Source organism: Diabrotica virgifera, chromosome 7 (genome assembly GCF_917563875.1).
Source record: "Diabrotica virgifera virgifera chromosome 7, PGI_DIABVI_V3a".
In the NCBI taxonomy this organism is placed as follows: domain Eukaryota; kingdom Metazoa; phylum Arthropoda; class Insecta; order Coleoptera; family Chrysomelidae; genus Diabrotica; species Diabrotica virgifera.
In genome coordinates, this window is record NC_065449.1 from 57538694 (window position 1) to 57827051 (window position 288358).

Consider the following 288358-nt stretch of genomic DNA (forward strand, 5'->3'; position numbering starts at 1 on the left):
TGATTCCTTAAAAATACATTTTTTCGGAAATGGTAATTATCTTCTATTCAGATGTTTATCTTAACCACATTAAATAAAAATTGTCTTTTCAGAGAACTAGAGTCCTGTCTTTCCTGCCTCTTGGAAGTTTAAACATTTAAGTTAAGCAAAAATCAATGTTAATTTATGATATAAACATTTTTTTCTGTTTTCGGGCAACAGTAAAATGCATTTTAAATTAAATACATTAAATACATTATTCCTTTTTGTCAAATAATTTAAATTAAAAAAAGTTTTTGGACACCTTGTATAAATAATTATGTAATTGTTTATAAGAAGTTGTTTTAGGTGGGGCTGTTTTGACCGGGGCCAGGCACGTAGGCAAGAAATGTGCTTGAGGGAGGTCCAAACACAACTCAAATTGTTTGTTAGATTAGACGGTAAGGTATTGAAAAAAATATTCAGAATAAAAATTTTTTCGTACTTCCGGGCCTAAAGTGACAACTTCACTCCCTTGTGACAGGTACTAAAGTGTCACATTTAATCCCTCCGGGATTAAATATTGACGAAACTCCCGGAACGATTAAATCACAAACAAACGAATTTAAGGGATATTTTATTGAAAAATATAATTAATTAGAATGGTAATTAACGTTAATATTCAAATTAATATTGTGACAGTTCGTCATATTGACCAGTCTTTCCTGGGTTAATGCAGCAGGTAACTGACGAGTAACAGATAGGTCCTTTTCATATTGAACTGGTGTTTGTTTCGAAGATCCTGCGGAAACAGGAAGCGAGAATGAGGACTGTGGCATAACTATAGTGGACGAATCGGCGACTTGACCAAATATTTTATCTGAAATTTTTTGTTTATTTTTAATAGACGATTCAATATATCCCTCAGCCACGTTGGAGGATTTCCATCCTCCATGTCTCTTCAGCACGTCTATTGTTGCTCCCGAATCAGCTAACAAAGACGCAGATGTGCGTCTAAAACAATGTCCCGTATAAGACGTCGCATTTTCTAATTTCAAGAAAGCTGCTATTTGCCGTGGAATTGTACCAAACATGTTTTTTCCTACTACTCGCGTAGTACATTCTTTGTTGATGTATTGAACAAAAAATTTTGAATGAGTTGTCCCTGTCTTTCGCAATGCCACATATTTCCGAAATATCGCCACAAAACTGATGGCACTGTTTTCTGAATTTTTGATCACAAAATTTCGGTCAATTTTATTTTTGGTGTTTCTAATCGCAATTAGGAAGGAATCGCCCAAATCTCTCACATCGTCGATTTCTAAATCAACCAACTCTTTTCCACGACAAGCTCCCGCAACGCCCAAAATAAGTGCAACCTACAAAAAAATTGATTTCTTAAAATTTCTGAATATAAACAAATTTCCAAATTTACCTTAAGCATTAAATATTTATCATCCGGAGCCTCCCGTAAGAACTGATCTACCTGCTCAGACGTGAGAATTCTTGACTTCTTTGGCTTAAATCCCTCATTTCTTCTCTTCAAAAAAGCTAATAATTTTGGAAATTTACTTATATCAATATCTTCTCTAATGTTAATAACCGATTTCAGCATTGAGTAATGTGCCCAGAGAGTTGAGGCACAAACCGCTTTTGATTTATCATCGAAGTAGACTAACAGCGCATTTTCAGTAGGTTGTCTCACATTTTTTAAGCGGCACCACTTTTTAAAAGCATCGTACTGCTGCTCGTATAGTTTTCTAGATTTCGGTGGTAACAATTCTTCACCTACTTCGGCTGCTCTTTTATCAATATCAGATACACCTTCTTCACTCATGATACCAATAATTATCAATAACAATGTTTCTTTACAATGACACTAGTAATGACAATGTTTCTAAATTATAACTGTCACAACGCAATGTTACTATGGTAACTTATTTTAAAGACAGTTTATTAAATGAGTTGAAGAGAGAAAAAACTGATTGAAATTATTGAAATAATTAATAAAATCATACCGGAAGTACGAAAAGTATCGTATATACCTTGCGACTGAAGTACATTTAATCCTTCAGGTAAATTATGGCCCTCCCTGCGGTCGGGCCATAAACTTTACCTTCAGGATTAAATGTACTACTTCAGTCCCGCGGTATATAATGTACTATTAGATCCATATGTAAAATTTTAAAAAAATTTTCATGTTCGTTTTAAAGATGGAGTTATGGAGAATGTCCATTTAAAGATGGAGTTACTACAAATAAAATGGTATCTTTGGATGGTGAAATGATTGTGAAAAGCAATAGTTTTAAGTACCTAGGATCGGTATTACAGAGTAATGGAGAAATAGATGGAGATGCATGCAGTAGAATTAGGACAGGATGGATGAAGTGGAAAGAAGCGAGTGGTGTGTTGTGTCACAGAAAAATTCCAATGAAGCTGAAGGGAAAATTCTATAAAACAGCCATAAGACCGGCTATGTTGTACGGAACTGAATGTTGGGCAGTGAAAAATAAAGAGGAACAACGAATGCATGTGGCGGAAAGAGAATGCTTAGATCGATGAGTGGAGTCAGTGGAGTGACAAAGAAGGATAAAATTAGAAATAAGTATATTAGAGGAAGTCTAGGTGTAGCACCAATTGATGCCAAAATGAGAGAGCATAGGTTAAGATGGTTTGGTCATGTTCAACGTCGAGACGTTAATCACCCAATACGAAGAATAGCTGAAGTGCAGATTCCTGGAAGGAGTAGGAGAGGAAGACCAATGAAGACCTGGGGGGAGACCATAAGGCAGGACAGACCAGGCATGTTGGTAAAGGGGGTTAACATTGATATGACCCAAGATAGAATTATGTGGAGAAATGCAATTAGGGAAACCGACCCCGCATAGGGATAAGGCAAAGAGAATGATGATGATGTAAAATTTTAAAAAACTATTTTAAAAATTGCAATTTGCTGTTATTTTCTCATTTAATTAAAAGACATTTTTAAATTTAATAAATATTTTAACTATGTAAAACAAACATTTTTAAAATTTTTCAAATTACTTTTACTAAGTAAGTTGACTAAGTAAAATAACTAAGTGTTTACAGCACGACATTGCAGTAAACTAGCACTTTTTATTTGACATTATGGATGCGCACTGGTGTTAACATTCGGTTTTTCCAAATTTCTTGAATTTTATTTTGGTAACGTGTCGCCAAATAAAATACCTGCACGACACCAAAATAAAATTCAGAAAATTTGGAAAAACCGAACCTCAACAACAGTGCGCATCCAAATCTCAAATACAAAGTGAAATTGGTCGTGCTACTACTTTACTAAGATGTAAGATCTATATGACGACAATCTCACCCTAGTAAGTTGTTTTTAATTCATAATTTCACCATTGTCTCTTTAATATCATTTTAGCGTCTCTGATGATGTTAGTGACTACTAACGAAATATCGGATTCAGTAGAAAAGAGTACATCTGGTCTTCTATTCAGCTGTCGACTCAATAATTTTGGTTATTTAATATATATCTGGCTTAACGTTCCAATGAACGGACCAAAGAGTCAATAAAATGAGTCTTTCGTTTCCCATCTTGTTTCTGGGTGAAGTTTTTACTCGCTTCATTTGAGAATGAACGTTCTACACTGCTACACTGACTATTGTTACAGGGATAGTTACCAAAATTGTAAGGAATCTGTAAATGTTTGGAAAAAAATCTCTATTCCATTACGCGGACAACTTCGGTATTTGATTTCAAAGATGATATTATTGTATTACAGTTACACCATAACAATATAATCAGCTTTTATTGCTGTAAGGGAAGTGTCGTGGAAGTAATAGGCAGACAAATTTTCTAGCATTTTGCTTTTTCTGTAGAGGCAGATCCAGGTAAAAGAATTTGAAATGCTGATAGAATACTTTCGTTTTGGTAAATCTGATTTTTAAATTGGATATAAGTTGATCGGTACACTGAATAAAAACAGAACTATTCCTAGTAAAAAATAATAATTTCGTTCACTTTTTCAAAAATAACAATAATAACTTGGGGATAAACTTGCTGCCTTGGTACCAAAGCCGAGGCAGTTTTGGGAGGGGTCCGGACCCCATGGACCCCTCCCTTGGCTACGTGCCTGACCGGGGCTATTTTGTGTGCGATCTATTTTGTCGGGGCTATTTTGTTTGCGGGCTATTTTGTCGAGGCTATTTTGTGTTCGGGCTATTTTGACGGGGCTTTTTTGACGGGGCTGTTTTGACCGGGCTATTTTGACGGGTCACGGTAAAAATGAGTGGCCCACACAATATTCTAGTTCAAAAAGAGCTGATATATATATATATATATATATATATATATATATATATATATATATATATATATATATATATATATATATATATATTACCTGGTGCAAAAATATGTTTTCCTTTTGATGGAAAATAAAATTATATTTTTATTTTGAAAGATTTTTCCATAGTACCTATTTACTAAATTTGAAGTAAAACGCGCCACAAAAGAGTACCTTTCATAAAGTTTGCAGTTTGAGTTTCTTTTGTAGAGCATTTTACTTCAAGTTGCGCCACGTAATATTCATATCAGCTATTTTGTAGCTTGAATATTGTGTGCACCACTGATTTTTACCGTGTTTAGCGGTTTTTTATTCTTAGATCAAGTTTTTTTAAAGTTACACGTTAAGCGTTATAAACTACTAAACCATTATCGCCGAAATGGTCTAGTCTAGTGGTTTCGATATTAAACACCTTGAACTCGGATTGTCCGATCAAATTTAGCATAGTAATCACTGGACCATTTCGATGATAATGGTTAAATGTTAAATTACTTTGGAGTTCGATCTAATTAAGCGGCTAAGACAACTTTTCCAGGAATGCGTAAATAAGCATAAAATACCTGAAGAATGGGGAAAGAGTCACATCTGAGCACTATCCACAATAAGGGAGATAAATCAAAACCTGAAAACTATAGAAGAATTGCAGTCACTACTAGTATCAGCAGAATACATGGGAAACATAAAAAATCGAATAGAAGAGGAATACCACGATATGGAAGCCGAAGAACAAGCTGGTTTTCGCGCAGGTAGATCCACAATAGATCATGTTTTCTCCATTACTCAGATAATTGAAAAGAAAGTTGCTCGTGGCCAAGAAGTCCATTTGATGTTTGCAGACCTTAGAAAAGCATATATGATAGTGTCCCGCTGGTTAAATTATGGAAGGCACTGGAGAAAACAAATGTAAATATAGAGTTGGTTGAAGCGGTAAAAACGTTGTACTACCAACAAACAACAATCATTATAACGGGAAATCTTATAACACCTGGATTCAAAGTAGGTAACTAAAGGACTAAGGCAAGAATGCTGTATCTCGCCAACACTATTCAAACCTATACTTCGAAGCAACACTCAACAAATGGAAGAAAAACTGTACGAATATGGGCATAATACCACTAACGGACTCAACTTTGTACACGCTGTACTTTGCGGATGACCAGGTGATTATTGCACAGTACTCTGAAGATCTTTAGTTACATGATGCGACAATACCACGTTAAATTCTATTTTTTTTATTATTATTTAGCTTAAATGCCTCGACAACTAAGCCCATTGACATGGTACAGTTGATTTCGCAAACAGATGAGTGTAATGTGCAGTTTGTGTGTGTTGAGTAAATGTCTTGTTACTTAGTAAATTCGACGTCATTGTCTTTGCAAAGAGACGATAAATGTATCCCCAACGTCTTCGGTTCCTCCGGTGAGAACCGATCCCACTAGGATAGAAATTATTTCCATTTATTAATTTTTAATAAAGGAAAATTTTCTACCCAGCTGGAATTCGAGCTCACAACCCTTGGACCCAAAGGTAGGCTCTCTTACAACTGAGCCACAGAGAGCAAATTATAATTTAAAATGTATATTTCTTAATTGTCATTACGAGTAAACCGAATAAATTTAAATTAGTGAAAGAACTTTTTATTTTGAACTTACAAAAAACAAAATAATGTGTTTAATTTCTAGTTTGGAAACGATTATGAAATTAGAAGTTTAAGGTCGAAAATAAAATGTCTAATGTTTTTTGCGGTTATAATTCGCAGAAAATATAGTACTTAGTTAAAATTTAAAATGCCACAAGAATATTACTTGAAAGCCAAACATAGTCGGTTCATTTTCCTATTGAAGGAAATTTTTACCAAACAAAAATACTCAAATTTGATGCAGAATAATATTATTTTTGCCCTCAAAAATTTGAACCTAATATAACCGTTCTTATAATAAAATCTTTAACATAAACTTACGTGCATAGAAATCGGCCCACTTAAAAATTTGGTCATTTTTTATGTCTAATATTTCCTAAACCTGTTTGCCGATTTAAGTGATTTTTTTGAAAATATATATTTGATATTTGAACAATAATTTTTTTATTTATATTTCTATTTTATTTTATTTATTTATATTTATATTTCTTTAACAATAAATTCTTTGAACCTCTTATGAATATTTTATAACAACGGTATAACCATATACACTATAATACCTATTAGACTGCGCGCTGCAATCTAAAACTATGCGACTAGTGAGACAGAGAAAATTATTGTATTAGGTATAGGCTTCTCTTTCTAATCAGCGGGGCTTGTTTTGTTTTGTGGGATGCTATCACACGCTTTTCTTAAGTCTATGTACAACAGGATGTACCTCCTGGTTGACGGCCAGTTTCTTCTCAATAATCTGCGTAATACAGAATGGATGGTTGATCTCCCTGTCCTGAATCCTGCCTGTTCTTGAGATTCTATATCTTTATATTCGTTTTCTATTCTATTTTTAATCAGTTTTCCCTATATTCGGCTGATTGAGTTCATTGCAGCGATGACTCTGTAGTTGTCACATTCATCATTCATCCCGTCTGCCTTTTTTGTATGGTGGATATACAGGGTGTCCCGAAAAGATTGGTCATAAATTATACCACACATTTTGGAGTCAAAAATAATTCGATTGAACCTAACTTACTTAGTACAAATGTGCTCATAAAAAAAGTTACAGCCCTTTGAAGTTACAAAATGAAAATCGATTTTTTTCAATATATCGAAAACTATTAAAGATTTTTTATTGAAAATGAACATGAATCATTTTTATAGCAGGATAATCCTAAAACAAAATTATAGTAAAATTTGTCCACCCCATAAAAAATTTATGGGGGTTTTGATCCCGTAAACCCCCCAAACTTTTGTGTACGTCCCAATTAATTCATTATTGTGGTACCATTAGTTAAACATAACGTTTTTAAAACTTTTTGCCTCTTAGTATTTTTTCGATAAGCGAGTTTTTATCGAGATGCGGCTTACTTTTTAATATATTTACATAAAACTTTTATGGGAGTTTTGTTCCTTTCAACCCCCTAAATGTTTGTGTACGTTCCAATTAGACTATTATTATGGTACCATTAGTTAAACACAGTGTTTTTAAAACTTTTTCGCCTCTTAGTCTTTTTTTGATAAGTCACCTTTTATCGGGATGTGGCTTCTTTTTCAAAATTTACCCAAAAATGTAAATTATAAATATATTTTCATATTATTAACAGGTCTCTATAATCGTACTTAACCATATACAAATATGTGGTGGATTCGATAAATATTCAAAACATCTCGATAAACACTGGCTTATCGAAAAAGTCCTAAGAGGCAAAAATGTTTTAAAAACAGTGTGTTTAACTAATAGTGTCACAATAATAATTACATTGGAACGTACACAAAAGTTTGGGGGGGTTTAAGGGAACAAAACCCCCATAAAAATTTTATGGGGTACACAAATTTCACTTTAATTTTTATTTAAGATGCTGCTGCCATAAGAATGCCATATGTCCATTTTCAATGAAAAATCTCTAAGAGTTTTCGACATATGAAAAAAAATTGATTTTCATTTTGTAACTTCAAAGGGCTGTAACTTTTTTTGTGTGCACTATTGTATATAGGTAAGTGGGGTTTAATCAACCTAATTTTGACCCCAGAATCTGTGGTATAGTTTATGACCAATCTTTTCGGGACACCCTGTATATGATGTCTTCCATTCTTATCATGACCCAGCCAGAGACCTAAGAGGACAAATAAACAAGGCAGCAATCATGCCTGGATGTTGGAGAGATGTGATCTGGAATAACCCATATATGAGAATGGACAGCAAAGTTAGAATTTATAAAACTTGCATCAGACCTGTTATGACCTATGGCATTGAATCAAGAGAAAACACCAATAAAACCAAAAGCATGCTACGAACAGCCGAAATGAAGACACTAAGAGCAATAGCAGGGAAGACAAGAAGGAATAGAATACGAAACAATATCATCAGGGAACAATGTGGCGTACAAGATGTAATAAGATGGGGTAGATAAAGACGAAGAGAATGGTTCAGTCATTGTAAAAAGAATGGAGGAGCACGCAGACTACCAAGAATTGCGCTAGAAGGAAAACCAGCTGGCAAGCGTCCACCGGGGAGACCACCAAAAGGATGAAGAGATAGCTGGCAGTCTACCTCTCAAGAAATACTTCAACGTCGGAATTAACAGATAGACAGATCTACAACAACTATAAGAAGAAGAAGAAGAAGCTGCATCTTTGAACGAGTTTGGCTAACATGGCTACATGTCATATAATCATCGCACATTGCAAAGTCGAGCTCGAATATTTAGTTCCAGTTTTGATGTCACTTCCGGTTAAAAAGTTATGACCAGAAGTTACAAAAATGACTCAAAATTAATGAAATCGTAAATCAATCGACGCAAAGTTACACGAAGAGTTCAAATATCAGTTTCCAGTTCTATTTCCGGTCACGTTGGGTGAAAACCTTACGAAGTCCAATTTCTTCTTCTTTGTGTGCCGTGCTTGTTTTCAAGCGTGCGTCGTATTAACAAGCTGATAAAATGTTTCTCGGTCGGCAGCTATAATGAAGCAATTCCTCGACCGTTCGACCTCTCCATTGTCTAAAGGCGCGTCTAAACCAAATTTGCGGCTCGCGAACAACTCGCGAGCTGTTCGCGAACTATTGCGAGCTGCTCGCTAACTGTAACCGAACAAGACGTCTACACCAAAAATTAGAGTAGTTCGCGAACAGTTCTATATAACAGTACGCTGCGGTTCGCATTGGTTGCATTTCTTTGCTGTCCTCACCCATTTTAAAACACGGCTGTTATATGGATACTATAATTATTATTTTCTTTTTGTATTCTGCCTTTCTGGGGTCCCATAAATTGGAATGTTTTCGGTATTCCTTTATTAATGTAATAATTTCGTCTTCGGCCCATTACATTTTCGATAAACAGTAATTAACTATGACTTAAGTTACTATATTATTTATTATACTACTGATACTACTTACTATTAATTAACTATTTACTAAAAATTAACTGTATTAATTATTAAGCTTAACTATATTAACTTATTAATTAACTATAGTAGTAAACAACAATAAAAAAGCAGCAAGCCACGTTGAAATATTTTAACATCGAACTAAAGTAAATACGAACATAACCCCTTTTCGTTTAAGCGAACTTCAATACGTCCAGACCGTTTTGTTTACTAACTGGTTGTTCGCGAACAAACCCTTTGATGTTACCGCTATCCAAGCGAACTTTGAGCGAACAGCGAACTGTTCGCGAACCCATTACGAACTGTAGTCCACACAGCTGTTCGCGAACAGCTCGCTAACGGTTCGCGAACAGCTCGCGAACTTGGTTTGTACGCTGCATAATGTTACGCAGCCAGGACAGTTGTTTTCTTCCAACCCAGCGTTTTCCTTCGATTTTGTCCTGAATGATCAACCGGAGTAAGTGATATTTAGGTCCTTTCATTATACGACCGAAGTATTAAACCTTTCTCATTTTTATGATGTTGATCAATTCTCGCTCTTTGTGCATGGTCTCTAGCACACCTTCGTTATATATGTGTGCTGTCCGCGGGATTCTGAGCATGCGACGGTAACACCACAACTCGAACAAGTTGTGCAAGTTCTCTTCTGGTCGAAATTTCTAAAGAGTTCCACAAATATCTAAAGTGTTCCACTCTTTCCAGGATTTCGATATCTAATTTTAGTACTGAGTCTTCGCTATTCATTCTTCCGACCACTATCCATTTTGTTTTCTTTGCGTTGATTGTTAAGACCTTTGCAGTACATTCGTTTTTACAGCTTTGATCAGGGTTTGAAGGTCTTCTAGACCCTCTGCCATTATGGCGGTGTTATCTGCGTACCTATATGATGATATTAATAATTTCACCACAGATTTTACAACCTTCGCGACGATTATTTAAAGCTTTCTCATAAATTGGTTTGGTGTAGGCATTGAACAATGTCGGGGACATCATCCCTGTCTGACACCACGCTTAATAGAAACTTTAGCTGAAACTTCTTGATCCAACTTAATACAAGCGGTCTGATTCTAGTAAAGATTCTTCTTTACGTGCCATCTCCGCGACGAAGGTTGGCAATCATCATTGCTACTCTAACTTTTGACACTACAACCTACAACCCGAAAGAGTTCAGCTGAGCTGCATCCAAACCATTCTCTGAAATTTCTAAGCCAGGATATTTTTCTTCTACCTATGCTGCGCCTTCCTTGAATCTTTCCCTGCATTGTTAATTTTAGGAGTTCATGTCTGTCACCACGTGTTATTGTGTTATATGACCCAAGTAGGTATTGCAGTTTTCTTATTTTAATGGAATCCAGTATCTCCCTGCTGTTCTCTACTTCTTCATTGGTTATTCTGTGTGTCCAGGAGATTCTCAGTAGTAAAGATAAAGAAGTCCAATTGCTTGTATTTATTTGACTTACATAACGTCGGTATAATAAGCAAATTGCCTAAGTCCATTTTTTGTAAAAATTGTTTTTTGGTGTCATCTAGTAGAAGACGGTAAAATCTACAGCCTGACAATTCCCAAAACCGCCATTATTATTTTATTTCGCGCCAATTTTGCTAATCAAATTTGGCTGAAGTCCAACGTTCTGTTCACATTCATACGAATATTGCCTATGTCCTTTGTTTGATCACGTGTTCACTTGCACGTAACAGTGTTTCTGAAGTTTTTTTGATTGAAAACCTTAGAAAATGTAAGTAAATAAATATATTTTGATATTGTTATTAATATGGATACATTATAATAAGTAAAAAGTTTGTGTAAATATTTTGTTTAATTACTTTTGGTCAATTATGTATTGCATGGAGTTAGGTAATTTTCTTTTTAATTACTTTTGTTGTCTTTTGGACACAGGCAAGTTCCACAGTTTTTGGGCTCTCCTGTAAAATTTTCGATTTGTGACTTAGGCAATTTGCTTATTAGACCGACGATAATAATTTATATTTAAACTAAATACGAACCCTATAGCCATTTAGTAGTGACGACTATGGCCGGATGCTGCTGGAAACTATAACTAAACGTAGGCAACCAACATTCAACCACTGGAAGGTCAAGCATTTAAATCAAACATTTTATGAATCCAATTCTGATTATATACCATTAAATACGGGAGATAGCAAACATTCGCTTAAATATTTTACTGTAGTAGTTTGGTTTGAAGGTGCTGTGAGTATAATATCGACATAGGCTCTGTGTGAGGTTTCCATTCCATCAAAATGATACTTAGGACTGCAAGATCTTTCGTTAAAACATTCCAAAGTAAGTTGTATTATTTTAGTAGCTTACAGCTTTTAGTTTACAAAACAAGCTACACATGTAGCTACTTAGTGAATGAGGTTATATTATTATCAATCATATGAAAATATTAATTTAGGTAGGTACTAGGTATACGTATCACATTAATTATTGTTATCTGTTATCTTCGTACGAAGTGTTTAAATTTCTGTACAGTGTGTTAAAGAATATTTTTTTATTTTTAAAGTGTAAAAAAATACCATAAAATGTGAACTTTAATCTAACATTTAACGCAAAAATAACTCATAGACTAGATTCAGAGCCACTGCGCATGCGCTATAATAACTCAAATCAAAAATTTCTTTTGAAAGTTATTATAACTTCAAAGCACCAAAGTGGATTTAAAATTTTAATAATACCAAAAATAAGTTGACAAGAATTTCTGCCATTTTGACTGTTAAGCTGAAGACATAATTAACTGTTAAAGAGTTGAGGCAGGGCCCCCGGTAACCGGGCATGCAACGCGTGCGACGCACGCGGGCGCAACCCCAAAAGGGCGCCAAACCGAAGGTTTGGCAAATAGGAAATATTTATTTTAAATGAAATAATGATCTTTTATACAATTTTAATTTCAATTTTTTCATGAACATCGAGAGAAATCTCAAAAATCAAATATTGTGTTATTAGATACTGAAAAAATAATTAAACTTTTATTTGAGATTTGGTGTTAATAATTATTACTATAAGTTTATATTTAAAATTATATAATATCCGAATACCTATTTTGCATTATCCGTAAATGATAGAATTAATGTCTTCTAAAGTAAAAAATAATATTGGTATGGACGGTATGGTGGATAGTTCTAAATATTATTCAATAATTTATGGACTGTATCCTAGATTCCTGTCATAAAAATCAAACAAGCCTAAGTTTGCGATATGTAGTATTAAACGATAATTCTAAAAAAAAAAGGTTGAAATGCAAGAGAGTTTTGCCTAATATTTGACACTACAGGGGAAGGACTATTTAATTTTGTAGTTGAACCATTACAAAATTAAAATTTAAGTGCGCAAAATTTCGCGAAAATGTGTTTTAAATCCATTCATTTTTTTCGAATCCTGAGGAAACTAACAAGTAGGTTTTTGAAAAATTTAAACGCAGAATGAAAGATTGCAATATTACCGAGGCTCTAAAGTCCCTGAAAACTTCTATAATGTTTGTTTGAATAAGTTACAGGGCTGAAAAAAAAAAGAGAAAATTTAGTGTGATTTTTAATTTCAAATATCTCATAAAAAAATTTTTTTTGTTATTCTAAGGGACTTTCGGCCCTCGGTAATAACGTAATGATTCATTCTGCGTTTAAATCTTTCAAAAATACTTATTATTTTTCTCAGGATTCGAAAAAAATTAATGCATTTAAAACACATTGTCGCGAAATTTTGCTCCTACTCCCTTAAGTATAAAAGACACGAGAGGTCAAGGGTATGATAACAGTGCCAATATACGTGTATGATAAGGGTAGAATTTTACGTATGTTTCTCTTTCTCCACAAATAGAAGGAGTATTATAAAATTCATGTTCCTGAATTAAATCTAAAACCTCTAAAAGTGATACAAAATGGTCGAGTAGAATAGCTATTTAAATTTCATATAATTAAAATTTGTGAGAATCTTATAGATATAGCTGATAATGATGTAGACATAGAAAATAGACAGCATTAGAATAATGATCCAGTACTAAGTTCGTTAAATAGTAGATTTGACATAATGCCTGATTATGACAATGTTTTTGGTTTTTTAGTGATATTTTTACATTAAGTGACGATGATATTTTGAAAAACGGTCTTTCGCTTCAACAAAACCTAACTGATCCAGTAAAAACGGAGGCGGATATTGGTGCAACTGATTTATTTAGCGAGATAAACGTTTTAAAAATTATTTTCATTACTTGACTCATCAAATCCTCTTAATATAATCTTCAACAGATATTTGAAAATATCTAACTTCATCTTTGCCAAATATCACTATTTCGTTAAGAATTCTTTTCATTTTAACTGTGTCTGATGCTTCTGTGAGAGATCATTTTCAAAATTAAAGTTATGTAATTAAAAATTATTTTGAGGTCTACTATGGCAGAGGAAAGATTATCTGGTTTGACAATATTAGGTATACAGTGCTCTTCGGATCAAACTATCCACCAAATAAGTTTGGAACCACTCATTTAAAAAAAAAACACAAAAACACGTCAAATAATAACTGAAGCGGGAGACATTATGTCATATTTAAGCTTGCCGGGAAAGGCACCGTCTCACCCCCGTAGGTATATTTTTATATACATATTTATATTTTATATTTAAATTACTACCCCCTTTTTTATTTTATATTTGGATTCTCCTCTTTGTACTAATTTCAAAAATGTATACCTAACACTTGATGCTTAAAGTGATTAGTTTATGAGAAAAATAAATACAAAAGTAAGAAAACTGGATTGAATAAAAATTATTTTTTTAACAATTTTATAACATTTCACTACCAAAATTTAACAATAATTATTCAAAAATTTTAAGAAAAATTATTCAAGCTTTGAAAAGTCATTTTGAATAATTATTGTTAAAATTTTTGGTAGTGAAATGTTCATTCTAAATGTTTGTATGTAATGAAATTTAAAAAAAAAAATTCAATCGAGTTTTGTTGCTTTTGTATTTATTTTTCTCATAAACTAGCATCAAGTGTTACACATTTTTGAAATCAGTACAAAGAGGAGAATCCAAATATAAAATAAAAAAGGGGGTAGCAATTTAAAAAAATTAAGGTATGATGCGGGCGGTGAGAGGGTGCCTTTCCCGGCAAGCTTAAATATGGCATAATGTCTCCCCCTTTAAGTATTATTGAAGTGTTTTTACGTTTTTTTTAAATCAGTGCTTCAAAAGTTATTTAAGGTGGATAGTTTTACCTGAAGAGCAATGTACACATAGCAAGAGCTCGTCAAAAATAAAAAATTATAGATTTATTTTATAAGTGGATGTAGTAGATTTAAGGGCGCTAAAATATGTGCCGCACGCGGGCGTCGCTCGGCCTTGCGGGGGCCCTGAGTTAAGGCTTAGTGAGTTTCCAAATTTAAGTTATTCTAAATTCGAAATTAATAATACATAATTGTATTTTTATGAAATTGTTACTGCTAAATCGAGGCACTATATTATATTAATATTGTTATTGAATTTATGTTTTGACTTTTTTCTTAATAAAAATAGATTCAATTTTCTTCATTATTTTGTATATAAATTAAGTAAAATTCAAAGTTTCCATGGCTACTGGCTACCTGTTATAAGATGTAAGAATAAAAATTCTTTGTTGAGAACTCTACATCCAGTGACGTAGTAATTATTTTTTTAAATGACTAATAAAATCGGGCGGATTGACCAGAGGCCAGAGACAGAGCCAACTAACCAGGGCGGATTTTTTTGAGGTGGATGTGAGAGGTGGCATTTGGATTTTTGCAGAAAAAGTGAGGTGATAACTTCAGTAATAATAATTGATCATACAGAAGTAAAAAACTTCCTTTGTATAATGGTATAAAAAGTTTATTAAAAATCTATTAAAATGTCATCCAAATGGATTGCAAAACGTTTTCGATCTAAATCAGATCATCTTCAGTGCCTAGAACGAAGTATTTCCACGTTAGAATGAATGCAAAAGGTTAAAATTGTGCATGTTAAAGAAAAAATGTGGCAAATACTTACGTTCCACTTAGTAGATGAAACTAGCACACTATTAAAAGTGGTAAATAACATCGAGATATATGATTTACATGTTAAGATTATGATAAATATAGCGACTCGCAAATCGATGTTAAATTTAGAATTTTCCCATTAGACAAGACGAAAACGGCGGGTTCGTTAGAAAAAATATTCCCATGAGATTTTTTTTGCATAATCACATTTGTAATACACCCCAGAATAAGGTTCAAGAAGTCGCCCACGAGAAAAGTGGTCCAATTTTTTTTAACAATTTTTTTTTTAATCAAATTGCAAAAATTATTAGTTTTGGTCTGGACAAATTGTTTAGGTTTTTTTAGACCATTCTGGACAAAAAAGGTCTCTTGTAATTTTTCTCTAAAGTTGATGGTTTTCGAGTTATAAGCAATTTAAAATTTTAAAAACGCAAAAATGGCCATTTTTAAGACTTAATAACTCGGTTAAAAATTATTATTATGAAAGTCAGAAAGTGACTAAATCAAAGTTTAAAGCCCCCTACATGATCCTGAAGAAATTTGTGTAATTAATTTATTACTAAGCTGTTATTTATAATTATTAACAATAAGCCGTAAGATCGTATTGACGCGGCTGTAAATGTGAGTGCGAGTAAGATTCCCCATTGGACTGCCGGAATGGCATCTCTCTCGCACTTACCATAGACGGCCGCCTAATACGTGCTGGCGCTCATTATTATTACATACTTAAAAATAACAGCTTAGTAATAAAATTATGACAAAATTTCTTCAGGATCTTGTAGGGGGGCTTTAAATTTTGATTTAGTCAGTTTCTGACTTTCACAATAATAACTTTTAACCAATTTAATAAGCCTTGAAAATCGCCATTTTTCGTTTTTTTTTTTTCAATTTTAAATTGTTTATAACTCGAAAACGATCAACTTTAGAGAAAAATTACAAGAGACCTTTTTTGTCCAAAATTGTCCAAAAAACCTAACAAAAATTGGCACGGGCCAAAAATATTGATTTTTGCAATTTGACTAAAAAAAATTGTTAAAAAAAATTGGACCACTTTTCACGTGGGCGACTTCTTGAACTTTATTCTGGGATGTCTCACGAATGTGATTATGCAAAAAAATCTCATGGGAATATTTTTTCTAACGAACCCGCCGTTTTCGCCTTGTCTACATTGATTTTGTTTTTAATAATTAATAGACTTATCCTCAATTTATCCACGAAGAAAATAAAATTCCTGTAGCTGGCTGTATACCGTAAATCAGAAAAAAAATACTGGATCCTTTATAAAAGGTATATTTAAGGCCATCGGTACATAATTCGCAAATATTTTACGGGTATCCCTACTTTTTCTATCTTTCCACGGCAAATTACGTGTAGTAAAATTCACACTGGTATGGATATGTAAACATTACTAGAATATCATTCTACTTGAAAATGTCATCATTAATTTAAAGAGATGGCTTTTGAATGTTCTTGGATAACTGTTATTTTTATAATTGCAAATTATTAATTCAGTTAATAAATAATGTGATAATTTTTTCACTATGTATTCAGTGATTGTAATAATTTATATGTACAACATAAAACTAATACTCAATCGAGAAAAGAGGAAAAGTGTTTAAGTGTTTTTTTAATAATATATTGTTACTATGAAACGCTTACAATTTTGAACATCTCTAACAACAAAATACTTGAATCACAGAATATATATTATCCTGATGTATTCTCTGCTTGGATCTTCCACAAATAATACACAATAAATAACTTTTTATTAAGTTCACGTCTTAAAGCAATTATTTATCAAATACACTATATATCAATATTATTTAATCAACAACTCAAAATATTCCCGATGCCATGTTAAGTATTTAAAATTGTCACTGATTGTCACTGTCTGACTGACAGTATGCTGACAATATTCTATTCGACTGAGTGCGTTGTATGACAAAGATAGATTTGGAAATATTACCACGGACATTGTGTTCATTTTTTTCGAATCCTGAAAGAACCAATAAATATTTTTGAAAAATTTAAACGCAGAATGAAAGACTATATTATTACCGAGGGCCGAAAGTCCCTTAGAATAAATAAAAAGTTTATTTTGAATGAGATATTTTAAACTAAATATCACACTAAATTTTCTCTTAGTTTTTCACCACTGTAACTTATTAAAATAAACATTATAGAAGTTCTCAGGGACTTTCGGCCCTGGGTAAGAACGTAATCTTTCATTCTGCGTTTAAATTTTTCAAAAATACTTATTAGTTTTCTCAGGATTCGAAAAAAACGAATCCCCATTTGAATAGCATTGCAGCCGAAAATACATACCCATCCTCTTAAGAGATCCCAATAAAGGTTACATCACATTAACAAACGTTTTTGGATTAACAAATAATCCATCATCAGTGTTAAAAACCCTAAAATAATAAGTATAACCTAATTAATAAAGGAAAGTGTAAAAAAAACTACTTGCCGTCTCACTTCCAACATGTGAACAAGTCATACCTAGCTCTCAGATGTTACCTAGGGCAAATTAGATAATATTTTAAACATCCAGGCTTAAGGTAGCATTTTATACCAATGCTTCCTTGACGGACTACTTTTACTGGGCTTTGACCCACATATTTTTGTGTAATACTATCTTGGTGGTTAAGCATGTACATTGCACGTAAGCACTGATGATGACTGGTAAACCAGTCGAAAACTAGTTATGTGAATTTGATGTGGCCCTTTTGAGGGTTTTTTAAATATACCTTTTATACAGGATTTATTGTTTTTTGTATCACATGGTATACAGCCAACTACAGGAAAACTTTTTCCTTGTGGATTTTTGAAAATGTAAAAAGTTGACTAAGGTTAAGAATTGCCAGAGGTCATACTTACAATAGCATGCATGCGTGAGCCACCAAAATGTTATGGGTAAAAACTCTTTAAATGTTACAAGATCTTAAACATGTTACAACATCGAATATTATTATTACTTTGTAGTACCATTTAAGATGTTGTAACACTTAAAGAGTTTTTACCCATAACATTTTGGTGGCTCACTCATGCATGCTATTGTAACTATAACATCTGGCAATTCTTAACCTTAGTCAACTTTTTACAACATTTTCCTTTATTAATTAGGTTATTCTTATTATTTTAGGATTTTTAACACTGATGGTGGATTATTTGTTAATCCGAAAACGTTTTGTTTTGTGATGTAACCCTTATTGGGGTCTTTTAAATATACCTTTTACAAAGGATGTATTTTTATCCTCAATTTACTTGACAAATATACCTACCAAAAAAATTAAAATTCAATAATTTCAAAGTGTAAAAATCGGTATACGTAAAAAATGAATTTTCTCGGCTTCCAATTCCAATAGAGCAATTTTCTTCATTTCCTTTTTAATTCGAAGTAACTCGAAATGTACTTTAGTTTTGTTATAATCATCATCATCAATGATGCTACAGCCCTATGAAAGAGCCTCGACCTTCCCAAGTCTATTACGCCAGTCAGTCCTATCCATTGCCAACCGTTGCCAGTTTGCTGCGCCTATTTTTCTTCCATCCTCATCTACACCATCTTTCCATTTAAGTTTTGGCCTACCCCTATTTCTACTTCCCACAGGTTGTGACATAAGGATTCTTCTAGGAGGGTTGTTATGCTGTGATCTTGCTAGATGTCCTGCCCATCTTAGTCTTCCTATTCTTATAAGAGATACTACGTCCTTACCACCAAATATATGTTTATATCTGTGGTATACCTCGTAGTTGTTTTGTTTAATATATTATATTTTGTTTAATATATATGTTATAATAAATTAATTTATTTATAACAAAATAAAACCACAAATTTTTCCTATGTTGTAGATTTTTTTAGAAAAACTTACCACATGTGTACCTTTTAAAGCTCTAAATACAAATGTTTTTAATAATTTTATTGAAAGCTGTATGTTCAAGCAAATTTCTTGTTAATATTTTTACCGGACGGCGGACTGAACGAAATAAACACTATAATTAAACAAAGATTGTTTAAATAATTATACAGTTTTCAAATGAGACTATTTGCATTTAGAGCGTTAAAAGGTCTACACATAGGAAAATTATATTAGTTTTATTTCGATATAAATAAATTTATTTAGAATTTAATGAACAACAATTTTGTGTAGGGGGTTGTTTATGCTAAACCGCTTAGTTAAAGAAATATTGACGAAAAACGTAAAAAACTACGAATTTGCAGATTTCTCCCCCCTCTCCCCCCAAACCCGACGCTCAAAATGGTGTGACTTTTTTCTGAACATTGTGTGGACCATAAAGAACAATTTGGTGTTGGAGGATAACTTTCACTTTGGATGTCTGGGTTTGGGTCTAACTATACCATACTATAAGGAAAGTACAAAATACTAAAACGATGTTCTTAGTAATTTTTAAATACATTAATTATTTTATTAATGTTCAGGGCATATTTGAGAGGGCGGTTAATAATTATAACTCAATTATTATTACGTGTTATTACGGTTGTTATCACCTAACTTTTTTTCAAAAATCCGAATGCCACCTCTCACATCCACCTTAAAACAGATCAGCCCTGGTCTATTGTACAGTTAGATAAACGTGAAAGCAAAAGTTTCGATTTTTTTTAATCAATTTTCGATCTGTACCAATTTTTAACATGTCTTGTTTAACATATATTTTCTGATAAAATTTTGTCTAAGTAACGTCATGTGCGATAACAAATTAATTCTATTATTAAGAATTTATCGTACTTTCAGTTTCGAAATTAAAAACAACATAATAGACACTTTTTGATATATTATGCAAATTAATGGTGAATGATAACTTGCGTAATAATCAGTTTGACGAACTGGTTTAACTATTCATATATTGTAAACATATTAGTGCATTTATCACAATGCATGACTATCTTTTTGCAATATACAGGGGCTAGATTAAAAAAATGTGACTATCGAGAAACCATAATAATAGCAATTCACGAGGACTTTTCACTGACTGTGCTTATCAAAATGTTCTTTATGGTTTCTTCATTGACAAGTAGTCTTTCATTTTTTGCAATTTCGCGAATTTCGTGAAAATGTGTTCACTATGTGCGATACACATCAGTGGAGATACAATACATCCCTGAATCAATCCTTCAAATACTGATTTTAGCAAAAAAATTAAAGAAAAAAATGAAAGAGATCAAAATTGTATACCTAAATAACTCTCCATGTTTGTTGATGTACAATTATGTCGTAAAGTTAATAATAAACGACATACAATTAAATAATTATGCTTCCCACCTTTAGCTATTTTCCCCTTTAACTCGGATTATTGACCGCACAAAGAAATTGTAGGAAACCGCATTTGCAACAATTTCAGTCCTTACCATTTTGTTGGTGAAAATCCTTACCAAAAGTTGAAAATGGTGGGGATATTGAACAAATACGGCTTTTTAAAACGGCCCTTTAAAATTAAGATGGCAGCTAACGCAACGGCAGAATTCAGTCGCGATTTTAAATTTACACTCTTATACCATGCCATTAACTGATTATGCAAATAATAGAAAGAAAAATGGGGCATATATACGGAGGTAGCATAACCAACGAATAATAAAATATAGGTCGTATAAAAAAATGCGAAAGATTCGAATTTGCATTCAAAAATTAAAGAAAATGCAAGATGTATAACGTACAATAGTAGGCTATACATCTATAGCAAGAGGTTATTCTGCATATTTTTCTCACTTTTATAATATCTACATATTTTATACATTTATATTGTAAATGAAAGACGTTTATATTAGAATGAAATTGAAATGGAAGACATCGAAGTTCCAAGAATATTAATGAAAGCAGTAACACCAAAGAATAACAAAGTAGCTTTCAAAACGGGCAATAGAATATGCAGTCCATTAGACGACAAAGGGACTGCTACAGGGCTGCTCCACATCCCCTACTCTATTCAAAATATTCTTTGAAAAAAACCTGAAACCATGGAAAAGAAATGTCCGTCCAGTAAGAAACTAATACCTATAGGCAGTGCTGTTTTTGTAACAATATAGGTTCTGGTACGCAATGTTCCGGGGGGGTCTGGGGAGTGTTCATAAGGGGGTCCGTACCCGGAAAAAATTTTTAAATTTAGCCTCAATAAGGTCGTTTTAAAGCTATTTGGGAGCAAGGAAAAAATTCAGGAATTTGTCTATAATTTTGTTGTGTTTTCTTATTTTTGGTAAACCATTATTTTTTTGGTTATTTTAGAAGTGAAAACTTCTTTAGGGACGTTGTGCGATTTTTGGATAGGGGAAAAAGCATTGAATTCGCGACCGTCATTGCGACCGTCATCGCGACCGTCATTGCGACCGTCATCTCTTCGACGAAATAAATTTTGTACGTATCTATATTATGTGTATCTATACATAAATTGTATAGAAGTATTTAAATTTAAAATAAATGTAAAACCTATTTTTCGATAGGGAAAAATAATTTATTTCGCGACCGTCATCTCTTCGGCGAAATAAATTTTGTACGTATATATATTGAAGTGAAAACTTCTTTAGAGACATTGTGCACTTTTTGGATGGGAAAAAGTATTAAATTGGCGACCGTCATTGCGACCGTTATAGCTTCGAAGAAATACATTTTTGAAGTAAAAACTTCTTGAGGGTCGTTGTGCACTTTTTGAATGGGGAAAAAGTATTAAATTAGCGACCGTCATCGTTTTGACGAAATAAATTTTTGAAGTGAAAATTTCCTTAGGGACGTTGTGCACTTTTTAGATAGGGAAAAAGTATTGAATTAGCGAACGTCATCGCTTCGGCAAAATAAATTTTTAAAGTGAAAACTTCTTTTGGGGACGTTGTGCACTTTTTAGATGGGGAAGAAGTATTGAATTAGCGACCGTCATAGCTTCGGCCGAAATAAATTTTTGAAGTGAAAACTTCTTTAGAGACGTTGTGCACTTTTTGGATGGGGGAAAATTATTAAATTTGAATGGGGAGAAAGTAATAAATAAGCGACCGTCATCGCTTCAACGAAATAAACATTTGAAGTAAAAACTTCTTTAGGGACGTTGTGCTCTTTTTGGATGGAAAAAGTATTAAATTATCGACCCTCATCGCGATCGTCATCGCTTCGATGAAATAAATTCGTGACGTGAAAACTTCTTGAGGGACGTTGTGCACTTTTTGGATGGGGGAAAAGTATTGAATTATGGACCGTCATCGCTTCGACGAAATAAATATTTGAAGTGAAACTTATTTATGGACGTTGTGCACTTTTTCGATGTAAAAAAGTATTAAATTAGCAACCGTCATCGCTTCGATGAAATCAATTTTTGAAGTGGAAATTTCTTGAGGGACGTTGTGCACTTTTTGGATGGGGAAAATATATTAGCGAACCTTCATCGCTTCGACGAAATAAATTTTTGAAGTAAAAACTTCTTGAGGGACGTTGTACACTTTTTGGATAAGAAAAAATTATTAAATTAGCGACCGTCATCGCTTCGACGAAATACATTTTTTACGTGAAAACTTTTATAGGGACTTTATGCACTTTTTGTATGGAGGAAATGTATTGAATTAGGGCCGTAATCGCTTCGACGAAATAAATATTTGAAGTGTAACTTATTTAGGGACGTTGTGCACTTTTTCGATGTAAAAAAGTATTAAATTAGCGACCATCATCGCTTCGACGAAATAAATATTAGAAGTGAAAACTTCTTGAGCGACGATGTGCACTTCTTGGATGGGGAAATAGTAGTAAATTAGCGACCGTTATCGCTTCGACGAAATAACTTTTTGAATTGAAAATTTCTTTAGGGATGTTGTGCACTTCTTGGATGGAGAAAAAGTATTGAATTTGCGACCGTCATCACTTCGCTGAAATAAATTTTGTACATATATAAATTATGTGTATGTATACATAAATAGCATAGGGCATACGCATCGCGTATATCGTATATGATATAGGTATAGCACTTCTTTTAGGATGGGGTAAAAGTATTGAGCTCGTAATTTATTCGCGTTGAAAAACAAAGTAGCTGACCTCTGGTGGAATAAATTTAAACTACTATAAGTGGTATAAACAAACCAGAAAATTGTTGATTTGAATGGAATTTGGTCACTATTAAGAAATTTTTAGTAAATTTCAGCATTATGAGTACATTAAAATATTTTGAATCAAATCGGTATTGTTCTATTCCTCAATTGAATGTTTGTTTATACCATTTATATCGGCCATTTTCTTGCATTCGACCTGCCCTCTATATTCCGTTTCAATCGCGAATATACTATAAGAAGTTTTCACTTCTGTCGGCACTCCCAGGAGTGCCTTAATTTTTTTTTTCTTATTTTGTTGTGTTTTCTATAGGTAAACCGTAAGTTTAGCTGACGACCAATAATAGTGATCGCACAAGACGAAGATGACTTCAGCTTTATGATGAGAAAACTTTTTGTGCATGAAGTTTTTTGTGCATTATAAGGACTACTTGATTCAACTTTTGATGCAATATGCCCTAGGTTAATTTTTGTAAAAGTTATAGCAAATTTTTGATTTTCGAAAGTTTAGCAATATTTTGCAATTTCCGAAGCAACAAGTGATCGGAAAATAAATTAAAAAAACTGCCATTTTAAAGCTTTGCCCATCTAGACCGATCAAATAAAATTACAATACATGTAAATCAAAATGTAATTCCGTACAAGTTGGAATAAATTAATTATCAAAGTTTAGGTCAAAACAAAAGATATTTTCAAGAAATTATATGATTCATATGAGGGGATCATTGTTTAAATAATTAAAAATGGGTAATTTTTGCTCAAAATTTACTTTTTTAACTGCTACGGTAATTCATGTTTTTATTTATGTTTTTACAATTTTTTTTCTGCAAAGCTGAAGAAACAGTCTTTTATATAGGACTTACTAAATTAAATTTAACCCTTAATTTATTTAAATAATTGGAAATCAAAATTAAAAAACAAATTTCCAAAAAATGATTATTTGCATTACAATGAAGCACTATAAAACATTTTGTTTTGCAGAAAAAGTTGCGCTGTGGTACCAGTGAAAACTGAAAAAAAATTGGTTGATAAATATTGAGTAGTTTATGAAATATTTAATTTGTTTTTAAAAAAATAGTATTTTTTCAAATGCAAAAACGCGGTTGTTGCCGATAGAGTATACAAGTTTTTAAGATCTAGTTTTGTTTGCTTTTATGTATATTTTCGACAAATGTATCAACAAATCAAAATTTCAAATAATACTCCTCCAAAATGGCGTTTAAAAATTGGTGTAATTTGTTTAAAATTTGTTTTTTTTTTAATTACACCGCTGGGATTAAAAATTTTGAAATTATTTTTTGATATTCGTGTTCCTGTTAGTTTTTGACGCATTCACAAGAGAAAAAAAATTCTAGAACCATTTTTTGCCGAGATAGCTTTTCCAAGTTTAAAAATTCATAATTTGTTTATTTATCAATAGCAACATTTAATTAACAACTATTAACCCTACTACTTAACAATGGCATTTATACAGATAATACCAATTGTAGAATATTTTGAAAAATAATTATTTTTATAGCACCTTAAATGAAAACTATTTACCTGAAAATTGGCGGAGGAGTAATTTGCAATATTATCTCTGTTAATAATGGGTATATTTCAATGTTTTTTTTTTTTTAATTAGGGGTAGCATATAAAAATAATAACATTTGTATGACCCTTTTGCAATAAATATTCATTAATTTGTTATAAACAATATTTTTCTCAAAAAAAAAATCTTTTCTAATGGGTACTGTAATAAAATAAAAGTTGGCACCAAAGAAAACCACAAAACAGTATGAAAACAAATTTTTATTTTAAAAATTTGACAACATAGTAAAATTTTGTTAAAGAAACATAAAAACTTTTTTCTATAAAAATTTTTTTTAATTGTTTATAACAAATTGACGAATATTTATTGTAAAAAGTGTCATTTAGATGTTATTATTTTTATATGCTACCGTAAACTAAAAAAAAAAAAACATTGAAATTGGTCCATTATTAACGAAGACATTGCAAAGTACTAGTGCACCACCCTTCAGGCAAAAAGTTTTCATTTAAGGTCGCTACGAAAATCATTATTTTTTAAAATATTCTAAAATTTTAACTCTATGTATAAATATCTTTGTTGAGTAGTAGGGTTGATAGATGTACTCACGTACTTTAAAATGTTTTAATATTGATAAATAAACAAATTATGAATTTTTAAACGTGGAAAAGCTATCTCGCCAATAAATGGATCTAGATTTTTTTTCTTTTCTAAGTGTGTCAAAAACTACCAGGAACACGAATATCGAAAAATAATTTCAAAATTTTTAATCCCGGCGGTGTTATTAAAAAACGAGTTTTAAGCAATTTACACCAATTTTCAAACACCATTTTCTAGGGGTGTTTAATTGAAATTTTGTTTTGTCAATATATTTGTCGAAAATATACATAAAAGCAAAAAAAAATGAGACATTAAAAACTTGTATACTCTATCGGCAACAACTGCGTTTTTGCAATTGAAAAAATGGTAATTTTTTATAAACAAATTAAATATCTCATAAACTGCTTAATATTTATCAACCAATTTTTTTCTGTTTATACTAGTACTATGGCGCAACTTTTGCTGTAAAACAAAATGTTTTAGAGTGCTTATTTATAATGCAAATAATATTTTTTTTTAAATTTGTTTTTTAATTTTTATTTACAATTATTTAAATAAATTAAGGGTTAAATTTAATTTAGTAAGTCTCATATAAAAGACTGTTTCTTCAGCTTTGCAGAAAAAAAATCTAAAAACCTTAACAAAAACATGAATTACCGCAGCAGTTAAAAAAGTAAATTTTGAGCAAAAATTACCCATTTTTAATTATTTAAACAATGATCCCCTCATATGAATCATATACTTTCTTGAAAATATCTTTTGTTTGGACCTAAACTTTGACAACAAATTTATTCCAACCTGTACGGAATTACATTTTGATTTTATTTTATTTTATTGTGCTAATCTACTAAAAGATGAATAATCTAAGTAATAAATTTAATTACCCTGTTTTTACGTGTAGCGACGGTTTTTTTACTGCCATTTTAACCCTTATCATCATCATCATAAATGGCGTTCAACTCTTCGTGAGTCTTTGCCGCGTTTACTATTGCATTCCATGCTTGTTGGTTCTGTGCCATTAATTCCCATTGCCTCACTCTCATTTTCTCCAGATCTTCTTTGACTGCATCTTTCAACACCAGCAATTTATTTACTTCTCTATTTGTTAGCGTCCATGTTTCGCTTCCATACGTGACTACGGGTCGTATTATGGTCTTATATATCTGGATCTTTACACTTCGTGCAAGAAATTTTGACTTCGTTAGATGTTGCATTGCAAAGAAAGATCTGTGTCCTGTCATTATTCGCGTTTTAACTTTTCGCTCTATTTTGTTGTCATTTGTGATTCTTGCTTCTATATATTTAAATTCTTTAACCACTTCGAAGTTATGATCGTTTATAGAAATGTTTTGCCTTATTCGCCGTCGTTCTTGTTTTGAGACGACCATGTATTTTGTTTTGTCTTCATTTATTTTTAGACCGATGTTTAATTCAGCTTCTTCAAAGCTCGAGAAAAGATCCTTAACTTCTAATGTTGATTGTGCCACTGCATCTACGTCATCAGCAAAGGCGAATATGATTTTTGCTCCCCGGCAGTTATGTCTGGTTTGATTTTTGGATAAATTTTTGACATGCCATTCTAAGGCCAGGTTAAACAACAATGGGGACAACGGATCTCCCTATCTCAGTACAGAATTTACGCAGAAAGCATTTGATATTTTTCCCCCTATTCGAACTTGTGTAAAGGAGTTACTTACACACATTTGTGTTACCGCAGTTAGTTTCTTGGGTACGCCGAGCTCGATCATTGCCTTCCATAGTGTTGCACGATTAATTAAATCATAAGTATGTTTGAAATCTATAAAGATCTGATGCAATACATTTTAACCCTTGAGTATTTGTTAATAACAACTATTATATGCCTGCGAACTGTGACGGGAATTTTTGTATTTAGGTATAATGCATTATGTATATAGTACCCAAAAAACCAATTTGCAACCTGGCTGGATCAGTGTCGACTTTTTTGCTTTATGTATTTCCTTATACACTCGCGATCATAAAAAGCGGGTCACTCGATGAGTTATTCAAGTTAGTTGGCTCGAATTTTCTAAACCGGTTGTCCGATTTGAGTGATTTTCTTAGTATGTTATAGCCTTATTCTTTAGCAATATTGCTATAATAATATTGTTGCTAGACCGGTAAATTGTCATTGTATACCGGGTGTAACAATCATACTGTGTTTATTCCTAAAAGTTCGGAACACCCTGTGGAATGTTTTAGTATAGATAAAATATTGAAATTAAAACTCAATTGTAGCCTTAGGCTCTCTTAACATTTTCTTTTTTGATTTATTTGTTTATGTTGGATAATAAAAAAGTTAAGCACGTTAATAACTAGCCATGTTCTTCATCAATACAGGGTGTTTCTAAATAAGTGCGACAAACTTTAAGGGGTAATTTTTTATGAAAAAATAATGACAATTTGCTTTATAAACATATGTCCGCAAATGCTTCGTTTCCGAGATACGGGATGTTGAAATTTTTCTTACAAACTGACGATTTATTTATTGCTCTAAAACCAATAGAGATATGCAAATGAAATTTGGTAGGTTTTAAGAGGCAGGTATTGTGGATTTTTTGACATACAATTAATAATCCTATATTTACCATCGGCGTGCCTACGGGTATATACATTTTAGATACATCCCGTATGCACGCCAATGGTGAATATAAAATTCTTAATTGTATGTCAAAAAATGCGCCATAACTACCTCTTAACTTATGTAGTTCATAGTTGTGTTCGCATTCCGCAATTATATATTGTATTTGTGATTTAGATGTTAAAAGATATGACTCAAAGATAAGTTAAATTTTTATATAACCATAATTAAAAATATTATAATATGTAAATATGTGAAAAAGAATATAAATCAAAGTGATTAAAAATGTACTTAAGCATATATAAAAATATTAATTATTTAAAAATTAGTTAATAACTGACGTAAAATTAAATTAGGAAAAGGTACCTACATGAAAATATCATTTAGTGTAGCAAGGTCAATTAAAATAGAAACTAATATTTTAAACATTATTAGATGATTATTGTGGTAGTTAGCGGTTAAACACAAATAGCATAAAGGTAAAATATGACAAAAGTGGTATTATTAATTAAAAGTTTATAATGTGGTAGTTAGAGGTTAAACGTAAATTACATAAATATGGATAAACGTAAATAACAAGTGAAAAGTTCATTATCATTATTAGGGTTCGGAATTAAAAGCATAAAGAAACCCAAAAAAAGCGCTTAAAAAGCATAACGATTTTGTGAAAAAAGGCATTTTATTATACAAAAAAAAGCATGAAAATAAGCATATAAATTTTGACAAACCATGTTTTTAAGAAAATATATATAAGAAAAAATATATACAGGGTGTCTGCGTAACTTTGCACCATATGGGAAACTTTTTTAATATCAATTTTACGAAAAAAAGTCATTCTTTATAAAGTGCTTTGCATAGTCTAAAACCTAAGGTGCAATCATCAGATATCAAATTTTGTCAACAGTATACGAGGTATGTCAAAAAAATATTAATTTCGCTCAAGAGCAAACTACCTTTATATTTCAAAATATCAAAAAAATTTATTATGAAAAGTTATTTGTAATTAAAAACCATATTCAAATATGCAATAACAGCCATCTACGAGAAAAAAAATTTCTGAGATTTTCCTAAATTACTGATTCCGAACATCATTTTTATTTATTAGACCTGTAATAACTCTTTTATTAATAATTTTAGGAAAAAAGGTATTCTTCATAAAAATCTGTGCATGGTCTAAACCTCAAGATGCAACCATCAGTTATCCAAGTTTGTTAATTTTATACGATGTGTATCAAATAATATGAATTTAGAAAGAATTCTTTCTATATTCTTTCTAAATTCATATTATTTGACACACCTCGTATAAAATTAACAAACTTGGAAAACTGATGGTTTTATCTTGAGGTTTAGACCATGCACAGATTTTTATGAAGAATAAGTTTTTTTCCTAAATTATTAATAAAAGAGTTATTACATGTCTAATAAATAAAAATGATGTTCGGAATCGGTAATTTAGGAAAATCTCAGAAATTTTTTTTTTCACGTAGAAGGCTGTTATTGCATATTTGAATATGGTTTTTAATTACAAATAACTTTTCATAATAAAATTTTTTGATATTTTGAAGTAAAAAGGTAGTTTGCTCTTGAGCGAAATTAATATTTTTTGACATACCTCGTATACTGTTGACAAAATTTGATATCTGATGATTGCATCTTAGGTTTTAGACTATGCAGAGCACTTTATAAAGAATGACTTTTTTTCGTAAAATTGATATTAAAAAAGTTTCCCATATGGTGCAAAGTTACGCAGACACCCTGTAAATAGTTTTTCGGGGCCTATCACTCAACAACATTTTTGTATATCGAAAAGCTTCTTTCAACGTCCACACTGGTTATCGGTGCATACTACATATTTATACTTTGCCACTACTGTCGGATCCATATTTATATCTTCAACGTGTTATCCATTTAAAACTGAAAATATTTTCTTCATCCTTTGAAACCCTTCGTTTTTCGTTAATACATCTTTGACTTTTGTTAATACTATCTGAAACAATTTTCCAAGGATCTTTTTTTTTAATTGTTTATTTTTTGGATCGACTCAACTAATGACATTTGCTGTTTCTCCAAATATTTTATTGTTTATTGTTTCAAAATAATTTGGATTTGGATAAAACACTTTAAGATTTGATGCTGTTTTGATCATATTTGGTTCAGCGTGGGAAAGCATTAGAATAGTAGTAGAATACTATTTTGTTGGTGGCCAAAGCCCCGGGAAGATAAAAATTTGTTAAAGATTCATTTACGAATCTTGAAACTGTATTGTTATTTGTTGCTTCTCGTTCTTTTAAGCACACTAAATAACTCTTCGTAAAGATTTCTCGTTTTTACTTTTTTTCTGGTTTCCTTGTAAACGCAATTAACATATTTTTTCGCAGAGTACTTTCATCCAGCACTTTCATTCCAAAAAGATTTAAAACTTTCATTTTGAAATTTATTTAGTGGGAGATCAAAGTCCACCATTGCACTGCATAGATCAAAATTAAATTGCTGCTGTTCGCAAATGCAATAATGATAATAGTATTTAAAAAGCACCAAATAAGCACAAAAATTCAAAAAAGGCATAAAATTGAGAAAATAGCAAAAAAGACATAAAAAAGTGGTGTCAAAATGACTTATTTTTGCATATTTCGTTCATATTTAAAAAGAGAATAGTCCTGCTTGTATTATTTAACATAAGCATTATGCTTACAAATCCGGACTCTAATAATTATCATCACCCAGCCCTTTGCGTCCACTGCTGGACATAGGCCTCCCTCATTTTTGTCCATTGTGCTCTATTTTGAGCACTCGGCATCCAATTCTTGACATTTTCTTGAGATCGTCAGTCCAACGAGTAGGGGGTCTTCCTCTAGTTTCTTTGTCTAATCTCGGCCTACACTCAAGTAATCTCTTAGTCCACCTTTTATCACTAATTCGGGTGACGTGTCCGGCCCAGTTCCATTTCAGTGTGGCAATTCGGGAAATTACATCGGTAACTCCTCTTCTTCGTCTTAGGTCTTCATTTCTAACCCGATCATGAAGCGATATACTTAGCATTGACCTTTCCAATTTCATCTGAGCTATTTGCAGCGTTTTAGAAGTTGTAGCTATCAATGTCAAAGTTTCGGCCCCATAGGTCATGACAGGCAGCACACATTGGTCAAATGTTTTACGTTTTATGTCTTTGAGTTTTCCATAGGCTGCCCATGCTAGGTTTATTCTTCTTCGTAGTTCGGATGTTTGGTTGTCTCTTGTGATCTCTTAATTTCGTATCCAAAGTATATGTATTTTTCCACTAGCTCTACTTTGTTGTCTCCAATATTGATATTTTCGGTAGGTACTAGGTTTGTCATGAATTTTGTTTTGGAAATGTTTATTTTAAGACCTATACTAAATTTAGAATCAAGATGCAGTAGAAATAAACAAACCAAGACACGTTAAATTCTACTAGGAGCACTAACGAATCATAATTTACAATGTATAAACTTTGGAAATCATGATTTGGGATTTACAATGTATATACATACATTGTAAAAATTATGATTCGGGAGTGCTCCTGGTAGCATTTACCGTATCTTGGTTTGTTTATTTCTACTGCATCTTGATTGTAAATTTAGTATACACTGGCACACACTACCTGAAGTTCATGTAGCATTATACATATCTTCTTAACGTTTTCAGAGAACAAAACTATGTCGTCTGAGAATTTCAAATTTGTTAATCTGCTACTGTCAATGTTCAGGCATCTCTCTTTCCAGTTAAGTTTTTACAAGCATATTCTAGTACTGCGGTAAACAATTTGGGCGATAAGGTATCGCCCTGTCGAACTCCTCTGCCGATTGGATATAATATGATCCGTGTTTTTATGTAGTTTCACCGACATAGTTGCGCTCTTGTATGTATTGTAAATTAACCTTGTGTATCGGTAGTTAATTAATGCGGCATGCTTGTGTGAAAAGATATTATTTAATAAAAAAATTATTCAGTTGGCCATTTAACTCCAATATGTTAGATTTCAATCCTTAAATTCCAACCACGTGGGAAGAGTTCTGTGTTGCCCTGGGTAATATCCAGGAATATTTGCAACATCACTAAATATTAAAAATATGTAGTATATCATAACAAATTTCAACTTTTAAATGGTTTTTACCCAAAACATTTTTGTGGCTCAGGCATGCATATTATTGTAAGTATGACCTCTTACATTTTTTAACCTTAGTCAACATTCTAAATAATTTTTTCTTATTAATTAGGTTATACTTATTTTAGGGCTTTTCGTAACACTGATGATGGCTTTTTCAATCCTAAAATGTTCTGTGATTCAATGTAAGCCTTATTTAGGGAATTTTAAATATACCTTTTCCAAAGGATCTCGTATTTTTGTGATTTATGGTATACAGCCAGCTAAAGGAAATTTATTTTCCTCGTGGATTTTTGTATTATTTAATAAATAAATGGTTATTGTGGTATTATAATAATAATAGTCTCCGGTTTTATACCGCTCACGCGGCTTTGGGATTATAGCAGAGAGTCTGCTAAATCTAGGGCCTACGGTATACAAGGAAGGTAACAGGGCCAGTGCTACGCTTCAACCGCCTATTATTATCCCTGGTTTTACCAAGGTACTCATTTTATTCAGGCTGAGTCGACCTGGAGCCTATAGACATTTTTTAAAATGTCTAATAGTTGTTCTTGTTCTATAGTTGGCACTGTACTCAAAGAAGAAGTAGATGCAATTTATATTTAAGTTATTGTGGAATTCACGACGTAAATAGAAATTTCATCTCCTTCTTCTTTGAGTACAATGCCCAAATTTTAGATGTAGGTAGTACTTAGGTATATTTGACAATTTGCCGATACTGTTCTCGATCTTACGCGACATGTATAATAACAATCTTTCTGTAAGTATTAACTGCATTATCCATTATCTGCTACCTCTCATTATATGTCCAGATATTCATGTTTTTGCTTTTTTTCCATCTTAGTCCAGTCACCTTCGCCTTTACCTCTTCTGTTTAAGACTTCAATGTGATATGATCTCGAAGCCTTCTAATTTATTAATGATATGAACCTGTATGATCCAGGTTTCACATCCATATAGTAATACAGGGTACACATAACAATAACATTTTAGGAACTGGATTCTTAGTTGTAAGCTTAGCTAAGAATTGCACAGTATAGATCTATGTTTTATAAATGCTCCTTTTGCAATTTCTTTACGAGTTTTAATTTATTCATCAGGATTTAGTGGCTGAGGATTTATGTCAGATAAATTGTATCAAAAAGAGAAAATATGAGAGCCGCTATTACCAAATAGTTTTTCTTCTGTTTTTTTTTCTGGACCTAATCAAGTCAACAAATGGTTATCGTAGAAAAGAGGGTTTTTAAACTGTTTTTTTTTTTTCGTGGCATATCCTAAAACGGTTTATAATTTCGTATGTTTGTATGTGATTAATAGCAATTTGTTGTAATGAAATTTTTAACTTAACTACTGTTTGGCGTTTCGATTTCTACTCCGGAAATCGATTTTTCCATAGAAATAATTGAAACTAAAAATGACTTTCATTTATTTAGTAACTATTTATTCTTTTGCAAAAGTTCTTATTTTAAACGCATTGTTGAGATATGAATTATAAAGGGTGATTCATTTAGAGGTACCTTTTTTTGGTGAGGATTTGTTGGGAGATCGTGCATGAATGGGTCACCGGTCTAGAGATGTTGAAAAAGTGTGTATTCGTTACAAAGTACTCGTTACTTACGAATACCGAAAGTAACGATTACTATACAGAGAGACAGATCGTTACTTTGATTACTCTGATTACTTTGTTACTTCGTACTAATCGTATCAGAGCTAGTAACGACTATTGTATCTACTTTGATTACTTCGTACCAATCGTATCAGAGCGAGTAACGACTATTGTATCTACAACCAGTAAATACACTTGATTACTTTCTACCAATCGTATCCCAGCGAGTAACGGAGGGGACCGATATTTTACGAGTGTTATCGAATATCGTTATCGGTATGAAGCGTTCTCAGGGTGTGAGGGTGAGGACTGAGAAATACGATTCTCCATATGATTACCGGTACTCAAATACAAAAGTAATCAAAGTAACGAATACTGTAAATGATTACTTTATACAAAAGTAACGATTTGTAACGAATACTCGAAAGTAACTATAATCAACATCACTACACCGGTCACCTGAAGTTGCGTTTCTATTCAGTATTGTTTGACATTTCATCATAGAAAGACTTAACTCGGCACAACGTCTAGAAATTATACAGTGCGTTCATAAAGTAACGTATAAATTCATTATTTCGTAAACCGGCGATTTTAGAGAAAAATCCCGAAACAGGTCGATTTTTATTTTTAATTTCCGATTTTTTGGCATGTATATCATTCTAGTAACGTCATCCATCTGGGCGTAATGACGTAATCGATGATTTTTTTAAATGAGAATAGGGGTCATGTGATAGCTTATTTGAAAGGGTATTCAATTCTCTATTCCCCAATATAAACATTAACATAATTATTTATACAAGGTGTTCAAAAAAACATTTTTTTAATTAAAATAATTGAGACAAAACGAAGAATGTAAGTAATTTATTTAATTTAAAATACGTTTTAATGTTGTCAGAAAACAGGAAAAATGTTTATTTGACAAATTCTTATTGTTTTTCGCTTAAATTCAATGTTAAAGCTGCCACCCACCAGCCTCTTGCCAGTTTGAACATTTCGTTTAAGCGAAAATCAATGTTTATTTGTCAAATAAAATTTTATTCTGTTTTCTGACAGTAGTAAAACGCATTTTGAATTAAATAAATTACATACATTCTTCGTTTTGTCTCAATTATTTTAATTAAAAAAATGTTTTTTTGAACACCCTGTATAAATAATTATGTTAACGTTTCCATTAGTGAATAGAGAATTGAATACCCTTTCAATTGAGCTATCACATGACCCCTATTCTCATTTAAAATAATCATCGATTACGTCATCACGCCCAGATGAATGACGTCACTAGTATGATATATATGCCATAAAATCGGAAATTAAAAATAAAAATCGACCTGTTTCGGGATTTTTCCTTAAAGTCGCCGGTTTACGAAATAATGAATTTATGCGTTACTTTATGGACGCACTGTATAGCTGTATTACGAAAATAGGCCTTCAATGAGGAATGTGTTTCCTGCGCTTAGAGCAAAAAAAATGTTTTCCGATGAGGCCCGATTTTGGCTTAATGAGGACATGAATAAATAAAATGCCTGTATTTGGGTTGATGAGCAACCCAAAGAGGTCCAAGAGTTGCCAATACAATCAGAAAAAACCACTGTTTGGCGTGGTTTATGGGCCGGTGTAATCGTCGGTCCATGTCTTGGACCGGCCAGAATGTTACTGTGAATGGAGACCATTATGGCGCCATGGTAACGGACTATTTAGTACCAGAAATTGAAGTTCGTAGTTTAAGTGACAGTTGGTTCCAAAAATATGGCGCCAACTGCCATACATCCCGTGAAAGCATGGCTTTACTGAAAAAACGGTTCGGTGAGCAATTTATTTCACGCTTCGGACCAGTGACTTGGCCGCCTATATCCTGTGACATCACACTTATAGTCGTTTTCCTCTGGGGCTACCTCAAGTCCAAAGTCTACATGAATAAACCGGCTACGATTGAGGCATCATTGGAGTCTAGTATTACTCGAGTCACTGGTCAAATACCAATCGAAAAGCTCGAACGCGTCATCGAGAATTAGACCTTCAAAATGGACCGTCTTAACCGCAGTCATGGTCAATATTTGAAAGAAATTATCTTTAAGAAGCAATTGTAAAGAATGGTTCTTTTTTACGACAATAAAGATTTTCAAATAAAATTAAAAAATTTCTTATTTAAAAAAGTACCTCTAAATGAATCACCCTTTATTTGTATAGTGAAATCCCACAAAAATAAATATATTTTCTTTTTATTTTTACACATCAAGACTCGATATCGGCCTTCCTATTGTCTAAAAATACATATGTATAAAATAGCAGAATCTACATTATGCGTGTTTTTATGTTTTTGAAATACGAATGGTAAACAAATAACGCGTGGCATCCTACGTCACGGGTCACAAAAATAATTAAACAATATTTTGGATTTGGATACCCATTACCCATTTTAATAACCATTACCTATTTCAATAATTACACATTTTAAAAATCAATTAATTATACAACATAAATGCATTCCGTATTGTTACAATTTTTTAATGAGGTTCTAAAACTATTGTCTTGTGGCATGTTATAATATGTTTATATGGGATTAGTCACAGTTTGTTTGTAGTGACAATAATTACATTATAACCTAAGAAACTTGACGTTTCAACTTCCACTCCCGGAATCGTTTTTAAAAAATATAAATAGAATTTTCGTTGAAAAAGGTGTGTATAACCGCCAATTGTTGTTGTTGGGGTTCTATGATCCACGTCTACCCTCAAATCTTTCCAGCCAAAGCTGGCTGGTACCTGGCCATCACAGGCAAGTACATTTAAACCTCAAGTTTTGTTGAGAGGATTTGGATCCGGTGAACGGAGTGGCCACTGAAAAACATTGACGCCAGCCGTCTAGATAAAGCAGTAAAGTGGTTTATAAGATGTCATCAACATAACGCGCATCTGTCAGATTGCCTCGAATAAATACAAGGGTGATATCGTCACTCTCCACAGCGTCTTACTATCCTACGTCCATCATACATTCCAAAACAAAATTACTCGCTAAACACTAAATTCTACATTATGCCATTCCAATGCCATTCTGCCACCCATTCCGTGCTGGTCTCATTTCATCGTCTTGTTGATGTGTTCTGTAGAGTTCCGTGTAAATAAAATTCTTCTATTCTTTTCAGTATGCTTTCTCTACTTGAGATTTCATTTTCGTCTTTTCCCATTAATGATATTATCTGACGTCATCTTAGTGTCGGTCTGGGACATTTCATTCTCTTATTTTTTTCAAAAGTTTTTGTTATTAATTTTTCTTCTTCTTTTCTTTTTTGTTTTTGATTCCTTTTCTAATCTGCTTATGAAGTTCTCTATATTCTTCGGTTCCTTTTTTGTTAGATTTATTTAAGATCTTTCTTTTTTCTATTTGTTGTAATATTTCTTTGTCTAATTCATTGTGTGTTGTTTTTGGTTTTTTCAGTTGCAGAATGCTTTTGTTCACTGTTTCGGTTATAAGGTTATTTAAATCATCAATATCACTGAAGTTTACCTGGGCCTCGATTTGTGACCCTTCGCTTCGTAATCGAACGTATTCGCTTCGTATACTACCAAATACGAAACGACTACGTTCGATAACGAAGCGAAGGGTCAAAAATCGAGGCCCTGCTACATGTTAACTTGATTTAATGCATGCATTATCTTTTTATTAAATTCACTATTTTTTATTCCTTCGGATGTCCATTTGTATCTTTTTTCATGTATTATTAGTTTTGTTCTTATTAGTCTATGGTACCGTCATTAAGAAGAACAAAAAAATACACTTTCTTTAAATAAACTTTTTTATCCCATGCCTAGATTTTGCGCCACATTCGAATCGATTATCTAAACAAGAAATCGAAATTGACTGTCTTGGTAACATTTAGCGCGCCTATGAGTGTAATAATTAATGTTATCACAATATTGTGCCTTCGTTTTTGATAGTATGGTCACTGTCGTCAGGGCCGGATTTACATGTTGAACCCTACTAGGCATTAATATTTCTGACGCCCTACGCCTTGATCTCCCCCTCTCCCAACCCCCTTATAACCAACCAACTTTTGGCTTTACCAAGCTCTACCAAAAAACCAGCCAACAACTGGTAATATCCTTTTACTTTACTTAAAGTTGTAGTTTCATACTGAAGCTTAGTACTGACTTTTTGTAATCGTTCTAAAACGGTACTCCAAAATATGGACGAAAATACTGTTTCTAGTGATTCAAGGTTTAATTATTTTAGAGCAGATGCGTCACTACGGCATGAAGGTTTTTCGTTCCTGCCATTCTGTATTAGTTTCAAAGATTCTGTAATTGCCGGCCAATTTTCTTTCAGAGCTCGACAAGCATCGTTTCTCGCTAACCAAGGTGTTTTAGATAGGTTTTGAAGTACCACAGAGCATTTTGGTTCAAATAAAGCTCACATCGATGTGTTGAACTTATGAAAAAATTGTACAGGTTCTTGAAGTAGACCAAAAAAAACAGCAACCACACATGAACTAACGGCCACAGATATTATCAGATTTAAGGAATGAGCGGCACGTGTGACATACTCAGCCTGAGGACATAGTTTTTTATTCTGGTTTGAACACCTGAGTCCCTGCCATATTACTCGCATTGTCATATGACTAACCACGGCATTTTGTGATATCCAAATCGAATTTATCACAAAAATCGATAATAGCATTTACAATTTCTTCAGCTTTGTGTCCGACGTTAGCCAAAAAACACAAAAAGCGTTCTACGGGTATGCCATCTCTAGTTATATTCCTTAGTACCAACGTTAATTGGTCAATATGAGATATGTCTGGAGTGGGGTCTACCATAATCCCAAAATATTTTACTTCCTTAGCTTCATTTAATAGGTGCTACTTCGGTATGCGGTCTACGGCAGAGTTTCTAGTTTGGTATGCGGTCTACCGTCTGATATGCGATCTACGGCAGTTTAGCTGATTCGGCATGCGGTCTACGTACAAAAACAAATTAGAGAAACTATTACAAACTTTTTATTTATTATTTATATATATACTTTACTTTACTTGTCATACTTGTGCTTTACTTCACACTTCACGTGTTATTCTGTCTAAATCCCGAACCGAGGATTAGCGGCGTGTAATTTGGGTTGCCTATATAAACTTGAATCAACGAAATGGGCCTTGAGTGTTAATTTAAAACGCTGAAAAGACCGTTTAGTGATAATAAAAAGGGTGGGTTGTGATTGCGCGCAGCGGTCAAATACCTCCTGCCCTGCGGTTCTCTCACTCTAATACCCGTAAGTTGGGTTTGGACCGAAGGGTTAGGTCTTCCTCCTTTCAGGCAAAAACCGATATTTACTGCGGTTGCATGATATTTAATATTAAAATAGTATTGGATGTGGTAGAATGTAGACTCTTTGTATAATTACCAATTGAACAGTGAAGCTGTTAGTAATAATAAAATAGTAATGTTTGTAATAGTTTCTCTAATTTGTTTTTGTACGTAGACCGCATGCCGAATCAGCTAAATTGCCGTAGACCACATATTAGACGGTAGACCGCATACCGAAGTGGCACCATTTAATATTTGTCTTCAAACATTTTCAGCCATAAGAAGGATAACCTCTTCATATGTTGACTAGGAAATGTATGAAGTTATACCTGAATCTCTATCGCCATATACTTTCAATTGCTCTGCAAGAAAGGAGTCAAATTCAAATAAAAATTGTATTAAACCTAAAAAGATGCCTTGATCAAACAGTCCTAAATATTCATGGCTTCCACGAAAAGCTAATCCATTTGTGGATAGAAATTTTACAGCGGCAACAACACGCTTAAGAACATTCCTCCAGTTTTTAGTTTCCTTATTTAACTGATCAGCAAGACTTGAACTAACATGTCCTTTTATTTGACCTCTCAATTTTAATGTTTTCTGGTGTGACTTATGACAAGGAGAATTTTCGTGGTCTACCACTCTTTGTGAAGCATTTTTCCAATCACTAAAACCGGTTGTAAATGTATTTACGTTAGAAGAGCAACTGAACAATATGCATGGTACACAAACCACAGACCCTTTTCTCTGAGAAAATGACATCCAATTTCTATTTATTATTTCTCCATTTTTAGGTTTACGAGAAAATAGCTTATCAGTTAAATAACTGTCTTTTTATCTGATGGATAGTGCTGCTTTGATGATGTGTAAGTTGGTTGCCGGTTTTGTGATGCACCGAACAAAATCTGCCTGTTTCGCGCCCTAACAAATTTGGCGCTCTAGGCCAGTGCCTTGTCGGCCTAGTGGTAAATCCAGCCCTGACTGTCGTACTGCCGACGCATTATTGCCGCACAGTTGAAAGTTCGCAGAACTTTCGAAAAAAAAAAATATTGATGACGCGCTGACGTAGTCTCTTCTGGGTGTAACACTTCTATAAATTATAAACTAATGGAATTTTTTTCTTTTTACAGCCAGAAATTCCAGCAATGTGTCATTCATCGGTCTCGGCCAAATGGGTGCCAGAATGGTCAAGAACCTCACCAGTAAAGGCCAAGAAGTAAAAGTATTCGATATTGTACCTGCAGCACTTAACAGTGTTGCTAATCTTAAGGGTGCTCAAGTTTGTAGTTCACCTAAGGATGCAGCAAAAGATGCAAATATAGTTATCACTATGCTTCCCACAGGCGATATTGTTAAAGACACTCTTTTAGCCGATAATGGTATTTTAAAAGGTAAAATATAAAACTTTTTATAAATGTTTTAACTTTTATTAGTAGCTTGTCATTCTTGATATAGCTTTTTTATTTCTTTTACAACTCAACTAAAATATTTTACTAAACGTCATACGTAGTTTTATGACTGAAGTCAACTAGCTCGTAAGTTAACGTCTAAAGGTCGTGATAGGAAACTATCATGCAATGTAATGTAAATGTATAGGTTTCTAATGATAATTTCCCACCTCTACTTCTACTAGTTTAATCTCTTGTTATTCCAGAACGTATTATGTTTTCCATTTTTTGCGTTATCTTGCCAGTTTTTAGCGCATTTTATAAAAAAAGCAAAATCTATAAAAAAAAAATAATAAAATTACTTTATTCAATTTTAAAAATATTATTTAGATTTTATGGTATGAATCTTCGCGCTCGTCTATAGTACCACTTGTTATTTTTTGAAACTTTAATTAATTTATATATTTTTATTTTAGGCATTCCCAAAAAATCTCTTTTCATCGATTGCTCAACGATAGAACCCAAAATGGCTCAAGAACTATCCAAAATATCTAAAGAAAACGATGTTAGATATATTGATGCACCGGTATCGGGAGGTGTAACTGGAGCTGAGAAGGGAACCCTAACATTCATGGTGGGAGGATGTAAAAATGACTTAAAAGAAGCTGAACCCGTGCTTAACAAAATGGGAGCTAAAATATTTCCCTGTGGAGATATTGGAGCAGGACAGATAGCCAAGCTTTGCAATAATCTTATTTTAGGTTAATATTTATTTAATTTATATGTTTGATATTTAACGAATGAATAGTTCCTTCTTAAGTTGTTCTATCTTCTATTGAAGGTTGGATATCAACATTGCAACTCTTATTTTACTTACAGCAGCTCTAAATAGTTTTTTAGAGCTCAGACTAAGCCATTCCCTTAGATTTCGTAACCAGGAGGTTAGTCTTACTTCTGCTCCGTATGAGGTAATGTTTTTCACAATGCTGTGAAAGATTTTTTGTTTGTTTTCTTTGGTGATAGTGTTGTTCCTTATCAACCCTTGAACTGCTATTGTAACCTGCCTTCTCCGAGCTATTTTCATTTGAATATCTCGTAGGCATGTACCATCTCTATATGCCAACATGGATCCAACTATGTCCATTTATATGTATCGTAAATACCAACATATTTTTAAAGTCTGGCAACTACCAAAATATTTGGTTTTTTCCTCGTTTATAAGTCCTAGTTCATTTGGTGCGTTCGTAAACTTAAAACTCTGTACTAACGTCTCTCATACTTCTGCCCACTATAACAATATCATGAGAATTAGATAATTTGTGTCGATATATTAAAGATAGTTTCATCGAGTCTAATGGTAGGGGAGCAATGTATGCTAAATGTGCAGTCACTCGAGCGTAATGGCGACCTATTGGGTTGTAAAGAGCAGGTCCTAAAACCAAAAAAAGTTAAGTAATATTTTCCATTTTAGTGGGCGCTTGCCATTTTTTAATTTAATTTTCCATTTCCAACAATCGTTTTTTCCGATTATAGCGCCATCTATCCATAATTCGAAAAAATGATTCGAATAAAAGTTACTTATTTTTACATAAGGAATCCGAATCTGCAATAAAAAATGGGGGCTCCTATTTAAGATTTTAAAGTAACCCCCCACCCCATTTCCGTGGGGGTCGTGTTAAGTGCCATTCGATAGATTTTTCAAAAATATTGAATAAGTGTATTTTACAGTTTTTCGATCTGATGTTCATTTCGCGACATATCGCGGGATTCGTATTTAAAATATTAAATTTACCCCCCACCCCTCTCCGTGGGAAGTCGTGTTTGCTATGATTCGATAGATTTTTAAAAAAATATTGAGCACGCTATTGAGCATGTTTTTTAGTTTTTCGATCTGTCATTCATTTCGCGAAATATTCGCTTTTTTCTTGTGAAACTTTGGGACTCGCCCATTCCCTTACGCCCGGCTCAAATCGTCAGATTTTTGGAATATACACTCTTTTGCATGTACTTAACTTACCTTATCCTAATCTGACAATTTCGAGTTTTTTTAGGGATAGATTTTTTTTTCGGGCCCCCCTTAACGAACTCCCCTGTGTTAAGAGCCAATATATGGTAGAGGTACATCTGCAGGGTACCAGGTTTCTCCCCATATGATAATCTGACGCGCTCGAATAACTGCAAAAATCCCCGCTTGGGCTCCCCTACCATAATATTTATCTGCCTGACTGTCATTGTTAGTTTTGTCAATCTAACTGAGGTGGAATCCCAAATTCTATCAAATTGCATTATAACACTGCCATAGGCTGCTTTAAAGTAGACGAAGAGATGGATTGCGTTATTAGTTTTGTAATTTAAATTTATATCATTACGGTCTGTAGAACTAACTATTGGTACTGAGATTTCAACAAGTTTTCTCTTAACTAAGATTTTGCTATGTCCCAAGAATTAATTACATTACAATACATTAATTACATTTATTTTAGGAATAACTATGATTGGAACCTGTGAAGCAATGAATTTGGGTATTAAATTAGGTTTGGACCCGAAACTTTTAACAAACATAGTCAATGTATCCACCGGTAGATCGTGGTCTTCAGACACATATAATCCAGTTCCTGGAGTTATGCCTGATGTACCATCTTCAAAAGGGTAAGACGTTTTAAATTGTTAAAAGATCAATTTATGTTTTTAAATAATTTCTACATCTTTTTACTGTAAAGTAACGCCTTTTTTATCTAAAATGACTCGATCGATTTTTTCTTCTTCTTTGTCCTGATATGGTCGTGAAACTATCTTGTGTCATTTTTATATTAAAAATAGAAAAGTTGATAGATCTCAAATATGTAAACACGCATGGGACAATAAATCTAGAGTTCAGTGGAATACTTGCAGTATAGTCCTGAAACAAACAGATGGTAAAAAGAGAAAAATCAAAGAAGCTGCTCTAATTATGTTAAATGAAACCAATTGTGTTGCAAATTCCTCTGCATATTGCAGTAGGATATGGTTACACATATTTAAAAAATGAAATCTACAGAAAGAAAATACCACGATTTAGCAAGTCAATAACATTTCAAGAATATATCGATTACATTTTAAAATCACATACATATAAATAAAATCAGAGTGTGTGTAAATCAGAGTAGAGTTGTGAGTTTGTAAAAGGTTTCTATAATAATTTGATGGCAACTATAAATTGTATAAGATGCCACAAGAAAATAGCTTCAGAACAATATGTGATGTTATTACGTTTTAAAACGTACAAATTATTAATCCCAGAAGTAAAAAACTTGCAAATGTAAAATAAAGCGAAACATTTTTAATTCTCATTTAAAAGTACTCAGCTTCCGTTTTGCTTGAATTTTGTATTTTGCTGACAATGTTTTGTAGCGTACATTTTTTTAAATTCGCTTTTCTTCTTTTATAGATACGAGGGAGGTTTCAGTGTACCTTTAATAGCCAAGGATTTAGGTTTAGCGGAAGCAGCAGCTTTAAGTTGTGGTACTCCACTGTTATTGGGTGCTTTAGCTCATCAAATATACAGAGCACTGATTCTCAATGGTTACGGTGACAAAGATTTTGCAGTAGTCTATGAATTTTTGAAAGGACAAAGTAAATGATTATAAGACCTATATTTGTTTGTTATACATGTGTTTTAATAAATTTATTTTTAAATATTGGGTGCTGCTAATTTCTTTAATAGTCGGTATTACTCTTGGGAGACCCGTTGTAGACAGTGACAGAAGACTATAAGTACTATAGAGGAAGTAATTCTATTCGAGACAAAATATTTGAATGAACCGGATATTAAACAAAAAATAATTTTACTCACAATCGGTTAGTAATTTATGGATTTCTAACCTTTGAAGTAATCAGGAAGCGACTTATTACTTACTTTTCTACCTGCAAATGTCAATGTCATTTTTGATTAAAAGATGGTTTAGAAAGAATAGAATCCACTCAACATTTATTTAATTAAGAAACAACAACAATAACAAAAAGAAAACTATTTGGAATTATAAATATTAATAGTTACATTGGAATTATGATTACTATTAACGGTTAAAGTAAGACCGTGTTGCTCAAAATTATGAGTTTCAGAAATAGATGATGACGCCGACGTTTCTGGATTTTCTACATGAGACAACATATTATTATTATTTATTATTGGTAGATTGTGAGTATTAGAAATCCATAAACTACTAACCAATTGTGAGTAAAATAGTATTCGCGGTGTGCAAGTACTTGGAAGGGGAAACGAGAAACGACCCTGCGCGAGTCGCGGAGAAATATTGCAACTATCTTAAATAATTCATATTGTCAATTGAAATTGTCAAATTGACGTATATTTCATACCTTCTGTCAATGAAGCAGAAAAATTATATATTGCTCCACAATATTGATATGATATGCAATTATTATATAAAGGTAAATTTAATTAATTTTATTTTGCTTGCAGTACTGCATTTTAATAACTAATTTTATTTACTACATACAATTGTTGACGTTTTCATAACATAACCTGAATCTTATTTTTTCTTCTTATTATTTTTTTGGACTATGGCCTTGACAATTATCCAGTAACCAGGACTAATATAATTGGCCAATATAATTAAAAGTGCGAATTTTAGTATAGAGCGTAGAAATAGGGGTCGCTTTGCCGAACTTGCAGGGTCCCAATACAAACCTCGCGTCTGTAGTTTACCTCGGTGCTTCGCACCTCGGTAAACTACCTTGCCGCTCAGCTGAAATAGAGTAGGTACTTTCCCGCTAGGTATGTAATATACTATAAAGTAGTTACACTCTATTTTACTTCTAGTTTACTAAGAATAATATTTGATTTAATTATGGACAATAAAAGCAACCAAAATTCTATGTTGGTTGTAGTTTACTGGGTTAACTCTATTTACTGGCTGGTTGTAGTTTGAGCAATAGTTCAAAAAATGTGGTTCACGGGTCCATCTACAAAAGATTCAAAGGCCCATCTATCGCCCTGAGAATCCAACGGCTAACTCCAGATCCACATAAACCTATTAAAACAGATTTTAAAGATGAAGCTATATATCTCTACCTGTCTTCTGTTAAAATCAAATTTAGACTATAAAATTATCGCTACCAATTCGAATGCCGCAAATATATAGGGCCGCCTTTAGGTCAATTGACGCCCTAGGCAATTCTCTAGTAGCCGCCCTTCAAACATGTACCATTTTTGCGAAAAAAATTTAAAGCGGAATTTTTTATTTAAATAAGAAGGCACTAAAAATGGATTTAAACTACGATGTTTATATACATATAACAGAAAAAATTGTCATTCCAGTTCGATCACATCAGAGATTTCTTTCTTGATTTTTCTTTGGCAAAATCATCTTCATCTATTTGCTCCGAGTGTTACAAAGTGTTAAAGCAAAATCGACCGAGCTGCTCATGGTGGCGGTTGCCTGAATCTTTGTAAGGACGCTTTAGTGTATGTCATTGTTTAAATGGGACATTTAAAAAAAATGCCATATCACGCTATTTGTTGTGTTGTTCACTGTAAAAATACATGGAGAAATAGTGATGTGAAATATTTTTATGTTCCTCGTTTCCAAAAAAAATTAGGTCAAAGAATAAAATTGATAACGCTATTAGAAGGATGAAGTGAGGTTAACTTTTTCTATATATACAAAGGATGTGGCAGTATACACATGACATAATAATATTATTTACGTTTTTATAAGTTTTGTACATATTACATACACTTTTAGCTCTGATATACCCGAATTGACTCCAAAAAGTACGGATACCGTATGTCCTATATAACCTCACTATCACAGATTATTTGATAGGAGACATCACTATTCAGGAGACGAAAACCTGATGGAGCAGTTCTCGATGGAGCGGTAACAGTTGTGTTTCCTCTTGTGAACGCTCCGCTCCCTAAATTCGTGACACCCTATCATTTTCTGTTATATGTGAGGTTATACACTTCCCTCTGCACAATAAATTGTTTTTTACTTCATAATCATGGTCAAAGAGCATGGACTCTTTACCGTCCGCTCTATTTTCCAATTAATAATTAGTACTTGACGCCATCTTTCAACAAGTCTATTGACAAATTCACAAAATTAGCATACGTTGGACGGATGTAGCGGAATTAAAATGAGCTCACTGTCATGGCGACCGTTCCGTAACATGCTCTGCAAGTAGCGCCACATTCGGAGAACGAATTCCCAACAGTTGCGGAACCGCTCCGTCACTATTTCGTCTCCTGAATGCGGCAAATGTCGTCATAATTTATCGCCTTTGCTACGTCATTTTCTATGAACAAAATCGACAAATTGTTAAGACGTTCTTGTGCCATACTTGATCTGAAATTATTTTTAATTCTTGACATTTTCGAAAAGACTTTTCAGCGGACACGTTAACAACTGGGATGCACAAATAAATGCGCAAAGCAATGTCAAAGTTAGGGAAAATATATTTCAATCTTTAAATATTGTCAATTGGTGATTCTATTGTGGTATCCAAATGACCCTTTAAGTGAATGCATTTATGTATGAATGATGTATCTAGGTCGTCTTTATAATTTGTATCAGATTTTCAGCTTCTTTAATAATTTCTTCATTGTTTAATTTTGGCAAATCTGTTTTAACACGAAAAAGTGGATAAATAAGTCGATAAGATTAAAACACATTGAACATTTTGACAGGCGACATTTTGCGCCTATGCCCTTAATACTCCTGTCAAATTAGGTGACTGGAATATTAAATTTTCTGGCGCTCCTAAGCATCTATATATTTAGTGTCCTGGAAAAAATTCAAAATCTTGCCAAATCACGTGATGTTCCTGATACGACCCTTTTCCGATCTGCCATGGATTTTTTCGGGTAACGCCGCTAAATTAAATCTAAACATCTCTTGGCTACAACTGGTAGAATTACTCAAATTTACATTCCTTCCGCATGGCTACGAAAACGAGCTGTGGGATTAGATCAAAAGCCATAAACAAAGGAAAAACGAACCTTTTATTGTTCTGTATCAAGCAGACATACTCAATTTAATAAAAAGACGACCGAGACAGCCTTCCGAAAAAAAGATAGTATCCTATATTCGTTTAAATCTTCTACCGGAATATTCTATGATAGCCACTAGTACGGTGGATATCGTACCGTGGTACCTTTTGACGTCTGTTCCTTACTGCCGTCTGTATCTTGTGATGCTGTACCTTTGGACACTTTACTGTACCTTTTCGTCGTTAGTTTGCTGCCTTAAGCGTCGTTTAAACACAACGATAAGTCACAGCAACTAGTTGTGATGACAAGTTGAAACACAAACCTTTATCTCTCCACCTGCCTACCTGAATCGTCTACGTCGCTGATTCACCTGTTACGGTGAGTAACAAATCGACTGATCACGAATTCCTTCCCAACCCTAATTTTTAGTCCGGGTAGCTCTCGAATTCCTTTCAGCGGATTAAAGTATTAACCCTTACCCTTGTGTATTTATAAAATCGATTACCTTTGGTCAATATAAAAGTGAAAATTAAAATTTAAAATTCATTTTACTTTGAGATTTCGTCTTGTGTGTTTGGTTAATTTGTGTAATTATAAAATCAATTATGCCAGTTAAGAATATACTTATGTCTTTTCTGTCAGTCCTAAGCCTGGGTAAAGTGTGAAGGAAAAGTTAGAAACTGTTTTTTGAAATTCAGTATAATCAAATAATTACAGAACTTTTTACCTGCTCCTTTCTTGACTACCTACCTGACTATGTGACCCTGCCGCGAGAGGGATTAACTATGGTAAGCGGGAAGGAATTCGACTATTTTTTTGACGGCAGGAAGGAATTCGAGTACACCGAACAAATCAAATGCCTTGCCTTATGTTTGTTCTGTAACAGCATAACTATACTCACATAACAATTTCATGTTCTTAGTAGATTCATAGAACATACTTTTCAGAAAAAGTATATACTGAAAATATGCGTAATTACCATTGCGAATGTGCAGATGAGCAGATACTGAGTATATACTACATTACAGTACTTAAAGGTACTATGTATTTATGTATATACTTAGAATGTACTACCGCACTTCTTTTCAATATATACCATGAATGTACTTTTTAGAACATTCCAATTAAGGAAGTGCTATAAACCTTCTATTTATATACTTAGAACGTACTACCGCACATCTTTGTATGGGAAGAACATATTTATATATTTTTAAGAATATTCTAAGAAAGTGCTATATTGCTCAGAAGTAAGTTTTCAGCATCACCTAATCTCATCATATAGGTTCTACTGGTTCTACCAAATACCTATTATATTTACATATTCTAATTGCATATGCATATGAGAATGTAGTTAGTACGTACATTCTACAATATTACTTAAAAAGTAAGTACATATTTATAAATTTTAGTTATTTATATAAATTATTATATAATATTTAGCTAAACTAAACTATGTATAAGTAACTAAAATTTATATATGTACTTACCTAGATACCTACTATTTAAGTAATATTGAGTTACCAAAATAGATAATATGTATTTTGAAGCACCGCAAACAAAATAAAGAGATTATGTATGTTCTTTAGTCCTAATACTTTATCATTCGTCTTCATCCTTAACACTACATAGATACAAACAATGCCTGTTTTCGTTTTCATATTTTACCATTGATTCCTATCCCTGATCCATTCAGGTAAGAAATGGTGTCAGAATAAGACGGGGGATATGTAATGTATTGTGGAATAACAACATCGGTGGTTAGTGTTGCCAAACGGAGGGGAAATTTTCCTTTTTGCGGGAATTTTCAACATAAAAGGTGATAAAAGGAAAAAGTTAACTCAAAAGGGAATTTTTGTTCCAGTCCAAATTGTAAAATATTAAGAAAAAATCAAAATATTTGAAAATAATTAAACATAATATCTTCTCAGATTTTATTAACAGGAGGGAATTTTTTTTATAAAAGTGGGAATTTTTAAGGTAAGTTGATGGAAAAAGCTTACTCGACGGTTGGCAACACCAAAGCCTTTGGTTGGGTTTGGCACGTTTTGGTTCTGGAATGGCCCATATTGAATTGAATGTACCTAAATTCAAATTCCAACGATGTAAAAATACTCATGATAAACTCGAAATGGTAAAGTCATTTCAATTATGAAAACGAATTTTTAATAGTATGTAAACGTTAATACAATTAATGTTTAAACTTTTTTACCATACAACAATTTTGAAATGAAATTCGTCCAATACTACCTACACCTACATACATAAATTTTATTAATTATTCTAAAAAATAACGAAGTTGATAATCTATGACTAATATTATACTTCCTATACATACATATTATTTTTAAGATATTTTAAAAGTATCTACTTATAAGTATGTGTTAAGAATGTACTTATAAGTATGTGTTAAGAATATTCGATAAAGGTATATTCTAAGAATAAACTTTTATACGAATATTCCGAGATCCTACGTACACGAATCTACTCAGTATATTCGGTACGAGAATATACTTTGAAGTATATGCAAAGAACATGAAATTTAGAATGTTTTTTAAGGTAATACATGCTATAGTTGTACTACGCATATACTAATAAGAATATACTCCGACTAATGTTGGTAGTATATGCTTTGAACATGATGCGAACATCATTGTTATGTGTAATTGTGCTGCCACGTGCCTATATTGTAAGTTCAAATACCTTATTCAATATTATCGACCAGCTCTAGAGTTAATGATGATAAAGACTATCTTTTGTCCGTTTTACCTAAAAAAGAAATCCAGGGACGTGGCGCGGCGGGCTGAGTGAAATAGAAAAAGATAAAAACTGAAGACAACGTGAAAGACAACGTGAAATAGATTCAACGCAAAGTAAAATACCAAAATTTTTCTCAAAATGTGTTTTATTTATGATCCTAAATAAAGCTAATACCGAACCCTAATTTATGACCTCTTGTACCCTATTTGTATTGTCCTGTGGAGCGTCGTATTTTTCCCGTGAATTGTCGGTAAAATGACACGGTTCAATGTTCAAAGAAATTTAACATACAGTAGGTGCTAAAGCGTCCACTCTTCCGATGGAGCTACGATCAGTGCCGTGGTAATTTTACTATGTATGGTGGTCTAACGGTTAGACTAACCAGGTTTTGTTAAGAGTTTTATCATTGTATGAATTAACCAACTTGTAAGATTTCTACCGCCCACATTAGTGGTGTATCTTCGGTACTCTCGGCCCAACCGATTATATTAAAAAATAAATATTTATTAATTGCACAGTAACAAGGGATGCTAACCGTGTTCTCTTTCCTTTGCACTATTATATATTTTCTCTCTCTTTGCCGACCTTTAAATTGGTAAATTCTTGGCTCTTCAGTGGTGGATCTGCGGGGAGGGAAAAAGGGAATTCCAATAAGGCCAAAATTAAAGAAAAAAATTGTTGAAACACAAAAGTATATTAGCTGACATGAAACTTAAACCACAGACTGACCCAATAAATTCAAATTTATTGACCCAATACATTTAAATACAAATTCAACCTAATAAACAAGCTAGTTATATTAGGAACATTAAAGGAACCAGTGGCGGATATAGAAAATTGCCTTAGGGAGGAAACTTCCAATGAAACATCAACCCAAACACATAAAAAAGATAAACCCAAACCGCATAATAGACATAAATATTAACTTATAAGCAATAATTTAATTTCCCTTTAAATTTATCTAACTAGCGTGTTTATTGGATTGAATCTGTCATTAAGTTTCATGTCAGCTAATATATTTTTTATGTTTCAACCATTTTTTTTTCTTTAACCTGGCAACGCCCTTAATTATTTTTTTTGTGTATGTTTCAAAAACCACTAAAAATAGCTTAGAAAACACTAGAAAAATATTTAAAAAAATGTTTAACAATGCTAAATATTGAATTTACCCTGTATGTATATGGACCCCGTGGGCATTAAAAGAAAAATCTATTAAATCACAGAACAAATATGACAAAAAATTAATGTATTTTTATTGAATAAAAAACCTATAAATACAAGTATAAAAAGTACAAAGTAAGTATAGAAACTAAATTTATTTTTTAGTGTGATAGCGTTACAAAACATGGTACACATAATCCAACATTACATTTTATGCACACTGTTCTCACTATACTATTACAGCTTTCTAACCCGCATCTTCGTCTTTTACCATCTTTAGTAGAATCTACCAAATGTCCAATGTTATCATATCGTATGTCAGGTATTGCTTTTCTCGAGTTAGCTTAAGGGGTAAGATTTGGTCCTGGTCGTAAAGTATATAATAGTTTGGTATTTTGTCAAATATCCTTGTACTAAATTGCGCCTAAATGTTAACTGGGACATTTTTGGGTCTTGATGGCGGTACATTAACCAAGCATTAATGACACACAAATCAATAAGATATGTAAATGGATTCCACCACCACTTTTTTCCTCGTATGTTTATCCTATACTCAGTTAAATGTCGGTCCATTTGGTTTGGTCTGTTCCCCCCATATACTCATTATACAGGGTGATTGATTAGTAGGGTAAAGCTCAATAGCTCCGCTATAGTAATAGATAGCAATAAAAGTTAATAACAAAAATTTTAGCCACCTTTGAGCTTCACATTACAAAATTAGTTGGAATGTTACAGGGTGTTCGATAACACAGTGGCAGACCAAACTTATGTTTTTTTTTAAATGGAACACCCTATATTTGATTTTAAATTCGATATCCTGTTAACTTCTCCATCACAAAAATATAAAGGTTTGTTATGTTATACAGGGTATTTACAAAGTTATAACCAATTTTGTATGAAAATCGTAACAAGTTCAACTCCCTGTATAAATAAAAATAAGCAAAAACAACAATGGTTTATTAATGCCATATTTTTTAACGTATTGTCAAAATTTTCAAGAATGGTCGATATTGCTAATTTTCTTTATATCAACTACAGGGTGAGTCAAAACGCGAGTACATTATTTTCTCAGTAATTTTAAATGGAACACCCTGTATTTTATATCACTATTGAAAAGTATCATTACCGTACTTTAATTTTTAGATAACATTCCCTATGTCTAAATTTATTAGTTTTCGAGATATTTTCATTTTTCAATGGACCAGTAGCGTGGCCACCCAAATCACCAGAATTTAATAAACTGGACTGATTTTTTTGGGGTTACGTTAATAATGAAGTTTATAAAATACCTCCAACAACAAGGGATGACATGAAAAATAGAATACAAAGTGTATTTCGATGTGTTAATTTACAAATGCTCCGTAGAGTAAGTAGCTCATTCAATGATCGTTTTTAGGCGTACATAAATGTGTTAGGAGATAATTTTGAACACCTTATGTAATTAAATATTAAAAATATTTTATTAAAAGTAGCTTCTAATTTTTTCAAACATGTTTTTTGCAAAATGTATTACTGATAAATTATGTTTCGTTCTTATTATTTGTTACATTGTTACATTTACATACAAAAGTAGTGTTTAATTGTCTTAAAAAAATATTGTATTTTGTGTTTGTGTGTTTTTTGTAAAATTTATTACTAATTTTCTTTGTTTATTTGTTGCATTTACATAAAAATATAGTTTTTAATTGTTTCAAAAATGTTGCATGTAATGGTTGTGTTTTTGTTTGTAAAATGTATTACTAATAAATTATTTTTATTTCTTATTATTTGCTACAGTGTTACATTGATTACCGGATTGATAATCGGTAATCTTCAATTGTCAATTCAGTCATGGCTTACTTAAAATTTAGATAAATTTAAACACCTAAAATAGTTTGCTCTGAAAAATGAAAATATCTCGAAAACTAATAAATTTGGGCATAGAGAATGTTATATAAAAATTAAAGTACGTTAATGTTACTTTTCAATAATGATATAAAATACAGGGTGTTCCATTTAACATTACTGAGAAAATAATGTACTTGCGTTTTGACTCACCCTGTACAAAGAAAATTAGCAATATCAACAATTCTTAAAAATTTTGACAATAAGTAAAAAAATATGGCATTAATAAACCATTGCTGTTGTGCTTATTTTTATTTATACAGGGAGTTGAACTTGTTACGATTTTCATACAAAATTGGATATCACTTTGTAAATACCCTGTATAACATTACAAACCTTTATATGTTTGTGATGGAGAAGTTAACAGGATTTCGAATATAAAATAAAATATAGGGTGTTCTATTTAAAAAAAACATAAGTTAGGTCTGCCACTGTGTTATCGAACACCCTGTAACATTCTAACTAATTTTGTAATGTGAAGCTCAAAGGTGGCTAAAATTTTTGTTATTAACTTTTATTGCTATCTATTACTAGGGCGGAGCTATTGAGCTTTACCCTACTAATCAATCACCCTGTATTTTCCTATTACAAACGGCCGCGGTACTTGGATATTTTTATGTTGTTCCTTGGAATATCTCTTAACATGGCGTACAGGTTGAAGACCATGAAATATTGAAACTACTAATACAACATCGTTGTCTTTCCTTCTAACAAAAAACATACCTGATTTTCTTTCTATGGCGCTACAGTATTGTCCTCTGGTTTTTAATAATTGTGGATCTAGTACTTGTGGGAAGATTTTTTTAACGTTTGATTTAGTTTTTGTTTCTTGCCTCTTTCTTTAACCAGCTGCTTCGATTTTTTAATAGGAGCCTTCTGTTCTTTTACTTCTAATTTAGGAATTCTGTTACTTCTCATTGTACCAGTAGCTTGGTAGCCTCTAAATCTAAGGAAGTTGAATAGATTTACTGAAGTGAAGAGATTATCGAAGTAAAAATGGTACGGTAACCTCATTTTTGGTTCAGGAAATTCGTTTAAAAGTTTAACAAAGGGAGAAGCAGCCTTTCCAAAACTTATAAGCATCAGGAATTGTAGCATTTTTCCCTTGATACATATCGAATGTCACACAATAACCTTCTTTTGTGTTAATACACCAAGCCTTATAGCCAAACCGGATCGGTTTTCCTTTAATGAACTGTTTAGCACTATGTTTTCCAAAATACTTTATCATACTTTCGTCGAAGTTTCAATTTTCTTCTGACACAAAAAGTTCGAGGAATCTTTTTTTGATCATATTCATTAGAGGTCTGATTTTCGAAAACTTGTCGGTTATGTCCAGTTTAGTGTTGTCGGAACAGTGAATGAACTTCATGATGGACCGGAATCTATTTCTTCTCAATAGCTCTCGATACCAAGGTATTTCTAATATCTTCGGACTTCTCCCAATAGTGACGTTTAGATGGGACTGAATTGTTACCACTCAAAATAAGGATTCCTATGAAGCATTTTATTTCATCGTGTGTGATATTTAGATTCTCTTGATTTTTAAAAGCTGTATATCTAGTAGTTTCCTGAGACAAGTGTTCAACAATTTCATCGGTAAAAAACATGTCAAACACTTCGATGGGGGTTTTATTTTTGAAAAGTTCATAACTCGATCTAGGAAAATCACCTTTTATATATTTCAATATATCACCTTCAATATATTCTATGTTTTGTAAATTTTCTCTTTGATAGTCCAACCAAGGAGCAATAAATTCTGGAATTGTATTTACATTTCGTTGGTCAATGTTTTCCGAATAATTATTACTATTATTGTTCGTAATTGAGGAGGTACTGGGGCCTGGTGTAATTGATGAGAAACACATGAAGAAATAGTCGACAGTTCTTGAATAGCATCATCTGAATTACCACCAATACGACCGTTAGCAAAAACGAGCTCTGCGAGTGCTAAAAAGTTGCTTGCCAGGTAAATGTTGAAAAGTTCCACCTTCATCCTCGTCTCTAGATTCTTCATCAGTAAGTACATTACATGGTGGAGGTTCAACAAAGATTTTTTCTGGGGCTATATTTTCATCGTCTTTTAAAAAACTTCTATTGCTTCCTGTAGCGAGAACCCGGGACTAAAACAAAAAAAAAAGTGTAAGTGCCCACGGGGTACAGCATGACAACGTTACAAATAAATGCAACTTGCACAAACATAAATTCATGAAACTGTATATTCTTATAAACTTTCAACCGTTAATAACGTATAAACACAAAACTAAACTAATAATTAAGAACCTACCTCAAAATATCTTTTAGTTTTAAGCCTTGAACATCGAAAAAGTCATCCATTTTAACAAAGCAAATAAAACGTTCACGTTCACTCTACTGAAATAATTTCAATACTAAACCACAGTATATAGGTTTATACAACAAGCAGTATAGTCACTTGCCGTGTGTGATGGTACACGACAACCCTCACGGAATTTTCCTAATTTATTTGTTATAAGAATAAGGTCAATATTATAGTTGCAATTTGTATAATTTATTACGATAGTAGCAAAGTTCAAAGTATTCAACTCATTCGCAAGACTGCAAACACAGCACACGTCATTATTGTAATACATATGGGCATTGTTTTTAATATAATAAGATATAAGTGGGAAGGTCGAGTACCTGAGACATTCATTATTGTATCAGTGTGTTCGCTGAACTCTGCTGGCGCGTGGTCAGGGGATATAGTTACCGAGATATGGGTCACCTTGACCTATCCTAACTATAATGTCGGTCGACGTAGTTGTAACTGTACCTTTAACCTTGTAAGAATAAAGATATGTAAAAAGTTTAAGTTTGTTTGTTCGGGAGTGTCTTCGTCCAGCAACCCCCAACATCACATGGCGACCCGTGCCTTAAGTTAAAGAATGGAGTTTTCTGGTTCGCATATAGATTGAGGTATGCAGCTCTACACGTAAGATGGGAAACAACCAGAATAAAGAAAAAGAGGAACAGATCTTCATAAACCAAGCAGGCAACAGCGGAGGTGTGACAGCTGAAACCGGCGAAAACGAGAAGCTATCAATCCCGGGAGTTTTGGGAATTGTATCGTTCAGCCTGGCCATAATCATCGTCGGATGGCTACTGTATCGACGATGGAAGAAGCAGCTTCGACGCCACATCCGACAGGAAGTATCTAAATCAATGGAGATGCTGAGGTTAGACGCCCAGAATCCAGGACCAAATGCATAGACACATGAACCCACATTCGTGAGTAATTTTTCTTTTTAATACAATACAGTTTAACTGCTTATGAAGTAAGTTTGATGACTATTTTTTTATTTTCATATTGAAATTTTGATTTTTTTTTTATTATATAATTACTCACTTACTTATTTACTGACACTTTAAATATTGACGGTTATCCAATATTATTGATCCTTTTATTTTACTTACATTTATGTTTTATTATATTATTTTATATGTTACATTTTGTTATATTTGATAAACTTAACGGCAATGATAAGCTTTACGAAGTAATTGAGACTTCGAGACACTAGGCCATATACTATTGAGTAACGTCCCTAACAACACACAACATTCCAGGAATGTACTACCAAAGTTCTATCAATATTTGAATGTCCTGGACATTTAGGGAACATTCGGTGAACATCTGTTTAAATTATTCCTGGAATGTTACCATAAGACATTCTGTGAACATACTACCAATGTTCCTATATTTTAAGTTGCGAAATAATACATACGTGTAAGAGATACAACATTACTTATAACATACCAGACAAACTAAGTGACATTTTAGGCCTACAGTGCAATAATATGTCAAATTTAAAGAGTTTCCCAAGATTATAAACATACAAATGTAATAAAAATTATTGTTCGCGAATATTCAATTTGGAATGCGATTTTGTTAATAAAAAAAATACTTATAACTTATGCAAAACCCAAGAGAGGCATTTATATTTATTTCTTTTGCGTTCATTTTCAAATTCGCCGTGCATATATTTTTGTGCATGGCGCTTGAGAGGGCATCACGTGACTAAAAACGACCAACCAACGACCTCGCTTCGGCCATCTTGGCATCTTCATCTTGGCGACCTTGCCTTGCCGTGGATTGTTTTTAGTTGTTTGTATTATTTGTGCTTTTTAAGAATATTTTTTTAATTCGGATACTTTTATAATAGCTTTAATAGTATTATTAACATAGTGCATAAAATGGTGTCCTGTTTTTAACGCAGTTGGAGTAGCAGAAACAAATGTAGATAAAAAAATCTGCAGGAATAACGTTTCAATTATGACAGAAGCTCAAAACAAATGACTGTGAATGAAAAGCCCTATTAAAAGGTTAGTATGCAAATATGTAAACGAAAGCATGCCCTGTATTTCAGAAAATAAATTAATACTATTCATAAAAAATCTTTTAAGTAACGTAGATATAACAAAGTGAATAAAAGGCATAAATCAGAAGAATTATTATTTTATTTTATAAGTTAATAATTGGTCATATCCATTTATTATTTTAATAATAATTGTGAATAAGCCACAAACTTCGCTTATTCCTAACTAAAATAGTAAATAGAGATAGGTAATAACAAAAGGATTTGTAAAACTAAAATAATTCTTTTTGCGTTTTTGCTAGTGTATGCGTTTATAAATAGGATGGTAGACCACACACTATAATATGCAGTACCAACTAATGAATACACAGAATATTATAGTCGATTTGCTAAACTCAGTCTCAGTACTAATTACTGTAATTTTGGCAAAATTGGCCAAAAACAAAAAAAATTACCTACTAAAATCACTAGCCAGTTGTGTCTGAGTTTGGGGAACCGACTATACTAATAAACAATTTCTAAGCTGTTTTATAATAATTTTGTGAGTTCATTAATCATATTTTTTATTTAAAACTAAAATTTGTTAATAATGCTTAGTAATGCATATATTTTGTATTTTTAGCTTTCCAGAAGATCCTGCGAAGAAGACATGAAGTATAGATCAGATTTGTTAATAGAGGAGTATGTTCAAAACACTTTTTAGAAAAAGATATTGACAGAACTTCACTTTCATCTGTTCGTTTGAGAGACTGTGCTGTTCCAATAGCTTATGTCACACAGGTATATGCATAACCTAATTAATAATACAGTCTGTACAATATAGATACTGTTGTAATTCATTATCTACATCGGAGATCTAAGTTGACATTGTTGCCCAACTACAAAAAATTTTTGAATTCATTTTAAGTCAAATATATCACATAATTATTGCGAAGTAGATTATACAACAAAACAGATTAATATTCAATGTAAATAAATAAAAACATCAGAAATCGAAAACAAGAATTAAGGTATAATCTTATGTTACAGTTATTAAGGTACCAAGGGTATTATAGGGATATACGTTGACCGAAAGCGTTATTATTATAATACCTGTGGTGCCTTCAACGTTTAATGCCCGACTAAATTATTCTTTATATGCGAAAAATTTGAATGAATTTTGAATTGATTAGTTTTTAAATAAGTACATTTACCAGTAACAGTAGTAACGTAATTGTGGTAACCATAGTTTTACTTAGGTTGATATTTGTCAACTTGACAGTATCTAAGTCGTTATTTAAATTTAATGCCCAAGGGCGTTATATCGTACTTAACAGACTTCGAAATGTCATTATTTGTCAAATAATGTACCAGTAGGACATTAAAGTAAATAATAAAAACAATAAATATAATGAATACTAAATACTTATTTGTTTGTGAAAAATCTATTTCTTTGTGGCTTTTTTGTAATTAATTATTCTAATGGGGAAATAAGCCACAATTTACTTGAAAAAATAATTTTATTAAGGTTTCTACTTCCACATCGGATGTCGTTGTCAAAATACAAAATGTTCATTATTATTATTTTATTTATTAAATATTATTTATTATTTATTTAAATATTATTTAATATTTATTTTTTTATTATTATTATTTATGCATATTATTACCTGTAAATAATATTTCTTCTGATTGTTAATTGTAAAGGATAGAAAAATTACCTTTTATTTTATTTTCTTTTAGAATCAGCTGAGAGAAGTGGTCTACAAAAAACCAGAAAGGAAACGAAATATGTGGCTACGAAAAGCAAAAGAAAGGTTTACAAAGCAAATGTGACACATTTTTTTATAATATTTAGGAATGTCAGCAAATTACATTAAAAAATGTATGTAAAGATTTTTTGCAATAAAAATGTTTATATTTATCAAGGATGTATTATTTGGTATGGCCATATATCGTCAGTGATGTGACAGTACCTCCTATCTGTTTTTTTCAAGAGATTTGTAAGATAGACTAAAAACTTGTTTCGGCCACCTCCTGTTTTCATATATTTTTTGACTTGTTTTGCAGTAAATTCAACTATCTATTTACTACAAAAAAAGTCAGAATACGTACGAAACCAGAAAGTGACCTTAAAAAATGTTTTTCGTCTCCTGCAAACCTCATGAAAAAACATATAGGAGGTATTGTCACATTACTGACGATATATTTCAGTGAATGTCTAAAAAATATACTGTGAATGTTCAAAGAACGTTCGTAGACATTCATGGAATGTTCTAACAAGACATTCAGTCTAAAAATATACTGTGAATGTCCAAAGAACATTCATGGAATGTTCCAACAAGACATTCAGTCTAAAAAATAGACTGTGAATGTCCAAAGAACATTCGTAGACATTCATGGAATGTTCCAACAGAACATTCTAAGAATATTTAAAATGCTGACACAGCACTTTCCTGGTACTTTCCAGGGACATTCGTGTGCATTTGGGGACATTCCAGGAATGTTTTCAATGTCCTGTGTGTACATTCTAGGAACATTCATGGAATGTTTTGTGTTATTAGGGGTAGTCAGGCCAAGCCGAATTTATGTTCGAGGAAAGATTTCAACGTATTCTGGAAGATATAACTATATTAAATAGGAATCTCACAAAAGACACTATAGAACGAAGGAAAAATAAGCTAATCACAGATAAATGGGTGGAAAAACTCAGGACTATCACGGAACAGTTTAGGACGGTGCATAAAATATACAAAGGTGACAGCTGTAAGGCAGCAGAAGACAAATTCATTGCAGATATTATTGCAAAAATTGGAGAAAAGATCGGAAAAGTCCAAACAGAACTACGGAAAAGACAAGTTGAACATAACAACGACAAGATGGGAGAGGAATTCGAACTGAAAACAGCAGGGAACCTGATCCCTCACATAGGAAACACCGAAGAATCAATTAGAGCATTCATAGACGCAATTGAACTGTACGATGAATTTTTAGATGATGAAGGAAAACCGCAACTAACAAAGTACCTGTTGAAGGTGAAACTAACGCAAGCAGCAAAATTACGACTGAAGACCACTTACAACTCAAACGCGGCACTAATAACCGATATTAAAGAAAAGTTTCTAGTAAAACAATCTATCCCTGTTCTGTCAGCGGAGATCAACTCAGCGAAACAAGAGAATAGGTCAATAGAAAAATTTGGAAGAAGTTTAGAGGAGCTCATGGCTAAATTAACAATAGCACAAGCAGAGGGAAACAGAGATGCAGAAGAAGTGCTGGCCAAAGTAAACGAAAAAATTGCAATAAGCGTGTTTACTAACGGTTTAAAAAATGACAAGATAAAGACAATTTTGAAAGCCAAGAACTTTAGCACTTTAGCGGAAGCGATAACAAGCGCAAAGAACGAAGAATCGCTAACTCGAACGGAAACTGCAGGAATGTACCACATGAATAAAACATATAGAGGCGGAAGAAGAAATACAACAAACGGATACAAAAATAGTTTTGACAGGAGAAAAGAAGGTAACAAGACATATAATAATAGAAATACAAATGGAAACGAAGTAAGACAATATCATAACAGAGGTAGGTCTCAAAGAAACAGAGGAGCAGGACATGGTCATCGAGGGAGAAATAATAATTGGTCGCAAGGTAGAAACCCCAGCAACAGAAATTCACCAGGAGCATACTTCGCAACAGAGGAGCAGCCCCGCCAAGAGCAACCACACACAAGCACAATACAAGAAGTAGATTTTTTTCGTGGCCCATCAAATGGAGGCAGATAATTCCACAGCAAGTGGATTAAATTATATTAATGTTTATTACAGAGGAAAACGCAAAAAACTATTAATTGACACTGGCGCAACAGTCAGCGTTTTATTTGAAGAATGTTTAGATAAAAACTACACCGACATAAACAAAACCCGACGTATTAGCTTGCGAGGTGTTACCGGAAAAACTATATATACAAGGGGAACCTTATTGTGTGACCTTGAAATATTAGATAACTCAGAGAAGATAACGTTGACACAGGAATTTGCAGTTATGAAGAGTTTCACAAATAAAGTCGATGGGGTTATTGGTAGCGATTTTTTATACCAATATTTTGCTACAATAGATTACGAATCCTTAAAATTATCGTTACATGTAGAAGGAATGAGAAGAGATTTTAAAATGCTATCTATGGGAGAAATTTATACGATAATAATACCTAGGAGATGTGAAAAATTATTTTTTTTCGAGATCGGGACACACTACGGAGATTTTGTAACTATACCACAGGAGATAGCGGAAGGAATTTTCTCGGCAGGAACAGTCTCAAAACCAGTCGACGGAAAAATACCAATAAGGATATTAAATATCAATGATAGAGAAATAATTGTTAAGAATTTTAGACCGAAGGTCGAAAGATTAGACAAGTTCGACGTTTTCCACATGGGAGAATCAAAACAATCGGTGAGTCGTGCCGAAAGACTTTTGAATATAATAAACACAAAAAATTTATCGCTAGAGGAAAAAAGAGCAATAGAAAAAATATGTGTAAAATATTCCGATGTGTTTTTCTTAGAAAACGATCCATGCACAACGACGGACGTATACAAAGCAAAAATAAAATTGCAAAAAGGAGTATCACCTGCTTATACAAAACCGTATAGATTACCACACGGACAAAAAACGGAAATAAATAGACAAGTAGACAAAATGTTAAAAGACGGGATTATTGAAAATGCAATATCAGAATTCTCATCTCCACTACTTATAGTGCCAAAGAAAAACGATGAAAATGGAAACAAGAAATGGAGAGTTGTGATAGATTACAGACAACTAAACAACAAAATTGAGAATGACAGATTTCCATTACCATGCATAGAAGAAATCCTAGACGCTTTATCAGGAGCAACATATTTTTCACATTTAGATTTATACCAAGGATATTACCAAATAGAACTCGATTCTAAGTCCAGACCGTACACAGCATTCGCAACCGATAGAGGTCAATATCAAATGACACGACTTCCGATGGGGTTAAAGACAAGCCCAGGATGTTTCTCACGAGCCATGACTATGGCAATGTCAGGTTTAAATTATGAAAACATGTTTATATATCTTGATGATTTGATAGTCTTTGGCAACAGTCTACAACAGCATAATCAGAATTTAGTGAAGGTATTAGAGAGACTAAGGAAAGTAAATCTGAAATTAAATCCAATTAAATGCGAGTTTATGAAAAAAGAACTATTATATTTAGGACACAAGATTTCGAATAAAGGTGTAGCACCAGATCCGGAAAAGATCACCGCATTGGAACAATATCCAATACCACAAAATGCAAAAGAAGCAAAAAGATTCGTAGCCTTTGCAAATTATTACAGAAAACATATCAATCATTTTGCAGAAATAGCCGCACCTCTAAATAGACTATCAAGGAAAAATGTAAAATTTGAGTGGACAACAGAATGCCAAAAAGCTTTTGAAAGCCTCAAGACGTCATTATCAAACCCCCCCGTAATGGAATTCCCAGATTTATCGGAGGAGAACACGTTTATTCTACGGACAGATGCATCTGGCATCGCACTAGGAGCAACTTTGTCAAACGGGAATGACAAACCGGTAGCATATGCCAGTAGAACACTTAATAAAGCGGAAATGAATTATCCTACGATAGAAAAAGAATTACTGGCAATAGTATGGAGCATTGCTAAATGGAGACATTACCTTCTACAGAAAGAATTTATTATTTTGACAGACCACCGACCATTGGTGTACCTATTTGGTATGACAAACCCTTCCAGCAGATTAACCAAATTTAGATTGAAGTTAGAAGAATACGACTTTACAATTAAATACGTGAAAGGAGCTGAAAATGTAACAGCTGACGCCTTATCACGAATAGAAGTTACATCAGAAGAACTAAAGCAACTAAATAAGGACTCAGAGAAAAGTATATTAGTGATGACGAGAGCACAAACGAAAAAGCAGGAGGAAATCACCGATTCGAAGAACGAATGGACTGATCAACCAGACGTAGTCGAATTGTTGAAATTCCCGAAAAGTGCGGTAGAGGTAAAACTGATAGACAAGGACGATTGCAAAACAATGAAGCTAGATTCGGCTGAAGAAAATACAAATAGTAGTATATTGTACAATGAAGAAGACGATATTATTTATCTGATTCGAGATTTTCGATCAACGTCTGCACTACGAGCGTCGTTGAGAAACTCGACATATCAAGAACCTCGATCAACGTCTGCGCTACGAGCATCGTTGAGAGCCTTGATTCAAATGTGCGCACAAAAGAATATAAAGGAACTAGTACTAGTAAAGAATAATAAGAATCAGCCAATTATTGAAGAGATAAGAAAGGATCCTAAAATATTTAAAGAAAGAGATATCAAAATATGTATAGTACAAGACAAACAGAATATAGCAGATGAAAAATTAAGAAGAATTATAATTAATGATTTTCACATGTTACCAACAGGAGGGCATGCCGGAATAAATAGAATGTACAAAAATATAAGGAAATATTATTTTTGGAATAGTTTACGAAAAGATATCGAGGAATTTGTGAAGAGATGCGACGATTGTCAAAGACATAAGCATTCTATCATAACCAAACAACCTCTAACTATCACATCGACTGCCACCTGCGCATTCGACACAATATTTATAGATCTAGTAGGACCATTTGAGATGGATGACAGTGGGAATAGATATATATTGACACTGCAATGTGAGCTAAGTAAATACATAGAAGGATATGTAATAAAGAACAAAGAAGCCGAAACAGTAGCCAAGGCATTGGTAGAAAATTTTATTCTGAGGTATGGAGTACCCAGAAAAATAGTCACAGACCAAGGCTCAGAGTTTATGGCAAGAACATTTAAGGAAACATGCTCATTATTGCAAATAGAGAAACTAAACTCAACAGCATATCACCACGAAACAATAGGAGCTTTAGAAAATACTCACAAACATTTAAATGCGTACCTTAGGATACAACTATCAAAATTCCCTACAAATTGGAGTACATGGGTGCAATATTTCTGTTTTTCGTATAACATTTCAGTACACTCAGCAACGGGTTATACTCCGTTCGAATTAGTGTTCGGAAAAATATGTAGACTGCCGACAAATGTTCAAAACGAAATAGAACCCCTGTATAATTTTGACGACTATCCCATGGAACTGAAATACAGACTACAAGTAGCCGCAAAGGAGGCCAGAGAAACACTAACACATACAAAACACAGCAAAAAAAAAATATATGATGCCAAAACGAGTAAAATAACTTATAAACCAGGAGATAAGGTATTAATAAAAAAGGAGCCAAACACAAAACTTAACTGTTTGTTTTCGGGTCCATATACCGTAATTAAAGATGAAACGCCTAACGTAATTATTGAGAAAAAGGGTAAACAAGTAGTCATACATAAGAATAACGTTAAGCTGTATAATATATAAAAAGAATAAGTACTGAAAAGTGTTATAGTGTAAAAGTGTAATAATAGTCCACCATAAGACTTTTACTAGTACTTAAGGTTCAGTGTAAATATTTATATATCTCATTTTTTTTCTTTTCTCATTTTCTTTAATATGTTTGTTTAATTTTCTTATAAAGGAGAGACGTCAGTCAGCATAAATAATATAAAATAGAGATGAAAGGAAATTGTTACTGAAATTCCCTTTCATCTTTTCCCCGCCCAGAGAGATGTGATGGTACACGACAACCCTCACGGAATTTTCCTAATTTATTTGTTATAAGAATAAGGTCAATATTATAGTTGCAATTTGTATAATTTATTACGATAGTAGCAAAGTTCAAAGTATTCAACTAATTCGCAAGAATGCAAACACAGCACACGTCATTATTGTAATATATTGCAATATTGCAATATTGTAACAAGTACGTTATGAAAAAATGTTCCATTTTTCCCACTGCGCATCGAGACCTTGCAGCCGGACGCAAGCGCATAACAGCGTGTGTTATACTGCTCAACATTATTTTTGATACACTGCTCGAAAATAAATAGGACAAATTTGAAATAGATTTTTCGAAATAAGGAATACTTTTCTACAATTAACGTTTACGAAGCTCTTGACAATTTATCGATAGTTTCATAAATAATTATTACTGTTGTTCTGAAGACTAAATGTATCAGCTTTAATGGATTCATTGAGATTATGTACCACTATTTTCAACTAAATAATTTTTTCTATATAAACAAAATTTTGGTCTAACAATGGGCTCTACTTTATCTTCATTGGTCTTCTTCTTCTAATACCTACTCCACTAATGAAGGTTGGCTATAACCACTGCAAATTAGTTTCATTATTAGCGAATATATTTATGGATTTCTAAAGAAATATTGTTTTCACTCAGTTTTGAAAAAAATGTGAAAGCGTTGAATTATATTCGTCCGGCTGTCCATAAACACAACTCCTCAGCCATTAAACCAGATAGAATGACAAATGAGGTGTCGGATGAAAGCTTATAATCCAAGGATGGTACTAAAGGTGAGATATTTGGCAAAGGACTTCCAGTTTAAAAAATGCAATCGGAAATACGGTTTTAAATTCTCCGGGATAGTACAAGCGATATATTATTCGACGCGCCGTAGCAAGAGGAGTCTTCCTTCTTGTAGGTAGGCTTTAAATACTGTTTCTTCTTCAATATTAGCCTCCTAAATTGTTTAAATTATCGCACCATCTTTTTCTTAGTCTGCAAATACTTCTTCATCCATTTGGTGACTTATCTCGTGCTATTCGTACTATCCTATCCTCTGCCATTCTACTAATGTGTTCGTTCCACTCCAGTTTCCGTTTTGTAACTCATCCATTTGTGTCTTCTACATTGCATGATCTTCTTATGTTTTTACATCTCTCTCTCTATCCAACAGACTTTTCCCTGATATTCGTCTAAGTATTTTCATCTCGGTTGTTTCTAGTAGTCGTCTCGTTTTAGATGTGTAAGGTCTTGTCTCTGCCGTGTATGTCAATATAGGTCTAATTGCTGCTTTATAGATTCTTGCTTTTGTGTCTTGTCTTAGGTGTTCGTTCTTCCAGATTGTGTCATTAAGAGATCCCAGCGCTTTACTTGCTTTTAAGCTTTGTTGTCGTACTTCCTCTTCAACATCTCCGTAAATGGGTATATCTATTCCCAGATATCTAAACCTTGCTTCCTGCTTTAATATTTTCCCATCAATTTCGATTTTACCTCGTAGTGGGTATTTAGATGTCATACATGTGTTTTTTCTGCTGATATTATCATATATTGATATTGTATTTCTTGGCTGTTGTATTGAAGATGTGTGTTAATCTTTGGAGATTGTCTTCTGTCTTGGCGATTAATGCGGCGTCGTTTGCATAACCTAATATTTGGAGTTTTTTGTTCCCCATTCTGTAACCATGATCTTTACATACTGCTTCTATTATTTCGTCCATTATTAGATACATTAAAGAGCAGTGGGCTTAACGGGTTCCATTGTCTGACTCGGCTTTGTACTGGTATAAACTGTGTTAGTTTTCCATTTATCTTTGCCTGTATTCGATTATGGAAATAGATGTTTTCGATGGTTCGTATAATATTGATTGGCATGTATCTTCTATACAGTAAGTGTAAGACGTCTTCGACTTGGATGCGATCGAAAGCCTTTGTCACGTAAAACATAGATATGCTGGTTTATTGTCTCGATGGCCTTTTCTGTGATTTGTCTACGCTACAAACGCATTCAATATGCTAAGGAAAATGTGGTCTTCACATCAGATGACAATTAAAACCGTGAACCGCAACGTGAAGACTGTATTACTATATGGAGCAGAAACTTGGAAAGTGTCAAGAAAATGTATTGGACAGATGCAGGTATTCATAAATAAATGCCTAAGGAAGATTCTTAACATTTACTGGCCAAACCGTATATCAAACCAAGAGCTATGGACAAGAACTAACCAGAAACCTATGTATATCTAAGATAATATGCAAAAGGAAATGGAGTTGGATGGAGCACACACTAAGGAGACCTGACACAGACATAGCGAGGCAAGCCCTAGAATATACACCACATGGAAAGAGAAGACCAGGTAGACCCGTAGAAATGTGGAAAAGAAGTGTTGAAAAAGAAATTAATGGTATAGGGCTTTTCATTGATTGTCATTTGCTTCGAGCTGCTGTCATATGTTGTATAATCTGTGTATAATACTAATATACACAGAGATATGTCAACAATAGATCAGGCTAGTCATATGCCACTCAATGCATCGGGGTGTAACGCTGATATCAAGTACGGTGGTCTAGCTATCTTTGTGTCGTGCGAGTGTGAGCGTATCTACCAAGAGGTGGGAGTAATGGAACGACAGTTACACAGAGGCGGCAGCCATCATATGCTAGAGAGAGAAAGCTGAGCGCCAGTAGAGAGAGAAAGATAGACCACCAATATACACGGATTATACGACATATGACAGAAGCTCGAAACAAATGACTGTAAATGAAAAGCCCTATTGGGAAAACCTGGACAGAAATAAAGATCAGTGCAAAGCATAAGACAGAATGGAGGCAGACAGTTAACGCCCTATGCTCCGCATGGAGTGAAGAGGCATAAGTAATTAAGTAAGTACTGGCGTCTACGCAGGATCTTCCGTATCTGAATCCTTGTGAGAAATCTAAAAAACGAAGTACTGATGTCTTGTCAAGAGCTAATGAGAAAACTAATAAGAGGACTTTTCTATAGAGGAAAAAAATAATAATACATTTGAATTATAAATTATATTTTGAGAATTTCAATTTTACAATACCAATTTTATTTTTTACAGATATATTCCCTACAAGCATTTCAAATTCATCCTTAAAATAAAGTTTAATAGGTACATAAAATGAACTTATAAATTTCTGTTTTGAAAGGGTTGTAGATACCTACTATATACCTACTCAGCATCATATTGAGAAATCACAGAATCGTAAATATACAATAATGAGCACTCACACTAATAACCGGCAAAATAACGCAACAGATGGAAAACATATTAACTTGTGAGATAAAAAGAGATGAAACTGGTAGAAGTGGAACTTATCGTTACAAACGAATAAATTAACATAACCTTGGATAAGAGTTTTAACCTGCTAACTCCATTTTTCACTTTGAGTGATATTGGGCTAGTTTCTGGGTCCGTGTATTTTCATACACCACCCCACAAACCCGCCGACACCAATGTAGTTTAGAAATAGCTATCTCTAAACTACAGTGGAACCAGCGGGCTTGTGGGACATGGTATGAAGGTACACAGACCTAGAAACTACCCCAATATCACTCACAGTGAAAAATGGAGTTAGCAGGTTAACACTCTTAGCCGACAATAACATTACATAGTTTCCCACCTTTAGATCTCTGTGACAGGAGTATTTTATAAAATTCTCCTGGCACAGTGACAGTTCTCATACTCATCTGATACATCTAAAGGTGGGAAACTATGTAATGTAATGTTAATTTATATGTTTATATTGATAATCTCTCTCAGTTTCATCTCTTTTTACTTCAGAATGCATCCCATGTTTCCCATCTTTGGCGTTATATACCATATTTTGCCAGTTATTAGCATGCTCATCACTGCATATTGGACTTTTTACACATAGTATCTTAGAATCCCTTGGAAGTAAATAATAAATCATGTACCTAGTTTTATTTTCATCAATAAATTCATGAAAGTATGACTGATGTTGAAAATTCATTTGACATACTGGCAAATAATTGTAATTCCTTCAGAGGAGATGTCCCTAGAAAGAATAACATATGTTTTATATTAAAATATATTTCATATTGATTAGCAGAATAAATAGAGTTTTTAGGTTTAATTCTCCTCAATCACATAATTTAATACCAGATAATGTCGCCCTACTTCCATATGCTAATGACCTAATTTTTTATATAACAGCCTAAACCCCATTTTGGACTCCATTCACATTAACCAATATTATCAGATATTCATGAATAGTGTCACCACAATCCTCTTTAACAACATACTATTCTTTCATAGATCTGGTCGTTATCACAATATAATCCCCATATATACCAAAAATTCATGCTCGAGTGAGAAATTGGAAAGCCAAGCAAAGGATAGGAAAGAGTGGAAGCTGATTCTGGAACAGGCCAAGACCCACCATGGGCTGTAGAGCCAATGCTGATACCTAAAAATGAACTCAAATATTTAGTGGTCTTTTTGTCCTGCAATCTTAACTAGAATAAGTATATTGAAAATATAATTGGAAAAGCTATTAAAGGCATGGCTGTGCTGCCTAGTAAGACCCATATAGATTTTTGAAGCATCTTTATGAAACCAGCACGTAAACAATTATTATAGATTTAAAAATTAGACTCACTATGGATAGGGTAGTAAGATGATACAACGAATGCAGAGGTAACCGTCTATATTTGTTATCAATGGTTTCTAGGAACATGGTTTTTCAAAACAGATGTCAATGATTTTTAGAGTTTAGATAAAGACAGTTACGTACCAAATTGATGAAAAAAATTTACACTTTCTCAGAATCATCCAACAATTAATTTGAAACATATACTCATACCTTCAATTATATATGTCATAGATTCCCTTAAGGCACTTTGCCACTGGTTGTAACTTCTCAATAGATGTGCCTACAGAATTACAAAATTATCATTCCAGTTTAAGAAAGAACACACCTTCAACTTGAATGTTTAATCTCAAGACATATTTCATTTATTTTATTTTGCATTGTTTTGCAACCCGCTTTTCAGTATTTCTGCAAAGGCCTGCTCCTCAAGATGTAAAGTGCATATTTAAAAGTTAATGTAACAATATTGAGGACTGTTCATAGAAAGTTTATCACATTGAACAATTTCTTTTCATTCTGCAAACCTAAAACAACAGCACGTCAAAAATGATGTCAATGATATTAAATAGAATTTACGTTCTTACCGATTTTCATCCATGGGCAACAGGAAGAAACTCAAATTTATATGGTGCCTGGAATTTTGCCACATAAATAAACACACATTGCCTTTGGGTTAAATTCATCATAATCCCAATTCAAAATCACCAACCTTCTTAGAAAACTGGAGAAATACCACAGTAATGCATATTAAATTCGAAGTAAACCAACTTAACAATTGCAAAATATCAGAAAACAATAATAAATAACTCTAAATAAACAACTGTTTGTTTATAAGGTTATTTTATACATCAAAATAAACCAGGTCTACTCACTGTTGCCAAATGTCACCAATTTAGATAGTTACTTGTGATTAATTGTTTGAATACATTCAATCAATAATTAGAAAATATTATTTTTCAAATTTTATACAAGTGTGTACGTAAAGGATTTTACCATTTATGAATTTAATTTTCAGCTTTTTGAAAAAAATCGATAATCATAATTATTTTACTATAATTTTGGAATATTCTTTATCGGAATATTTTAAATCTTGCAACAGCCACATTTTCCTCCTAGCCTACTGCGCAGTCTGCTAGGAGTTTCTGCTAGCGCAGGAACCGCATAAAAACTAGAGTGAACTAACTGTTTCGAATAGCAAAAAAACTGTGACTAAACTAAACTACTAAACCAAAGAATACTCCATCCAACAAGAAGCGAAAGCATCGACTATTTCACGATCCAAATTTCTTTGCGCATGTACGATCCGCCATGTTTCATGTATTATTTCTTATTTCTCAACCTAACCCCTAACAGCTGTTTGTTGTAAAATTATTGTGTTGTTTAATCTTTTCTAATTGTAGAAAAAAGGATAATACTATTAAACATATCTATTGTTAAAATAAACTCTCATTGTGATGGCTCCACGCAAAGGTGGATTTTCTTGTATGGTTCGTACTGGGACGCCCCACTAGATCGTGAACAAATAATTCTCTTTTCAGTACCGAGAAATCGTAGCAGGTAAACGATCGTAGGGGTACGGCAATGAGAGAAAGTTCTTTTTAAACATTTATGTTATTATCATTTTCATTCATTTTCAAACATTTATGTGATTCCATATACGTACCTATCTATTAAAATTATTTATTCCCAGATTTTTAATAAAGCTTTTTAATAAAAAACAATTTAAACATAGCTATTTAGTGTTTAATTTAATTTGCAATAGTATAAATTTAGTGTATGGTTCTAAAAATAAAGGTCATTTTGAATTTATGCAAGGCAGGTCCACAACATCAATTTTTATTTTATGACAGCTGAGGGAAAAACTTATGAGTGGAAGAGAAAGACTTGCACATAGTGTTTATTAATCTTGGGAAGGCATATAGCAAAGTTACCAGAAACCTAATGCTACTAAGTAGGAAAGGAGTGAAGGCTGAATATGTGAGAGTGGTATAAGAGATGTATCAGAAGGTAACAATTAGAGAGAGCGAATGCAGCTGAAACTGGAAAATTTTGTGTGAAAGCAGAGCTTCATTAGGGTTAGGTTAAGTTCCGTATTGAATCCGCAGTTACTAATAACTAGAACTAGCGAATAACTAGAAAAGATAATGGTAGGAATCAGTATATACGAAAAAATTGGGTGTGGATCCTATTGGAAACAAAATAAGAAACAGGTTAAGGTGGCTAGCTGCTAGATCTGATGTCTTCTTTCTTTTATATAGGCAGTACTGCCTGTTTTTCTTCAACGGTGCATTTCATTTTGTCCCTAAATTGTCATTACAGCTTTTCCTTGGGCGTTCTATACTTCTTCTGCCTAACGGTGACTTGTCCCTTACTATCCTTGATTCAAACATCCTGCTTATATGTTTAATCTACTCTTCTTTACCCAGGTATTTATATTGTCCACCCCACATATGCGGCTGATTTCCTCACTTCTTACCCTGTCCTGTAGTCCTTTTCCAGCAATCCTTCTTAAGATCTTCATTTGGTTTGTCTCCAGATGTTTTTGTGTTTTGCTTGTATCTGGTCTTGTTTCGGCCTTATAAGTCATAACTGGCCTAATAACTGACTTATATATTTGGGCCTTTGTTAGCACTCTTACGTGTTTGTTTTTCCAAATTGTGCCGTTTAGGCATCGGCCGTTCTACTGGCTTTAATTATTTGTTCTTTTACCTCTTCTTCGATATTGTTGTCAGCTGATAGATTAATTCCCAAGTATTAGATGCTAGATGTGATGAGATAATTGTTATATATCCAGGCGAGTTGAATTTGGTACAGTACAACCAGTTTCCAGAAACCTCAGATGTACAGAAAGAAATCGAAAGTGAATAAAGTCATTCTAGCCTCCGCCGCAGAGTTTCCTCGTGCAGCGAGGATATGGTGGTGTTGGAGGTCAATAGACATTCAAAGAAATTTCTCAAAAGGAAACAAAAAAAATGATCAATCTAAGACAAAGTTAATAGAAAATTTGAAAGTATAATTCTGTACTAAGTAAAAAGGTCTTGGGTCAAAAATATCTATTTTTCAAGTTTTTAGTACGAAAAAAAGTAATAGAAATCGATAGAAATTTTAATCTCTATTTTGAAATTAGCTATTAAATTAAACTAAGCATCAAAAATCCATCACGTTTACATAAGTTTACAAAACTTAATCAATATCGATATTTTTAACTTAAAACCTTTTTACTTATCAGTACAAAATTGATATATGGGTTATATTAAATTTTACAGAAAAAAATACAATTCATATTAATAGATCAACTTAAAAACAATATAGTTTTAATTATTACTATGTTTCTAAGTGTAACTCAAATTTCCTACATTTTTGAACGAATTCCTCATTACTTTTCTTAGTGTAGTGTGAAGTATTACCCCTACCATTCTCCGACCGATATTTCTGTCCCCTGAATATCAAAGGAGCCGACAGATGCTTTCGCTTCTTGTTGGATGGAGTATTCTTTGACTAAACTAACAGTCATATTTACTCTTTCTGCAAACGTGTGAAGGCACTGATACCCCCTCCATTTAAAACGATAAGATGTGAGAGGCTTGAAAATATAGCATAGGGCATAGCGTACCCATATGGACCCCAGACCCCAAGGGCGCTCCTGGGTTAATTTTGGAGCTTTTAGGGGGGAATTTCCCCATTTTCCCTCCCCTTAGATCCGCCACTGAAGGGAACTTAATGCATATAAGTTATTATTTATGTCTTTTATGTAGTTTGGACACAGTTTGGGTTTAAATGTTATGTCTTTTGGTTGGAGTTTCATTGGAAGTTCCTCCTTCCTGGAAGGCAAATTTCCCCTCCCAAGGTCTAGATCCGCCTGATTGAATAGTCTTGGCAGCTAAGGCAAATAAAATGAATGGAAGAAGAAATCAAACAGTTGTCAACCTTTGTCAACGTCAATAATCAGAATAATAATAATTTTATTGAATTCATATTCATAACAAAAACGATTACAAGAAGTTAAATAAGAAATGTCCATTCACTATAAATAAAAGATAATCTTACATATAACCAATGAACTGTCAATACGGATGGAATGGCCCTGTCCCATTCAAATAGTGAAGCGAGATTGCCACCAACATACAAGAGAGAGGTTCTAGAGAGAGACAGACAAGGTGCTGGAGAATTTGACAGGCCGTGTAATTTGAGTTGCCTATCTATATTAATGGACCCGATTGAATCAGTATTGACAGTTCGTTGAATGGACTTCATATTTTAACTTTCAGGGCTGATTGGCAGTACATATTTCAAAATTTAAATACTTTTTTGTATTTACAGAGTAAATAGAGTACAGAGTACCATACTTGGTGTTTAAATCAGTTTAAATACTTTTTAGAATTGTTATTTGTATTTATCAAAACAAATACATACTTTTCTAAAGTATTTGGGAGTTAAATAATTTTAAAACTATTTAAATACTAAATTAGTGACTGTTTTATATAAAGTGAAGAAGTCCTTGATTATGTTTTTATATTACTTTTAAGAATTTTACTTTTATATTTCCCCGATTTAAGTTGATATAGGCAACTCAAATTACACGGCCTGTCAAAGTTTCCAGCACCTTGTCTATCTCTCTCTAGGACCTCTCTCTTGTATCGTGGCTGCATTGCGTGCACAAACCATACATACTCATAGACGTTTCACGACCATGTTAATCTTTCGGATCGAATTAACGCCATCTCTTGATTGGAATGGGAACTAAATTGACAAATTTTAGTTACGTGGGAATTTCAAATTATAAATTTTGGGGGTTTTTTGATGAAATTTCGAAGGAAATTAAAACAACAGAAAGACAATTCAATGTTTTATTCAATATTTTCCTGAAAACTTCAAATATTCCAATTTGTTTTCAAAATGCTAAACACTACTGCCATGTGTCACGTGAAAGCACTGATGTGTAATATTGAGTTGAATGAAAATTTTTGAAAGAATATTGTAGGATGATTGTTTAGATAAATATTACCTTAATAAATATTATCTTTTACAAACTTCCAAAAATATATAGGCCCGAAATGTTGATGACACACTTGTCTATTAAAATAAACTGTTTCAGGATCTATTATATTGTTTTTTTAAATGTGGAGAAACACAACACGGGATGATCAATGTAAACTAAAAATTCTACTCATTAAAACGGAGAGGAGGTTAATACAATTGATTATTGATTAAAATTGTTATTAAATATAATTAAAAACGTAACACCACTATAATAAAATAATTAAGCTACAAACTGTAAAATTAAAAGTAAATACCAAATTAATTTAATTGTCAACTATCAGTTGTTAAATATGACAAGAGAATTGACTGACAGCGACATCTATTGATTGGAATGGTAACTAATTTGCTGTCTTGACCTTGACAATTTACGTGAAACGTCTATGAGTATGTATGGTTTGTGATTGCGTGTCTTCGTGCCTATTCCATCTGTATTGACAGTTCATTGCATATAACTCAAATCAACTTAATATTCCTACTTTTTCTTAAAAATATGGACGTTATGGAATCTCCCAAAAAATCATTTGGAAACAATGTACAAAATAATACCTCAAAAACAACCCATTTTCAAGTACCCAGTAGTGTCTTAATCGATGAAATAAACGATGTCGGCAGTGATTGTGTCGATAAAAACGTTACTTTAAAGAATGCAACGAATTTTCATCCATTAATGTCTCCGATATCACAAGACTTTCCAGATTTGATACCCAAACAAGCCAAAGTTAATATCTATGAGGAGCATTTTCATCCAGAAGCTCACAGTTCTGTTAATGAATTGTATGAACCTGGAGAAAGACAAAATGAAGATTTGTCTACAGACTTACCAGGTAAATAATAAATAAAATAGTGTAAAATAGTTTATTATAGGTAGGATATAATCAATTTGTCAAACTAATAAAAGATGATTGAACATTTGAAACCTACAGTTCTCCAAGAAATTAACACACCATCTAAAAATTGGAACAATTTTAATGTCTTGAATTTTCTAAACATGTCTGATTTGAGTGATTTTTTTAGTATACAGTCAAAACCGTTTATAACGAACTTCAGGGGACTGGTGGTTTTTGTATGTTGTAGCCAGTGTTCTCTGTAAGTGGTTATATAATATGTTATAACGAACAGGTTGCTATAAACGATATTACACTGGTAGCAACAGTCAGCTCGAAAGTTTTTGATGCAAAAATGTGTAATTTAATCTATACCTATAATATGTTATAACATATTACACATAATATTTAACATATGTGTTTATTGTACTTACGTAAATCTAAATATGTACATACATACATATAATAATATGTATTGGAATGAGTACAGGTAGTCAATAAACAATACTCATAATATAACGGGTTCTCAAAATCGTATTATAAAATGTAGGCATACATACACTATTTATTTTTAAAAACACCAAAAAATGTAAATTACACCATTTGGCCTCTTGTGTAAAATGGTGTAATAATGTAAACAAAGTCTTGTGATACCATGGAACCGCCTAGGAGGTCTAATTAGTGTCTAACGGACTTAATTGGACCCATCCCGGATGTATTACCATCATAATCATAAATTAAGAAAACCTTTCTTTTCATTTCTTGGCAATATCTGTACCTCGGAGAGATACAACAATACAATGCGCCCATTTTCATAAGTTTAAAGCAAAACTTTTTTCGACAAAAAGTGTTATTGCTATGCTTTTTCTCATGAGCATTTTTCAGTGCGTCACAGTTTTTCGATTTCTTTCTAACGCATTAAATTGTATATGAGAGAAAAAAAAAGGCACGTCGGTGATTACTTTGGTAATTATTCTAGTTTGGTGATTATTCTAGTTGTCGATAGATGGCGCTATAATAGAAAAAAATTATTTACTAATTATATAATATATCTACGAATATAATCTGTACAATTTATAAGACTATACAAATAAAAAAAATACCATTTTATAAATACAATAAAGGCAATTGATTTGTGTTTATGCCCAATTGCAAATAAAATTTGACAACTGTCAGATTTAACTAAAATGTCCTGTTAGAATAAATGTTATAAATGTATATTATCACGGACTTACCTTTTTTTCTATCATTTGTGACGCACTGAAAATCCTCATGAAAAGAACCATACAGCTATTTATTGAGATGTGGAAACAATATTATATTAGAACATTGTATCTATTGTCATTTAAATCATGCATTTGTTATTTAAGTATATTATTTATTATATTATTAATTGTTTTTTTCCTCTGATTCTGGCCTTGGTTTAGAACTAGAACCTTTAGCCACGTAATTGTATAACTTATCACTAACTCAGGTGTAATGTGTAGTGTGTGTGTTGAGTAAGTGTCTTGTTACTTTGCAAAGTTGACGTCATTGTCTTTGCAAAGAGACGCTAATTGTATCCGAACGTCTGCGGTCCCTCCGGTGAGTACCGATCCCACAAGGACAGTAACTATTTTCATTTATTAATTTATAATAAATGAAAAAATCTCTGATTAATTGTTTATTGTATAGTGTGTAAAACGGTCATAATAATTGAAAAAAATGGATGTTGTATCTTTCCGAGGTACAGATATGTATGTTGTAACCAATATTTCAACTGCTATTGTTCCAAGAAATATGTTCGCTTTAACTGATTTGTTCGTTATAAGCAATATAAATGCTTTTTTTATATGTCATTTTATGGGACCTACTGTTTTGTTCGTTATATCCGATTGTATGTTATAGCCGGTGTCGTTGTAAACGATTTTGACTGATATTTTATAGCCTTATTCTTTAATAATATCGCTCTAATAATGTTGTTGCTAGATGGGTAAATGCCATTGTATACTGGGTCTAACATTCGTACTGTTTTTTCTCAAATTTAGGAACATCCTGTGGAATATTCTAGCAATTATAAAATATTGAAATTAATACTCAACTGTAGTGTTAGGGCTTTCTGAACATTTTGTTTTTTGATTCATTAGCTTATGTTAGATAATAAAAGAAATAATGTCGGTGAAAACACAGTAAACAGCGATGCACAAGCCCTTTTAGGAGTCCGTGTATGGAGAAGAGCAGCCACAGACAAGGAAGGGTGGAGGCAAAAAATAAAGGAGGCCAAGGCTCAATTTGGGCTGTAGTGCCGTAGAAGACAAAGAAGAAGAAGATGTGACAATACCTCCTATCTGCTTTTTCGTGAGTTTTTTAGGAGTGACGAAAAACCTTTTTTAGGGTCATCTTCTGTTATCATATGTAAGTTTTGACTTATTATATAGTAACTACCTAGTAGAATTTACTACAAAAAAGTCAAAAAATATCTTATAAAAACAGGAGGTGGCCCTAAAAAGACTTTTTCGTCTCTCCTAAAAACTCACGAAAAAGCAGATAGGAAGTATTGTCACATCACCGACGATATGTACTTTTATATTTCAAATGAGGTTTGCTACAGTTGGAAAAATGAAAGAATACCCATGAACGATCACATCAATCACAAATTTTGTATTTGCTGTTTTGTTTCCATAAATGACAAATGAGAGAGATAGACTATTAATAATCTGAATAATATGTGATTGATGTGATCTTTCATGGGTATTCTTTCATTTTTCCTACTGTATTTGGTCTTGATCAATGTGATTCCAAATCTCGAGAGCTGCTGTTTCTATGTCTTGTTAGGTTCCAGGAGGTAGCAAACGCTGTTGTAGTCTTCTGCCAATTATGTCCCACAAATGTTCGATCGGGTTAAGATCTGGACTATGGGGTGGCCAATTCCAAGTCCAAATATTTATCTGTTGCAAATATTCAGTTAGGTACAGTTTGTGCAATATGAGGTCTATTATATGATTTCAACGAAATTAATATACTTTAAAGACTTTATTTATATTTTATTTAAATATTAAAATAATTTTAATACTTACTACTTTCCAAAAATTTTTATTAAAACAATGCCAAAAATTAAAAAAATAAAAGAATAAAACACATTGAATAAAAGAATAAAACAGAAACACATTGAAAAATGCCACAAAGAAATGATTTCTGAACAATAACCATTGGCAAAAATGTTAACTAAATAGGTATTTTCTGAAAATAAAATTATTTAATAAATATACTTACAATCATAAAATGTATAAAAAGAAATAAAAAAAAGTTCACATTGGGGATCGAACCCACGTATACATAAAAATGTGTAGGGAAGTCAAGACTTTTTGATATTTAACCATAAAATTTAGTTAAATAAATTGTTCTCTTATAGAATTTCCAAGTAGTCCTTCATTATTAAGAAAATCCATATTGGGTGATGTATCTGTTGAAATTACTCCAAATGATGTTATCAGTGATACTGAATATGAGAATGATAAATCTGTTTATGAAGCTCATCTTAGTTCGAATTTGCAAAATGTATCTCTTAAATTAAATGAAAAAGAAGGTAAGCCTAAATATAATAAAAATCGGTTAAAATAAATTTTATATTATATAACTGTTGTTTCAAAAATCTCTAGGTATGTACTACCTAAGTAAACTACAAATATCTTGGTATGTATCAATATTTCGCGCAATGGAACATTAGACAAAGCCATAAGCCATAAGAGAAAGAAATATGTCAGGTAGAAAAGCCATCACAATGTTAAACAGCGTTTTACCAATCCATCAGCAATGGACCAATCCATCAGCAAAGAAAACAAAAAGAGGATATGAGACTTGGTGTGAGTTTTTATTGAATCTCACCCCAACAGTGGCGAAAAGGGTTTAATTATTACCTTTTGCCTAATTGGACATAGGTGAATATTTTAGGACCACACGCATATGTCCCAAAGCAGGGAGTCCTTCGATATTAACAAACTAGTGAACTTTTAAAGCTACTGGTTCTGAGAATTTATTTGGTCTGGTTTTATAGTTACTAATTAACACGACATGAAGGGTTGTGCACACGAGAAATAAAAGTGATAAGCGACAAAAACATTTATTAACAACGAGTTTGACAAATAAGAGGCTTAACGATAAATTATGTTAGTAGTGAAAGAGAGATAAAGAGTCTATTATACAAATTTCCGTGTTGACAATTAGCGAGAAGGGTAATTATTGCGAGAGCTTAACGTATTTTCACGAAGAAAAGAGGAGCACACACTTAACACCTCGCCTTAGAGAGGCTGGCGATAGACTACTCAGTTTTTATTCTAAAACTGCAATATTTTGTTAAGGGTAAGAATGTCACTCAACAAGAGCGTATCCATGGCATCCACACATGTTTATACCCTTGCGACCACAGAAGACGCCAAAGCAGCAACCATAATGTCCATTATCTTTTGTGCCCTAACACAACACTAACACTCAAGTTTTCAGAGAATTAAATCTTTCAATTCAAACACAATACAGATTGTCCCAACAGACTTACAAGAGAGATTTACATAAATGCGAAATAATTTAACTGTTGTTTCCACAACAAGACTATTGTGAAAAGTATCACTCTATACAGCTGTGAGGTATGGCCACCGAAAGAGTGAACACTGACAATGCTGCGAGCAACGGAAATGTATTTTTGGAGAAGAGTAGCAGGAAGATCTAGAAGAGAAAGAATTACCAACAAACTCACTAGCAATAGAGAAATAATGGGAGTCAAATGAACAATCACGGATTACTTATCGCCAAAAAAACTTATCTGGTTTGTACATATACAAAGAAGGAATGAACAACGAATACCAAAGGAAATTGGCAACTAAAATGGCAACCAGAAGGAAAGAAAAAACGAAATATGACAGAGAAAAAGCTGGAGTGAAGGAATAGACAAAGAGCTGAGGTAAAGACAACTGAAAGTCGGAAAAGAGCGGAAAATGTTATAAACCGACATGTAATAGTAGTATATGATAACTATTATATAATCTCATTTACTAATACGTAACTATAAACGTGGAAATATACAGTAAGCGTCGCCCTACTAGATACATGGGTAGGTACCTAATTGCTATGTTTATGGGCTAATCCGGTTCGTTCTCAGATGTGACTTTCATCTCTGTCATGTTACTGTCAAGAAATTATTCAAAATAATTGTTTTTCCATACAAAAATACATCAATTAATAGTATTATTACTCTGCGTTAAAATAACTTTATTCAAACACCAAGAATATTACAGTACTTTAAAACTTTAACAAAATGACAACTGTGAACATCAAAATTAGATCAGTTGTATTTAATACAGCTTTCAACTTTCTATGTTAATATTCAGTTTCTATCTATACATTTTCTGACATTCTAAACGTCACTAAACATAAAAATAAACATTGCAACAAGTGAAGGGTCCAGGACTGTAATAGCTCAATGTTCCTATGTATCTAGTAAGGTGGCGCTTACTGTATACAAACCTTATGAAGTAATACATAATATGTTAGCCTTACTGCCATCATGGTGTATAATAAAATAATGACTGTCCGAGAAGTTGACTTCATTACGACACCTGAGGAATCTAAAAACCTAGTAATTTAAATTTTTTTTGTATTTAAATGGAATTAACCTCCACCATACAAAGTACATAACACCATACAAAACCATAAAATACACCATAATTTATCACTGTGGATACAGCTACATCTACTGTATCATGGACGACTCAGAAGAAATCAGCTATTAGATATATTCGAAGAATTCAATAAAGCATACATATAGACAGGATATATAATAATGGCCTTCCATAGGTTTCCGTTCTTGTCCCTTTACTTTTCAGCCTCTATATTGCGGACATGCCTGCAACCGAATCTCGAAAGTTTGGATATGCTGACGACTGGCAACAAGTCACCAATCTTTACAAACTACAGAAATCACTCTCACGAATGACCTATCCATCCTCAGTGAATACTTTAAGAAATGGACATGACTACCAAGTATGACAAAAACTGAAGTATCAACTTTTCATCTCAACAGCAGGCTGACAAACAGAGAATTACAAGTGTATTTCAATATCAAACTGTTAAACAGAATAAATACCCGAAATACCTTGGAGTTACTCTAGACAGAACGTTCACATTCAGAGAGCACCTGGCGAAAACATCAGCAAAACTAAAAACATAAAAACAATATAATAAAGAAACTCTGCGGTACTACATGATTGTCCACAGCATCAACCTGAAAATCGTCTGCTCTTGGCCTGATATATCCGGAGGACGAATACTGTGCACTGGTGTGGTTGAATAACAGGCACACCCACCTGGTTGACACCTAACTAAACTGTGCTATGCGTATGATAAAAGGCACAATAATTATGCCCATCTCCACAATGTGGCTACTACCCACCATTAGTAGTGTGACCAACTGCAATTCAGTCGAATTCGGGACAAGGCTGAAAAAAATAACTGAAATCCGGGACTCTTCAATGAAAATCGGGCCATTTTTTTAAATATAGAACTTTAATATTATTATTTTATTGATTAAGTATTTAATATTTTTACGTTGACAATGATATTTTTAATGGGATTAAGCCACAATTGGTTGTAACGATAATTATATCTTTGTTAGTTTTTGACATTTCGACTCCCAATCCGGAAATCGTTCTCAAAACAGGAAAAAAATTAGACAATCAACTGATGTTGGATTTCCATGCAGCCTTAGGTTAATATAAAAATATCATTATCATTATTGTGGCTTAATCCCATCAAAAATACAATTCAATTCCGTTCTAACAATTCAATTTGTTGTGAATTTTTAGAATAGAATTGACCAAAACGTTGAAAATCCGGATGGCCCGGAAGCCTTGTCCGGGGCGCCGGGACACAATTTCGTAATTCGGGCAATGCCCCGAATTTTTAGGACTAGTTGGTCACACTAACCATTAGTAACATAGCGCCACCCAACCTATGCTGCGAACATGCATTGGATAAAGAATACAACAAAATCATGGATAGTCGTCAACTTCTAGTTCATAACGATATTCCCAATATTCTTGGAAACCATCCCAGATCCCGGTTACCTCCCCTGAAATCCGCTCAAGCGCTGCAGCAATCTAATTTTGAGTTAAGTGCCCGATGGAGAGAAGAATGAGAATGTAAAACAGATCCGCATTACCATAGTCTACTGGACAACGTCTCCGTGAAAGATTTGGGCAGCCCTTAATTGAATCAGAACAAACTTTGGAAGATGCGCCAACTCTCTCTACAGAGGGGGTAAACTTCCCTCGCCTTTTTGTGATTGCAGTTGCTGCAAGACAGACCAACAGGCATATTCGCGATTGAAACGGAATGTAGAGGGCAGGTCGAATGCAGGAAAATGGCCGATATAAATGGTATAAACAAACATTAAATTGAGGAATACAACAATACCGATTTGATTTAAAATATTTTAATGTAGTCAGAATGCTGAAAATTACTAAAACTTTCTAAATAGTGACCAAATTCCATTCAAATCAACAATTTTTTGGTTTGTTTATACCACTTATAGTAGTTTAAATTTATTCCGCCAGAGGTCAGATACTTTGTTTTTCATCACGAATAGTACAGGACTGCCCACACAGAGCATACACAGGCGCCACTACAGACTTTGCAATGGCAACCGAAGAGTCAATCGAATATTTAAAAAAAAACTGGACACCTGTTTGTAATGTACTGCATACTCCAATAGATAGGATGCTAGTTAACAAAGACATTTAGCTCAAAAAGAATAAAATTTGAATATAGATCATATCCTCATTTCAACATTCACATTTGTTATGACTTTTTTTCTGATTATGACAGGTTTTGTTATAATTTTTTAGGTAATTTAAATTTCCTAGCTCACAATAAAAGGAGCAACAAATTGAGAAAGATTAAAGTTGTGCAAACACAACTTAGTGATGATAGTGATGTTTCTTCTGCTGATACAAATACTGATAGTTTGAAGTCTGAAGATGTTTTCAATGGAGAAGTAGAAGAGTTTGCAAGAAAGTTGGATGATGGTAAAATAGTCTTATTATACATGTATATTTCTTTCAGTTTTTAGTAATTTACCTTCGGATTACTGTTGCAACTAGCCACCTACTAAGATGTCTATTTATTCATTTAAAATTTTTCGAAAATGTATTTACTACAATGGAAAAATTGAATAAAAATAAATCTTTATTACAATTATTGTCTAAACAACAAACATTTATTACAAAGTTGTAAATCTATTCATAGTTGCTCTGTTTTTAATAAAAAAACAATGGAAATATATACATTTACATATATTTACAACGGTGTGTATTTAAATAATCTGACGATTTGAGCGGGGCGTAAGAAAATGGGTGAGTCACAAAGTTTCACAAAAAAAAAAGCGAATATTTCGCGAAATGAACGTTAGATCGAAAAACTAAAAAATACGTGTTCAATATTTTTCAAAAATCTATCGAATGACACCAAACACGACCCCCCCCCCACGGAGATGGGGTAGGGAGTTACTTTAAAATCTCAAATAGTAGCACCCATTTTTTATTGCAGATTAGGATTCCTTACGTAAAAATAAGTAACTTTTATTCGAGACATTTTTTTCGAATTATGGATAGATGGCGCTACAATCGGAAAAAACAATTGTTGTAAATGGAAAATTAAATTCAAAAATGGAAAGTCCCCACTAAAATGGAAAACTTAACTTATTTTGGCTTTAGGACCTAATCTTCACAACCCAATAGGTTCCCATAAAGGTCGACTAACTGCAAATTTAGCATATTTAAAGCTTCATCTTCAAATAGTACATTGTCGAAGAAATCTCTCTATTGATTGATTTTGTCTAAACAAAATACTATTCTCTTTTCAAAATCTTCCTGAATTAATTCTTGGTGTAATTGAATATGGTAAGGGCGCATTCTGTTTTTGTGAAAATTCTTTGCACATAGTAGTAAGTTAGTTATTTTTCTTTGGTAACACTTCGTATACTCGTATGTGGCTTTTCAGTAACTGCCTGTAACATATTGGTTTCGTTTTCCTCTGTCTCAGTACCTACTTTTTGTTCATTCGTGTTTTTAATACATAACTGAACCAGTACGGTTAAACTGATCCTTCAATATTTCAAAGCTTGCTGTTGTAGGTTGTCGCCTCTCAGGAAACCGTTCATGATAAGTTCTTTCTGATAGTAACGCAGTTTTATTGCATTCCCCCAATATCCAGATCATACCTACCATTTTATCAATATTTAAATTCATCTTAACTCTTTAGTAAGTTTATACACAAAAAATTGTGGTGAACTGTCAGTTTTAGACAATTCAATCATAGCTTACTTAAAATGTGTAAAAATTTAGGCTCCTAATTAATAATTTACATTGTACTTTAAAAAATGAAAATATCTCAAAAACTAATAAATTTAAACATAGGAAATATTAAATAAATATTAAACTATGACAATCAATAAAATAAATGAATTTCAAAATTGTCAAAAAATACATTTTTGGAATCAATAAAAAAATATGGCAGTAATAGATCATTCTTATTGTGCTTCTTTTAATTATAAATGGAGTTGAACTTGTTACGATTTTCATAGAAAATTGGTTATAACTAGAGAGCGGAATATATGCAGCACAACGTTACCAAAATATGCGCATATATATGCATTACTTTTACTACAAATATGCAGGTATTTTTTCTAAATTAGTCTAAATATGCAAATGCATATTAAAAATACTCAAAAATAAAACAATATATTAAATATAAACATTTATGTTTAAAAAATTCAACCTACATTTATGTTTAATACATATTTATTTTTCACATAAAAACAAATGAAATGACACACAAAAACTGATAATTAAATTAAGAATCTAAATTATAGTATGAATTTATAATCAAATATTTTTCAAAATTTTCAACTAGCAACTTTTGCCTTCTATCACTAAAAACGTGTTTGGACATAGAAAGGCCCGGTGCAAATTGATCCTAAGCCAGACACAACCTGCGTCGGCAGACTGCGTAGACCGATCTGCGCATCCTACTATCAGTTCATGCGTCCGAAGGTCGAGCTGTGGGGGTTTTGGCAGTTTTGGCGGTTGGTGTTTGGTGTCATTGGATAAATTTTTGAAAATGATTGAACACGTATTTTTCAGTTTTTCGATCCGATGTTTAGTTCGCGAAATATTCGACCGTTCCACTACTTTTGGGTCACCCTGTATATTTACTCACGGTTTTTGCTCGGGATTTTAACTGCTTGGATTAACATAAAATTTGGCATACACATGACTAACATGTCAAAGAAAAAAAGTGATATTGTACCGATGTGTGCTTTTGTCCTGGGGGTGAGTACCATCTCTTCTCGGGGGTGAAAAACATAAATATGTTCAAAATAAGTCCGGAAGTGGATAAACGGCCAACGGCAACCACTTTTGCTTTATAGTTTTTGAGTAGTTTTTTCATTAAATCAATACTTTTCGAGTTATTTGCGAGTGAATATCGTCCCTGCCATTTCCAACTATCGAATGTGAAAAGTGGTACATTTCAAGAAAGCAAAATAACTCTTTTTTAGAGACTCCTAAGTCAGCGCATTGACAATTGGAAAAATTTTTATATTTTTTGTATGTAATGTTTAATCCTTGTTAGACTGATAACAAATTTGAACTGCTTATCATTTTTGTTTCCAAAAAATCACATTCGTTACTTTGCTTTTTGTATAAATCAAATATTTGTTTCGGTCCGATGTTTCAAAGTAGCGAATGTATAATAGTGAATAACTGTATAATCATATAATGAAAATCCGTTAAAATGAAATCATAAACTGCCTCAGAAGAATTTCTTGGAAGCGATACTGAAAAAAAATTTGTACAAATTGTAAACACGTGCATTTTGTTCTCCTCAGTAGTTTAGCATTTTCGACGGTTTACAGATTATAATTTTGAATAACTGTTATAAATTACAACACAAACACAAACGAATGTGACACATTCGAAATTTAGCGTTGTACAAATATACCTTTAGTTATATTATTTATACAAAACAAAAGTATCGAATATACCATTTTCGTCAGTTTGCAGTCAACCAAATGGAAAAATGTTCATATTCCATAGTTTAAACAGCATATTTCCCGCGCTCCTAATCAAGCTACAATAACGAGAATTTGCCACAAGATGTATCACGTACAATGCGAGGACAATGTATCGAATATGAAAAACCCGATGCCCGATGTTATGTTTCACATTCGACGTCATTCGATAGTTGGAAATGGTAGGGCCGAATATTTTTCAACAAAAAAGAAACACGTTTTAGAGACGATTTTTCGCAAATAACGCAAAAAGCAAGTATTTTATCGAAAAAAATATTCTTAGCAAAAATATAGGATAGGTATAAAAAAGTGAAAAACTGGTATACAGTATACATACGTATGATTTTTTTTTAATTTGGAAAAAATTTGATTTTTTTCAAAATAACTTAAAAATTATTGTCTAGTGATACCAAAAATCTCAAAGAGTAAAAAAATATAGGTTTTACTTTTCTGAATATTTTGGATTTTTTGTTTATCTGTAAAACAAAAAGATATATCTGTTCAAAATTTGCATACACTTTGTATACTGTGATTAGTTACTCGTTCAAACCCTTTCAACTAGAGGCCTTTCAAAAATAAGCTCTTTGAACCGATGAAACTTACAGGTGATATAAGCAATACATAAAAAGTAACCGGTAAAGCGGTAACAATTAATTTCATTTGGGATGCTAATTAGAGGGTGATTTTCACGATTTTTTTTTTCCAAAAAAAAAAGGGACTTACTTTATTATGATCGTAACTTGCTTACTATTGGAGTTTTTTAAAAACAAAAATAAAGTTTTTTAAAACACTTTAAAAAAGTTGTGATGTGTTTTCCTCAAAAGTTCTCAATTTTTTGGTTATTTCACGTTGAAATATTCGGAATTTGATGAACAAGAACTTACTTTTCATTAGCTACAACCAGGGCCGTAACTACTATGTTGGGGGCCCCGGGGCAAACGTCATCTGGGGGACCTTTACCGGGGGGTCTGGGGGTTTACCCCCAGCGGAAGGGGGGATTCCGGAAAAATGTTTGACATTTAACCCCTTGAAAACGCATTTTAATGCATTCCATGACTGAAATTTTTTGTACCTTCATATTGCTATTTTAGACCAACACAAAAAATTTTGAAATCACCTTATTTTAAGCTAAATAATTTTGCAAGTACCATCAATATAACATCTTTTCTGTTTTCATAAAAAAGATACTATAATGTTAATTACATTGTTCGGCTACAATGTTCTTACATCTGTTGGCAAATCTGAAACAAAAATGTTATATGATATGGGCGATTAAATTTACTCTCCTGAGGCATCCCTTCCTACACTTGTAGCTTAGCCCGGACCCGCTCTTCCAATGGCATTTTAGGTTTTATTACGCGGAAATAACTAATTTCCTAAGTAATAATTTAAATTTTTATGTTAAGGTCTCAGGGCCCCAGCTTCGCCCAGGCCTCAGGGGCTTCTGTTCTATTCGAATTGCATTTTAGTCAAAAATACAAATTTTCCCAGCGAAAAATTAAAACTTTATGTTGAGGTCTAGGGTGCCCCTGTAAGATCTTTTTAAAATTGTGTCAGTTGAAAATATTTAGTTGGGATCGGCTTTTAAAGCACATATTTTTATATTCCTCGTTAAAATTTATGCACACCCAAAGAAAAAGCGGCCCCTGCGGGGCCCCTCTTGCCTGGGGGCCCCGGGGCAATGCCCCGGTTGCCCCAATGGTAGTTACGGCCCTGGCTACAACTTGGTTTCTACTGGGTCTGCAGACTTCACCATTTTTTTACATACACCATTTTTTTTCACTTTTTTGTAAGCTATATTTTTACTTAGAATTTTTTTTCGATAAAATGATTACTTTTTGAGTTATTTGGGAAAAATTGTCTAAAAATGTGTTTTGAAAAATGAGCATATTCACTAGCAAATAAATCGAAAAGTATTTTTTACTAAAAAGTAACTTTATTAAGAGCACAGGCGCAAATATTTTACGGCTATCCCTACTTTTTCTTCCTTTACACGGCAAATTACGTATAGTAAAATTTTCACTGGTATGGATATGTACATAAAGATAATTGACAGTGGCATTGTTACCATTAACTTCGAGATGACTTTTGAATGTTCTTGGATAACCGTTACTGGTATAATTGCATAAATTATTAATACTCTGGGCTAATTAGCAAGATACTAGGAAAAGTTATTTACCAGCAATTTTATTGCTGGACTCGAATCTTATGATTGTATATATTAATAATATAGGTATGCAAAGTCCGCAGAAAGATTTTAACTTTCCACCAAAAACACCCAAATAAAAATTCACCGTAATTAAATACTGCATAGAGACGTGTTTTCCTCAATTTACTTCGACGAAAATTTTCCCCGGAAAATGCGGGGTTTTCCAACAAAATCTTTAATTTTCAACTAAAATTTTAGATAAGTAATTGTTTATTAATAATTAAATAACTTGGTAGCATGACAGCTCTTTTCATATAGATTATAATTCCAGAAGCCGATGGAAATTAAATGAACAGTTTAGCAACAATTGAATTGTTAATAAAAATTTACCGTCGCTATAATAACCACAATAATTATGATACATAAGAATAACTATAATTTTTGTATAACAAGATATTGTACCTATCTAATGTACTTTACAGAATTGAAATTGGACTATTTAAGCGGCCTCAGGAATATTTTAAAATTATAAACAATTTTTTGGCTTATAAACAAATAGAATATATCGTGAAATATTAAATTAAATTAAATCATAAAAATGGTATTGGAAAAAAAAGCGTCAGGAGGTTTCTTTTAAAAGAAAAACCTTTAATTGTGATGAGTGGTTCCTGAGGCATAACCGGTCAAAGTTGATCGGCATTTACAGCAAAGATATAAACAATAGGATCATAATTATCAAACCATCACCTTTTTATTTTTATCCTCTTTCTTTACACCAATTTTTGTATTTTTAAAACAATGATAACATATATTATTATAATAAAAACTATCGATATTACAAGTGAAAATTGCCAAAAATAGCAAAATTCCAATCAAAAATTAGGTTGGAGAAAATGTAATCTCAAAGTTCAATATCGGTATACGTTAAATAAATGCATTTTCTCGGCTTCCCATGGAGCAATTTTCTTCATTATTCTTTTGTTCCCAAGTAACTCGGGTAGAGCCATCTAACTAACACGTTATTAAATGTCAAACTTGCTCTTGTTGTGATATAATAGATTAATTTATTTATAAGAAAAGAAAACTACACATTTTTTCCAGTTGTAGACTTTTTTTAGATAAACTTACTAAAAGTGTATCTTTTAACGTTAAAAACACAAATATTCTCATTTGAAAGCTGTATAATTATTTAAACAATCTTTATTTAAACAAATTAAAAAACTTTGTTATAATAAATAAATTCATTTATTATAACAAAACAAAAGCAACTTTGACATTTAATAATACGTTAGTTAGATGGCTCTACTCGAGTTACTTGGGGACAAAAAAAGAATGAAGAAAATTGCTCCTTGAGAAGCCGAGAAATAGCTATTTGTATAACAAGGGAGGAAAGTGCTACTTTTCCTCCCGAGAATGAAGTTTACAGTAATCATTCAAGGGAGGAAAAGGCACTTTACTCCCTTGTTATACATATGGCTTTTCCACCTTCCTCAAATAACAAGTAATTTTTTCATTTTTACTTAATTTATTTATGTAACTAACCAACAAAATTTATTAGAACTAAAACTAACAAGTAGGTACAATATAACTGTCAACTGTCAAATATAAGTCAAATTATTTATGTAAACATTGTTAAAACAAAATAACAATTTATTGTTTTTTATCATTCTGCAAAGTACAGGGTGTTTTATAAATAAACGTTAAAATGTATAGATACTTACGTAATAGAAAATAGATATTGTACAAATAAGTTATATGTCATGAATGAAATACCATGACGTCACTTTTAACTTTGCTCCCTACAATCATCTCCGGAAAAGTATACTTTCGGTAGAGGTAGGTGGAAAATGCATTTTTTCTACAACCACTATTCAAAGTGCACTTTTCTGCACGGTTTTATGTTAGCAAACTTGATATTTTCTCACAGTATAAGATATTTGACATTAGTGTGCAGAAAAGTGACGTTTCTGTGCCGTAAAGTGACGTTTCTGTGCCGCAAAGTTCTTTTCTGCACAGTTGACTACCTCATTCTGAGTAACGTTATATTCTGTTTACATCCGTGGACTAGCGCATTCTGTGTAACGTTATATTCTGTTTACATCCGTGGTTAAACTTTAGACAAATATATAACCTATAAGACAATTATTATATTTAACTATAGCATAGAAACTAAATTATGGATGTTACAACTGTTTTATTTTACAATTTTATTCTTATTAAATATTTTATAATTATCAAATAACCAATAAGGATTTAGCAACCTGTGCAAGAGACGTTGAATGAAGTAGGTTTTGTGTAAATCCGTGACTGCATAAATATAATGTCAATAATGTGTAATAATTGTTTAAATTTAAACAAACTAAGGCAGTGCATTAATTTTTTAACTGATTTCTGTGCAATTTATTTAGGTATAAGGAATTTAAATTGATGAGTAGGTATTAATTAAATACAGTTTAAAATTTATCACATAGGTACCTATTATAATTAATCGTCGTTTGGAAATTGTGATTTTTATTTTTAGGAAAAACTGTGCTTGTAGAAAAAGTATAGTGTGAAACACGTGCAGAAAGATAATTTCTCACTCGTTTGAATTGCGGCACTCGCTTGCGCTCGTACCGCAACTTTTCAAACTCGTGAGAAATTAGTATCTTTCTGCACTTGTTGCACAATATACTATTTTTAACGTATACCGATTTTGAACTTTGAGATTACATTTTCTCCAACCTAATTTTTGATTGGAATTTTGCTATTTTTGGCAATTTTCACTCGTAATATCGATAGTTTTTATTATAGTACTATATGTTATGATTCTTTTAAAGATATGAAAATTGGTGTGGAGAAAGAGGATAAAAATAAATAGATGATGGTTTGAAAACTATGATCTTACTCTTTATACCTTTGCCGTAAATGCCGGTCAACTTTGACCGATTGTATCTCAGGAACCACTTATCAGAATTAAATGTTTTTTCTTTTAAAAGAAGCGTCCTGCCGCTTTTTTACAATACCGTTTTCATGATTTAATTTAATTTAATATTTTTCGAGATATTCTATTTGTTTATAAGCCAAAAAAATTGTTTATAATTTTAAAATATTCCTGAGGCCGCTTAAATAGTCCAATTTCAATTCTGTAAAGTAGATTAGATAGGTACAGTGTCTTTTTATACAAAAATCATAGTTATTCTTATGTATCGTAATTATTGTGGTTATTATAGTGACCGTAAATTTTTTCAATTATTGCTAAACTGTTCATTCAATTTCCATCGGTTTCTGGAATTATAATCTATACGAAAAGAGCTTTTATGCTACCAAGTTCGAAGTAAATCGGGAAAAACACGTCTCTATGCAGAATTTAATTGCGGTGAATTTTTAATTGGGTGTTTTTGGTTGAAAGTTAAAATCTTTGGAGTTATAAAGCAAAAATTGAAAAAACACGATTTTCGAGTGCCATTTTGTTTATAAAAAAGTAGCACACTATCTGCGGACTTTGTATACCTATATTATTAATATATACAATCATAAGATTCGATTCCAACAATAAAATTGCTGGTAAATAACTTTTTCCAAAAATGGCCTATTCTCCGAGAACCTGCCCAGACTATAATTCATTTAATTAATATGATATTTTTTTCACTAACTATGTATTCAGTGATTAAACTAATTTTTTTACAACCGTGTTAAAAATGCAATTTTTAGCACTCCATACGAGCGTTAAAAATGCTACTTTAAGGCACTAGTGCTTTAATAGCTATTTGTATAACAAGGGAGGAAAGTGCTACTTTTCCTCCCGAGAATGAAGTTTACTGCCCGACGCGTAGCGGAGGGCAGTAATCATTCAAGGGAGGAAAAGGCACTTTACTCCCATATTATACATATGGTTTTTCCACCTTCCTCAAATAACAAGTCATTTTTTCATTTTTACTTAATTTATTTATGTAACTAACCAACAAAATTTATTAGAACTAAAACTAACAAGTACGTACAATATAACTGTCAACTGTCAAATATAAGTCAAATTAATAATGTAAACATTGTTAAATCAAAATAACAATTTACTGTTTTTTACCATTCTGCAAAATACAAAGTGTTTTATAAATAAACGTTAAAATGTATAGAAATTTACGTAATAGAAAATAGATATTGTACAGGGCGTCAATAAGTTACATTTCATGAATGAAATACCATGACGTCACTTTTACTTTCCTCCCTAGGGAGGAAAAATATTTTCCTCCCTAGGGAGGAAAAGTAAAAGTGACGTCATGGTATTTCATTCATGAAATATAACTTATTGACGCTCTGTGAAATTTAAAAAATAATCGTAAAACATATAAAAACTCGTTAAAAGTATAAAGTCTTGAAAAAGATAACCTCTTTAAAAGAAGTCGTACAACATTATACAGTAGAACATTTTAAAGGTAATTGATTTCTATTCCTCTTACATGTACCATTACATAAGCCTAAAGTTACGTAGAAAAAAGTTACAGAACAATATTTGCGAAATAACAAGGAAAATTGCCCAAAATTGCAGTGAGTGGCGAACTTTCAAAAATCATATTTCGAAAACTGTAAATCCTAATGACCTCTACCAAACATCATTTTAAAGAAAAAATATGTAAGTTTTTTTTCTGTGAAGCAATGTCTATACCTATATCCCCGTGGACAAAAGTTATGGGACAAAAAACAAAATTTCTTTCTTTTGGGTTTCTTTGTGCTTTTTCTTTTGAATATATTTTTGTAAAAAAAAGTATCTTTGACTTTAAAAAGTTATATTTAGATAGGAAATTTAACCAGAAACAATTTTTATGTAGACGTGTTTGTACCAAAAGTGCATAGAACTCACCCAAATGTAACCTGTGCCCAAGGACTAATTCACCCATTTCTCAAAAACGCACCCCTTTAAATGGTAGCACTCCACGGTTTTTTCATATATAGAGATTCATTGACCATATGAAATAATAAAACTCCGTTAACGTTGTAGTTCCTTTCTATAGTACGTAATCAATAGCCTATAACTAATTAATCATAAAATAATATCTACGCTAAATATATAAACAGTCGCAAATGTTGCTTATCGATTCTAAATAGATCCTTAAATTTACATGACACACTCCAAATCTGACGCGTTGCACGTCATGATCATCAAAAGGGGTAGTCAGCGACCAGCGACGTGAATAACAATTTAATATTCTGGCTGAATGTATTTGTACGATTCATTCGTTATTCAGGAACCCTACATTAAACAGTTTACATGATTGTTATTTTCATGATATACGCACTCAAATGCTTTTTTTGCACTCAAATATACGCTGCACACATTTTGCACACAAATGCACTCAAATATACGCTGCTTTTAACACATAGGCGCAGTATTGTAGCTCTTAAATAATTAAATTATAATACAAGTATTGATTATTGTAGTTAAGTGTATTCATAGTGGTAACAAATAAAGAAATAAAATAACAGGGACTCATAGGGATAACAAGAAAGAGAATAAAGGAAAATGAGTTTATAATCCTTTATACTTGAGGAATAGAGAGGTAATAAATAGGATTTTGGTACTTATACTAAATTTACAATCAAGATGCAGTAGAAATAAACAAACCAAGACACGTTAAATGCTACTAGGAACACTCCGGAATCATAATTTACAATGTATATACTTACATTGTAAATCTCAAATCATGATTTCCAAAGTTTATACATTGTAAATTACGATTCGGGAGTGCTCCTAGTAGCATTTAACGTGTCTTGGTTTGTTTATTTCTACTGCATCTTGATTGTACATTTATGTATAGTTAAAAATTAATGCTCTGTCCGTAAGTAACGTGATTTATTTGGAGGTAATTTTTAAAAAAAAAAAGAATTTCTTTTAAAATTTTTTATAATCATACAAAAGAACAATTCTTTACAACTACTTCTTAAAGAGAATTTCTTTTGAATTTTGGCCGTTACTGCGTGGTTAAGATGGTCGATTCTAAAGTTCCAATTCACGATGAGGCGTTCGAGCATTTCGATTGGTATTTGACCAGTGACTTGAGTAATATTGGCCTACAATGTCGATATCGTAGCCGGTTTATTCATGTAGACTTTGGACTTTAAGTAGCCCCAAAAAAATCTAGAGGTGTGATGTCACAGGATCTAGGCTGCTAATTCACTGGTTCGACGCCGAAGCGTGAAATAAATTATTGTTCACCGAATCGTTCTCGCAGTAAGCCCATGCCTTCGAGGGCGGTATGACAAGTGACGCCATCTTGTTGGAACCAAATGTCATCGAGACTACGAGCATCAGTTTCAGGCACCAAATAGTCCGTTATCATGGCGCGATAAGGGTCTCCAGTCACAATAATATTCTGGCCGGCTTCTGTTTTAAAGAAATATGGACGGACGATTCCACCGGCCCATGGAAACACACCAAACAGTTGTTTTTTCTGGATGTAATGACAACTCTTGGAACTCTTCGGGTTGTTCATTACCCCGAATATGGGCATTTTGCATAGTCACTTACCCATCAAGACAAAAATGGGCCGTATCAGAAAACAATTTTTTTTTTCGAAAACAGTGGATCTTCTGCAAACTTATCAAGAGCCCATCAACTGAGACGGCGAGGATTAGGTAGGGCGGTTGCCTTCAGCTCTTGAATTAATTGAATTTTGTGTACTTTTAAACCAAGATTCTTACGTAAAATACGTTTAGTTATTACGTACGACAAGCCAAGCTGTTAAGAACGGCTACGAATCGATTTTTCATTATTTTGCGTATAAGTACCTACTATCTGCTACCACGGCTATATATTTTTTGTATGTATATAAATGTCAAACAATACTGAACAAAAACGCAACGTCAGGTGACACGATTCATGCATGCTACCTCTAAATGAATTACCTATTACAAAAAGAAAATGTCTAATAGCGTCATAGAATAATCAATGGACTATTGTCATTTTTATGAACATGTAATGGATAAAATTTCATTAGAAGAGGATTAACACAACATTAGTGAAAATGGCGCTTTTCTAGTGCAAGGAAATGCAAATTCATTGCCTTTTATCCAAAGTTTTTAATAAATAATATAAGATTTAGAGCTTTATTATTCGATTAGCAACCTATTCTTCTTTTATCCTTTAAGAAGAAAGTCAGATTAACTGAAAGAGAAGGCTTGGAGTAGATAATTTTACCATCACTGATATTATCACTCCTAATAGTATCACATGGTGATACTTTTAAATTATCACTCTTAAAAGTAGGCAGATATCGGCGAGACAAATTTATAGTACCTAATGCATGGATGTCGTGTCTCTTCAATTCCTCAAAGGTCCATGTAAAATTTTTACAAAATAAAGAAAATGATGCTTGCCAAGTTATTAGATAATAGATCACGCGTGTGAAAGATTTTTTCTGCTAAATCAGCCTAAATGTCTTTTATCTGTTAATCGTAACCATCTTAAATTTTTATGAAATGTTTTAGAATCTGCAAACTAATCGTTGGTAGGTATATGCAGCATTATTTTAATTTCTTTGGTTCTCATTCTTTAACCTCTTCTTGCAGTTTTAATTTCGTTTATGATTTCATCTAACATTTGTCTGTGATAATTTCTTTGATAATTGCTTGAATTATATTCACATTATATGATAGATCATAATATATATGTTACAGTTCAAGTTGATTATCCAGTTGGAGTTGACTTTTCCTAGTTCGAGTCGACTCAAACGGCTGGTTTTAGTAAAAGTTGATTATAAATATAAAATAAAGATTTTTATTTAACATTTACTAGTAAAAGTAGACTCCAACTAGTTAAAGTATACTCTTGCCAATGCCATTTAGTAAAAGTTGATTCACACAAACAACCGATTCTAGAAATTAAATGTTACTGTATAATATGTTCAAATCGTGATATTTATAGTCCAGGCTGTATCGTCGCCCCCGTTAGGTAAATTATTCCAGTTCGATTCTTTTGCACAAACTGACTCAAAAAGAGGTAATTTTTTTACATCATTAATTTGGGTCATTCGGAGCAAAAGAGGTCTTTGTGATTTTTCTGTAAAATTTATTGTTCTCGAGTTATACGCGATTTAAAATTTGAAAAATGCGAAAATGACCATTTTCAAAGCTTAATAACTAAGTTAAAAATTATTATTATGAAAGTCAGAAAGTCACCAAATCAAATTTTAACGACCCCCTACAAGGTACTGAAGAAATATTTGTCATTATTGTATTACTATGCTGTTATTTTTAATTATTAACAATGAGCGCTAGGAGCGATTGAGGCGGTTGTCAATGGGTGCGTTCACCAGACCAGTGCGCTACGTCAGCGTTCTGAAACTGTTTAAGATTTTTCGGGTGAACGTCATGTCAATTTAGGCTAAACTTCAACGTGTTGACGAAGCGGTCGCCATTTTATTGAACGTAGTATTTGTATCGCTTCAATATTGAACGTGTTTAAGAAATATATTGTAATGGCGCGATTATTTGAAAATATTTATTTTACAATGGTTTAATTATAAAGTAATTGAAACTTAGGAGATACATACCTAATTGTACATGCTCACGAAATTGTAAATCTGTGTATTAAGGAACAATATTTTCAACATAATTCATATTTACGTGATAATTATTATTTATTTATGGTGGGTCATCCAATGGTTCTGCTCTGCCAAGTCCAGCACAGCCAGCAGCACCAAAAATTATTTATTGTTCATTTCATTATCAAACATCAATAAAGGTAGTATATTATCCATTTTTGAATTAAATTTGTTTAAGATACGTCCAATTTATCGTTGAACGATAAGTATAATAAATCAACAAAAACTACGAATCTCGTTTTAGGTTAGGTTCATACATAGAACAGGTGGGAACACAAAAAAAACCAACTATGAAAGTGTCAAACGGAAAAATACCATTCACCAGACTAAACGTAGTTTTAAAGCGCTGCAACATAGCTGTTTAGTTGAAACTTAAACCGATTATTTCTGGTGAACGCAGCCAATGTGAGTGCGACTGAGATGCACCATTGGATGGTCGGAATGGAGGATCTTACTCGCACTCACATTGACGGCCGCCTCAATACGCTTTTAGCGCTCATTGTTGATAATTAAAAATAACAGCTTAGTAATAAAATAATGACAAAAATTTCTTCAGGACCTTGTAGGGGGGGGGGGGAGGGCTTTAAACTTTGATTATGTGACTTTCTGACTTTTATAATAATAGTTTTTAATCGAGTTATTAAGCCTTAAAAATAGTCATTTCGCATTTTTCAAATTTTAAATCGCGTATAACTCGAAAACTGTCAACTTTAGAGAAAAATCACAAGAGATCTTTTTTACTTCGAATGACCAAAATAATCTAAAAAAATTTGTCTGGAGTGAAATACTTAGTTATTTATAAAACAGTTCGTGAAGTATGCTTTTTGCGCACGCACGCGATGTTTAGAGCACGAGCGGGCCGACTACTATACATCGCCTAAATGCGCAAAAAGTACTTCACGCACAATTTCATACAATATTTTATCTACCAAAAAACAAATAAAAAAACTGCAACTCTTTGTCACTGGAATACATTCCTATTTTACATTTTTTTAGAACTTTGACATTTAAAAATTCAAACTTCTGTCAAACCACAAAACTGTCAAAACTTTTTTGTAATTTATTGCTCACATTTCATCACCATGACAAGGCGAAAGTTAAGGATATTTGATTATATGAAAGTGTGCTAAAAAACAGTACAAAAAAGTAAATCCCATTTAAAATACATTATTACTTCAGGCACACTTTAAACCCTTTATGTAGTGCTATCTATATTTACAATTTTCACACAATAAAAACTTATATATAATATGAGGTAGAGTAGATAAGAATTATTTTTGTGAATTTGGTTAACAAAAATTGGTTAAACAATTTTTCGACCGCGGTACCGCCTGACACTGTGTATTTGTTATAAGGATGTATTTGTTTGAGTAAGTTTGTGCAAAAAAATCGAATCAGAATAATTTACCTAACGGGGGCGATGTTACAGCCTGGACTAATAGGTATTTGAAACGGTCAAAACAAAGAGACGCACACTCATCAAAAATGCACGTGAGATTATACTCGTAAAAATTGTATAATCTACTTTTACTAAAAAGGGTTAGGAAGAGTCAACTTCAACTAGTAGAAGTTGATTTAAATTTTTCAAATCAACTTTTACTGCTCGTTTCAGTTGGAGTTGACTCGAGCTAGGAAAAGTCAACTCTAACTGAGAATCAACTTGAACTAAAACATACACAAAGCTTGCAAAAACGTTAAAATATCAAGAAACGCCACTGCTTAATATACTATTGGGTGGTAAGTACCCAAATGGTATTTTCGGCCGTTTTGTTCAATTATGCATATGATAATGGTTTGCTGAAGGGGTTTGTACTGTAATACTATCAATTTACTCGTTTCCTGTTACTTGAATGCTGTAATTAAATGAAGCAGTCTTTATTGCTTTCCTTTAAGGACCAAGGGTTGCAGAACCGTATTTGATAATAATCTTTCTAAATATGCATTAAATTTGTTTATCAATTTTATTAAATATTAGTTTTATTTATGTAGTTAAATATATAGAGAGGGGCAAAATTTTGGAATAAATTCATATTTTCGAAAATAGAAGATTTTAGAGAGAAATCTCGAAAGTTGTCGATTTTTATTTTTAAATTATGAATTTTTGGCATATTTATGACATTAGTGGCGTCATCCATCTGGGCGTGATCAGAGGCTATTTTACTTCAAATCAGGCCCGAGGCACTACACAATTTTCGGGCCCCTAAATATAATTTAATAATAATAATAGCTTTTTTAAATGTATTAATTATTTAACAGAAATATAGTTGCACAAGAAAATAAAATTTTTATTGACAATAAACAAAATTTATATTTAAACAATTCAACATTGTTTAAAGAGATAGGCTTTCGGCTTCAATGCTATTTAAACGCATTTTTTTCGAAATGTTCTTTTCGAAGCTGAGAAAACTAATAGGTATTTTTGAAAAACTTAAACGCAGAATGAAAGATTACGTTACTACCGAGGGCCGAATGTCCCTTAAATATTCGATAATGTTTATTTTAATAAGTTACAGGGATGATAAAAGAGAAAATTGAGTGTGATTTTTAATTTTAAATACATATCTTATTCAAAACAAACTTTTTATTTATTCTCAGGGACATTTGACCCTCGGTAATAATGTAATCTTTCATTCTGCGTCTACATTTTTTAAGAATATTTATTAGTTTTTTGAGGATTCGAAAAAATGAATGCATTTAAAGAGCATTGAAGCCGAAAGTTTGCGCCCATCCACTTAATTATAACTCTTATGGTTATCATTTATCATTGCCTGTTCGTAAAATGAAAGAATTTTGAAAATTGGTTTTGTTATTGTAATAAATATGTTTTGTTTCGTGATCTTTCCGGACCCCATTCAAATACGGGCCCGAGGCAGGTGCCTCACGGGCCTAGTAGTAAAATAGGCCCTGGGCGTGATGACGTAATCACTTGTTGTGATAGCTCATTTAAAAGGTTATTCAATTTTCTATTCAGTAATATAAACATTAATACAATTATTTATACAGGATGCTACACAATTTTTTTTAAATTAAATTAATTGACAGGAAAAGAAGAATGTATGTAAAATTAACATGAAGTAAAACTCCCTAGTGTAGTTGGTATATTTAATAAAAATTCTAAAAAATTTTTAAAAATCCAAACGGATTACGTTCAAAACGTTTTCGGACTTATCAGTCCATCATCAGTGAACCTAAAAGTAAGTAATCTCACTTAGTAAAATTGAAATTTTATTTAACTAGATGGTATACAGCCAACCTTCGGGTATTATCCCGTTTTAAGAATGTATGTAATTTATTTATTTACAAATACATTTTACTATTGTCAGAAAATAGAAAAAAAAGTTTGTTTGAGAAAAAAACATTGCTTTTCGCTTAAATTAAATATTCAAACTGCCACCCACCTGTATTTTTCAGTTTGAACGTTTAATTTAAGCGAAAAGCAATTAAATGTTTATTTGTCATATAAATATTTTTTCTGTTCTTTTTGTGCGAATTCCTTTAATCCAACAATTATTTTTTTGCACACCCTGTATAATTAATTACGGTAATGTTGGTAATATTTAAATTACTGAAAAGAGAATTAAATTACCTATCAAATGAACTATCACACGACCCCTATTCCCATTTAAAAAATTCATCGATGACGTCATTACGCCCAGGTGGATGACGTCACTAGCATGATATATATTTAAAAAAATCATAATTTAAAAATAAAATCAACCTGTGTCGGGATTTCTCTCCAAAATCTCCTATTCTCGAAAAAATGAATTTATTCCATAATTTTGCCTCTCACTATAATCTGAAATTAGAGGTTACACGAAGCTTTCATTCTCTTATTCTTCAATTTTGATTGAAATATTATCTTCATCTGACACATACTTCCTAATTTTTTTTTATTAAACGCTTTTATTTAGTTCAATAGTTTGCGTCAAATCTTTAGACGTTAATTTGACTGCCTTTTCTTCAATGCAAATGAATGAAAATTTGCAGACATATGCATTCGCGGGAACAATACACCAATAGTCAATAAAACATTTTTTTCATGTTTATTAATTGTTTAAATTAAAAAAAAAAAACGATTTTAATGGAAAACGCTTAAATTCTCTTGTTTTTTACAATGTAAAAACTTGAAACTTTTACGGATTGTACAGCTAATGATATGAACAATTCATAATTTCACTTTTTACGTTAATTGTTTACGTTATGCTTCATTAATAAACAATAAAGTTTCAAATTTTTTGCCGATTCCGACTACTTTTGATGTTAGTACATCATATTATGTTTTATACATATTTTAATAAACATGACGATATATTTTAATGTTTGAAAAATGTAAGACTAAAAAGTAAAAATAAAAAAATATGAAAAAAAAATTTTTAAGAAACGCTTTTCTTTAGTTACGAGTGACTAAATTTAAAAATATTATAAAAAAATCAACTAAAACGCAAAAAATAAAAAAAAAATTGAAAAATCTAAGACATTCGTTAAAGAAAAGCTTGGAGCAAAAACCGTTTATTCGATGAACACCTGCCACGCTTTTCTTTGACGGATGTGTTAGATTTTTTCATTTTTTTTTTATTTTTTACGTTTTAGTTGATTTTTTTATAATGTTTTTAAATTTAGTGACATGTAACTAAAGAAAAGCGTTTCTTAAAAATTTTTTTGTCATATTTTTTTATTTCAAATAAAAACAAAAACTGTCTTTTTCCTTCCTAATTTTTATTCATTCTGTTTGCTGAAAATGTTCTAATATAAGACAACTGCAATATTTTTTGTTAGATTTAAGGTTGCATTTCTTAGAGGAGTCAATTTTATTTTTTTTTAATGTGTAGGGGGTTTGAGTAGAAGATTAAGTTCAAGTTTTTGGGGTCGCCGCCCTTGTCCCCCGGCCGCCATCTTGGTAAAAGGGGTGCAAAGGGCTTCCGCGCTGTATCTCCTAAACTAGCAACCATACAGAAAATTTAATTACACATAAAATATAGAAAATTAAATTTTATACAATTTTATATCTACTACTTGCATTTTGCGGCTACGTCATTCTTCTTCTGGATCGGCGAATTTGTCCTTAAACAACTTCTTGGGCTTTTCTATGTATGCTTAGGGTTCTAAGTTTTATAGTGGGGAGAAAGGTCAAAAATAGATTAATAATAGCATAGGAATGTTAAAATGATAATAAATTGTATGAATAAAAAATATTAAGATAAGAAAAGTAAGCCTAACCTTTTTTTTTATTGTATCCCTATGAGCATTCGAGAATCTGGTCTAGTTTGGAGCGTTGTAAAACACAGATAAATAAATAGAATTAACCACCTTTATAGTGGAATTTGTTCGCTGAAAAGCCCTCTACAAAATTGCTATAATATTATTTTATTGTAAAATGAACTGAAAAAAAGTTATAGGTAACCTCCAAAAGGAAACTTGTTAAAAATTTTTTACTTATTTTTGTTTATATCTTTTTGTTGGTCACTTGACGATAAAAAGTAATACAAACAAAATTGTGGAAAATTTAATTTGCTATATTTTATGTTGATTAGATTTTCCGTAGGGTTGGTAGTTTACGAGATATAGCGTGATACCCCTTTGCACCCCTTTTCCAAGATGGCGGCCAGGGGACAAGGGCGGCGACCCCAAAAACTTGAACTTAAGCTTCCACTGATCCCCTTTACACATTAAAAAAAAAATAAAATTGACTCCTCTAACAAATGCAAGGTATGGCCTAAAAAATATAACATTTCAATGGACTAGATATATTTGATCATATTAATGTAGCGATGGTCTATTGGGCATTCTGTCATGCTTTTAACATTTTCTGCTGACTTATGGTATCGAATGCTTTCTCGCAGTCAACGAATGTCAGTGCCAATGGTTTGTTGTATTCCGCAGACTTCTCTATAAGATTTTGTATTATTAATAATAATTGGTCGTTAGTGCTATCATCAACAGTGGTGTGCTGGTCATATAAATGAATCGGTGCAATCACTGAGAGGCCGCGGCCTCTTGAGGCCGGTCAAATAGGTTTTTTCACAAAAAATTTAGATGTAACAAAATAATATTTTTTTACTGTATAATCGAATGTTAATTTTGTTAATAATATAGGCGCTTAACGCGCGTTTTGATAACATGCGATTAATAATACGGATGGTGTTCACATACTAACGCGAGTTTTAAGTCATTAAAACGCGCGTTGGCGTGTGAACGGTGTCAAGTAGTATGTAGTTGTAATCGCGCGTTATCAAAACGCGTATTAAACACCTGCCATGTGAATGGGCTCTAAGTAAATGAATAAGACTCTATATACATAAATAGATTGCTACACATAATCTTTATTTTCATACATACAAGTATATTTATGATTAACATTGATATGACCCAAGATAGAATTGTGTGGAGAAATGCAATTAGGGAAGCCGACCCCGCATAGTAATAAGGCAAAGAGAATGATGATGACAAGTATATTTATGGTTTTCCAATTTCCTTCAAACATGTATGTACTCTGCAGAATAAAAAATGGAAAAACGTCTTGCACATTTTAGACCGAATTATTGGAAGTATCGAAATAGTTATTTATGAAACAGTTTGCTTTTTGCTTGCAACAACGTGCTTGAAACAACATGCTTTTTGCCAACGCACGCGATGTTTACTGTCGTTTACTCTTCGTCACTGGAATTCATTTCTATTCCACAATTTTTAGAATTTTGACATTTAAAAATTATAACTTCTTTCAAACCACAAAACTGTCAAAACATTTGTTGTAATTTATTGCTCATTATGTCATCACCATGACAACGCGAAAGTTAAGGATATTTGATTATATGACAGTGTACCAAAAACCGTGCAAAAAAGTAAATTCCAGTTAAAATACATTGGTACTTCACGCACACTTTAAATCCTTCACGCACTGCTATCTATAATGACAGTTTTCACAAACTAAAAACTTATACCTAATATGACATAGAGTAGATAAAACAATTTGATTAAGGCAAATCGTTTTATGATGATATAAGCACTCTACATCCTAGAAATTTTGATACAATAAAAAATGGTATACCTTTAACGGCATTTAAACCATTTACTGAAAAATTAAAAAAAATTTTATCCTACCATATCTGCGACTGCAATTAGATAAAATCTTGTGAATTTTGCTGATAAATGGATTGTATTAAAAAATAAGATTTGGCAAAATACTGAAATTATAGAAGATCGATTTAATAATGAATATGTTCAGTCACAGAAAACATGGAGGATGATATTATTAATCTAAGTGATAATGAATATGAAGTAACAAATGACAATTTTGTTGATATCGTGAAAACTTCCCCTCCGATATCATTTATTATTATTTGTAAGATTGCTTATTCTTAAATAAAAAAATATAGCAAATTATAAAAAATATTGAATCCAAAGTTTTATGTTTGATTTAAAAATAATTAATATTTTTGTTTTTTTGATTTTATAAATAACGAAATAAAACATCCTGATAATAGAAGGTAACATGAGGAAGGGAGGCCGCTTTTCTATAAAATCACCGGGCCGCTTCAAAAGTTCCAGCACGCCACTGATCATCAATCATCATCAATCACTCCTCATTTGTCCATTGTTAAACATAGGCCTCCTCCAGATAGCTTCGTCTTCTTCTGTTCTGCTTTTCTGCTCAGGTTACAATTCTTTTGATGCCGTCGGTACAGCGCGTTGGGGGTCTTCCTCGGCTTGGCTTTTCTGCCCGTGGTCTAGAACCAAGCAATTTTTTCCCATCTGTTGTCTTTCATTCTTGCAACATGTCCCATGTTAGTGCTATAATATACCGATCGAAATCCAGCTTGTTCTCTCTAACTTTGCGTCCAGTCTTTTTTTGATAATTTTTGTGAAAAGTTTATATATATGTGTGACAGCAAACTGATGACAAATAATGCTTATTTTTTGTTTAACAATAATAAATATGTTGATTTTCTCCCTTTTTTGTAAAAAAAATCCTTGTTTTGACTTCTAAGTGATATCAAAAAGTCAAAAGTCGATAAAACTAAAAAACTCGACAGTATTACCTCGAAAAACTTAAGTATAAGCCAATAAAATATTTTTGAATTTTTTGTTTACCATGATCCAATGATGAGTTTTGATGTCCACCGCAAAATTCATTATATTTTGAGGTGTCTTCAAAAATTTGCCACCATTGGCTTATTTTTCAATATTTTTTCTTGAGTAATCTATGAATTCTACCATACTTTAAAAAAATGTGCTTGAAATATTGATTTCAACCCCTACGGCCCCCCTTAAGGATAGCTATGACACGATTTTGATAGGCAAGCCATGCTAAAAATATTTGTCTATGTATGAAATTTAATAAAAACAATGTTTCATCCGGCAAGCAGATGGGTACAGATCGACCTATATTCGGATCTTAAACCGTAAGTTTCAATGATTTTCATAAAGTTAGCCAAGTATTTTTACCAACAATAACCAACTTTTTTTCCAAGAACCAATCCTGCCTGTGTAAAAGTAAAAGTATTTTTTTAAAGGGCTTCTCATATAACAATCATTGTAATTTTCTTTTATTCTTGTTCTCATGATAATTTTTCAGTGCGTCATTAATTATGACGTCATATACTGTATTGGCTGTGTCGAGACTTATTTCATGTAATTATTGACGAATCTGACAGATGCCACAATCGTACTTAGCCATAGGTGAAAAGCTTGTGGAATTAGTGATTTGAGTAGATTTGATTTTTACACAATATGTTAACATGTAGGTATTTTTTATAAAGGGGAATAGAATTAAAAAGTAAACAATATTGTTAATTAAATTTATAAATATGGAAACAATAAAAAATGACACAAAACTATCCATAAACTGTGTTTTATCTTCTTCTCTAGGTGCTGTCTCCGCTTCAAAAGTTAGCAATCATCAGAGAGATCTTTATTTCTGAAACAGCGGCTCTAAATAATTCATTGTTATTACATCCAAACCAGTTCCTAAGGTTCTTCAGCCATGAGTTACGTCTCCTTACTATGGATCTTTTTCTTGCATAATGACCTGGAGTATTAGATATACATCTCTCATCACATGTCCCATATATCTCAGTTTTCTTCTTATTTGTTAGTTCTCGTTCCTTATGCGTAAGTCTCATTACCTCCACGTTGGCTATTCTATCTACTCATGAGATATTTAGCACTCTTCGGTACATCTCGAATGTCTCTAGTCTCCTCACGTCAATGACTAACTTTTAACGAACTAAATTCTAAACCAAAACACAAAATAATGCACAAAGACGTTGTGAAACACAAGTGAAGTCGAATTCGAAATTTCAAAATGACAGGGACACAAAATACTGACCTGAATAATAACCGTCACTTGACTCTTTGACACTTCTAAAAAATGGCCAAAATGGACGAAGTTTTCGTCAAATGTTCGTAATACGTGTATTTGATTGGCTAGAAAAAACGCGCATTCTAAATATCAACGAATCAAACGTAGGTTAGGAATAGACATCTTATGTATATAACCATTGTAATGCTGCATTATTTTTGTGTTTAATCACGGAGCTACCGCTTTTTCCGTCTCATCTAACTTAATGCATTAGAGAGAAATCAAAAAACTGTGACGCACTGAAAAATGATCATGAGAACAAGAATACACGAATGCGTTGCACGGTAACGGAGCACCATTATTTCAATTTGACGTATTTAACAACTTTTTTTGTCGTTAATATCAGTGTATTTCCCTTTATTAACTGAAATGAACTTGTTAAATGTAATACCACGTTGTTTAAAGGATGAAAGTATCAATTTTCGTAAATTATTACGTTTGTCTACAGAATGTTGTATAATTTAAAGTAACAGGTAGTGGCTATTACGATAACATACATCTCTTGTTAACTAACATAAGGTTTGGTAGTACCTACCATGAAAAAACCGCAACATATTGAATAATTCAAATATTTACCCCCAATGAACTAAAGTCTGCAAATTTCTGTTTTATCATGGAACATTATTCTATAATTATTTTTGTGTGGCATTTTTACATTAACTACTATTAGCCCTGTCGCTAGGGGGAGTACAACGGCCTACTTTATTCAGATAGCGTCTACCCAAGTTTTTTATGTATTTTGACCCGTAACACACGAATTTTTTGGGTAATAGTTGATCCGGTCGATAAGATTGTTATAAACACAGAACTTGAGGAATTACATAACAGCGATTTCTCGCAAAACAAAACATTTTTTTGATTTTTTGGATCATTCTAAGCAAATAATGTTCTTACAAATTTTTTCGTAGGATGCACAGTTATCGAGATAAACGCGGTTGAACTTAAAAAAATCGAAAAATTGCAATTTTTATCCCGAATACCTCTTGATTAAAAAAGAAAATAGCAATTCTGCTTATCGTATTTGAAAGTTTGAGTCAAATTATATCGGTTTTGATTATTTGCATTGCTAAAAATTTATTTTTTTATTGTTAAACAAAACTATAAACACATAGTGTTCGAGCGATGTTTTCAATGATCTCCCATTTAAAATCAAACGAGTAGGTAGAGTAGGTACAAGTGTAAGCGAGAAAATTTCTACGTAGCATGCATTAAAACGCATGTATTGTCCACGGGAAACACTATGTGTTTATAGCTTAGTTTAACAATAAAAAATAAATTTTTAGCAATGCAAATAATCAAAACCGATATAATTTGACTTGAAGTTTTAAATACGGTAAGCAGAATTAATTGCTATTTTTCATTTTTAATCAAAAGTTATTCGGGTTCAAAATTGCCATTTTTCTTGCAAAAAAAACTTGTGAGAACATTTTTTGCTTAGAATGACCCAAAAAATACAAAAAAAGTTTTGTTTTGCGAGAAAACGCTGTTATGTAATTCCTCAAGTTCTTTGTTTATAACAATCTTATCGATATCCGGATCAACTGTTACCCAAAAAATTCGTGTTCTACGGGTCAAAATACATAAAAAAAACTTGGGTAAGTCCATCTGAATAAAGGAGGCCGTTGTAACCCCCTGGCGACAGGACTATATATTTTTGGGATTAAACTACAATTATTTAAACCACTGGTTTCCAACCTTTTACGTCTGACGACTTACCTTTTGATGTTTTTTAATATTCGTGACCCATCCCTCACCCACAGACTGGCGCTATTGGCATATTGTGCAAAGTCATTGTACGCTACTGAGCTACTGTAAGCGCCACGACGCGACCCACCTGAAATTCGCTCGCGACGCACTAGTGGGTCACGAGCCACCGGTTGGGAAACACTGATTTAAACCATTCTTTTAAATGTTTTAGCCAAGAAATTCTCCATATTCCAATGCTCCGCTTCCGTTTATCGTTCCGTCCATTATTAGTCGTACCGTCTCATAACTGGTTCCCGTCGTTACACGACCAAAATACTTCAGTTTTCATTTTTCCCCTGTTCTTTATAATTTCCATTTCTTTGTTCAGTCTTCGCAACAGATCTTCATTTGTAATATGGTTTATCTACGGTATAAGCATTTTCCAGTAGCACCATCTTTCCAATACTTCCAATTTATGTAGGTCCATTTGGTTTAGCGTTCATGCTTCAACATCATGCAACAGTGTGGGGAATATATTACTTCGTAATAGCCCCGTGTCATTAAGTATATTAAGGAGATAACACAGTACGTTAGTTCCATTTTATATCAGCAACTTTATACTAAATTTACAATCAAGATGCAGTAGAAATAAACAAACCAAGACACTTCAATGTTACGAGGAGCACCCTGGAATCATGATTTACAATGTATAAACTTTATAAATCATGATTTGAGATTTATACAATGTATACATACATTGAAAATCATAATTTGGGAGTGCTCCTCGTAACATTGAAGTGTCTTGGTTTGTTTATTTCTACTGCATCTTGATTAGAGATTTAAAATTTCCGGAAAAATTGGGTGCAGGAAAAAACCTGTTTTTTCTGGAAAAGAAAACAACGGAAAAATTGACATTTGTTACAATATACTCAACAAATTCTGCATCCCCTATCAAAATCGATAAATTTAGTAGAATTCGATAGATCTATATTATCAGAAGTGCCTTTTGTCTTTAAGTAGGTATATAAAAGACACAATATTAAAAAATATTCCCCAACAAGGTAACCAGACTAGTTCTCTTATCGAAAGCTTGCTAAAGTATGTATGTTGAAAACCGCTACGAATTTTGTTCTAAGCTGATTCATTTTGCAAGCTCTTGATTAAAGAAGAATAATTGAATGAAGACCAACTAATGGAAGCCATAGACTTCATATCTGAAATGGCTTGTTCACTAAGGCCCGGTCTTTTCACCTCCGAATATCTAGTTATCGGGAAGTTTATTTGACAGATTTACTTGTAATCTGCCGGAAAAACTTCCCGATGGCTATTTATTCGGAGGTGAAAAGACTGGGCCTAAACCGTAGGGAAGGTGGTGGCAAATCTAGCCCAATTTAGAACAAAAACTGAATTTTTTAGTCGAAATTCTTTATGGGATAGTGCAAATATGTAGTACTAATCCCGTTATATGGTAGCAAGGTTTATGTACATCGCAGCCACTTATGCCAATTGCCTCCCGAATTTTAAATGGACCTCCATCTTCCGCCTTTTCAGAAAGAAATTGGTCTTTACACGGCCTCATATATACAAGCAAAAAAAAATATGTTATCACAGGATAAAATTTATAAGTTGTTGCTATTCAGTTAAATTTGGTTATAAACGAAAAACAGATATTTATTTACGATACTAGACCAGATCCACTTTTAAAAGACTGACAAAAATCATGTTGTGTTATCCGTTCAGGATGGTGAAGCCGAGATCGAGTCTGAATCAGATGCTTGGTCTGAAGATTCAGATTCAGACTCAGATAAAAATATACCACTGAGCAATTTGTTTAAATAAGGTGCTTTCTGCCTTTGAAGTTTCAGTTTTGACATTTACAATTAAAGTCTCTTAGTTTAAGTACACTTAAGTCTCAATTAAAAGATATTTTCAAATTTTCCCATTTTTCCAAATTTTCCAATAATCTGGAAAAAAAGAAAGAAACCTGTTTTTTCCCAATTTTTCCCGTTTTTTTTTCGATAGGTATGTTAATTCTCTAATCTTGATTGTAAATTTAGTATAGTATTTTAACACTTATTCCAATGTCTGGAATTTATCCAAATGGGCTGAATGTTTCTCATGTTGACAATCCTTGTATAGTACCTATTCTATTCTTTCATCTTCATTTATTCAGATTTTCAACTCTTCGTTGAGATGTATTTACTATTCTTTACTTATTGAAATAAACAATATTTACAAAAGTTATGAGTAGACTTAGGCAAATATGCAAATAAAAAAGTATGAAATATGCGCATAAATATGCAGTATTTTATGCAAAAATATGCAGTATTTTATGCAAAATATGCATTTTTATCTAGAAAATATGCATGTAATAAAAAATATTTACAATATTTTTTTATTTACAAAAATACTTACAATATTATAAATACATAACATATACAATTATTTTAACATATAAATATTATTTTGAATTGTGGTAACAATAGATTATCAAATGATGTTCAAAATTTTGTAATAAAAACTTATGGCTTCTATCTGAATACATATATTTGTAAATAGATTCGACATAAACTGATGTAACTGGGGCATTTTTCAAATTTACTAAAATAGATGGTTCTAAATTAAGTGGTTCGGAAAATGTCCCAGCTAGTACTTGAACCACTTCAGAAAGAACCTGGTAACCATTATTTTTTTCCATGGTTACTTTAAATTTTTGAAAAATTTCCTTTCCAATAGTACCTTTAACGTTTTGACACAATGATTCAAATTCTTTTATTAAAACTGTACTCTCCAACAATGATAATTTGGAGGATTCTAATTGAGTTATAGTTTTCTGGACAAAACTATAATTTGATTTTATGAATGACAGTTGCTGTTGGAGGATGTTATTTTGGAAGGCTTGCTTAGCTTCCAATAAAGATTGGCAACTATCATCCGTTAAAAGGTTAATTATTTTTTTTAAATCAACAAAATGATCAGCATAGATATTAGATGCTTCCAACCATGTTCCCCAACGTGTTAAAATGGGTTGCGGTGGCAGTGGAACAGCAGGAAGCATATCTCTGTAACATTGTATTCTTACAGGTGATTTCAGGAATACCTTTTTGACGCTCGCTATTAAACTGTTAACTAGTGAAAATTTTTTTCTTACTTCCTCCGCAACTCTGTTTATTCCATGTGCTAAACAAGTGACATGTATTAAGTTTGGATAAAATATTTTTAAATTTTGTCCTGCTTTCACCATATATGGTGCGGCATCAGATAAAATAAGCAATAATTTATCATTAGGCACAGCAGCAGGAAGAAAAAAGTTTGCTAATGCTTCTTGTCGAAACCGTGATATTGTTAGAGCGTTGGTTTTTTCCACTTGCTTACAGGAAATTAAATACGATTTTGGAAAGGTTTCATCACTAAGTACACCAATCAATAAGTGCACAATGTATCTTCCTGACGAGTCAGTGGTCTCGTCCACACATATGTAAAAGTAATTATTAGGTACCTATTTCGGCTTTTATGTTGTGGATAACTGAGGAGTATAACAAATTGACATTATTTCTCCTTAGAGTTCGTTCACTGGGAATGTTTTGTGTGCAATATTTTTTTTTAAAAAAGAACTAAAGTTTTCATTAGATAATTTTGAAAGCGGTATATTAGAAGATACTCATGCACGACAAAAGTCTTCGTTAAAAGTTTCTTGTTCGGTTTGTTTTTTGGAACTTGACTGAAAGCACTTGGACACTGAAGGTTGATATTTTTCACCGGATGTGGTTTTTACTTTTTTAGCTAAATGTTTCGCGGTTCTGACATGCTGATCTATTTGAAATTTTTTTTCAGATGAAATCTAAAAAAGAATATAAATATTCTATAGTTGTATTCATTTTTAAAATCTAAGATTGTAGAAATAAACTAAAAATGAACCGTTTTTGCATAACAATTAAAATATTTAAATTAAATCAAATAAAAATCGGTGTAGTAATCTTGAAAATGTCAAGAAATGACTGTGCAAGAAGGAAGAACCACCAAATATTTACAAGAGGCTCTTGGTCTTTTCTGTTTACATTTAAAGAAAAAATACTGTGAGCATAAATTAAAAGCACTTAATTAATTAAGTCCAATATATGATATGTTTTTGTTTTTAGCAAAATTAAAGCAAACTATGCTATTGTTAGAAAAAAAAATGTTAGCGACCTTTCAGTAGACTATTGAATGATTTGAATTTTAAATAGGTATCCTATTTTTTATCGCAAGGAGTTTAAAAAATGCTTGAAAAAAGAAAAAATACATCGATTTATTGCGAACTAGCCTTGTGTCGGTACTTTTCTTAAACATAATCTCCAATTTTAAAATCTTTGTTTGTACCACCGTGTAAATTTTTAAAATAAAATAAAAAATAAAACGTATGTACTTACGGTTTTGCCACAACATGAGCAATAAACTTTATCCATATCCATAGATAGCTCTTTTTAAGGTTTTATCCAAGTTGAAACATTGCTTATTTTCGGCATTTTCAAAGCACAATAATTATTCACAATTAGAAATACACGTTGTTTACGCCTCCAATTTTACAACAAAAGTAAAACCAATTGAAACTGACCGTCAAAATAAAAATTTTTACCTAGAGACATAAACTGGTATGTACAAAAATATAGAGTTAACACCAAATTTTCAAATTATATGCACTTTATGCTCACCTTTATAAAAATATGCAAAATTTGACATTTTTGCATTTATTATGCATTATATGCAAACTATGCAATTTGCATATTTGCCTAAGTCTAGTTATGAGTATGACATATCACACTTTATCATATAATGTAATAATAATAGCGTAAACTACGGCTACGTCTGCTGGTGAGCACTTAAAGAGTTAAATTGTGTTGAGGAATTTACTAGTAGTCGTTAACGTTGATTGATGCGAATATACTGGGTATACCAGTATATGCCAGTATATTCATCAATCAACGTTATTAGTGCTGTGTCGCTTCTTTTAAAATTAGCTGAAGATCACAATGAAAGTGAAGTACTGTATGTGAAAACTTTGGCCTAAAATTGTTAACTTTTCTAAAACATATTGTACCTAGTGTTTTCAATAATACGAGCGGTGCGTATTTATATACGACTTTATTATTTATTTATACAAGTTTACTTTACAAACTCTAGCTTATATTATGTAAACTCTATTTACAAAATTCGTCGGATATATATAGGTACGTTATTCTGGAACAATCCATTCACATCTCTAGCCATTCGCTCGTCACACGCACCTGAGGTACATTATCGGGGGTCCGGACAAATAATCGCCGGACAAATAATCCCGGACAAAAAATCCCCACAATATATCCTTGGACCAAAAATCCCCGGACAAAAAATCCCGGAACAAATAATCCCCGGATAAAAAATCCCCACAAATAATCCCGGACAAATAATCCCCAGAAATTTTTTTGGACAAAATATCCCCACAAAAATTCCGGACAAAAAATCCCCAAGAAATATCTGCTGCCAGGGTTCGGACAAATAATCCCGGACAAAAAATCCCCACAAATTTTCCCTGAACAAAAATCCTTAGACAAAAATTCCCCACAAATAATCCCCACAAATAATATCCGGACAAATAATCCCCACAAATAATCCCCGGACAAAAAATCCCCACAAAAAATTCCGGACATATAATCCCAACAATTTTTTTGGACAAAATGTCCCCACAAATATCCCGGACAAAAATTCCCCAAAAAATATTTGTTGTCAAATAGTTCCCAAAAAATGAGAGTTATGGCAATCTCCATGAAATCGCTTTTTGACACGAAAATAATGATTAGCAATTAAGATTAAGCATGAATTGTAGTGATGAGCAAAACAAGAACAAGATCAAGACCAGGTTAGTCTTGGTCTTGGTCTTGTTCTTGCAAGCTTGGTTTTGGTCTTGGTCTTGCAGCTAAAAGGCAGTCTTGATGTTGGTCTTGCACTAGCCGGTCTTGTTCTTGCTGCGAGAGTCTTGCTGGTCTTGCTTTTTTGGTAGTAATAATTTGAATCAAATATTTTTTTACTCTATTTAATATTATTAACTTTTTTTATAAACTAACTAAATCATACTTTTTAGTAAATACGTACCGGGTGTCCTAATAAGAATGGCTCTCGGCCATATCTCAGGAACCGTTTATAGTAGAGCTTTGAAATAAAAAATTTTATAACAAAAGTTGCCTGAGGAAAAGCCTGGAAATTATTTTCATAATTGTGGGTCCACCGCTAGAGGGCGTAATTGAATATCAAAAATAAAAAAATCTAAATTTTACAAAATTTTCCTAATGAAGGGGCACTGAAAATCCGATTATTGTATTCTTCATCAAATTCTGCGCATATTTTATTTAACAAGTTTAACTCTATCTTTGCAAATAAGAGGTGGGGGTGAGTGGGAACCTTGTTATGAAAGAATGGCTGTAAGTCCGGTTCTGCTAAATCAAATTTTGAAAACTAGGTCTTGTTGAAGACAGATCTTTTTCTTCAATGTAAGCGTGATAATTTTGAACCATCCTAATAAGTAATAAGCCAGCTGGGAGGCGTTATTTAATTTTTTTCAGAAATCTAGTTTTCTTTGGAAAATAGTAAATACAAGTATGCATTTTTAATCATACTTTATAAAATTAGATTAAATTAGCAATAGAATAGCGAAAACCGCATGTCGATACATTTTTTCTATCTCAAGATATTTCGAGAAACGTGTAAATTTTATACATAACTGTTACTATCACCGTTAAACTAAGTTAATGAAAAGTAGTGGGCTGTGGAAAAAAACAAAATAACATTTTCCAGATGTCAACGTATAAAAATATAATTAATTAAAACAACAATATAAAGAGAAACAATACTATTAAAATTAAATATAACACAGAACAAAAAGAACTACTTAGTGACGACCTAAATATTCAAATTGTTGCCCATCATACACTACTCTAGAATAGATTATCCAGAGAATACTAAACGCCATTCAAAGCATATCGAGAGCAGAAATTGAGACTGCTGTTCAATCTACTCTTGAAAGAGTAAATGTTTGCAACGAAAATGATGGGCAAAAATTTGAACGTTTATGTCATCACTAAATAGTTGTTTTTATTTCTTTGTAATAGGGCTTTTCAACGCGTCTCATTTGTTTCGAGCCTCTGTCATATGCCGTATAATCCGTGTATAATATTAATATACGAGATATGAACGAGGCTCGAAACAAATGAGAAGCGTTGAAAAGACCTAATATACGTTGACAGCTGGAAAATGTTTCTTTGTTGTTTCCATAGCACACTACTTTTAATGAATTTCGTTTTCCGGTGACAGTAACAGTTATGTTTTTAAATTTACACGTTTTGTAAGATATCTCGAGATAGAAGAAAGGTATTAGCATGCGGTTTTCGCTATTCTGTTGCCAATTTTGTCTAATTTTGTAATATGTTATTAAAAATGCATGTTTGTATTTAATATTTTCCAAGGAACACTAGATTTCTGAAAAAAATTAAATAACGCCTTCTAGCTGGCATATTACTCAATAAGTTGGTTCGAAATCATAACTTTTACATTGACGAAAAAGATCTGTCTTCAACTAGACCAAGTTTGCAAAATTTTATTAAGCAGAACCGGACTCACAGCCAGTTTTTCATAACAAGGTTCCCACTCACCCCCACCTCTTATTTCCAAAGGTAGACCTAAACTTGTCAAATCAAATATGCGTAGAATTTTATGAAGAATACGACGATCGGATTTCCAGTGCCCCTTCATTAGGAAAATTTTGTAAAATTTAGATTTTTTAATTTTTGATATTCAATTACGCCCTCTAGCGGTGGTCCCACAATTATGAAAATAATTTCCAGGCTTTTCTTGAGGCAACTTTTGTTATAAAATTTTTTATTTCAAAGCTCTACTATAAACGGTTCCTGAGATATGGCCGAGAGCCATTCTTATTGGTACATATTTACCATACCTATTTATAGACCTAATACTATAACATAATAACTAAACCTAATGGGGAGTTATAAACGCTTAATTCTGTAATTTGTTAGCTTGCAGTTCTTTAATTTTATTTAAACTACATTGCTCTCGTAGCACGAGTTATTCGCACTTTTTATTTTCACATAATTTTGGATTGAATACCCATTATGACATTTAAAAAGTTGAAAATATTCGGATGTGGGTAGTAAAAACTAGAATTTAAAACACACTGAAATGATTCGCATGCATTTCAAGTGCGGCACATACTATTTGTAGTACTGGACCTTTCTGGGGAAAACCTAGATTCTTCCAAATAAGTAGTTTTCAACTATGAAATCAGTAAAATTCTTTACGCGTTTGTCATCCGCGATTTTCACGAATAATTCAACTTCCAACTTTCGTTGATTGATTGTAAAAAATTATCCAAAAAATAATTTTAAAAATTTCCCCAGTATTGGAATTTTTGTCATTATATTCAGAAACTGAACCTAAGTTTTGGATTTTGCGACACCAAGCTTGACACATTACCATAGACAACCAGTTATTTTTTATTCAGACCACAATGCTTTCATAGCATTGTTAATCCCTTTTCAAAATCTATTGTGATATTTTTTGGTATTAATTTTAAATTTAACGACCTACATTATTATTTTTCCTCGATTATGCGAAAAGAATTGAAATAAGTGTCAGTACTTTTATTAGACAAAAAAGCGAAAACTACTGGTACATAAAAACCGTTTTTAATGGCATTTTTTTAAATGGATTACCCTATCTATAATTACATTTTTTTGTCTTACAAGTAATTTCAATTGTCCTTGAATTGTCGCCGTTTGAAAACTTGCCTTCTGGACACTTTGAAGGTTGAGAAAATGCAAACCGTTTGACTTAATCAAAACGACTTAAAAATATAACCAAAATATTATGTATTTTAAAAATTCTATATTGTTTAAGGTTTATTACAATGTCAGTATATATTATTGAACTAAAAAAATAAAGTTAAATAATAAAAAAACCAATTTCGCAAAAAAGTGCAAGAGTCTTGCAGGTTGGTCTTGGTCTTGCGTAGTCTTGCAAGGTTCGGTCTTGGTCTTGGTCTTGCAAACCAAAAGGCAGTGTTGGTATTGGTCTTGCTGCAAGACCAAGACCGCAAGACCAAGACCAGTCTCACTCATCACTAATGAATTGTAATTTAGCTTAAAAAATTTCGAATACCAATTCAAACTCCATGCCGAAAACTTCAAATTTTACATGACAAACGAGTGTAAGTTATTTCAAAAATCGTGGAAGATATGGGGAATGAGCTAAGGCTGTATGGGAATCATGTTGTATTCGCTTAAATCTTTTGCTCACTCTACTTACTATCTACTCTCTAACTTTAAATAACTATATTCAAAACATTGCCTATTCGTGATGACAACTGTTGGTACTGGAAACGAAAATCTTGATTGTAATGCGAAAAACCTGTTCCTGTTTGTAAATTTAACGTCAAAAATATTTAGTTATCATCATCATCAATGACGTTATAAATCTTCGAGAGTCTTTGCCGCGATTATTATTGCCATGTTTGTCGGTCCTGTGCAAACAACATTAGGGAGCAGATATATCAGATTTTTAATGTAGGTATATCAAAACAATTGAAATTTCCACTAATTTCAATTCAAATGGCAGAAATGCCAGTTATACAAAGATTTTCGATTATTTTGACTTTTTTGATGCTTTTGGGAGCAAATTTATGGGCATTACTATTCAATATCCGGTTTTTAAAAAAACGTAATTGAGGATCCGTGTGTATCCATAAAAAATTTTTCAAAAAAATCAGGGGAAAACTTTTAGAGAACTATTCGGCAGCAAATATTTCTTGGGGATTTTTTGTCTGGGATTTTTTGTGGGGATATTTTGTCCAAAAATTTTGTGGGAATTATTTGTCCGGGATTATTTGTCCGGGATTATTTGTGGGATTTTTGTGGGGATTTTTTGTGGGGATTTTTTGTCTGGAGATTTTTTGTCCAGGGATAATTTGTGGGGATTTTTTGTCCGGGATTATTTGTACGGGGATTATTTGTCCTAGTTTAGATGTAGGTAGTGACCACAGCCTAAGTAGATATTATGTGAACTAAGAATCATCATGAAATACTTCACACCTAAGCGAGTGGCACCAACACAAACAAAAATCAGAGTCGAAGGACTAAATACGGAATCCACGGGATACCTACTTATACAGAAAAAGAATATCGGAGAAGATTGCTGAGAATGAAATATTAGAAAACGATAAACTCGAGGAAAGCTGGGAAAAACCCAAAGGTAACATAATTGTCGCAGCAACATAATCACTTGGAGAGAGGAAAGTAACGAATACTAATGTACCTATCAAAAAAGAAAAAACCCATGATTTATAGAGGACGTGAAGATAAACTGTGAAGAAAAGAAGAAAGTCTTTTCTACAATACAGAACAAAACAAACACAACTGGCATACAACCACTATAAACAAATCATAAACGAAACGAACACTTTAGGCCGATGCCACATTATGCGTTTTGACCGGATGCGTTTCCGACGCATCCGGTGAAAACGCATAGTGTGACAGATCGGTCCGGTTGCGTTGGAAGCGGATGCGTTTTGAGTCATCGGTACGCGCTTACTACCTGCACCAGACTAAACGCATAGTGTGACAGGTCGGTCCGGTTGCGTTGGAAACGGATGCGTTTTCACCGCATCCGTTCAAAACGCATAATGTGGCATCAGCCTAAAGGCCGATGCCACATTATGCGTTTTGACCGGATGCGTTTCCGACGCATCCGGTGAAAACGCATAGTGTGATAGATCGGTCCGGTTGCGTTGGAAGCGGATGCGTTTTGAGTCATCGGTACGCGCTTACTACCTGCACCAGACTAAACGCATAGTGTGACAGGTCGGTCCGGTTGCGTTGGAAACGGATGCGTTTTCACCGCATCCGTTCAAAACGCATAATGTGGCATCAGCCTTAGTCAGACTGTGATATACTAGGTTTAGGTTATTCGTATTTCGCGCGGTGCCACTGCCCATTTTGACATCAGTGACCATCCCACTACACTGTAGTAGTATATAAGGCAATTTTGTAACCTGCATCGACCTCTTGTATGTTACTTCGACTGCACAATAAAACAAGTCTGTTAAATGTCCGGCTTTTATTTAAAGTTGTAACGTCTCGAGCACGTGTGTGTTAGCAGAATAGCTAGGGCTAATACATTACATCATTGGCGACGAGGATGGGATGTGTTAGCCCTAGCTATTCTGCTAACACACACACGTGCTCGAGACGTTACAACTTTAAATAAAAGCCGGACATTTAACAGACTAGTTTTATTGTACAGTCGAAGTAACATACAAGAGGTCGATACAGGTTACAAAATTGCCTTATATACTACTACGGTGTAGTGGGATGGTCACTGATGTCAAAATGGGCAGTGACACCGCGCAAAATACGAATAACCTAAACCTAGTATATCACACAGACAAATAAAAAGCTGGAAAAGTCCATATCTTTGACTTACTTCTGTGATTCTTTTCATTACCTCCTGAAGGGCTTCAGAACTGTCAGCGAATACCACCGTGTCGTCTGCGTGTCTTATGTTATTGATACATTCTCCGTTAATTCGAATTCCAGCTGCTTCACTGCTTCTTGAAAGACTTCCTCAGAGTATATGTTGAATTTGAACAACAGTGGTGATACACCTATGACGGACCACACGTTTGATTTTGATATCGTCGGATTCTCCTGCCTCTGTACGGATAGACGATGTTTGATTCCAGTGCAAATTGCTGATAATTCTTAGATCACAGGTGTTTATTCCAATATTGGTTAATATTTCTATTAGCTTGTCGTACTTTACTGGATCGAACGCTTTATGGTCATCAATGAAGCATGCATAAATATCGTAATTTACGTTTCTACACCGCTGAAATAGCACTTGTATGAATACTAAAGAGAGCCTCTCTCGTACCCACTGCATTAGATATATTATTCTCTCCGAGGTGGAAGTCGAAACGTCAATAAAATCATTTTTTAAGTTAAATTGTGGCTTATTTCCCAGGTAGAATAAGATCCTTTCTTTCAGAGTTGTCCATCAATATATAGATATCTAAAATGCATATAAAGATACTATTATGTTTCTTTTAGAACTAAATATTCGGATATGCAACAATATTATTATTACATCTTAAATTAATCAATTTAATTTTATTTAATACCTTATGTACATGTACGTACCTTCAAACTATCCCTTATATTTTAAAGAATACCAACAAATCCAAAATATATCTATGAAAATGAACTAATGCCACGCCATCTTGTCAAACACTGAGATTAAATCACAAATAGTGAATAATGGTTACTGCGCAATTCTTTTGTGGAAGAACATCTCTTTGCAAGAAGCATTTCGGCATTAATGATAAAGTTTTTATTTAATAACCACAGTTACTACAGAGGGTATTTCTGAAGAATTATTTCTTGTGGTTTAAAATATTTATTTGATTGCAAGAAAATTTCTTGTTCACAAATATAAATATGGATTAACTTAACATATATTTCTTATACTGCAAAATATTTGTAGTTTTCAATTTAAGAAACGAAAACTTTAGGATAAGAAAATTAAAATGTAACAATTAATGCATTTCTTAGTATTGAAGAACTTATCTGTAAGAAATTATTGAGTTGTGTTTAAAAAAACTCGTTTGTTTATAAACTCCTGGACAAAATTAACGCACCACTCATATTTCTCTCAATAATCTTTATTTATGTATAATTTACTGTACGACAAGTTGCCTATGGACCTTGTTTGACAGTGACAGTTGTTATGTAAGCTAATAATAGTCTTGTTCATAGAGAAATGTCTTGTTTTAACAATAATTTGTATTAAACTTCGTTTTAGACTAAAAGTGAGTTAAACTTTTCATAAAAAGTGCCGACTAAAGTAAAGTGCTTGTGAGAAACAAGCTTTTTATTGGGATATTTTTCATCACATGCATGTTTGGAAGTTCATTTGCATAAAAATCAGATAAAAAAATGAACCGCCAAAGAAATTTGTTAATGGAGGAAGCAATGCGAGCATCGACTCTCCTACATGAAGGATATTCAATGCGATACGTTGCAGGTTTGTTAGGAAGACATCATTCCAGCATCAGTCGCAAAGTGAGGCGATATAATGAAACAGGGTTGTACCATCGAAGACCAGGGCAAGGGCGAAAACGTTGCACTAATCAAATTGATGATCGTTTTTTGAGACAACGTGCTCTCAGAGATAGGAGAGTCACCAGAAATTTGCTAAAAAATGAACTAGCAGATGTTCGAAATGTCGCGATATCGTCTCGAACAGTTAGAAGACGTTTACATGAAGCAGAATTGAGCAACAGGAAACCGGCCAAAAAACCCTTACGTACCAGAGAACACAGGGTTCAGAGATTGAATTTTGCAAGATTGTGTCAAAATTGGACCATAGATGATTGGAAACGAGTTATTTTCTCTGATGAGACTAGAGTAAGCCTAAAAGCTCCAGATGGTCGTCAGCGTGTCTGGCGAAGGCGAGGAGAAAGGTTTGCCCGCTGCAATATCTCTCCTAAAGTACCTTTTGGTGGTGCTCTAAAATGTTTTGGGTGGGGGGGGGGGGGGGGGGGGGGAATTTGTTTTGAAGCTCGTACGGAGTTGGTCCCAATACGTACGAGGTCTATGAATGCCCATTATTACTTAGACAACATTATTGTCGAACATGTAATGCCTTTTGCTCCGTTTCTTGGACTTAATTTTTTATTCATGCAAGACAACGCTCGTCCTCATGTGGCTCGACAGATTATTAACTACCTAAATGATGTTAATATTCCATTATTAGAGTGGCCACCTAACAGTCCGGACATGAATCCCATGGGACTATCTCAAAAAAAGATGATTCGAAGTCGTAGACCCCCTATTGCCAATCACAACCAACCATTGAGGCCGTTATTGCAGAGTGGGAGAATATTCCGCAAGCTTTTGTTGAACATTTGAGCATAAGAAGTAGAGGAGGCCCTACACGGTATTAGTGTTGACCCAGATGCATTTTATTGTGTTAGTTTACTGATTTTTTTCTTTTTGCAATTTGGAGTTATGCTAGCTTATTTAGGCATTTCCGGCAAAAACAATTTTTTAAAGAAACAATAAGGCAAATTATGGTCATGTTGGACTTATTTGTATGTGTTTATTATTATAAATATCAATGTAACTTAGTTTTATTTTGCGTTCATATTGTATAGATATTGTATAGATTAATTAAAGTGGTGCGTTAATTTTGTCCAGGAGTTTATTTGTTATGTTTGTAACAAGCACACCGCTTGTCAAAAAACAAGCGGTATGTTTAAGTGTTAATATGATGTGGTAATTTTTAAGAAAGATAGCTCAAAGAAATCAGTGTTTTAGGAGAAAAGAAATTGTTCTCTCGGAGTGCATTTCGAAATCATCATGGATGGAATGATTTATATTTATAATTTAAAACATTGTTTCTTTACAGGTAATTCGGATATAGACGATGATTTAGATGAATCCCATTCAGCAGAAGGCTCAGCCGCTACGAAATCTCGCCGACGACTTACGGTGTTTACGAGTGAGCAATTATTAGAACTAGGAAGAGAATTTCGTGCGAGAAAATACCTTTCGCTTACAGAACGAAGCCAAATAGCTTCTGCACTTCGACTGAGCGAAGTTCAAGTTAAAATTTGGTTCCAGAATCGAAGAGCGAAGTGGAAAAGAGTACAGGCTGGCCTTGGTAGTGAACCGCACCAAGGAGTTAAGAATTCCCACCAGAAAAGTAAACTTGTAGTGCCCATTCCAGTACACGTTAACAGGTAAGTTTCTTCTAAGGCTCAATATAAGAAGTTATCTTTTATATAGGTTACTCCCCGTTATAGCCCTATCAGGGAACACAAAATTTTACGAAAACCTCCAAAAACATAAAGGAAGGATGAAAATTTGGGAATAGGTAGTTGAAATTGTCTATTATTATATAAGAAAAAGTTTACAATTCTACATCCTCTCCATTTTGCAAAAATTGGGAAATACGGGGTGAAAAATGTTTTCTCGGGAGTGAAAAAATATACGTTCAAACTAGGCCCGGAATTGGATAAAATGACTAATTCTAAGCAACTTTTGTTCTATAGAGTTTTTTCACTAAGTCAATACTTTTCGAGTTATTTGCGAGTGAATATGTTCATTTTTAACAAAAAAAAAAAACATGTTTTTGGACAGTTTTTCGCAGATAACTCAAAAGGTAAGTATTCTAGCGAAAAAATATTCATAGTAAAAATATAGCTTATAAAAAATTTAAAAAAATGGTGTACGCGTGAGCTCTGAAGACCCAGTAGAAACAGAGTTGTAGCTAATGAAAAGTAGGTTCTTCTTCGTTAAAATCCAAATCGAATATTTCAATGTGAAATAACCAAAAAACGGAGTACTTGTCGGGGAAAACTCATTACAACTTTTTAAAGCGTTAAAAAAAGGTTTATTTTTGTTTTAAAAAAACTTCTTACATTAACAATAAGTGAGTTACGCTCAAAATATTGTTGGTCCCTTTTAGTTTTTGGTACAAAAATCGCGAAAATCACCCCCTAATTATCTTCTCAAATAAAATTAATCGTTACCGCTTCACAAGTTACTTTACTTATGTATCGTTTATATTATTTATAAGTTTCATTGGTTCAAAGTGCTCATTTTTGAAAAGAATTGGGTTTAAAATAAAACATTTTGAAAAAAAAAATGGAATTGTTCATGGAATTAACTTAAAAATTATTAGTAATACCAAAAATCTTAAAGAGTAATAAAATGTACGTTTTGCTTTTCTCAATGTTTTTACTTTTTTGTTTTCTTATTAGAAAAAAATTGGTTATGCTATGGCTGTTCAAAATTTGCCTAAACTCGTGATTAGTTAATCATTCAAGCCATTTTAACTACAGCTTTTTCAAAAATAAACACTTTGAACCGATGAAACTTACCGATCATGTAAATAATACATAAGCCAAGTAACTTGTGAAGTGGTAATGATAAAATTTGTTTGTGATGCTAATGAGGGGGTGACTTTGGCGATTTTTTTACCAAAAAATAAAAGGGACCAACAATATTTTGAACGTAACTCACTTAATTTTAATGTTACAAGTTTTTTTAAAAAACAAATATAAACCTTTTTTTAAACACTTTAAAAAAGTTGAAATTAATTTTCCACAAAAAGTGCTCCTTTTTGGGTTATTTCACATTGAAATATTCGATTTGGAATTTGATGAAGAAGAACCTACATTTCATTAGCTACAACTCTGCTTCTACTGGGTCTACAGACCTCAAGCATACACCATTTTTTTTCAGTTTTGTATAAGCTATATTTTTGCTAAGAATATTTTTTTCGCTGAAATATTTACTTTTTGAGTTATCTCCGAAAAACCGTCCTAAAACATGTTTTTTTCTGTTAAAAATGAATATATTCACTTGCAAATAACTCGAAAAGTATTGACTTACGGAAAAAACTCTATAGAACAAAAGTTGCTTAGAATTAGTCATTTTATCCAATTCCGGACTTATTTTGAATGTATATTTTTCACCTTCGAGAGGGGAGAGGGGGTATTCCCCTCCATTTTTGTAAAATGGAGGGGATGTAGAATTGTAAACTTTTTCTTATATAATAATAGACAATTTCAACTACCTATTTCCAAATTTTCATCCTTCCTTTATTTTTTTTGGGTCAGATTTTTCTTTGATCGGGCTATTAAGATATGCAAAAAGCACTCATTCCCAGAATTCAATTTATGTAGATTTTATAGTCTATTTGATTAAAAAACAACAACTCAGCGCAATTTTAACCCACCACCACCTGCCCACCACCTACCATCAAAAACGTTATTTTTTCGTTTTAATTTTTTTACGTGGGACGCAATCTATTTAAATTTTTTAAAAAATTCAGGAAATCTAACGAATCAGTAGGGTCACTCCGCGAAAAATCCTTTGTTCTCGATGTTCTATTTTGGTGAAAATGTCACCGAATTCATAATAAATTTTAATCCTTTGCGCAGATGAATGACAGTTAACGGCATCCTACGTTTGCCGTGGATGGTCGTTATTGTCGCGCATCCAAAATTTTTTCTCAGAAGCAGTGGCGTAGCTGACAGGCCCGCAAGGCGGGTGGCCCCGACGTTAGGAGAGGCCCCTTAAAGCCATCAAGCTTAATACTTCTACTATCTTTAAATTGAGGACCAAAACATATTTTCCTAATAAGCATCAAAATAGGGAATTTGGAAAGAAGTAATGAGGCGGGTAATTGACGTAATTCTTATTCTTTCCGGGTGCAATTTAGCATTTCGTGGACATGTTGGTAGTTTAGATGAAAGTGAATCCCAAAAAGGCAATTTTTTGTCGGTGGTTCGTTTACTAACTAAATATGATCCTGTTTTCACTAAATTAATCGATAATAACAATAACTTAAAAACAAATTACTTGAGCCCTAAAATACAAAACGAAGTTATAAATTTGCTAGCTCAAGAAACTGAAAACAGATTACATTAACCCTGCTGTCCTGTTCGGGTCTATTTGACCCAAAAAATAATTTATTTCTTATTTTACAAATTATTACGCGGCATAACGATTTGGTGTTTCGTGACTTTATTACCTAATATGAGGTCTTTTAATTGCATATGAAATAAACAATCAACTTCCTGATTTTTTTGATAAAAATGAAATTGTTACCTAGGGTACGTTCGGGTCAATGTGACCCGCGTATTTAAATCGTTAAAAATTACCTGTGTATGTGTGTTTAGTTGGCAGTATTCTATATTGGCAGTACCTGTGTGTTTGTCAGCCGGATACGTCTCTAAACAAAAACAGTTTTCTGCAAGCTAAAACTTGTAAAATTAACTGTAGTATAGCTGGACGAAGTTGCAAAACAAATTATAAATATGACCAACATGGACAAACAGCATGCCTTTGGAACCAACAGAAAAGACATATGAATAAAGTTGTTGGTTTCCAGGCATACATTGGTGTTTTATTTTTTATTTTTAGCTCGAGTTTATAAGTCCCATGGTGAATCAAATAAAAGTTTGTGGAATGAAGATCGTAGTATATTTCAATCAACAATGTCACTTGATATATTTACAAAGAGTTTGCAAGTAATACGTTTTGATAACAAAACTACTAGACAGGATAGGAGACGTTTTGATAAACTTGCTGCAATATGTGAAATTTATGAAACATAGGTAGAAAATGTACCAAAATTTTTTAACTCTGATGAAAATGTTACCGTCGATAAGCAACTAGTTGCCTTTAGACGCCGCTCTCCCTTCAAATGGTATATTCCAAGCAAGCCAGCGAAACATGGCACAAAAGTTTGGGTTTTTTTTGTAATTATGAACAGAAAAACTTTATTATGCTCTAAAATTGCAGATCTATACAGGAATGCGTATGATGTGTGACTTGAGTAGTGATTTGGAAGGCCACAATATTACGTGTAATAACTTTTTGACATCGTAAAATTTAGGACAACTTCTTCTACAACAAAGTAGATACAATGCCGGGGATTATAAGTAAAATAAACCGGAGCTTTTAGCAAAAATCGCGAATAAAGAAGTTCATGGCTCGTCTTTTTTGCTTCATGCAAGATACCACTGTTGTTGACAATATTCCTAAAAATAATATAAATGTTGTTTTATCAGTACTTTGTACCATGAATCGATGCATCATGCATCACTTTCATCAAATAAAATAGCCCCAAATTATTTTAGATTACAAAATAAGGGAGCAGTGTATACTCTAGATTAGCTTATTGGCACGTATACATGTGAGAAAAGATAAATCGCTGGCCAATTATTGTTTTTTCTACTCTGCTGGACATTTCTGCCTACAACGGGTTCGTGTTATGGGTATCAAAAAATATCCAATGGAATACCAATAAATTGGGAAAACGGCGGATTTTTTCTTGAGGAATTGGGAAAAACTAATGAAACCAGTCATCATTTCCAGAAAAAATATACCAATAACTAAAGGCTCTCACGAACTGGTAAAAAGGACACGAGCAGGAAAAAGTAGACAAGATGGAAATCCTAGTGAACCTTCTATGAACAATCTAACTCCGCCTGCTAAACAAGCACGCTGTAAACTTGCCCTAAAATCGATAACAAGACTAATTTTATGTTGTATATATTACAATCATATTTGGAAAATCCATCCTTTTTATTACTGTCCCAGGTGTAAACTAAATTACATTTTTGTAGTTATTTGTTACTAGGCTTTTTGAAAAAAAATGTTTTGTTAATAAGGTTTAATTTACATCAACAACATAATTTTTGTTTAATTAACCATAATTTCTTGTTAATAAAATTTTATTTATCACTATTAGCTTATTTTGTTTCAATTAAGGAGCGTAAACCATGGTTGGGTCATATTGACCCGAACAGTACATTTGTGTACTTGACTCGAACGGGACAGCAGGGTTAAACAGATAAACAGACTTAATTGAGTTAAAAAAGTTGTTTTTATTCAATAATTCTTGATACTACTCAAGATATTTCAAAATACGATCAGATTAGTAAGCTGTAAAAATAACTTTCGATATGATATGTAAAAATAACTTGCGATGAAAATAATTTACGTTCCAAAGCAGAAGTTGTTGACAGTTTTTGAGATTTTTTTTTTGCTTATTACAAAGCACCTTTCCGTACACAACTGCAGAGGAAAGGAGTATGATGGGGCAAGCTTCTGACATTGAAAAACAGCTTTCAATAGGATCATTGTGCATCCCATAATCTGAACCTAGTGTTGAATGATGCCGTTGCTGGTGTACAGGAGTTTTTTTAGGATATAATTAAAAGATTATGTTTTTTTAGTGCAAGTATTAAAAGATGGGATGTACTATGTACTATTATGACTATTATGGATTCATCGCGTTTGCCAACACTTAAAAGGTTATGTGAAACCCTGTGCTAATCCAGACATGATGCTGTTATGGCTTTGCGTCGAGCTTTCCGACAAGTAATAAATCTTTAACGAAAATTTCATTGCTATTTAAAAAACGATGAAAAATTAGAAGCTAATGCATTATTAGAGCATATGAATAATTTTGAATTTGTCGTTAACATGACTATTCAATCTAAGATACTTAACTTTATTAATCTAACATCAAAACTTTTGCAATCTGAAACGGCAGAGTTAAAGGTCGCTCTTCAACTTTTTGCAAAAACTAGTGATAATCTTCGAGCAATGAGAAATTCGTTTTCCGAAACTTTAGCAAAAGCAGCAGGAATAGCAGAATAGTGGGGTATTATTATACCGGAATTTAAAAATAAACGGATAAAACGTATAAAACATGTTACGATGAGCCTGCGACAAAAGAATAACATAAAAAAAAGTTTTGAAGTTAATGTTTTCAATGTAAATTTAGATATAATATTGCAACAACTTACTAATAATAGGTTTGTCGGATTAAAGTATATGCATAATATGTTTTTATGTCTATTCCCAAACAATCTATGAACACTAACTGATGAAGACTTATTAAAGAAATGCAAAATATTGTCATGTATACATATTTTAGTAATTATACTGTTATTAGTAGTCGTTATGTTTATAATACGGGGGCCCACAAAAATTGTCGCGGGAGGCCCCCCAACCTTCAGCTACGCCACTGCTCAGGAGTGGATTGCAAAATTGGAACCGTCAAAATCGAGAGTGACCCTACTGTTTCGTTAGCATTATACAGTGGTTGATGCTTTTCAAAACATCTCTATTTTTAGAGATCTGTAGATTTAGTGCATGATACTGCGACAATCAACCATGCAACTTTTTGCATAGTGTTCAGGATGATGCCAGGAAAAAAGTCTACAATAAAAAAATAGCTGGAAATGCATAATTGTACTTTAAAGTGCATAATATGCATCCAAAACTGCATACACTTATCAAAATATTAACCTTCGGATGACCAAGCGGGGGAAATTGTGACCCCAGCGTATGTTTTTCTTTAATAAATTCAAAAGTATTTTTAATTTTTAACTCATTATTTTTTTATTTGACGTTAATATCATTCTAGATATCCTCATATTTTGAAATAAAAAAAATTCCCTATATTTTACGAATAAAAAATATATTCTGAAGTTGATGTTTAGTAAAGTAGCGTCTATTATGTGTAATTACAAGTAGTTTTACGCTAATGACGTCGACTTTGCAAAGTAACAAGACACTTACTCAACATACACACTACACATGACACTAATACTCATGTTGTGACTGGCTGAATGACATAAAGTCCATGCCAAAAAAAATTAAAAATTAAAAAAAAACCTTTATTTTTTGTTAATTGTCATTTTTGACATTTTTGACCTGGGGTCATTTTCCCCCCCTTGGTCATCCGTGTAACAAAAAAAGGTTGGTCATCGGAAGGTTAAGGACCAGATTTTGTTATTCAGAGGGTTTTTGGGGACACTGAACACGAATACACAATCAGAACCGACCCCCTAAGCAGCTGCTGCCCAGGACCAGTGCTAAGGCACGTCATATTTCTAGTCTGGGTAGATTATCGGAGAATAGGCCATTTTTGGGAAAAGTTATTTACCAGCAATTTTTTTCGCTGGAATCGAATCTTATGATTGTATAAATTAATAATATAGGTATGCACAGTCCGCAGATAGTGTGCTACTTTTTCTTATAAACAATATGGCGCCCGAAAATCGTGTTTTTTCAATTTTTGCTCTATAACTCCAAAGATTTTAACTTTAGGTACACCAAAAACACCCAAATAAAAATTCATCGTAATTATATTCTGCAAAGAGACGTGATTTCCCGATTTACTTCTAGTAAAATTTTCCCCGGAAAATGCGGGTTTTTCCAACAAAATCTTTAATTTCCAACTAAAATTTTAGATAGGTAAATGTTTATCAATAATTAATTAACTTGGTAACATAAAAGCTCTTTCCGTATAGAGTATAATTCCAGAAGCCGATGGAAATTTAATGAACAGTTTATAATTATGATACATAAGAATAACTATGATTTTTGTATAAAAAGACACTGTACTTTACAGAATTGAAATTGGACTATTTAAGCGGCCTTAAAATTATAAACAATTTTTTAGCTTATAATCAAATAGAATATCTCGGGAAATATTAAATTAAATTAAATCATGAAAACGGTATTGGAAAAAAGCGGCAGGACACTTCTTTTAAAAGAAAAAACTTTTAACTGTAATGAGTGGTTCCTGAGATACAACCGGTCAAAATTGACCGGCATTTACGCAAAGATATAAACAATAGGATCATAATTTTCGAACGATCACCTTTTTATTTCGGTCTTCTTTCTTTACACCAATGTTCATATCTTTAAAATACTCATAACATATATTATTATAATAAAAACTATCGATATTACGAGTAAAAATTGCCAAAAATAGCAAAATTCCAATCAAAAATTAGGTTGGAGAAAATGTAATCCCAAAGTTCAAAATGGGTATACGTTAAAAAAATGCATTTTCTCGGCTGCCCATGGAGCAATGTTCTTCATTCTTTTTTTGTTCCCAAGTAACACGAGTAGAGCCGTCTAACTAACACATTATTAAATGTCAAAGTTGCTTTTCTTTTGTTATAATAAATTAATTTATTTATTATAACAAACAATTTTAATTTGTTTAAATAAAGATTGTTTAAATAATTATACAGCATTCAAATGAGAATATTTGTGTTTTTAACGTTAAAAGGTACACTTTTAGTAAGTTTATCTAAAATAAGTCTACAACTGAAAAAATATGTAGTTTTCTTTTCTTATAAATAAATTAATATATTTATATTATAACAAAACAAAAGCAAGATTGACATTTAATAATGCGTTAGTTAGATGGTTCTTCTCGAGTTACTTGGGAACAAAAAATAATGAAGAAAATTGCTCCATACGAAGCCGAGAAAATGCATTTTTTAACGTATACCGATTTTGAACTTTGAGATTACATTTTCTCCAACCTAATTTTTGATTGGAATTTTGCTATTTTTGGAAATTTTCCCTCGTAATATCGATAGTTTTTGTTATAATAATATATGGTGTGAGTATTCTAAAGATATGAAGATTGGTGTGGAGAAAGAGGACAAAAATAAAAAGGTGATGGTTCGAAAATTATGATCCTATTGTTTATATCTTTGCTATAAATGCCGGTCAACTTTGACCGGTTGTATCTCAGGAACCACTCATCACAATTAAACGTTTTTTCTTTTAAAAGAAGCGTTCTGCCCAGGGGCGTAACAGAGGCCCCCGCAGCATGAAGCTTGCGGGGGCCCGGCCCCAATATGCCAGGGGCCCCATCTTTTCGTCTAATATAACTAAAAGTGTGTTATTGTTATATCATTTTGCTCATACATACGCAACGTTTTTTAAGTAGTGCAGTATTGAAAATAAAGTTGCCCATCAGATAGATACAATATATCATATGTAATGTAATGTATGTATTAATAAAATTGTAGATTTGTAGATTGTATTCGCTGATAGTAGTGCACGAAGAAAGTTGTTCATCTCATAGAATAATACTATGTAATAATGTAGTCGTTTATTAATTTTCTTTCTATTTTGTTCTATGCGTTGTCATAAACAGTGCATGAATATACTAATAGCCCAGTAAATGACCGTTTTGGAGTGTAATTATCAGCGTCACGACGTATTTGCTTTTCAATTTGGATTTAGATTCTATACTTATCCTCCACTTCAAAGTTGGAGTGGTGCCGTTGGTTGCTTTTACTTGGGGGGTGACAGTCACCCCTTCTCGGGGGTAAAAAATATACGTTTACAATAAGTCCGGAAATGGATAAATGACTAATTATAAGCAGCGTTTGTTCTATAGAGCTTCTTTATCTAAGTCAATATTTTCAAGTGACTTGCGAGTGAAAATGTTTATTTTTTAACAAAAAACCAATTATTCAGACGGTTTTCGCAAATAACTTAAAAAATAAGTATTTTATCGAATTAAATATTATCGAAAAAATATTTTCAGCAAAAATGCAGCTTATAAAAAACAAAATAAAATGGTGAAGGTACGTATTCATGAAGTCTATCGACTATCGACACACCAAAAGGAAAGTTGTAGCTCATCAAAAATTGTTCTTATTCGTACATTTTTAAATGGAATATTTCAACGTAAATAACCAACAAACGAAGCACTTTTCGGAGAAAACTCATTGAAACATTTTTTTAATGTTTAAAAACGAGCTTTATTTTTATTTTTAATAGCATTTTATAGCAAGCTTCTAGCATTAAAACTAAGCGAGTTACCCTCAAAATAAAGTTGGCCCCTTTTTTGCTAAAAAAAAAACGTGAAAATCTCCCCTAAGTTGGATGGGTTCGAAGTTCCTATTTTCGAAAAAATTGGTTTTATGGTAAAAAAAGTTTCTTTATTTTAGAAAAATGCCCTTTTTTCAAAATAACTTAAAAAGTATTAGCAAGGGCAGATCCAGAGGGCACCCTTGAGAATTTAAAATAATATAAATTTATATATTTGCAGTTCACATGTTTTTAGTGTCAAACACATATCCCGCTTGCTACGAGAAAAATGTTTTTAGCTTTGTGCTGAACGGTACTAAAGGTTGTGCTAAACGAGGTAAAGTGTGAGGTAACCTAAGATATAATACAAGTATCATAAAAAAAGTTCATGAACCCCCCTGTCGCATTTAGTAATTTTTTAAAGGGAGCCCCATTTCCAATTAATGGGGGGGGGGTGGTTGAGGGCCGGTGAATTTTGTTACTTCACCTGCCGCTTTTTTCCAATACCGTTTTCATGATTTAATTTAATTTAATATTTCCCGGAATATTCTATTTGTTTATAAGCCAAAAAATTGTTTATTATTTTAAAATCGTCCTGACGCCGCGCGCCGCTTAAATAGTCCAATTTCAATTCTGTAAAGTATATTAGATAGGCAAAGTGTCTTTTTATACAAAAATAATAGCTATTCTTATGTATCATAATTATTGTGGTTATAATAGCGACCGTAAATTTTTAATTAACAATTCAATTGTTGCTAAACTGTTCATTCAATTTCCATCGGCTTCTGGAATTATAATCTGTACGAAAAGAGCTTTTATATTACCGAGTTGTTTAATTATTGATAAACAATTACTTATCTAAAATTTTAGTTGAAAATTCAAAATTTTGTTGGAAAAACCCGCATTTTTCGGGGACAATTTTCGTCAAGTAAATCGGGAAAACACGTCTCTATGCCGAATTTAATTGCGGTGAATTTTTATTTGAGTGTTTTTGGTGTAAATTTAAAATCTTTGGATTTATAGAGGAAAAATTGAAAAAACACGATTTTCTATACATATATTATTAATATAGGTACACAATCATAAGATTCGATTCCAGCAATAAAATTGCTGGTAAATAACTTTTCTTTGTATTTTGCTAATTAGCCCAGAGTATTCAGAGTTTCGAGGGTTTTCGGCACTAAATTGATAAAAACAGATTACTCGGGGAGTTTTTGGAGTTGATAAATACAAATATGACGTCATCTTCTGGAATTTCGAGGCTTTCTGAAACTAAATTAATGCAAATATATTACTCGCAGGGTTTTTTGGGGTTGCTGAACACGAATACGCAATCAGAACCGACCTCCAAAAACCGATAATCCTCGAAATTCCAGAAGATGACGTGTATATCAGTCACTCTGAGCACTAGGTGCTCCGAGGGTCGGTTATGATGTCATATTCGGGTTCAGCAACCCCAAAACCCCCCCGAGTAATTTGTTTGTATCCCTCGAGGACCTGCCTTAGCAGTAACCCTTTGATGTAGGTGCATCGGCGATTCGTTCTGATTGCGTATTCGTGTTCAGTTACCCCAAAAACCCCGAGTAACAAAATCTGGCCCATAATATACTGATTTTGACATGTCTATTTACTTTTGGATGCAATATATTCACTTTACAATGCAATTTTGCATTTCCACACATTTTTATATTGCAGATTTTTTTTCCTGACATCTGAACGCAATGCAAAAAGTTGCAACTTTCTAGCTGTTATTCAAAAATGGGTTTATTCTGGTGGTTTTAGTGCTAAATGCCCTGGTCTATTTTGATGGTATTTTAAACTAAATTTATTAAGAGAAAGATCACATTAACCGATAATATTAATTATAATTAATATTGCGTAAAGAACCAAAACAAAAGCTACACATTTTTTTGGCAAACTGTAGTATATTTTTGATCTTCAGACAGAGAATTATTGTCTGTTCTATATTTGTTTTTCTTAATTATTGCAGATTTGCAGTTAGAAGTCAGCATCAGCAGTTAGAACGAGCTCTTGGTGATTTGCCCGGTAGAGTATTAGCTAGTCATGCAGCGTTAAGAGCTGGTTTAGACTTACATGGATTCCATACTCAAGCTCCGCCCCACTAGATATAAAACTAGACATTTATAGAAACTAGTGATTCAGATGTGATGTAAAAGTACGGCTCAAAGATCATGTCGTGTTTCTTGTGAATACTGATATGTTAGTACGACGATTTAATTTTATAAATGTTTTATTTACAGGGTATTTCTTTGTTATATTTTTAGCTTGAATAGCAATTAAACATTTTGTTTAAATTTTTTTAACATTCAAATAGGACACAAAGATAAGAAACACCCTGTATAATAACCCTGAACTTTTAGAATTCTCAAAAACACTGAAAACTTTTTTCAACAATGTTAAACTTTTTCATGTATTAACCTTTACATAATATGTATTTACTACAATTTTATTTGGTATTTTACACCTTTTCTACAACAGTATTAGGGGGTTGAAAAATAAACGATTTCTTCACCACAACTACAAAACAAAAATGTAAATCTCACATAGACACACTGCGAGGCATAAATTCGGGATAGGTATAGAAAATTATGCTCAATTTCTTAGTACATTTTTTCGTGAAGAGATTAACCGATTCCGCTAATTTTATTTTATGTTTTACATTTTCTTTAATATTTACACAGTTTTTTTTTTATTTTATTTTTTTTATATAATTGGCTTTGGCATGAACCAATTAGCCAGACTTATTTTTTATTTATGATATATAAAGGGAGCATTTTTTTGATCCAATATAAATAAATTGATTTTTCAAATTCTCACACCCTAGGATAAATGTTTTGTGTTAGTAAAATGTGTGTTTCTGTTTAGTGCATTTTTTTATATGTATATTTTTTTTAATTATATTTTTGTTTTTTTTAATGCTTTATTTATGTAGTATTTTGTTTAGTTTTATTTCCTTTTTTTTCATTGTTTTTTTTTGTTTTTTTTTATTTGTTTATCATTATTTTACTTTTTTTTTAACTTTTTTTTTAAATTTTTTTTTATGTTAATTTTTTCGTGAACACACTTACAATAATATTTTGTATCGCAGAATTGCTTACAATGGTGTTAGTTTTTTACAATTTCATTTTGCAACGAATTAAATGATTATACAAACATTGATATAAGTTAATATTATTACTAAAAATTATACAATTTAGACTGGTTGGCAAACAGAATTTGAGATTTACCATTTCTTCGAAAAATGATTCTATGCTCTTCTTATTTCTTGAACATTCTAGGATTACATGGTTCATATCACCAACTTCTCCGCATGGACAATATGGGTTTTCATCCAGTCCTATTTTATATTTGTACAAAGGAGTCATAGCATGATTAGATCTTATTCTGTTTATTGTAACAATGAAGTTTCGTTTGGTTAATTCATGAAACCAGCTTTTCAATGGTATGTTATTTTGGTGGCCGACATAGTTAAGCCCTGTGACTGATGAATTATATTCTTGCTGCCACAATTGTTTTAAATGTGAAGTAAACTTGGAGGTAAGATCTGTATATGGAACAATATTGGTGGTTAGATGGTAGCCTGTGTCAGTGGCTGATTTGGCTAGTGTATCCACTGCATCATTACCTTTTATTCCTGAGTGCCCTTTAATCCACACTACAGTTATTGTTTTCCTTTGTTTTGTTGCTTCAAAGTTCAGTTTTAATATTTCTGCCTCTATGTTAGTAAGGTTTTTCGATGATTTCAAGTTTGTTATTCGGTCAACTGCACTTTTACTGTCAGTGAATATAACATGATTCTGTGTGTTTCTCGAATGGACGTATCTAAATGCATTTGCTATGGCAATTGTTTCGGCGGTATATATGGAACACTCATCTGGTAGCTTAAACTTGTAATATTGGGAAGAGTTTGCGTCATAAAAGGCACAGCCTACTTTTCCATTCAACTTGGATCCGTCAGTATATATGTATTGGTGTTCAGGCCATCTTCCATTAATGGTTTCTAGAAAGTTTTTTTTTGGGTCCAGGTAGTATGTTTTTATATGTTTTGAAAAGAAAACATGGGGAGGTTCGGTGTAGATAGGTATAGTTTTGTTGATAGACAGGGAGTTACAGATTTGTGCCAGTGTGGTATAGCTGTTTACTAGGAGTGGAGTAGCTTTTGAGTGCCAATATGGATGGGTGAGTACTAGGACAGTGAGGTCGTGAATGTTACGAAGATAGCTGGCTTCTTTGGATATGGCTTTAGCCATAAATTTATGACTAATTAGCTGCCTTCTGAAAGATAGTGGAGGTTCTACAGATTCGACTTCTATAATATTTATTGGGGTAGATTTAAGATAACCAAGACATATTCTCAAACTTGTGTTTTTCTGGGTCTCTATTTTGTTTCGGTGAGTATGTGCTGCTGTTCCATATAGGTGACTGCCATAGTCTAATATACTTCTAACCATTGTTTTATAGAACAGTAAAGCGGTATTTGGATCTGCTCCCCATTTGGTATGGCAGAATGCTCTCAAAATATTCATAGCGTTCTCGGTTTTTTTATTGCATGGTGGATGGTATCTTTCCACAGTAATTTTCTGTCTAAATAGAGTCCAAGGTATTTAACACAATTTTTGATTGGAAGAAGATATGGTCCCAGTTGTAACTGTACTTGAGTTATGTCCCTTTTTTTAGTAAAAATACACACTTCAGATTTTTTTTCAGAAAGAATTAAGTTGTTTGAATCTAACCAGTGCTTAACTGACCATAGGTTTGTGTTTAAAATGTTCTGACAATTTGAAATAGTAGTACCGTTGGTGTAGATAACTATATCATCAGCAAACTGTATCATATTCACGTTATTCAAATTTACTTCGAAGTCCATTGTATATAGTATAAAAAGTAGCGGGCTGAGTATGCTGCCTTGAGGGAGTCCTAAATTCGATGTTCGGGATCCTTGAAGATTTTGGTTTAATTTTAGTGAAAGTCGTCTATCGGAGTATAGTGAAATTAAAAATGAACATATTTCATGAGGTATTCCTATTGATGTCAGCTTATGGTACAAAATGTTTAAATTTACGTTATCAAAAGCCGAGGAAAGGTCAATAAAAACTGCAGCTGTATGTTTTTTTATTGTATATCCTGTCAGTATATCTGTAACGAGAACAGTAATAGCTTCGAGAGTGGACCTACATTTCCGGAAACCATATTGTGAGTTTGGTAGGATGTGTTCAAATTCTAGCCATTGTTCTAATCGATTCTTTATTATTCTTTCCAGAGTTTTAAGAATACAAGATGCCAGGGATATAGGTCTGTACGAACTTGAGAGGTCTAGCGGTTTGTCTTTCTTTTTAATAGGTAATATTATATAGTTCTTCCAGCTATCCGGAATAGGACTTGCACCAGTCCAGATACTATTATAGATTTCTAACAGAGACTTTTTATGTTTAAATGGGAGGTGAAACAGCATGGAGTAAGTTATATTGTCCTCGCCTGGTGAAGTATTATTAGATAGTTTCAACGATCTTTCTAATTCCCACATCTCAAAACGTTCAAGTAAGTACAAGTTGTTTCTGGGAACAGTTTTTAAAGATAACTGATTGTATTCTATGCATTCTTTTGCCCAGTCTGGTGAGATTGTGGCATGGAATTCTTCTATCCAATTCGCTTCCAGATCAATAGGTAACTTATTCTGCTGCTTACGATTCTTAAAACTATTTACCTTTTTCCATACTTCAGTGATGGGAGTTGTCTGATTTAGGCTCTCAACATATTTCCTCCACTGAATTCTTTTTGTTTCTTTGAATGTTTTTTTTGCGATGGCATCAACTCGTTTGAATTCAAGTAAATTTTGTATGTTTGGGTTTTCTTTCCATAATCTGAAAGCTTCTTTTCTCCTATGAGCAATATTGTTGCAGGTCTCATTCCACCATTGTTTTGGTTTGTGCTTCCAGTACTTATTTCTTATTATTGTTCTTTTCGAGATACAAATGTTTGCAGCTGAGTTTATCGTGTCTATGAAATTGTGCAAAGTTTTATTCAAACTTCTTGTTTGTACTTATACCGGGTGGAAGAAAAGAAATGTATTCCTTATGTTAAGTTTGAGACATCCTGTAGAGAGGACCAGGTACAAAAGTGAGTATACATCAGAATCGTATTGTAGTCTTATGTTTTGTGAACATTTTATTTTTGAATGTCATTGATATCTTAAGAAATAAAGAAAATAGACGGTTTTGTAGTTTAACATGTGATTTAACCAAAACAAAAGTCTAAGAAAAAAAAATACTAGATTTGTTGTAAAAGGTATATTTTAAAATACCCTAAATAAGGGTCACTATAAGACAAAACGTTTTCGGATTAATAAATCAATCATCAGTGTTCTAAAAGCCAAAAAATAGCATGCCTGAGCCACCAAAATGTGTTGGGTAAAAACCCTTTAAATGTAAATGACTATGTTATGTTACATATTTATATAAAATTTAAATGGTGTTCTAGATATGCCTGAATGTTACCCAGGACAACACAGGACTCTTCCCACGTGGTTGGATTTTTTTTTTGAGAAGAGTTTTTTCCAACCACGTGGCAAGAGTCCTGTGTTGCCCTGGGTAACATCCATTTTGGTGGCTCAGGCATGCTATTTTTTGGCTTTTAGAACACTGATGATGGATTTTTTAATCCGAAAACGTTTTGTCTTATTGTAACCCTTATTTAGGGTATTTTAAAATATACATTTTACAACAAATCTAGTATTTTTGTGATTTATGAAACCGGCAGTTTAAAAATTCTCCAGAACAATTACATTACAAAAACTGGCAATACCGGCCACATTTCTATATCGGCCAATAGTTCTTTCATTATTAGTGGCCGTTACTGACAGGTTTTACTGTACCTAGACAAAGGAATAATGAAGTACTTAATTCCTGAAATCTTTAATCTGACAATCGTCTTTAGACAGTCACAACTTTTTAAATAAACATTTTGCAAAGGAAATATTATAATTATGTACCTGTTATTATAATAAACCTTGTGATTGGTAATAGCTTTGGGACATTCAATCAATGGTTATATGTAGTTGATAAGAGGGATGGCTTTGATTACTTTAATACTTGGTTTAATAGTTATTAATGATATAAGTGTTAAAAGTACACGTTTAAGGCACGCATGTGAAAGTTTGCAGAATGAGCGATAGCGAGTTCTGCAATTCATATGAGTGCCTTAAAAATCTACTTTTTAACACGCATATCATACAATATTTTTTCTACAAACGTAATTACAGGACAATATCTACAAAAATTTTTACTTGAACTTGACTGACATTCCATTTTTATATTTTTTTGACATTACATCAAAATTGCCTATACGGTCAATACGAACTGCAGTGCCTTAAAATTTTTAAAGCACTAGTGCCTTAAAGTAGCATTTTTAACGCTCGTTTGGAGTGCTAAGAATTGCATTTTTAACACGGTTGTAGAAAAATACTTTTATTATATTCTGAAACACGAAATATGAAATTCCTTAAAATGTTTATCCTGATACTGATTCGTTAAATTGATAAACATAGTTTCATTTATAACTGTAATAACAGTTAGTTTCCATGTTAACAACAATAAACAGAATATGTAATTCAATTTTGACGTTACGAATTGTCCGTTACGAATTTGTATAGTTACGAACTGTCGCCGTTAGGAAGTGTCGCCGTTACGAACAGTCGCTGTTACGAATTGTCCGTTACCAACTGTCCGGTTACGAACTGTCGCGTTACGAGATGTCATGGAACCGTTTTAACTGACGACATGCGATACGTGAGGAGGCCATGTCTTATCATACCACTATATAGAATGAAATTATTTTCTATATATAGCGAGAAAGGAACAGAGTGTTCAACGAAAAAAAATCTGTGTAATGTACCTCCCGATATTTTAAGAGACGCCACATAGACTCCAAATCCGTACTTACTCTCAAGGAAATTCCACCCCAAAACATTACAGAGCCTCCATTAAATAATCTTGTCTCTCTACCTACGCTGTGCACACCGCTCACCTGGTCGACAAATAACTCTTATAGGTGTCGATAAGAACTGTTTACGTTGTGTGCCTTTCTGTTTTTAAAGTTTTGTCAACTGTTATTTTTTATTGTTAATTTAGTTTTGTTTCAGTTAAAACACATGAAAGAGCCACCTATTTCTTTGTTTCTAAAGATCGGGGACATTTAAAAAGCAAAATGCTCACAAAACATGAGACTATAATACAATTCTGATGCGTACCCACATTTGTACCTCGTCCTCCCTACAGGGTGTCTCAAACTTAACATAAGAAAAACATTTCTTTTCCTCCACCCAGTATAAGTACAAAAAAGAAGTTTGAGTAAACCTTTGCAACTTTGCACAACTGTATAAATACTAAAGAAAAATCTAAAGTATTTAAAAAAATTGCGAAATCCGTTAATCTGTTCACGAAAAAAATCAACTATGAAAATGAGCATAATATTTTCTATATCCCTAACTTATGCCTCGCAGTATATATACTGAAGGATCTTGTACAATTATTGTACATATACAGGGTGAGGCAGATAACTGGCCTATTAGAAATATCTCGAGAACTAAAGGCAACAGAATCATGAAATTTGGAATATAGGGGTTTTGAAGGATGATCTATTAAATGAAAATATTTTCATCTCTTTGCAACTTCCGGTTATACCGGAAGTTGCTTATAACTTGTTTTTTTTTAAATGGGACACCCTGTATATTTTTACATTTTTGGATTCTCTTCGATGTCTTATTTCTTAAAATATGAGGTTTTGTAATGTTATGCAGGGTATTTTAAAAGATAATTACGTTTTTTTTATTAATTTCGTAGCAATATTCACACCCTGTAGAATTGTAGTAGTTTGACAACTAAAACTCTACTTACTTTCAAATGATTTTTAATATAGTCTACTATTGTTAAGAATCCTTAGCATAGCTATAATTTTAATTTTAGTATACAGGGTTGGTCGAAACTCGGAATGAGTATTTTCTGAGTTTTCTTAAATGGAACACCCTGTATTTTAGTATTGTAATGAAATTATATTTTATGGTACTTTTTTATTTCTTAAGAATTCCCTATACCTAACTGGTTTAATTTGTGCTTAATTGTTAATCGCACCAACAATCTTAACTAGGCAGGTATTTTGATAGCTAAACCATTATTGGTAATTTTAAGAATCAGTCTGGATTAATATGTATTTATTTCTGAAAAATTACTTATAATTAAATATTTTCACGGCCAACCTAATAAAATTTTACGTATTTTTTGTTGCAATTAATATTTAGCTTGAATAACCAATAACTCACAAATTAAAGCAGTTAGGTATAGGGAATACTTATAAAATAAAAAAGTAGTATGAAATATCATTTCATTACAATACTAAAATACAGGGTGTTCTATTAAAGAAAACTCAGAAAATATTCATTCCGAGTTTCGACCAACCCTGTATACTAAAATTTCAAAATTAGCTATACTAATGATTCTTAACAATGATAGACTATGTTAAAAATCACATAAAAGGCAAGCAGAGTTTTTAGTGTCAAACTATCACAATTCTACAGGGTGTGAATGTTGCTACGAAATTAATAAAAAAAACGTAAATATCTTTTAAAATACCCTGTATAATATCACAACATCTCATATTTTTAGAAAGAAGATATTGAGGAGAATCGAAAAATGTAAAAATATACAGGGTGTCCCATTAAAAAAAACGAAGTTATAAGCAACTTCCGGTATAACCGGAAGTTGAAAAGAGATAAAAATATTTTCATTTAATAGATCATCCTTCAAAACCGATTCAATCCAATTTTCATGATTCTGTTGCCTTTAGTTCTCGAGATATTTCTAATAGGCCAGTTATCTGCCTCACCCTATATATCTACTAAAATCTAACAAAGAAGTAAGGAAAATAGTTAAGAGAAACTTATCATTCAGCAGACGATCTTTTACTTAGTAATTGTATGTATTGTTCTCGAGTAAAAATCGATTTATGGGACAATGTTCAAGGAGAAAAGAAGAATAAATTATGACTGTCAATGTCCGTGAGCCGAAATCGCTTTATATTATATAGTATTGTATTGAATTTCATTAATTACATAAAAAGGATAATAATTATTTATGTATCTTATCTAGGATTAAGGTTACATTATCGTCCCGTCTTCATTGACCTGCCCCTTGGTCTCTTAATTTGTCTTCTTGCTTTCCATACTTGTTTAACTGGTCTTTGTTGATTCATTATAACCATGTGTCCATACCATCTCAGTTTGGCCTCTTCAATTTTATTAATAATTGGTTGGGGAGCGTTTAAGTATTATGTAACGCGATTTTTGAAGATTTTTAACCCCCCTCCTACGTAACGCACTCTTATGGGAGTTTAACTATTGCGTAACGCAATTTTTGAAGATTTTTGACCCCCCCCCCACCTGGATTTTGTAAAATAAGGCAAAATTTGGATATGTGAGAGAAAATCTCACGCGCGACCACTCGCGTAATAATCTACCTAACGACCAATGCCCGGTTAAGCCATAAAATGATAAGTATAACCTAATTAATAAAAGACAATGTTGTAAAAGTTGACTTAGTTACATAACATCTTAAGGTAATGTAACTGTCTCATTTCTAATCCTGTCTAACCTGGTTATGCCCATTATTCTTCTAAGAAACTTCATTTCTATGCTCTGTATTTTCGTTCTTAATTTATCAGTAAGCTTTCACCTTTTACTATCAAAAGTTGACATCGGCACAAACATCGTCTTGTAGATGGTGAATTTGGCTTTGCGGGATATGCCTTTTTTGGACAAAAACGTACTTTTGATTGGTGGTACATACAAGCAGCATTTTATATTCTCAAACTATTTTAGCTTCTTCAGTTCCTCTGTTCTCTATTTGTACTCCTAAGTATTTTTAAGTTTCGACTTCGGTTAATTTTTATCTTCGGTTGTTTTCTATTTTTTCCACATACCATTACTTTCGTCTTCTCATTATTGATCCTCAAATTTCGTTTAATTAGTGCAGCGTTCCATACTCGTAAATTTCGATTGAGTGCTTCTTCATTTTTCCCAAATATCACTAGATCGTCTGCGTATGCACTATGCACACTCTGAGATCCACACTGCTTCTAGATTTCTATGTCCGGCATATAATTTCAGTGTTTCTGCTCTGGTTTCTTTAATTATGTTATCCAATACGATGTTAAATAGTATGGGGTCTAGGACTCCCCCTTGACGCAAACCCTTGTTTACTATGAACTCTTCCGATTCCGTATTATCGGTTCAAACCCTGTTCCTTCTATGTCTGTATAATCAAAGTCTTACTTGAGTTATTTTTCAAAGTCTTGTATACTTGTATAATCAAAGTCTTATTTGAGTTACACCTATTTTTTAAACGTATGTCTCTCACCTTCCTTGGAGTATTATCAGATGCCTTTTCTAAGTCAATAATGGCTTGGTATAACTCAGTGCTTGAGTTCCGTACGTTCTGTATTAGTTTCTTGATAGTAAAAATGTGGTCTTGGATGTTTTGCCTTTTCTAAATCCACTCTGTGATTGTTCCACTTAGAATCAACTTCTTGTAAAATACGTTTATCTAATATTCTCTCACTCCATGAATTATTACAAACTTTTGTTATCAATTTGTAAGTTGCTCTCACTCCGTGCCTTATTACAAAACTTTTGTTATCAATTCAATGTCCTTGTCGTTCATGTTTTTTAGCATTTTCGGTGCGATTTTATCAAATCCAGCCTCCGTACCTTTCCTTAAGTTTTTTAATCATTTCTTTTATTTCTGCTATACCTATTTCGAATGGGTTTTGGTCTTCTTACTCTAGCTCGTGTGCGGTTCTTCTGGGTTGCTGTCTACAACTTTTTGGATGCTCTGTAGATACGGGAAATATTGCTTCCATCTATCTAGGATGTGATCATTGATCATTGTCATGCAATTGGCGTTCTTCTTTGTCTCTCATTTGTTTTGGTGTTTGTGAAGACTTTTCTGTTCTTATATTCTTCAGGGTTTTGAAGAAAAACAAAAACAAAAATAAAGAATTAATATATGTAAAATAACTGTTCTGTAAGAAATCCATCGTCCTCCCAAAATATGTTCGTTTTCCATCCAATACTAAAATACCTGTTCATAGTTCATAGTTTTCAAATTGTACAGTAGGTATTAATTTTTCATCAAATATAATATTTGTATATAAATATAAAATTATTTTTTATCGTCGTGTTTTTGGGAATTGAACAATTTTGTAAATTTTTTGACATATTGATTTTTTTCAATATCATTGGGTAGAAGAATAGATTTTTGAAATAATAATATGACTATTATATAGGGTGTTCCAAAAGTAGTGGAACGGTCGAATATTTCGCGAACTAAACATCGGATCAAAAAACTGAGAAATACGTGTTCAATTATTTTTAAAAATCTATCCAATGACACCAAACACCAACCCCCACTACACCCCCTGGAGGTGGGGTGGGGGGTAACTTTAAAATCTCAAATGGAAACCCCAAGTTTTCCTTGCAGATTTGGATTCGTTACGTAAAAGTAAGCAACTTTTATTAAAGACATTTTTTCGAACTGTGGATAGATGGCGCTATAATTGGAAAAAACGATTTATCCTGATACCATAGGTAAATTATAGAAACGGTCTAATATCTCGAGAAATACACTTCCAAATGAGAAACCAAAAATCAAGTTTTTAATATTTTTCGAAAACCTATCGATAAACACCAAACATCATCCTCTAACCCACCCTCTGGAGATGGGGTGGGGGGTAAATTTAAAATCTTAAATAGCAGCCCCCACTTTTTATTGCAGATTCGAATTCGTCATGAAAAATTAAACCACATTTATTCGAAACATTTTTTAAAATTGCTGATAGATGGCGCTAATAAATCGTATTTTTTCAATTAAAGCGCCATCTATCAACAATTCTAAAAAATGTTTCGAATAAATGTTGCTTAATTTTTCATGACGAATCCGAATCTGTAATAAAAAGTGGGGGTTGCTATTTAAGATTTTAAAGTTACCCCCACCCCCTGGAGGTGGGGATGGAGGGTCATGTTTAGTGTTATTCGATAGGTTTTCGAAAAGTATTAAAAACCTTTTTTTTGGTTTCTCATTTGGAAGTGTATTTCTCAAGATATTAGACCGTTTCTATAATTTACCTATGGTATCAGGATAAATCGTTTTTCCCAATTATAACGCCATCTATCCACAGTTCGAAAAAATGTCTTGAATAAAAGTTGCTTACTTTTACGTAACGAATCCAAATCTGCAAGAAAAACTAGGGGTTTCCATTTGAGATTTTAAAGTTACCCTCCACCCCACCTCCAGGGGGTGTAGTGAGGGTTGGGGTTTGGTGTCATTGGGTAGATTTTTGAAAATGATTGAACACTTATTTTTCAGTTTTTCGATCCGATGTTTAGTTCGCGAAATATTCGACCGTTCCGCTACTTTTGGGACACCCTGTATGATTTTATCAACAAAGGTGCAATAACTTAATTATAATTGTATGATTATATATCAAATAGAGGAGATAAGCAATTCAATTCATAAAATTATATAGATAGGGCCGCTTTAAGTCTTACATACGTTGCAGCATAATTTGCGATTCTTATCCAGTGGCGTAACAAACTCCGCCGGGGCCACCCGCAGTATTGGAAATGGGGCCCCCTTTAAAAAGTGCTAAATGCGACTTGTGTAACGAAACTTATATGTGTTATAGCCCAGTAAATGAACGTGAAATACGGCGATACCGTGTAATTTTTAGTGTCACCACCGTGACAAGTGGTCAAGTCAATACATTTCGAGGAGTTATTTGCGAGTGAAAAAATGTTTATTATTTAACAAAAAAAAAACACGTTTGCAGGCAGTTTTTTCGCAAATAGCTCAAAAAGTAAATATTTAATCGAAAAAAAAATTCTTAACAAAAATGTAGCAAAAAAAAAAGACAAAAAACAAAGTGTAGCTCATATAAAATTGTTCTTATGTGTCAAATATCAAATCGAATATTTCAACCTGAAATAATCAAAATATGAAGCACTTTTCAGGGAAAACCCATTAAAACTTTTTTAAAGCGTTTAAAAAAAGCTTTATTTTTATTTTTATTTTTTATAAGAGTTTCTACCATCAAAACTAAGCGCTCAAAATAAAGTTAACCCCTTTTTTTATAAAAAAATCTTGAAAATCTCCCCCTATTTAACACCCCAAATGAAACTAATCATTACTGCTGTACAAATTTACTTTAACTGCTTTACTTAATTTTTTTGTATATAACCTGTAAGTTTTTCCTGTTCAAAGTGCTTATTTTTGAAAGGGTTCTAGTTGAAAGGGCTTGAACGAGTCTTACACGAGTTGAGTCAAATTTTTTGTCTTACAGAAAAACAAAATTAAACCAAAATATTTATAAAAGCAAAACCTACATTTCTTTACTGTTTAAAATTTTGCGCATCACTAATACTTTTTAAGTTATTTTGAAAAAAGGGCATTTTTCATGGGGCATGGTATAAAACCAAATTTTTTCAAAAATAAGAACTTTGAACCGGTCAAACATACAGGTCATATAAACAAAACATAATATAAAGTAAATGGTAAAGCGCCAACATAATTTTATTTGGGGTGCTAAAAATAGGGGGAGATTTTCATGATTTTTTTTACCAAAAATAGGGGGTTGACTTTATTTTTAAAACATAAAAATAAAGTTCTTTTCACCATTTAAGAAAAGCTTTAATGAGTTATCCCCGAAAATTTCTTCATTTTTTGGTTATTTTACGTTGAAATATTCGATTTGGAATTGGACGAATAAGAACAATTTTTCATGAGCTACAACTTTGCTTTTACTGTGTCGATAGGCATCATGAATACACCATTTTTTTTATAAGTTACATTTTTGCTAAAAATATAATTTTTTGATAATATCTCATACGATAAAATACTTATTTTTTGAGTAATTTGCGAAGAACCACCTGAAAACGTGTTTTTTTTTCGTTGAAAAATAAGCAATTTCACTCTCAAATATATTTGACTTAAATAAAGAAATTCTATAGAACAAAAATTGCTTATAATTAGTCAATTTATCCATTTCCGGACTTATTTTAAACGTATGTTTTTCACTCCCGAGAAGGAATGTCTCTCACCCTCCAAGTAAAAGCAACCAACGGCACAAGTCCAACTTTAAGTGGAGGGTACGTAGAACCTAAATTTAAATTGTCAAGGAAATTCGTCGTGACGCTGATAATTACACTCCAAAACGGTCATTTACTGGGCTATTAGTATATTCATGCACGGTTTATGATAATTTACCTTTTTCATCTTTATTGGTATAGAATAAATTAGAACAAAAGTTAATAAATGATTACATTATTACATGCATAGTATTATTCTATGATATGAACAACTTTCTTCGTGAATTACTATCAGCGAATATATTATCTACAATTTTATTAATACCTACATATCTATCTGATGGACAACTTCATTTTCAATACTACACTGCTTAGAAAACGTTGCGTATGTATGGTAAAATAATATAACAATAACATATTTTTACATAATATATTAGACAAATGGGGCCCCTGACATATTGGGGCCCCCCGCAAGCTTCATGCTGCGGAGGCCTCTGTTACGCATCTGTTCTTATCAATGCATTCCACGTGGCAATCCTTTGTGACAAGCTGAAAATTGACCTAAGACTAAATGGTGCAACGCGTATGTTTTGTAAGCTGAGCTTAAAGCACGTCTTAAGCTTAAGATCTGTTGGTGCAACCAGACATAAATTACCTTCTAAAGTTTTTCTGTTATTGAACATTTTTCACGGTAGCTTTTTCTACTCAAACTTAAACTAAATATACAATTGTTTCATCGGTTTGTTTATTTTCAATAAAAGCCTTTATTCTTCGCAACAATAAAAAGCTTTTTCAAAAGAATTAAATATTATTTGAAATACATGGTGACTCCATATAAGTTGGATTGCGTATACTTATTCATAACTAGAATTTAATCACTAAAGGTTGAAATGTGAATATGAAAAGTTCATTTTGTAGGGCAATCCGACAATCTGAAAATTTATTTTTTTAATTTTGATATTGTTAATCTCCTCTAACATAAATAAAACCAAATATTGAACCAGTGTTAACTATAAGATGTACATATTTGTAATATATATGTTGAATATGAAAAATCTTTCCATTGTTTTCCTATACTTAACCTGTACAACTTTTTCAACGATAACACACAATTATTATTCAGATATATCTTTTACAAAAAAATAAGTAACCAAGCGACTCACGAGGCCGAGGATCCATCGAGAGAACAAATCAAGATCAGTGGCGGATCCAAAGGGGGTGTCACGCCCCCCCCCCCCCCCCGCAGACGAAAAAAAAAAATATCAGTTCAATAATCCTAAAAAAAGAAAAACCGAGAGCCGTCAAACAAAAAAAAATTAGGCTCATCCAAAAAATTGAAAACCCACTAAGCGCCTATGGGTGGTAAGACTAAGTGTTAAATCCAGTGGCGGATCTAGAAATTTTTTTTGGGGAGGTCATGGGTCTTGAGGGTGATTTAATTACTTTTCTCTAATGCAAGGTCACTTAGTCTTACCAACCCTAGGATAAGTGGGTTTACCATTATGGGGGGGGGGTCATCACCCCCGTGACACCGCCCTGGATCCGCCAGTGGTTAAATCACCCTCAAGATCCATGACCCCCCCCCCCAAAATTCTGGATCCGCCACTGATCAAGATTTACGTCTACTAATAACTTGGATAATAAGAAAATCAGTCATATTAATAGTCGTAGATGTAAGATTTGTACATTAAAAGAGAATTGGTCATTTCACCAGAGTACATACTCCATACGAAACTATGTTTCTTACGGATAAGACAAGTATGCCTGTTATGTTTATCTATTCTTCTCTATGGTATGGAGGAGTGATCACTAAAACAAATATACAGTTGAGTCCATGGTTCTTTACTCGTGCGTCATTAATACCTGGCGAGATAAAACACATACTTTTTATCTAGCATCATTGTCTTGATCACGCATGAAACTAAAAATAAACCAGCTACTGCCTGTTATTAAATAAAGACACATATATTTTTATGAATTCTCTAGAAGCCTAGACTCAGTAGATCGAAGTGTCGATTTCAGTGTTTAAATACAACTACAATTTGTGAAGTTTCTGGTTTGTTTACTTTTGGCTGTCAGTTTGTTCGATTTTTTGCTGTTTTTTGTCCTGTTTCTGACTTTAGAAGTTATTTATAATAATTACATAAACATTTGTTTTCACAATTAATTTTATATTGGAGTTTGAAATTTTATGGTAAGTGTATTTTACTTTGCCATTAATTTACTTACAAAGTTAACCTTATTCACACAGTTAAGAAATTGTTTTGTTTAAGTTTCCGAAAAAGTGAAAGAAATGACAAAAAGGAAATATTTAATTTTATATTTTTTATAAATTGGTTATTTATTTATTAATCACTAATGATATTAAAAGAATTTATTAAGCTACTTCAAACGTAGCTGTAAATCTGCACCAAAACTTTTAAGCAAAACTAACATTTTACATTCTATTTATTTGATAACGTCAAATTTGATAATATAATCGGTGATCGGAGCAGTATCCACTTTCTGTTACTTGCAGTTGCGTGGCGTAGGTACATTTCCGACTTATTTCGTATGCTTTAAGAATGTTGACGAACGAGTAAAGAACTATGGACTCAACTGTATAAAAATAAATTCGCAGCTTTTGAATTTGGGTTTTAAAGAAGAATCATACGTATATCATGGATGCAAAGAGTGTCAAAGAAACGTGCAAATATTAGTATTGATCAAAGGACTTGAGTACCTACTTAAGAGATGTAATGAGAGGGCAAAAATACTCAGTAAATAATATAACTCCTTATACAAGGAAAAATCTGAGGGAAGCCAAATATGGGAAGATGAAAAATATCCTTCTAGAGAATATCGAACTTGAAGAAGAAAATTAACAAGATCAAAAACAAGCTCCGTTTATTATGCTTGTATAATAATTCTAAACATATAAATTTTACAGCGACATGATAGGGCTTTTCATCGATTGTCATTTGTTTCGAGCTTCTGTCATAGGTTATATAATCTGTATATAATATTAATATACACGGATTATACGACATATGACAGAAGCTCGAAACAAATGACTGTGAATGAAAAGCCATATTGAGTATATTTAGCAGTTCTAATTATAGTTGTTCCATTTTATTTTTGCCCATCGGTCATGGTTCATTTTCAAACAAGTTAAATCAAAAGCTAAAATGAAACGTACGTCGACGTGTATAATATATTGTAATAATTGGGAAATGGCCATTATCCCGTGGACGCATTTTATAAAGTTATTTATTGAAGTGTTTAATTTTTTTTTACTATTGAAGAGATTGATGGACTCAACATTAAACAGCTTGAACATCATACCGACTATTTTACTAATATAAAGGTAAATATAAAACGGTAATAAATTAAAAAAGAAACAAAAATGTTAAACAGTAATCACGAAAACAAACAAATAATTTTCCATTCCATACAGAACTATAGCCACACTCATAGATATTACCTGTCATTTAAAAAAATAAATAGGTACTTACCGGAAGTAATCAAATCAGAAGAGGACGGTAGTTAGTCGTTCTAACAATAATTATGTTTGAAAATAAAAATTACAATAACATAGTTAAAGACTAAAACTCAAATAATTTGAAAAACCAAATAAACAATAAATTCACATAATTACCAACAAATGCGCAAATGTCACTGTCACTTAAAATTCATAGTAAAAAACAAGGAATCAGCGACATGCCATATTGTTTATCCCTGTTTAACTTATTGTGGTTTCTATAGACAAGCGACCACTCCCGGTGCTAGGGTATAAGGTGCCCGCCTGCAAAAGTAGCATATATGCGCCCTTCTTTTTTTGTTAATTAGTATTTTGTCTGATACAAACAGACAAAAAGCTCATTTTGGCGCCCCCAAAAACAGGGGCGCCCGCCTGCATTGCATCCCTTGCGGGCCCGTTATCGCCGGCCATGCAAGCGGCTTAATTTTGCGATACTAATTTCTGTGACTAAAAAAGAGACCTATTATTAAAAGTAATTCGTGAATAATTTCATGCATGGGAAAAGTTAGAGTTCTAAAGGAAGAACTATATTAAACAATTATTATAAAACAGATTAGGAACTGAAAGGAACATGAACTATGCTGGTCAAGTGATTATCATTATCATAGCCGAGATATGGCTACAAAATCAGCACAGCTACGGCTAAAATTTCAATAAGTATTTAAAATGAATATAAAAATAAATTATGCAACCAAAACTACAGCTAAGTTACAGACGAAAATACTATGCTTTTTCTCATGAGGATCTTTCAGTGCGTCACAGTTTTTCGATTTCTTTCTAACGCAATAAATTGTGTGTGACAGAAATAACGCACGTCGGTGATTACATTTCGTCGGTAACATTTATAACATTTTATCTAGTTGTCCATAGATGGCGCTATAATCGAAAAAAAAATATTTATAATTATATTATATATATCTACGAATATAATCTGTACAATTTATAAGACTATACAAATCAAAGAAAATACCATTTTATAAATGCAATAAACAATTGATTTGTTTTTATACTAAATTGCAAATAAAATGTGACAACTGTCAGATTTAACTAAAATGTCATGTTAGAATAAATGTCATAAATGTGTATTATCACGGACTTACCTTTTTTCTATCATTTGTGACGCACTGAAAAATGCTCATGAAAAGAAGCATATATATAGTGTTTTAATTTGAAAAGGTACCACCCTCGATAATTTGGTTCCTATAGAAATATAGAAAATCTAAAAATATGCAAAACCACGTCAAATTTATTTGTAAGGGCGGTATTTTATAGAAGTTTCAACTAAATTACATCAACCCTTTAGAGGGGGGACACAACCCCCAAAATCTTTAATGGAAAGGGGGACTGGGTAATACCTCTTTTTAAATGAGTTCTATTACCTTTTCTTTAAAAATACCACATATATATACCTACTTATTTTTAGTACATTTGGAAAAATGAAGTGACACCGTAAAAATATCGAGTACAGAACTCCAAAATATTTTTTACTATTAAAGTATTTTGAGTATGTTTTGGAGTATTTTTTGGAAAAAATCAAGAAAAACCATAAAGATATTAAGTACCTATACTCTCTGAGCTTCGCTGGTGTCGCTCCTGGCGGATTACTAATTCAACTTTCACCGGTAATTTTTAAATTTATTATTTAATTGTTATCGCTTAATATTTACAACGCTAAAAAGTAATTAAATTGTAACAGATTTTTTTAAGATTTTGCTAATCATTTTGACGTTCTATTGATGAAATATTAATTTCTTACTTCGGATACTTTCTCAATTATCGTGTAGATGGCGCTAAGATTAATTGATTAATTTATAATTACATATTACGGAACATTAAAAAAACGTAAATTGAGTATTTAAAACGTAAGTATATTTAAGGTAAAAATATATACCACAGCTTTGACCAACTAATATTTCTTATAATTAATGTTTTTAATTTTAATTTTAAATTAATCACTTTGACATTTATGTCAAATTTCCGGTAAACGTTTACAGACTTGCCACTACTGGCGCTCGCGAATTTATAAATATCCCCTCTACGTACGAGCTCACAGCGTATAGAGTTCAGAACTCCAAAAATTTTTTCAAATATTAAATTTAAGATTTTTCCGAAAGTACTGAAAAGCAATATAATGTTATATATATTTTTATATAATTTTATATATTATATATATTTATATATTTTTATTATAGAAGGTGGCACCTTTTCAAATTGACACACTGTATAATATGGAACAAGAGTTCAAGATCACGAAGACGGAATAAATTAAATATTGTCTTTCATTTCAAGTTAACTATTATCTTTTTTTATATTTTCTTGTCACTTTGTTTATCTTTATATACTTTTACGCCTTGTATTATCAAATCTGTTGATATTGATTTTTGAGTTTGTTTGCTTAAATGTATGTAAAAAGGAAACTGGGATATCATTTCAGACAATAATATACCTACACCCTTCGGTGATTATGTTAATGTTACAAATAATTAGGTACCCCACAAAATTCTACTAATCTTTTGCTTACATTTTTCTATCGTTCCTAAAAAGGTATCCAGTTAAATCCGACACGGCTTGAAAAGTCACGGCGTGAAGAATCAAGTGGGCGTGGATGAATTTTGTCACCCTAGTCATAGAGCCTGTCAATGACAGGGGCTGCCAGGTGGCCAATCCGATCCTGCAGCTGCTTCAAAGCCGATCCAGCTATCTCTGACAACCGGGACAATCGTAATTATGCGCTACAGTAACTTGACGTTGTTTGGCTTTTGTTAGAAGTGTTGGCTGTTTGTAGTAGTAGTTTGTTTTGTTGTCGAATTAGGGTTAACTGCTACTTCCTTCTTCAAATTTGAAAAGATTTATATGCCGATCTATTTCAATATTTTTCCATTAATGCAATAATGGAAGACAATGTATCAAAAAATCAAAACTTAAAGGACATCACACACATCTTATGGAAAATATAATGTCACTCAAATTCAATAAAATTTATATGAATATATTCGTTTCAATTTAACGGTCAATTCTTATTATTGCGCCAACTCTTAATTTTCAATAATAAGAGCAGAAATTGATATAAATCAATCTGAAATCAAATGGGTAGGTACATAAGTTAGAGAGAGAAAAACTATTTTAAAATACCCAAATTATAGGTACTTTATAAATCTTCTCGGGCTATTAAGCATCTTATTATAATAGTTTCACTAATCCGCTCAGGCCCAGCGGGGTTTAAGCTGTTTTGAATAGCACCCAGAGCAATAGTGATTATAACTGACACGTTTATAGACTCGAAAAATGTGATTTCCATAAACTTTAATTGCAATTTGCGCCGTAATTAATCATAATTAAGAGTTGGCGCAATGATAAGAATTGACCGTTAATTTAAAACGAATCTATTCGTATAAATTTTATTGAATTTGAGTGACATTATATTTTTCATAAAATGTGTGCGATGTCCTTTAAACATAAAATATCTTCTTCTTCCTCTTTATAAGCAATTCTGCATGTTCATTGGCGGATTGATGCCTCCATGGAATTATGGAAAGTTGTCACTCCATCTCTTGCGCGGTCGGCCGATACGTCTTCTACCGATTTAGTCCAGAGTAATAAAGGATTTTCTCGGGACACTCAAAGATCTACTACTTAGTAGTAGTACAACAAAAAGACTACAGTGGAACCCCGATAAGTCGGCCCCCGATAACCCGGAAGTCCGGCTAACCCGGACCGATTTTTCATTCCGGACAAACATTTGAACAATAAAAATGTATGTAATATAATATTTGAGAGATAATGTGTATTTGTGTAATTTGAACAATACGATAGTAAAAATGACTCATGGCACACGGCGGCAGAGCGACGTTCATTGACTCGGATTATCGGAAACAACAGGCACCTGTATTCCTTTATTTATTTCAAACTGTCTTAGCATTGTTCAAAAAAGATTATTTAAAAAATTCTTTTTTAAACAATTGTCTTATAGTCTCCACTGTTCTTAAATAACATAACATTGTTCCGATTGTGACCGTATTGTGTATAGTACAGTCGTATTTTTCGCTTCCGTTCTGTAATCGTGCTTCAGATAGGTCTGTGTTTGCGTGTTTTTTTGTCTACGCGTGAGCTTTTTTACCAAAAAATGAACAATACTCTATTATAGTCTATACAACTATACGTAATTTAGATGTGTACTGTGCATATATTTATATTTCATGATATTTCAATTATAACGGAGTTTATCTGTAAGTATACCGTATGTTATTAATTTTTACCATATTCTCCGGCTAACCCGGATTTTCGATAACCCGGATCGGCCGCGGTCCCGATTAATCGGAGTTATCGAGGTTTCACTGTACTTTTTAGTTATTGTAGACCTATAAGAAGAGAACATACCTGTTTCCTGCCTAGAGTTCGCGTCCGTTTTTTAATTATTAACAATTTAGTGCAAAAATCGCGATTTTTTCGATTTTTTGCGCTCCATTCAAAAGCTAAATAGTTGACATAAAATTACAAAATTCATTTTTTTAGAACATTGAAAAACCTTCAAAATGCCGATTTTTGAAAGTTAAAAAGTTAATTTGTTGCTACGCAAACTGCAAAATAAATGAAAATCGTTATTTGTTAATAACTTTTACTAAAACTACCTTAGAACTTTAGTGTTTCACCCAAAGTTGGGTATTGGCGTACTTAACAAACTTTCAAAATTTAAGACCGATCCATTAATTAGTTTAAGAGTTATTCTATTTGTTTATCCCAGAGACCTTTATTTTGTAATAAGATAAGACAGAAAATAATAAAGATAGGGCAATTCTGAGTATGCCAAATGAAAGTAGAAGAGTGGTAGTATCAAAATGTATTAAAAAAAGATAAAAAATAATTAATATAGTCAAAAATTCTAATATCAAATTTTTGAAATTTTGTAGTTTATAAACATTTAGAATAACTTTAAAAATGTTGTCCGTAGAAACAATATTTTTATATATTCGACAAGATAGTATTTTAACACGAATTTTCCAATAAAAAAAGTTTAGCCTGGGTTCATTTGGGACAAAGTTAGCCATATGTTTTTTTAATTCACAGCTAATTTGTTTATAATAATTTAGGAATCTCATTAATGCCATTTTTGAGAATGGGATTTGTATTTTTACTTAAAAAATTTGCACAAACATTGTACCTTCACAGCACCCTCTAAGATTTTTCAAAAATGTAGTTCAAGCGATTACTAGAGGGGGAACCTACAAACCCACCGAGTTAAAATACCTAAAAAGCAATTTTAAACGAATATAATTTTCTGTATCTCCGGATCAACTCAATGGATTTTGATCTTCCTTTTTTAAATTGGTATATAATTTCTACGTACATTACAAATATGCAATTTGTTTATAAATTTATTAATTAATAAACAGTCTAATTTGTTTAAAAACAATAATTCTTGAAAAAATATTTTTTTACAAGAATCTATTTTTTAAATCATAGTATCATTAATGATCATAGAAAAAGTTAAAGTACACTTTAATAAATAAATGATTTTTATTAGATAATTATTTATTGAAGATAATTTATTAATTAAAGTATACCTTCACCTTTTCTATGGTTAATAACGATAGTATGATTAAAATCAGGGATTTTTGGGAAAAAATTATTTTCTTTTTCAAAATTGTTTAAACAAATTAGGTAGACTGTTTATTAATTAATAAATATCTAGACAAATTGCAGATATTTGTAATGTACAGAAAAATTACATACAAATTAAAGAAAAAACGACCAAAATACATATATTCAGTAGATCCCGAGATATAGAAAATGAAAATATTTTTAAGTTGCCTTTTTTAGTTTTTGAACTCGTGCATTTGTCAGCTCCCAGCTCCCCCTTCACTTAACACGACTAGTCCCAATTTAACTAAATTTTTAAAAATTCGTGTAAAATACCAGCTTTTCTAATAGTATGTAAAATGATTTTTTCTACGGACAATATTTTTAAAGTTACGCTAAATGTTTATAAACTACAAAATTTCACAAATTTGGCATTAGGATTTTTGACTATATTAGATAATTTTTATCTATTTTTAGTACTTTTTGATAGCATCAGTTTTCTACTTTCATTTGGCATACGCAAAATTGCCCTACCTTCATTATTTTCTGTCTTATGTTATTGCAAAATAAAGGTCTCTGGGATAAACAATTAGAATAACTCTTAAACTAATTAATGGATCGGTCTCAAATTTTGAGGGTTTGCCAATACCCAACTTTGTGTAAAACACTAAAGTTCTAAGGTAGTGTTAGTAAAAGTTATTAACAAATAACGATTTTCACTTATTTTGCAGTTTGCATAGCAACAAATTAACTTTTTAACTTTCAAACATCGGCATTTTGAAGGTTTTTAATGTTCTAAAAAATTAAATTTTGTAATTTTATGTCAACTATTTAGCTTTTGAATGGGGTATAAAAAATCAAGAAAAATCGCGATTTTTGCACTAAATTGTTAATAAAATTGGAAAGAAATCCTTTGTAAAAGGTATAAATTTTTTTTATTAAAAATCCCTTAAAAGGGCTACATCACAACAAAACCTTTTCGATTTTTATAAAAAATCATCATCAGTATTCGATAAACTGGATGCTAGCTGAGCCACAAAAGAAAAATATCTGGGTAAAAACCCTTTACATAAAATATAGATGCCTTAAAAGTGCATACTTCAATAAAAAGGCCTGTGATGGTCACATGGCAAACAGGATAATGCCCTAAGGTAAAGTATACAGGTTTCCCAACACGTGGGATCCAAATTGAGTTGATCACATTTCAATGACTTAATGGCAACTCCATCACAGGCCTTTTTATTGAAGTATGCACTTTTAAGGCATCTATATTTTATGTAAAGGGTTTTTACCCAGATATTTTTCTTTTGTGGCTCAGCTAGCATCCAGTTTATCGAACACTGATGATGATTTTTTATAAAAATCGAAAACGTTTTGTTGTGATGTAGCCCTTTTAAGGGATTTTAAATAAAAAAAAAATTATACCTTTTACAAAGGATTTCTTTCCAATTTTGTGATTGATGGTATACAGCCAACTACAGGAAAACTTTTTCTTTTCCTTGTGGAAATTGTTACTAATTAAAAAACGGACGCGAACTCTAGGCAGAAAACAGGTAGGTTTTCTTCCTATAGGTCTAGAATAACTAAAAAAGTAGTCAGCTACCTTGGATCTTTGAGTGTCCCGAACATGGTCTATTTCTACCTTATTACCCTGGAGTAATTGGTAATTTATCTCTTGCTATATTGACCACACGTGTCTCCCCCATTTTGATTAGCATAGGCCTCCTCTTCCTTCTTCCATGCCTCTCTATCTTGGGAAATCTGCATCCATTTTGACCCGGCGTATTTCTTCAGGTCATCTGACCATCGCATTTGTGGCCTTCCCCTTTTTCGTCCGTTTTTACACAGTCTCCAATTTATAATCGTGTTAGCCCATCTTTCATCCTTCTATCTTAGGGTGTGTCAGGCGAACTTCCATTTCAGCTTTGCTACTTGGATAGAGAGATGGTTCACTTTTGTTTTGTAACGGATCCATTCGTTTCTTTTCCTGTCTGATAGTTTAATGTTAAGCATTTGACTTTCCTTGGATCTCCCTATCTTTGCTACTTTTTTCATATTTTCCTTTGTAAACGTCCATGTCAGAGAGCCATATATGAGGACAGGAAATATAAATTGATTGAAGACTCTCGTTTTTAGATATTGGGGGTATTTCTGTTCTTTGGAATATGAAACAATTTTCCGAATGATGCCCAGGGCAATCTTATTCTTCTCTTTATTTCTTCGGTCAGATTTTCTTTATTTAATTAAGTGATTTGTGCTATTACTCTTTTACTAGTTCTATTCTTGTTTGTGCCACTGTAATTTTATTAATTCTTCTTGTTGGTAATTAAATCAAAAATATGTATTTGTTGTCTCAAGCTTACTCGATTCATAACAAATTGGCAAATGAATTAAATTAAACAGCAAATTAATTCCGGGATCGCCCTCTCATAATCCATTTACCGATGAGAAATGGAAAGTTTGGTCCCATAAATCTTCCATTATTTTATTTGGCTTGTGGCTTGCGGGGGACTATCGGCCTATAAAATAATTGAGTTGGCCTTTTACAGGGTTGGTGGCGGCGGTTACTCTTTGAGGACGTTATGTCACATTAACAACCTATCTAAAACTTGCCGCAACAAAATCCCATCTCCTATCTCCCTAATTCAAGAAAAGTCTCGAATTCATTCTTTATAAGACCAGTTGATAAATCTGAACTGATCCAAACAATCAATAGTATCAAAAGCAAATTTTCCTGTAGTAGGTAATGATCAACTATTCATAAAAATGTTCTCAATTTTCTCAGAAAATGTGTTGGAAGTCCTCATCACACTAATTAATGATTCCGTTGAGAAAGGTAAATTTCCAGAGTACCTAAAGACGGCCTTCATTTAAGACAGCTTTCAAAAGGGTGGTGAAAATCGAATGCCTGCAATTATAGACCTATTGCATTACTATCGGTGCTCTTCAAAATTATTGAGAAACCCATCAAAGCTCGTATTATGTCCTTTCTCGTTAAAAATAACATTTTATCTCAAAATCAGTTCGGCTTTTTAAATAATAAATGTACCACTGATGCCATGTTTTCTGTATTACATGAGGTTTACCAAGCACTGAACAATAATCTCCACACTATCACTGTTTTTACTTTTTTGTGACTATGCCAAAGCTTTTGATTGTGTAAATCATGACATCATTTTGATAGAAAAACTAAATGTCTACGGAATTAGAGGTATTTCTTTGAATTGGTTCCAATCTTACTTGGATAATAGGAAACAACTGGTTAGAGCAAATGATACAGACTTTTGTCTCAAAAGCATTGTGTATGGGGTACCACAATGTTCACTATTGAGTCCTCTACTTTTCCTTATTTTTATTAATGACACCACTTGTTTAAAAATCGACGGAAATTTTTTTTGCCGATGATAGCAGTATCAGTTGGAGTTACTCAAATATAGCAACTCTTCATGCTACTATAACTTCTGATCTACTTACAATGAAAACCTGACCCGACTCTAATTTACTCTCTTTTAACGTAGATAAAACAAGAGCATTATCGTATAAAGAAACTCCTCATCCTTTACCTCTTAGTAACAGCTAGATCAGCACCGTTGATGCTGTAAAATTTCTTATGTATTTTTTTAGACAGCAACCTTTAAATGACCCCTTCATATCGAGTTCTTAAGTAAGAAACTAGCTTCAGCTTGCTATGCAATAAGATCTGTTTCGAAGTAAATCACTTTAGCATCTTCAAAAATAACATATTTTTCTTTGTTCGAGTCTCATCTTCGATATGGTCTTCTTTTTTGGGTTTCTGGTACAGCTGCCCAATCCGATGGTATTTTTAAATTAAAAAAAGAGCAACAAGATATCTGTTTTTCCTCAGAAGAAAAACACATTGCAGAAGCTACTTCGAATATCATGGGATTTTAACACTTTCTTGTTTATATATTCTAGAAACTGTTTGCTTAATTCGTAAACATCTACATGTTTTTTCAGCAATATCTAATCATGACTATTCCATTCCACCAGAGATTCTACCTTTGACGTCTATTACACTGAGTTAGTAAAGAGATATATATTATACTCTACAAGAAAACTATACAACCATTTCCCTCTACAACTTAAATTTGCAACAAAATTCTATCTATTTGAAAGACCATTATATTCAGTAAAAGAGTTTTTTATTGAATAACTAAGCAATTACAGTACGTAACCTTATGTACCTAATAGGTCTGGATCCCGCGTATGAAAAAAAAAGTTGATTAATAGCAAGCTGAAAATTTGTTAATAGCTTAAGGGTGTCTAGTCGGACAAAACTTTGACATATGGGAACACTGGAACAGGGGAAGTTTTAATTGTGGAACAGGTTAAAAATTTGGAACGGTCAGACCACGAAAACGGCACATGTATTTTGTCCGACAGAATAGACTTAAACTCTCCGAACAGAGATTAAACTCTCATGCAAAAATCAGACTGCTATTTATCACCAAATGGGCGTTTTAATGAGTGGAACATGTAGAATATGTCAAATGACAGGAATTAGGACAGGTGATAAATAGCAGTCTGATTTTTGCAAGAGAGTTTAATCTCTGTTCGGAGAGTTTAAGTCTGTTCTGTCGGACAAAATAAATGTGCCGTTTTCATGGTCTGACCGTTCCAAATTTTTAACCTGTTCCACAATTAAAACTGCCCCTGTTACAGTGTTCCCATATATCAAAGTTTGTCCGACTAGACACCCTTAAGCTATTAACACATTTTCAGCTTGCTATTGATCAACTTTTTTTTTCATACGCGGGATCCAGACCTATAATTTGCGTGTCATATTCAGCAGCTTAAACTTATTAATTAGTTTCAGAGGTAGATTATATGCAATTTGCAATTTATTTAAATTTTGCAATCGATTGCTTTTACTTCATTATTTTGTTTTACTTCATTATTTTGTTTTACTTCATTATTTTATATTAATATTGACGATTGAAAAGTTAATGAAAAACATAATAACAGAAGCCAAAAAATTCGGACTTAAAATAAATGAAGAAAAGACAAAGTATATGATAATGGGAGAGATCCAAAAAGAAAAAGACAATAACATCATAGTACAAATAGATGGAGAAAAAACATACTCGTTCAAAAGAGCCAAAGAAATTATTTACCTGGGAGCCAAAATAGATGAAAATGGTCTTGAAGAAGGGGAGATAAAGAAAAGAATAGCTAAAGGAAATAAAAAATATGGAGCATTACGCACATTATTGAAATCCAAATACGTATCAAGAAAAACAAAAATAAGGATTTATAAGACTGTTATCAGACCTACAGTAACATACGCATGCGAAACATGGGTGCTCAAAAAGTCAGAAACAGACCTTTTAGAAAGATGGGAGAGAAAAATGCAAAGAGCAATATATGGAGGTGTGAAAATAGAAGGTCAGTGGAGAAGAAGAACCAATAAAGAATTGGAAGAACTATATCAAGAACCAACGATCACGACGACGATCAAAGCACAGAGAATACGATACTTGCGGCACATCGAGAGAATGGGAAGTAAACGAATGCCAAAAATGGTACTCTCACGAAGACCAATACAAAAGAGGAGGAAGGGCAGGCCAAGGAAAAGATGGAAGGACCGTGTGTATGAACACTTGAAGAAAAGTAACTTTGAGAGATGGAAAGAACTAGCATTGGACAGGAGGAGATGGAGTGAGGTGGTGAAGGAGTGTATAAAAAGACTGAAGTGTAATTAAATAAAATGTATAAGTTTTATAAGTTATGTAAGTTATTTATTATATTGTTTATGTAATCAGAAATGTAAACATTTTAGCCCTAGGCCTACAAGGCCTGTTGCGCTTAATAAATAAGAATTGTTTTTACTTCATTATTTTGCTTTACTTCATTATTTTATATTAATATTGACGATTTATGCAGGTAATTTTAGTAAATTGTATTTGTTATTGTTTCTTTTTCTGACTCTATAAGCTTTGTCTATAAAATTGTACAATGACAATATAGACCAGGGCGCATCTGTACAAATATTAGTACATTTGGACGTTGAGAGGTGACTCAAATTTTTTTGCAGAAATTGCTTGAAAATAACTCAAATAATAATATTTGAGTTATCCTCCTTCTCAAAAAGGTCCGGAACATTGTTTAAATAATTAAAATGTCAAAAAATGAAGGAAAAATTCGATTTTTTTGTTCGTTTTTTGATTATAACTTTAAAAGTATTCATTTCCGAGAAAACTTGTACTGACATAAAAGTTGCGTTTAAATTTCCTACAATATAGAATTGGTTAAAAATTTAAAAAATAGTCACCCCTGTTGCAAAATAGCAATAATTGCGAAAAACACATACAAAAACAAGTATTTGCATTTTACGTTTTTATGGTTCTACACTTAGGACCTTCATATTTCACCCAGAAAAATTTTATGATACAGTAAAACAATACTGTAAATTTCATTAAGATCGGTTCAATAGCTTTTGCAAAATAAATTATGCAATCCAGCTTTCGCAAAAAAAATTCATTTTTTCAAAATGTTACAGGACTGAAAATAAAGCAGATAGCAAGTTGAAATTTTTTTTAACGTATAGAAGTGTACTGTAATTTTCATTTTCAATTTGCAAAATTAACATCAATTATTTACCACGGCGTCAGGATTTTTTTTAAATAAACATTAATTATTGGTGCTACGCGCAGGACAGCGGATAGTTTGCTCTGATTGGGCATTCCAATGACCTTTGATAATGATTGATACATTTTAATTCTTATTATATTTCGATATAAATAAATAAATTTGTTTATTGCAAAAAAAACACATACTCTATCTTTTGAAATAACCCTTCTGTTTAGGCAATACGTAAAGTATCCTTAACAATAGTAACCTATACTTATTGTACGGTTATAGAGTATATTCCCATAGGTAAGCTGGTTAAGAGTAGATAACGATTTTTCATATGTAATTTAAAGTATTATCTGCATAAATGGCACAAAGAATATTTGCTACGAGAGGTATATGGTTCAAAATGCATACAGTATCACGACTAATAAGTTATGTTCACATACATGTAGAGTACTTACAGTTTTATTCCTTGATGACGTGTCACATCAGAGCTCTGATTGAATTCCATAATCCATTTGGTTCATTTGTAAGGCACTCACTAATACGCTAAATAAATCATCGTCGATAATACTGAGCAGATTGAATTATCTGAGCGGTATAAAACGATAGCAAAAAAAGCCGGTAAAATGCGGCCTTTTTACGAATAGCGGGAGCGTCGATAGATTAGAGATGATTCTCGTTAGGAAGCTTTTGACGATCTGCCCCGGCGAGGGGTTCAAATGCGAGTCTCAACAATAACCTGGAGTTTCCAGAAAGGTTACATAAATACTACTTGAATTTTAAGTAATCAGTAGTACAGGGGCGTAACTAATTATTTTAGTGAGCCGTGTATAATATATTTATTGTACATATTGCCGGGGGCGACAGGCGAGAGAGATGGCCTATATCACCTCGAAGAGAGGGGATTGGCAAAGATGTGCACAACGATAAGAAATGTTTGAAGAAATTAGAGTTTATATACACAAGGGGTAACAACGATAAAATGGAGGAAAACGATAAGTTTTCCCCCTAGGGATAGATTTTAATCTTCCAGGGGAATCACAGCGATTTTCGTAATACCACGAAGAAAATCACCGTGAGTAGTGTGAATCTTGACAGTACGAACTAGACCATCCTTACCAGGCAATACATCTATTACCCTGGCAGTTGGCCATAAGAGTGGAGGAGTACCATCCTCCTTCAACAGAACCAAATCCCCGATCTTGACAGGGTCAGTAGGGTCGGTCCATTTATTTCTTTGCTGCAGGAGGCAAAGATAGTCTTTTTTCCACAATTTCCAAAATTGCTGTTGAATTTTACTAATACGCTGAAAAAGATTCAACCTATTTTCAGGTATCTCTGAAACACTTGGTTCAGGGGGCGCGGTTAAACTTCTTTGAACTAAGAAGTGAGCTGGAGATAGGAAAGCGAAGTCATTGGCGTCAGACGACATCCTAGTGATGGGTCTCGAATTTAGAATAGCCTCGATTTGGCATAATACTGTGTTAAACACTTCAAAGGTGAAGTGGGAATTTCCTATAATTCGATAGAGGTGATACTTCACACTCTTTATTCCTACCTCATGGAGGCCGAATTGATGGGGGTTGCGGGGAACACCCATCTTGAAAGTTATGGAGTTTTGAGTACAGAATTCCTTAATCTGTTCCGAATTATTTTGATTTAAGAAAAAATCATAGAATTCGCGCATTTCATTTTTTGCCCCATGGAAATTTGTGGCATTGTCGCTCCAAATAATACTGGGCGTGGATCTTCTGGCAATAAACCTTTTCAGAGTAAGAATATAGGCTTCTGCGCTTAATCCTGTGACGAGTTCGATATGAACACATTTAGTGCTCATGCAAATGAAATAGGCTACGTATGCTTTGTAAAGCGGTGCCTTCCTCAAATGTGAGGACTTAATTAAGAAGAACCCCCCATAGTCCACTGAGACGACTTGGAAGGGTCTAGTGGGGAGTACACGATCGGGATGCATATCTGCCATCTGTTGAACAGAATTGGGTGTCATGAATCGGAAACAGTTTACACACTTACGAATTAAGCGTTTAATCTGTCTTAATCCGTCAATTGGCCAGTACTTCATTTTGACATACGAAAGTACTGTTTGCGCGCCTGAATGTAATAACTTATGATGAGCTTGAGTCAAGATTAGTTCTACAACTCGACATTTAGAAGGAAGTAGAATGGGGTGTTTTTGATTATACGATATGGGGGCGTGTCGGAGACGTCCTCCCACACGAATCAGCCCATCATTATGTTGTAGGAAGGGGTTGAGTTTACGAATGGCTTTATTGGTCACGAGTTTAGCATTTTTCAATTCAAGAATCTCTTTTTTAAAGTAGATACTTTGGATATACCTGATGATCGCGTGATCAGCGATCTCCATTTCGGGTGGCGTCAATATATCCGTATCTCGTGGAGAGTTATTTATTTTCTTTTTAATATTACTGATGAATCTAAAAAGATAAGCGACAATTCTTTGAATTTTACGAAAAGAAGAAGATTTAGCGAATAGATTTTCAAAGGTGTCGTTGAGTTCGTGATTTGTTGCTATGTTTGAGACAACTAACTTCCTTAATTCAGGAAGATCATCCTGAAAATGAGGAATTTGATGAAGAGAAAAATCGATGGGATTGTCTCTAATAAAGCTAGGTCCGCATAACCAGTCTTCGGTGGTCTGGGGATTATCAAAGACATTTATCCCTCTGGAAGCGGGGTCAGCGATGTTTTCGTGACTTCTGACGAAATGGAAATCACAAGGAAAAGTTTCCAACAAGGAATTGACCTTTTGAATTCTGTTTTGTACAAAAATGTTCCAAATGTGTTTTTTAGAAAGTATCCAAGACAAGGCAATTGTAGAGTCAGCAAAGAGATGAGATGAAGATATACTCAAATTTTTCTTGAAGATGTGAAAAAGTCTATGAGCCAGAGTGACTCCCAACACTATTCCACAAAGTTCCAATTTGGGGATGGTGAGTTTATTTTTTAGCGGAGAAATTTTGTTTTTAGAAGCGATAAGCCGCGACGATACAGAAAAGTCTGAGTATGTCGCTTTGAGATACACACAAGTGCTGTATATTTTTTCCGATGCGTCGGTGAAAATAATTAATTGAACATCAACAACTTTCTTTTGTAAAAGTAAGCATCGAGGTACCTTGACCTCTTCTATAGTTTTGAATGTCGATAAGAGGTTTTGCCAATTTTTCATAATGATGGGTGAGTCAATGGGTTGATCCCAGTCCAATTTCTGGGACCATATTTCCTGTATCAAGAGCTTAGCGTTCACAAGGACAGGGGATAACCATCCTAGCGGGTCATACAAAGTAGCAATGTAGGAGAGAATAGTACGTTTAGTAACAACATTAGCCAATTTGAAGATAGGAGTTTTAAACGAAAAGTGGTCGCGTTCTGAATCCCAGAATATGCCTAAGACTTTATCAGATCCCGTGAAGTTAAGACTGACTTCAGAGACGGGATTTAAATTGTGTTGAGACAGAAATTCTGAAGAACTGCAGTTCCACTTGTGGAGGAGGAAACCATGGGTTTCTAGCAAAGAAGTTAATTGTTCGAAAAGACAACTTAATTCATGAAGACTGTCAGCACCGCTGATCAGGTCATCCATATAGATAGATTCTTGCAGAACACTAGTAGCAAGTTCGTGGGTATGTTTGTTGTTGTCAGCGATGTGCTTGATAACTCTTTGAGCGATAAATGGGCTACTTGGGAGCCCGAAGGGTAATCTTTGAAATTGATAGCACCGTAAAGGCTGCTGAATATTGTCCCTAAAGAGAAAATTTAACAGAAATGTTTCAGTGGGACAAATGGCGATTTGTAGGAACATAGCCTTGATGTCGCCTACTAGTGCGAATTTAAACTGACGAAACTTAGCGAGAATGCCAAAAAGTTCATGTTGGACGACATAACCTTTGTCTATGACGTCACTGAGGGAGATTCCCGTAGACGATTTATTGTTTGGATCGAAAACTATACGAGTGGAAGTAGTAGAGTTGGATTTGAAAACGGGAAAGTGAGGGAGAAAGTAATTAGGTTTACCTGAGTCATTTAGCATTTTTAACGGCACTTGAATTATTTGTCCGTTATTGAGATATTCCGATATAATGTCCTGATATTTTTCCAATAAATCAGGGTTGAGTTGAAAACGTTTCTCGAGACTGAGAAAACGTCTTTTTGCCGAGAGAAACGAATTTCCCATGTCTATATCTTCGATAGGGAGTTTGAGATTGAGTGTGGACTCATATCGTCCATTGGGGAGAACATTAACATGTTTTACAAAATTAATTTCAGCGGGGTGATCATTAATGAGATCGGTGTTCTGAGGAGCGGCTTCTTCCAGCTCCCAGAATTTTTGTAAATGATCGGATAGTTCCTCGTTGGACACTACCGGCTCATTTACGGCGGAAGGAGTGTTATGAGAACAACAAGTAACGAGAGAGTTTGAATAAAATTCCAAAGCCTTTTTAGTATTTTTCGACTTAAGAGCAAAGTCTGGAACTGACCCTGATATCGTGTACCCGAGTAGAGTGCGTTGAAGAACGGGAAGACCTTTTCCCAAACGAATTATTTCAGGTTGAATGATATCGTTATACAGGTCTGCACCGAGCAGGATACCAATTGGGGATGTTACATGGAACATCGGATCACCTAATGGTATCTCTGAGGGTATGTTTAGTTTGCTCGCCGAAATAGAAATTTGAGGAAGCGGATTTGTTATCTTTGGGAGTACAGAGCACGAGATGTCAAAAGGAACGTCGTTAGCGACAGCGAAAATTGTTGTATCTACAATAGATTGAGACGAGGATGAGGTGGAGTTAATTCCATTGATCCGTAATTTTCCATCTCTAGTGGTGAGTGACAGTTCCTTTACGAGGTCAGCACTAATAAATGAAACCTGTGAGGCCGAGTCTAAAAGTGCCTTTGCGAAGACCCTCTTGCCGCTAGGAGCGACAAGATAGACCTGGAGTGTGCTTAATAACACCAAATGATTATCAAGCGAGGCTGCAGATAGAGCCATTGAATGTGGAGTCGAATTTTGAAGATTAACTTCCGTTTCAGGAGCTCTAACATGTGAGGGCCCCTGTTGTGAATTACCCTGTGTATGGGAGTTATTTGAGATAGCGGTTTTATTATGATTATTTGAGTTGTGTTGGCCAACAGCCGCGGAAGGGTTACTATGACCCGTTTTGTCGAAATGGAGCAACGTGTGATGACGAGATTTACAAACTATGCAAGAGAATTTGGATTTACACTGATCGAGCATGTGAGACCCAAGACAATTAATACAAAATTTATTTTGTTTGACAAAACTAAAACGTTCTTTAGAATTCAACTGCTTGAACTGAGGACAAGAGTAGATCGAGTGAGAGTCGTTGCAATAGGAACATTTCTTAGGACCTAAGCGAGGCGAAAGGTTACTGGTAGAAGTGTCTGAGGCTAGGTGTAAAGAGTGTCTGGAAGTAGTAGTCGATTTTGGTTTTGATTGAGATTGAATATTCTCAAGATGAACAACGCGTGTCTCGATTTCCCCTAGAAAATGGACAAAATCAGGGGTAGCTTGGCTACCACCGGATTGGAACTCAAGAGCCCTAATGGTAGGTGCGTCGAGTTTCTGAGTAGCGATATGTATGAGAAGTAAATGCAAGAGATCTGAAGGGGGCCTATTCAAGTTCAATAGGGCCTTGAAATTATTTGACATGACCGTATGAAAATTTCTTAATTGTGAGTGATTTGCGTTTCCAGAAATAGGAGGCGCATCAAGAATTTGAGAGATGAGAGTTTTGATAAGCGATTTAGAGTTGGCGTACCTTTGTGTCAGGTTATCCCGGGCTATTTTGTAATTGTCACCTGTGAGTGGGATATGCTCGAGAAGCGTCAAAGGCTCGGAAGTTAGAAAACTTTTGAGGTAAATGAGTTTTTCCAGATCACTTAATGTAGTATCAGATCCTATTATTGTATCAAAGGTCTCAATGAATGAATTGTATTCAGTAACTAAGCCACTAAATGGTTTTAACTGAATACGAGGGAGGTTTACTGTTCGTTGCCTAGCCATAGACTGTGAGGTTAGAGAAGAATTAGGGTCAAATTGGAGGGAGGGGGGTAGCAGTCACATTAGAACTTTCAATGACCTCTAACCTTTCTTCCAATAGAGAAATTGTATCCAAATATTTATCAAAAACCACAGAGGAATCAGTAGAGGGGGTAGGTTCCTCGGGGATCGTCTCCAGCACATTTTGAGCATCGCGGAAAAGTCCGTAAGAATGTTTGAGTTGTGAAATTATTTCACGAATTTTATATTTGTTTAGAGAATTAAGAGTTGTGGGAACCGAATCAGCCAACTTGGTTATATCAAGTTTTGCGGTGAGCCTCTGTCGGTTATATTTTGATCGGTCAGCCATGTTGCGAGAATGTGAGATTAGATAGATTATTTGCAAATGTCTAAACCTATAAATCGATGCGAAAATGAGAGAATATGTACAATATATTATATATTACACGTTTAATAGTGTGAGATTGGCTTAATAGTATCACCCTGTATGAGCGCAGATTAGTATATGAAATGCAAAACTATAAAATTTCAAAATATATGCAATTTTCCAAAATGGGTATTTTTCAGCAAGTGTGAGACACCCTTAACAAGTATTTAAATTAATTAAATTGAAGGAAAAAACAATTATTTATTTTCTATAGTTTTCTAGAAGTGTAAAATGAGCTTAAGCGAAGCTAAATGTAGCAAAAACTTACAATTTATGCAAGAAAACAAAATTATTTTTAATAATTTTTGTAACCTGTGAACCAGGCTTAATCGGATTCAAAATTATAAATTTAATTTAAATCAAAAGGTTGAACAAACAATGTTAAAATTATAACACCCGTACTATCAGCCAAGAAATGAGTACACTTTTTGTATACTATAAACAGAAAAATATATTTACGAAAATAAAATAATGTAATATATGCAAATATTTTTTCATACAAACAAAACGACTCCTTTATTTGAACAAAGCAAGTAGTTTCTGAAATTGCACGTGTAGACCGGGCTTAACAACCTACCAGCTATTGTAGAGACGTGCTGGGTTAAATACTGAGAATTTGAGTGCAGAAAGAGAGGAATATTTTATTTTTGTGCCGGGGCGGCGTGGCTTGGAAATTTCCAAATGCAACAGAAAGACACTATAAATGAAAAACCGTTATTCTCAGAATAGAGATTATCAAAATATGCAAATACGAAGGACCTTGAGGATTTAATTAATAAATAATTAATATGATCCGGCTCGAAGGACCAGAAATGTTTAGGCAATACGTAAAGTATCCTTAACAATAGTAACCTATACTTATTGTACGGTTATAGAGTATATTCCCATAGGTAAGCTGGTTAAGAGTAGATAACGATTTTTCATATGTAATTTAAAGTATTATCTGCATAAATGGCACAAAGAATATTTGCTACGAGAGGTATATGGTTCAAAATGCATACAGTATCACGACTAATAAGTTATGTTCACATACATGTAGAGTACTTACAGTTTTATTCCTTGATGACGTGTCACATCAGAGCTCTGATTGAATTCCATAATCCATTTGGTTCATTTGTAAGGCACTCACTAATACGCTAAATAAATCATCGTCGATAATACTGAGCAGATTGAATTATCTGAGCGGTATAAAACGATAGCAAAAAAAGCCGGTAAAATGCGGCCTTTTTACGAATAGCGGGAGCGTCGATAGATTAGAGATGATTCTCGTTAGGAAGCTTTTGACGATCTGCCCCGGCGAGGGGTTCAAATGCGAGTCTCAACAATAACCTGGAGTTTCCAGAAAGGTTACATAAATACTACTTGAATTTTAAGTAATCAGTAGTACAGGGGCGTAACTAATTATTTTAGTGAGCCGTGTATAATATATTTATTGTACACCTTCTTTTTAGCAAAAACTTTCTGTGTTCATATATTTTAACTTAGAAAATAAAAGTTTATTATTTTTAAACATATGCAATTGTTTAAACAATATTTCACAAACAATAATAAAATTAGTTTGATTTTTGTGAAATTTAAATATTAAAATACAACAAAATATAGAGTAAGAAAATAATATATTAGATAAAGATTGGAAGAAATTTTGGTGGAAATCAACTTGTGTGAATCGAACATCGCTGTCCTGCGCGTAGCACCAAAAATTTATTTTTATTTAAAAAATTTCCTGACGCCGTGGTAATTAATTGCTTTTAATTTTGCAAAATGCAAATGAAAGGTACAGTACACTTCTATAAGCAAAAAAAAATCAATTTGATATCTGCTTTATTTTCAGTCCTGCAACATCTTAAAAAAATGATTTTTTTTTGCGAAAGCTGGATTGCAAAATTTATTTTGCAAAATCTATTAAACCGATCCTAATTAAATTTACACTGTCGTTTTAGTATATCATAAAGTTTTTCTGGGTAAAATATGAAGGTCTAAGTGTAGCGTAAATGGTTGAACAACGTAAAATGCGAATACTTGTTTTTGTATGGTTTTTTCGCAATTATTGCAATTTTGCAACAAGGATGACTATTTTTTAAATTTTTAACCAATTCTATATTGTAGGAAATTTAATTACGCAACATTTATGTCAGTACAACTTTTCTCAGAAATGAAAAGTTTTAAAGTTATAATCAAAAAACCAATAAAAAAAATCGAATTTCTTCTTCATATTTTGACATTTTGATTATTTAAACAATGTTCCGGACCATTTTGAGTGGGAGGATAACTCAAATATTATTACAGTAGAGCGTCGATAATCCGAACCCTGGTAATCCGAACTTTCGCTAATCCGAACGCAAAAAAATTATAAAATTAAAAAATATGATCGCGGACCGAAATTAAATAAATTAATTTCTCGACTGCAAACGCACCTCGTTGCGATATTGAAAGTTGGCAACCTCGCGTAATGCCTCGCACTCCGTCAGAGACCGCAATATCGCAATTAGGGTTTAAGTTTTTGTTTTGTTTATGCAGAAATACATACAATATATTTGTTTATTATGCAGGTGTTTCATTCCTTGTAACTAAAACGTATGTACATGTACTTACAATGTTTATGAGCTTTGTATTTTGAAAATATGTTCGATAATCCGAACAATTTGATAATCCGAACTACCCCTGTACCAATTAGTTCGGATTATCGACGCTCTACTGTATTTGAGTTATTCTCAAGCAATTTCTGCAAAAAAATTTGAGTCATCTCTCAACGCCAACGTCCATCTCAAAACAGATGCACCCTGGACTAATAAAGCATATTTCTATTACATCAAGTGCCAGGATTTACAGAATTTCTTAGACTTAGAATTAATAAGTTATAATTAAGAACCAGATTTTTGCCCCCACAATTTTTCCACATGCATTTGATAATTAAATAAAAAAATATGTATCTATGTGTGTTCTCAGGCTTGGACAAATTGGCGAATGAATTAAATTAAACAGCAAATTAATTCTGCGATCGCCCTCTCATAATCCATTTACCGATGAGAAATAAAAAGTTTGCTCCCATAAATCTTCCATTATTTTATTTGGCTTGTGGCTTGCGGGGGATTATCGGCCTATAAAATAATTGAGTTGGCCTTTTACAGGGTTGGTGGCGGCGGTTGCCTTTTGAGGACGTTATGGCACATTAACGGGCCTCTTTTATTCGGGACCACACGAGGTCTCGAATTGTAATAAAAGTTTACAAAAACCGGAAGCAGTGTCTCTAGGGAAAATTATTCTAGGGACAAACCCTCATTGAATCATGTATAAAGTAGCAATATTAAGTATTTAGAGTTTTTTATTAAGAAAATCTTTTTTATTAGAATATAACAAAAAATAAAAAATGTAGGTACGTATTGACAATAATTTCCTAAGTTCTTTGCCTCTACCAATGTTAGAAATTATAAAAAAAATATCTTATTAAAAATACTAAAATTATGCACAGACAAACTATAGTCCAGGCCGCATCGGTTTTGAGATGGACGTTGAGAGGGGACTCAAATTTTTTTGCAGAAATTGCTTGAAAATAAATCAAATAATAATATTTGAGTTATCCTCCCACTCAAAATGGTCCGGAACATTGTTTAAATAATCAAAATGTCAAAATATGAAGGAAAATTTTTATTTTCTTATTGGTTTTTTGATTATAACTTTAAAACTATTCATTTCTGAGAAAAGTTGTACTAACATAAAAGTTGTGTAATTAAACTTCCTGCAATATACAATTGGTTAAAAATTTAAAAAATAGTCACCCTTGTAGCAAAATAGCAATAATTGCGAAAAAAAAAACCATACAAAAACAAGTATTCGCATTTTACGTTTTTCAACCATAGGTTCAAAGGTACAGTACACTTCTATATGCAAAAAAAATTTCTGCTATCTGCTTTATTTTCAGTCCTGTAACATTTTGAAAAAATGAATTTTTTTTGCGAAAGCTTTATTGCAAAATTTATTTTGCAAAATCTATTGAACCTATCTAATGAAATTTACAGTATTGTTTTACTGTATCATAAAGTTTTTCTGGGTGAAATATGAAGGTCCTAAGTGAAGCATCAATGGTTGAAAAACATAAATTGCGAATACTTGTTTTTGCATGGTTTTTTCGCAATTATTGCTATTTTGCAACAAGGGTGACTATTTTTTTTTAATTTTTAACCAATTCTATATTGTAGAAAATTTAAACGCAACTTTTATGTCAGTACAACTTTTCTCGGAAATGAATACTTTTAAAGTTATAATCCAAAAACCAATAAAAAAATCGAATTTTTCCTTCATTTTTTGACATTTTGATTATTTAAACAATGTTCCGGACCTTTTTGAGAGGGAGGATAACTCAAATATTATCATTTGAGTTATTTTCAAGCAATTTCTGCAAAAAAAAATTTAAGTCACCTCTCAACGTCCAAATGTACTAATATTTTTACAGATGCGTCCTGGTCTACTAGGTCAAAAATATTAACTTACACTCTATTTTACATTTTTGGACAAGTTTAAGTCGGATTAACGTACTAAGGGACAGCTCAAACGACCCCATATATCTCACCAGCTTTTATCTTAAAATCTTCTTCTTCTCATATCCTTTTTTTTCATGCATTTCTATTTTTGGCGACCGCTGTATTTTTTCAATATATATAATATTATTTTGTCTAGAAATTGCCCGTAGATTAGGCCTTGGGGTCCGGACAAATAACTCCCGGACAAATAATCCCGGACCAAAAATCCCCACAAATTATTCCTGGATAAAAAAATCCCCCGACAAAAAATCCCCAATGCTGTCGAATAGTTCTCTAAATGCAGGGAAAGATTCAAGGAAGGCGCAGCATAGGTAGAAGAAAAATGTCCTGGCTGAGAAATCTCAGAGAATGGTTTGGATGTAGCTTAACTGAATTCTTTTGGGTTGTAGTGTCAAAAGTTAGAACAGCAATGATGATTGCCAACCTTCGTCACGGAGATTTCATGTAAAGAAGAAGAAGTTCTCTAAAAGTTTTCCCGTGAATGCAATCGATGCAAATGCTTTTCAAACTTAGTGCATGAGGTTTATAGACTGGGAGATGTTAAACAAAAGTTAAGCCACTATTTTCTGAGCCCTTCCCTTTGCAATACTGGAAGGTTAGAGGAGGTACTTACAGTTTGTGGAAAAGTCCATAGGTTTCCTGTGAAATTTTCCTGTGAAAGTTAGATTATCCATAAAAAATGGGGCGTTGCAATGAATTTCTGAGTCCTGCCTTATCCACAGAATGACAGGATACTATCTAATTTATGAAGTAATTTTTTGGGCAGGAGGGTTTCAAAAGGTGGAAGGGGGTTTATATATAGGTATATAAAACACGCAATGAAAGTAATGAAATTTTCATGATTTTCTGAGTCCTGCCAACTAAATAAATTAAACATATTGATTTCAAAACTATCAAAAAAAATGTTGGCATGACGTCTCCTAATGTTTGACTGTACTTGTCCCTTGGAAAATTTTGTGGAAAATTTTCACCCTTATTCCGTGATTTTCTGAGTATTTCTTAGGGATTTTTTGTCCGGGATTTTTTGTGGGGATATTTTGTCGAAAAAAAAAATTGTGGGGATTTTTTGTCCGGGAATTTTTTGTAGGGATTTTTTGTCCAGGGATTATTTGTGGGGATTTTTTGTGAGGATTTTTTGTCCGGGGATTATTTGTGCTAGCTTCATTTTATTGTAAAATAACCTGAAAAAAAGTTATAACCTCCAAAATGAAGCTTGTTACAAAATTTTCACTTATTTTTGTTTATTTTAAAAATTTAAAATTCTACCTCCATAACCGTTACTTTTTTGTACAACATAGAGATGAGCGCACGTCTCTATTTCCAGTTGGATCCGGAGTTTCACAGGGAAGTGTTCTGGGGCCAGTGTTATACCTATTGTACACAGCAGACCTACCAACAAACTTTCAAACCACAACAGCTATATATGCAGATGACACAACAGTGATGTCAGTACATCAGGACCCACGGATAGCTTCTCAACTTTTGCAAACCAGCCTTAACAAAATGCAAACTTGGCTAAAACGGTGGCGTTTTCAAACAAATGAAACAAAGTCGGTTCATATTACCTTCACAAACCGTAAAGGTCACTGCCCGCCTGTATCTTTCAACAACAACCACCTAAAACAGCAAGCAACAGTCAAATACCTTGGAATGCACCTGGACCAAAGATTAAACTGGAGAACACACTTTTTATGAAGCGTAAACAACTTGGTCTCAAATTACACAATCTTTACTGGCTGATTGGTCACAAATCATCACTTTCAATGAAAAATAAAATACTTGTCTACAAAGCAATTTTGAAGCCAATATGGAGTTACGGGATCCAACTTTGGGGTACTGCATCAACTCCAATATCGAAATCTTGGAGAGGTTCCAGTCGAAGGTTCTTCGAATAATCACAAATGCCCCATGGTATGTTGCAAATAATATTATTAGACGCGATCAAGAAATTGCAACAGTAAAAGAAGAAATTACTAACTTCGCACAGAAATACGAAGACAGACTGACACATCCAAATGTACTAGCCAGAAACCTGATGAGACAACCAGTCAGACGAAGACTTAGACGAAATACACCTAGTGATTTACCATCGCGATTTTAGTTATATGTGCCGTAATTCCGAGAGACAAACAATTTTATATCTATGTAAAATATTTGTAAAGAAAATGATTAATGAATCATTTTCTCCAAGTCACCTACACTAGTGTTCACAACATTTACTCATTGTAACTTGTTTTACAGATTGTAAATAAATTGGGAGGTTAAATAAAAAAAATTGTTTGTAACTTTTTGTTGGTCACTTGACGATAAAAGTAATATAGAAATAAAATGGTAGAACATTTAGTTTGCTACATTTTATGTTTAATTAAATTTTCTGTAGGGTTGCTAGTTTACGACGCAAAAACCCTTTGCACCCCTTTTTCCAAGATGGCGGCCGGGGGACAATGGTGGCGACCCCACAAAATTGAACTTAAGCTTCTACTGACCCCCTACACGTTAAAAAAAAAATAAAATTGCCTCCTCTAACAAATGCAAGCCGACCTAAAAAATTTAACATTTCAATGGACTAAAACAAAATAAAACCATTGGAATTATTTAAGAATAAAAAAATATTTGGAAAGTGCTGCAATTAAAAGTACTGCAAGATAATGGTTATTCAGAATTTTAATTAACAAAATATACTGATCAAAACTAAAAAGGAGCCACTAACTTAATTAAATTGTTTATTACATTAGGTAGGAACTTAAATAATATCATACGTCCACCCAGTAGACACATACAGTGTGTCTTCGTAACTTGGAACCATATGGGAAACTTTTAATATCAATTTTACGAAAAAAAGTCATTCTTTATAAAGTGTTGTGCATAGTCTAAAACCTCAGAAGCAATAATCAGATATCAAATTTTATCAACAGTATACGAGGTATATAGAAAAATATGAATTTCGCTCAAGAGTAAAGTGCCTTTATATTTCACAATATTGAAAATTGATATTGAGAAAAGTTGTTTGTAATTAAAAAGTATGTTATAATCTGCATTTAAACTCTTCTAATTAAAATTTTTTTTTGAAAATATTGCTCAAATCACGGACACACCTAACCTCATTTTTAATTATGATAGCTCCGGTATTATTAATTTTACGAAATAAAGGTATTCTTTATAAAAAGTTCTACATAGTATAACAACCAAGATATAATTATAAGATATTAAATTTTGTCAATTTTATACGAGGTATTTCAAAAAAATATGAATTTCGCCGAAGAGTAAAGTACCTTTATTTTTTACAATATTGAGATTTGTTATTAGGGAGTTTTTGTGCACACAAATACGTAAACGTAACCCATCTTTTTGACATATACGCTTGCGCATTAATGGTTGAACTCCCGTATCTCGATGCGTATTACCTAAAGTAGCGCTCTGATACGTACGTGAGAACGCATCCCTATCGAGACGAAAGTCACCGAATGCACACGAGGATCTTGCCCGATTGGCGATTACCTACCAATGGCTACCAAATGAACATTTCATCAGCGTACTACCCGTTTATAAATATTTAAGGTTATATTGGTTATTGGTTTAGTCTAATTGAGTAAAATTATTCTGTGTTTGTAATTGGAAATTGGAACTTCATAATAGATTTAAAATTTTATTGTTTTCAAGTTGTCTATTAATAAAGCAAAACAAACAAATCTTGTATTAATTTAAGAAATACTGTGATCACCACAATTAATAACTTGATAAATAAATGACCTAATTTCTGTAAAATTTTCAAATAAATATGAACAAACTATTTACATTATACTGGAATTCTGATGTAGGTACAATAATTTACAACTAAAAAGTAGGTATAAACAAAAATAAAAAAATTTTAACCTAAGGAAAAATAATATTTTTATATATAAATAGAAGCAATAAAAACCATACAATTTCATCATTCATTTATCTTTTTTTACATTTGTATATTAATTGTATATTGTGTGAACATTGTTTTATTTTTTTAATGTCAACGGAATTTAAAAATTACTTTACGATTTGCTTTACGTTACGTTAAGGCAGTCACAAAAACTACCTATTTTGACGGTCATCCTCTACGACACGTTAGTGGCTTTACGTATACGGAGATGCGTACGTTACGTAGCAACAAAAACTCCCTATTATAAAAAATTGTTCAGAATTAAAACTATGTTTCAATATGCAATTGCATCCTTCTAGTTGAAATATTGTGAACTATAAAGGTATTTTACTCTTGAGCGAAATTCATATTTTTTAATGTTGTTCTGAAGCTATTTTCTTGTGGCATTTTTATAATCAAGTATATTCAAATGGGAAATAAGCCACAATTTTACCTAAAAATGATTTTATTAACGTTTCGACGCCCAAGTCGGGTGTCGTTGTCAAAATACAAAATAATACTAAATAAACAAAAACGTTGTTGCTTAGTAAAAAATTCTTCTAATAATTTATTTAATCTGACTCATTTATATCGGCAATTCAGACACGTATTATACATTTTAAAGTAGACGACTTTAAAATGATATTGCCAATATTGATGAGTTGCGTTCCTGGGACGACTTTATTAAATGATAGTTCATTCGATTACATGAAATCAATCCAAACTCAAGAATATCCGCCACAAAAAAAACGCAACTCATCAATATTGGCAATATCATTTTAAAGTCGTCTACTTTAAAATGTATAATACGTGTCTGAATTGCCGATATAAATGAGTCAGATTAAATAAATTATTAGAAGAATTTTTTACTAAGCAACAACGTTTTTGTTTATTTAGTATTATTTTGTATTTTGACAACGACACCCGACTTGGGCGTCGAAACGTTAATAAAATCATTTTTAGGTAAAATTGTGGCTTATTTCCCATTTGAATATACTTGTTCATATTTTTTGACATACCTCGTATAAAATTGAAAAAAAAAATTGATATCTTATGATTGCATCTTAATTTTTTGACTATTCAGACATTTTTATAAAGAATAACTTTTTTTCGCAAAATAAATAATAAGGGAGTTATCTTCAATAAAATTAATGTTGGCTATCCGTAATTTGAGGAAATTTAAAAATTTTTTTTTTCAATTAGAAGAGTGTAAATGCATATTATAACATAACTTTTTAATTACAGACAACCTTTCTTAAGAACAATTTTCGATATTGTGAAATATAAAGGCACTTTACTCTTGAGCGAAATTTATATTTTTTGACATACCTCGTATATTATTAATAAAATTTGATATCTGATGATTGCATCTTAGGTTTTAAACTATGCAGAGCACTTTATGAAGAATAACTTTTTTTCGTAAAATTGATATTAAAAAAGTTTCCCATATGGTTCCAAGTTACGCAGACACACTGTATAATAAAGTTGTTATCAATAAAAGACGAAAACAAGTTTCTTATGTTCGTTTTTCTTCTATTCAATAAAAAACAAAAGTTTATAACATTTTGGAATGATATTTATTCCGTAATTTCTGTCGACATTTGTTAAGCATAAGTTGTTAAGCATGAATGATGCATTTTGATGTGTTTGAAAGGCCTCGAAGACGCATAATGTGCACAAAGATTTAAATTGCTTGGGCAATAACTTTAAGAAGGAAGATGCCGCACAGCAAAAATTTTAAATGTTCGTCGTGCTGCGATAAATAGAGCCTGGACCAGACAGAATAAAATGTGTGGAGTTATTAGAAGACCTATTACAATCCTAAAAACATCGTGCCAGGGCGACTACAGCTAGAGAGGATCGACTTTTACAACTATGTCAGAGAGGGCCGTCAGACATTGTCGAAGTACTGCTCGAAAGCTAAAAAATAAGTTGGTACAAGCTACGGGTACAAGAGTAAATATTCAAACTATACATAATCGAATTCACGAACGTGGGTTGAATGCAAAAAAACCAGCTAGAGTACCTCCTTTGAACCCTGCACATCATAGAGTCAGACGTTTGCTTGTAGAGGACCACATGAATTCGACCACCGCACAATGGAGTAACGTGATGTTCACTGACGAGTCCAGATTTCTTTTAAATCACATTGATTGACGTGTTAGAGTCCGGAGAAGACCAGCCAAGTGCTTTTTGGATTCCACAATTCAAGAAACTTAGGCTTTTGGGGAGGTTCAATTATGGTTTGTGGTGGGACACATTTTAATGGCCGCTCTGACCTAGTATTTATTCGACGAGAAGCGATGACGAAAGAGCGGTATCTTAACGAAATTCTTGAACCACAGTTGTTCCATTTGCCGAAAATATGGGTCCAGAATTTATCCTTCAGCAAGATAACGCAAGACCGCACATGGCCAGGATAGTGCAGATTTATTTGACTACCCACAATATTCAGGTTATAGAGTGCCAGCGAAAAGATTCCCGATTTAAATTCCATTAGTCACATTTGGGATACACTCGAGAAGAGCTTGCTTATAGGATTAGCAGCCACTAAGAAACCTACAACATATCGAGGAAGGTTTCATGAAAGAACAGGAGCAACTAGATCGAGAAACTATTCGAAATGTTATTGAAAGCCTGCCTGGATATTGTGCAGAAGTTTGGCGAGTTAGCGGAGCCCATACACGCTATAAGTTTTGTTTTAAAATAATGTTTAGCAACGCTTTTATTAAAGAAATAAATCGAGTTTTTCACATTTATCACTTTTTATTTTTTCCCTAGGAAAATTTACAGATCAGTAACAAAAACTTTGCTATATTTTTAGCGAAATCTTTAGGTGCAATTATACATAACAGTGCATTCGTAAAGTTTAGAAACGGTCTATTATCTCATGAATTAATTATTTTCATAGTTAAAGCTCTGACAGGTCGATTTTTATTTTTAAATTATGATTTTTTAACGTATATCCCATAATAGTGACGTCATCGATTTGAGCGTGATGACGTCATCGATTTTTTTTTAAATGGGAATAGGGGTCGTGTGGTAGTTCATTTGAAAGATGATTTAATTTATCTATTTAGTAATATAAACATTAACATTATTATTTATACCGGGTGGCCAAAAAAATAACTTTTAATTTAAATTAATTGCCGCAAAAAAGAATAGGTAGGTACATGTAATTTATTTAACTCAAATGCATTTTACTGCTGTCAGAAAAGAGAAAAAAATGTTCATTTAACAAATAAACATTGCTTTTCGCCATCGGTACATAATTCGCAAATATTTTACGGCTATCCCTACTTTTTCTATCTTTACACGGCAAATTACTTGTAGTAAAATTCACACTGGTATGGATATGTAAACATTACTAGAATGTCATTCTATTTGACAATATCATCATTAACTTTAAAGAGATGGCTTTTGAATGTTCTTGGATAACTGTTATTTGTATGATTGCAAATTATTAATTCAGTTAATAAATGTTATAATTTTTTCATTAACTATGTATTCAGTGATTGTTATAATTTATATGTACAACAAAAACTAATACTCAATCGAGAAAAGACGAAAAGTGTTAAAGTGATTTTTTAATAATATATTGTTAGGTACTATGGAATGCTTACAATTTTGAACATCTTTAACAAAAAAATACTTGAATCACAGATATATCCTGATGTATTCTCTGCTTGGATCTTCCATAAATAATAAACAATAAATAACTTTTTATTAAGTTCACGTCTTAGATCAATTATTTATCAAATACACTATCAATATTATTTAATGAACAACTCAAAATATTCGCGATGCCATGTCAAATATTTAAAACTGTCACTGTCTTGTCATCATATTCTATTTGACTAAGTGCGTTGTATGACAAAGATAGCGAATGTTCGATTTGGAAAATATCACCACGGACATGGTGTCCATTTTTTTCGAATCCTGAAAAAACTAATAAATATTTTTAAAAAATTTAAACGCAGAATAAAAGTCTAAATTATTATCGAGGGCCGAAAGTCCCTTAGAATAAATAAAAAGTTTTTTTTGAATGAGATATTTGAAATTAAAAATCACACATTTTGTCTTAGTTTTTCACCCCTGTAATTTAATAAAATAAACATTATAGAAGTTTTCAGGGACTTTCGGCCCTCGGTAAGAATGTAATCTTTCATTCTGCGTTTAAATTTTTCAAAAATACTTATTAGTTTTCTCAGGATTTGAAAAAATTAATCCCCATTTGAATAGCATTGCAGCCGAAAATACGTAACCATCCCCTTAAGGCAAGCGTCCACAGACCCGCATCGTACGCATCGGACGCATCGTACGCAACGGATTTTAGTTTGCCTTGTACAGAAACTTATGTAACCGCGTCCACTGATCCGCATCGTACGGATCGCATTATCGATTGTCAAACTAAAATCCGTTGCGTACGATGCGGGTCTGTGGACGCTTGACTTTAAATTAAATGTTCAAACTGTTAAGAGGCAGGTGTGTGGCTGTTTGACATTTAATTTAAGCGAAAAGCAAGGTTTCTTTATGAAATAAACATTTTGTTTATTATATGTGGCATCAGTAAAACTTATTTTGAGTTAAATAAATTACATACATTCTTCTTTTTGCGCCAATTATTTTAATTCAAAAATTATTTTTTTGGCCACCCGGTATAAATAATGATGTTAATGTTTATAATACTGAATAGACAATTGAACCACCTTTCAAATGAGCTACCACACGACTCCTATTCCCATTTAAAAAAAATCATCGATGACGTCATCTATTATGGGATATACGTCAAAAAATCATAATTTAAAAATAAAAATCGACCTGTCAGAGCTTTAACTCTGAAAATAATTAAGTCATGAGATAATAGACCATTTCCACACTTTATGAATGCACTATAAAAATAATATAATCATAAAAACAATCAGTTCAAAACTACCAACATCTTTATAAGTGGCTCCTTGATCAGTGAAATTTGATTAAAATTTTTTGGTTATATGTATATGTTGATAATAATTGGTTAATAACTGGTTAATTGTTTCTTGGGCATGTCTTTCATTTAAATATTTGCATTGTCCCACTCGCTGTCGTCCGCCTATGTGTTAAAATCAGCAGCGCAAAAGTATCGCTTAACATCACCAGAACAGAGCACAATACACATGATGATGTATGAGAAGGACCTCCCACTAAACAATTTGCCAACATTACAATCCAACTGACGTTGCCATTGTTGGCCTCTGTTGTCGGCTCTGCTTATCCTTTTCCTTAGGACTTTATCCTTGTTGTTTCCCTATTGCCCTTGAAGCATTGATGCCAGATACTCCAATATTTCTCTAATAATATCCCTATCTATCTCAAACTAATGTTAAAATATTGGTTTTTACATACCAACTATGATTGACGATGTTATAGATAAAATCGCTCAACCAATTAATTGAGTAGGTATACGTCTATGTGAATTTTTTGAAATTTTAAAATTGATTGCATCCCATATAAAAAAATAAAAACGAAAAATGAGAGGGGCGAGGGGGAGAGGGGGAAGGGGGTGCTGGGTGGTGGGTTAAAATTGTGATTAGTTTTATTTTTAATCACATTGAACTTAAAAAATTTAATTCTGGGTGTGAGGGGGAGGGGCAACCTTTAATTTATTTATCTCGTTCATAAGTAGAATTTTTACATACCAACGATAATTGACGATGTTATAGATAAAATTGCTCAAAAAATCAATTGAGTATAGGTTGCTTTCATTATCTAAACGCATAATCTTCAGGGGTATCAAATTTATTTTAATTTTCCGCTCTTCTATCTATCTTTTCCAGATCTTCCTGTCGTTCGATCTTTCGACAATTCTTTCATATCCCGATAGGTTTTTCTTTTTTCTCTCACGTTATCTATATTCTCTTTTCTTTTTTACACTCAGTCCAGCATATTGATGTGTCTATACCAGTTTATTTTTTACTTTCTCTGTGGGATATGAGTACGATAGTACGAATATATTCTCTATCCAATCTCTTAATGTGGTGTCAGTTATTTTTACTTCCTTTATTATTTCTAGTAGCTATTCTAGTAGATATCATTTCTCTCGTCTCTAACTATCTTATTAGTTAATACGTTGATAATACCTAACAACAATATGTTAATTTTCCAAAAAAAAAAACAAAATGCATGGGACAAAATAGGACCAGTGATAGAGTTTAAGTATATAGGCATCACTATGGAAGGTTCGGAAAGGAAGTGAAAGATAAGGTGAATAGAGCAAACGAAGCCGCAGGTTGCCTACACAAGATCAATACAAAATCAAAGACATTAATACAAACTGATGCCTCCTGATCATTGTTAACTGAAATGGATAACATACAAAGGAGCTATAGACTTTAATGACCATGATCGAAAACGATTTAATATCATTTTCTTTCTTTTACGCTATACGAATGGTGCAAAATAAAGCCAATTATTGCGGCGAATAAACGAGAAAGAAACTAAATATATATTGGTTGCTTCTTCTTTGTTTTGTGTCACTCCTATCGGAGATTGGGAATCATCAAGTCTATCCTGCCCTTGTTCACAGCTGACCTAAAGAGTTCATTAGTGCATGGTGCAGCCAAACTACTCTCTCAAATTCCGCAACCATGACATTCTTCCGCAACCATGTTGGTTGCTAAAAACCAAGGACGTATATATAATAACCGAATATATCATAAACTGGACATAGATATTAATGATAATAACCGTCATCCATAACCGAATATATCATAAACTGGACATAGATATTAATAATACACAATTTGGGTATCACAAAGGCCTAGGAACGCGTGAAGTTCTTTTCTCACTAAATATCCTAATACAAAGGTGCCTAGACGTCAATCAAGATATATATGTCTGTTTTATTGACTATAATAAAGCTTTCGATAAAGTACGACATGAACAATTAATGAATGTCCTGAAATTAAAGAAGATAGGCTACAATGACCTCAGGATCATATCTAATTTATAGTATAAGCAGTGAGCAAAAGTACGTGTTAACGAACAGCTGTCAGAGGAAATTGAAATTAGACGTGGGGTGAGACAGGGATGCGTATTGTCGCCAGTTCTCTCTAATGCCTACTCGGAAGAGATCCTAAAAAAATCATCATCTTGATGGTGAAACAGCTGGAATAAAGGTGAACGGAGTTCCCATTAATAACATTAGATATGCGGATGACACTGTCGTCTTAGCCGAAAATATTGAAGATATTTAGAGACTTTTTAACAGAATAGCGATATATAGCCAAGAATACGGTCTAACAATAAACATCAAGAAGACAAAATTTATGAGAAAATCTAAAACTCAAAGAAATAAGGAGAATCTCCTCATAAACGGAACCAATGTCGAACGAGTAGACCAATATGTATATCTTGGAACAATGATCAACTCCACAAATGATTACTTCCAGGAGATTAAAATTAGAATAGAAAAGGTTAGAGCGAATTTTAACAAAATGAGTAAAGTGCTCTGCACAAGAGATCTAAAGCTGGAGCTAAGAGTAAGGTTGGCTAGGTGCTACGTTTTCTCGACTCTGTTTTACGGAATGGAAGGTTGGACCTTGAATGGGGCATCAATGAAAAAACTGGAATCATTTGAGTTGTAGGTATAGGTATAGAAGAATTCTGAAAATATCATGGACAGAACACGTCACAAACAAAGAGATTCTGAGAAAGATGAATAAAGAAATGGAAGTCTTAAATACAATCAAAACCAGAAAATTGGAATATCTCGGAAACATTACACGTGGAGAGAGATACAACTTGCTCCAATTGATTATGCAGGGAACGATTCAAGGAAAGAGAAGCATAGGGAGATGCAGAATATCGTGGCTGCGCAACCTGAGAGAATGGTACAGATGTACATCAAATGAACTTTTCAGAGCAGCTGTCTTCAAAGTCCGAATAGCTATGATGATTGCCGACCTCCGTCGCGGGAATGGCACTTGAATAATAAGATAAATAATAAAAACCCTTAAAAATATTCAACAGAGAATCCAAATTAACAACTATAGGTACTTTTGAGCAAGTCAAAGAATTGACGTAGAACCAACGTATTCAGAAGATTTAGAACATAATAATCAGTCGTGTGATGGATGACCGAAGTTAAGTTTAACGTTTGAGTTAAAGTTAAGATAACTCTCAGGAATAACGTGCTCATAACTGTATAGGTAAAAGTTGGTGTGATGTATCGCTCAGAGCCACTGCGCATGCGCTATAATAACTCAAATAAAAAATTTCTTTTGAAAGTTATTATAACTTCAAAGCACCAAAGTGGATTTAAAATTTTAATAATACCAAAAATAAGTTGACAAGAATTTCTGCCATTTTGACTGTTAAGCTGAAGACATAATTAACTGTTAAAGAGTTAAGGCTTAGTGAGTTTCCAAATTTAAGTTATTCTAAATTCGAAATTAATAATACATAATTGTATTTTTATGAAATTGTTACTGCTATATCGAGGCGCTATATTATATTAATATTGTTATTGAATTCATGTTTTGACTTTTTTCTTAATAAAAATAGATTCAATTTTCTTCATTATTTTGTATATAAATTAAGTAAAATTCAAAGTTTCCATGGCTACTGGCTACCTGTTATAAGATGTAAGAATAAAAATTCTTTGTTGAGAACTCTACATCCAGTGACGTAGTAATTATTTTTTTAAATGACTAATAAAATCGGGCGGATTGACCATGAGGCCAGATAGAGACAGAGCCAACTAACCAGGGCGGATTGTTTTGAGGTGGATGTGAGAGGTGGCATTTAGATTTTTGCAGAAAAAGTGAGGTGATAACTTCAGTAATAATAATTGATCATACAGAAGTAAAAAACTTCCTTTGTATAATGGTATAAAAAGTTTATTAAAAATCTATTAAAATGTCATCCAAATGGATTGCAAAACGTTTTCGATCTAAATCAGATCATCTTCAGTGTCTAGAACGAAGTATTTCCACGTTAGAATGAATGCAAAAGGTTAAAATTGTGCATGTTAAAGAAAAAATGTGGCAAATACTTACGTTCCACTTAGTAGATGAAACTAGCACACTATTAAAAGTGGTAAATAACATCGAGATATATGATTTACATGTTAAGATTATGATAAATATAGCGACTCGCAAATCGATGTTAAATTTAGAATTTTCCCATTAGACAAGACGAAAACGGCGGGTTCGTTAGAAAAAATATTCCCATGAGATTTTTTTTGCATAATCACATTTGTAATACACCCCAGAATAAGGTTCAAGAAGTCGCCCACGAGAAAAGTGGTCCAATTTTTTTTTAACAATTTTTTTTAATCAAATTGCAAAAATTATTAGTTTTGGTCTGGACAAATTGTTTAGGTTTTTTTAGACCATTCTGGACAAAAAAGGTCTCTTGTAATTTTTCTCTAAAGTTGATGGTTTTCGAGTTATAAGCAATTTAAAATTTGAAAAACGCAAAAATGGCCATTTTTAAGACTTAATAACTCGGTTAAAAATTATTATTATGAAAGTCAGAAAGTGACTAAATCAAAGTTTAAAGCCCCCTACATGATCCTGAAGAAATTTGTGTAATTAATTTATTACTAAGCTGTTATTTTTAATTATTAACAATAAGCCGTAAGATCGTATTGACGCGGCTGTAAATGTGAGTGCGAGTAAGATGCCCCATTGGACTGCCGGAATGGCATCTCTCTCGCACTCACCATAGACGGCCGCCTAATACGTGCTGGCGCTCATTATTATTACATATGTACTTAAAAAAAACAGCTTAGTAATAAAATTATGACAAAATTTCTTCAGGATCTTGTAGGGGGGCTTTAAATTTTGATTTAGTCAGTTTCTGACTTTCACAATAATAACTTTTAACCAATTTAATAAGCCTTAAAAATCGCCATTTTTCGTTTTTTTTTTCAATTTTAAATTGTTTATAACTCGAAAACGATCAACTTTAGAGAAAAATTACAAGAGACCTTTTTTGTCCAAAATTGTCCAAAAAACCTAACAAAAATTGGCACGGGCCAAAAATATTGATTTTTGCAATTTGATTAAAAAAAATTGTTAAAAAAAATTGGACCACTTTTCACGTGGGCGACTTCTTGAACTTTATTCTGGGATATCTCACGAATGTGATTATGCAAAAAAATCTCATGGGAATATTTTTTCTAACGAACCCGCCGTTTTCGCCTTGTCTACATTGATTTTGTTTTTAATAATTAATTGACTTATCCTCAATTTATCCACGAAGAAAATAAAATTCCTGTAGCTGGCTGTATACCATAAATCAGAAAAAAAATACTGGATCCTTTATAAAAGGTATATTTAAGGCCATCAGTACATAATTCGCAAATATTTTACGGGTATCCCTACTTTTTCTGTCTTTCCACGGCAAATTACGTGTAGTAAAATTCACACTTTTATGGATATGTAAACATTACTAGAATGTCATTCTACTTGAAAATGTCATCATTAATTTAAAGAGATGGCTTTTGATTGTTCTTGGATAACTGTTATTTTTATAATTGCAAATTATTAATTCAGTTAATAAATAACGTGATAATTTTTTCACTATGTATTCAGTGATTGTAATAATTTATATGTACAACATAAAACTAATACTCAATCGAGAAAAGAGGAAAAGTGTTTAAGTGTTTTTTTAATAATATATTGTTACTATGAAACGCTTACAATTTTGAACATCTCTAACAACAAAATACTTGAATCACAGAATATATATTATCCTGATGTATTCTCTGCTTGGATCTTCCACAAATAATACACAATAAATAACTTTTTATTAAGTTCACGTCTTAATGCAATTATTTATCAAATACACTATATATCAATATTATTTAATCAACAACTCAAAATATTCCCGATGCCATGTTAAGTATTTAAAATTGTCACTGATTGTTACTGTCTGACTGACAGTATGCTGACAATATTCTATTCGACTGAGTGCGTTGTATGACAAAGATAGATTTGGAAATATTACCACGGACATTGTGTTCATTTTTTTCGAATCCTGAAAGAACCAATAAATATTTTTGAAAAATTTAAACGCAGAATGAAAGACTATATTATTACCGAGGGCCGAAAGTCCCTTAGAATAAATAAAAAGTTTATTTTGAATGAGATATTTTAAATTAAATATCACACTAAATTTTCTCTTAGTTTTTCACCACTGTAACTTATTAAAATAAACATTATAGAAGTTCTCAGGGACTTTCGGCCCTGGGTAAGAACGTAATCTTTCATTCTGCGTTTAAATTTTTCAAAAATACTTAATAGTTTTCTCAGGATTCGAAAAAAACGAATCCCCATTTGAATAGCATTGCAGCCGAAAATACATACCCATCCTCTTAAGAGATACCAATAAAGGTTACATCACATTAACAAACGTTTTTGGATTAACAAATAATCCATCATCAGTGTTAAAAACCCTAAAATAATAAGTATAACCTAATTAATAAAGGAAAATGTAAAAAAAACTACTTGCCGTCTCACTTCCAACATGTGAACAAGTCATACCTAGCTCTCAGATGTTACCTAGGGCAAATTAGATAATATTTTAAACATCCAGGCTTAAGGTAGCATTTTATACCAATGCTTCCTTGACGGACTACTTTTACTGGGCTTTGACCCACATATTTTTGTGTAATACTATCTTGGTGGTTAAGCATGTACATTACACGTAAGCACTGATGATGACTGGTAAACCAGTCGAAAACTAGTTATGTGAATTTGATGTGGCCCTTTTGAGGGTTTTTTAAATATACCTTTTATACAGGATTTATTGTTTTTTGTATCACATGGTATACAGCCAACTACAGGAAAACTTTTTCCTTGTGGATTTTTGAAAATGTAAAAAGTTGACTAAGATTAAGAATTGCCAGAGGTCATACTTACAATAGCATGCATGCGTGAGCCACCAAAATGTTATGGGTAAAAACTCTTTAAATGTTACAAGATCTTAAACATGTTACAACATCGAATATTATTATTACTTTGTAGTACCATTTAAGATGTTGTAACACTTAAAGAGTTTTTACCCATAACATTTTGGTGGCTCACGCATGCATGCTATTGTAACTATAACATCTGGCAATTCTTAACCTTAGTCAACTTTTTACAACATTTTCCTGTATTAATTAGGTTATACTTATTATTTTAGGATTTTTAACACTGATGATGGATTATTTGTTAATCCGAAAACGTTTTGTTTTGTGATGTAACCCTTATTGGGGTCTTTTAAATATACCTTTTACAAAGGATGTATTTTTATCCTCAATTTACTTGACAAATATACCTACCAAAAAAATTAAAATTCAATAATTTCAAAGTGTAAAAATCGGTATACGTAAAAAATGAATTTTCTCGGCTTCCAATTCCAATAGAGCAATTTTCTTCATTTCCTTTTTAATTCGAAGTAACTCGAAATGTACTTTAGTTTTGTTATAATCTTCATCATCAATGATGCTACAGCCCTATGAAAGAGCCTCGACCTTCCCAAGTCTATTACGCCAGTCAGTCCTATCCATTGCCAACCGTTGCCAGTTTGCTGCGCCTATTTTTCTTCCATCCTCATCTACACCATCTTTCCATCTAAGTTTTGGCCTACCCCTATTTCTACTTCCCACAGGTTGTGACATAAGGATTCTTCTAGGAGGGTTGTTATGATGTGATCTTGCTAGATGTCCTGCCCATCTTAGTCTTCCTATTCTTATAAGAGATACTACGTCCTTACCACCAAATATATGTTTATATCTGTGGTATACCTCGTAGTTGTTTTGTTTAATATATTATATTTTGTTTAATATATATGTTATAATAAATTAATTTATTTATAACAAAATAAAACCACAAATTTTTCCTATGTTGTAGATTTTTTTAGAAAAACTTACCACATGTGTACCTTTTAACGCTCTAAATACAAATGTTTTCAATAATTTTATTGAAAGCTGTATAACTATTTAAGAGGAAACAGTAGCGATCAACAGGTAGCGAAAACGCGTTCCAAGATTGCGGCTGTAATTTTGAATATTTTTTCGAGATATTTGGAACACGCAATGGCGGTACAGAGCCCAATTTGAAAAATATATTAATATGTGGAAATTACTCTGTAATTAAATACAATATTAAAAAAACGAGCCTGTACCGCCATTAAGAAGAACAAATAAATACACTTTCTTCAAATAAACTTTTTTATCCGATGCCTAGATTTTGTCTCATTTTGGAACTACTAATGAAATAAAAAATTTTAGTAGTTCCAAAATGACACAAAATCTAGGCATCGGATAAAAAAGTTTATTTGAAGAAAGTGTATTTTTATGTTCTTCTTAATGGCGGTACAGGCTCGCTTTTTTAATATTGTATTTAATTACAGAGTAATTTCCACATATTAATAAATTTTTCAAATTGGGCTCTGTACCGCCATTCTTTATTATATTACGAATACGTGTGCCAAATATCTCGAAAAAATATTCAAAATTACAGCCGCAATCTTGGAACGCGTTTTGGCTACCTCTTGATTGCTACTGTATCACCTTGTTCAAGCAAATTTCTTGTTAATATTTTTACCGGACGGCGGACTGAACGAAATAAACACTATAATTAAACAAAGATTGTTTAAATAATTTTATACAGTTTTCAAATGAGACTATTTGCATTTAGAGCGTTAAAAGGTCTACACATAGGAAAATTATATTAGTTTTATTTCGATATATAGTACATTGTTTACCGGGTAAGAAAAGCTTAACATTCCTGGACGACTGTGAAGATTGCTAAGTCGAGGCGCAAGCCGAGACTTAGCAACACAGAGTCCAGGAATGTGGCTTTTCCTACGAGGTAAACATACTATTTTTCCGCAAATAGTTTAAAATTCGACAGATATTGATTGATTTAAAAAAAAACGCGATAATTTTATTCCCAAATAAATGGTGCTTTGAAATTCCTAATAAAATTACTTGGGTTACTATGGAAACGTATTGAGGTTGAATTTTGTGTTTTCTATCATTTATGTAGAACACTAACAACTGTACGGAAATATCATTTCCTTACAGTAAGGAAATGACATTTCCTTACAGTAAGGAAGTCCTGACTTTTTCTTTAAGAAATTTTGACAGGAATGTCAATATTTCCTGGCGATTTGCGGAAAAATAAATTTATTTAGAATTTAATGAAGAAAAATTTTGTGTAGGGGGTTGTTTATGCTAAACCGCTTAGTTAAAAAACGTAAAAAACTACAAATTTGCAGATTTCTCCCCCCTCTCCCCCCCCCCCCCCAAACCCGACCCTCAAAATGGTGTGACTTTTTTCTGAACATTGTGTGGACCATAAAGAACAATTTGGTGTTGGAGGATAACTTTCACTTTGGATGTCTGGGTTTGGGTCTAACTATACCATACTATAAGGAAAGTACAAAATACTAAAACGATGTTCTTAGTAATTTTTAAATACATTAATTATTTTATTAATGTTCAGGGCATATTTGAGAGGGCGGTTAATAATTTTAACTCAATTATTATTACGTGTTATTACGGTTGTTATCACCTAACTTTTTTTCAAAAATCCGAATGCCACCTCTCACATCCACCTTAAAACAGATCAGCCCTGGTCTATTGTACAGTTAGATAAACGTGAAAGCAAAAGTTTCGATTTTTTTTAATCAATTTTCGATCTGTACCAATTTTTAACATGTCTTGTTTAACATATATTTTCTGATAAAATTTTGTCTAAGTAACGTCATGTGCGATAACAAATTAATTCTATTATTAAGAATTTATCGTTCTTTCAGTTTCGAAATTAAAAACAACATAATAGACACTTTTTGATATATTATGCAAATTAATGGTGAATGATAACTTGCGTAATAATCAGTTTGACGAACTGGTTTAACTATTCATATATTGTAAACATATTAGTGCATTTATCACAATGCATGACTATCTTTTTGCAATATACAGGGGCTAGATTAAAAAAATGTGACTATCGAGAAACCATAATAATAGCAATTCACGAGGACTTTTCACTGACTGTGCTTATCAAAATGTTCTTTATGGTTTCTTCATTGACAAGTAGTCTTTCATTTTTTGCAATTTCGCGAATTTCGTGAAAATGTGTTCACTATGTGCGATACACATCAGTGGAGATACAATACACCCCTGAATCAATCCTTCAGATACTGATTTTAGCAAAAAAAATGAATGAAATAAATGAAAGAGATCAAAATTGTATACCTAAATATAACTCTCCATTTTTGTTTATGTACAATTATGTCGTAAAGTTAATAATAAACGACATACATACAATTAAATAATTATGCTTCCCACGTTCCGCTATTTTCCCCTTTAACTCGGATTATTGACCGCACAAAGAAATTGTAGCAAACCGCATTTGCAACAATTTCGGTCCTTACCATTTTGTTGGTGAAAGTCCTTACCAAAAGTTGAAAATGGGGAGGATATTGAACAAATACGGCTCTTTAAAATCCTCCCTTTAAAGCTCCCTTTAAAATCAAGATGGCAGCTAACGCAACGACAGAATTCAGTCGCGATTTTAAATTTACACTCTTATACCATGCCATTAACTGATTATGCAAATAATAGAAAGAAAAATGGGAAAATTTACGGAGGTAGGATAACCAACGAATAATAAAATATAGGTCGTATAAAAAAAAGGCGAAATATTCGAATTTGCATTCAAAAATTAAAGAAAATGCAAGATGTACAACCTACAATAGTAGGCTATACATCTATAGCAATAGGTTATTCTGCATATTTTTCTCACTTCTATAATATCTACATATTTTATACATTTATATTGAAAATGGAAGACGTTTATATTACAATGAAATTGAAACGGAAGACATCGAAGTTCCAAGAATATTAATAAAAGCAATAACACCAAAGAATAACAAAATAGCTTTCAAAACAGGCAATAGAATATGCAGTCCATTAGACGACAAAGGGACTGCTACAGGGCTGCTCCACATCCCCTACTCTATTCAAAATATTCTTTGAAAAAACCCTGAAACCGTGGAAAAGAAAGTGCGAAGAAATGTCCATGCAGTAAGAAACTAATACCTATAGGCAGTGCTGTTTTTTTAACAATATAGGTTCCGGTACGCAATGTTCCGGGGGGTCTGGGGAGTGTTCATAAGGGGGTCCGTACCCGGAAAAAAATTTTAAATTTAGCCTCAATAAGGTCGTTTTAAAGCTATTTGGGAGCAAGGAAAAAATTCAGGAATTTGTCTATAATTTTGTTGTGTTTTCTTATTTTTGCGCGTACCGTCACAAAAACAGCACTGCCTTTAGGTACACCGTAAGTTTTGCTGACGACCAATAATAGTGATCGCACAAGACGAAGATGACTTCAGCTTTATGATGAGAAAACTTTTTGTGCATGAAATTTTTTGTGCATTATAAGGACTACTTGACTCAACTTTTGATGCAATATGCCCTAGGTTAATTTTTGCAATAGTTATAGCAAATTTTTGATTTTCGAAAGTTTAGCAATATTTTGCAATTTCCGAAGCAACAAGTGATCGGAAAATAAATTAAAAAACTGCCATTTTAAAGCTTTGCCCATCTAGACCGATCAAATAAAATTACAATACATGTAAATCAAAATGTAATTCCGTACAAGTTGGAATAAATTTGTTGTCAAAGTTTAGGTCCAAACAAAAGATATTTTCAAGAAAGTATATGATTCATATGAGGGGATCATTGTTTAAATAATTAAAAATGGGTAATTTTTGCTCAAAATTTACTTTTTCAACTGCTACGGTAATTCATGTTTTATTTATGTTTTTACAATTTTTTTTTTCTGCAAAGCTGAAGAAACAGTCTTTTAAATAGTATTTTTTCAAATGCAAAAACGCGGTTGTTGCCGATAGAGTATACAAGTTTTTAACCCGTGTTGAGCTGCCCCCCCCCCCACTTGCAAAAATCAAAAAACAAATAGCCCTGATTTATTAGCTATTTATGAGCTCTCATATTCCGCAAACTAAAAATTTTGAGCTCGTTCCACTGAGCAGGAATTTGATATTTTACACTACTTAAAAATAGGAATATTGAATCGGTTTTTGCTGCAGAATTACGAGCTATTTATGAGCTCTTGAAATTATATAGTTTCGATTTTTGAGCTCATCCCCTTCACCCCCAAACAACCCTTTAATTGATTTAACTTAAGAGAAAAATGCTGAGAAAACTTAAAATATATCGTATTGCGGATATAATTCCTATAGCGTATATACTCTAAGAATAAACTATTAAATCACGTGCATTTCGATTATTGAGCTACAACCCCTTCGCAAGAAAACCACCCCATCTTCCCGGCTTAAGAGAAAGTTGTGCTTAAAATGCATTAAACTAATTATTTGGCGACTACATATCATTGAATAATTTATAAGCTTCCAAATTACGCGCATTTAGATCAGTAAATTGCAATTTATTTTGTATAGTGCAGTCACTGAAGGTAAAAATCAACGCTTACCTTCAATTTCGGTGAACCTTCATCGATTTTCACGAAAATTGGTCAGTGGTTAGAGGATACCTCAAGAAACAAAGGTGACATGGTACCACCTTGCGCCTTTACCCTGAGGGTGGATACCGCCCCTTCTCGGGGGGTGAAAATTATTTTATTAAAAATAACTGCACAAATCAATAAAAGAACAAATTAAAAGCAAAATTTATTATATAAATTTAATAAAATAAGTCAATACTTTTTAAGTTATTAAAGATCAAAGATTTTAATTATTCGTGAAAAAAATGCATGTTATGAAGCGGTTTTTCATAAATTACTGAAAAACTGTAAGTTTTTACAAAAAAGGTAATAGTAGTTTAATTCGTATAGCTTATATTCTAAGAATAAACTCTTAAATCACGCGCCTTTCGATTATAGAGCTACAACACCTTCGCAAGAAAACCATCCCATATTCCAGGCTTAAGAGAGAACTGTACTTAAAATAATTTAAATTAATTATTTGGCGACTACATATCGTTTAATAATTTATGAGCTTGTAAAATATAACCATCTCAATTATTGAATTGCCATTTTCTTTCTATAGTGTAGTCACTGAAGGTAAACTCAACTATGACCTTCGATTTCGGTAAATCTCCATTCATTTTCACGAATTAACAATAACAACTTGGGGTTTTAACCTGGGGTATATGTCACCCCTTCTCGGGGGTGAAAATTACTTTATTAAAAATAACCCCACAAATCGAGAGAGGGAAAAATTGTAAGCAAAATTTGTTATATAATGTGATTAAAATAAATCAATACCTTTTGAGTTATTAAAGATCAAATATTTTAATTTTTGTGAAAGAAAATGCATGCTTTAAAGCGATTTTTCATAAATAACTCAAAAACTGTAAGTTTTTACAAAAAAGTGTTCATCACTAAAATTGAAGCTAATAAAAAATATAATAAATTGATTACTTGAAAAACCCTTTAATGTTAATTTAAAGTAAGTTATTGGTAATTAAATGTATATTTTTTTCTGCGACTGTTCAAATCTAAGGATTCAAGCTTAAATAACTGGAAAGAGATGCATTTTATAACACTTAGGTACTAAATACTTGGCAAAGTACTTAGAAACACCTATCAAAAACGAGCTCCAGAAAAAGTTGATAGCATCAAAATCCGCTCACCAATTTTCGTGAAAATGAATGGAGATTTACCAAAATCGAAGGTCATAGTTGATTTTTACCTTCAGTGACTGCACTATAGAAAGAAAATGGCAATTCAATAATTGAGATGCGTATATTTTGCGAGCTCATAAATTATTAAACGATATCTAGTCGCCAAATAATCAAATTATTTTAAGTAAAACTCTCTATTAAGCCGGGAATATAGGATGGTTTTCTTGCGAAGGGGTTGTAGCTCAATAATCGAAAGGCGCGTGATTTAAGAGTTTATTCTTAGAATAAAACTGCTATTAACTTTTTTGTAAAAACTTACAGTTTTTCAGTGATTTACGAAAAACCGCTTCAAAACATGCATTTTTTTTACGAATAATTAAAATTTTTGATCTTTAATAACTTAAAATGTATTGACTTATTTTAATAACTTTATATAATAAATTTTGCTTATAATTTGTTCTTTTATAAATTTGTGCAGTTATTTTTTATAAAATAATTTTCACCCCTGAAAAGGGGCGGTATCCACCCTCAGGGTAAAGGCTCAAGGTGGTACCATGTCACCTTTGTTTCTTGAGGTATCCTCTAACCACTGACCAATTTTCGTGAAAATCGATTAAGGTTCACCGAAATTGAAGGTAATCGTTGATTTTTACTTTCAGTGACTGCACTATACAAAATAAATTGCAATTTACTGATTTAAATGCGCGTAATTTGGAAGCTTATAAATTATTCAATGATATATAGTCGCCAAATAATTAATTTAATGCATTTTAAGTACAGCTTTCTCTTAAGCCGGGAAGATAGGGTGGTTTTCTTGCGAAGGGGTTGTAGCTCAATAATCGAAATGCACGTGATTTAATAGTTTATTCTTAGAGTACATACGCTATAGGAATTATATCCGCAATACGATATATTTTAAGTTTTCTCAGCATTTTTCTCTTAAGTTAAATCAATTAAAGGGTTATTTGGGGGTGAAGGGGATGAGCTCAAAAATCGAAACTATATAATTTCAAGAGCTCATAAATAGCTCGTAATTCTGCAACAAAAACCGATTCAATATTCCTATTTTTAAGTAGTGGGGGGCTGACTCAGCCCCCCCCCCACTAAAGTATCAAATTCCTGCTCAGTGGAACGAGCTCAAAATTTTTAGTTTGCGGAATATGAGAGCTCATAAATAGCTCATAAATCAGGGCTATTTGTTTTTTGATTTTTGCAAGTGGGGGGGGGGGGCAGCTCAACACGGGTAAGTTTTTAAGATCTTGTTTTGTTTGCTTTTATGTATATTTTCGACAAATGTATTAACAAATCAAAATTTCAATTAAACACTCCTCCAAAATGGCGTTTAAAAATTGGTGTAATTTTTCGTGTTCCTGTTAGTTTTTGACACATTCACAAGAGAAAAAAAAATCTAGAACCATTTTTTGCCGAGATAGCTTTTCCAAGTTTAAAAATTCATAATTTGTTTATTTATCAATAGCAACATTTAATTAACAACTATTAACCCTACTACTTAACAATGGCATTTATACAGATAATACCAATTGTAGAATATTTTGAAAAATAATTATTTTTATAGCACCTTAAATGAAAACTATTTACCTGAAAATTGGCGGAGGAGTAATTTGCAATATTATCTCCGTTAATAATGTTAAAAATAATAACATTTGTATGACCCTTTTGCAATAAATATTCATTAATTTGTTATAAACAATATTTTTCTCAAAAAAATTTCTTTTCTAATAGGTACTGTGATAAAATAAAAGTTGGCACCAAAGAAAACCACAAAAGAGTATGAAAACAAATTTTTATTTTAAAAATTTGACAACAGTAAAATTTTGTTAAAGAAACATAAAAACTTTTTTCTATAAAAATTTTTTTTAATTGTTTATAACAAATTGACGAATATTTATTGTAAAAAGTGTCATTTAGATGTTATTATTTTTATATGCTACCGTAAACTAAAAAAAAAACATTGAAATTGGTCCATTATTAACGAAGACATTGCAAAGTACTAGTGCACCACCCTTCAGGCAAAAAGTTTTCATTTAAGGTCGCTACGAAAATCATTATTTTTTAAAATATTCTAAAATTTTAACTCTATGTATAAATATCTTTGTTGAGTAGTAGGGTTGATAGATGTACTCACGTACTTTAAAATGTTTTAATATTGATAAATAAACAAATTATGAATTTTTAAACGTGGAAAAGCTATCTCGCCAATAAATGGATCTAGATTTTTTTTTCTTTTCTAAGTGTGTCAAAAACTACCAGGAACACGAATATCGAAAAATAATTTCAAAATTTTTAATCCCGGCGGTGTTATTAAAAAACGAGTTTTAAGCAATTTACACCAATTTTCAAACACCATTTTCTAGGGGTGTTTAATTGAAATTTTGTTTTGTCAATATATTTGTCGAAAATATACATAAAAGCAAAAAAAAATGAGACATTAAAAACTTGTATACTCTATCGGCAACAACTGCGTTTTTGCAATTGAAAAAATGGTAATTTTTTATAAACAAATTAAATATCTCATAAACTGCTTAATATTTAGCAACCAATTTTTTTCTGTTTATACTAGTACTATGGCGCAACTTTTGCTGTAAAACAAAATGTTTTAGAGTGCTTATTTATAATGCAAATAATATTTTTTTTTAATTTGTTTTTTAATTTTTATTTACAATTATTTAAATAAATTAAGGGTTAAATTTAATTTAGTAAGTCTCATATAAAAGACTGTTTCTTCAGCTTTGCAGAAAAAAAATCTAAAAACCTTAACAAAAACATGAATTACCGCAGCAGTTAAAAAAGTAAATTTTGAGCAAAAATTACCCATTTTTAATTATTTAAACAATGATCCCCTCATATGAATCATATACTTTCTTGAAAATATCTTTTGTTTGGACCTAAACTTTGACAACAAATTTATTCCAACCTGTACGGAATTACATTTTGATTTTATTTTATTTTATTGGGCTAATCTACTAAAAGATGAATACTCTAAGTAATAAATTTAATTACCCTGTTTTTACGTGTAGCGACGGTTTTGTACTGCCATTTTAACCCTTATCATCATCATCATAAAGGGCGTTCAACTCTTCGTGAGTCTTTGCCGCGTTTACTATTACATTCCATGCTTGTTGGATCTGTGCCACTAATTCCCATTGTCTCACTCTCATTTTCTCCAGATCTTCTTTGACTGCATCTTTCAACAGCAGCAATTTATTTACTTCTCTTTTTGTTAGCGTCCATGTTTCGCTTCCATACGCGACTGCTGGTCGTTTATGGTCTTATATATCTGGATTTTTGCACTTCGGGCAAGAAGTTTTGACTTCATTAGATGTTGCATTGCAAAGGAAGATCTGTTTCCTGTCATTATTTGCGTTTCAACTTTTCGCTCTATTTTGTTGTCATTTATGATTGTTGCTCCTAGATATTTAAATTTTTTAACCACTTCGAAGTTATGATCGTTTATAGTAATGTTTTGCCTTATTCGCCGTCGTTCTTGTTTTGACACCACCATGTATTTTGTTTTGTCTTCATTTATTTTTAGACCGATGTTTAATGCAGCAAAGCTCGAGAAAAGATCCTTAACTTCTAATGTTGATTGTGCCACAGCATCTACGTCATCAGCAAAGGCGAATATGATTTTTGCTCCCCGAGCAGTTATGTCTGGTTTGATTTTTGGATAAATTTTTCGCATGCCATTCTAAGGCCAGGTTAAACAACAATGGGGACAACGGATCTCCCTATCTCAGTACAGAATTTACGCAGAAAGCATTTGATATTTTTCCCCCTATTCGAACTTGTGCAAAGGAGTTACTTACACACATTTGAGTTACCGCAGTTAGTTTCTTGGGTACGCCGAGCTCGATAATTGCCTTCCATAGTGTTGCACGATTAATTAAATCATAAGCATGTTTGAAATCTATAAAGATCTGATGCAATACATTTTAACCCTTGAGTATTTGTTAATAACAACTATTATATGCCTGCGAACTGTGACGGGAATTTTTGTATTTAGGTATAATGCATTAGGTATATAGTACTCAAAAAACCAATTTGCAACCTGGCTGGATCAGTGTCGACTTTTTTGCTTTATTTCCTTATACACTCGCGATCATAAAAAGCGGGTCACTCGATGAGTTATTTAAGTTAGTTGTCTCGAATTTTCTAAACCGGTTGTCCGATTTGAGTGATTTTTTTAGTATGTTATAGCCTTATTCTTTAGCAATATTGCTATAATAATATTGTTGCTAGACCGGTAAATTGTCATTGTATACCGGGTGTAACAATCATACTGTGTTTATTCCTAAAAGTTCGGAACACCCTGTGGAATGTTTTAGTATAGATAAAATATTGAAATTAAAACTCAATTGTAGCCTTATGCTCTCTTAACATTTTCTTTTTTGATTTATTTGTTTATGTTGGATAATAAAAAAGTTAAGCACGTTAATAACTAGCCATGTTCTTCATCAATACAGGGTGTTTCTAAATAAGTGCGACAAACTTTAAGGGGTAATTTTTTATGAAAAAATAATGACAGTTTGCTTTATAAACATATGTCCGCAAATGCTTCGTTTCCGAGATACGGGATGTTGAAATTTTTCTTACAAACTGACGATTTATTTATTGCTCTAAAACCAATAGAGATATGCAAATGAAATTTGGTAGGTTTTAAGAGGCAGTTATTGTGGATTTTTTGACATACAATTAATAATCCTATATTTACTATCGGCGTGCATACGGGTATAAACATTTTAGATACATCCCGTATGCACGCCAATGGTGAATATAAAATTCTTAATTGTATGTCAAAAAATGCGCCATAACTACCTCTTAACTTATGTAGTTCATAGTGTTGTGTTCGCATTCCGCAATTACATATTGTATTTGTGATTTAGATGTTAAAAGATATGACTCAAAGATAAGTTAAATTTTTATATAACCATAATTAAAAATATTATAATATGTAAATATGTGAAAAAGAATATAAATCAAAGTGATTAAAAATGTACTTAAGCATATATAAAAATATTAATTATTTAAAAATTAGTTAATAACTGACGTAAAATTAAATTAGGAAAAGGTACCTACATGAAAATATCATTTAGTGTGGCAAGGTCAATTAAAATAGAAACTAATATTTTAAACATTATTAGATGATTATTGTGGTAGTTAGCGGTTAAACACAAATTGCATAAAGGTAAAATATGACAAAAGTGGTATTATTAATTAAATGTTTATAATGTGGTAGTTAGAGGTTAAACGTAAATTACATAAATATGGATAAGCGTAAATAACAAGTGAAAGTTCATTATCATTATCATCACCCAGCCCTTTGCGTCCACTGCTGGACATAGGCCTCCCTCATTTTTGTCCATTGTGCTCTATTTTGAGCACTCTGCATCCAACGGCAGCTAATCTGGAAAGCTCAACGTAGGTGGCGTTTGTGTAGTTGGAGGTCACGTCAACTTACGTCAACTATTCAGATCAATCTTTTAATTGAAGTTTTTGAATTTAATTGGAGAAAATAAAATGCCTCAGTGTTGTGCTGTGTCTTTGTGCTTATCGAGAATATCAGGATACAGGTTTCCCAAAGATATTCTGATCAGAAAAAAGTGGATTGTAGCAATAAGAAGGGATAAATATCTGCCGAAAATAAATGCAAGTATCTGCAATAAACAATTTGTTGAAACAGATTACGTATTGCCCCTGGATTTGACTGTAAAAAATCGAATACTTCACTATAAAACTCAGATCAACATAAATATTTTTATTTTGGTCTGAGCTACAGAAATAAAATACTTAGACGATGATTAATATAGCTTACCCTTCGATACGGGCTTTCTTTTTTCCAGTAACTCTCGCATTCCAGCAAAAATAATATCGAAAGAAAATGGAAGAACGGAAACTTATTAATGAAAAGGCGCTTCAAGATATTAATCAATTACGAAATGAATTAAAGATCTCCAACGAAAGAATACAAAAATTAGAAAGAGAGGGAAGAAGGAAAATATTGTGATTTAATGACTGCAGATTGACACCGATCAAGCACTCTTACTAAGGAATGAGGTAGAAAAATTCATAGAAAAGGAAATGCGAGTAAAAGTAAACGTCAATGAAGCAAGAAAGCTGGAGACAAAATATATTTGGTAGACATGGATATCAAGACAGAAAAGACCAAAGTAATGCAAAATAAGATGAAACTCAAACAACTGAGAAATAGAATATAGGTACATAAATGATGATCTGACGAAGGACGGAAAGGGAAATAATGGCCAAAATAAGAAGAATTGCTAAGGAAGAGAAAATCAAATGAAATAGCACAAAAACAGGGTACCAAAGAATGACAATAAACAATGAATTATGGAAATGGAAGAAAGAAAAGGAGTAGCTAGAAAGAATAGAGGAAGACATTGCAAAATACTAGAATTTAATGCAGTATTAGGAGACCCAACAAAGATGACCCAGCAAAGAAAACGGAAACGAGAATCGAAAAATAATAAACGAGATAATGGCAATAAAGAATAACTAGTTAAAATAGCGACGTGGAATATAAGAGGATCATCCAAGGAAGGAAAACTGAAGCAACTAGTAAACGAAGCCAAAAAATATAAATTTGATCTTGTGGCAACAAGAGACTAAGCAACTGGGACAGGGCAGTTAGGAAATAGATATGGCTATATAAACAGTGGAGGCTATTAAAGGGCTTCCTTTTTTCCAGTAACTCTCGCATTCCTTCTCCTCAATTCGTTTTTCAATGTACAAACAGTCCAAGATCCGTCTTTTTTTGCCATAATTTATTATTTATTAAATCGTAAACAAAAACACCATATACAAACTTCACGAATTGTCAAAACGTTGACCCCCAACGACACTAGCGCCGCCAAGCGGGAGCAACGGCGTACGTAGCTGCCATTCTTGACATTTTCTTGAGATCGTCAGTCCAACGAGTAGGGGGTCTTCCTCTAGTTTCTTTGTCTAATCTCGGCCTACACTCAAGTAATCTCTTAGTCCACCTTTTATCACTGATTCGGGTGACGTGTCCGGCCCAGTTCCATTTCAGTGTGGCAATTCGGGAAATTACATCGGTAACTCCTCTTCTTCGTCTTAGGTCTTCATTTCTAACCCGATCATGAAGCGATATACTTAGCATTGACGTTTCCAATTTCCTCTGAGCTATTTGCAGCGTTTTAGAAGTTGTAGCTATCAATGTCAAAGTTTCGGCCCGATAGGTCATGACAGGCAGCACACATTGATCAAATGTTTTACGTTTTATGCCTTTGTAGTCCAGTCGGGTTAGACGAATAACAGGCCTAACCTTGCATTAGGAGCTGCCCCAAATTTTATTTTTCTAATCTTTAGGGAGGGTCAATATTAGTATAAATTTAAAATCTCGACTGAATTCCACTGTTGCGTTAGCCGTCTTCTTGCTTTTAAACGAGAACCGTTTTTGCTCAATATCTCCGCCATTTTCAATTTTTTGACAAAAAGTGTAGAAACTGAAATTGTTGAAAATGCGATTTTCTATAATTTCATTAATTATAATTTTTTCGTGCGCCCGATCTTTTCCGAGTTATGAGGGGAAAATAGTGAGAGTTGGAGCATAATTATTGAATTATCTGGTTTATTATTAGTTTTACAACAAATATGTACCTATACAAAAATGAAGAGAATTAAATTCTACACAATTTTGATCTCTTTAATTTTTTTGCTAAAATTAATATTTAAGGTAGTACGTATGCGGTAATGACGCGAGCGTAAGACCGGATTGATTTTATAGCAATTGTTTTTGTTCGATATCTACGCCATTTTCAACTAAAATTGTTCAAAATAAAATTTCCTACAATTTCTTTTTAACAATTTTTTTCATGCGGTTGATATTTTCCGAGTTACTTGGGAAAATAGTAAAAAGTGGTGGGGGAAGCATAATTATTGAATTGAATTTTGTTTCCGAGCTGCCTTAAATTTTATAATTCTATCCTTTAGCAGAGATCAATAGTAGTGTAAATTTAAAATCTCGACTGAATTCCGCGGTTGCATTAGCCGCCATATTGATTTAAAATGAGAACTGTTGTTGCTTAATATCTCCGCCATTTTCAACTTTTCAACCTAAATGGTGGGAAAGAAAATTGTTAGAAATGCAATTTCCTACAATTTCTTTGGCACAATTTTTTTATACGATCAATATTCTCCGAGTTAAGGGGGAACATAATGGAAGAGGAGGGGAAGCATAATTATTGAATTGTCTCATTTATTATTAACTTTACGACATAATTGTACATAAACAAAAATAAAGAGAATTATATTTTATACAATTTTTGAAACTTCCAATGAAACATCAACCAAACTAAGTATATAAAAGACATAAAAAGACATTATATGCATTAAGTTCACTTAATTTTATTAACTAGCGGGTTTGATTGGTTGAATTTGTCTGTCGATATTTTAAGTTTTATGTCAGCTAATATATTGTTTCAACAATTTTTTTTTAAATTTTGGACCCTGTTGGGGGGAATTTTCCCATTTCCCCCCCTTGTAGACCCGTCACTGGTTCTCTCGAAAAATTGTAGTAAATCGTAATTGCAACAATTTTAGTTCTTACACTTTTTGTCGAAAAGTTGAAAATGGCGGAGATATTGAACAAAAACAATTGCTACAAAATCAATCAGGTCTTACGCTCGCACCTTTACCACATACGTACTACCTTAAATATTTATTTTATCAAAAAAATGTACGGCATAAAAATTGTCCAGAATTTAATTCTCTTCCTTTTTGTATAGTTATATATTTGTTGTAAAACTAATAATAAACGAGATAATTCAATAATTTAATAATTATGCTACAACTGTCACTATTTTCCCCTCATAACTCGGAAAATATCGACCGCACGAAAAAAGTTATAATAAATGAAACTATAAAAAATCGCATTTTCAACAATTTCAGTTTCTACACTTTTTGTCAAAAAATTGAAAATGGCGGAGATATTGAGCAAAAACGGTTCTCGTTTAAAATCAAGATGGCGGCTAACGCAACAGCGGAATTCAGTCGAGATTTTAAATTTATTTTACTATTGACCCTCCCTAAAGATTAGAAAAATAAAATTTGGGGCAGCTCCTAATGCAAGGTCAAATGCTATCCCGACTGGGCTATTGAGTTTTCCATAGGCCTAGGTTTATTCTTCTTCGTAGTTCGGATGTTTGGTTGTCTCTTGTGATCTCTTAATTTCGTATCCAAAGTATATGTATTTTTCCACTAGCTCTACTTTGTTGTCTCCAATATTGATATTTTCGGTAGGTACTAGGTTTGTCATGAATTTTGCTTTGGAAATGTTTATTTTAAGACCTATACTAAATTTAGAATCAAGATGCAGTAGAAATAAACAAACCAAGACACGTTAAATTCTACTAGGAGCACTAACGAATCATAATTTACAATGTATAAACTTTGGAAATCATGATTTGGGATTTACAATGTATATACATACATTGTAAAAATTATGATTCGGGAGTGTTCCTGGTAGCATTTACCGTATCTTGGTTTGTTTATTTCTACTGCATCTTGATTGTAAATTTAGTATACACTGGCACACACTACCTGAAGTTCATGTAGCATTATACATATCTTCTTAAGGTTTTCAGAGAACAAAACTATGTCGTCTGAGAATTTCAAATTTGTTAATCTGCTACTGTCAATGTTCAGGCATCTCTCTTTCCAGTTAAGTTTTTACAAGCATATTCTAGTACTGCGGCACAGTATAAAGAGGGACAGTAGAACCACTCTCCGAAAAATTGGAAGTAAAATCTGTAGTTGCGCATGGCGACCGCGCAATGTTCTTAGTCGCTTTTGCCCCACTCTCGCATTACTAGTGGCATAGAAACGTACGGATTTTAACAGGGAAAACCCGCATCCACTACTGGTGAACTACCAATTGCGTACTGCCGGTATTACTTCTTGAGATCAAAGCGCCGACAGAGGAGTGGTTTTACTGGTAACCTCTATATACTGTGACTGCGGTAAACAGTTTGGGCGATAAGGTATCGCCCTGTCGAACTCCTCTGCCGATTGGATATAATATGATCCGTGTTTTTATGTAGTTTCACCGACATAGTTGCGCTCTTGTATGTATTGTAAATTAACCTTGTGTATTAATTAATGCGGTATGCTTGTGTGAAAAGATATTATTTAATAAAAAATTTATTCAGTTGGCCATTTAACTCCAATATGTTAGATTTCAATCCTTAAATTCCAACCACGTGGGAAGAGTTCTGTGTTGCCCTGGGTAATATCCAGGAATATTTGCAACATCACTAAATATTATTAAAAATATGTAGTATATCATAACAAATTTCAACTTTTAAATGGTTTTTACCCAAAACATTTTTGTGGCTCAGGCATGCATATTATTGTAAGTATGACCTCTTGCATTTTTTAACCTTAGTCAACATTCTAAATAAGTTTTTCTTATTAATTAGGTTATACTTATTTTAGGGCTTTTCGTAACACTGATGATGGCTTTTTCAATCTTAAAATGTTCTGTGATTTAATGTAAGCCTTATTTAGGGAATTTTAAATATACCTTTTCCAAAGGATCTCGTATTTTTGTGATTTATGGTATACAGCCAGCTAAAGGAAATTTATTTTTCTCGTGGATTTTTGTATTATTTAATAAATAAATGGTTATTGTGGTATTATAATAATAATAGTCTCCGGTTTTATACCGCTCACGCGGCTTTGGGATTATAGCAGGGTAGTCTGCTAAATCTAGGGCCTACGGTATACAAGGAAGGGAACAGGGCCAGTGCTACGCTTCAACCGCCTATTATTACCCCTGGTTTTACCAAGGTACTCATTTTATTCAGGCTGAGTCGACCTGGAGCCTATAGACATTTTTTAAAATGTCTAATAGTTGTTCTTGTTCTATAGTTGGCACTGTACTCAAAGAAGAAGTAGATGCAATTTATATTTAAGTTATTGTGGAATTCACGACGTAAATAGAAACTTCATCTCCTTCTTCTTTGAGTACAATGGTACTTAGGTATATTTGACAATTTGCCGATACTGTTCTCGATCTTACGCGACATGTATAATATCAATCTTTCTGTAAGTATTAACTGCATTATCCATTATCTGCTACCTCTCATTATATGTCCAGATATTCATGTTTTTGCTTTTTTTCCATCTTAGTCCAGTCACCTTCGCCTTTACCTCTTCTGTTTAAGAATTCTATGTGATATGATCTAATGATCTAATGATGGCTTCTAATTTATTAATGATATGAACCTGTATGATCCAGGTTTCACATCCAAATAGTAATACAGGATACACATAACAATAACATTTTAGGAACTGGATTCTTAGTTGTAAGCTTAGCTAAGAATTGCACAGTATAGATCTATGTTTTATAAATGCTTCTCTTGCAATTTCTTTACGAGTTTTAATTTATTCATCAGGATTTAGTGGCTGAGGATTTATGTCAGATAAATTGTATCAAAAAGAGAAAATATGAGAGCCGCTATTACCAAATAGTTTTTCTTCTGTTTTTTTTTCTGAACCTAATCAAGTCAACAAATGGTTATAGTAGAAAAGAGGGTTTTTAAACTGTTTTTTTTTTCGTGGCATATCCTAAAAAGGTTTATAATTTCGTATGTTTGTACGTGATTAATAGCAATTTGTTGTAATGAAATTTTTAACTTAACTACTGTTTGGCGTTTCGATTTCTACTCCGGAAATCAATTTTTCCATAGAAATAATTTAAACTAATAATGACTTTCATTTATTTAGTAACTCTTTATTCTTTTGCAAAAGTTCTTTTTTAAACGCATTGTTGAGATATGAATTATAAAGGGTGATTCATTTAGAGGTACTTTTTTGGTGAGGATTTGTTGGGAGATCGTGCATGAATGGGTCACCGGTCACCTGAAGTTGCGTTTCTATTCAGTATTGTTTGACATTTCATCCTAGACAGACTTAACTCGGCACAATGTCTAGAAATTATATAGCTGTATTGCGAAAATAGGCCTTCAATGAGGAATGTGTTTCGTGCGCTTAGAGCAAAAAAAAAACTTTTCCGATGAGGCCCGATTTTGGCTTAATGAGGACGTGAATAAATAAAATGCCTGTATTTGGGTTGATGAGCAACCCAAAGAGGGCCAAGAGTTGCCAATACAATCAGAAAAAACCACTGTTTGGCATGGTTTATGGGCCGGTGTAATCGTCGGTCCATGTCTTGGACCGGTCAGAATGTTACTGTGAATGGAGACCATTATCGCGCCATGGTAACGGACTATTTAGTACCAGAAATTGAAGTTCGTAGTTTAAGTGACAGTTGGTTCCAAAAATATGGCGCCAACTGCCATACATCCCGTGAAAGCATGGCTTTACTGAAAAAACGGTTCGGTGAGCAATTTATTTCACGCTTCGGACCAGTGACTTGGCCGCCTATATCCTGTGACATCACACTTATAGTCGTTTTCCTCTGGGGCTACCTCAAGTCCAAAGTCTACATGAATAAACAATAAACCGGCTACGATTGAGGCATCATTGGAGTCCAGTGTTACTCGAGTCACTGGTCAAATACCAATCGAAAAGCTCGAACGCGTCATCGAGAATTAGACCTTCAAAATGGGCCGTCTTAACCGCAGTCATGGTCAACATTTGAAAGAAATTATCTTTAAGAAGCAATTGTAAAGAATGGTTCTTTTTTACGACAATAAAGATTTTCAAATAAAATTTAAAAATTTCTTTTTTAAAAAAGTACCTCTCTCTAAATGAATCACCCTTTATTTGTATAGTGAAATCCCACAAAAATAAATATATTTTCTTTTCATTTTTACACATCAAGACTCGATATCGGCCTTCCTATTGTCTAAAAATACATATGTATAAAATAGCAGAATCTACATTATGCGTGTTTTTATGTTTTTGAAATACGAATGGTAAACAAATAACGCGTGGCATCCTACGTCACGGGTCACAAAAATAATTAAACAATATTTTGGATTTGGATACCCATTACCCATTTTAATAACCATTACCTATTTCAATAATTACACATTTTAAAAATCAATTAATTATACAACATAAATGCATTCCGTATTGTTACAATTTTTTAATGAGGTTCTAAAACTATTGTCTTGTGGCATGTTATAATATGTTTATATTAGGTCTGGATCCCGCGTATGAAAAAAAAGTTGATTAATAGCAAGCTGAAAATTTGTTAATAGCTTAAGGGTGTCTAGTCAGACAAACTTTGATATATGGGAACACTGGAACAGGGGAAGTTTTAATTGTGGAACAGGTTAAAAATTTGGAACGGTAAGGCCACGAAAACGGCACATGTATTTTGTCCGACAGAACAGACTTAAACTCTCCGAACAGAGATTAAACTCTCATGCAAAAATCAGACTGCTATTTATCACCAAATGGGTGTTTTAATGAGTGGAACATGTAGAATATGTCAAATGACAGGAATTATGACATGTGATAAATAGCAGTCTGATTTTTGCATGAGAGTTTAATCTCTGTTCGGAGAGTTTAAGTCTGTTATGTCGGACAAAATAAATGTACCGTTTTCGTTGTCTGACCGTTCCAAATTTTTAACCTGTTCCACAATTAAAACTGCCCCTGTTACAGTGTTCCCATATATCAAAGTTTATCCGACTAGACACCCTTAAGCTATTAACAAATTTTCAGCTTGCTATTAATCAACTTTTTTTTCATACGCGGGATCCAGACCTATATGGGATTAGTCACAGTTTGTTTGTAGTGACAATAATTACATTATAACCTAAGAAACTTGACGTTTCAACTTCCACTCCCGGAATCGTTTTTAAAAAATATAAATAGAATTTTCGTTGAAAAAGGTGTGTATAACCGCCAATTGTTGTTGGGGTTCTATGATCCACGTCTACCCTCAAATCTTTCCAGCCAAAGCTGGCTGGTACCTGGCCATCACAATCACAGGCAAGTACATTTAAACCTCAAGTTTTGTTGAGAGGATTTAGATCCGGTGAACGGAGTGGCCACTGAAAAACATTGACGCCAGCCGTCTAGATAAAGCAGTAAAGTGGTTTATAAGATGTCATCAACATAACGCGCATCTGTCAGATTGCCTCGAATAAATACAAGGGTGATATCGTCACTCTCCACAGCGTCTTACTATCCTACGTCCATCATACATTCCAAAACAAAATTACTCGCTAAACACTAAATTCTACATTATGCCATTCTGCCACCCATTCCGTGCTGGTCTCATTTCATCGTCTTGTTGATGTGTTCTGTAGAGTTCCGTGTAAATAAAATTCTTCTATTCTTTTCAGTATGCTTTCTCTACTTGAGATTTCATTTTCGTCTTTTCCCATTAATGATATTATCTGACGTCATCTTAGTGTCGGTCTGGGACATTTCATTCTCTTATTTTTTTCAAAAGTTTTTGTTATTAATTTTTCTTCTTCTTTTCTTTTTTGTTTTTTGATTCCTTTTCTAATCTGCTTATTAAGTTCTCTATATTCTTCGGTTTCTTTTTTGTTAGATTTATTTAAGATCTTTCTTTTTTCTATTTGTTGTAATATTTCTTTGTCTAATTCATTGTGTGTTGTTTTTGGTTTTTTCAGTTGCAGAATGCTTTTGTTCACTGTTTCGGTTATAAGGTTATTTAAATCATCAATATCATTGAAGTTTACCTGGGCCTCGATTTGTGACCCTTCGCTTCGTAATCGAACGTATTCGCTTCGTATATTAACCAAATACGAAACGAATACGTTCGATAACGAAGCGAAGGGTCAAAAATCGAGGCCCTGCTACATGTTAACTTGATTTAATGCATGCATTATCTTTTTATTAAATTCACTATTTTTTATTCCTTCGGATGTCCATTTGTATCTTTTTTCATGTATTATTAGTTTTGTTCTTATTAGTCTATGGTACCGTCATTAAGAAGAACAAAAAAATACACTTTCTTCAAATAAACTTTTTTATCCCATGCCTAGCGACAGTCGAATCGATTATCTAAACAAGAAATCGAAATTGACTGTCTTGGTAACATTTAGCGCGCCTATGAGTGTAATAATTAATGTTATCACAATATTGTGCCTTCGTTTTTGATAGTATGGTCACTGTCGTCAGGGCCGGATTTACATGTTGAACCCTACTAGGCATTAATATTTCTGACGCCCTACGCCTTGATCTCCCCCTCTCCCAACCCCCTTATAACCAACCAACTTTTGGCTTTACCAAGCTCTACCAAAAAACCAGCCAACAACTGGTAATATCCTTTTACTTTACTTAAAGTTGTAGTTTCATACTGAAGCTTAGTACTGACTTTTTGTAATCGTTCTAAAACGGTACTCCAAAATATGGACGAAAATACTGTTTCTAGTGATTCAAGGTTTAATTATTTTAGAGCACATGCGTCACTACGGCATGAAGGTTTTTCGGTTCCTGCCATTCTGTATTAGTTTCAAAGATTCTGTAATTGCCGGCCAATTTTCTTTCAGAGCTCGACAAGCATCGCTTCTCGCGAACCAAGGTGTTTTAGATAGGTTTTGAAGTACCATAGAGCATTTTGGTTCAAATAAAGCTCACATCGATGTGTTGAACTTATGAAAAAATTGTACAGGTTCTTGAAGTAGACCAAAAAAAAACACACATGAACTAACGGCCACAGATACTATCAGATTTAAGGAATGAGCGGCACGTGTGACATACTCAGCCTGAGGACATAGTTTTTTATTCCGGTTTGAACACCTGAGTCCCTGCCATATTACTCGCATTGTCATATGACTAACCACGGCATTTTGTGATATCCAAATCGAATTTATCACAAAAATCGATAATAGCATTTACAATTTCTTCAGCTTTGTGTCCGACGTTAGCCAAAAAACACAAAAAGCGTTCTACGGGTATGCCATCTCTAGTTATATTCCTTAGTACCAACGTTAATTGGTCAATATGAGATATGTCTGGAGTGGGGTCTACCATAATCCCAAAATATTTTACTTCCTTAGCTTCATTTAAAATTTGTCTTCAAACATTTTCAGCCATAAGAAGGATAACCTCTTCATATGTTGACTAGGAAATGTATGAAGTTATACCTGAATCTCTATCGCCATATACTTTCAATTGCTCTGCAAGAAAGGAGTCAAATTCAAATAAAAATTGTATTAAACCTAAAAAGATGCCTTGATCACACAGTCCTAAATATTCATGGCTACCACGAAAAGCTAATCCATTTGTGGATAGAAATTTTACAGCGGCAACAACACGCTTAAGAACATTCCTCCAGTTTTTAGTTTCCTTATTTAACTGATCAGCAAGACTTGAACTAACATGTCCTTTTATTTGACCTCTCAATTTTAATGTTTTCTGGTGTGACTTATGACAAGGAGAATTTTCGTGGTCTACCACTCTTTGTGAAGCATTTTTCCAATCACTAAAACCGGTTGTAAATGTATTTACGTTAGAAGAGCAACTGAACAATATGCATGGTACACAAACCACAGACCCTTTTCTCTGAGAAAATGACATCCAATTTCTATTTATTATTTCTCCATTTTTAGGTTTACGAGAAAATAGCTTATCAGTTAAATAACTGTCTTTTTATCTGATGGATAGTGCTGCTTTGATGATGTGTAAGTTGGTTGCCGGTTTTGTGATGCACCGAACAAAATCTGCCTGTTTCGCGCCCTAACAAATTTGGCGCTCTAGGCCAGTGCCTTGTCGGCCTAGTGATAAATCCAGCCCTGACTGTCGTACTGCCGACGCATTATTGCCGCACAGTTGAAAGTTCGCAGAACTTTCGAAAAAAATATATTGATGACGCGCTGACGTAGTCTCTTCTGGGTGGAACACTTCTATAAATTATAAACTAATGGAATTTTTTCTTTTTACAGCCAGAAATTCCAGCAATGTGTCATTCATCGGTCTCGGCCAAATGGGTGCCAGAATGGTCAAGAACCTCACCAGTAAAGGCCAAGAAGTAAAAGTATTCGATATTGTACCTGCAGCACTTAACAGTGTTGCTAATCTTAAGGGTGCTCAAGTTTGTAGTTCACCTAAGGATGCAGCAAAAGATGCAAATATAGTTATCACTATGCTTCCCACAGGCGATATTGTTAAAGACACTCTTTTAGCCGATAATGGTATTTTAAAAGGTAAAATATAAAACTTTTTATAAATGTTTTAACTTTTATTAGTAGCTTGTCATTCTTGATATAGCTTTTTTATTTCTTTTACAACTCAACTAAAATATTTTACTAAACGTCATAGGTATTTTTATGACTGAAGTCAACTAGCTCGTAAGTTAACGTCTAAAGGTCGTGATAGGAAACAATCATGCAATGTAATGTAAATTTATAGGTTTCTAATGATAATTTCCCACCTCTACTTCTACTAGTTTAATCTCTTTTTATTCCAGAACGTATTGTTTTCCATTTTTTGCGTTATCTTGCCAGTTTTTAGCGCATTTTATAAAAAAAGCAAAATCTATAAAAAAAATAATAAAATTACTTTATTCAATTTTAAAAATATTATTTAAATTTTATGGTATAAATCTTCGCGCTCGTCTATAGTACCACTTTTTATTTTTTGAAACTTTAATTAATTTATATATTTTTATTTTAGGCATTCCCAAAAAATCTCTTTTCATCGATTGCTCAACGATAGAACCCAAAATGGCTCAAGAACTATCCAAAATATCTAAAGAAAACGATGTTAGATATATTGATGCACCGGTATCGGGAGGTGTAACTGGAGCTGAGAAGGGAACCCTAACATTCATGGTGGGAGGATGTAAAAATGACTTAAAAGAAGCTGAACCCGTGCTTAACAAAATGGGAGCTAAAATATTTCCCTGTGGAGATATTGGAGCAGGACAGATAGCCAAGCTTTGCAATAATCTTATTTTAGGTTAATATTTATTTAATTTATATGTTTGATATTTAACGAATGAATAGTTCCTTCTTAAGTTGTTCTATCTTCTATTGAAGGTTGGATATCAACATTGCAACTCTTATTTTACTTACAGCAGCTCTAAATAGTTTTTTAGAGCTCAGACTAAGCCATTCCCTTAGATTTCGTAACCAGGAGGTTAGTCTTACTTCTGCTCCGTATGAGGTAATGTTTTTCACAATGCTGTGAAAGATTTTTTGTTTGTTTTCTTTGGTGATAGTGTTGTTCCTTATCAACCCTTGAACTGCTTTTGTAACCTGCCTTCTCCGAGCTATTTTCATTTGAATATCTCGTAGGCATGTACCATCTCTATATGCCAACATGGATCCAACTATGTCCATTTATATGTATCGTAAATACCAACATATTTTTAAAGTCTGGCAACTACCAAAATATTTGATTTTTTCCTCGTTTATAAGTCCTAGTTCATTTGGTGCGTTCGTAAACTTAAAACTCTGTACTAACGTCTCTCATACTTCTGCCCACTATAACAATATCATGAGAATTAGAGAATTTGTGTCGATATATTAAAGATAGTTTCATCGAGTCTAATGGTAGGGGAGCAATGTATGCTAAATGTGCAGTCACTCGAGCGTAATGGCGACCTATTGGGTTGTAAAGAGCAAGTCCTAAAACCAAAAAAAGTTAAGTAATATTTTCCATTTTAGTGGGCGCTTGCCATTTTTTAATTTAATTTTCCATTTCCAACAATCGTTTTTTCCGATTATAGCGCCATCTATCCATAATTCGAAAAAATGATTCGAATAAAAGTTACTTATTTTTACATAAGGAATCCGAATCTGCAATAAAAAATGGGGGCTCCTATTTAAGATTTTAAAGTAACCCCCCACCCCATTTCCGTGGGGGGTCGTGTTAAGTGCCATTCGATAGATTTTTCAAAAATATTGAATAAGTGTATTTTACAGTTTTTCGATCTGATGTTCATTTCGCGACATATCGCGGGATTCGTATTTAAAATATTAAATTTACCCCCCACCCCTCTCCGTGGGAAGTCGTGTTTGCTATGATTCGATAGATTTTTAAAAAAATATTGAGCACGCTATTGAGCATGTTTTTTAGTTTTTCGATCTGTCATTCATTTCGCGAAATATTCGCTTTTTTCTTGTGAAACTTTGGGACTCGCCCATTCCCTTACGCCCGGCTCAAATCGTCAGATTTTTGGAATATACACTCTTTTGCATGTACTTAACTTACCTTATCCTAATCTGACAATTTCGAGTTTTTTTAGGGATAGATTTTTTTTCGGGCCCCCCTTAACGAACTCCCTGTGTTAAGAGCCAATATATGGTAGAGGTACATCTGCAAGGTACCAGGTTTCTCCCCATATGATAATCTGACGCGCTCGAGTAACTGAAAAAATCCCCGCTTGGGCTCCCCTACCATAATATTTATCTGCCTGACTGTCACTGTTAGTTTTGTCAATCTAACTGAGGTGGAATCCCAAATTCTATCAAATTGCATTATAACACTGCCATAGGCTGCTTTAAAGTCGACAAAGAGATGGATTGCGTTATTAGTTTTGTAGTTTAAATTTATATCATTACGGTCTATCGAACTAACTATTGATACTGAGATTTTAACAAGTTTTCTCTTAACTAAGCTTTTCCTATGTCCCAAGAATTAATTACATTACAATACATTAATTACATTTATTTTAGGAATAACTATGATTGGAACCTGTGAAGCAATGAATTTGGGTATTAAATTAGGTTTGGACCCGAAACTTTTAACAAACATAGTCAATGTATCCACCGGTAGATCGTGGTCTTCAGACACATATAATCCAGTTCCTGGAGTTATGCCTGATGTACCATCTTCAAAAGGGTAAGACGTTTTAAATTGTTAAAAGATCAATTTATGTTTTTAAATAATTTCTACATCTTTTTACTGTAAAGTAACGCCTTTTTTATCTAAAATGACTCGATCGATTTTTTCTTCTTCTTTGTCCTGATATGGTCGTGAAACTATCTTGTGTCATTTTTATATTAAAAATAGAGAAGTTGATAGATCTCAAATATGTAAACACGCATGGGACAATAAATATAGAGTTCAGTGGAATACTTGCAGTATAGTCCTGAAACAAACAGATGGTAAAAAGAGAAAAATCAAAGAAGCTGCTCTAATTATGTTAAATGAAACCAATTGTGTTGCAAATTCCTCTGCATATTGCAGTAGGATATGGTTACACATATTTAAAAAATGAAATCTACAGAAAGAAAATACCACGATTTAGCAAATCAATAACATTTCAAGAATATATCGATTACATTTTAAAATCACATACATACAAATAAAATCAGAGTGTGTGTAAATCAGAGTAGAGTTGTGAGTTTGTAAAAGGTTTCTATAATAATTTGATGGCAACTATAAATTGTATAAGATGCCACAAGAAAATAGCTTCAGAACAATATGTGATGTTATTACGTTTTAAAACGTACAAATTATTAATCCCAGAAGTAAAAAACTTGCAAATGTAAAATAAAGCGAAACATTTTTAATTCTCATTTAAAAGTACTCAGCTTCCGTTTTGCTTGAATTTTGTATTTTGCTGACAATGTTTTGTAGCGTACATTTTTTTAAATTCGCTTTTCTTCTTTTATAGATACGAGGGAGGTTTCAGTGTACCTTTAATAGCCAAGGATTTAGGTTTAGCGGAAGCAGCAGCATTAAGTTGTGGTACTCCACTGTTATTGGGTGCTTTAGCTCATCAAATATACAGAGCACTGATTCTCAATGGTTACGGTGACAAAGATTTTGCAGTAGTCTATGAATTTTTGAAAGGACAAAGTAAATGATTATAAGACCTATATTTGTTTATTATACATGTGTTTTAATAAATTTATTTTTAAATATTGGGTGCTTCTAATTTCTTTAATAGTCGGTATTACTCTTGGGGGACCCGTTGTAGACAGTGACAGAAGACTATAAGTACTATAGAGGAAGTAATTCTATTCGAGACAAAATATTTGAATGAACCGGATATTAAACAAAAAATAATTTTACTCACAATCGGTTAGTAATTTATGGATTTCTAACCTTTGAAGTAATCAGGAAGCGACTTATTACTTACTTTACTTTCCCAGCTAGCCGGGAAAGTACTTTCCCGGCTAGCATCTGTCACTTTTCTACCTGCAAATGTCAATGTCATTTTTGATTAAAAGATGGTTTAGAAAGAATAGAATCCACTCAACATTTATTTAATTAAGAAACAACAACAATAACAAAAAGAAAACTATTTGGAATTATAAATATTAATAGTTACATTGGAATTATGATTACTGTTAACGGTTAAAGTAAGACCGTGTTGCTCAAAATTATGAGTTTCAGAAATAGATGATGACGCCGACGTTTCTGGATTTTCTACATGAGACAACATATTATTATTATTTATTATTGGTAGATTGTGAGTATTAGAAATCCATAAACTACTAACCAATTGTGAGTCTATTGAACTCATTCTAGCCTCGCGTCTGTAGTTTACCTCGGTGCTTCGCACCTCGGTAAACTACCTTGCCGCTCAGCTGAAATAGAGTACTTTCCCGCTAGGTATGTAATATACTATAAAGTAGTTACACTCTATTTTACTTCTAGTTTACTAAGAATAATCTTTGATTTAATTATGGACAATAAAAGCAACCAAAATTCTATGTTGGTTGTAGTTTACTGGGTTAACTCTATTTACTGGCTGGTTGTAGTTTGAGCAATAGTTCAAAAAATGTGGTTCACGGGTCCATCTACAAAAGATTCAAAGGCCCATCTATCGCCCTGAGAATCCAACGTCTAACTCCAGATCCACAGAAACCTATTAAAACAGATTTTAAAGATGAAGCTATATATCTCTACCTGTCTTCTGTTAGAATCAAATTTAGACTATAAAATTATCGCTACCAATTCGAATACCGCAAATATATAAGACCGCCTTTAGGTCAATTGACGCCCTAGGCAATTCTCTAGTAGCCGCCCTTCAAACATGTACCATTTTTGCGACAAAAATTGAAAGCGGAATTTTTTATTTAAATAAGAAGGCACTAAAAATGGATTTAAACTACGATGTTTATATACATATAACAGAAAAAATTGTCATTCCAGTTCGATCACATCAGAGATTTCTTTCTTGATTTTTCTTTGGCAAAATCATCTTCATCTATTCGCTCCGAGAGTTAACAAAGTGTCAAAGCAAAATCGACCGAGCTGATCATGGTGGCGGTTGCTTGAATCTTTGTAAGGACGCTTTAGTGTATGTTTAAACGGGACATTTTAAAAAAAATGCCATATCACGCTATTTGTTGTGTTGTTCACTGTAAAAATACATGGAGAAATAGTGATCTGAAATATTTTTATTTTCCTTGTTCCCAAAAACAAATAGGTCAAAGAATAAAATTGATAACGCTGTTAGAAGGATGAAGTGAGGTTAACTTTTTCTATATATACAAAGGATGTGGCAGTATACACATGATATAATAATATTATTTACGTTTTTATAAGTTCTGTACATATTACGTACACTTTTAGCTCTGATATACCCGAATTGACTCCAAAAAGTACGGATACCGTATGTCCTATATAACCTCACTATCACAGATTATTTGATAGGAGACATCACTATTCAGGAGACGAAAACGTGATGGAGCAGTTCTCGATGGAGCGATAACAGTTGTGTTTCCTCTTGTGAACGCTCCGCTCCCTAAATTCGTGACACCCTATCATTTTCTGTTATATGTGAGGTTATACACTTCCCTCTGCACAATAAATTGTTTTTTTACTTCATAATCATGGTCAAAGAGCATGGACTCTTTACCGTCCGCTCTATTTTCCAATTAATAATTAGTACTTGACGCCATCTTTCAACAAGTCTATTGACAAATTCACAAAATTAGCATACGTTGGACGGATGTAGCGGAATTAAAATGAGCTCACTGTCATGGCGACCGTTCCGTAACATGTTCTGCAAGTAGCGCCACATTCGGAGAACGAATTCCCAACAGTTGCAAAACCGCTCCGTCACTATTTCGTCTCCTGAATGCGACAAATGTCGTCATAATTTATCGCCTTTGCTACGTCATTTTCTATGAACAAAATCGACAAATTGTTAAGACGTTCTTGTGCCATACTTGATCTGAAATTATTTTTAATTCTTGACATTTTCGAAAAGACTTTTCAGCGGACACGTTAACAACTGGGATGCACAAATAAATGCGCAAAGCAATGTCAAAATTAGGGAAAATATATTTCAATCTTTAAATAATGTCAATTGGTGATTCTATTGTGGTATCCAAATGACCCTTTAAGTGAATGCATTTATGTATGAATGATGTATCTAGGTCGTCTTTATAAATTTGTATCAGATTTTCAGCTTCTTTAATAATTTCTTCATTGTTTAATTTTGGCAAATCTGTTTTAACACGAAAAAGTGGATAGATAAGTCGATAAGATTCCAGACCTCTATTCAGGTCTCTTATCAGAGTGTCGATTATAATATAGAATGTGTGGATTTTCATCTTATCACTAGTTAAAAAGTTTAGTTCATCATCGTCAAATTGAATTTTTCTTTTTCTCTTTCTTATTTCTTTATATGTTTTATTTGGGCACAATTTTTTGGCTTCCTCTTCATAAATTGCAAAATTATTTCTGATTGAGGTAAAGTAATTTGAAAGAGCTTTATACTCTTTAACGACAGAACCCAGATCCATTGCAGGATCTGGACATACTTATTGGATAGAGGATAGGTTCACCCTTTCTAAAATATGTTTCCAAATGACAGCTAATAAAGCCATTTCAAAAGTGTCCATTTTTTTCAAATATAGAAAGTGCTTGATGTTTCACAGCTGCAGTTTGACATTCGTCGTTAGAAATATTAAAATGCACATTTTTTATCATATTTCCTCTATAATAGTTCAATCAACGGTTGGAGTAAATTTATTAGTGTAAAGGTTTAAAAAACAGTGCAGCTACAAAACAAAAGCTGATAAATTATTGTTAATGATTTATCATATTGAAATAGCAAGATCCAAATTCATAAAAATGAGAAAGCTCTTAAGCAACCGCAACCTAAGCGTTAACCTCCGATGGCGCGCTACGAAATGCTACGTACTCTCTACGCTACTTTACGGAGTAGAAGGGTGGACGTTAACAGCAGCAACTATAAAGAAGTTAGCGGCTCTAGAAATGTGGCTGTATCGACGCATACTGAGAATACCTTGGACAGACAGAGTGACCAACACAGAGGTATTGAGACGAATGGGTAAAGAGGTGGAATTGTTAACAACTGTTAAAAGGAGGAAAGCGTCATACCTGGGCCATGTGTTCCCTAATGATAAGTACAGTCTGCTACAGCTTATCGTGGAAGGCAAGATTGAAGGTAGAAGAGGTTTGGGCAGAAAGAAGAAATCCTGGCTGAGAAACTTGAGAGAATGGTTTCAAATACCAGAAGCTGCGAACATAATACATGCGGCACAAAACAGAGAAACCTATCGTTTGATGGTCGCCAACCTTCGGTAGAAGACGGCGCATAAAGAAGAGAATGATTTATCAAACAAAAAAAAACAATTATATTATAGATAGTAACGAACAGCAAAAAATAAAGAAGTGTCTTCAAAAACTAATGTACAATTTACAAAATAAAAAAAAAACTTTTACAAAAACTTAAAAATTGAATAATACCTACTCTTTGGAATCAAAAATAAACTTATATATCTACAATGGTACTTCCAAGTTTCAGTATAAATCAAATCAAATGCAAGTCTTATATTGCATCCTTATTTTCTGAATAATGTGCAAAATACATTTACATTGAAGTGTTTAATGGCCCGCCGCCAATAATCCCTAAATTTACGACTTCCATCCTTTTTGAATGAATAGTGTTAAGAGAATGCAATTTGTTTTCTAGAAATGAATCCCCGCTTCTATTCCATTGATGGATGTACTTAAATGTTATTCGATTTTAATCTTTATATATTACAAATATTTTTTGTACAGTATTTTTGCTGCCATAGGCAACTGCCTATATTGCCTAATGGTTAAAGCGGCCCTAAATATACCATCAATTTCACAAGCCCCTATACCAACCATTAATCCTATTTTCCATCTTAAGGGCATAGGCGCAAAATGTCGCCTGTCAAAATGTTCAATGTGTTTTAAATGTATTCATTTTTTCGAATCATGAGAAAACTAATAAGTATTTTTGAAAAATATAAACGCAGAATGAAAGATTACGTTATTATCGAGTGCCGAATAAGTCCCTGAAAACTTCTATGATGTTTATTTTAATAAATTACAAGGGTGAAAAAAAGAAAATTTAGTGTGACTTTTAATTTCAAATACCTTATTCGAAAGAATCTTTTTGGTTATTCTAATAAGGTACTTTCGGCCCTCGGTAATAATGTATCTTTCATTCTGCATTTAAATTTTCCAAAATATTTAGTTTTCTCAGAATTCGAAAAAAAAATGAATACACATTTAAAACACATTGAACATTTTGACAGGCGACATTTTGCGCCTATGCCCTTAATACTCCTGTCAAATTAGGTGACTGGAATATTAAATTGTCTGGCGCTCCTAAGCATCTATATATTTAGTGTCCTGGAAAAAATTCAAAATCTTGCCAAATCGCGTGATGTTCCTGATACGACCCTTTTCCGATCTGCCATGGATTTTTTCGGGTAACGCCGCTAAATTAAATCTAAACTTATCTCTTGGCCACAGCTGGTAGAATTACTCAAATTTACATTCCTTCCGCATGGCTACGAAAACGAGCTGTGGGATTAGATCAAAAGCCATAAACAAAGGAAAAACGAACCTTTTATTGTTCTGTATCAACCAGACATACTCAATTTAATAAAAAGACGACCGAGACAGCATTCCGAAAAAAAGATAGTATCGTATATTCGTTTAAATCTTCTACCGGAATATTCTGATAGCCACTATATAGTACGGTGGATATATCGTACCGTGGTACCTTCTGACGTCTGTTCCTTACTGCCGTCTGTATCTTGTGATTCTGTACCTTTGGACACTTTACTGTACCTTTTCGTCGTTAGTTTGCTGCCTTATATTGTACCTTTATCTCTCCTCCTATCTACCTGAATCGTCTACGTCGCTGATTCACCTGTTAGGGTGAGTAACAAATCGGCTGATCACGAATTCCTTCCCAACCCTGATTTTTAGTCCGGGTAGCTCTCGAATTCCTTTCAGCGGATTAAAGTATTAACCCTTACCCTTGTGTATTTATAAAATCGATTACCTTTGGTCAATATAAAAGTGAAAATTAAAATTTAAAATTAATTTTACTTTGAGATTTCGTCTTGTGTGTTTGGTTAATTTGTGTAATTATAAAATCAATTATGCCAGTTAAGAATATAATTATGTCTTTTCTATCAGTCCTAAGCCTGGGTAAAGTGTGAAGGAAAAGTTAGAAACTGTTTTTTGAAATTCAGTATAATCAAATAATTACACAAGGTCCTTTTTACCTGCTCCTTTCTTGACTACCTACCTGACTGTGACCCTGCCGCGAGAGGGATTAGGGATTAACTATGGTAAGCGGGAAGGAATTCGACTATTTTTTTGACAGCGGGAAGGAATTCGAGTACACCGAACAAATCAAATGCCTTGCCTTATGATTGTTCTGTGACAGCATAACTACTCGCATAACAATTTCATGTTCTTAGTAGATTCATAGAACATAATTTTCAGAAAAAGTATATACTGAGAATATGCGTAATTACCATTGCGAATGTGCAGATGAGCAGATACTGAGTATATACTACATTACAGTACTTAAACGTTCTATGTATATACTTAGAATGTACTAACCGCACTTCTTTTCAGTATATACCAAGAATGTAGTTTTTAGAACATTCCAATTAAGGAAGTGCTATAAACCTTCTATTTATATACTTAGAACGTACTACCGCACATCTTTGTATGGGAAGAACATATATATTTTTAAGAATATTCTAAAAGCCGGGTCCCACCATCAAATAATTTGATCAAACTGGTTTGAGCAAACTGAAAGTGACAGTTTTTTTTTTCCTGGAAGCCGTCTGTTGTGAACCGGTTGTACTGCAGCCACTTGGCTTATTGTACATCTTCCATTGTTTATGAAACCCATTCCAGAATTCTGGAACCCTGTACCAGCTTGTACAGGTCTAGTGGGTGGGTGCCATATAATTTTGGAGTCATTTCGATGTCTCCGAAAAGTGTTTGCCGCCTCCGATCCAATGCCTCACAGTCATGCAAAATATGGTTGACTGTTTCAGGTTCTCTGTTACAGAGTCTGCAGCTCAAGTCTCCATGAAACAGCCCCATTGTATGCAGGTGACCCTTAACTGGCGCATGTCCAGTGAGGAAACCTGTTATGACTCTGAGCTGATTCCTGCTTGTTTTCAGCAGTAACTCAGCTCTACTAGCACATGTCCGTCCGATATACATCTTGCCATGTGTTTGACCGGGTACACTCTCCCAGTGTGAGTTGTGTTGGCTTCGGATCCAGGCTTTTTTTCGTTCGCGGACGGTGCTTTTTGGCACTCCCACGGCCGGCTCTGGACCCAGGTATTTTGTAGCTGATGCTCTCTTGGCAAGTGCATCAGCTCTTTCATTGCCGTATATGCCCCGATGACCTGGAACCCATACCAGTATAACACTGTTATGTTGTGCCAGTCTATCAAGTTCTTGTCGACATTCCCACACCAGCCTAGAGTTCACCTTAGGGCTTATAAGAGCCCCAATGGCTGCTTGGCTATCTGTGCATATGTTAACCCGCTGCAGTTCGAATGCCCTCAGGTTGTTTTCTCTTGCACACTGCAAGATTGCAAAAATCTCTGTCTGAAATACGGAGGTACATTCTCCCAGTGGAATAGAAATGTTGAAATTTCCACCACTATAGAATATTCCTGCGCCCGAACCGTCTGCAGTTTTAGACCCGTCCGTATACCAGGTGCAACCCTGCAGTCTGGGTCGAGAGTTTCCTCTGTCCCATTCGTCTCGTGGGCAAATGTCCACTTGAAAAGGTACTTCAGGCATATATCTTGATGTCATATGGTCAGAAATCATCATCCATTCGGCATCATTAATTTCATTCGTTATTTTACTATGTCCTGATTTAACTGGTACGTTGCTCAGGTTTTCTCGCAGTCTATAATAGCCCATTCTCGCCTCACCTCTTATTGTTATATGTAAAGGAGGGAGATCCAGTAGTGCCTCCATAGCTGCCGTAGGTGTGCCCCTCATAGCCCCCGTGATCCCGAGACAAGCAAGTCTTTGCACCTTGCTTAATTTGATGATGGCACTTTTTTGCTGCACTTTTGGCCACCATACCACTGATGCATATGTAATTGTGGGTTTTACTACCATGTTATAAGTCCAATATACCATGTCTGGTCTCAAACCCCACATTTTTCCATGAGTACGTCTGGCTACCATTAACGTAGATACCGCTCTCTTCGTTATTCTTTCTATCTGCTGATTCCAAGTAAGTCTTGAGTCTAATATTATCCCGAGATACTTTACTTCACTCACCAGATTTAAATGTATACCATTTAGACTTAGAGGACCCAATTCCTCTGAATTCCTTCTTTTAGTAAATTTCATGATTTTGGACTTTAGAGGACTGATGTTAAGCCCTACATTTGAAGTCCATTCTGTAACTACTGTCAGAGCGTGTTGCATTCGATCTCTGACTGTACCATTAAATTTTCCGTGGGCTAAGATGACTAGGTCATCCGCATAGCCCAGGACGTGATGCCTATCGTTGTCGAGTCTAGCTATCAGGCCATCCATGACCAGATTCCACAATAGAGGAGATAAGACTCCCCCCTGTGGGCAGCCTCTGGCTACCTGAGCTGACACTGTATCCCCTAGCAACGTAGCATATATCACACGGTTTCTCAGCATGCAGTCTATCCATCTACAGCTTGTTTCGTCTATTCCTTTTAGACGGATCGCCCTTGTGATCGCTTCGTAAGAGGTGTTGTCAAATGCTCCCTCAATATCGAGAAATGCACCCAACATCACCTCTTGGTTTTCTAGAACGTACTCCACTCTCTGTACAAGATGGTGCAGTGCCGTTTCTGTGGAGACTCCCACTCGATATGCATATTGTCCCCGATGTATCGGACTTTCAACCAATACACCATCCCTGATATGCCTATCGAGCAGTTTTTCTAAGGTCTTCAGTACGAATGACATCAGACTTAATGGCCGCAGAGACTTGGCCCTTTCCTGTCCGATTTTGCCAGGTTTGGGTATAAAAGCCACCCTTATCAGCCTCCATGCTTTTGGTATGTACCCCAGCCCTAAACTAGCCTGCAGTATCTTACACAATTTTTTGAAAAGAAGGTCGTTTCCCTTCTGTAGAAGTATTGGATAAATCCCGTCCGGACCCGGTGATTTATATGGCTCGAATGAGTTTATTGCCCATTTGATTTTGTCCTGGTTTATAACTTCTTTTGCCACATGCCAGTTTTCCCTAGAACCATAATTCATGATATCCAGTCCGGTTTGCCATGTGTCTAGTGGTATCAGTTTTGTCTCAGACTCAGGAAAGTGCACCCTGAAAAGCTCTTTCAGGGTGTCTTCACCATTCTGAGTGTATTCACCTGACTCTTTTTGGAGCGAGGGAATACTTATCTGAGGGTCCTTTGAGAGAACTTTATGGAGCCTTGCCATTTCTGAAGTCCCTTCTATCTCTTCACAATGCCTTCTCCACGATTCTCTTTTTGCCCTTCTCAGTTCCTTATTGTAGTCAGTCAGAGCTTTGCGATAATCGCCCCACTCGCCTGACCTTTTGGCGAAATTAAATTTTCGTCTAACCTCTGTCCTTTGATTTGCAAGATTATGATTCCACCAGGGAACTTTCCTGTTGGAATTCCTGACTATCTCCGGACAGTTGTCTTCGAACGCTGACGTGACAATCTCTTGAAATTGTTCGGCAGCCATGTCTAGGTCCAATGTATGCCTTATCTTCCCGTTAATCCTGCCTATATTCTATGTCTGCTTGATATGTCAGTTTGTTTTACGAGGATTACGATAAGTTTCCTTGATAAGCTCATTGCCTGTCATTTCAAAACAAATGTGTCGATGGTCTGAAAAGGACACCTCATCTGACACATGCCAGTTTTTCACAGTTCTAGCCACGTTAGTCGTGGCAACTGTTATATCAATCACCTCCTTCCGTCGTGAAGTCACGAAGGTTGGTTTGTTTCCTACGTTTAATATGTCTAAATTATGTTGCATTATAAACTGTAGTACTGACTCACCTCTTGCATTGGTGTTTGTACTGCCCCAAGTCAGATGGTGCGCATTCGCATCACAGCCAATGATCAATTGCAATCCATTTTTCCTGCAATCTCTCACTAGCTGCTCCAATTCCCTTGATGGTGGTTGTTCGGGATCATCATATGAGAGGTATGCTGATCCGAAAACTATCTGCTTCACCCCTCCTCCATCTATGATCTTCATCTTTACCGTGGTTAAATCCCTGGAACAGTGATTTATCAACGGCAGTGTTTTGATGTTTCGTTTGACTATTATGCAAGTTCTCGGGACATCGGCAGATCGGCTATATATAAGCTCTCCACCAATACCCGATAGACCTCTTATTTTGCCCTTGTAAACCCAGGGTTCTTGTATCAAGGCTACATCAAACCTTCTCATGGCGACAGTAAGTTCTGCCGAAGCTGACTTACTATGCTGGAGATTCGCTTGCAGGATTCTGATTGGAGCCATCAATGCCTCTGATGGTTTTGAAGGATATCTTTTCAAGTCTGTAATACGCCTTGAAATTTGCAGCCTTCAATGTTTTATAGGAGACCTCGTCGATCGTGTATACGAGGATTTGCATGTCCTCTCCGACCTTCCGATTTTTCAACAACCAGTCTTCCGTCTTAAGGTCTTTATTTTGCCTCTCTAAACGGGTTCTAACTGTTGATTCTTCAGCCTCTTTCTCGGGGATGCGGGCGAGGACCATAGGGCGTTTTGGCATGTGGCTGGGATCGACCACATTTAAGTCGACTCCTTCCCACAGGCCCTCCATAGTCCTTACCACCTCAGTGGTCCATTTTTTGGTATGTTCGTTAGCACAGTTTACCCACAGAGTACCTGCGCTAAACGATGTTTTATGGAACTGTAGCAGTTGATTTTGACTTCCAACAGGAGCCTCATCCACTGCTAGCTTTAGTTTGTTGATGATCAGGTCTGCGTGAGCCTGATCTAGTTGAGTATCCGGATGGTGCCTGTGTGCCACCGCTATCCTGAATACTTTTGTGACATTGCTGTATGACCTAGTCTGCTCATGAGAGCTCCTTGGTCTCTTAGCAACCCTTTGTTGCGGGGGGGTAATGGTATTCTCCCGCGGTCTCTTTTTACCCTCGGGTTTTACCAGTACTCCCGTTTTGTTTTTATGGGGATTTGCTGTGGTCCATGTTCCAGCAGCCATTTTTGCCTTTTTCGTCATCTTTCTTTTTTGAGCTCCAGAAAGGCGTTTTTTGCTACTTTGTGCAGAGTCTGTTCCGCTTGGAACAACTTCTGGCTCAGTATTTGGGACAGATACAGAATCCACGACTGAAGTCACCTCTGTGTCCGTTCCCGTTTTTGTGTTTGTTTTTTCAATCTCGTTCTCCATATTTGTTCCCACGAGTTGGGACGAATTGCTGTCAGGCACGGCAGTGCGCCCTTACCGTGCTAAGGCTATAATCCCCCAGAGTTCGCCATCTCTCTAGGGCATCGCTTTAGATACACTTTACTCCCTGTACCATGCATCCCGTCGGCACGATGGTGTTACACCTTAGGATTGGGAGGATGGATCATTTGGCGTTACCCAGGGTGCACCACGTGGAGGCGATCCATCGCTACACCCCGAAAGTGACAGTTAGTGACGTCACATCCTGAGTGTTCATTGTGGATAATAATGAAAAATTTTAATTTTAAATAAAGTACAAACAAGTTAGACAACTCAATACAAAAAATTTGATCAAACTAGACTGATAGTGAGAGCTCAGATTTTTAGAATTTCAAAAAAACTGCAATTGTGACGTCACTTTGACGTACTTCCGGAGTTTGCTCAAACTGTTTGATCAAATTATTTGATGGTGAGACGCGGCCTTAAGAAAGTGCTATTATATTGCTCAGAAGTATGTTTTCAGCATCACCTAATCTCATCTTAGGTTCTACTGGTTCTACCAAATTCCTATTATATTTACATATTCTAATTGCATATGCATATGAGAATGTAGTTAGTACGTACATTCTACAATATTACTTAAAAAGTAAGTACATATTTATAAATTTTAGTTATTTATATAATATTTAACTAAACTAAACTATGTAGGTATAAGTAACTAAAATTTATATATGTACTTACCTAGACCTACTATTTAAGTAATATTGAGTTTTTTTATGGCATAGACTTGGGTGTCATTTAGCCAGTCACAACTTTTTTTGTTTTCTGTTCATACATAACCCACATAACAATGATGTTCGCATCATGTTCTAAGCATATCCTACCAACATTCGTCGAAGTATATCCTTTTTAGTATATGCGTAGTACAAGCATAGCATGTACCATAAAAAACATTCTAAATTTCATGTTCTTTGCATGTGCCTCAAAGAATATTCTTGCACCGAATATACTGAGCACATTCGGGTACGTAGTATCTCGGAATGTTCGTAAAAGTTTATTCTTAGAATATACCTTAATCGAATATTCTTAGTATATGCGTAAGTATATGCTTAACACATACTTGTATATACTTTTAAAATATCTTAAAAAGAATATACTGTATGTACCTATAGGAAGAAGAATAATGTTAGCCTATAGATTATCAACTTCGCGTTAAGAATAATTAATCAAATTTATGTATTTTGGTATTAGGTACTAGTGAACTATCTAATTCATTTTTTAAACCGTTTTAATTGTATGGTAAAAAGTTTAAAACTTAATTCTATTGAAGAAAAATGAGAAATTCTCGTTTCGTTTTCAGTTGAAATGAATATACCATTTTGATTTGAGTTTATACCATAAGTATTTTTACCTATAATTTTCGGGAATCCGGAAACGGCCATTCATTGTCATTCTGACCCTTGCATTGCATTTTATACCTGCACAAGGGAAGGGGGTAGGTAACAAAAGAGCAAAATATGAAAATAGTTTGCAGTACAGTTATGCATTTATGTCTACGCTGTTAGGTAGGACCAAGTATTTCTAGCTACAAGGACTAAAACATTTTTAAGAACATAAAAAGCAGTTTGAAAATAATAAATTCATATTGGTAGTTCAATATTTCCTAAATACCTAGTAAGTAAAAGTATGTATAATGTATATAGATACCTATAAATTTTAGTAATTTACATACATATTATATAATATATTTGGCTATTATATAATTATATAAGCAGCATTTTTATTTTGATGTGCACATAATAACTAAATATATTACTTATATTTTATATATAGGCTACTTACCCATATAATATTTATTATACATAGGTACCTATATAACTAACTAAAGTTTATATATTTTATACTTACTTTTTACGTAATATTGTAGAATGTAATAACTACATTCTCATATGCAATTAGAATATGTAAATATAATATATTGGTAGAACCAAAGAATACTAACACACCCAGTGGGTGTGTTAGTATTCTTTGGTAGAACCTATAGGATGAGATTGGGTGATGTTGAAAACATACTTCTGAGAAATACAGCACATCCTTGGAATATTCTTCCCATATACTAAAAATATGTGCGATAGTACATTCTAAGTATATACATAGAAGGTATATAGCACTTCCTTGGAATATTCTTCCCATATACTAAAAATATGTGCGATAGTACATTCTAAGTATATAACTAGAAGGTATATAGCACTTCCTTGGAATATTCTTCCCATATACTAAAAATATGTGCGATAGTACATTCTAAGTATATAAATAGAAGGTTTATAACACCTCCTTAGAATCTTCTAAAAAGTATGTTCTTGGTATATACTGAAAAGAAGTGCGGTAGTACATTCTAAGTATATACATAGAACGTTTAAGTACTGTAATGTAGTATATACTCAGTATATGCTCTGCACATTCGCAATGGTAATTACGCATATTCTAAGTATATACTTTTTCTGAAAAGTATGTTCTATGAATCTACTAAGAACATGAAATTGTTATGTGGGAAGGAAGGCAATGAGGTCCTTAGAATTCCATAGCAAACTCTTCTACAGCTCTCTACTCAGTTCAAAAGCTGGCCACTATGGACTGTCCAAGTTGCTCACCACATTTTCCATTATATATCTTCTTCTTCTTCTTTTTTCATATGTACATAATATACCAAATTATCAGGATTAATAAGTTTAGAGGTTAATTTTAGTTTCACAGATAAATTTCATTAAACAATCATATATGTTCTTGCTGTTCAGAGACAATAGATAGGATACATTGAAAGGTGGAAAAACATTACATTTTATTAAATCTTGGATTAAATTATATGTGCATGGAATATATTTTGCGCACTCAAAGAAAGTATGATTTAAGTCACCAACCGTCTGACATTCTGTACAAAGATTTGTATCAAAAACTTTAATTCTTGCTAGATGTAGAGGGAAACATGCATGTCCAAACTTCATTCTAATTAATGTTGTTATATATCTTCGAGGTACTACATAATTTTTAAACCAATATATATTTGGAACAGAAGGTTGAATCAGTGAATACTGAGATTTGGATTGTTTACAAAGATCTCGCCATGATTGACTCCACTGATTTTTAACTCGATGCTTAATAGTGTTAACTAAGTCAGATATGCAAAACTTACGATTATGTGAAGTACCATATTCAATAGCTTTTTTAGCCAAACTATCAACATATTCATTATGCGTTAGTCCTATATGAGCCTTAACCCATAAAAAGTTCACTCTTCTTTTATTTTTATGAATTTCAAAAAGGATTTTCTTAATTAGTAGGATATAAATATTTGAATTGTTATTGGGAAAATCTATAGTTTGAATAGCAAGAAGAACAGAGAGAATCGGAAATAATTGTTGCAGATATATCTTCTGATTCTTTAAAATATTACAGGGCCTCATAAATTGCTATGGCTTCAGCACTGAAGATAGAAAAATCATGGCCTAACTTAAATATTTTTTCTGTTTTAATAGCAGGTATGAAAAAGGCACATCCAGTGCCAACTAACGTCTTAGATGCATCTGTATATATATTTATAGAATCTGGCCAATTATCTAAGAATGTTCTTAAGATGTTAGAGCTAATATTACTGTTTTCATGGTAACTTGGTTTTACTAATTTAACTGTATGTAAAAAAGAATGAAAATCTTCAAGTCCAAAACTATCAATCATGTTAAAATCACAGTCAAAATTTACCAGATCTCGAAAAGCCTCGCAAAGTGGAGGAGAGTTCTTTGGCTTCCAGTATTTATTGAGTAATATTGAGTTACCAAAATAGATAATATGTATTTTGAAGCACCGCAAACAAAATAAAGAGATTATGTATGTTCTTTAGTCCTAATACTTTATCATTCGTCTTCATCCTTAACACTACATAGATACAAACAATGCCTGTTTTCGTTTTCATATTTTACCGTTGTTTCCTATCCCTGATCCATTCAGGTAAGAAATGGTCAGAATAAGACGGGGGATATGTAATGTATTGTGGAATAACAACATCGGTGGTTAGTGTTGCCAAACGGAGGGAAATTTCCCTTTTTGTGGGAATATTCAATATAAAAGGTGATAAAGAGAAAAAGTTAACTCAAAAGGGAATTTTTGTTCCAGTCCAAATTGTAATCCAAATCAAAATATTTGAAAATAATTAAACATAATATCTTCTCAGATTTTATTGTAAACAGGAGGGAATTTTTTTTATAAAAGTGGGAATTTTTAAGGTGAGTTGACGGAAAAAGCTTGCTCGACGGTTGGCAACACCAAAGCCTTTGTTTGTGGGGTTTGGCACGTTTTGGTTCTGGAATGGCCCATATATTGAATTGAATGTACCTAAATTCAAATTCCAACGATGTAAAAATACTCATGATAAACTCGAAATGGTAAAGTCATTTCAATTATGAAAACGTATTTTTAATAGTATGTAAACGTTAATACAATTAATGTTTAAACTTTTTTACCATACAACAATTTTGAAATGAAATTCGTCGAATACTACCTACACCTACATACATAAATTTTATTAATTATTCTAAAAAATAACGAAGTTGATAATCTATAAGACTAATATTATACTTCCTATACATACATATTATTTTTAAGATATTTTAAAAGTATCTACTTATAAGTACGTGTTAAGAATGTACTTATAAGTATGTGTTAAGAATATTCGATAAAGGTATATTCTAATAATAAACTTTTATAAGAATATTCCGAGATCCTACGTACACGAATCTACTCAGTATATTCGGTACGAGAATATACTTTGAAGTATATGCAAAGAACATGAAATTTAGAATGTTTTTTAAGGTACATGCTATGGTTGTACTACGCATATACTAAAAAGAATATACTCCGACTAATGTTGGTAGTATATGCTTTGAACATGATGCGAACATCATTGTTATGTGTAATTGTGCTGCCACGTGCCTATATTGTAAGTTCAAATACCTGATTCAATATTATCGACCAGCTCGAGAGTTTATGATGATAAAGACTATCTTTTGTCCGTTTTACCTAAAAAAGAAATCCAACGGGACGTGGCGCGGCAGGCTGAGTGAAATAGAAAAATGTAACAGAAAATTATAAAAACTGAAGACGGGATTCAACGCAACGTGAAATAGATTCAACGCAAAGTAAAATACCGAAATTTTTCTCAAAATGTGTTATTTATGATCCTAAAGCTAATACCGAACCCTAATTTATGACCTCTTGAACCCTATTTGTATTGTCCTGTGAAGCGTCGTATTTTTTCCCATGAATTGTCGGTAAAATGACACGGTTCAATGTTCAAAGAAATTTAACATACAGTAGGTGCTAAAGCGTCCACTCTTCCGATGGAGCTACGATCAGTGCCGTGGTAATTTTACTATGTATAGTGGTCTAACGGTTAGACTAACCAGGTTTTGTTAAGAGTTTTATCATTGTATGAATTAACCAACTTAGTAAGATTTCTACCGCCCACACTAGTGGTGTATCGTCGGTACTCTCGGCCCAACCGATTATATTAAAAAATAAATATTTATTAATTGCACAGTAACAAAGGATGCTAACCGTGTTCTCTTTCCTTTGCACTATTATATATTTTCTCTCTCTTTGCCGACGTTTAAATTGGTAAACTCTTGGATCTTCAGTGGTGGATCTGCGGGGAGGGAAAAAGGGAATTCCAATAAGGCCAAAATTAAAGAAAAAAATTGTTGAAACACAAAAGTATATTAGCTGACATGAAACTTAAACCACAGACTGACCCAATAAATTCAAATTTATTGACCCAATAAATTTAAATACAAATTCAATCTAATAAACAAGCTAGTTATATTAGGAACATTAAAGGAACCAGTGGCGGATATAGAAAATTGCCTTAGGGAGGAAAACTTCCAATGAAACATCAACCCAAACACATAAAAAAGATAAACCCAAACCGCATAATAGACATAAATATTAACTTATAAGCAATAATTTAATTTCCCTTTAAATTTATCTAACTAGCGTGTTTATTGGATTGAATCTGTCTTTATGTCGATTAAGTTTCATGTCAGCTAATATATTTTTTATGTTTCAACCATTTTTTTTTTAACCTGGCAACGCCCTTAATTATTTTTTTTTGTGTATGTTTCAAAAACCACTAAAAATGGCTTAGAAAACACTAGAAAAATATTTAAAAATTTTTTTGACAATGGACAATCCATATGGACCCCGTGGGCATTAAAAGAAAAATCTATTAAATCACAGAACAAATATGACAAAAAAATTAATGTATTTTTATTGAATAAAAAACCTATAAATACAAGTATAAAAAGTACAAAGTAAGTATAGAAACTAAATTTATTTTTTAGTGTGATAGGTTACAAAACATGGTACACATAATCCAACATTATATTTGATGCACACTGTTCTCACTATACTATTACAGCTTATTTCTAAGCCGCATCTTCGTCTTTTACCATCTTTAATAGAATCTACCAAATGTGGACACGCGCCAACTCGTAACTCTTAATGACAAACTTTTTCAAATCAAAATGTACACCGGCCAATTCGTAACTTTTTTAACTACCTACTCTCCCAACTCGCAACTTTATACAGGTGAATTCGAAACCATTGTTTAATTCTAATACCACAGGTAATAGATAGGTTAAAAGGTAAGAAATAAATTTGAACAGTAACGGATTAAGCCAACACGGGGCATATAGCATATTATGTAAGCGAATGGTTCTTGGTTTGCTTAAAACATGTTGTGTATTATATGTACCTATAAAAAATAACAAAAATGAAATTCTCTTAATAAAATAATTGAAAAAATATGATATATGTATATACCAGGGCGGATCTGTAAAAAAACGTCTATTTGCGGATGTGAGAGGTGGCATTCGGATTTTTGCAGATAAAGTTAGGTCACAACTTCAATAATAATAATTGACTTATGCTCCTTCTCAAATATGCTCGGAACATTAATAAAAAAATTAAAATATTTAAAAATTTCGAAAAACATTGATTTTTCTACTTTCTTTGCTTATAATTTTAAAACGATTCATTTTGGAGCAAAGTCGTAGGGAAATAAAATAAAGATAATTGAATTTTGTATGATATACGACTAGCTAAAAATGTCTTAAATTATCATCCTTTCTGTAAAATAGCAATAAATACAAAATAAGGGGGCAAAATAAGCCTCTTTTTATTCAGTGTTTTTCAACCTTCGTAATTCGCATAGAAAATCCTTATAACATACTTAAATCGTCCACCAATTTTGCATAATAATTTTGCAATCTAAATTTTTTTAAAAAAGTTCAAATTTTTTAACATAAAGTAGACCATTTAGAAGTTTGCTAATTTTTTCACATATAAAGAGGCTCTCTACCTATCTAATACACTTAAGAAATTAAAATCGGATTATCTAAGCGGCCTGAGCACTGTTTTAAAGTTATAGAAAAATTTTTGGCTTATAAACAAATACAGTGAGGACGTTTGAGTTGAAATAAATTCATTTTCTGGAGAATGGGCGTCTCTGGAGATAAATCCCGAAATAGGTCGATTTTTATTTTTAAATTCTTTTTTTTGGTATACATATCATACTAGTGACGTCATCCATCTGGGCGTGATGACGCAATCGATGATTTTTTTAATGAGAATAGAGGCTGTGTGTGTAGCTCATTCTAAAGGCTATTCAATTTTGTATTCACTGATATAAACATTAACATAATTATTTATACAGGGTGCCCAAAAATTTTTTTGAATTAATTTAATTAAGACAAAATAGCTATTTGTATATCAAGGGAGGAAAGTGCTACTTTTCCTCCCGAGAATGAAGTTTACTGTAATCATTCAAGGGAGGAAAAGGCACTTTACTCCCATGTTATACATATGGTTTTTCCACCTTCCTCAAATTAATAACAAGTCATTTTCCATTTTTACTTAATTTATTTATGTAACTAACCAAAAAAATTTATTAAAACTAAAACTAACAAGTAGGTACAATAAAACTGTCAACTGTCAAATATAAGTCAAATTATTAATGTAAACATTGTTAAATCAAAATAACAATTTACTGTTTTTTACCATTCTGCAAAATATGTTTTATAAATAAACGTTAAAATGTATACTTACGTAATAGAAAATAGATATTCTCCCTAGGGAGGAAAAGTACAACTTTGCTCCCCACAATCAGGTCCGGAAAAGTTTACTTTCGGTAGAGGTAGGTGGAAATAGTTATTTTCCTAACTAGTGCGGAAAGTGATACTTTTACGCATGAGACTGCCGTTGACCCGAACGACGCAATAGCGGAGTTCAGGCAAGCAGTCGAGTGCGGTGAAGACACTTTACGCATGAGTTAGGAACAATATTTTTTTTAGGGCCGTACGTTTGGAAAAAACCACAAAAAATAGAGTTATATCAATTTTTATTTATAAGTGAAAATACACAAATTAATTATTTGACAAGGTTGACGACGATTCAAAACCATTGTAATTGTCTACTGATCTGACTTTTAAATATTATGTCAAAATAATTTTATTTCATCGAATTATCAGTAGTAATTGCACAAGAGCTCTAAAATGTTATATTAATTTTAGAGATCGAGTGCAATTTGTTGCGATTATTTCATGAATAAAACTGTTCAAAACTAAAATTTTATTGTAATTTATTTATGTAAGTACAAATTAGTTTAATTAAACACACAGTTATTATAAGTATTTGACGGTTGAAAGTAATCATTTTTATAATGTTTAAAACATTAATTGTCATTAATGTCACTGAATGTATTTTTTTCATAGCAACCAAGGGCATCTGACGTAATATACTTGACGACGGGAAATTATCAAAAATTATCAGTTTAGTTTGTATATCTGTAGCTTGAGTTTGAATAGCTTTGAATTTGAAAAATAAACATTGCTTTTCGCTTAAATTAAATGTTAAAAGTGCTAAGAGGCTGGTGGGTGGCAACTAATATTGAATTAGGTGAAAAACAATAGTTGTTTATCAAATAAAACATTTTTTTTTTCTGTTTTAGGACAACAGTAAAATGTATTTCGAATTAAATAAATTATATACCTACATTCTTCTTTTGTCTCAATTTAATTAAAAAAAATTATTTCAACTTTCTTATGTAACTCGTCCAAGAGACAATACACATAAATGATGAATAACTTTTACACCACCTTCAAAGAGGGTAATTTATACAAGTACATACCTGAAATACCAGTATTAGTTTATCAATATCGTTAGTAACTACTTTTAGAAAAGAAAGTTACAAATTTACCGGTACTTGATGGGTTACCGAAAATTTACCTGCGCGGCAGGGTTACCAGTTGGACTGTAATGCTGTAATTAGGATGGGGAATTAAAATAGTTACGAATTCACCGGGACCCCCAAATGTCCAATGTTATCATATCGTATGTCAGGTATTACTTTTCTCGAGTTAGCTTAAGGGGTAAGATTTGGTCCTGGTCGTAAAGTAATAGTTTGGTATTTTGTCAAATATCCTTGTACTAAATTGCGCCTAAATGTTAACTGGGGCATTTTTGGGTCTTGATGGCGGTACATTAACCAAGCATTAATGACACACAAATCAATAAGATATGTAAATGGATTCCACCACCACTTTTTTCCTCGTATGTTTATCCTATACTCAGTTAAATTTCGGTCCATTTGGTCTGTTCCCCCCATATACTCATTATACAGGGTGATTGATTAGTAGGGTAAAGCTCAATAGCTCCGCTATAGTAATAGATAGCAATAAAAGTTAATAACAAACATTGTAGCCACCTTTGAGCTTCACATTACAAAATTAGTTAGAATGTTACAGGGTGTTCGATAACACAGTGGCAGAACAAACTTATGTTTTTTTAAATGGAACACCCTATATTTTATTTTAAATTCGAAATCCTGTTAACTTTTCCATCACAAAAATATAAAGGTTTGTTATGTTATACAGGGTATTTACAAAGTTATAACCAATTTTATATGAAAATCGTAACAAGTTCAACTCCCTGTATGAATAAAAATAAACAAAACAACAATGGTTTATTAATGCCATATTTTTTAACGTATTGTCAAAATTTTCAAGAATGGTCGATATTGCTAATTTTCTTTATATCAAATACAGGGTGAGTCAAAACGCAAGTACATTATTTTATCAGTAATTTTAAATGGAACATCCTGTATTTTATATCACTATTGACAAGTATCATTACCGTACTTTAATTTTTAGATAACATTCCCTATGTCTAAATTTATTAGTTTTCGAGATATTTTCATTTTTCAATGAACCAGTAGCGTGGCCACCCAAATCACCAGAATTTAATAAACTGGACTGATTTTTTTGGGGTTACGTTAATAATGAAGTTTATAAAATACCTCCAACAACAAGGGATGACATGAAAAATAGAATACAAACTGTATTTCGATGTGTTAATTTACAAATGCTCCGTAAAGTAAGTATTCAATGATCGTTTTTAGGCGTACATAAATGTGTTAGGAGATAATTTTGAACACCTTATGTAATTAAATATTAAAAATATTTTATTAAAAGTAGCTTCTAATTTTTTCAAACATGTTTTTTTGCAAAATGTATTACTGATAAATTATGTTTCGTTCTTTATTTGTTACATTGTTACATTTACATACAAAAGTAGTGTTTAATTGTCTTCAAAAAATATTGTATTTTGTGTTTGTGTGTTTTTTTTTGTAAAATTTATTACTAATTTTCTTTGTTTATTTGTTGCATTTACATAAAAAGATAGTTTTTAATTGTTTCAAAAATGTTGCATGTAGTGGTTGTGTTTTTGTTTGTAAAATGTATTATTTATAAATTATTTTTTTTTCTTATTATTTGCTACAGTGTTACATTGATTACCGGATTGATAATCGGTAATCTTCAATTGTCAATTCAGTCATGGCTTACTTAAAATTTAGATAAATTTAAACACCTAAAATAATTTGCTCTGAAAAATGAAAATATCTCGAAAACTAATAAATTTGGGCATAGGGAATGTTATATAAAAATTAAAGTACGTTAATGTTACTTTTCAATAATGACATAAAATACAGGGTGTTCCATTTAACATTACTGAGAAAATAATGTACTTGCGTTTTGACTCACCCTGTATTTGATACAAAGAAAATTAGCAATATCAATAATTCTTAAAAATTTTGACAATAAATAAAAAAATATGGCATTAATAAACCATTGCTGTTGTGCTTATTTTTATTTATACAGGGAGTTGAACTTGTTACGATTTTCATACAAAATTGGTTATCACTAGACTTAGGCAAATATGCAAATAAAAACATATGAAATATGCGCATAAATATGCAGTATTTTACACAAAAATATGCATGTTTATCTAAAAAATATGCATATAAAAATAAAAAAAGTATATATAACTAACTCGGAAAGTAGTATCGTTTGATTTACAAAAATATTTAATATATCTTCATAATTTATAGTAATTAACATTTATTTATTTTACAAACTAAGCTTAGGTATTTATCTATTTAAGTATTTTAACAAATAAATGATATTACTTCGAATTGTACTACCCTAAATGATAAAAAGCTGTTTAAATTTTTTATACTATAGCTGTTAAATTATAATAATATGTACATGAAAACTATTCTTTCTACATAAACTGATATAACTGAGACATTTTTCAAATATACGGTAATCTTTGCTTTCAAATTAAATGGTTCCTAAAAATGTCCCACCTAGTACTTGAACTAAGTATTTTAAAAAGGACCTGGTATATATTTGCATAACAATTAAAGTCAGGAATCTTGAAAATATGAAGATAATATGATTGTGAAAGCAGGAAGATCGCCCAAATATTTACAGGAGATTCTTGGTTTTTTTCTCTTTATCTAAGAAAAAAATGATATGTGCCTAAATTAGAAGCACGCAACTAAAGGCTACTGTACGAGAAAACAGAGTGTTTATTTTCGGCAGTTTAAAATTGAAATTCACAATAATACCGGGTGTATACTTATATTTTCCCCCATTTTAACTGTGTATAAATAATTCTAAACGGCTCAAGATAGAAATATTTTGTAAAATGAAAGATGCAAAGTGGATATTACATAGCTAAATAACATAAAATGACTAAGCAAATTACTGATATTCGGTTACATGATTTCCACATTGCATCTCTCATTTTAAAAATTAATTTCTCACTCATTTGACAACCGATTTTAAAATACTTTATATCGCTGGATAGGTGAATGACCGTTCTTTCAATTTATAAAAAAAATATACTGGGTATTTTACTAAAAAAACTTTGTTTTCAAAAATCCGCCATTTTTTTAAAAAGCGATATAAAAAATTCAGTCCATTCAAACAAAACTTTTACTAAAATAAAACATTTCAGCGAAAACCGCATATTTCTATCTTGAGTCGTTTAGAAGTTATGGGCAGTTAAAATGGGGGAAAATATAACTTTTACCTAGAGGTATAAACTAACAGATTTTGGAACCCTTATTCAAGGACAAAACTACAATAAATATCTAGAGATATTAAAACAAAATATTTTCTGATTTCCAAGCTCTTCGTTGATTTATTTCATGAATATTTATATACTTAAATTCAAGATATATGCACTTTATGCATACTTTGGAACAACGATATGACCTACTTCGGACCATACTTCAAGGTAAAGTGCATGGGAAAAGAGGTCCAGGACGAAGAAGAATATCCTGGCTGCATAACCTGCGAAAATGGTTTAACTTAACCACTACCGGACTTTTCAGGGCAGCAGTCAACAAAGTCAGAATATCCATGTTAGTGTCCAACATCCGTAACGGATAGGCACCATAAGAAGAAGATGCATACTTTTATAGAAATATGCAAAATTTGACATTTTTGCATATTTTATGCAAAATATGCAATTTGCATATTTGCTTAAGTCTAGTTATCACTTTGTAAATACCCTGTATAACATTACAAACCTTTATATGTTTATGATGGAGAAGTTAACAGGATTTCGAATATAAAATAAAATATAGGGTGTTCTATTTAAAAAAACATAAGTTAGGTCTGCCACTGTGTTATCGAACACCCTGTAACATTCTAACTAATTTTGTAATGTGAAGCTCAAAGGTGGCTAAAATTTTTGTTATTAACTTTTATTGCTATCTATTACTATAGCGGAGCTATTGAGCTTTACCCTACTAATCAATCACCCTGTATTTTCCTATTACAAACTGCCGCGGTATTTGGATATTTTTATGTTGTTCCTTGGAATATCTCTTTACAGAGCGTACAGGTTGAAGACCATGACATATTGAAACTACTGATACAACATCGTTGTCTTTCCTTCTAACAAAAAACATACCTGATTTTCTTTCTATGGCGCTACAGTATTGTCCTCTGGTTTTTAATAATTGTGGATCTAGTACTTGTGGAAAGATGTTTTTAACGTTTGATTTAGTTTTTGTTTCTTGCCTCTTTCTTTAACCAGCTGCTTCGATTTTTTAATAGGAGCCTTCGGTTCTCTTACTTCTAATTTAGGAATTCTGTTACTTCTCATTGTACCAGTAGCTTGGTAGCCTCTAAATCTGAGGAAGTTGAATAGATTTACTGAAGTGAAGAGATTATCGAAGTAAAAATGATACGGTAACTTCATTTTTGGTTCAGGAAATTCGTTTAAAAGTTTAACAAAGGGGAAGCAGCCTTTCCAAAACTTGTGCTATAAGCATCAGGAATTGTAGCATTTTTCCCTTGATACATATCGAATGTCACACAATAACCTTTTCTTTTGTGTTAATACACCAAGCCTTATAGCCAAACCGGATTTTTTTTCCTTTAATGAACTGTTTAGCACTATGTTTTCCAAACTACTGTATCATACTTTCGTCGAAGTTTAAATTTTCTTCCGACACAACAAGTTCGAGGAATCTTTTTTTGATCATAATCATTAGAGGTCTGATTTTCGAAAACTTGTCGGTTATGTCCAGTTTAGTGTTGTCGGAACAGTGAATGAACTTCATGATGGACCGGAATCTATTTCTTCTCAATAGCTCTCGATACCAAGGTATTTCTAATATCTTCGGACTTCTCCCAATAGTGACGTTTAGATGGGACTAAATTGTAACCACTCAAAATAAGGATTCCTATGAAGCATTTTATTTCATCGTGTGTGATATTTAGATTCTCTTGATTTTTAAAAGCTGTATATCTAGTAGTTTCCTGAGACAAGTGTTCAACAATTTCATCGGTAAAAAACATATCAAACACTTCGATGGGGGTTTTATTTTTGAAAAGTTCATAACTCGATCTAGGAAAATCACCTTTTATATATTTCAATATATCACCTTCAATATATTCTATGTTTTGTAAATTTTCTCTTTGATAGTCCAACCAAGGACCAATAAATTCTGGAATTGTATTTACATTTCGTTGGTCAATGTTTTCTGAATAATTATTACTATTATTGTTCGTAATTGAGGAGGTACTGGGGCCTGGTGTAATTGATGAGAAACACATGAAGAAATAGTCGACAGTTCTTGAATAGCATCATCTGAATTACCACCAATACGACCGTTAGCAAAAACGAGCTCTGCGAGTGCTAAAAAGTTGCTTGCCAGGTAAATGTTGAAAAGTTCCACCTTCATCCTCGTCTCTAGATTCTTCATCAGTAAGTACATTACATGGTGGAGGTTCAACAAAGATTTTTTCTGGGGCTATATTTTCATCGTCTTTTAAAAAACTTCTATTGCTTCCTGTAGCGAGAACCCGGGACTAAAACAAAAAAAAAAGTGTAAGTGCCCACGGGGTCCATATGGGTACAGCATGACAACGTTACAAATAAATGCAACTTGCACAAACATAAATTCATGAAACTGTATATTCTTATAAACTTTCAACCGTTAATAACGTATAAACACAAAACTAAACTAATAATTAAGAACCTACCTCAAAATATCTTTTAGTTTTAAGCCTTGAACATCGAAAAAGTCATCCATTTTAACAAAGCAAATAAAACGTTCACGTTCACTCTACTGAAATAATTTCAATACTAAACTAAACTAACAGTCATATTTACTCTTTCTGCAAACGTGTGAAGGCACTGATACCCCCTCCATTTAAAACGATAAGATGTGAGAGGCTTGAAAATATAGCATAGGGCATAGCGTACCCATATGGACCCCAGACCCCAAGGGCGCTCCTGGGTTAATTTTGGAGCTTTTAGGGGGGAATTTCCCCATTTTCCCTCCCCTTAGATCCGCCACTGAAGGGAACTTAATGCATATAAGTTATTGGGTGCGTTCGGACGACCATAGCGGCTGGCGGTCAGCAGAAATCGGCTGAGTGGTTGTATCCAGCCGTGATCACATAGATGTTTCACGCAGGTATCTCAAGGTCATACTAAACTAAATGTCATTTTTAGTAATGATACGTTTTTTTAGATGTCGCCATGCACCTGGAGTGAAGATTTCTTCTATATCACTGAGTCTGAGTGTCATTATAATTTGTCAATTGTCTTTGTCATCATTGTCAGTATGCCTTTATCTTTACTAATCTTGTAAATGTTTATCTGATTGTTAGCAATAATAAAACATCCTGATTTAGATAAAATGGATTCAAATACAGTTTTTGAAACAAAACGAATGTGATTTGAAGATCCCTAGGAAGATCCAATTCCTAGCTTACATTTGCATGGTGAGTTCAACAAGTAGTATTTGTTATTAGAGAACAAGTAACACAGAGTGGTGTGTAGGGAAGCAAATGAATGTAACACCAAGTAAGTAACCCCTACTGAAAATATATTATAATTAATAAAAATTATTTTACGTGAAATGAATCATGGTTATTATCAAATCAATTATATTAATTTTTTGTTTTAGTTGAAAGTCCTTCAACAAGTAGAGATGCACACATGTTTCAATCATTTGAGATACCCTTTTGTAGAAGTATTTGGAACTCAATTTGGAAGATAACTATTAATAATTTCATTTGTAAAGATACGATTTGTAAAAAAGTATATACAAAGTGGTTTTGCTGGTATTAAATAAATAAATAAAAATTCGTTGTCATGTCTCATTTTTTCCCAAATGGTATTTTGTATATTTGAAATTAAAAATAATTTGCGTATTTTAAAACCAAATTATTTTTTTTTTCAACTATACAAATATTTTAACCTAACGTTTTCTTCCCACCAAATTTACATTTTGAAATTCCCGCTTGGATTAGTTCCGATACAAGCGGCATGGAGCGCTGTTTTTCATATTTAACCAAAGCGTTATCGTGGAACATCTAGAGGAGGTAAGTGATCTGTGGCCGTGATAGGGAAAGCTTAGTAAATCTCTCAGCGGCTGGCTTCCAGCGGTGACGTCTGACAGCTACTGCTGGCACAGCTGTCCAGCCGCTGTGGTCGTCCGAACGCACCCATTATTTATGTCTTTTATGTAGTTTGGACACAGTTTGGGTTTAAATGTTATGTCTTTTGGTTGGAGTTTCATTGGAAGTTCCTCCTTCCTGGAAGGCAAATTTCCCCTCCCAAGGTCTAGATCCGCCTGATTGAATAGTCTTGGCAGCTAAGGCCAATAAAATGAATGGAAGAAGAAATCAAACAGTTGTCAACCTTTGTCAACGTCAATAATCAGAATAATAATAATTTTATTGAATTCATATTCATAACAAAAACGATTACAAGAAGTTAAATAAGAAATGTCCATTCACTATAAATAAAAGATAATCTTACATATAACTCAAATCAACTTAATATTCCTACTTTTTCTTAAAAATATGGACGTTATGGAATCTCCCAAAAAATCATTTGGAAACAATGTACAAAATAATACCTCAAAAACAACCCATTTTCAAGTACCCAGTAGTGTCTTAATCGATGAAATAAACGATGTCGGCAGTGATTGTGTCGATAAAAACGTTACTTTAAAGAATGCAACGAATTTTCATCCATTAATGTCTCCGATATCACAAGACTTTCCAGATTTGATACCCAAACAAGCCAAAGTTAATATCTATGAGGAGCATTTTCATCCAGAAGCTCACAGTTCTGTTAATGAATTGTATGAACCTGGAGAAAGACAAAATGAAGATTTGTCTACAGACTTACCAGGTAAATAATAAATAAAATAGTGTAAAATAGTTTATTATAGGTAGGATATAATCAATTTGTCAAACTAATAAAAGATGATTGAACATTTGAAACCTACAGTTCTCCAAGAAATTAACACACCATCTAAAAATTGGAACAATTTTAATGTCTTGAATTTTCTAAACATGTCTGATTTGAGTGATTTTTTTAGTATACAGTCAAAACCGTTTATAACGAACTTCAGGGGACTGGTGGTTTTTGTATGTTGTAGCCAGTGTTCTCTGTAAGTGGTTATATAATATGTTATAACGAACAGGTTGCTATAAACGATATTACACTGGTAGCAACAGTCAGCTCGAAAGTTTTTGATGCAAAAATGTGTAATTTAATCTATACCTATAATATGTTATAACATATTACACATAATATTTAACATATGTGTTTATTGTACTTACGTAAATCTAAATATGTACATACATACATATAATAATATGTATTGGAATGAGTACAGGTAGTCAATAAACAATACTCATAATATAACGGGTTCTCAAAATCGTATTATAAAATGTAGGCATACATACACTATTTATTTTTAAAAACACCAAAAAATGTAAATTACACCATTTGGCCTCTTGTGTAAAATGGTGTAATAATGTAAACAAAGTCTTGTGATACCATGGAACCGCCTAGGAGGTCTAATTAGTGTCTAACGGACTTAATTGGACCCATCCCGGATGTATTACCATCATAATCATAAATTAATAAAACCTTTCTTTTCATTTCTTGGCAATATCTGTACCTCGGAGAAATACAACAATACAATGCGCCCATTTTCATAAGTTTAAAGCAATTTTAAACTTTTTTCGACAAAAAGTGTTATTGCTATGCTTTTTCTCATGAGCATTTTTCAGTGCGTCACAGTTTTTCGATTTCTTTCTAACGCATTAAATTGTATATGAGAGAAAAAAAGGCACGTCGGTGATTACTTTGGTAATTATTCTAGTTTGGTGATTATTCTAGTTGTCGATAGATGGCGCTATAATAGAAAAAAATTATTTACTAATTATATAATATATCTACGAATATAATCTGTACAATTTATAAGACTATACAAATAAAAAAAATACCATTTTATAAATACAATAAAGGCAATTGATTTGTTTTTATGCCCAATTGCAAATAAAATTTGACAACTGTCAGATTTAACTAAAATGTCATGTTTGAATAAATGTTATAAATGTATATTATCCAATGAACTGTCAATACGGATGGAATGGCCATGTCCCATTCAAATAGTGAAGCAAGATTGACACCAACATACAAGAGAGAGGTCCTAGAGAGAGACAGACAAGGTGGTGGAAACTTTGACAGGCCGTGTAATTTGAGTTGCCTATATAAATGGACCCGATTGAATCAGTATTTACAGTTCGTTGAATATTTTAACTTATATTTTAACTTGGCTAAGGCCTAATGCTGATTGGCAGTACATATTTCAAAATTCAACCACTTTTTTGTATTTAGGGGATAAATAGAGTACACAGTGCCATACTTGGTGTTTAAATACTTTTCAGAATTGTTATTTGTATTTATCAAAACAAATACCTACTTTCCTAAAGTATTTGGGAGTTAAATAGTTTTAAAACTGTTTAAATGCTAAATTAGTGTTTTATATAAAGTGAAGAAGTCCTTGATTATGTTATTGTTACTTTTTTTTCAATAATTTTACGTAGGTATATACATACAATTTATTCTATTGTAACTAAACTCCCACAATGCATAAACACTTTTAGGAAACGGTTCCAACAGGTCTATTAAGGGTAATAGCATTGTAATATGTAGTAATAAATTTGCTGAATCAGTTTCACCTCTGTGTTCAATATTTTTAACTTTCGTGTGCCACTTCTTTAAAAAAGCTTTATAATAAAGAATTAAATTCGAAAAAAGCGTTGTTGCAATGTGTGTGGCCTAACTTAACTGTGGCATGTTAATTTAAAAACTGAATAACATTTTTTACAAAATTTTGGAATATGTTTGTAGAACAATTTTAACAGCTGTTTTTAATATAGATTTCAATCCTCTACAAATAGTCTCTCATGTCTTTTGATGTAAAATATTTATTACTACAACTTTCAACTACCGTCTACCACTATGAATTTGTTTGTTTACGAAAGGTGGCGATTATCTTCCCTCTTTCCCTGGCTATTGCTCTCATTCTGACCGCATGAAATCCCTTCATTTGTATTTAAATACGTCAGAACTCTCTTTTTCATTAAAAGAAGTACTGGTTTTAGTCTTTGCTTTTGGCATATTCTATTTTGTAGGTTTTAGAACTGCGCCATGATATATATGTCATTTTATTGTGTATCACTTAATGACAATGACAAAAAGACAGATTAAAACCAGTACTTCTTTAAATGAAGAAGAGAGTTCTGACGTATTTAAATACAAAAAAGTATTTAAATTTGGAAATACTGCCCCATCAGCCCAGTTAAAAAAATATGAGGTCCATTTCCCCGATTTAAGTTGATATAGGCAACTCAAATTACACGGCCTGTCAAAGTTTCCACCACCTTGTCTGTCTCTCTCTAGGACCTCTCTCTTGTATCGTGGCTGCATTAGTTGTCTTTGTGCCTATTCCATCCGTATTGACAGTTCATTGATATTATCACGGACTTACCTTTTTTTCTATCATTTGTGACGCACTGAAAAATCCTCATGAAAAGAACCATACAGCTATTTATTGAGATGTGGAAACAATATTATATTAGAACATTGTATCTATTGTCATTTAAATCATGCATTTGTTATTTAAGTATATTATTTATTATATTATTAATTGTTTTTTTCCTCTGATTCTGGCCTTGGTTTAGAACTAGAACCTTTAGCCACGTAATTGTATAACTTATCACTAACTCAGGTGTAATGTGTAGTGTGTGTGTTGAGTAAGTGTCTTGTTACTTTGCAAAGTCGACGTAATTGTCTTTGCAAAGAGACGCTAATTGTATCCGAACGTCTGCGGTCCCTCCGGTGAGTACCGATCCCACAAGGACAGTAACTATTTTCATTTATTAATTTATAATAAATGAAAAAATCTCTGATTAATTGTTTATTGTATAGTGTGTAAAACGGTCATAATAATTGAAAAAAATGGATGTTGTATCTTTCCGAGGTACAGATATGTATGTTGTAACCAATATTTCAACTGCTATTGTTCCAAGAAATATGTTCGCTTTAACTGATTTGTTCGTTATAAGCAATATAAATGCTTTTTTTATATGTCATTTTATGGGACCTACTGTTTTGTTCGTTATATCCGATTGTATGTTATAGCCGGTGTCGTTGTAAACGATTTTGACTGATATTTTATAGCCTTATTCTTTAATAATATCGCTCTAATAATGTTGTTGCTAGATGGGTAAATGCCATTGTATACTGGGTCTAACATTCGTACTGTTTTTTCTCAAATTTAGGAACATCCTGTGGAATATTCTAGCAATTATAAAATATTGAAATTAATACTCAACTGTAGTGTTAGGGCTTTCTGAACATTTTGTTTTTTGATTCATTAGCTTATGTTAGATAATAAAAGAAATAATGTCGGTGAAAACACAGTAAACAGCGATGCACAAGCCCTTTTAGGAGTCCGTGTATGGAGAAGAGCAGCCACAGACAAGGAAGGGTGGAGGCAAAAAATAAAGGAGGCCAAGGCTCAATTTGGGCTGTAGTGCCGTAGAAGACAAAGAAGAAGAAGATGTGACAATACCTCCTATCTGCTTTTTCGTGAGTTTTTTAGGAGTGACGAAAAACCTTTTTTAGGGTCATCTTCTGTTATCATATGTAAGTTTTGACTTATTATATAGTAACTACCTAGTAGAATTTACTACAAAAAAGTCAAAAAATATCTTATAAAAACAGGAGGTGGCCCTAAAAAGACTTTTTCGTCTCTCCTAAAAAACTCACGAAAAAGCAGATAGGAAGTATTGTCACATCACCGACGATATGTACTTTTATATTTCAAATGAGGTTTGCTACAGTTGGAAAAATGAAAGAATACCCATGAACGATCACATCAATCACAAATTTTGTATTTGCTGTTTTGTTTCCATAAATGACAAATGAGAGAGATAGACTATTAATAATCTGAATAATATGTGATTGATGTGATCTTTCATGGGTATTCTTTCATTTTTCCTACTGTATTTGGTCTTGATCAATGTGATTCCAAATCTCGAGAGCTGCTGTTTCTATGTCTTGTTAGGTTCCAGGAGGTAGCAAACGCTGTTGTAGTCTTCTGCCAATTATGTCCCACAAATGTTCGATCGGGTTAAGATCTGGACTATGGGGTGGCCAATTCCAAGTCCAAATATTTATCTGTTGCAAATATTCAGTTAGGTACAGTTTGTGCAATATGAGGTCTATTATATGATTTCAACGAAATTAATATACTTTAAAGACTTTATTTATATTTTATTTAAATATTAAAATAATTTTAATACTTACTACTTTCCAAAAATTTTTATTAAAACAATGCCAAAAATTAAAAAAATAAAAGAATAAAACACATTGAATAAAAGAATAAAACAGAAACACATTGAAAAATGCCACAAAGAAATGATTTCTGAACAATAACCATTGGCAAAAATGTTAACTAAATAGGTATTTTCTGAAAATAAAATTATTTAATAAATATACTTACAATCATAAAATGTATAAAAAGAAATAAAAAAAAGTTCACATTGGGGATCGAACCCACGTATACATAAAAATGTGTAGGGAAGTCAAGACTTTTTGATATTTAACCATAAAATTTAGTTAAATAAATTGTTCTCTTATAGAATTTCCAAGTAGTCCTTCATTATTAAGAAAATCCATATTGGGTGATGTATCTGTTGAAATGACTCCAAATGATGTTATCAGTGATACTGAATATGAGAATGATAAATCTGTTTATGAAGCTCATCTTAGTTCGAATTTGCAAAATGTATCTCTTAAATTAAATGAAAAAGAAGGTAAGCCTAAATATAATAAAAATCGGTTAAAATAAATTTTATATTATATAACTGTTGTTTCAAAAATCTCTAGGTATGTACTACCTAAGTAAACTACAAATATCTTGGTATGTATCAATATTTCGCGCAATGGAACATTAGACAAAGCCATAAGCCATAAGAGAAAGAAATATGTCAGGTAGAAAAGCCATCACAATGTTAAACAGCGTTTTACCAATCCATCAGCAATGGACCAATCCATCAGCAAAGAAAACAAAAAGAGGATATGAGACTTGGTGTGAGTTTTTATTGAATCTCACCCCAACAGTGGCGAAAAGGGTTTAATTATTACCTTTTGCCTAATTGGACATAGGTGAATATTTTAGGACCACACGCATATGTCCCAAAGCAGGGAGTCCTTCGATATTAACAAACTAGTGAACTTTTAAAGCTACTGGTTCTGAGAATTTATTTGGTCTGGTTTTATAGTTACTAATTAACACGACATGAAGGGTTGTGCACACGAGAAATAAAAGTGATAAGCGACAAAAACATTTATTAACAACGAGTTTGACAAATAAGAGGCTTAACGATAAATTATCTTAGTAGTGAAAGAGAGATAAAGAGTCTATTATACAAATTTCCGTGTTGACAATTAGCGAGAAGGGTAATTATTGCGAGAGCTTAACGTATTTTCACGAAGAAAAGAGGAGCACACACTTAACACCTCGCCTTAGAGAGGCTGGCGATAGACTACTCAGTTTTTATTCTAAAACTGCAATATTTTGTTAAGGGTAAGAATGTCACTCAACAAGAGCGTATCCATGGCATCCACACATGTTTATACCCTTGCGACCACAGAAGACGCCAAAGCAGCAACCATAATGTCCATTATCTTTTGTGCCCTAACACAACACTAACACTCAAGTTTTCAGAGAATTAAATCTTTCAATTCAAACACAATACAGATTGTCCCAACAGACTTACAAGAGAGATTTACATAAATGCGAAATAATTTAACTGTTGTTTCCACAACAAGACTATTGTGAAAAGTATCACTCTATACAGCTGTGAGGTATGGCCACCGAAAGAGTGAACACTGACAATGCTGCGAGCAACGGAAATGTATTTTTGGAGAAGAGTAGCAGGAAGATCTAGAAGAGAAAGAATTACCAACAAACTCACTAGCAATAGAGAAATAATGGGAGTCAAATGAACAATCACGGATTACTTATCGCCAAAAAAACTTATCTGGTTTGTACATATACAAAGAAGGAATGAACAACGAATACCAAAGGAAATTGGCAACTAAAATGGCAACCAGAAGGAAAGAAAAAACGAAATATGACAGAGAAAAAGCTGGAGTGAAGGAATAGACAAAGAGCTGAGGTAAAGACAACTGAAAGTCGGAAAAGAGCGGAAAATGTTATAAACCGACATGTAATAGTAGTATATGATAACTATTATATAATCTCATTTACTAATACGTAACTATAAACGTGGAAATATACAGTAAGCGTCGCCGTACTAGATACATGGGTAGGTACCTAATTGCTATGTTTATGGGCTAATCCGGTTCGTTCTCAGATGTGACTTTCATCTCTGTCATGTTACTGTCAAGAAATTATTCAAAATAATTGTTTTTCCATACAAAAATACATCAATTAATAGTATTATTACTCTGCGTTAAAATAACTTTATTCAAACACCAAGAATATTACAGTACTTTAAAACTTTAACAAAATGACAACTGTGAACATCAAAATTAGATCAGTTGTATTTAATACAGCTTTCAACTTTCTATGTTAATATTCAGTTTCTATCTATACATTTTCTGACATTCTAAACGTCACTAAACATAAAAATAAACATTGCAACAAGTGAAGGGTCCAGGACTGTAATAGCTCAATGTTCCTATGTATCTAGTAAGGTGGCGCTTACTGTATACAAACCTTATGAAGTAATACATAATATGTTAGCCTTACTGCCATCATGGTGTATAATAAAATAATGACAGTCCGAGAAGTTGACTTCATTACGACACCTGAGGAATCTAAAAACCTAGTAATTTAAATTTTTTTTGTATTTAAATGGAATTAACCTCCACCATACAAAGTACATAACACCATACAAAACCATAAAATACACCATAATTTATCACTGTGGATACAGCTACATCTACTGTATCATGGACGACTCAGAAGAAATCAGCTATTAGATATATTCGAAGAATTCAATAAAGCATACATATAGACAGGATATATAGTAATGGCCTTCCATAGGTTTCCGTTCTTGTCCCTTTACTTTTCAGCCTCTATATTGCGGACATGCCTGCAACCGAATCTCGAAAGTTTGGATATGCTGACGACTGGCAACAAGTCACCAATCTTTACAAACTACAGAAATCACTCTCACGAATGACCTATCCATCCTCAGTGAATACTTTAAGAAATGGACATGACTACCAAGTATGACAAAAACTGAAGTATCAACTTTTCATCTCAACAGCAGGCTGACAAACAGAGAATTACAAGTGTATTTCAATATCAAACTGTTAAACAGAATAAATACCCGAAATACCTTGGAGTTACTCTAGACAGAACGTTCACATTCAGAGAGCACCTGGCGAAAACATCAGCAAAACTAAAAACATAAAAACAATATAATAAAGAAACTCTGCGGTACTACATGATTGTCCACAGCATCAACCTGAAAATCGTCTGCTCTTGGCCTGATATATCCGGAGGACGAATACTGTGCACTGGTGTGGTTGAATAACAGGCACACCCACCTGGTTGACACCTAACTAAACTGTGCTATGCGTATGATAAAAGGCACAATAATTATGCCCATCTCCACAATGTGGCTACTACCCACCATTAGTAGTGTGACCAACTGCAATTCAGTCGAATTCGGGACAAGGCTGAAAAAAATAACTGAAATCCGGGACTCTTCAATGAAAATCGGGCCATTTTTTTAAATATAGAACTTTAATATTATTATTTTATTGATTAAGTATTTAATATTTTTACGTTGACAATGATATTTTTAATGGGATTAAGCCACAATTGGTTGTAACGATAATTATATCTTTGTTAGTTTTTGACATTTCGACTCCCAATCCGGAAATCGTTCTCAAAACAGGAAAAAAATTAGACAATCAACTGATGTTGGATTTCCATGCAGCCTTAGGTTAATATAAAAATATCATTATCATTATTGTGGCTTAATCCCATCAAAAATACAATTCAATTCCGTTCTAACAATTCAATTTGTTGTGAATTTTTAGAATAGAATTGACCAAAACGTTGAAAATCCGGATGGCCCGGAAGCCTTGTCCGGGGCGCCGGGACACAATTTCGTAATTCGGGCAATGCCCCGAATTTTTAGGACTAGTTGGTCACACTAACCATTAGTAACATAGCGCCACCCAACCTATGCTGCGAACATGCATTGGATAAAGAATACAACAAAATCATGGATAGTCGTCAACTTCTAGTTCATAACGATATTCCCAATATTCTTGGAAACCATCCCAGATCCCGGTTACCTCCCCTGAAATCCGTTCAAGCGCTGCAGCAATCTAATTTTGAGTTAAGTGCCCGATGGAGAGAAGAATGAGAATGTAAAACAGATCCGCATTACCATAGTCTACTGGACAACGTCTCCGTGAAAGATTTGGGCAGCCCTTAATTGAATCAGAACAAACTTTGGAAGATGCGCCAACTCTCTCTACAGAGGGGGTAAACTTCCCTCGCCTTTTTGTGATTGCAGTTGCTGCAAGACAGACCAACAGGCATATTCGCGATTGAAACGGAATGTAGAGGGCAGGTCGAATGCAGGAAAATGGCCGATATAAATGGTATAAACAAACATTAAATTGAGGAGTACAACAATACCGATTTGATTTAAAATATTTTAATGTAGTCAGAATGCTGAAAATTACTAAAACTTTCTAAATAGTGACCAAATTCCATTCAAATCAACAATTTTTTGGTTTGTTTATACCACTTATAGTAGTTTAAATTTATTCCGCCAGAGGTCAGATACTTTGTTTTTCATCACGAATAGTACAGGACTGCCCACACAGAGCATACACAGGCGCCACTACAGACTTTGCAATGGCAACCGAAGAGTCAATCGAATATTTAAAAAAAAACTGGACACCTGTTTGTAATGTACTGCATACTCCAATAGATAGGATGCTAGTTAACAAAGACATTTAGCTCAAAAAGAATAAAATTTGAATATAGATCATATCCTCATTTCAACATTCACATTTGTTATGACTTTTTTTCTGATTATGACAGGTTTTGTTATAATTTTTTAGGTAATTTAAATTTCCTAGCTCACAATAAAAGGAGCAACAAATTGAGAAAGATTAAAGTTGTGCAAACACAACTTAGTGATGATAGTGATGTTTCTTCTGCTGATACAAATACTGATAGTTTGAAGTCTGAAGATGTTTTCAATGGAGAAGTAGAAGAGTTTGCAAGAAAGTTGGATGATGGTAAAATAGTCTTATTATACATGTATATTTCTTTCAGTTTTTAGTAATTTACCTTCGGATTACTGTTGCAACTAGCCACCTACTAAGATGTCTATTTATTCATTTAAAATTTTTCGAAAATGTATTTATTACAATGGAAAAATTGAATAAAAATAAATCTTTGTTACAATTATTGTCTAAACAACAAACATTTATTACAAAGTTGTAAATCTATTCATAGTTGCTCTGTTTTTAATAAAAAAACAATGGGAATATATACATTTACATATATTTACAACGGTGTGTATTTAAAAAATCTGACGATTTGAGCGGGGCGTAAGAAAATGGGTGAGTCACAAAGTTTCACAAAAAAAAGCGAATATTTCGCGAAATGAACGTTAGATCGAAAAACTAAAAAATACGTGTTCAATATTTTTCAAAAATCTATCGAATGACACCAAACACGACCACGACCCCCCCCCCCCCACGGAGATGGGGTAGGGAGTTACTTTAAAATCTCAAATAGTAGCACCCATTTTTTATTGCAGATTAGGATTCCTTACGTAAAAATAAGTAACTTTTATTCGAGACATTTTTTTCGAATTATGGATAGATGGCGCTACAATCGGAAAAAGCAATTGTTGGAATTGTGTGAAAAATGGAAAACTTACTTATTTTGGCTTTAGGACCTAATCTTCACAACCCAATAGGTCCCCATAAAGGTCGACTAACTGCAAATTTAGCATATTTAAAGCTTCATCTTCAAATAGTACATTATCGAAGAAATCTCTCTATTGATTGATTTTGTCTAAACAAAATACTATTCTCTTTTCAAAATCTTCCTGAATTAATTCTTGGTGTAATTGAATATGGTAAGGGCGCATTCTGTTTTTGTGAAAATTCTTTGCACATAGTAGTAAGTTAGTTATTTTTCTTTGGTAACACTTCGTATACTCGTATTTGGCTTTTCAGTAACTGCCTGTAACATATTGGTTTCGTTTTCCTCTGTCTCAGTACCTACTTTTTGTTCATTCGTGTTTTTAATACATAACTGAACCAGTACGGTTAAACTGATCCTTCAATATTTCAAAGCTTGCTGTTGTAGGTTGTCGCCTCTCAGGAAACCGTTCATGATAAGTTCTTTCTGATAGTAACGCAGTTTTATTGCATTCCCCCAATATCCAGATCATACCTACCATTTTATCAATATTTAAATTCATCTTAACTCTTTAGTAAGTTTATACACAAAAAATTGTGGTGAACTGTCAGTTTTAGACAATTCAATCATAGCTTACTTAAAATGTGTAAAAATTTAGGCTCCTAATTAATAATTTACATTGTACTTTAAAAAATGAAAATATCTCAAAAACTAATAAATTTAAACATAGGAAATATTAAATAAATATTAAACTATGACAATCAATAAAATAAATGAATTTCAAAATTGTCAAAAAATACGTTTTTGGAATCAATAAAAAAATATGGCAGTAATAGATCATTCTTATTGTGCTTCTTTTAATTATAAATGGAGTTGAACTTGTTACGATTTTCATAGAAAATTGGTTATAACTAGAGAGCGGAATATATGCAACACAACATTACCAAAATATGCGCATATATATGCATTACTTTTACTACAAATATGCAGGTATTTTTCTAAATTTGTCTAAATATGCAAAGGCATATTAAAAATACTCAAAAATAAAACAATATATTAAATATAAACATTTATGTTTAAAAAATTCAACCTACATTTATGTTTAATACATATTTATTTTTCACATAAAAACAAATGAAATGACACACAAAAACTGATAATTAAATTAAGAATCTAAATTATAGTATGAATTTATAATCAAATATTTTTCAAAATTTTCAACTAGCAACTTTTGCCTTCTATCACTAAAAACGTGTTTGGACATAGAAAGCCCCGGCGCAAATTGATCCTAAGCCAGACACAACCTGCGTCGGCAGACTGCGTAGACCGTTCTGCGCATCCTACTATCAGTTCAAGCGTCCGAAGGTCAAGCTTGGGAAGGCCTGTCGTCAACGTACAGTTTTCTGGGCCTTGGGACGGGTGACTCACCGCCAGATGTATATTTTTACGTGTTTTTGTTTGAGAGATGGAACTATCTGAAATGAATAAGCGGCGATATATTTTACACTATCTTGAATTAATAACATTTTATTGCTCTGTTGTATCAATCAGCACTACTCTACAAGTTTTGGTTTATTCGTTTTAATATTTTATTGCAATAGTAGGGAATATAATATATCTGATTAAAACAGTGAATTTTTTACATGTTAATTATTTTTAATTTCTTGTGAAGTATCTAGTGTGGCTTTAGCCAATAAATCAAAGTTATGCGTTTACAAGAGCATATTATTTGAAAAATAAGGAGTACCATAATGTGTCATAATTATAATCTACTTTATACAGATCAAAAAATTGTTTAGTATGTATTTCTAAATCCACACAATCATTGGAAAATGATTAATGGTAAAAAATATCTATTAATGACACTGTTATCGACAAAGTCGATCAATTTTAAACTTGTCATCATATATTATTTATTAGACTTTTGTTTATCGTTAAAAATTAAATGATGGTTGTGAATTGTATTTTTTGTGTTATTTAATATTTTAGCAAAAACATTATCAGCAAAAATCTTATTTAAAACATGCGAACCGTTTTTGCAATCACAATCAGTGCAGTGTTTAACTTATGCTTGTTATTATAAAGGTATGTCGAAATAGAATACTCAGTGTAAGATATCTTTTTATGCACCCGCTTATGATCAAATTCGATGTTTTCGAAAGTCATACCGCGACTTCGATTTTTGTATTTTGATGCTTCTCTCTATGTCCGTCTTTATAGAAGTAAAAGCGAATTTGTCGAATAAAAACACTCTTTCCAGAAAAATTTCTTTTGTGGGACATGATGCTTTTGTTTGTCAGTTCCTCATTTAAAAAATGAATGTAACTTACGATTTTGGAACAGGCCTTGCAAAATACTTTGTCTCCACTTAGCTTTAACTCGGGAAAACACTTTATCCAAGCACTTTTTTGAATGGTAGACATATTTAAATTTAGTATATACCAATCACTTCAAAAACACTAAATACGATACAACGTTTACTTTAAACAAATGTTGGCCGGAAACTGACAAAATAAATATTAGACCCTTAAAAGCAGGTAGGTACCTACGACTTGCTACGCTAATAAAATAATATTTTTCTGGGAACACCCATAATTGTTAAATTCAGGTAGTAATGGGAAAGTCCAGATAGATAATAATGAGCGATAGATAGATAAATAACGAGCTCGTTCATATCGAAGTTATAAAATTCCAACTAAGAGAGGAAAATTTTAAACTTTTATATAATTTATTTTTAAAATATGCAAAATAAATCGTGTTTAGCTTAAATATGCAATGTTGTGTTTGTTGTCTGAAAATATGCAATATATGCATCTATATGCACTTTGCATATATTCCGCTCTCTAGTTATAACTTTTGTAAATACCCTGTATAACATAACAAAACTTTATACTGTTGTGATGGGGAAGTAACGAAGATATATAAAATATGTCTTCTTTACTTATAAATATAAAATAAAATACAGGGTGTTCCATTAAAAAAAACATAAGTCTGGTCTGCCACTATGTTATCGCACACCTTGTAACATTCTACCTCAGTTTCCTACAATTTTTTAGGGGTAAACCTCACGCCTATTAGACCTTTTGTCTTGTGTTTTAATCCTATTTGGATTTTAAATCAATAAATATGTTTTTTTTTAGAAAACACTACCCCTGAACCCATAGAACCCCTTAGTGCTGCTGATGAACGTTGCCATGCTAGGTACTGGCAACGTATGGTACTACCTGGCGGTGAACAACGGACCATAGATATGAGAGTCATAGAACCATACAAAAGAGTACTCAGTCATGGTGGTTACTTGAGGGCTGGAGGAAATACAGCTATTGTCGTATTCTCTGCTTGTTATCTTCCAGATAAATCTAGAATTGATTATGTTTACGTTATGGACAACCTCTTTTTGTAAGTTATTAGAATAACATTCTACTTAGGGTGGTTATGGTTTAAGAATTTTGAAATTTTCTTTTTTTATTATTATTTTAAATTAAAGTACATAGCTTCAAGAAGACTCTCTGAAAATTTCAGATTGATCGCAGCAAAAGTACCGGAAATAGAGCATTTTACTTACCTTAGACTCGCTTTGCAGCAGCTGCGCGCTTGAGCGTAGTGAGAAACGTTGAACAGCTGTTCCCCTTCTCTTTTGTAAATTACTCGGGGATTCAAAAACATATTCCGGTGTGTATCACTTTACGATTTGACAGAAAAAAGAGAAATTGACAAAAGTTGTCAAAACGCTTTTTTTCAAAAGCGGTGTACATTGTAACTCAAAAACTACTTGACCGATCCACCTGAAATTTTGCATAGATTTTCTGTAGAGATTTCGTGAGGTAAAGCTATCGTGATATTTTTTGGTTTATGCTTATTTTTTGTTTAACAGTAATAATAAGTTTATGTTCACATTTTTTTTTACAAAAATATTCGTTATTTTGATTTCTGAGTGATACCAAAAAGTAAAAAATCGTTAAAACTAAAAAACTCGACAGCTTTACTTCGGGAAACTCATAAGCTAATAAAATATTTATGAATTTTTTGTTTCACATGATCCAATGATGAGTTCTGATGTTCACCGTTGGCTTCTTTTTAAATATTTTGCCTTGTATTTTGTTTAAATATTGTTTGAATTGTACTCAATATGTTTATTTAATTTAAAAATAAAATAATTTTACCATAGTTTAAAAAAATTAACAGAAATGTGCTTGAAATGTTGATTTTTTGAGCAATGAGAAGATTGCTGCAATAAAGAAGCAGCAAATGAAACGTAATAAATGTTGTGAACAGATAATGATAACAATATTTTTCACTCTCTCTCTCTCTCTTATGGCGCTACAGCCCAAGTCAGGCTCTGGCCTCCCCCAGCATCCGCCTCCAAGTATCTCTGTCTCTGGCTGCTCTCCTCCAGTTGTCAACCCTCGATATGTTTTTAGTATCGGTTTTCACTTCGTCTATCAACCTCTTCCTTTGTTTTTCTACTGGCCGACATCCCACCATAGTTCCGCTAAGCGTTCTACTAGTAGACCAGGGTGGATCTGTAAATAAACGTCGATTTTTGGATGTGCGAGGTGGCATTCGGATTTTTGCAGATAAAGTTAGATGACAACTTCAATAATAATAATAATTGACCTATGCTCCTTCTCAAATATGCCCGGAACATTAATAAAAAAAATTAAAATATTTAAAAATTTCGAAAAACATCGATTTTTTTCTACTTTCTTTGCTTATAACTTTAAAATATTCATTTTAGAGCAAAGTCGTACCGAAATAAAATAAAGATATTGAATTTTGTACGATATACGACTAGTTAAAAATGTCTTAAATTATTACCCTTTCTGCAAAATAGCAATAAATACAAAATAAGGGGGCATAATAAGTCTGTTTTTATTCAGTGTTTTTCAACCACTTTGGTTCTACTTAGAACCTTCGTAATTCGCTTGGAAAATCCTTACAACATACTTAAATCGTCCACCAAATTTCATTAAAATCGACCTGATAGATTTTGCATAATAATTTTTCAATCTAATTTTTTTTTAAAGTTCAAATTTTTTAAAAACTTTCTGAACAAAAAGTAGACCATTTAGAAGTTTTCTAATTTTTTCACATCTAAAGAGGCTCTATACCTATCTAATACACTTTACAGAATTGAAATCGGATTATTTAAGCGGCCTCAGCACTGTTTTAAAGTTATAAACAATTTTTTGGCTTATAAACAAATACAGTTAAGACGGTTGAGTTGGAATAAATTCATTTTCTCGAGAATGGGCGTCTCTGGAGATAAATCCCGAAACCGGTCGATTTTTATTTTTTTATTCTAATTTTTTGGTATACATATCATACTAGTGACGTCATCCATCTGGGCGTGATGACGTAATCGATGATTTTTTTAAATGAGAATAGGGGTCGTGTGATAGCTCTTTCGAAAGGCTATTCAATTTTGTATTCACTAATATAAACATTAACATAGTTATTTATTCAGGGTGCCCAAAATTTTTTTTGAATTAAATTAATTATTGAGACAAAAAGAAGAATGTAGGTAATTTATTTAATGCAAAATACATTTAACTGTAGTCAGTAAACAGAAAAACATGTTAATTTGAAAAATAAACATTGCTTTTCGCTTAAATTAACTGCTAAGAGGCTGGTGGGTGGCAACTAATATTAAATTAAGCGAAAAACAATAGTTATTTATCAAATAAAACATTTTTTCCTGTTTTAGGACAACAGTAAAATGTATTTCGAATTAAATAAATTATATACATTCTTCTTTTGGTCTCAATTAATTTAATTCAAAAAAAATTTGGGCACCCTGTATAAATAATTATGTTAATGTTTATATTAGGAAATAGAGAATTAAATATCCTTTCGAATGAGCTATCACACGACCCCTGTTCTCATTTTAAAAAATCATCGATTACGTCATCACACCCAGATGGATGACGTTACTAGTTTGATATATATGCCAAAAAAATTATAATTTAATAAAATAAAAATCGACCTGTTTCGGGATTTATCTCCAGAACTGCTCATTCTCGAGAAAATGAATTTATTCCGACTCCAGCGTCCTCACTGTATTTGTTTATAAGCCAAAAAATTGTTTATAACTTTAAAACTGTGCCGATGCCGCTTAGATAATCCGATTTTAATTATGTAAAGTGTATTGGATAGGTAGAGTGCCTATGTATATGTAAAAAAATTAGCAAACTTCTAAATGGTCTACTTTTTGTTCAGAAAGATTTTAAAAAATTTGAACTTTTTTAAAAAAAATTAGATTGTAAAATTATTATGCAAAATCTATCAGGTCGATTTTAATGAAATTTGGTAGACAGTTTAAGTATGCTGTAAGGAAATTCTAAGCGAATTACGAAGATTCTAAATGCAACCAGAGTGGTTGAAAAACACTGAATAAAAACAGGTTTATTTTGCCCACTTATTTTGTATTTATTGCTATTTTGCAGAAAGAGTAATAACTTAAGACATTTTTAACCAGTCGTGTGTCATACAAAATTCAATTATCTTTATTTTATTTCAGTACGACTTTGTTCCAAAATGAATCGTTTTAAAGTTATAAGCAATGAAAGTAGAAAAAAATCGATGTTTTTCGAGATTTTTAAATATTTTAATTTTTACTTTATCATACTACATACGTAGTATAGTATAATAGATAAAGTTGTAGGATCGTGCAAAAAAAAATTTTTCAGATTTCACTTTTTTTCGACGTTTTGAGTCCCCCTGAGTCTAAAAAGCAAATAAAAAAAACATGTCGAAAGTATGTACGTACGTATGTACGTACGTTCGTATGGCGTTGCGCGTTAGCTTTCTATCACTTTATCTCTAATTTTCGGCTATTTTTTTACAGGCAACCTTATATCATCGTAATTGAAAAAAATTAACTTTAATTTGATAAAAAAAAACATGCACGGAGTCATGAACGAAATTTTGTTCCATAAATGAATGACTATGAATTTAATTAAAGTTATTTGCAACCACTTTTTGACTGACGTCCTGTTAAACCACATATAAAAATAGTACACATATAAAAACTTGATTTTACTTAATCAACTTATGCAACCTAGTGATTCTGCAGTGATTATTAAGAGCGTAGGCGTAAATATTTTACGACTATCCCTACTTTTTCTTCCTTTACACGGCAAATTACGTGTAGTAAAATTCTCACTGGTATGGAGATATAAAAATTAGTTGACAATGACATTCAGCCGTGTGATGGATGACCGAAGTTATCGTTAACGTAAAGTTATCCTGTAGTTATGTTATAATCCTCGAATTGGTGTGATGTATCATACTTAACTTAACTACTTGCGTTATATCTTGACAGTTCTTGAGTTATCTGGTATATCAACTGTCACTTATAACGAGACGTTAATCCTCAAGTTATTAGATAACTCTGTAGTTATGTAAGGATATGTAAGGTTAGTTCATCTTTTGACTTGTTTTTATATAGAAATCAAGTGAATATTCAACGAAGAACGCTGCTTCATGTTGTCCTAGGATTTTGTGCGGCATGTTATTAATTTATTATCAAATATAAAGCAGTGCAAAATTAAAAATATCAAAAAATAGTCTTCAAATAACAATTAAAAGCCCGTAGGTAATAATACGATTAAAATAATAACTAACAATAAAAAGTAAAGCTAGTAATTTAAGAATAGAAAGATAATACAATTTTAAAAATCATACAAAAATCAAATTAAGATATGATTGTTGAATATAAGTTGAAATGCACTGGAATAACTGAAATAGTGACACAAAATGTAGTAAACCAACACATTTTGTACAAAAACTTAAAAAACGTCGTTTAATGTTATTTGAAGCAAATTTCTTATATCACAAAATTGGAGGATTTTACGGTAAGATACTTCAGTATCAAAAGTTTGGTTGTTAATTGTATCAAATTGGTACAATTGTACCAACTCTGGCAACGCTGCTTCTGGCAACGCTGCTTTTATGGGTATCGTCCCATCCTGTCAAGCCTGGGGCATGTTCCGATCAATCTCTCGCGCTCACTCCAACTTGTAGTTACTATTTCTACATAAGGTTCTCTTTGTTACTTCACACTTTGTTATTCAAATGTTATTTCTCTTTTTTAACGTTGAAGAAATAACTATCTCATAACGGCGACAGATACATCACACCGATTTTACGTAAATAGTTATGGGCACGTTATCCCTGAAAGTTATCTTAACTTTAACTCAAACGTTAAAGATAACTTCGGTCATCCATCACACGGCTGATTGTCACCAAGTCGTTATTAACACAGAGATGGCTATTTCGTTCAGTTTTTGAATGTTCTTTGATAACCGTTACTTGTATAATCGCTTAAAACGTTCGGCGCCCATCTTGAATAAGCGCAACTTGGCTAGTACCACGTACTTAAATCATTCATTTAGTAACACAGTACTACTGACGCCACTTATGCGTCATCAGTACCTTTGATAAAATCTTCGTGACGCTACTCGTGCCTCATGGGCACCGAACGTGTTAAATTAATAATTCAATAACTATGTATTCAGTGACTACAATAATTTATATACTATACAATAAAAAGTAATAATCGAGAAAAGAGAAAAGTGATAAAGTGATTTTAATAATAATATTGTTACTATGGACCGCTTAGATAAATTTTGAACATCTTTATTAACAAAATGTTTGGATCACAGAATATACCCTTTTGTATTATGTGCTTGGATCTTCTATAAATAATAAATAACTTAATAAATAACTAATTATTAATTTCACGTCTTAAATACATTATTTATGACATACACTATCAATATTATTTAATACACAATTCAAAGTATTAGTAGCCTTGTTTGTCACTGTCTTATCACCACATTCTGTTCGACTGAGTGCGTTGTATGACAAAGATAACGAATGTTCGATTTGGAAAATGTCACCACGGACATGGTGTTCATTTTTTTCAAACCCGGAAAAACTAATAAATATTTTTGAAAAATTTAAACGCAAAATCAAAGATTACATCATTACCGAGTACATTAAAAAGTTTCTTTTGAATAAGATATTTGAAATTAAAAATCTGTGACGATAATATAATTTTATCGTCTAGAGTACGCCAATGAATTAAGTAAAACGTGTTTTGTACCGTCTTGGACGATATAAAAGTCGAATCGAAAAGCCTATTAGTTGATTATTATTCTTGGAGCGTTGATCGAAGAATAATAAACAACAGCGAGGTACAAGAGGTGAGTTTATGTAGGTAGTAGTTCCCGACCATTTTCCGCTGTTGTGTTGGCGAGCTGAGCGAATCCGACAGTTTTCCTCTTACCTATCCTTTCACCTATCCTTATACGAGCGGTGATCGTATATCCCTAATATGTCTTTTCATCTGGCGAGCTGAGCGAGTTTCCCTTTTTCTCCCTTTCCTTATAATACATTCGTATCGTATTAATAGAAGCAATTCCTATTTTACGCGATCGTCAAAATCATTCATTCATGTACAAAATATCAGCCATCGGCTCGAACAGAAAGCTCGATGCGTAGATTATAAATATATTTTATTAACGAAATTAACGAATAATTACGGCTAATGATCTTATCTTTTGTATGTTTTGATTCCAAGTAAAAATGTCTTAAAAAGCGAACTCTTCGACTGGTTTAGTTACCCGGATCAACAACGGAACGACCTCGTTACAAATCACATTAAATTTTTCTTCTTTTTCACCCCTGTAACTTATTAAAATAAACATAGAAGATTTCACGGACTTTCTACCTTCGGTAATCTTTAATTCTGCGTTTAATTTTTTTAAAAATACTTATTAATTTTCTCAGGATTCGAAAAAAATGAATGCATTTAAAAAATATTGGAAGCAAATTTTGCGCCTACGCTCTTAACGACTTATCTATGTTAAAAATGTACTACATGTTGTCGTAAATGTATTATTAATACCTTAAACTATATTTATAACAGGTATGTCTTATGGACTCTGGAACGTTTGGTAACTGAAGATTATGTTCTCATTTATCTTCATGGAGCCGCAAATAAACTACCTTCATTCGGATGGCTTAAAAGGTGTTATCAAATGGTTGGTCGGAAATTAAGGAAAAATCTTAGTCATCTTTACATGGTACATCCCACATTGTGGATAAAGACCATGTTATTTATGGCAAAACCTTTTATAAGGTAAGCAAAACAGGTATATTTTGTTATGTTGTTATTTTTAATTTTTAACTGATATCAACCTCTATCAAACATATTCATAAACAATGAATACATTCCCCGAACGCAAAATATATCGTCGTTTACTCCTACACTATCGACTAAACCTAATATTCATATTTTACCCGCTACACATGCTACACAAAGTACTGACACCCAACAAATATCACACGATCCTCCTTTAAACAAACGAACTATTTCTGAAATTATAAGCCCTCCCCCAAATGATACTCCAGAAAATAGCTCCTTTCCAGCTCCAAAATTAAAAAAGCCAAAGTCTTCAATCACAGATACAAGATCAATTCAAGTAATGAAAGATATAAAAAATTCAGCTAGACTAATATATGACCATACTTCAGTAACACATTCAATATCTTATGAAACATTCGTAGATATATTGGAAAATGTTCATGGTACCCCTAACCCAATAAGCTAAATAAAAACTTATACAAACAATCTCGAAAGTCTATCGAATCTTTTAAGTCAACTACACGAAAATTTACCAAATAAGAAATCAAAAGCTAGATGCACCAGACTTCGAAACAAAATACTTGAATTCATACAACCAGACACAAACACCGAATTCGAAAACGAATTTGAAAAAGGTTTTTACAAGACATTCTAGGCTTGAAATTCCTTTTTATGAAAGGGTCAATAGATATCTCAATGAGCTTGAATTCAAATTTCCAGATATGTATTTTTTACCAACTGTCAACACTGTTCCTCCCTGGACTATCACTATCCCAACTATAAATACCACACTCTCCATACATAAAAAAACAGATAACCATCCCAAAGTACTATATCAATATGCCCTCTAAGAACTCAAGATATACAGTAATCAAAATCTTATATATACCGATGTCTCTTAAACCATGGAGGGAGTGGGAGCAGCATTTATGTTCAATAAAACTAAAATATTAATTAAACTCCCGAAATTAACTTCCATTTATACAGCCGAGTTAACTGCTATCCTCAACGCAATAAATTTTGTGGTAGAAAATAACATGAAAAATCCTGTCATTACGGATTCCCTAAGTTCTGTAACTGCCTTAAATGACCTTTATCCTCTTCATCCAAGTCTACTACTTATTAAATCAGCATTACACCAATTGCAAACTATGAATATCAATGTCAACTTTGTATGGATTCCATCACATATCGGAATTGCTAGTAATGAAGAAGTAGATTATTGGCAAAACTAGCAGTATTAAGCACGGAATCTGTAGAAATCAGAAGCATTCCACATCCAGATGTAAAACCTGTAATCAAGAACTTGGTAATCAATGCTTGGCAAACGAAGTGGAATCAACATTCAAATTGCGAGAAGTAAAACATTCAGTACTACCTTAGAAATCAACCCCAAATAAGCGATTACATCAAACCATTCTCTCTCGTCTGAGAATAGGCCACACCGCCATCACGCATAAACATCTGCTGGAGAGTGAAGTAAAACCACAGTGCTACGTTTGTGATATTGTGCTCAGTGTTCGCCACATTTTACTGGAGTGTCCTCTCTATTGCATGGAGAGACTTCAATATAAACTACAAGACACCTTACAAGCAATATTAAGTGACGGAACTGATATGAACAATTTGACATGATACTTATATTCTATAAATGTACTAAATAAATTGTAAACCTTTTAATTGTATTGCGCCAATGACCCTTTGAGGTTGAGGCATAAATAAATAAAAAAAACCTCTATCAAACTCAATTTGGTTTTAAGAATGTCTTCGTAACAAGGGAAGTACTTTTTTCAATACGTGTGCTAGTTGAAAGATGTAGAGATGTCGATTCCGATGTATACTTGTGTTTTATAGACTTTCAGAAAGCTTTTGACCTGGAGAAACATGATAAGCAAACAGATATTTTAAGTTCATGTAATATCGACGATAAAGACTTAAGGATCATTTCAAACCTCTATGCGTCCTGTCACCTTTGCTGTTCAACGTTTACTCTGAGGAGATATTTAAGAAAGCTTTAGAAGCCACCTCGGATGGTATAATTATAAACGGACAATGTATAAATAACCTGCGATATGCTGATGACACGGTCATTCTGACAGACAATGCTGAAGCATTGCAACGCCTAATGGACCGAATAACGATAGCCTGTAGAGAATTTGGAATAGAATTGAATACAAAGAAGACAAAAACTATGGTCATCGGCAAGCACCAAAACAGAAGGGTGAAGGTCAATGTCGACGGAACAGATCGGGAAAGAGTAACAAATATAACGTACCTTGGAAGTAACCTTGATGAAACTTGAGACCACTCACTAGAGATAAGAACCCGTCTGGAAAAGACACGTACAGTGTTTTACAAAATGCAAAAATTCTATGCAACCGCCAGCTGGATATCTCATTGAGAACTAGAATACTTAAGTGCTATGTTTTCTCCACCTTGCTCTATGATGTTGAAGCTTGGACAGTGACAGAAGCAACACAAAAAAGAATGCAAGCATTCGAACTCTGGTGCTACCGTAAAATGTTCAGAATATCCTACATGAGCCATATGAGAAATGCGGAAGTCTTGCAGAGGATTAACAAGGAAAGAGATATGCTTATAATTAAAGAACGGAAAACACAATGTTTTGGTCACATCGTAAGAAATCAAAAGTATGAACTGCTCCAACTCATAATTGAAGACAAAATCAATAGCAAACGGGGACCAAGAAGTAGACACAACTCTTGGCTTAAAAACCTACTTACTTAATCCCAAAGACGCTTTAATTTTGTTTTAGTCAAATAGTCTCATTTGAAAGCTGTATCATTATTTAAGAGGTTGCATAGGTCTTGCGGGTAAAAAAGTGACTTTTTAAAAAAATTATATCTCGAAAACTAAAAATTATTTTTATTTATAATTGGAACATGTAAAAGCATAGTACTTAAGGTACTCTCAAAAAAAGTTTCAGCCAAAAATATTCATTTTTGTAGAGTTGACTGCAATTTTTCGATAACAGCCCTTTTTTGCGGTGGGCAGCATAACTAAGTCCAGTCTGATCTGAAATCAAAAAGTTTCTTGTAGTTGATACCTCTGGCTAGTGAATGAACGAAGGAATTTTTATTAGGTGAAGTTGTTTTTGTTTTATAAAAAAAACTACTTTAAAAATGGTCATTTTTGAAAAAATAAGAAAAATTGGGGTCGAAAATGTGTTTAAACATGTAAAATCTACAAATTTCATTTTTTTTTAATTCCTTCGTTCATTCACTAGCCAGAGGTATAAACTCCAAGAAACTTTTTGATATTTTGAATTCAGATGAGACTGGACTGAATTATGCTGCCCACCGCAAAGAAAAAGGGCTGTTGTCGAAAAATTGCAATCAACTCTACAAAAATGAATATTTTTGGCTGAAAATTTTTTTGAGAGTACCTTAAGTACTATAGATACTTTTACGTTTCAATTATAAATAAAAATAATTTTTAGTTTTCGAGATATAATTTCACTTTTTTACTCGCAAGACCTATGTAACCCCTTAAACGTAACACTTAAAATATTAAATGATCTATTTTATTGATTATACACTATGGTAATATTTTCAAGTAATGAAAATCGATTGACATCATGAATTAGAATAAAGAATTATAGATATTATTTACTGTACCGTTATGGCAATAGTAGATATGTCAATCTAGCCTAATTTTTCGGTAGAGCATTTTGAAACTTTGAAAGGCTCTTTAAATTCTTGAAATTTTCAAAGTGAATTGCCAATATGTTTTTCAACTTACGACATTACCTGGACAACGAAATTTATTAACTGCAATTAGCTAATTGTTTAGTGAATACCTTTTTTCATGATTTTCTTCAGAATAGTATGACATATATACAGGAGAAGAGTCATAATAGAAGCTATATAGATGGGCGGACGTGCCCTTCTCAACCAAAATCAAAATTGCGTTTAACCTTTGTCTAACAGATTGTTGCATACCGGAAACATGGAACAATGCAGTAACAATTTTACTACAGAAGAAAGGAGACAAGGCGCACTTAAAAAACTATAGACCAATCAGCTTATTGAACCACATCTATAAAATGTTTACCCGAATAGTTACGACAAGACTAGAAAAAAGTTAGATTTCTACCAGCCCTGCGAACAACTTGGCTTCCGCTCAAAATTCGGAACAAACGATCACCTACAAACAGTAAAAACCTCAATAGAAAAATCGATAGCAACAAGACGCACAGAACCGTGGAGAGCGGCGAAAAATGGGAGAGACCTATGTCCAGCAGTGGACGGAAGAGGTTGCATGATGATGATGAGTATGACATATCATGTTTTGTCAACCAAAAAACGAACACCACAAGATTGACAAAACATGATATGTGACATATTAGTTGTTTTCTTAAGCTTTGTTTACGAATGTCTGAAGTGGTAAAACGTAATATGTGTGTGACACATTAAGTGTCTACCCATAGCCATATGTAACATATCAACTTCTGCCGTATCTAACTAGTACCACAGCTGACATATCATATTATTTCATTCTGATTTTTAATAGTTTTACCTTCACCACAGATACATTAAACTCGGCCAACTTGAAGAAATGTTACTAAATAACAGATCAAGCAAATAATTTAATTTTTGAAAAAATCGGACATATCAAGTTTGCGCATACCACTACAGATTGTACAGTAAACAAGAACAAAGAAAAATATCTCTGACAAGTAACGATGCCTAGCTTCTCACTGTACAAGGTAAGATGGCCATGATGAAAAGTCATATTCTAGTGTTTTGGCAATGCTCTGACGTCAGAAATCTTGAAGGACGTAAAAATATTTTTGTAGTAAAAAAAGAATGTGTGTGTACTTTGTACGCACATAAGAAGTTATATTTCAATAATTATATGATTTTAACGAAATTAATATATGTATTTTAAACAGTTTATTTATATTTTATTTAAATATTAAACTAATTTTAATACTTTACTACTTTCCAAAAATTTTTATTAAAACAATACCAAAAATTAAAAAAATAAAAGAATAAAACACACACAAACACATTGAAAATGCCACAAAGAAATGATTTCTGAACAATTGTTGGCGAAAATTTTAACTAAATACGTATTTTCTGGAAAAAAAATTATATAATACTACTTACAATCATCAAATGTATAAAAAAAATTAAAATTTGCATTGGGGATCGAACCCGTGAATATTAGGGTCGTTAGATTGTGAATCAAGGCACGTTAAAATTCGATCATATGACACATCAGTGATGTGGGAAGACACACCAACTGAACGTTTTATGACTTTTTGATAGTTGCTTATAGTCTGAATTTAATCAAATTAGTTTGATTTTTGTGGAATTAAAATATTAGAACACAACAAAACATAGAGTAAGAAAACAATATATTAGATGAAGATTGGTAGAAATTTTGTTGGTAATCAAATTATGTAAGTCGAAGCATTACCTGCTAGTTACATTTTACATTTTCCAAAAAGGTATATAATTTTTTATTACAATACTAAAACAGTTACAATTACTGTTACAACAGTAACTTGCTTTTAAAAACTATTTAAAAAGTCACTACAATAATTATAAACTTATTGTGGTCTCTGTCCTCACAACAATAAAAACACTAATACATAACATTTGTTTACCCATAGCCGCCATATTGAACAATTTTTGACAGGTCATTGTAATACCCAATCAGAGCAAACGTATAACGTTTCATCTGCGCGTAGCACCAATAATTTTCATGAATTCGCGCACATATAGTACAAAGTATAGCACAAGTATAACTTCAAAAACTATAACGTATGAAATTAAGTAGTTGATCAATATCATGCTATGAAAATTTCAAGAAAAATAATGTTATACTGAAGTTGCTCTACCGAGATTCACTTTGACACATTCGGAATAGGAAACATACAACAGAAAAATTCCTACCGCACACTATTTACTGCTCAAATCAACTTAATCTTTCATTAAAAAAAGAAGAATTATTAGAAATAGTGGGAGTATCTACTAATCTCATAAGATTTTGTGGAGTTTATTTCTACAAAATATTTTTATTTTGTACAATAAATAATTTTCGCATTTGTTATCAATACATTATTATTGATTGGCGTAAGGTTTATGTTATTTTTATGTCTGTTTACTATTAATAATATTGGCTATGAGCGGGTGCGTTGGTTGTGTAGTAATTTCCAGTCACTTCTGACAACTGAATTTCCCAAAAAAAAAAGAAATTATTAACGTCAGTATCAAAGTGAATCTTGATAGAGCGAATTCAGTATAGTATAAAAGTTATAGTATTGAATAGTAATTAAACTTGTACTAATAGTAGTAGTAATAGCAATTACTTAATGTATTTTTTCAGTTCCAAGTTTTACAGAAAGATATCATTCATCAGTACCCTAAGAGAGCTCATGGTGAGAGTTCCCCTGGAAGCTGCCGCAATTCCTGATAAAGTCAAACTGTTCGATAGTTTGCACTTTGCTACATAATTTGTTATTGGTAATGTCGACCATTTCCTTAACTTAAAACTTATTTACACGTGGGGTCAACGTTTGGTTGGAAACCAGAACGTGTAGTTAGATTAGATAAGGTTTAAGCAAAAACAAAAAAAATCTGCGGCACGTCAAATTTTAAATTTACTTTTACTTCTCTTTTTCAATAATCACTACTAGTACTTACGAGGCCTTGTTGGCGACATGGAATTTGTAATTTAAAATCTAAATTTTTTTTGTTCAAAGGACACCCCACACATCTTATGGAAAATGTAATGTCACTCAAATGCAATACAATTTACATGGATAGATTCGCATCGAAAGTACAATCATTTCATATCATTGCGCCAACTGTAAATTTAAATAACGGCGTAAAGTTTATGGTAATCACATTTTTAAAGTCCATAAAACTGTCATATTCATAAATACTAGCCTAGTCGCTATTGAAAACAACTTAACCCAGCGTGCGAAGCCGATTAGAAGAACTACATATGTACTTTGGTACGACGTACCAAATCATACCTACTTCATTATCTATAAGATAAGGGTAAGCCTCTGCCTTAATACCTGCAGAAAGATTTATGAACTGCCTATACACAAAATCTATTTTCTCACTCTAACTCGCGTGCATACCCATTTGATTTTAGTTTTATTTATATCAATTTGCGCCGTTTAGTCCAAATTCAAAGTTGGCGCAATGATATGAAATGATTGTGATTTCCAGACGAATCTCTTCGTATAAATTTTATTGCATTTGAGTGGCATTACATTTTTCATAAGATGCGTGCGGTGTCCTTTAAATATATTGGGAAATTCTGATATACAGGATTAAAATGTTACAAAAAAAAACAGATATTAACGGGTTATTTTAAAAGAAACATCATACGACTAAATTAATTTTAAACATTTTGGAGTGGTCTAATTAAATCGGAACAATTGTCAAATTAATTTTCATTCACATTCAAAAATTTTCAGTTTTTTTTATTTTTTTAATTTATTTTTTATTTTTTTATATGTATAAGTTTAAAGTATTCAATTACTTTCTAAAGAACACTTCACCGTGTTGACTACATTGCTGAAAAAATGTAATTTTTGATTAAAAAATGAATAGTTCATTTATCAACCTAATCTAAAATTAATGATTTTAGAAAAAATTCTAAATTTAAAATTTGATGTCCCAATGGCTATTTCCCAAACCTTACCTAAAGTATGAATTCGAGGAAAGGTTATATATGGTACAGTATAAATCCCGATGCACATCATTATCTACGTCAGAGATCTAAGTTGACATTGTTGCCAAATTGCAAAAAAAATTCCTGAATTCATTTTAAATCAAATATAGCACATAATTATTGTAAAAGTGGATTATACAACAAAACAAATTAATAATCAATGTATATAAATAAAAAATTAGAAATATATAACAAGAATTCAGTAATAATCTTCTGTTAAAAACAATTTGAGCCGCTTGTGTAGTATAAAGAAGTATTTATCATTACTTATTTGCTTTGGAATGTTTTGTTACAACTAGATTTTCAATGTTAATCAATCAGTTTATACAAGTTTCAGTTTTCTGATCGATACGTATTTTAAGCATCTACACAAACATATAAAAAATACATTACATAATTAACTATTATGTAATGTATATGGGTGATTCCATTTCAAATCACTCAATTTTGGAGCAAAAAAAATGTATCTCCGATTTGTCTGAAAATTGGTATATAGCTTCTGCGGGACGTAAAAATAAGATTTTTAAGGTCAAAAAATCTTCTTTTTTTTTCTCAAAATGTTATTTTATGCGATTTCACAGTGATTTGGTGTTTATTTAAATAAATTTGCATTTTGTATCGTAAAGTATAAATGGAAAACATAATATTTTAATAGAAGGGACTCAAAAATGTCAATATGTGGCATTATAACAAGTTACTTTAATTCAAAACAAGTTTTTGACCAAATTTTATAGTGTAGAAAACGTTAAAATACCGTTTTTTACATTTTTCTCCATTCCCAAAATACATCAAAATCGATTTGGCTAAAAATTTGCCCACAGATAGCCAAAACATAGGACTTTAAGTGGTGAGAAGGATTTGAATTATATTACAATACCAAAAAAGTTGCATGCAATATCATAGTCAAAAATATAGGCGTCTACTGTAAGTAAAATTAACACGAAAATATCGACCTCACGACAAAAATTGTTAAAAAGAAATTGTAATAATTGTAAATATGATTTATTTGGAACAATTTCAGTTTCTACCATTTTTGTCGAAAAGTTAAAAATGGCGGAGATATTGAGCAAAACAAGTTCTCCTTTAAAATCAAGATGGCGGCTAACGTAACGGAGGAATTCATTCGTGATTTTAAATTGAGGCTACTATTGACTCTCCTAAAGATTAGAAAAATAAAATTTTGGGCAGTTCGACATGCAAGGTCAAATGCTATTCCGACTGGACTAATATACTTTTGAGTCTGATATTACTGCATGTAACATTTTTGGTATTGTAATATAATTCAAATCCTTCTAACTACTTAAAGTCCTATGTTTTGGCTATCTGTGGGCAAATTTTCAGCCAAATCGATGATGATGTATTTTGGGAATCTAGAAAAATGTAGAAAACGGTATTTTAACGTTTTCTACACTATAAAATTTTATCAAAACCTTGTTTTGAATCAAAATAACTTATTATAATGCCATATAATGACATTTTTGAGTCCCTTCTATTAAAATATTATGTTTTTCATTGATACTTTGTAACAGAAAATGCAAATTTGTTTAAATAAATACCAAATCACTGTAAAATCGCATAAAATAACATTTTGAGAAAAAAAGAAGATTTTTTGACCTTAAATATCTTATTTTTACGTCCCGCAGAAGCTATATACCAATTTTCAGACAAATCGGATATCCAAAATTTTTTGCCTGAGTGATTTGATATGGAATGTACCATATACATTACATACTTCCCTGGCAGCAGTCAACGGTAAAATAGGGCCGGCATTATCACGTTCCTATTTACCATCTCTGTAGAACGACTATTTAACTTCTTATGTGACATTTTGGAATGAAATCACACTAATTTTGTTCTAAAAAGAGCAGACTTTAATTAATAGTAGATAATAAAAACACATCTGAAGTGTCAACATCGCAACTGTCAAATAAGTATTACCAATTTAGGATAAAATGGCACCTTCGTTCAATCACAGTTTACATTAATAGAAATCTTGCAAATATTATTTCTACTCATATATACAGTGATTAGTGCGCTAATAACCGGCAAAATAACGGAAAAGACGGAAAACATGATACGTTGTGAAATAAAAAGAGATGAAACGAGTAGAGGTGGGAAATTATCAATAGAAACCTAGAACATTTAGATTATATTGATTATTTCATTCATAGGAGATTCTGACCAATAGAAAGCTACAAAAATAAAAATTAAACTGATAATTTTTGATAATTTCCCGTCGTCAAGTATATTACGTCAGATGCCCTTCGTTGCTATGAAAAAATACATTCAGTGACGTTAATGACAATTAATGTTTTAAAAATTATAAAAGTGATGACTTTCAACCATTAAATATTTATAACAACTGTGTGTTTAATTGTACTAATTTGTACTTACATAAATAAATTACAATAAAATTTTGGTTTTGAACAGTTTTATTCATGAAATAATCGCAACAAATTGCACTCGATCTCTAAAATTAATATAGAATTTTAGAGCTATTGTGCAATTACTACTGATAATTTCCCTTCGTCAATTTGATAAAATTCTTCTGTCACAGTGGCAGTTGTCAAACTCATCCGATACGTCTAAAGGTGGGAAAATATCAATATAATGTAAATTTATTGATAATTAGTTTTGTAAGATAAATTGATAAGTTTTTATTGATAATTTCCCACTTCTACTAGTTTTATCTCTTTTCATTTCAGAACTTAATATGTTTTCCATCTTTTGCGTTATTTTGCCGGTTATTAGAGCACTCATTACTCTATAATGAAATATGTCTAGTGGCTGTAAATCCAGTGTACTACTTGGCTAAAAGATTCCAAGAAAGAAAAGACCTATGATTTAAATATTTTGTGTTGGTTCACGTAACGTCACTTGTTATGACATGACGTGGATGATGTGCATCGGGATTTATACTATTATATTATATAGATCTGATTAAGTACTTATATTTATTTATTATTATTCTGTGATTTGTTGTCATCTCTTGCTATATATTCAGTAATGAAATAAACTTTAGTCTGTTTTATTTTATATATAATCTGCAATGGGTAGATTTTACTGGTAGATAGGACTTAATGATTATCATGTAACATTTACACTACAATAATTTAAAAACTTACTATATTTATATAATCTGTTATATACACCTTATTTTATAATTTTATACTTACTTAAGCCGTCCTCTTGTACCTTACGGTGTCGAGGTTTATAATTTTATTTAAAAAGCAAATTAAAATATTGTATTGTGAAAACGGCTTCCGATGTAGAAACCGAGAGATAACATAAAGTATTTATTTATAGTTTCTTGTTTATTGCTAACGTTAAAACATGATTTGCCAATATTCTCGAAAATCTCTCCGCAGTAAGTTGAATCGAAATCTGCAACACAGGAATCTATTCTTAACATTCCAATTTTAAACCTTTGTCAAAATATCCAAAAATTAACCCTTGGAGCCAAAAAAAAACATTATTCCTAATCATCTCTGAAGAGCTTATTTCACTCGAATCTCCTGATTAGTTCAGATCCGTACTATATTTCCTTGTAATTATAATTAAATTTAGTTTCTTATACATATTTCTTTATAATTAATTTTCATTTAGGCTACGGCCAGGCAAGCGACAATTTACAGCGCTGTAAGAGCAGTAAAATGAAGCGCGAAAAACGGGTCATATCCTATGTTGCTCCGCGATATTTTGCAGCTCACTCTGGTCATCCACTACACTCGCCGTGGGACCCATCTGCTCTTACAGCGCTGTAAATTGTCTCTTGTCTAACCGTAGAATTATTGGAAAGGGTCGTACATAAAAAAGTAGTAACTTGTTAAAATTGTTAGTGCTTTACTATGATTTTGTCGAGCTGTACATCGAATAACATAATATCATAAGACTTACCAAGATGTATTTATTTTTGTACCAGTTGCCTTTTATATTTTGTTGCATAGTAGTTCAGTGCTATCAAGATATGATATTAGTAGTGATGTAACGAATATTCGTATTCGCATTCGCGAATATTCGCATATTTTTGCATAGTCCATACTGATCACAGGTTTGTCTTATTTTGTACATGAGACTTTGAAGGTCTTCTCCGCAATTAGCCAGCACTAAGGTATATTGTTCCGCAATTAGCCTATTGTTCACGGTTACTTCATCCACAATAATACCATTGTTTATATAGGGAGATAGTTGGTCAGCCTAATAGGAAAATTTGTTTGATTCAAATTGAGACAGTCATCAGATGTCCACATAATTTCTGTCAGATTCGCTACATCAAAATGCATAGACACCAAGTTGGATACGATCCTATTCATAACACCCCAACTCGCATACATATTAAGAAAAATAAATAATATATATGGAAGAATATATTTAGAAATTGAATTAATGTCATTCTACTATACATTATATATTTGCTATATGTATATCTACTATACATTTTGACGTTGCGACCCTGACAGAAATTGTGGGGACATCTAATTTTAATCAAACAAATTTTCCTATTGGGCTGACCAACTATCCCTATATACACAATGATAATACCTTTGGTTGTTTCCATTAAAGCTTCCTTAAATATTTCCTCTGAATACAAGTTAAGAAGTAAAGGCGGTAGTATAGAGCCTTGTCTTACTCTTCTTTTTATATTTATTTCATCCGACAGTTCTTGTTCAACTTTTATTCTTGCCACTTTGTGCCAGTATAGATTTGTAACTATTCGTAAATCTTTGTCGTCCAATCCAGCTGTTTTCAATATTTCTCGTATTTTGTTATGTCGGACCTTGTCAAAAGCTTTCTCAAAATCGATTACGCAGATGTATACATTTTGATTAATATGTCTGCAACTCTGTATTAGTACTTGGATACTGAACAAGGCTTCGCTTGTCACCAAGCCACTTCTAAGCCGAATTAAGTATTGCAATTTTGTCCTCTAACAGCGTGTATATTCTGCTAGGTATTACTCGTAGGAAGATTTTTCGATTTAGTTGTTGCCAAAATTGTTTCTTGTCTTATCTTTAACCTAACTGCAGGTCAATAGCTGGATTATACATATTTATAAAGTAAGCGCCACGCTAGTAGACACACAGTTACCTATGTAATTGCTAGGCTTATGGGCTAATCCGGCCCGATCTTACATGTGACTGTCATGTATATAATTTCATGTATTTTATAACTTTTACAACAATAACAATGACACATATAAACTTCAAATACAACTGGTCTATAAACTGTCAACTCTCTATTGACCATTCCAGGTCACGTGACTTTAGACACCGTTGCTGAGGGGCAAAAATTGTGTTTTTGGTGTTAGTTTTGCTATTTTCTCGCTTTATTATAAAAAATCTGTGGTTTTAACTACAAAAATTTCAAATATTGAATATAGGACACCCTCGTAGGGGATGCAAAAACCCGGTATAATCAGAAAATCAATTTTCTTGGCCCATATCGTCGTTCTGTTTACAGTGTATTGTGATTATAGTGATTTAAAACATTTCGGTCTTTAAATGCGGCTGGTATTATAAAAAAAAACTTACTTTATCTCTTTTACCTTTACTGGAACACTTTCAAACTGAACAAAACGCTGGTATTTTAATCATATTCTTAAATTAAACAATGGTTTTCTACACTTAACCTAGTTTGTTTACAATATTTTGCCCATCAGTCGCTGTCAAATGACGTCACCCTGGAATGGTCTATGTTTATCACAGACCATATATACTTATAGACGTTTCACGACCATGTTAATCTTTCGGATCGAATTAACGCCATCTCTTGATTGGAATGGGAACTAAATTGACAAATTTTAGTTACGTGGGAATTTCAACTTATAAATTTTGCGGGATTTTTGATGAAATTTCGCAGGAAATTAAAACAACAGAAAGACAATTCAATGTTTTATTCAATATTTTACTGAAAACTTCAAATATTCCAATTTGTTTTCAAAATGCTAAACACTACTGCCATGTGTCACGTGAAAGCACTGATGTGTAATATTGAGTTGAATGAAAATTTTTGAAAAAATCTTGTAGGATGATTGTTTAGATAAATATTACCTTATAATCTTTTACAAACTTCCAAAAATATATAGGCCAGAAATGTTGATGACACACTTGTCTATTGGAATAAACTGTTTCAGGATCTATTATATTGTTTTTTTAAATGTGGAGAAACACAACACGTGATGATCAATGTAAACTAAAAATTCTACTCATAAAAACGGATGGTTAATACAATATTGTGATTAAATCTAATTAAAAACGTAACACCACTATAATAAAATAATTAAACCACAAACTGTAAAATAAAAAGTAAATAACAAATGAATTTAATTGTCAACTGTCAGTTGTTAAATATGACAAGAAAATTGACTGACAACGACATCTCTGGATTGGAATGGTAACTAATTTGCTGTCTTGACCTTGACAATTTACGTGAAACGTCTATGAGTATGTATGGTTTGTGATGTTTATATCCATGTTCTAGACGTCACTAAACATTTCTAGGTTATTTAATGACATCTAGAATATTCTCCAACTTAATACTTCTTCTTCTTTTACGGCAAGGGACTTTTTCTAGTAGGATTGAAACATTAACACGTCAAATGCCAGGGAAACATGAATGGAAAATTAAATTTGACACGATTTTGATATGTCATACATACAGTGCTAGTCAAAAGTCCGTACCCCCCTCGTATCTTTTGAACGGTTATACCTATAATAGTGAAATTTGGAGGAAGGAAATAAACGGACGTAAGCTTCTTAACTAGTTATGACAGGTGACGTAATAGTGACAGATGACGTTACAGAGCCACTGTGACCGATAATTTTAAATAGGACCTTATGGTAAGTGATACCTCGTTTGAAAGGTATTTAGAATACCTATTCAGTCATACTAATTTTTTTGAGTTTAGGTTGATTTTGATTTTGGTGAATAAATTAAATAAATATAATATTGTAGTTTCGAATTTAATTAATAAAAATTCAAATGTCCGCCTATGAATTTTTTGGCAAAAAAGTTGACGTTTTTTAATTCTCTAGTAGTTTTTACGTCAACGTCAACCTGTTTGACAAGTAATCATAGGCGGAATTTTGAATTTTTATTAATTAAATGCGAAACTACAATCTTATATTTATTTCATTTGTTCATCAAAATTAGCTTAAATTTAAACAAAATTAGTATGACTGAATAGGTATTTTCAATACCTTTCAAACGAGGTATCGCTTGCCATAAGGTCCCATTTAAAATTATCGGTCACAGTGGCTCTGTAACGTCATCTGTCACTATTACGTCACCTGTCATGACTAGTTAAGAAGCTTACGTCCGTTTATTTTCTTCCTCCAAATCCAAATTTCACTATTATAGGTATAACCGTTCAAAAGATACGAGGGGGGGTACGGACTTTTGACTAGCACTGTATGTATATCATATGTATAAAGATGTGACGTGTTACACAAATTGGAGAACAAGTCCTCAGTTGCTCAGAATCGGAAGAGATGCGGGATGGTTCTTAACAAGATATTATTAATATGCTCTTATTAGCTTAGAAATAAAAAAAATTAGAAAAATCGAAATAAGAATATTAAAACGTAAATAAATATTGGGCGCCACTGGTTACCTTATGGGAACCAAAAATATACAACAAATAGAAACATTAAAGAAAAGATTGCTAACTCAAAAAATTAAACAAAAAACTAGTCAATATACGATATATAAAATACTTATGGTGTGAAAGCAAATATAGCGTGACTTACCTTATTTATGAGAGAAGGGAAAGACAAATCATAAGATTATATTTTGCAAATCAAACATTATTTATTGAAACAAAAAATTTAATCTGTGATCTCTTACGTTGTTACAAATAGAGATGTACCAGATTACGTGATTACCAAAATAAAAGAAAATAAAAAGTTTTACAAAGAAAAAATACCTTGTTTATCAGTCCTGAATCTTCTTGGTTGTTCTAAGTCCAAGGCACAATTCACTCACTAAATTTAATGTCACTTTAATTATGAAGAGATACAATAAAAGTACATCAGGTTACCCATAGTTTATAGAAAAATTCAGCATTGAATTGATTTTATTTAAACAAATCTGCACTACTCGAACAAAAATATTAAAAAGAATTTGTTTTCCAGTTTATTAAACAGGATCAAAAAAATACTAAAATGAAAGCAACTCAGTGCTTTAACTAGAATGTTGGAACTAGTAACACAAAAAATTCTACTCCTGCATAATTCCTGGATCTGATCTGACTGCATGTAAAAAAATGATACCAAAAGTGGTATAACGATATCGACATCCGCCTAACAACAGCGAAAATTGCCGGAGCTCCGTTGTACACCGCAATGCGTCGCCGAGCTGAGTTAACTATCAGCCGGCCGAAGAAACTTGTAACTACATTTTAACTTCATTAAACTGGAAACTGACTGGTCAAACTAGACTTCACTTCATGACGACTCTAACGGAACTTATTTCTTGGCGGCTCCAACGTAACTAACTGTCCCGATCTCCCCAAACTCCAATCTTCTCAAATTCAACGCCCTCTCCAGAAATCATTTGATCTTTCTCATCAACAATTCAATGACCAATTACAGATTTAAGACACCCAATTCATCAAAATCTTGACCAATAGAAAAATGAAAATCACACTCTAACCGGTTAAACCTTCCGACGAACATCAAAACAGCTCGTCCAATCACAAAAAAAAACAAACAAACAGATCTCAATATTTCGTACCGCCTCAATTCCGTATTCACAACCAAGGCCCGCTCCCATACGCGTCAACAAAAAGAACACTTGTTGTTTACTCAGAACTGTTATCGCTGAACCACTCATCCTATAACATAAACATACAGCGACATTCTGGCTCTAAAATAAATAACACTCAAGACTTTCGTCTCGAAAAACCATTAAACCTGTTTGAAGCAATGCCGCCTCCTCTGTTGAATTCAAACAAATTGAGACACTTACGATATCTACGCCAAATTTCAGAGAACGGTCAAATAAACAACACAACATCCAACGATCGACAAAATACACAATATTTAACATCGTTAGAATCACTGAATATTGAATTCCCCGCGATACACGGTACAATTCCTGAAACGGATTCAGCATACAGGGTAAACCGATAATACTAGGGATTCGAAAACGTTAATGACTTTCGTACTGCTACAGGATCAACATGTTTACTTCTCGGCATAAAAGTAAACAGTGCAACAAGTGAAGGGTCCAGGACTGTATTAGCTCAATGTGCCCCTGTGTCTACTATCGTGGCGGTTACTGTATAATATCAACAAATGTCTGGAAGTAATACAGAAATATAATTAATATTTGCAGATTTCATGTCTTGATTAGCTTGATTACAACTATTATAGGTATTTTAAAAGAAACTTGTGTAACAAGATTAAGGTAGTCAGAAAAGGTGATGTTGGTACACTTGACCAATAAGGAAGTAAGTTTAGATAATATACACCATTATTCGCAAATAGGATTAAAACATGTATTAGGGTGTTTAATATTAATTTGTACATAATTAATAAATAACAAAAATAGAAATCACGAATCTCATAATTTAATTTATTTATTTATGTGTCGTTACATTCCATAATGTAATATAAACAGTATTTTTTATGTTATTTATTTTTTATTAAATACTTTTTTTATATAATTATTTACGTATACGAAATCAAAAGCAGTTCGTTACTAACGATTCTAAGAATTTTTAAAAATATATATCAACAACTTCCCATGTTTAATTGATTTTACAGAGCAACTAATGACAATTTCCTCTTTTTTGAAATGTATATGTTGCAATGTGTTATTTCAATTCTTTAATTTGAAGCCTTTTTCTTCTTCATGTGCGAAATTTTCTAAGAAGGTTTCCAGTCATCATGAAAATCCGTATTTTTGGCATTGCTAATCTAAACAATTTAACTACTACACACATACAAACCAGATTCCCAAATTACAATAAGAAACTTCTTCTTTCTAAATTTCTTGTTTCCGTATACTCTCTTTCATTATTACATGAAGCAAATTATAACGTTCTCATTTCAAGATGTGTCCCAGATATTGTAATTTTCAAAACTTCCTTTTATTTTCCCGTTTTTCTCGATACTTCAACATTTGCAACTCGACCTATCCAACCTATTTTCAGCAATCTTCTGTGACACCATAGGTCAAAGCAAACTTATTTTTGAACCCACTTTAATGTCCTCTCTGCAGACTTTTTTTTTCATTTTGCTTTTAACGCACTTCTTGCTTTTTCTATTTTTTCTTATTTTCTTCCGTGTATTCATTATTTTCGTTTCAAGTATTGTTCCGAGATATTTATTCTTGGACTTTCTTTATTTGTTCTCCATGTATTCTTAAGCTTTCTGACGTTTTGGTGTTTTTTGTATTATCAGTCTTAGCATTTCATATCGCTGTCCCCTTATTACAATTTCCAGATATTGTAACTTTCTCCAACACCAAGTCATATTGCATCTCAGAGCTAATGAAAAAGTTATTTTTTTTTGTTTAAAAATTTTTAAAATCGTAAACGATTCGAATTATTTGTTTTACGTTTTATCATTGTCATATATTTTTCATCTGGATCAAATTTAAATATTCGTATTTTTTGTATTTTGAACAGATGCATTACCATAGAAAAATCCATTTTTCAATGACCGTAAGTTGATATTACAAAAATTCAGGTGAACTTAATTAATATTATTAATGAATATGTATATCAGAAATGTTATACAGTAGATAATGTGATTTTGTTTAAGTTTAATTTCAATTTTGTATCGCTAAAATTAATTTGTAATATCACACGCTGTTTAAAATTAATCTTCTTGAAGAATATATCTGAAAAATGGACAATAAGTTTTGTTTCTGTATGGTAGGAAAATATAAAGTATATTATTTGTAACTACCACTTTAGCAATATTAGTGTAAGTCTATTTATTGTTTAATTTATTATTAGTAGAAATATATCATATGTTTTTGGAACCTTTTTTTATTTATAACCTCAAAAATCATTATTCTTCTTTAGGTGCCGTCTCTAATGGAGGTTGGCTATGACTTCTGCAAATTCGTCTCTATCCGCTGGTAGGGTTGACATGGAGAGGATATGACATGTTGATAGTGCTTCTCAGGGGCGTGCGGTGAAATTTGAAACGGGAAGCAATTTATAAAAAATTGTAAAAACACCTATTTATAATGTAATTCAATTCTTCTACCTGAACGAAAGTCTCGGTCATCCAAATTCTTAAACCTATTTTCCATTCGTTGGCATATTTGATCTAAAATCTGATAGTATATATATATATATACACCAATCTTCGGCGTCAACGCCCTTCGGTAGGGATCTATGGAAGATTATCATCAAGCCGCAAGCCTTTATCTCTTGCCGTACCGCTCCTCCATAGGCCGATCAGACGCCAGTTTATTCCAGACCAAGTCGCAGACTCTATTGAGGTTTATACTACGGCGTTGGCCTTTTATTAATTTCATGACCTAGCAGAGGCTCGAACCAGCGATCGCAAATCCACTAAACTTGTCGATCGACTGCGCCTCAGCTAACTGGACCGTCAAGATCGACGGTTATATCTGATAGTAATATAGACTATGATAGTCGGCGGTAGCACTATTGGACATCTCCAACATTATCAGTGCGTATGTGTTTCCTTTTAGTCTCAAAACTTCTTGCCATCATATCATTCCAACATTTTTCAAAGTCATCTCTCTCTTTTTGTTAATAACATCTTTAAATTCGCTAATTACCGGAAAACGGCAGTTCTCGCCAGTGGCGCACACCTACACGCGACACTATATATACACGAAATTTTCGATTTTCTAAATCTGACTGAATTGAAAATTGGGCCAACTCCCATCTTAAAGTTCAGGAAAAGACTCACCCATTCATATGTCAACCATCCATATTGGTCCAAGGGTGTGGATTTTACGGCCCTTCCTATTTAGGGTTTGTTTTTCGTTCGCGTCCCCAAAACTCCAAAAAACTTCGAAAATTTAACTCCGACCTTTGCGGCTTCTAATAGAAGCGATCATTACCTTTCCAACGCATGTCTAATTTTAAAAATCGGTTATACCGTTCAAAAGTTACCGAGCTCAGAAATATGAGTCAATTTTTATTTAAAAAGGGAAAATAATGTTTGTGGATATGTATGTATGTAAGTGTGGGTGGAAAAGTTAAACCGATCTGAATTTTTTTCTCTGTGTTTGAAGAGGGGATGAGGGCCGATTCAGAACCGGTGTAGTTTGTGAGTTTTGACTACCCATAAGCCAGCTATAGGACTTGGTAGGTACAAAACGGCATATTTTTTGGCGGTGTATATCTTCGGTTCAAGAAGAGACAGGAGAACAGTAAATACACCAAATCAATAGCGTTGAGTTAAGCTTTCAAATGGTGTCTAAGCTCTCAGGATCAGACATACACACGGCTCAGTATAGCCGAAAAACTAAACTTTGAAAATTTTGTTTTTTCGACAATTACTCAAAATTTCAACCTACTAATTACGCCAATAACTGAGGGTTTGTAGAAGGACTCTAGACGAATCTAACGGTGTATACCTTATATCCGGGAAAATTCGAATTTTTAAGTTATAGGTTTCATAATTATGATCAAATCTATTTCTTATGGGAAAAACGGTTTTTCAAGCTCAATAATTCCTGTAGTAGCTTCAGTTATCATACTTGACCTTAGATGCATAAGATACTACTTGTCAATACGTTTCAAACTCATGTTTAGTGAAAAAAATCGGTTAAGCCGTTTAGAAGATATTAAGCTACAAAAGTATAATCCAATTAACGATTATTCCTTAAATGGTTTATGTAGTTGTAGTGGTCACGACCATAATTTGATCTAGCAACGGGCAATCCGAGTTCATTTACCGGCCATCCCAATATTTTTTCAATCTATTTCGAATAGAAAAAAATCTAGTGTACATTCGATGGACACTAGATCATTTGGGAGATAATGCGACAAAGGCAACCATTTATAAAGCTTAACGTGTAATCGAGAAACATTTCATTCAACTTTATACATTTAATTTATAAATAACTGAAAAACTTCTGATACAAGAATAAAAAAACCGCTAAACGCCGTAAAAATGAGACAAGAATCTACAGGTCGAGCAAGTCTCGTAAATTTCACGATAGTGAGCCACGCTTCACGCAACCGTGTTTGCGTACTTGTGTTTCGAGTTGCGTGGTCGTGCGGAATTAGATTTACCAATTCGCGCAATCGTACTTGAGACGCTGTGTCAGGTGAGAGTGGCGCATACAATATTCCAGCTACAAAAGATCTGATATGAATATTTCGTGGCGCGAAAATGTATTTTCATTTTGATGCAAAACAAAATTCTAGTTTTATTTTAAAAGATTTTTTCATAATATTTGCTAAATTTGAAGTAAACGCGTCACAGAGGAGTTTCAAAATTCAAACTGTATCAACGTTACTCTTTTGTGGATCGTTTTACTTCAAATTGGACAAATATTTTGAAAAAATCTTTTAAAATAAAACTAGAATTTTGTTTTGCATCAAAATGAAAATACATTTTCGCTCCACGTAATATTCATATCAGATCTTTTGTAGCTGGAATATTGTATGCGCCACTCATTTTTACGGCGTTTAGCGGTTTTTTATTCTTGTTTTTTATACACAGAAACCAATCTCGTTTATCTTACATTGCAATACATTAAATTAATTATCTGAGAATGTAAATATTTCTGAAAAAAGCAAAGTTAAAAACTTCAAAAATCCTCTTGAGCTATTTATGGTTTCTGTATCCCACTTTTCACATATTCGCCTTTCTCCAAAACCCTAATACATATATTTATATAAATATTTTAGTATTTATAATATAAATAATTCTATTATATTTATTTATATAAATGATTAAATAAAATCAATCTTCATAATTCCACAAAATCAGTCGACGAAGCCCGTCATTGTCAAATGCTGATAAATCCCATTTAAATTCACGAAAACAGCTCCTTGTATGCAGTTGACAAAATTGCTTATAAGCGAAGATATGCCCGAAATTGGAACTCGCCTCTCTGCGTGCAACCCCGGTGATTTTTACATAGGCTGAGGAGAAGCAAATTTGAAATCAGATTATCTGCCGACATGACTCCGAATACCAACGTAGAAATACGATCATAGCCTATGGGTCCGCGTACGGAACGAAAGCTAGAAATGCAGCATGCAGCGCTGCTTTTAGAGTATTTCATTGCTTTGTTATTTACTGTATGACAAAAATAGAGTAAAATACGTTTGTCTTTTCTTATTACTTACTGCTTGTATTATATAATTAAATATTCTCGTA

The 288358-nt window shown here is 32.7% G+C and overlaps 3 protein-coding genes and 2 long non-coding RNA genes across 9 annotated transcripts; 4 read left to right on the top strand and 1 right to left on the bottom strand.

The window, feature by feature from the left end:
- The first annotated feature begins 11387 nt into the window (after nucleotides 1-11387).
- On the top strand, nucleotides 11388-218164 carry LOC114330869 (3-hydroxyisobutyrate dehydrogenase, mitochondrial). 5 transcript variants are annotated; one of them, XM_050656470.1, is made up of 5 exons: nucleotides 11388-11614; nucleotides 40239-40499; nucleotides 40973-41257; nucleotides 42980-43145; nucleotides 217915-218164. In XM_050656470.1, exons 1-5 carry the CDS (start codon nucleotides 11572-11574, stop codon nucleotides 218105-218107), a joined length of 948 nt encoding a protein of 315 aa, XP_050512427.1. In that variant the 5' UTR covers nucleotides 11388-11571; the 3' UTR covers nucleotides 218108-218164. The 5 variants fall into 5 exon arrangements, with proteins under 5 accessions (XP_050512427.1, XP_050512426.1, XP_050512428.1 ...); XM_050656469.1 differs by lacking the exon at nucleotides 42980-43145 and adding an exon at nucleotides 216971-217136; XM_050656471.1 differs by lacking the exons at nucleotides 40973-41257; nucleotides 42980-43145 and adding exons at nucleotides 214965-215249; nucleotides 216971-217136.
- LOC126888328 (uncharacterized) lies at nucleotides 56599-59526 on the top strand. The gene is made up of 3 exons (XR_007699514.1): nucleotides 56599-57630; nucleotides 58246-58403; nucleotides 59346-59526. It is a non-coding gene; the product is annotated as an uncharacterized LOC126888328 (long non-coding RNA).
- On the bottom strand, nucleotides 68338-70825 carry LOC126888327 (uncharacterized). The gene is made up of 3 exons (XR_007699513.1): nucleotides 70548-70825; nucleotides 70177-70487; nucleotides 68338-69369 (listed from the first exon to the last, which is right to left on the bottom strand). It is a non-coding gene; the product is annotated as an uncharacterized LOC126888327 (long non-coding RNA).
- Nucleotides 75403-149138, top strand: LOC126878439 (short stature homeobox protein-like). The gene is made up of 5 exons (XM_050656466.1): nucleotides 75403-75827; nucleotides 79219-79392; nucleotides 83702-83881; nucleotides 123182-123515; nucleotides 134921-149138. Exons 1-5 carry the CDS (start codon nucleotides 75494-75496, stop codon nucleotides 135054-135056), a joined length of 1158 nt encoding a protein of 385 aa, XP_050512423.1. The 5' UTR covers nucleotides 75403-75493; the 3' UTR covers nucleotides 135057-149138.
- Nucleotides 218165-245568: 27404 nt separating the features above from the next.
- Nucleotides 245569-274662, top strand: LOC114335353 (protein prune homolog 2). The gene is made up of 6 exons (XM_028285580.2): nucleotides 245569-246042; nucleotides 250857-251030; nucleotides 255340-255519; nucleotides 259297-259555; nucleotides 266091-266303; nucleotides 272667-274662. Exons 1-6 carry the CDS (start codon nucleotides 245709-245711, stop codon nucleotides 272791-272793), a joined length of 1287 nt encoding a protein of 428 aa, XP_028141381.2. The 5' UTR covers nucleotides 245569-245708; the 3' UTR covers nucleotides 272794-274662.
- The last annotated feature ends 13696 nt before the right edge of the window (nucleotides 274663-288358 follow it).

Excerpts from the sequence above, each read along its gene's own strand:
- LOC114335353 (XM_028285580.2), top strand. The coding sequence starts at position 245,709 with ATGGACGTTATGGAATCTCCCAAAAAATCATTTGGAAACAATGTACAA. Across the intron at positions 251,031-255,339 it reads TAAATTAAATGAAAAAGAAG|GTAATTTAAATTTCCTAGCT; the intron begins GTAAGCCTAAAT and ends ATAATTTTTTAG. Across the intron at positions 259,556-266,090 it reads GTTATGGACAACCTCTTTTT|GTATGTCTTATGGACTCTGG; the intron begins GTAAGTTATTAG and ends TATTTATAACAG.
- LOC126878439 (XM_050656466.1), top strand. The coding sequence starts at position 75,494 with ATGGACGTTATGGAATCTCCCAAAAAATCATTTGGAAACAATGTACAA. Across the intron at positions 79,393-83,701 it reads TAAATTAAATGAAAAAGAAG|GTAATTTAAATTTCCTAGCT; the intron begins GTAAGCCTAAAT and ends ATAATTTTTTAG. Across the intron at positions 123,516-134,920 it reads ATTCCAGTACACGTTAACAG|ATTTGCAGTTAGAAGTCAGC; the intron begins GTAAGTTTCTTC and ends TAATTATTGCAG.
- LOC114330869 (XM_050656470.1), top strand. The coding sequence starts at position 11,572 with ATGATACTTAGGACTGCAAGATCTTTCGTTAAAACATTCCAAA. Across the intron at positions 40,500-40,972 it reads CGATAATGGTATTTTAAAAG|GCATTCCCAAAAAATCTCTT; the intron begins GTAAAATATAAA and ends TTTTTATTTTAG. Across the intron at positions 41,258-42,979 it reads TTGCAATAATCTTATTTTAG|GAATAACTATGATTGGAACC; the intron begins GTTAATATTTAT and ends CATTTATTTTAG.